The 262,733-nt window shown below is 37.5% G+C and overlaps 4 protein-coding genes, 1 non-coding gene and 2 pseudogenes across 9 annotated transcripts; 3 read left to right on the forward strand and 4 right to left on the reverse strand.

The window, feature by feature from the left end:
• The first annotated feature begins 952 nt into the window (after positions 1 to 952).
• On the forward strand, positions 953 to 2,055 carry LOC124097296 (replication factor C subunit 5-like; annotated as a pseudogene).
• A 21,939-nt stretch (positions 2,056 to 23,994) lies between these two features.
• Positions 23,995 to 29,037, reverse strand: LOC124097159 (olfactory receptor 2K2). Its single transcript, XM_058581625.1, has one exon. It carries the CDS (start codon positions 27,250 to 27,252, stop codon positions 26,314 to 26,316), a length of 939 nt encoding a protein of 312 aa, XP_058437608.1. The 5' UTR covers positions 27,253 to 29,037; the 3' UTR covers positions 23,995 to 26,313.
• Positions 29,038 to 38,788: 9,751 nt separating this feature from the next.
• Positions 38,789 to 154,011, reverse strand: Ecpas (Ecm29 proteasome adaptor and scaffold). Of its 5 annotated transcripts, none has more exons than XM_046451390.2 (50): positions 153,680 to 154,011; positions 145,831 to 145,934; positions 119,451 to 119,581; positions 112,396 to 112,512; positions 110,070 to 110,188; positions 108,879 to 109,028; positions 105,476 to 105,644; positions 102,344 to 102,483; positions 100,702 to 100,783; positions 98,093 to 98,212; positions 91,667 to 91,752; positions 91,127 to 91,205; positions 89,204 to 89,253; positions 88,004 to 88,070; positions 87,789 to 87,911; positions 85,447 to 85,550; positions 83,234 to 83,357; positions 81,608 to 81,688; positions 80,277 to 80,502; positions 79,746 to 79,837; positions 77,779 to 77,913; positions 76,812 to 76,974; positions 76,308 to 76,480; positions 75,000 to 75,101; positions 72,082 to 72,205; positions 69,422 to 69,567; positions 68,990 to 69,044; positions 66,990 to 67,104; positions 66,347 to 66,415; positions 64,745 to 64,862; positions 64,304 to 64,471; positions 62,193 to 62,272; positions 61,271 to 61,376; positions 60,057 to 60,104; positions 59,142 to 59,263; positions 57,626 to 57,776; positions 55,376 to 55,441; positions 53,886 to 53,975; positions 52,562 to 52,628; positions 51,911 to 52,002; positions 51,766 to 51,832; positions 51,348 to 51,539; positions 50,337 to 50,545; positions 49,468 to 49,511; positions 49,183 to 49,375; positions 48,110 to 48,248; positions 45,860 to 45,965; positions 45,584 to 45,672; positions 43,197 to 43,268; positions 38,789 to 41,899 (listed from the first exon to the last, which is right to left on the reverse strand). In XM_046451390.2, exons 2-50 carry the CDS (start codon positions 145,850 to 145,852, stop codon positions 41,760 to 41,762), a joined length of 5,523 nt encoding a protein of 1,840 aa, XP_046307346.1. In that variant the 5' UTR covers positions 145,853 to 145,934; positions 153,680 to 154,011; the 3' UTR covers positions 38,789 to 41,759. The 5 variants fall into 5 exon arrangements, with proteins under 5 accessions (XP_046307346.1, XP_046307344.1, XP_046307347.1 ...); XM_046451388.2 differs by lacking the exon at positions 153,680 to 154,011 and adding an exon at positions 153,049 to 153,161; XM_046451391.2 differs by lacking the exon at positions 145,831 to 145,934.
• A 29,201-nt stretch (positions 154,012 to 183,212) lies between these two features.
• Positions 183,213 to 184,222, forward strand: LOC124097298 (baculoviral IAP repeat-containing protein 2-like; annotated as a pseudogene).
• A 1,817-nt stretch (positions 184,223 to 186,039) lies between these two features.
• Positions 186,040 to 203,754, forward strand: Znf483 (zinc finger protein 483). The gene is made up of 7 exons (XM_046451742.2): positions 186,040 to 186,237; positions 188,152 to 188,164; positions 188,277 to 188,714; positions 190,815 to 190,903; positions 193,127 to 193,253; positions 194,202 to 194,312; positions 197,352 to 203,754. Exons 1-7 carry the CDS (start codon positions 186,040 to 186,042, stop codon positions 198,896 to 198,898), a joined length of 2,523 nt encoding a protein of 840 aa, XP_046307698.1. The 3' UTR covers positions 198,899 to 203,754.
• Positions 203,755 to 206,947: 3,193 nt separating this feature from the next.
• Ptgr1 (prostaglandin reductase 1) lies at positions 206,948 to 234,854 on the reverse strand. Its single transcript, XM_046451717.2, has 10 exons — positions 234,701 to 234,854; positions 232,701 to 232,816; positions 231,710 to 231,755; positions 230,349 to 230,405; positions 226,075 to 226,242; positions 221,935 to 222,052; positions 216,315 to 216,470; positions 213,805 to 213,913; positions 210,058 to 210,176; positions 206,948 to 208,295 (listed from the first exon to the last, which is right to left on the reverse strand). Exons 2-10 carry the CDS (start codon positions 232,804 to 232,806, stop codon positions 208,185 to 208,187), a joined length of 990 nt encoding a protein of 329 aa, XP_046307673.1. The 5' UTR covers positions 232,807 to 232,816; positions 234,701 to 234,854; the 3' UTR covers positions 206,948 to 208,184.
• A 19,191-nt stretch (positions 234,855 to 254,045) lies between these two features.
• On the reverse strand, positions 254,046 to 254,118 carry Trnaa-ugc (transfer RNA alanine (anticodon UGC)). The gene has a single exon. It is a non-coding gene; the product is annotated as a tRNA-Ala (tRNA).
• Between the last annotated feature and the right edge of the window lie 8,615 nt (positions 254,119 to 262,733).

A 262,733-nucleotide genomic window follows, 5' to 3' on the forward strand; every position in this document is an offset into this window, starting at 1 on the left:
ATTAAACCTCCAGGGCTGTTCTTTCCACAGATGTGACAACACAGTTGTTTATGTACCAAATCAGTGACTCTCAAATGACATCTTTTGAAGGAGTTGCTGGCCTGTTACAGAATCAGTCAGAATAATTACTAAAAGTACAAATTCCTAGATCCTGCCCCTAGATAATTGACTCAGGAGTAGGTCTACACTGGAGCTCACAAGTCTGTTCTTAACAACCACCCCAGGCAATTCTTAAGTGCAGCCACAGTTTAGGTACCTTGTTCTAGCTGGTACCATATCAGGAAAGGCCACTAAAAATCATAAAGGAGTAGTTAAGATTTTGTCTGGGCTTTGCAGCAGGGTGTAAACCATTCCAGACCAGGAGGTTTCTCTGGGCACCTGAGCTACCTCTGGAGAAGGGGCAGGGTTCTCACCTGATATGGAGGACTCCTCACCATGAGGCAGACTCACTTTCATTGTAATGATGCAGCAGGAGACAGAGGAGCTGGCTGGCCTCATAGCCTCCCCAGCACTTCTTCAACAGGGAGAAAATGTTTCACAGAGGAAGCCCATGTCTCCTAGTATTTTGATCATTTTTATTCCAGTACCTCACTTGCTTCTGGCTGTGAGCATTGGGGTACATCAAGATAGGGACCAGGGTTCCAGGACATTCCATGTCCCTCAATCATTCCCTGCTACCTAACCATGGTGTATCTCAGAATTTATAAACTATCTACAGATAAGTGGTGTCCCAACACATATGGTATACATGTAAATGCACATATACATAGTCTAAAAATTTTATGTCAAAGTACTCATTCCTTTAAAAAAAAATGCAGTCCTTTGCACAGAAAGGAAAGGCTTTTAAACAAAAATGAGGGAGGGTCTGGGGGGTCCAGTCGCAGCTCGAGGCCTGAAGGTGTTGGGAGGATATGACGATGACAACGACGACGACAACCGTGACCCCGGTCACCTGAGCCTCCTGGCCATGGAGGCCTCAGCACCCAGGCAGCAGCAGCAGCACCAGCTTGCAGCAACAAAGATCAGGAACCTGCCCTGGGTTGAAAAATACCAGCCACGGACACTGAATGATCTCATTTCTCATCAGGACATTCTGAGTACCATTCAGAAATTCATCAGTGAAGACCGACTGCCACACCTGCTTCTTTACGGCCCTCCAGGGACAGGAAAGACGTCCACCATCCTAGCCTGTGCTAAACAGCTATGCAAAGACAAAGAATTTGGCTCCATGGTCCTGGAGCTGAATGCTTCAGATGACGGAGGAATGATATTGTTCGGGGGCCAATCCGGAGCTATGCCAGCACAGGGACAATATTTAAGAAAGGGTTTAAGCTAGTGATCTTGGATGAAGCTGAGGCCATGATGCAGAATGCCAGAATGCCTTGAGGAGAGTGATTGCGAAATTCACTGAAAATACCAGATTTTGCCTCAACTGTAACTATTTGTCCAAGATCATCCCCACCTTGCAGTCTCGGCATATGATGTTCTGGTTTGGTTCCCTGACACCTGAACTCATGGTTCCCCATCTGGAACATGTCATAGAAGAAGAGAAAGTCAATATAAGTGAAGACGGGATGAAAGCACTTGTGACTCAGCAGAGATATGCGAAGGGCTCTAAATATTTTGCAGAGCACCAATATGGCCTTCAGGAAGGTGACAGAGGAGACTGTCTACACCTGCACAGGGCACCCGCTCAAGTCTGATATTGCCAACATTCTGGACTGGATGTTGAATCAGGACTTCACCACAGCCTACAGAAATAACATGGAGTTGAAAACTCTGAAGGGTTTGGTGTTGCATGACATCCTGACCGGGATTCACTTATTTGTTCACAGAGTGGACTTCCCATCGTCAGTTCAAATACATTTATTGACCAAAATGGCAGACATGGAGTACAGGCTTTCTGTTGGCACCAGTGAGAAGATTCAGCTGAGCTCCCTCATTGCTGCCTTTCAGGTTACCTGAGACCTGATTGTGGCAGAGGCCTATGTGCTCCAAGCCCATCTCCACATCTCGGGTCTATCACTGACTGGAGAACAGAGAACTCAGTTATAGGTGTAGCGGTGGGATGAAGCCAGTCTGCCCAGGTCTTGGAAAACTCTGGTCCAGGAGTGGACAGGCAGATATTTAAAAAGCACTGTCTGGTTGATTGAAACACCAAAATAGAAAACAATTTTAACATATACCTATCTTATCACACTGCTTTTTACTTTTTTAGTATTTTTACCCTTTAGTTGCTTCCAAGAAATTGGCCTATCCCATTTTGGTCTGTAACATGAGGTTTCCAAATCTACTGTGGTCCGAATGTCTTTCAACTCAAGGAAATCACCTCCCAAGTTTATCAAACTAGTATTTGGCATTGTCTACTTCATAAACAGGAGCTAGTGAATTTCTGGCCCAAACTGTTGTATCTTATAACTAATCTTTTTGTTTCCCCTCTTGCAGTAGAATTTGTAGCAGGTCTCAGTGGTGTGGACAATAGGGAAAAACTTGAAGTTTTAAATACAGAGCTAGTCTCTGAATCATGCCATCCTAGGCCATTACTTATCCCTTGCTTCATACTGGGAGGGCCTGTCAGATGAAGCCCAACCCAAAATCTGGACCTGCTCAAAGGACTGACCCTACAGTACAGTGGTCTCTTTTACAGTTTTGCTTTAAAGCAAGGCTAAAGCAGCTAGCTTGGTGCCCACCACAAGTGATGCTGCTTCTTAGCCAGCATTAGAAATGCTGACTTATCTGTAATATTACTGAATAAACTTTCTTTTAGGCTGTTCCTTAAAAAAAAATGTGATAATACAAGTTAATAGCATGTGGTTACCTACGTAAGAGAATAAGAAGTTATTACCTGTAAGATAAAATATAAAGAAAAAAGAAAACAGAGAAGGAAGAGAAGCATCATTTGCTTTTTACTTCAACAAAGTAAACTGATCCTAGCAAAAGTTAGTTACAAGAGCCAAAAAGGAAATATGCTTCACAAAAGTATGCCTCATCTACCGTGTGTGCAAACCCTGGGCCAACATTCATCCTAGTCCCTCACCCAAATTTTAACGATATATTTTTAATCCACTCGATCCCCATCAAATAATGAGCCTGCTGGTATGGAAACTTCCTTTCTCAGTGGAACTGAATGTCAGCTTGAGTCTTCCAACTTGAGGTTTCTGTCCCCTTGCTGTCTGCCGTCCCCTCACTGTGGACATTCACGAGTCTCCTGCTCTCCTCCCAGCCATCAGCCCCCATGTATCCCCTTAATGAAAATGATCAACATCCTTGTGTGTTCAATAGAGGAAAGGTCGGGTTTTAGACACTGTCACCAAAGGGAATAGAAACAGAAGGAGCTAAAACGTTACCACCCTCTAAGCTGACCCACTCACTGTCAGAGCTGAAATACAAGTCATATTTCCTTTTCCTGAAGCACTTCTTCACAGTAGCTAGCTAATTTTCGTTAAAATTAATTTACATTTGTTTCCTCTTATTAGTTAAGTTGGCCCTCCTTTAAGTCCTTTTAGGCAATTTTTATCCATTGTTTTTTCTCTCGGGACCTATTTCCTTCAGTTTTCATACCTTTTAGTATTCTAATATCCTGAAATGGTGAAGTTTCCAAAAGTGGCTACCAGCTCCTTCCCCCAAGTGAATGCTAATGCAGAAGCCTGATGTATAAAACAGTAAGGAGTTTTGGGAGCTCCTCTGTTCTCATAAGTGAGAGAAGCAGAGCTGGGTGTATGCTCAAAAGGATCAATGGAGGCTTCCCAAAAGGACCTTTCCTAAAATCCAGGGATCTGTAAACTACATTTTGAAAACACTTCTACTAAAAAAAAAAAAAAAAAAAATCAAATTGGTTAAATGCCAGATAAAAAGATAATTTCCACTCTGATTTGTAATGACACCATGCCTGAATAGATCTAAATATTCAAAATTAAATAAACAATGAGTAAAACAATATAGAATTAGTGAAAAACTACCGCAACCAAGAAAACCGAGAGGAAAAGTGGATTCTAAAAAATAATTTATAGAAGAATCAGAATAACACTATGGTAAGTAGTTACCTTGTAGTCCCAAACATACAAGAAGATATGACCTTTGTAAAACAGAGACAGGGAGCTTCAATGAGGATATGGTTAAATGAGATTATACAAGGAACTAGCTGAAATAAGGAAAAAAGTACAACAGAAGTCAATACACCATAACGAGATTTGAATCTTCATTGGGCTAAGGATGTAGCGCAGCGGTAAAGCATACATTTAACACAAACAAGACTCTGAGTTCAATCCTCAGCACCACAAAACATAATAATAAAAATTTTTAAATTTCTGTTGAAAGAAGTAAATAGTAGTAACATTGTATAAAACTAGAATAATGACATTGAAAACAAATTTAAGAAGTCATCTCTGCACTGAGAGGAAATGAGAACATAAATTTTAACAGGAAAAAAAAACATTTTTGAGAACAGGGAATAAATTTTCAACCTAAGCATTATTATAGTTTTCAAAGAAAAAAGTCAGAAATATTAGGACTCAAAAACAGTGCAAATTAAAAAAGAAAGAAGAAACTGGAGAATGAATTTTTTGGGAACAAAAATAAAATAGGAGTCCTGAGACTATAAAAAAACAAGGTTCACCATGTTCCAGGAAAACTTACTGAAATAGAGACCATTCCTAGACATGAAAGCGCAAACTATTTTAATTATGTGGATAAAGAAAAATATTTCAAAATGGAAGAAGAAGAAAAATTTACCTAGAAAGGAAAAATTTCAAGCTTGTCTCTATCTTTATCACATGCATAAATTCCAGGAAAAAAAACCAAAAGTGGAGTTCTATCTGTAAGAGTTTGAGGGAAAAAAAATAAGGAACCAAAATTATAAACTGAATCAATTTTTTTTTTTCACAAACAAGCAATAGGAAAAATTTCTCTTGAAAGGATACAGCAAGAATGCCTCAGATACACCCTTTGTAGAAATGTCCTGAACTACATTCTACAGCTAACATGGTTGAAAGAGAGGTCAAGAAGGCAGCAGTCAAATATGGAAAATCACATTCAATTGTTGCAAATATAATTTTAAATTTTCCCTTAATGCAAGCATAAAGTTTTTATTGGTGGTAATTTAATGGATGAAAAACCATGACTGACCCTCTTCATGAAAATTGCTAAACATACCAGAAAATGAATTTTTAAAAACTTATCTTAAAAATGGTAAGAAATAGGCAATCCTCAGAAAACAAAAACTAAAGAGAAAAAAAGCACCTAAAGAGATAAGTAGAGAACTAAACCCAGCTGTGTCTTGAGGCATTTTCTGAATCCGTGTATCCTTAGGCTTCTGTTTCTGCAGGCTCACAGGTTCCAAAGGACAGAAGACACGTCTCACTGGCGACGGACAATCTCGTGAAAGTCTGCCCAGAGAACAAATATATTCCCAAAGTGCTACACGACATGAGAGTAAGATGAACAGAACCAAACTCACCTCCTACACCCAGGGGACAGCAGGGAAAGTTGCCCATATGAAACCTCGAGATGAGTTAAAGAGGGTAAAGAACAAACTGGCCTCCACGGGAGTCTGAAATTTTCACTAATAGGATGATACAACAAACCTGAAATTGAGGATTTTAAGTTTTCCCAATGGATTTTTCAAGACCCTAAGCTCCTGGGGGAAAGCACATGTTAAGTCTTTTTTATAATGAGCCAAACCTAAACAGATCTCAAAGAATTCCAACCAGAATTCAGTTCAAGAACTATGAGCAGCTCACAGTAAAATCATCATCATCATCATCATCATCATCATCATCAGGAAATAAATAAATCAATAAATCACAAGGAAAAAAGTTACCATAAGAGAAAGTTGCAATAATAACAAAGAAAACCAGCAAAGTCTAGATACTAGAAATATTAAGCACACCATCTGAAAAAGCATGTTAGTTTAAATTTTCCAAAGAAATAAAGCATTTAAATTTGATTAAAGAACAAAAAAAATTAAAATAAGATTTGAAAAAGAGTCAAATAGAGCTCTGAGGAGCAAATTAAAATCACAGCAATGAAGCAAATGCCATGAAGGAGTTGAAAATGACACACAGATGGAGGTCTTAGCAAAATGCTATGTAGTTAGGAAGAATTAACTTGGTGTGCTTCTTAGAGGGACAGAAAGATGGAAAACATGAGAGAGAAGCTAAGGCACAGAAGACAGAGTCTAAAACGTGTAGTTGGAATTTCAGAAGGAGGGGGAAAAACAGAATGGGGAAGAGGTGAATTCAAATAAATAATGACAAGCAATTTCTCAGAATTGGATAGAAGGAACCAATGTACAATTCCAGTGAATCCCAATTGGGATACATAATAATAAACCATAACTAGATTCATCATAATTAACCATCAGAACACTAAAAAACCAGGGGAGAGTTTTCAAACAGAAGCCAGAGGGAAAAGACAAATTAGTGACAATGTTAAATAATGTTTAAAGGGCAAAAACAGAAGACAGAAACAGTAAGATAACATACTCAATATGGTGAGAGAGAATCATTCATTCTAGCACAATATATGCAGTGAAAAAAGATTTCAATGGGCTGAAAGTGTAACTCCGTGACAGAGTACTTATTTAGCATGTGCAAAGCCCTGGGCTTGAAATCTAGCATTGAAAAAAAAGAAAGAAAGAAAACTGAGAATTTGCCTCCAGTGGATCTTCAATAAAGAAAATTCTAAAACAGATTTGACTAACAGAAATACATAAGTAGGGGCTGAGGTTGTGGCTCAGTGGTAGAGCGCTTGCCTAGCATAAGTGAGGCACTGGGTTTGATTCTCACCACTACATATAAATAAACAAAATAAAGGTCCATAGACACCTAAAAAGTATTTAAAAAAAGAAATAATATAAGCGATATGTAAATTTAAACATTCTAGTAGCCTTATTTTTAAAGCAAAAGAACTCAGATAAAATAATGTTAATAATTTTCTATTTAATCCAGTATATCCAAAATATGATCATTTCAACATGTAATCAAATAAAAATCATTAATGAGATTTTTTTTATACACAATCTTTGAAATCCAGTATGTACTTTACCCTTGCAGCAGACATCAATTCGTGCTCCATATCCATATGACTAGTGGTTACTGTGTTGTTCATTATTCTGCTAAAGAATATCAGTGAAAGGTTGGCAGGTGGAAGGGCTGAGATACAGAAAGGGATAATGCAAAAACAAGTAGCAAATACACGGATAAACCTGAGGAGCTAAAGGAACATTGACTGTTCCAAATAATAATGTTTTTGTTAGAAACTGGAAGTTATGGCAAGTTTTAATTGGGTTTTGTTTAAATAAGATTGTAGCAAAAATACTACATAAGGAAATTGTGTGCTTGCTACATTAAGAGGCACCCAACATCTATTAAATGATGGCAAGACTGGGTCAAGGTGAAACAAGGAGATCCTTCAATCACAAAGTTCAGTTTTTCCTGCTTTTTGCCAAAAAAAAAAATCTGTTTTTTTTTTTTTTTTGTGATACTTTGGCAGAAGAAACAAGTATGAAGTCTCTAAGACTGTGTTTGAGAAATAATATTTCCTGAAGTATAGCCCTAAGGAATATCTGATCAGAATTATTTGCATATTAATAATTCTTTTCCAAAGAAACTGAAACTAGGCACTGTGACTCATACCTATAATCCCAGCTATTCCAGAGGCTGAGGCAGGAATTATTGAACCCAGAAGTTTGAGGCCAACCTGGACCAAAAGAAAAGAAAATGCATCAGAATCATTCCATGAAATTTTTTTAATTATTGAAAAGAATTCAATCAGAATTAACCAGTAATCCCCATAGCAAACAACTATTGCTACTGAACCCAGATCTCCTTGGAAGTTCTGTCATTTCTTTGCAGCCACCCCACCCCACCCCACCCTTTCTGTGCTTCTGCAGCATGTGCCCACACCTATAACTTTCTTCATAAGACCACTGTCAGCCCTAGAAGTACATTTGCCTACATGCACAGTGAGTTGGAAATATCTGAGACTTCAAAACCCATGGGTAGCTCTCAGCCAATGACTGATTTGTGAAAGCCCAACTCCCTTGCCTTAAATTGGGACAAACTCCAAGCTATAATTTAAGATCTACAATTCTGTATGGTACTTCTGAGGCTATAAATTTGCCTGAAATTGAACCCTAGCTTGGATGTTTCCCTCACTGATGTGCATCTCTTATTCTCTTACTTCTCTCTCTGGAAAGCAGTTCCCTAATATCATTTGCATATCAAGCTTCAATCTAGTGTCTGCCTCTGGAGAACTAATACAAGAAAATCCCTGACTTTGAATGCTACTCCACTTCCAGAATGAGTATGACACACAATTCTACATGCTCATGTGTAAAACTAAATATGCACAAGAATCTTGCCTATTTTCATTTGAAGTCATTTGGTTTTATTAGTTATAAACAGTAAATAATTCATGGTCAATCCACAGTGGATCCACGCATAGCATATACCGGTGAGAGTACAATACTGTACACAGCCCCGTGTATCAACTATTGAAAACTCAGCTGTGCATCACTTTTCTAGATGTGTAAAACTTCTATGATTCTTGAATACAAGCAAATCCATCCCCCTTTCTGAAGACTGACTGTGGCACTTATTGTTTCAGAGACAATGAGTCTAGTGTTTGGTACTCAGACTGCGAGTTTCAAAGGGAGTCTTTGTCTACTTAAAACACACACACACAAAAAAAAATTAGACTCTATATTTATTGGAAAAAGAGCAGTCCAGCAGCCTTCTCTGAAAGAAACCAGCCCTGGCAGTCTTAAGTTACAACTGTTAAATCAATCTGTAGGTAGCTTCTTACAGTTCAAGCCAGAGACTGCTGAGAAGGACTTAGGAAAAAAAAAACAGAAAAGAGAACCAGCCCTCACCCTTCTTTAAGCATTTTTAATCACTGGAAAACTCTTTTTACAATTATGTAAATGCTTTTCAAGCACATTTCTGCAATAACTTTTTATAAACCGCTTTCTCCAATGACACTATTTAAATATTTAGGAATACAATACGTGATGATTTGAAGCTCTGGAGACATGTGGTTGGGTTGCACTGTGCTTGTTTTTAAGAAATATTTTGGAAATTATTTACTGATGTCCCTCATTGTCCTTTAGAAGAGACATATATACACATACAGCCACACATATGTCAATAATGTAAACAAGGTCATTAATAAAACATTTCTCTAACTTTATTTTAAGAGTGTAAATTTGTGCTATTGGACAGGGCTAGATATGCCTATCATGTATGACAGCTCTATTCAGGAATGCTAAAAATTGACCAAGCAAATGGAATATTCCTATGGCCAATGCCAGAGTACCTCACAGAGGTTCTTCCTGAAGTGAAATTGTCTTTAAAAAAAAAAAAATTTGGAGAAGGAATAGTTGCTTTAGGTGCATCCATTATAGGCATACAATTAATGTGCTAATTAAAGTCACCCATCCAGCAAGGCCCAAAGTATAAATGAGCTGGACTGTGTTCTTTAATATAATCCACTTCTAAATCTATATGTATCTCCCCGAATCATTTTGGAAATATTTTATTATTTCGTTAAAGTAAAAGAAAATAATCCCAGAAGGCAAAAAAAAATTTAATTCAGTGTTCTAAAAACTAAATGCATCAAAATACACAGGAATTCAGTATGTAGCAAATTCTGTCTCAAAATAAAATAAGGGACTGGGTGCAGCTCAGTGGCAAAATGCTTCTAGCACATGTGAGTCACTGGATTCAATCCCCAGTAAATTTTTTTTAAAAAATTATTTTTTAATTAAGTCTTCTCTTTTCACTATTTTGAAATGTACATAATTAACTATATTATTGTTAATTGTTAATGCAAAATAATTGATCACCAGAACTCATTTCTCCTGTCTCATTGAAATTTTGTATCTTTTGGCCAGTATCTTTCCTTTGCCTGTCTACCTTCATGTCTACAATCTCTGGAAATGATTTCCAAGACATCAGCATTTTTAAATTCTCCATATAAGTGAGATCATGCAGTATTGTCTCTCTGTGCTTGGTTTATTTCATTTAGCAAAATATCCTCCAGATTCATCCATGTTGTAGCAAATGACAGAACTCGCTGCTTTTTTAAGACTTAATGTGTCCCATTGTGTATTCTGTCATATTTTTCAATCCATCCCTCTGATGGTGGACACTAAGCTTGATTCCGTGTCTTGACCATTGTGAATATGTTACAATGAACATGGGAGCACAGATGTCTCAACACACAGATTTCAATTCCTTTAGACGTGTACCCTGAAGTGAGATTTGTGGATTATATGGTAATTCTATTTTTTAGTTTTTTTGAGGGAATTCTATACTGTTTTCTAAAATAATTGTGCCTCGTATAAATATAGGCTGCACTTCTTTTATTGAATTCATTCCTTTGACCCAAAGTCATTCACAAAACTGATTAAAATACTCAGGTGGTGGCTGGGAGTACAGCTCAGTTGTTCAGCACTGCTCAGCATGCATGGAGTCCTACATTCAGTCCCTAGCATTGATGCTGTGGCATGCATAAGGCTCTGGCATGCTCCATGTATTATAAATAACTCAGCTTTATTCTAGGTTTTGGACAGTAGATATGTTTTCCCTTTGATACAATTCTGCAAGAAATGTGCTTCCCTTTTTTTAGTATTTGTATGTGTGATTATTATCCAGGATGATGTGGGGACACAAAACAAGGCAGCCATTTCTATTACTGTTTCTATGACATCATTACTAGTCTTAGCTTGGATGCAAAAGGGAGCACACCAGATTCCATTTAACACTTTGCCACTCTGTTATTGTACTTTAATGCATCATTTAATCTGCAGAAAGCTACAATAGCAAAGGCAATATTACATCCATCAATACAAGAATGAGAGCACCAAATACATTGCCCAAGACAGCCCAAGTACCAGCAATCCATGGGGCTGGGATGCAAACTGCAGTGTATTTGCTCCCCAGGGAAGAGTGGATGTCAAGTCAACAAGAATCACAACTAGTTGTGCACACACAACAACTACATGAACAATGTGTGTTTTTAATAAATACTTTTTAATGGAAATGTGATGGCACATCATTCCTAAAATATTTGTAAAATAATATAATTGTACTAAGGGTAGGTGGAGATAAAAACAATCTTAGGTCTGATTCTATTAATACAAAAGATAAAAAACTCAATGTAAGAATCTTTTGAGGTTCAGCTTAAATAAGATTGAAATCAGTTTAAGTGCCACATTAGCTTTACCATGAGAAAACTCAAATTATCCTAATCTGTTTTTTAAACTTCAATGGTATATCAAGATACCACTCAAATATTTGTGGTTTATTCTATCCCAAACTGGCATTGAAATTCTCTGTTGAATGGATTTGGATTTTTACATCTACTTTTTAGTATCTGGTTTAAAAAAGGACTCTCCATCACAGCAGGCACCAAACTTGAGAGAAGTAAAAGGAAGGACTTGGAACATGTATTCTTCCTCAGTCCCAAAAGAGTTGCTGTTCTAGCAAGACTCGGGTCAGAGGGTTGGGCACTGCTGGGGCAGGTCACATGGCTGATCTGGGATGAACTTGTTTTGTGAAGAAACAGATTAATTGTAGCTATGAAGCTGTTGTTCCTGTAACTTTTTAGCAGTAGTTAAATCCATTCCAAACTGACAAGCAACAGAAAAGAACATTCTGAATCAACTGCAGATGAATGGAGTTTTCCCCTGCCTCCTTGGGAATATTATGAGCATCTCACAAAAGGGGTCATATCCTGTTTCTTTCTCTTGTTGCTACAACTGTGGTTTGTATATTGGCTGTATCACTAATGTGAATTTATAACCCAAAAATGCAAAAAGAAAAAAACATCAGCACTCCTTCACAAATATGCATTTTTCTTTCCCCAACTTTCAACAAGCACTGTTTTAAGTCATCCTTATGTTTTTCTGCAGTGGAAGCCAATCCACACGTCTTTTTCATATCCTACTGTTAGCACAGAAGGTGAAATACTGACATAAATGAAGGGAGTTGCAAATTCAGCATTAATACAAAACAGGCAAACACTTAGGAAGGTTTTTTTCTGACTCAACAGTGCCCCCTAGTGTGACTACAAAAATTAGAATGAGCACAAGATCCAAAATAAATCAGGTAGGAAAAAAAGTAAAGTAGAAGACATTAATACATTTAACTTTTTTTTTAAGTTGTTGATGGACCTTTATTTTTTATTTATATATGATGCTGAGAATTGAACCCAGTGCCTCATATTCGAGGCAAGCACTCTACCACTGAGCCACAACCCCAGCCCACATTTAACTTTTTAAACTACCAAGATTTGTCTTTTCAAGTCAACCTATTTAACAAGATATATTTTACATGTGTGTGTGTGAATGTGTGTGTGTATATGTGTGTGTATCTTACCAATAATAAAAGGGCGTTCTAAAAGATCAGATGCAAGTGGAAGGAAACAATGTCAAGACATGGACTATAATACAAATACGCTTTTTGAAAGAAAGGAAGAGAGAAAGAAGAGGAAGAAATTTGAATCTTACTGCCTCTAGGTCTGGAGGCAATAACTTGGGTAGTATGGCATTGTTCTCTGAGTCAATACCCAATTCTGTTATTCTCATAAGATCAAGTCTCACCAAAGTTTTCCTTGATCACCTACTAAAATTTATTACCTCTGGCCACCTGTGCAGTTCAGTTTTCTATTCAATAAATGATACTTTTGTTCCTCCAATGCCCTGAAAGTGGAAATTATTTTTCTTTACTTAACTGATCATAGCTCTTTCCAGAAGTTTCTGATCTCTGAGAATTTACAGTATTGGAGAGAAGAAGAAGGAGGAGGAGGAAGAGGAGGAGGAGGAGGAGTAATGCTATGAACCCAAGAAGGTACTCAGCCAACCCAAAGATACTGCCTAATGATCTGGAGTATGTCATTAAAAGAATTTCCCTTGCTGGACCCAATGCACAGGACATCCCCCATGCATTTTTGTTCTCCCATCTTCATTCTACTCTTGTTTCACCAAAAATTTATGTAGACTTCTAATCCCCTCTTTTTTGAATCCTCGTAATCTCAATACCCATTTCACTGTTTTGAAGAACTCTTAAGTTGGTACTCTACTGCTTTACGTTGCATTGTGACTCCTATGTGAAAGATCAACAGAACCTAAATTATGTGAGAAATCTAGGCCTGATAGAATAAGGGAAACTCTCTTAGTTTCATATGTGTTGCAAATTAATATCAAAACCCAACTGAAAGTGATTAAGAGTCCATTGTATACAACTCTACTTAAATTAGAATTTAATAAATTATATATGCATCTCTTCCCATTTGGATATCTTTAAAATTCTTAAGATTCCTTCCATATACTGCTTCAGAAATATATTTAGATTAACTCAACCACATTACTATGTGCAATATTCCATTTTTCAAAGTGGGTGTGGTAGCAGAACCATTCTGTATTGATAAAACAAATTCCTACATGTGTATGCACATGCTATCACAAAACCACAAGGCAAAAGGCTGAAAGAACTTCTGCATGTTTCAAATCAACACAAAAGTCTTATAAAAGTCTGTTTGGGGCTAGGATTGTGCTCAGCAGTAGAGCACTCCCCTAGCATGGAAGGGACCCGGGTTCAATCCTCAGCACCACATAAAAATAAAAACAGCATTGTGTTTTATCTACACCTAAAAAAAAATAAAATATTGAAAAAAAATTCTGTATGTTCTAAGTAAATAAGACTTTTTAAAACTGTTGTGTTTTCGGGACTATCTTTAGTAAAAGCAACATGACTGAGAATAAACACTTTGTTTTTGTTCCACTTAAGTAAATATATATGCAGCAATTCTGAACAGAAAGAACAAAGTTGATAAAGAATAGCAAATATCATTCAAACAAAATGAAAAGACAAATAGATCAGTAGGCCAAAATTCATTCCTTGGCTATTGAGCAAAATGAACTTACTTCTAGAAAAGAAACAGTGTGCAGAGTCATACAAAGTCATATTAAAACTGTGACATATTCTCACAATGGAATACCAGCCAACCATTTAAGATGATGTAGGTCTATACTGATTCAACTGGGGAGAATTCTATCACATGAAAAGGCAAAAAATATTTGTACATAAAACATTTTTATATTGTTTATATCTTTCCTACTCCTGAGTGAGTGTTCTCAAGTGGATAAACTCTCCCTTTCTTGACCTTACATTCTAGAAGTTCTTTTGTCTAATCCCATGTTTTCTCCCAGCTTCTGATGGAATGTGCCAACTAGATGCACAGATCTTTGAGGACATGTGCTGTTCCAAACTTTTAGGTCCTACACATCTCCAGTGGGGTAATACTGTAATTTAATCCTAATTATAGTTTTGTGAAGGGAAGTGGGGGCAGACCTTGATGGGGCATAAGTGTCATTAAGAAGGAGAGGACCTTGCAATATCTGAAGGCAAGAAGGGATGTTATCCCTTATTAGGGGGACCACTTCTGCAAGCTCAAAGGGCTTAGGGAAATCCAGAGATGCGAGACTTTGTGGAGGCATCAATATCAGTGTCCCCATCCCAGGTATCAGGGTCCCATTCTTTCTCAACCTTGTCCTTGCAGACCTGCCTTGGTTTAGATCACAAATATATTTCTCTACCCTGGCCCTTTGCTTTCTCTGCCTTGCAGCTATAGGAGATGAGTATAAGATACAAGAAGGCCTTCTGGCTTTCACAATTAGTTTGTAATTTCTAATTACCCTTTCTTAACTAACACCAGTCAGACTGGATTAATCTCATCTAATGGCCTCAATGTAACTGAATAACCTCTTCAAAGTCCCTATTTTCAAATACAGTCAATCACATTCTAAGATATTAGGAGTTAGGATACTGATATATAAATTTGGGGAGGATAAAATTCAGCCTATACCAGCAGGTGATTCTCAAACACAGTAAAGTTTGAGAATTAGAAAAGTATAACACCAGAAAGGTCTACAGAAATGTGTACCAAACTGATCATTTATTACTAACAAAGATCCAAATGGTAAATGCAGTTACTGCTGGTCCACAGACCCATTTTGAACAGCACTGCTATTGGTATATGGTATAGCAATGGGATAGATATTTACTATTACCTGGTACTATTACCTGGCATTAACTCAGGGGATGAGGCTGGATGGGTTTTATACAGGAATATTTCTAATGTGCAGTTCAAAGAATAGAAAAGTGAAATCATACTTTTTCAAAAATAGAGTTCTTGGAAAACATTTGTGTAAAACATGTTGGAGCTCTTGTTTATCAGTGCCCTTCTTATGGTAGAATGCTTTCTCCAGATGTAGATTCCATTCAGTGCCAGCTTTTGCTGGTAGCTGAAAGATAACAAATGATAGAAAGGAAATAGAAAAAGATCTTTATTAAATTCTTTTAGAAGCACAGCTAGCAGGCAATCTGATATTAAAATAGCCTCTTGTGTACCAGGACTGCATAGAATAATTATTAATGTAGGTGGTACATTCTATCTAAACTTAGCAGATATGGTGGACATAGTTCTGACTCATGCAGAGTTACATGGGACCACCCCTGACTTGTCCTGGGCACTGTGCTACTATTGGTATAACGTTGGGGAATCCTTCTTCCCTTGCAATGAGGCAAGAAACAGGATAAAGATACAAGGAAATGCTACCTCAGCTAATCTATGTGCCTATTAGTGGCAAAGAAATGGGAGATGAGGGAAGGAGATGGAGTCACACTGGCAAGTGCTTCTTTGCTCAGGAAGCAGTAAAATGCTTGGAGTCCACACCTAGCTCACCATCTCTCACTCCAGGTGCCCCCATGCCTTCTGAAAAGACCTTCCTATGGCCTTCTGGAGAGGCAGCCTCTTGGCTTAGCTCTCCAAATAGTGCAAGAGCAGGCCCTTGTTAACTAAATACACCGAATTAAATCAGTCATGATTTTCCTTTCCTGAAGCACTCAGTTCTTCATTATGACACTATTCCCACTACACCAAGTAATAGTCACAGACCAATTATTACTGTCTGGAGGGAACTGGGTTTCTGGCAAGTTTCATTATAGTTTAAGATCCTGAGAAGCACTGCTGCCCTGGAAATGCACACAGGTTAAATAAGACACGATGGGGCTGTGCCCCATGGGTAGGCGAGATTGCAAGCTTGCAAAGACACAATTGAAACTTATTAGTAAAAAAAACTTCTCTTCCCAGAAAGTTTTCTAAGGGGAATTTTAAATGGAAGTGCAATTGATTTCTCCTTTTAAGTGGCAGTGAAATATTGAGACATAAGTGTGGCTCCAAGTACTAATAAAAGGGTTCTAGGAAATTACTCACAGGTTTAAGAAATCCACTTTTGATTTTTTTTTTTTTTTTGTATCTCAAATACTATGAAGTTTCATAAGACAGAAAAGTGATTAAAAACAATATTTTTATTGAAAACTACACATTTTGCTCCACAATTATGTTCCTCCAAATGTGGCCCTTGGAGGACCTGCATGAGATTCACCCAGAGTACTTGTATCAGTGTAGCTTTCAGGCCCAGCCCAAATGGACTGAAACATGATCACTGAGAATGAGGCCCAGGAGTCTTCATGTGTAACAAATTCCACATGTCATTGTCATGTACACTAAGGCAGAAAATAAATGTCTGGACTCCTACAATCCACAAAAATTAGTGTGGATTTTGCAATCCCTTCTATGCAGTGATGATTTCTGCCATTCTCAGAACAGAACTGTCGTGCCTTTGGAATAAACTCACCACTCTTCCCAAATAGGCAGTGCTCTCCTTTTTTTCCTCCATCACTGCCCCAATCCCTAAATCAGTTCAATATCTTCTGCTCTTACAGCTTCCAATTTCTCCATATCCTCATCAACACTTATTTCCCACTTGTTAATTATGGCCATCCTGATGGGTATGAAGTGGTACCTTGTTGTGGTTTTGAGTTGTATTTCTCTAATAATGTGAATAACTTTTCATACACTTATTGGTGGTGTATATAGCTTCTTTGAAAATACCTATTATTTTACCCAACTGTTAAGCTGAATTTTTTTTGTTATAGAACTCTTTATATATTCTATATATTAGACTTTAATTAGATTTATTTAATTAAAATCTAATATAGAGGATACTATCAAGAAGTGGGGGGGGGAAGAAGTCCACAGAATAGAACTACATAGGATTGGCAAGATTAAGCTGTGGACTTCCATTCTTTGGGCTGTCTTGATAATGTCCTTTAATGTTCAAATTTTAAATTTTCAATTGAATCCAATTTAACTATTTTTTTTCTCTATTGTTGCTTGGGCTTTTGGTGTCATATCTAACATCATTGTCATATCCAATATCTTATTTAACCCTCTGTTTCTTCTAAGTTTTCTAATTTTAGCTCTTACATTTAATTCCTTGATCCATTTTGAGTTTATTTTTACATATGATATGAGGTAAGGGTCCAACTTCATTCTTTTGCATGTGGATATTCTGTTGTCCCACCGTTATTTGCTGAAGAAGCTATTCTTTACCCTCACTGAATGCTCTTGGCACCTGTTGGGGGGGGGGGGGTGGAAGCAATTGACAATAGATGTATGGATTTATTTCTGGACTCTCAATTTTATCCCTTTGCTTTATATGTCTATCCCTATACTACTACCACAATGATTTGGAGTTTTGTTTTTGTGTTTTGGTGCATTATAACTATGCATAATAGGAGATTTGTTGTTAAATATTCATACTTGCACATAACATAATTTGGTCAATTTCATTTCCCAATACCTCTTTTTTCCTTCTCCTCTACACTACTGGTATCCCTTCTATTTTTCTAAGATTTCCCCCTCCCTCTTTTTTTTTTTTTCCTCTTTTTTCTCTCTAATTTCCACATGAGAGAAAACATATGACCAGAGACTTTCTGAAATTGTTTTATTTTGCTTAACATAAAACTCTTAAGGTCCACCCATTTTCCTACAAATAACATAATATCTTTTTCCTTTATGATTGAATAGAACTCCACTGTATCACAATGTTCTAATTACTGTACCTCTGTAGCAGGTATGGAAATCAGGAAATATGAGTCCTCCAACTTCGCCCTTCTTTAAGATTTTTTTTCTTTTTTGTTACTTAGTGTCCCTTAGAATTTGATATGGAAAACAATCCTTTGGGATTTTGATATGAATTACACTGGATCTGTAGATCACTTTGGAAAATATTATTTTAGTAATAATGAGTCTTCCAATACAAAAATGCAGAATATCTTTCCATTTAGTTAGGTCTTCTTTGATTTCAACAGTTTTGCAATTTGTAGTGTATAAGTCTTGCAACTTTGTAACTGCTAGGACAAATTTATTCCTAAGTATTTTATTCTTCTTGATGCTATCTTACATGGAATTTTTCTTTTGTACTGGGAATTGAATTCAGGAATACTTTACCACTGAACTACATTCCCACCCCTTTTTAGTTTTTATTTTATATAAGATCTTGCTAAATTGCTTAGGACTCCTTTTCTGAAAATTGTTTACAGTTAGTCTATAGAAATATTACTAGCTTTTGTACATTAAACTTGCATCCCATAACTTCGCTGAATTCATTTATTAGCTCTCTTTCTTTTCTTTTTCTTGGGTTGTTTTCATTTGTTTGTTTGTTTGGGTTTGGTTTGGTTTAGGATTTTCTTGTCATTTATGAACACAGATAATTTACTTCTTCCTTTCCAATTTGAATCATACAAACTATCAAATATGACTCAAGAAGAAACAGAAAATCTGTACTGACCTGTAACTATAAATATATATATTTATATATATTAAAAAATCAAAAATTTTTTTAAAAACTAACTTCCCAAAAAGGAAAATCCCAGGGTCCAGTGGCTCCACTATTGTATTCTACCAAGTATTTTAAAAATCAACACCAATTGTCTAAATAGAAGGGGAGAGAACACACCCCAATTCATTCTTTGAGGTCTTATTTCCCTGATACCAAGACCAAAGAAATCACAAGGAAGCTATAAACTGATATCCCAGTATCTATTCGATGGAACAGAATTAGGAGATAAATTTAAGCCTAGAGTAAGATGGTGAAGGTATACTACTGATCCTGCCAAGTGAAAGCAGGTGGCTTATTTTTCTCATATTATTGAGATAAAAAGAAAAAAGCAGTCACCCACTAGATGTGTCATGTTTGCCTTGAGGAAATGCATATTGTGCAACTGAGTTGTGAGCTAAATCCATCATTTTTTTCATGAGTTGCCTTTTTTTTTTCTTGAAAGAACAACTGGCAGACAAGTTTTAGCTTTTCAGACAAATATTTTTCTTTCGATCTTGTTTCCTCTATTGTTTGAATTGGTTAATTTCTGTTGCTCTATCTTCAAATTCACTGATTTTTCTTCTGTAATCTACATTCCATGATTGAATCCATCAAGTACATTTTTTCATTTCAATTGTATTTTTCAGTTGTAAATTTTCTATTTCTTTCATAACTTACCTTGTATTTTGATATTGATCCTCTATCTTTTCATTCATTTCAAGAATGCTTGTCTCTACTATTTGGAGGATAATTATAATAGCTGTGTTAGAGCTTTAATTATTCCAACATCTTTGTCACTTTGGGGTTAGTATTTATTGTCTTTTCCCTTGTAAGGTGTTGAAATTTTCTTATTTCCTCATATGATGAGTGATTTGGAGTTGCATTCTGGACATGTTTGACATTGTGACTCTGGGTCTTATTTATAGCCAATGAAAAATTATGATGTGTATGTGTGAGAACAAACAATTGACCTAATAGGTTCTGATCACAAGCTTCTACCCATCTTATATAAGCCATGGTTTCACTGTCACCTAAGTTTTCAAAAACTTTGCAGTGTTTTTCAAATCTGCCCTGCATACAGGCTTCTAGTGACATATTTGGAACTTAAACATGACCTACCCCACAGAGTCCATATCAGATCCATGCATGTACAGCTTGAGGATATCCCAGAAGTTCATATACAACTTTATAGGATTATTTTCTTGAGCCTCTTCCTCTCCATGGTGTCTCTTCCACTTTCTACCACCCAAAAGCTCCCCTACTTGGATCCCTAGCAAAAAACTAATACTTTATTCCTTGTTTGGCAGTGCTCATCTCATAATTAATTCCAGGCTAGCATATCCAACAGACTCCTTGATATCTCCACAGTGTATCTCAAAATCATGAAAAAAAATTCAATATGTGTAAAATACAAATCATGATTTACACTTCATCCCAAACTGGGTCCTCTTTGAGGATTCCCAGTGCCAGTTAATGACACCATCAGCTTTGTCTACAACAAACCAGAAACCTAGGAGTCATCTTTAATACCCTCACCTCTCTCACTATCTATATCCAGTCCTGTAGACCTTGCCTCTTCAACCGTTAATATTAATTTTTAAAAAGCTTTCAAATCTATCTACTACCATTTTTCCCACTGCCACCATGCTAGTCCAGACTTCCAACTCACCTGGACCACTACGGATCTCTCTCATTGGCTCACCATGTGTCAAATCCCACCTTCCATAATCAACTCCTACCTTCATAATCAATTCTTTCAATCAAGGAAAGCCAGTGAACTTTTCTATCAAAACACGTGTTAAAAATCTGCTCAAGCTGTTTCACAAGCTATTCCATGTGCTTACTGTCTTAGATTTATGTGGCTTGGTCTTGTCCTACCCCAACAGGCTCATCACCTGCCTCTCTTCCTTCTTTTTCTCATGCCTCTAGCACATTGGCCTTCTTTTGGTTCCACATGCCAAAAGAAGTTCTTCTGCCCCTTTTCCAGGGAGATTCCATCCCTCCCCACATCATCTTCTCTTCCTCTGTATTTCAGTCCAGTGATTACTTTCTAGTTCAGTGGTGCCTTATCAAAAGAGAGGGGGATTTGTGTAACCCAAGTCAGTCCATGGGTTTCTGTACATGTTGTACAGAAACTTATCCATGAATAACACATCTCCTTTCTCATATATCCATTGAAATAATTTTTTAAATTTCTTTCCACAGTTTTTACTGGTACACCATGGTTGTACAAAATGGTGGGATTTGTTACATGCACACAATATGACAATTTAGTCAATATCACTCCCCAGCATCTCTCCCCTCCCTCCCCTCTTTCCTCCCCTAGGCCCTTTCCTTCACTGATCTCCCTTTGATTTTCTTGAGAACCCTGTACCTCTCTTTTCCTTTTTCTCTCTAGCTCACACATATGAGAGAAAACATGGGACCACCTTCTGAGTTTGACTTGCTTCACTTAATAGTCTCTAGCTCCATTCATTTTCCTGCAAATGACATAATTTCATTTTTATTTATGGATGATTTATGTATCTATACCACATTTTTTAAATCCATTCATCTGTTGATGAGCACCTAGGCTGGTTCTATAATTTGGCCATTGTGAGTTGTGCTACTATAAATGTGGGTACACATGTATCACTATAGTATAATGATTTTAATTCTTTAGAATGAATACCAAGCCATGGTGTAGCTGGGTTGTATGGTGCCTCCATGCCTAGTCTTTTAAGGAACCTCTATATTGATTTCCATAGTGGTTGTACAAATTTATAATCCCACAAACAGTATAAAATGTTCCTTTTTCTTCACATCCTCTCCAATATTTATTATTGTTTGTATTCTTGATAACTGCCATTCTGACTGGCATGAGGTGAAATCTCAGTGTAGTTTCAACTTGCATTTCATGTTGAACATTTTTCATATATTTGATGGCTGGCTGTAATCTTTTGAGAAGTGTCTGTTGAATTCATTTGTCCATTTATTAATTGGGTTATTTGTTTTTGTTTTTCAGTGTTTGGGTTTTTTTTTTAGTTCTTTATATATGCTAGATATAAATCCTCTATCAGAAGAGTAGCTAACAAAGATTTTCTCCCATTCTGTAGGTTCTCTCCACATTCCTAATTGTTTTTTAATATTTACTTTTTAGTAAATATTAGGTGGACACAATATCTTTATTTTATTTTTATGTGGTGCTGAGGATCGAACCCAGTGTCTCACACATGATAGGCGAGTGCCACAACTCAGCCCTAGTTGTTTTCTTTGCTGTGCAGAAGCTTTTTAATTTGATGCCATCTCATTTATTAACTCTTGGCATTATTTCCTGAGCTTTAGGGGCCCTATTGAGAAGATCATTGCCTGTATCTAAATGCTGGAGTGCTGATCTACATTTTCTTCCAGGAGTTGCACAGTTTCTGGTCTAATTCCTAAGTCTTTGATCCATTTTGAGTTGACTTTTGTGCAGGGTGAGAAATAGGGTCTAGTTTCATTCTTCTACATATGGATAACCAGTTTTCCCAGCATCATTTGTTTAAAAGACTGTCTTTTCTCCAATGTATGTTTTTAGCACCTTTATCAAGGATCAGATGCCTATAGAAGTGTGTTTGTCTCTGTGCCTTCTATTCTGTGCTGCTGGTCTGTGTGTCTTTGTTTATTCCATGAAGTTTTGGGCACTATACCTCTACAGGTATTTCGATGACTCCATGTTGCTTTTTTGGCTTAGAATTGCTTTGGTTATTTTGGTATTCTGGGTTTTGATTTTTTTTTTTTTTTTTTTTTTTCAAAATATTTATTTTAGTTTTCGGCGGACACAACATCTTTGTTTGTATGTGGTGCTGAGGATCGAACCCGGGCCGCACGCATGCCAGGCGAGCACGCTACCGCTTGAGCCACATCCCCAGCCCGGGTTTTGATTCTTCCAAAGGAATTTTAGGACTGTTATTCCTAGTTCTGTGAAGAATATCATTAGGGTTTTGTTTTGTTTTGTTTTGTTTGAGGTGCTGGGGATTGAACCCAGGGCCTTGTGCATGTGAGGCAAGCACTTGACCAATTGAGCTATATCCCCAGCCCATGTCATTGGTATTTTGATGGAGCACTGAAATAAGTTCTAAAGTTAGATAGTGTAGATAGCTCTATAAGGTATAGCTGTTTATACTGATGAGAATAAAAGAGTACTAAAAGCCTATCATGTCATAATTATTATTTTTTAGGTTAGGAATCAAGTTTTAAGGAACATGTGGCCCAACCATTCATGAGATACTTGAATCATGTGTACAAACAGACCAAGTATTTATTCTGTTCTGAACACTCTTCCAGAGCTCATCAGATCCAACCAGTTTTAAGTACTTGTATTATATTTTCATTCTGAGTTCATTTCTCCATCTTGATCATTTTGTACCAAATATAGTGCCAAAGGCCTACAACAATAATTTCTAGTGGGTTTCCCTTGTTTAACAATGTGTCATTTCTTTTGGGAAAGTAAAGGTGATTTAGTCTTTAAGGATTCCATGCCAAGAACTAATGATGATAATTTCATTTTTTAAGTCTAAGCAGACACCCTCACCACCACTATCACCTAACTACCACTAGCAATCATTTTCAACACAGAAATTGTCAAATACCTAATTGAATATCCATCAATAGCTTAATACATGTTTATTTTTATTCATCAGATGTTCATTGAGCACTTCACCTTTCACAAAAGGCATACATTGAATGTCTTTCTGTGCCCAACATTGTGCTAAGTCTTAGGTATACTGTGGCAAGTGAAATTGAGATGATTCTTGCCTCAATGAGACCTACTGAGTAGTGAGCGAAATACCACCAAAAAAGTAAACCCAAAATTTGTTACTGAATTACAAATTGTGATAAATTGTCTTAGTAAAAGAAGCAAGAGAGGGGACAATGCAGTCATGGAACCAAGAGAATTGAGGTGTGCCTGAAGCAAAAGATATAAATGGTGAGTTATCAACCTATGAAAGTTCTTGCATGTGATCATAAGGACTTTAAGTACCAGGGCAATAAAAAACTGCTAAGGGATTTAGGCAGAGAAATGACATGATCAGATTTTTCTAAAGCATAAAACTGATCATATAATCATGCAGGAATCAACTCATTGTCAGAGATAGTCATGCTTTCTCTGCTGAATATATCCCCCTCTCTTACTAATACCTGAAAAGGATCCCTTAGGTGAGCCCCTGTACAAGTGACAACTGTAATTAGTATTGGTTGAGATGGAACCTAATCCAAATGAAGTAATGCAGAGTTTACCAATAATTAGCTTTATGATTAATATAATATATAAATGCTTTTATATTTACATACATTTATTTGTTATTCACAGAAACTTTATGAAACATAGTTGTAACTACTATCTTAGCTAAGAGCTGCTGGGGAAATATCTGCCCAGGTTCCCACCTGGGTCCTCTTCTGACATCAGAGTCATTTCCAATCTATTTTTTTGTTTGTTTGTTTGTTTGTTTGTTTTTTGTGCTGTTCTGGTTCATATACCAATCTGAAACACTTGGTTCATGTCAGTTTTCTCAGTTCTTTATAGCAAAACAGACAGATGATGGCAGAGGTGTCCAGCCCCTAAATCCCCACATTCACTCTCCAGGTAAAGATTTCAGCTGTCTCTACAGCTCTGGCTATCCCCATTTATATCTGGCACCACACATAATAAATTTCAAAGTGAATTCTACTCTAACATAAAATTCAACTCCAATCTAATAAAACCCTAGTACAAAATTCAACTTCATGATACTGAAATTGCTAGGGAATGATTGTGGCAGTTGGATCGGGAAGATCAGGGTATCTAAAGAGAAAATAGTTACTTTAAGGATAAATGCTTCCTTGTCAGCTCTCTTATTATTCCAAAACTATCATTCAGGGCTTATTTCTATCCCCTACTATCAAACATTTGTTGAGAACAACATCTGGCATTAAATTTGTCCCCTTACTCCATCTCCAGAATTTTGCTGTGATTATTTCAACTCTCTTTCCATGTGGGCTATGCCTCTGTGAACACACAACAGAAGTTCTAGAGCTAAGGGAATGGACACAGGGTTAAACAATCCCAAACTCAACATCCAATACTAAAACTTTTTAAGCCTTTCATATTTTGAAATTTATCAAGTTGTACGTTTCTCCATTCAAAAACTTCCTCCCTTCTCTGCTCTACAGTGGGTGGCAGGCAACTGAGAAAGCACAGTGGAGGTAGAAAGAACGAAGGGAAGAGTAAAACAAGAAAGGATAAAGAGAGAAGCGAGAACAAATTCTATTTATTTATTTATTTATTTATTTTTGGAATGAGAGCTTTTTGCCAGAAACAAAGTAGGTCATCTCATAACCATTATCAGAATTTCTTCGGGCTCTATTATAACTGCAAAGTATTGGGGAACCATCCTAGAGCTACTAAATCAGAATATCTGGCACTAGGGCCCCAAATCTGCATTTTAAACAAGCAATATTTTTATACAAATGAAAGATTTAAAACAGTTAATTTAAATATTATCTTGGTGATATTTTATATTTATAAAGCAAATATATCTCACTTCCCTGGTTTATTTTTCGCATAATTTTCACAGTAGTTCTTGCTTCTCATTAAAGTGATTATTTTAAGCTAACAAATGTATTAATTTACCAAACGACTGCTATAAATACAAAAGGTACAAAATTCCAGGAATCCTTGTACTGTGAAGTCAATTATTCTATGAAGAAAAAATACAAACATGAATGAAAAAGACCTGATTCATATATGAGAGGAATAGTGTTGTAGAAACACATACAGTTTGCACAAATATGCTTAGAAAAAGACGAACAGCAGCCAGGAGTGGAGGCACACACCTGTAATCCCAGCAGCTCAGGAGACTGAAGCAAGAGGATCACGAGTTCAAAGCCAGCCTCAGCAACTTAATGAGGCGCTAAGCAACTCAGTGAGACCCTGTCTCTAAATAAAATACAAAAAAAGGGCCAGGGATATGGCTTAGTGGTTGAGTGCTCCTGGGTTCAATCCCCAGAACCAAAAAAAATCAAGAAAAAGGTGAACAGAAGGCATCAATGACTGCCTTGCTCAGGAAGATAGGGAGTTTTAATCAGGAGTTTTGAATAACAAAGGTAGTTAGGGAGCTACTACCATGTAGATCTGATCAAGAAGTCAGAAGGATATTGTCCTCTCAGTTCTGCAGCTGTGTGATGCTAAGCCTTTTAATTTTTCTTTGATGTTTTTCTCACTTCCATAATCAACACCAATCTTTATTGTTCATTCTTTTGAAAGGATTCAAGCAACAAAAATATACAAGTTTCTTCAGCACTAACATTCACTGGCTCCACATTTATCCAAGTTTCTTTCCAGAGCAAACATTTGATAGCTCAAACTTCACAGCCATGAAATACCAGATAGGAAATATTCATAAATGCAAATTGGAACCTCCTCTAGTCCGTTAGCAATTCCTTTGTGTACATATACTCCGCAGGAAATCATAAAGCTAAGGTTCAAGGCAGAGCTCTAAGTGATTGTATGTGTCTAGAATTTCTCCAGTGAATTCTGCCAGGGGCATATCCTTGGTAAAACAAAGGCATCCAATCAGAAAAGTTCATGTTTGATGCGATAATATCTTGCCCAGCAATTTTTTCATAGCATCTTTTACTTCCTTATTTCTTAAGCTATAAATTATGGGGTTTAACATAGGAGTAAGCACTCCATAAAGCAATGAGATGATTTTGTCTATTTCTTGTGAGTTTGATGAAGAAGGTCTTAGGTACATGGATAGGGCAGCCCCATAATATAAGATCACCACAGTCAAATGTGCACCACAAGTAGAAAACGTTTTGTGTCTCCCCTCTGCTGAGCTGATTCTCAGAATAGTAGAGAGGATGAAAACATACGAGATGCAAATTAAGAGCATTGGAATGGGCAGGAGGAGAATGCTGACCACCAGCATGATCATGTCCATGAGCAGTGAATTTGTGCAAGCTAACTTGAGTACTGCCAGGATTTCACAAGTGAAGTGGTCAATGAGATTCCCACAGAGGGGTGTCTGCAGGGCAAAAGTGGTTTCCAGCAGGGCAGTCAGACAGCCCGTTACCCAGGAAATGGTGGCCAACTGCACACAGACCTGCCTGTTCATGATGATGGGGTATCTCAGCGGGTTGCAAATGGCCACATAACGGTCATACGCCATCACAGCCAGAAGCACACACTCTGTGGAGCCCATAGCAAGGGACAGATACATTTGTACAGCACACCCTGAAAAGATAATGGTTTTTCGGGATGACAGCAAGTTCACCAGCAATGTAGGAATAGATGCAGATGTGTAACAAATATCCATGAAAGAGAGATTTCCAAGGAACAAGTACATAGGGGTTTGAAGCTGTGAATCCAGGATAGTGATTAAAATAAGAATGCTATTACCCAGGAGGGTAATCAGATACATTACAAGGCTGAAGATGAAGAGAACAATCTCTAACCCTGGGTATTGGGAAAATCCTTCCAGGAAAAAAAAGCTCCAAATGGTGAAATTTTCTCCTTGCATTTCCTTTCTTTCACCTGTAGTTATTCTAGTATAATTCTCTTCCTTTCATCTGAGGACATAAAGAAATTAATAAAGTATAATGTTTGTTTAGTTATGAAAGCACTCTCAAACTTATTTTCACTATTTCAAACACAGTGTTCACAAGAAGTCATAGAATAGCATATGTATTAATCAAGGGGGGAAGCAGGTTTGATCTACATAAAAGTTGATTTTTCCACAATAAAATTTAGAAAACAATGAATCTGAAAACAAGAATAAATTTAATATTTTAATTTCAGCTCACAATCCTATCCTTAGCACAGTAGGCTTTCAATAAAGATTTAAAAGTGATGAATGAGAAAAAATATAAATGGACATTGAATAAATTATTGAGTACAAGTTAGAAAAGTAAGCCAGATAAGTGAAGGAAAGAAAGCTCATAATGTACAATAAATGTACCAATAATGACCTTCCCTGGAATAAGAGAATGAATGTTAAAATAAATAAATTACTGGATTTTAAACCAACACCTACATAGTTCTGGGTCTAAACGAATTCTGTCCAGCTGAGAACTTAGGAGATCTGTATACTGTTTCAGAAAGGATGATGCTGCTTAATGCATTGTGATTATATCTAAGAGACAGTTTATAAATCACATTAAAATAACCCACCTCGGGCTGGGGTTGTGGCTCAGAGATAGAGCGCTCGCCTACCATGCGTGAGGCACTGGGTTCGATCCTCAGCACCACATAAAAATAAAATAAAGATATTGTATCCACCTATAACTAAAAAATCAATATTAAAAAAATAGCCCATCCATTTAAACACTAACATCCATATATAGTTTATTCATTATTGAATACCATATCCTCGTAATTGTGTAAAATCAATAATGCATTTCTTTCAAAATTATTGACTGCCACCATCACTAAAAATATCAAAGAAATTTTCTAGAAATTATACCCAGGTAATACCCTTATTATTCACCAAGACCCATGAATATCCAGCAAATGCAGAAAACATACTCCCTTAGAAAAATTAGCATTTCTTGGAAAATAGGATTTAAGCTCCCATATTTTAATTAAGACACTTCAGGGGTTTGTGGGGTTTTTTACATGTCATATTACAAACAAAAAATTATTAAAAACTTACCTTGCTTTGCACATATATTGCTTGTTATCAACATCATACTGTTTCCTTCTCTGCTGATTCTCTCCATTCTATTTTCAAATACATGTTCTTAAAAACAACCTCCATGGTCACAATAGCCAAGCCCACTGCCATCCTCTTTTTGCTTTTTCATAGATGAGTCAGTCCCTCAATCATATGGTTTATGTTACAATATTTCAGTCTTCACTTTATTACCGCTGGCATTCTCTCCTTATTTCTCAATTTCATTCTTCTCCCAGTTCTCCATGTTTAAAATGTTGGCATAAATACAAACGTTGTGACAGTCTTATTTTACTACTTCACTTAAAATACTGCTTTGATATACTTTATAAAGTTAGCTGTGTACAAGGAAGAATGAATGCATCCATGTTTAAAAATGTTATTGTGTAAAATCAATAAAATCAATGCATTTCTTTCAAAATTATTGACTACCACCATCACTAAAAATATCAAAGGGTAGCAACTGAAATACTACGTAAATTTAAATCATTTGTTGTTTTGGGGGAATACACGTTGTCCCTGAACAATTTAAAGTTCAGCAGCTGAGATTTGAAGCTTCAGATCCTTCAGGGATAATGTCCTAAAGATCCAATTATATAAAACTTTTAGAGAGTCAGACAAAAAGCAAACCACACTTCCACCTAAAAATGTGCAAGAACCTCCTAAAAAGCAGGTTTTCTGGGCTAGGGTTGTGGCTCAGAAGTAGAGCACTCGCCTAGCATGTGTGAGGCACTGGGTTTGATCCTCAGCACCACGTAAAGTAAAATAAAGACATTGTATCCACCCATAACTAAAAAATAAATATTAAAAAAGAGCAGGTTTTCTATTCTCCCTTTCCCCCAATCACTAGTTATATTAAGATTTTTTTTTAATGATTACAATATAGAATACCTAACTGAAATACAGGGGGAAATGTCTCTGCAATTCTAAGATATAAGATTTTCCATTTATGAAATTACTTCTTAGTTTTCAGAAATTAAAAATGTTTATTCTTTTAAGCTACAAATAAATCACTTAACGTCTTAACAAGTGATCAAAAATTTTATTCAAAAGACCCAACAATGTACTGCCTTCAAGAGACTCATCTTATAGGAAAAGACGTCCACAGACTGAAGCTGAAAGGTTGGGAAAATACATACCACTCACATGAAATGTGGAAACAAGCAGGGGTTCCCATCCTCATACCAGATAAAGTAGACTTCAAGCCAAAGTTAATCAAAAGGGATAAAGAAAGACATTTCATGCTGCTTAAGGGAACCATACATCAACAAAACATAACAATTATAAATATATATGCCCCAAACAATGGAACATCTACGTTCATCAAACTCTTCTCAAGTTCAAGAGTCAAATAGATCACGACAAAATAATTCTGGGTAACTTTAACACACCTCTTTCACCACTGGGTAGATCTTCCAAAAAAAGCTAAACAAAGAAACTATAGAACTCAATAATACAATCAGTAACTTAGACTTAACAGACATCCTTACATCCATCAATGAGTGAATACACTTTCTTCTCAGCAGCACATGGATCCTTCTCTAAAATAGACCATTTATGCCCTTCAATAGATGAATGGATAAAAAAAAAAATGTGGCATTTATACACAATGGAGTACTACTCAGCACTAAAAAATGACAAAATCATGGAATTTGCAGGGAAATGGATGGCACTAGAGCAGATTATGCTAAGTGAAGCTAGCCAATCCCTAAAAAACAAATGCCAAATGTCATCTTTGATAAAAGGAGAGCAACTAAGAACAGAGCAGGGAGGAAGAGCATGAGAAGAAGATCACCATTAAACAGGAATGAGACGGGGGAGGGAAAGGGAGAGAGAAGGGAAATTGCATGATAAAGGAAGGAGACCTTCAGGGTTATACAAAATTACATATAAGAGGAAGTGAGGGGAAAGGGGGAAAAAAACAAGAGAGAGAAATGAATTACAGTAGATGGGGTAAAGAGAGAAGATGGGAGGGGAGGGGGAATAGTAGAGGATAGGAAAGGCAGCAGAATACAACATGCACTAGTATGGCAGTATGTAAAAAAGTGGATGTGTAACTGATGTGAATCTGCAAAAAAATGTGAATCTGTAAAAATGGGAGTTCATAATCCGCATGAATCAAATGTATGAAATATGATGTCAAGAGCTTTGTAATGTTTTGAACAACTAATAATAAAAAAATTTTTTTTAAATAAATAAATAAAATAAAATAGACCATTTATTATTCCACGAAGCAACTCTTAGCAAATACATAAAAGTAGATATCCTACCCTGCATTCTATCAAATCATAATGGAATGAAATTAGAAATCAATGATGAAATAAAAAATAAAAGCTACTCCAACACCTGGAGACTAAATAGTACGATATTGAATGAACAATGGGTTGCAAAAGACATCAAAGAGGAGATTAAAAAATTCTTAGAGGTAAATGAAAACACTGATACAACATCAAAATCTCTAGGACACTATGAAGGCAGTATTAAGAGGAAAGTTCATTGCATAGAGTTCATTCCTCAAAAGAAGAAAAAGTCAACAAATAAATGACCTAACATTACATCTCAACACCCCAGAAAAAGAAGAACAAATCAACACCAAAAGAAGTAGAACACAGGAAATAATTAAAATCAGAAGTGAAACCAATTAAATTGACATAAAAGGAACAATTTTTTTAAAATGACAAAACAAAAAGTTGGTTCTTTGAAAAAATAAGTAAAATTGATAAACCCTTAGCTATGCTAACAAAGAGAGGGAGAACAAAAACTCAAATTACTAACATTCATGATGAAAAAGGAAATATCACAATGGACACTACAGAAATACAGAAGATAATTAGAAATTATTTTGAAAATCTGTACTCCAATAAAATAGAAAATACCAAAGGCATCAACAAATTTCTAGAGACATATGATTTGCCCAAACTGAATCAATATGATATACACAAGTTAAACAGATCAATTTCAAGCAATGAAATAGAAGATACCATCAGAAGCCTATCAATCAAGAAAAGCCCAGGACCGGATGGATACACAGCTGAGTTCTACAAGAACTTCAAAGAACTAATACTAATACTCCTCAAATTATTTCATGAAATAGAAAAAAGAGGGGACACTCCTAAACTCATTCTATGAAGCCAATATCACCCTGATTCCAAAACCAGACAAAGACACATCAAAGAAAGAAAACTTCAGAGCAATATCTCTAATGACCATAGATGTAAAAATTATCAATAAAATTCTGGCAAATCAAATTAAAAAACATATCTAAAAGATAGTGCACCACCATCAAGTGGGGTTCATCCCAGGGATGCAAGGTTGGTTCAACATACGGAAATCAATAAATGTAATTATCACATCAATAGACTTAAAGATAACAATCATATGATTATCTCAATAGATGCAGGAAAAAGCATTGACAGAATACAGCACCATTTCATGTTCAAAACACTAGAAAAATTAAACAGGAACATATCTCAACATTGTAAAAGCTATCTATGCTAAGCCCCAGGCCAATGTCATTTTAAACAGAGAAAAATTGAAAGCATTCCCTCTAAAAACTAGAACAAGACAGGGATGCCCTCTTTCACAACTTCTATTTAACATAGTCCTTGAAACTCCAGCCAGAGGAATTGGACAGATGAAAGAAATTAAAGGGATATAGATAGGAAAAGAAGGACTTAAACGATCACAATTTGCTGATGACATGATTCTCTACCTAGAGGATTCAAAAAATTCCACCAGAAAACTTCTAGAACTAATAAATTAAACCAGCAAAGTAGCAAGATATAAAATCAACACCCATAATTCAAAGGCATTTTGGTACATAAGTGACAAATTCTCTGAAAGATAAACTAGGAAAACTAACCCATTTACAATAGACTCAGGAAAAAATAAATAAATACTTGAGAACCAACCTAACAAAAGAAGTGAAAGACTTCTACAATGAAAACTATAGAACAATCAAGAAAGAAATTAGACCTTAGAAGATGGAAAGATCTCCCTTGTTCTTGGATAGGCAGAATTAATATTGTCAAAATGGCCCTAATACCAAAAGCACTATACAGATTTAATGCAATTCCAACCAAAATCCCAATGACATTCCTCATAGAAATAGAAAAAGCAATCATGAAATTCATTTGGAAAAATAAGAGACCCAGAATAGCCAAAGCAATCCTTAGCAAGAAGACTAAAGCAGGTGGCATCACTACACCAGAACTTAAACTATACTGCAGAGCTATAGTAACAAAAACAGCATGGTACTAACACCAAAACAGACTTATAGATCAATGGTATAGAATAGAGGGCACAGAGACAAACCCATATAAATACAATTATCTCGTATTAGACAAAGGCGCCAAAAACATATATTGGAGAAAAGATAGCCTCTTAAACAAATGGTGCTGGGAAAACTGGAAATCGCTATGCAGCAAAATAAAATTAAGCCCCTATCTCTCACCATATACAAAACTCAACTCAAAGTGGATCAAGGATCTGGGAATTAAACCAGAGACCCCGCACCTAATAGAAGAATAAGTAGGCCTTAATCTCCATCATGTCGGATTAGACCCCAACTTTCTTAATAAGATTCCTAAAGTGCAAGAAATAAAATCAAGAATCAATAAATGGGATGGATTCAAACCAAAAAGCTTCTTTTCAGCAACTGAAACAATCAGTGAGGTGAATAGAGAGCCTACTAATTGGGAACAAATTCTTACCACATACATGTCAGATAGAGCACTAATCTCTAGGATATATAAAGCACTCAAAAACCTTAACACCAAAAAATAAATAAATAAATAAATGAACTAATCAATAAATGGGCCAAGGAACTGAACAAACACTTCTCAGGATATACAATCAATTAACAAACATGAAAAAATGTTCAACATCTCTAGCAATTAAAGAAATGCAAATCAAAACTACTCTAAGATTTCATCTCACTCCAGTCAGAATGGCAGCTATTAAGAATACAAACAACAAAAAGTGTTGGTGAGGATGTGGGGGAAAAGGCACTCTCATACATTGCTGGTGGGACTGCAAATCGGTTAAGCCAATCTGGAAATCAGTATGAAGATTCCTTGGAAAACTTGAAATGGAACTACCATTTGACCCAGTTATCCCACTCAATTTATACCCACAGGACTTAAAAACAGCATACTACATTGATGCAGCCAGATCAATATTTATAGCAGCTCAATTCACATTAGCAAATTATGGAAACAACCTAGATGCCCATCAGTAGAATGGATAAAGAAAATGTGGTATAACTACACAATATTGCAAAAAATGGAATATTACTCAGCATTAAAAGAGAATAAAATCATGGCATTTGCAGGTAAATGGATGGAACTGGAGAATATAATGTTAAATGAAGTAACCCAATCCCAAAAACCCAAATGTGGAATGTTTTCTCTGATATGAGGATGCTGATCTATAATGGGGAGGTGGGGGAGAGCATGGGAGGAATGGAGGAACTTTAGATAGGGCAAAGGGGAGGGAGTGGAAGGGTGGGGACATGGAGGTAGGGAAAACGTTGGAATGAGATGTACATCATTACCCTAAGTAAATGTACGAAGAAATGCGTGGTGTGAAAATACTTTGTGTACAATGAGAAATGAAAATTGTGTTCTATATATGTACTATGAAGTGAAATGCATTCTGCTGTCACATATAACAAATTATAATAAATAATTTTTTAAAAAAAATTTATTCAATATACAGATATTGAGAGGACCATAAGGCAATGAAACCTCAGAGTCAATGGGTATACGTAAAACCCAGATCTCAGTTTCTCAATACTATTCCCAATTAGAAGGAATTATATTTCCTCAGAAAAATAGCTGATACAAGAACTGGAGCAGGACAAGATTAACTTAGAGCATTTTATCCTACTGGAAAGCAAGAGGTATGCAAAAACTGACAGGAATATATAAAAAAAGTCACAGATGCCCCCCGCTATAATGCTTCCATTGCCAAATCTGGGGCAGATTATTTTGAGCATCAAAATAAAAATAAAATAATGGCTTATATTTCACAAATATAGAGTTCAATATGATATAAAAATGAATAAGAATGGACAGCTGTTAGCCACAGGATACCAAAAAATACACAAGAATGATGTTAATCAGAAAATAATCACAATTAAAGGTTATTATAGCAATAGACTATCATAGGTAAACAGTTGTAGATATCATAGTCATTTTAAGTCAAAGTTAGATGAAGAACAGAATATTTACAAAAATTATCTAATAATTTCAAAGATAAAATGATGACTTCATAGTGGGGAGACCTGGAAGATAATCATTTTAACATCTCCAGTATTGGTACAAGTTGATTCCATGTGCCTTCTGTCATGATATGCACTTCATTTCTGTGGTATTCCTATCAAAAATAAATCACCTGACTACTCATGAGTGAAAACAAGACAAACCTAAGTTTAGGGATATTCTGTAAAATAATCCAACTATACTTTTCAAAAAATAACAAGATGGGGGGGGGGGATTTAAAAGACCAAGGAGAAGTTCCAGAGTAAATGACATTAGAGAGACATGACAACTAAAAGCCAATGAATGACCCAGCATCAACCAGATTGGTAGACCAGAGAAAATGAACTAAGGAGAAAATAATTAGCTATTAGTGGGACAATAGACAAATTTAAATATGGTCATCAGATTACACATTGATACTGTATCAGTGTTGTATTTCCTGATCTTGATAACTGGACCGTGGGTTTGTAAAGGAATATCCTTGTGCTTGGAAAATACATATTGAAGTATTTAGTGTTAGTATTAATTCCCCCATCTTAACCCTCAGATAATTCATTAAAAATGTTTTAAGTTCACTCTAGTTATGGGTAGGGAGGTGTACTTATTACCTACCACATTCTTTTTGCAAGTCATTCAGTTCCCATATTTTCTGTGTCCTTATGACAGTTCATTTACTGGATTACTGAGGGTACATGGATGTTCCATATAGAGGACCACTGGGAAAACATGGTTATAACACATGAAGCAACATTTTTTTTCCTTCATAAGAGAAAAAGTAACCACCACCAGATTAAATGATATAGGAATTTAGAAGTTTTAAATTAAGTGGTGGAATGATATTTTAGGGATAATGGGCCACAGTAGCCCACAAGATGACCTTGAAATAGATTTGTTTGATTATAAAACACAGGAAACCTCAGAGTTAATGGTTCCATATTTTAATAATATCAATCTTTATTTTCCTAAAGCTTTGTGGTCACATCTCGTTCACCACTAGGCAACAAGGCTATCAGAATTTAACTAACAATAAGACAAAAATTTGAAAGAATCAACAAAAAGCTCCTGGAACTAATAAGCGATTACAATTTCAGGATGCAAGGTTAATACACAAAGTCAATTGCTCTCCTATATATCAGCAATTGAAGTGTAATTTGAAATTAAAAACAATACCATTTACATTAACATCCCCAAAATAAAATATTTAGGCATAAATGTAACAATATATTTACACACACATATATACAAATTGTATGAGGAAAAACTACAAAATCTGATGAACGAAATCAAATAAATGAATAAATGGTGACCTATTCCATGTTCTTAGATGATGGGAAAACAGTCTGTCAAGTTATCAGTTCCCAACTTGATCTGTAGATTTGAAACAATCTCAATTAAAGGCCCAGGAAAAAGGGGCTGGGGTTGTGGCTCAGCGGTAGAACGCTCGCCCAGCACATGTGAGGTGCTGGGTTCAATCCTTAGCACCACCTAAAAAATAAATATAATAAAGGCATTGTGTCCAACTACAACTAAAAAAAAAAAAAAAAAACTTAAAAAAAAAAAGGTCCAGAAAGTTATTTTGTGAATAGCAACATTCTGAAATTCATTTGCAGAACACCATAGCCATTTTGGAAGATAGTTTGGCAGTTTTTTTTACAAAACTAAATATACTAAAAAAATTTTTTTTAAAAAAGCTAAATATACTCTTACCATACAATCTTTTCATGGCTCTGTAGCTCGCCTCTTTTCTGAGCACTGAATAATGTTACATTGTATTGCTATAGTACTCTCTATCATTTACCTACCAAAGAACATCTTGGTTGTTTTTAAGTTTGGGCAATTATTAATAAAGTTGCCATAAACATCTATGTGCAGATTTTATATGAACATTAATTTTCAATTCATTTGGGTAAATACCTATAAGTGCACTCACTCATATGGTAAGGACGTGTTAGTTTTACATGTTTTTGTAACCAAATATTCTCAAATTCTACTTCCTATATAGTGGAATAACTTCCCAGGAGACCAACCTATGTATAACAATTATAAACACTTAAAAAAAAATTCTCTTAAGGCTCTGGAGAGTCCACAAAGCCAAACAATTCTGGAGAGTCAACATGGAAGGGGCCAGCATAGGGTGTTTCCTGGTGTTAGGGCTTTCTACTAAGAATGAGACACACAGGCAAAGCGTGGCACAGAACAGCGGAAGTTCCCATGGAGAACCACCATCCTTTGGGCCTGAGGAAGGCAGAGCAAAGGACAAAGTGGGAGGAAAATTCTGGAAAGAAAAGAGGCTGAGAAGTGTTTGTGTGTGGAAAATGTACAAGTCTCTGGCTGAATTCTGAACCACCATGTTCAGATGGCAAACAGCTCAGCTAAGAAAAAGCACCTAAATGGAGATCTGAGCTATCATCCAAAAGTGTGACAGTTTTTAGTTCAAGTTTAACCATATTTATTGTCTGCTAAAAGAAAAGTAACTTGGCCAGGCACAGTGGCCCACACCTGTAATTTCAGGGACTCAGACTGAGGCAAGAGGTCAAAAGTTCAAGGTCAGCCTCAGCAAGTTAGTGAGGCCCTCAGCAACTTAGCAAGAACCTGTCTCAAAAAATAAAAAGGGTTGTGGATGTAGCTCTGTGGCTAATTACCCCTGGGTTCTATCCCCAGCCCCAAAGAGAAAAAATTAACTCTTTGGAGGAATACAGTCCAGAGTCCCCACAACATAACATTCTAAATGTCTAGGATACAATCCCCAAATATTAGATATCTAAAGGAACAGTGTGGCTGGGGAGAGGCAGAGTCAATCAAAAAAGATCAAACCCAAGATGACCCAGATAAGTAAATATCAGACAAGAACTTATATTGTTTTTTTTAAATATGAATAAGCCTAGAAATAACATATATATATATATATATATATATATATATATATATATATATATATATGACTAAATAGAAATTTTAAAACTGAAAAATAAAAATATCTGCAATTTTTGTTAAATGACTGAGATTTGCAGAATAACAAGTGATCTAACCATCTTAATTGGAGTTTCATAAAGATAGGAAGGAAGAGAAAGGCACAGAAAAGAATATTTGAGTAGAAATGCACCAAAAAAAAAAAAAAAAAATCCAAAACCTGGTAAAATGCATAACTAAAAACAAACAAAAAAAACAACAATAACAAAAAGCTAAGCAAAACTTAAATAGAACAAGTACAACTCGGCCCATCATATGACCAAAGTGCTGAAATTCAAAACTAGAAGAAATCATGAAAGCAAACAGGAAAATTACATACTGCATTCAGGGAAACAATCTGAATGGCCACCAATACCACCCTGGAAACCCTGAACGCTAAAAGGTGGGCTCTTTGCAGTACTGAAATAAGACACAATTTTAAGAAAAATATTGTTTCAATTAATATTCAGAAAATATTTTATACTTTAAGGTTGTTCTGAAATCAAAAGTAGCATAATAAATTTACATATCTAAACATAAATAAGCAAAATTGGTTTTAAATTGCTCTTTTCAGAGAAATATCCAAACAAAAATGGTGATCTAATTGCTTTTTCACTGCCCTTCACATTTTTTAATGAAGGCTCAATCAATGTGCAAGAGACATGATTTTAAAAGGTAGAGAAACTTTCCATTCTATATTTGTTTGAAAGGCTTGGTAATCTACAAGCTTTGTAAAATGACTTCCCACATTAAAAACTATAAGAAATCAACTTAGAGCCTGCTTAAAAGAAATAAGAAAAGCATGAGGGAACAGTTTTCACTATAGGATGTGCCTGTCCTCCTGACATTTTATGTCCATAGTCATGTATATTCACTTTGGTCAAAAGAAGAACTGCCTGTCATTTCTATATGTTCATGAAATTTTTATCCGAAAATCAAATCTTCTAATGACAAATTTCCTTCCAAGTACCTGACACCAGTTGTTGAGGGTGTCTTGGTTGTTTTTGCTTTGCCTTGGAGCCCCCAGACACTTCAATCAGCAATTTCTACTTTCTAGAGTTAGCTCAGAATGTGGCAGGCAATAAGCCTTTAAAAAAAAAAAAAAAGTATAGCTAGTCAATGCCTTGACAGATAAACTATTTTCCTAGAGAAATGGTAAAAAATTAATGCAGTACTTCAAAAGAACAAGCTATGCAGCTTTTATTTACCATTTAATGTCTTCTTGGCATGGGACAGATTTTCCTTTCAAAGAAGGCTTATTACATGCTTTGCTAGCCAAGTACATATTGCGGACGATTCTGTGAAGACGTCGCATACAAAATACAAAAATCTGTCACATATACATCCATTTAACAACAGCTTATACATTACAGTGAGTGTCGATATCAAAATAATTCCCTGGACTTAACAAGCAGCATGAATATATTGTGGCACTAGAACCAAGATACATCCCACAAAGGACCCATGTTCAGAAGTGCAACTGTTAGTAGAGCAGACAACTGAGACCGTATCTTTGTTTCCTTTTTCTTTTTCATAATACATAAGTGAAAAAAGGGCAACATAACAGGAATTTGGTGGAAGTCTTGTGCACGAAGATTTGTCACAGGAAGACCCTCTGGGAACTATAAATTGAATATAAACATTCAAATTGCTCTTTATCACCCAAAATACAACTGTATACCACTTTCATGGTTATTTCCAGTTGCCACAGTTCAGGTATCTCCCCTCTCACATATCAATAAATTTGTGAAGCTGTAGATAATGCACTAATGTCAGGAATAAGGAATTCAGTAAGAGAGCCTACAAACTGGTTGTTTATATGACAAGAAGCTCTGAGCTTATAGGGAGAAATATAATCAAAATCCATTCCAGATAGCTTTAAATAATGAAGACTGATGAAAGAGGTATGCATGGGAACTTTAGCCATTTGTTCATCATCATCAACATTCTGCACTTACAGACTCTCAGTTATTGACCTGTTTAAATAAATGTGTGTACACCAAACATAAGCTGCACTGTGAGAAAATAATTTATCATGAGTAGATGTGTAAATGGTTTGGCTGGTCAAGATGAAGGCGTTAAGTATATAAATTAGAAATGTGCTTAGAAAGCTAAAAGAAATGTAACTCAAAAGCACTAAGTTTTGGCAGACAGAGTGAGTGTGAGGTGATGTCAGCACCATTCTCAGCACCAAGGGAAATTCCCAATATTAAATAACCAAAAAGCTTTAAAAGCACAAAATTTGATGAGGTTTCAACACCTGCTACAGACCATTTGCACAGATCTTGCCCTTCTTTATATTATCACTTTCTGAACATCCCTGACCTGCACTACCCTCTTGACAAGGAAGCATATCCTCCATACTGTAAATGAAAGTCAGAGGGCATTTAGTGGAGGGGAAATGCTGATCTGGAAAATACCAAGTCCTGTGAGTCACAGCTTTCTGAAGAACATCCAAGCAAGTTATTCTCAAATGGAAGTCTACAAGAGGTTCCATAAAATTCACAACTACATTTCAGTATCAGCAAAGAGAGTTTGGTAATAAACACTGAAAATTTTTATTTGTAAATCCTTTTCCTAATCAGAAGTAATCCCAAACATAACACATTCAGATAAATTTAGGTACTATCCATGGCAGTGTTTTTCAAACTATGAGTAGTAACCCAGTTGAGTAAAGAAATGAATTTAGTGGGTCTGAAGAATTTACAACAGAGAGAAATCAAAGTGTATCACACATAGTGACTATGTATTATTTCACAAAAGATTTATTTCAGTTAAAGATTTTATATTCAGACATACACACACACACACACACACACACACACACACATTCTGTTCTGGATCATGAAGTAAAAGTTATTTTTATTATGAGTCACAGCCAAAACAGTATGAAATGCACAGTGGTCAATGGAGACAACCAATGCTAATAAATATAGAGTTTCCACCAAAAATAATAAACATGGAGATTCCTGGTGTTGATGCAATAAGGGAACAGTACTGCATGTAAATCAATCTTGTGCCGTGGAATCCAAGGCAAGCTAAAGAGTCCTTAGCTAACCATAAACACGTAGGTTAAAATTACCCTATACTCTTAGGCAGGGGTATGAGCAGCAGAAGGAAGGAAACTCTGGCTACAATTATCTACTTGGAGTGATATGCTATTTTAAGAAAATGCATTAAAAAGAGGTAATTTCGTGATGGTTAATTAATAGGCTCTCCTTCTACCCTACAAAGTCAGACTATTAGCATAAAAATGAGTAAAAAATTTTAAGTTGTCATAACAATTTTGAGATTACAAATGGTCTAAATCAAGGCAGTCTGCGATTTTTTGTTTTGGGTTTTGCAAAATATGCAACCACAGATACAGATAGAGGAACAATCTTGTCTTCTACTTTAATCTGCCTGTAAAAGGACTTTGATTAGAATCACATGGAGCCCAAACTTGTGCTCTCAACCTGTAAAGATGCTAAACAATCACTTTCTAAAAATTTAACCGTTGAACACATGAAATGTTGAGCTTTTGACTTTGAAGAACCCAATGATAAAGAGTCAATCAAGGACTGTTGTCAGCCACCCTCAATGTACTTCATCTTTGGAATTTCTGGGGTAGGCCATGGTTAGCAATGATTTTGGCGTCAGGCTGTAAAAGAGAGTGTAGTGGGCAGGATGTTTAACACCTGATCTGCCCTTGGCACAGGGCTCAGAAAGTAATTTATATCACCTCCAATCCTATTTCCTCAGGTATAAAAGAAGAGGTTAAAGTGATTTATAGGAAACCATCCTGAAATAACTTTAGCTTGGATAGCTAAGATTTTTATCCAGCTTGCTCTGCAACTCTCTATAATTCCTTTTATAATAGCTTTAATTCTTTTAACAACTATTTCTGCCCGTCTCATTTACAATCAATCACCTCGCAAACACCCAAGGTTCATTTAAGCTCAGCCCACGTTTAAAAAAAAAAAAAAAAAGAGTCAAGTTAAAATAAAGCTAATAAGGAACAAAATTTAAGGCTTTTTTTTTTTTTTATTTCAGCCAAGGAATGATGCATGCTACAGATTAATCTTTACTCTTCCCCACTTGGTTTTTTAAAGAATACCACCATTTCAACCCCCAATAAACATGGCACTTGTTTCTTCCCCTTCTCATTTATTCCAGATTTTCAAGTGTTTTCTTAAGTAATGATGCTTTCTCCTGCAGTTCAGGTCTGCTATCTGTCTCCATAGTAGCTAAAGACTCAATCAGGAGCACTCTGCATTCAGATGTCAAACTTTCCCACTGTTTAGATTCTGTATGGAAAAAGAAAAAAAGAGAAAGAAACCAAAGAACTCTTACAGAACAAGCAAGAAAAAAAACTGAAACTCTTCCACATATCCTATACCCAAAATAAATACAAAGCAAGCCCTTGAAGTACATAATAATCATAGGTTCAATGGGTAGCTCAAAACCCAAGTACTGAGAGTAGCCTGACAGCTACTCAGAGTGTCTCACCCCTCTTTCCCAGTAGCATTGAAGCAAAGTGAAAGGAACTGTACCACAACAAAGTGGGAAGAAGGAAGCACTGAGGAAGGCAGAGTGTCAAGATACACTCAGTGGAAAAAAATCCCTAATTGCAAAGTTGGCTTAAGCAGAAACTTTATGACTCATTTCTTTAAAGAAAGTTAACAGAACTATATACATTCTGAAATTGTAGAAAATAAGAAATTATACCAAGTCTTAAATTACATTTTTAAGGTTTTGCCATTTTCTAGCAATGTGGCATCAAGCAAGTTATTAATAACCATTTAGCCTCACTTTCCTCATCTAGAATATATCAGCACCTCTCTGGCAAACTGAGAATTCAGTAATCTAAGTGCCTAGCTCTTTTATTTCAACAAGGAAAAAGGGACTTTGTGATGTTTACCATTAACTGCTAAGCAAAGATAGAAAAACAAACAGCAAATCCACAAGGCTGTGGAGAAAACTGTTCCATCTTCTGCATTCTTAACCATGGGGTAAAAACAATAAAAAATAGAGGAAAAACAAAACAGGCTTCCTTTTGAAATCAGCAACAAAAACAAAACTGGAGAAAATGCTGGCCATTTTTTTTCCCTACCACTGATGCAATAGACCATTAGAAGAAACTTGCTTCTGAATAAAGTTTTTTAAAAAGAAAGAAAATGGGGAAAAAGAAATATGACTTTTAAAAAAGTGCTATTATCAAATCTGATGACTCAAGTGGGTAAGTGTAAAATGTTTTCAATCTTCTTTCCAGTAGTGTCACTCTGCTTATTTATATGTATACACTGAAGTCTATTATGCCATTGTCAAACACTTCCGTAATTAACCAAGATTAAATCAGAATTAATGATGGAAACAGAAACTTTATTACTCTGGGATAAATACAACCTAATAATACATGAGAAGTATATAGAAGTATCAAACCCTTAAATTTAATAATTTTAGCTTTGTATATTCTACTTGATATGCACATATATAAATTTGTATTTTAGAGTATAAGCAAAAACAAAACAAAACATTTCTAAATTATATGCCATAAAGGGTCTTGGTTTGCTGGTCCTCCAACCAGAACTATCAAAAACTCACCTTCAAGTTTTTTAAGCAGTAATTCTATCACAGATAAAGCTTCTGTTCTCACAGATGAGTAGGTCTTATTTTCTAAGAAGAAAATCACACAGTTCATATGTATGCCTTAAAGACAGAACTTCTAAGATTACAGTCACTAAAGATGTTCAGAACTTGTAACCCCATAGAAAGCTACAACTTTTGTTGTTATTGTTTGCTTTTGTTTTTTCTAAGTGAGCTTCCCCTTGCTAATTACTATCAAATACTTGAAATGTGCTACATATCCACATTCCTCACTTTGGGGGACAGAGGGGACTATCAGCCAAATATACCAATCACTACAACATGGTAATAAAGAACTCATTTTAGAAGTGGGAAATCAAAAGACACTATCTCAAACATAGCATCTTCACATCATAGCTAAGAAAGGTCTTCAGGTTTCCATGATCCTCCTCCTTTTACCAAAGAACATTATACAACCCAATGTTTAGACCAACTCAGGGACACCTGAAACCCTACAAAGACAAAGTTGTTAGCTGTCAATTCATTAACCATAAAAGCATGCCAACTCCAAGAGGTGCAACTAAATTATGCCTTGTTGGTATCTACTCTTAGATGTGGCATCTAGTTCACAGTGAAATTATATACCAAAAAATTAATACAAAACCAAGCCCAAGGTAGGGAAAGAAGTGCTACAAAAAATGATGGTGGGGCTGGGGATGTGGCTCAAGTGGTAGTGTGCTCGCCTAGCATGCGTAGGGCACTGGGTTCGATTCTCAGCACCACATAAAAACAAAATAAAAATGTTGTGTCCACCTGAAAATAAAAAACAAATATTAAAAAAAAAAAAAAAAGATGGTGACTTGCCAAGAGGATGTAAGAGGTCAGCTTAAAGGGGCTTCCACTGGAGAAATGAGACAATTTAAAGTAATAAATTACTTAAGAAAAATAATTAACTGTAACTCATTGGGAGGTGGGGGGATTGGAAGGAATCCATAAATCAATACCAGTCAATAAACAAACACATAGGGAGAAGAAAAAAATTTCTTACAAAAGTATACTGGCTACCAAATGGCAAATGTTGAAAGTGCTCGAGTTGAAAAAAATCATAAAAAATTGGTTCAAGGAAGAATTATGAATTCATGCCATATAGAGAAGACATTTTGAAGAGGAGAAATTTGCACGGTCTTAATAGTGTCTTCTCAAAGACTGCTTGCTAGATGCAGTTTTAAAGGAGATTATTTAAATGGTCTTAAAAGTTATGTTCCCACAGGCTGCTAATTAGACAGAACAGAAAAAAATAGAAAATATACAGTACAGAGAATCACTAATACCTTGGTAAGGTAATCAAAATCAATGTCACAAATGGATATAAACACAGTGTGCGCCTCTTGATGCGAGGAAAAACAGTATGACCTATGTAATATCCCAACTGGAAATTCATAAGCCAGATCTAATCATGAGGAAACGTCAAAGAACAAATTACAAACATTCCATTTTTCAAAAAGAGGAGAGAGAACCAGGTGTGGTGGGATACAACTACCTTCAGCAGCTTGGGAGGCTGAGGCAGGAGAATCCCTAGTTCAAAGCCAGCCTCAGAAATTTTGCAAGACCCTGTCTCAAAATAAAAAATAAAAATGGGCTGGGGTTGCAGCTTAGTGGTTAAGTGCCCCTTGGTTCAATCCCTGGTAACAGAATGGGGGTGCGTATGTGGTTATTCTTCAAAACTGTCAAAGGCTGAAGAAGTATTCCAGATTAAGTTTCTTTTAAACTAAATATGTATAACAACTAAAGCAGTAAATTATCCTTGACTGAATTCTTTAATGAAAACAATTCTGAGGAAATCCTATAAATAAAATTACTGAAAAAAAAGACAGAATATGAATGGTAAAAATTTGATAACACTACATCTGTGTCATTATCTAAGCTTAATAACTATACTATTGTTATATAAAAGAATGCACAGTGAAAATGTAAAAATAAAGGGGTGTAATATAAGCAATAATATACCTTCAAATGTTTCAGAAAAAGGACCAAATATGTAGAAAGCCAAAGGATAAAGGCAATAGGACAAAATGAGCAAAAGTGGACACCATAAGTGAACTACTTGTTGCAATTGTTCTGTAAGTTTAAAATTATTTCCAAGTTTAAAAAAAAATTAAATATTTGCCACAAAGGTCTAATCTAGGTGCTAAAATTCTACTATAATTCTAGATTAAAATATCCAGTTTAGGGGGAGTATAATAAGTAGGAGTATAATAAGTATAATAAGTATATGGTCTATACTAAGCAGGACAGTTCGGCAGTTGTTCCAGAAATTTAGTTCCCACAAGATAGGGAATATTGAAAGATAAGTTCCTTAGCTTTAAAATCAGCACTTCTTATCAATTTTGGGTTACTACACTCACCTAAAGAATAAGTGATAGATTTACAAGTTTCCTGGAGAATTTCAGCCAAAGCTGCAGGATCTGCATGTTCTTTTTCCAAAAGCATTAACCTATACAAATCAAAAAGCAAGACACAAATGCTACTAAGAAACATTCTCAAACCATCCTGGCACAACAATTTCTACCTGCATGTTACAATTTGTACTACATCACTTCAGCTACTAGTTTGAAAATTTGTAACAATTCTATTGATTATATACAGAATGCTAGTGGGGGGAGGGAGATAAAGCAAATTACCCCTGAAAAAAGGCATTCATTGACTGAAGAACTCCCAGCTGCACTTTCCATGTGCTGAGTTTTAGCCGTTCACACATCATTTTGCACAGCTCCTGACGATAACCACCTGAGAAAAATAAAATGTAGGACAGAGCAGAAGAAAGTGTGTGAAGGAGTGAGAGAACAAATAAGGAACAGACAGAAAGAGAAGGGGACAGTAAAAGAGGGTAGAGAGACAAGAAGAATAAAGCAGAGGAGGGAAACAATAAATGCCTTTAATTAAAGTCATGAAATCACCACCACCACCCAAAAAACAAAACCTTCAGCATGACTTTGTGTTCAATTTTCAAACAATTTCCTTAATCAGGACCTCTCTTCTCCCAACAAAATTATATCTACTTCCATAAATGTTTGCTTTCAAGGCATATCATCCTCTACAGAACTAAGGCAGCATTTTAACCATATTTCCTTTCCCTTTAAACTCCCTAAATAACACTAATAAAGAAAGCTAAGTTCTGGAGTCCCCCCACACTCTTATAAGCTTCTGCAACCCATATGTTTACCAAGAATCGAGTGCTTGGTCACAAACCTGCTGTCCCAATTGCTACTGTTGTTGTAATTACATAATTAATGTTACACTACCTGATGAATCAGGGGTATAACACTCAGCAAAGGAGCCATTTTTTTAAATGCTATAGGATTTAGTAGGACTCAAACAAATGTAAAAATAAGGGAGGGTGGTAAAAATCTAGAATTCTGCACTAGGTTTGCTTCTTAATTGTAATTTTCTTCTCTATTTTTAAAGAAACAAAAGGTAGGCTGGGGATGTGGCTCAGTGGTAGAGCACTCGCCTCACACATGCGAAACCCAGGGTTCGATCCTCAGAACCACATACAAAAAATTAAAAATAAACAAGTGAAATAAAGGTGTTGTGACCCACTACAACTAAAAAGTCAATATTAAAAAAAAAGAAAAAAGAAATTACAGGTGATACATTCTGAGTAAGATATATGTGAAACTTCAATGTATAACAGTTAAACTCTATAGGAATGGCCTTGGCTCTCTGATCAAAAAAATGTACATTTCTACTTCTAAGTTAAAATGAACTGTTTTGTTTTTATGTCATCTTTTTTATGTAATTCCCTACTTTTTTAGCTTCAGGCAAAAGTTAATAGTCCCAATGGTGAGAAATAAGTGGACTTCCACTAAAATCCATACACTGCACCAAGAGATAATACCACTCGCAAATCTGTACAGTGTCTTTTGGGAAATTCTTCTGATACATCACAAGTATATTTTATACAAAATATACAAATAGAAGTCCACACAAAGCACAAAACCCTTAAGTCTGATTTTAGATAAACAAATCATGAATAATCCACAATACATTTCATAATACTCAAGAATATTGAGATATCCAGAGGGACACAGTATGGAACCCAGAACAAGCAAACTTAAAAGAGTGGCATCAGCCCACATTGAAGGACCTGTCAAAGGACTTAAAACTAACTGCACCCTGATTCAACAATCCTTTAAAAGTACCTGTCCAATTATGAAAAATCTCTCAGTCATGAGTTTCTCAGTGAAACATTTGTCACTTGCTTAGTGAAGATATAGCAGCAAGGCCATCAATTTTGAGACAAAGAGACACTAATAAATTTTTCTGGATTCCTCAGAGTAGAGATAATCAAATAACAGAATAATTCCTATAATCAAGCCAACCACATAAAAATTATCATGGTTGTTATGAACTGTGTCCATCAAAATTCCTATGTTGAAGTCCTAACCACCTCCAGCCTTAGAACACAACTGAATCAGCAAACAGTCTTTAAAAGGGTCATACTGGTGGGCCCTATTCTAATATGGCTTGAGAGAACAAGAGGAGATTAGGATACAGTGTACAGAGGGAAGTCCACATGAAGACACAGGAAGAAGACATCCTGATACAAGCCAAAAAGAAAGGCCTCAAAAGAAATCATCCCTGCTGACACCTTGATTTTAAATTTTTACCCTCCAGTTTTGTGAGAAAATAAATTTCTACTGTTTCAGCTCTCTAGCTTGTGAAACTTTCTTACAGTAGCTCTAATAAAGTAATATAATCATCATGAGGTTATTTGATGATAATGTAGTAAAATTTATATTAGATAATTCTCACTATTATCTAATTGTTCAATCAGGCTCTATAATAATTATTAATTTGCCATACAGAAAATCTATGCTCTTGTAACCTCAGGTTATAGAACTTCTTCAAATGCAGGTTCTGGTGCTTACGTTGGGTCTCCTCATTCCGAGGCCAGGCTTTGCCCAGGCTCTCAAAGGCACCCAGCAAAGACTCCAGCTGCAGTTCTCTTTCCTTCTCATTCTCATCTTCTGTTTTGGTCATCCGGACCCCCATGCTTTCAAGTGAGTTCTAGGATATATCAAAGAACAAAAAAGCAAAATTTATTATTTCATTTTTAAAATTAGAGAAACACTATCAAAGCAATTAAATAAATTACCAAAGTAGGAGACACTGACCAAGAATTAAATGCTAAATTCTCTACCAATAGTTTACCTATTTATAAAATATCTCTAATCTGGGAAGAACTTTAAACAAAAAGTGGGGAAAACACAATATATGTTATGTTTTGCGTACAACCTTAAAAAGACCTGCATTAGACTTAGAATTAACAATGGAAGAAACTTGGTAATGATATAAGCCCAAATTCTTTCTTAATAAACCAGGAATAGACCAGAAGTAACTGGTACAGCTAACTGGTGATATAATCAATTTAAAACAAAAGTCTCCAGATCCATATACTACTGTTATATATGTAACGGAAATTATTTAAACAGTCTTATTACGGAAACAAAATGATAACAAATTGGCAAAATAAGAAACAAGAAAAACTATTTAAAATATTTCATGCTTCAAATAAGTAAACTATATTCCTCTTTCTTTTTAGTGTCCAACCTCTAAAAAAATGTACTTCATTTTCCAAATGAAAGCAGTCTTTATTTTATTTATTTATTTTATCTTATTTATTTATTTTTATGTGGTGCTGAGGACCGAATCGAGTGCCTCACAAGTGCTGGGCAAGTGTTCTACCACTGAGTACCACCCCATCCCAAAACCAGTCTTCTTTTACTAGAATTACCCAGTATATTGCAGAGGCATGACACATGGGCTTATATTTCACTCTAGTGAAATATAAAATATAGAGAGCCAGAATCCCTGAAGACTTCCCGCCTATCATATGAAAGACAAACTTTAATAAAACATGCAATCAGGAAACAGAAATATTTTTTAGCTTTTTTTTCTTTTAAGTACAGACCAGACCTAAGAGAACATAGGTGGTCATTACCTTCTTGATGAGAGGTATGACAATGTCAGAAAACTCCTGGAATCTGTCTTCTTTGGTGGCCTTCAAAACATCAGCTGCACAGCTGATTGCTACGATTTTATATTTAAGATTTTCTCTGCAACACTCCTTCAGAACAGCTTGAAGAATTTCATTTGTGCTGGGTTGATTGGGCACAGACTTTTCCAACTCTGCACTATAGGATCCACAAAAAAGCATCAAAACAGTTAACAAAGGTTACAACTTTCAGATTCAGTTTAAGAAATGACATCTTAATAGAACATTTACCTGCAAGCTGTCACCACACAGGCAATGGCTTTCAATAGTTCTTCCTAAGGAAATGCAAGATGAGGGAATAACTATTAAGCCCATAAATGTCACACTCTCTATACCATGATGACAATTACCTCAGGAATACTGGATAATTATGACAACAAAAATTAACAACATTCATCTAATCTTCAATGTGCTTTGTTGTTATAGGCACATACACCAAGTTTTACTCCAAACCATGAATGCAGGATAATGATCTTAATCTCCATTTCATAAAGGCCTGAGAACATATTTGCCCAAGATCACACAGCAAAAGTATCAACCACAGAATCATGATTACAACTGATATCCAGTATAATACTATTTCCACAATACTGCCTTGGCCACTACTGACCTTTACAAAATAAAGGAGACCATTACATGTTGCCACAATCTCATGTTCTCCACTGAATACTCACTGTATGTCCCTTGTGTAAAAAACAACAGTTTCTAATCACAGACCTCACATGAGCAACTACAGCCCCAGGATTAGAAGCAGCTTGCCTTGGTACTCAACTTTACACAAGCCCAATCCTGACTTATTTATGGGATCAACAGTTACAAATTGATGACACTTGATTTAAGAGATAACTTGGAAAATCAAATATGAAAGATCTATTAATCTCTGCATTCAAGGACATGAGGGTCACACTTTGAGATGAATAGCATATAGTTAAAACCAGGTGAAGTTTACCCAAAACCTCCTACTGGCTAAGAAATCAGCTTCACAAAAACAATACATTTAAAGTCACACAAAACCAGACTCTTATTTTTATAGAAAATGAAATAAGAAGTCATAGTTTTTTGTAGGATACTTTAAATTTAACTAGGAATGTTTTCTTTACCTTTCCTGCCCATGTTCTTCCAGCCAGGCCTTGCAACAATGCACTCAGTATCATTCCCAGATATGGAGGTACTAGAGAGCTGGTCTGTTTTGCAATTGATGCCATGGCAATGGCACCCTGGGCTTTCATCTTCCAAGACTGAGACTGCAATGCCTTCTGGGTAATGGTAATCAATTCCTGCAGGTATAATCGGATGCCTCCAAAGGACCCTGGGTTTAAAATGCAGTTAAAATACTTCTTAAGTGACAGGAAATATTAACTAATTTCTCTTTTTTTAAGTCTGAAGAAAGTCAGTGGCCATCAGTCTAAAGCAATGATTGTCAAACTGTTAAAGCACACCACTCTCAAAGGGAGGAACAGTGGGTGGTGTGGCTTATTTTTATAAGAGTAGGACTACATGAACTTGGATATGTTTCCAGGAAGATGTAGTGCAAGTGATCCATCATACATTAATATGTGTCAGAGTGAAAAAACACTTCTGAGAAACACTACTCCAAAATAATACTGAGCGACATAAAAATCACCATTACACTTTATTTTATTTTATTTTAACTTTGGTACCAGGAATTGAATCTAGGGGCATTCGACCACTGAGCCAAATCTCCAGCCCTTTTTTGTATTTTATTTAGAGACAGGGGCTCATTGAGTTGTTTAGGGCCTTGCTAAGTTGCTGAGGCTGGCTTTGAACTCACAATCCTCCTTCCTCAGCTTCCTGAGCTGCTAAGATTACAGGCGTGCACCAACCATTACACAATTGACTAAAATAAGTAGAGCCCTACTTTGCTTGGGCAGTTTGTTTCTCACATGGACAGCCACAAGTCAAAGAGAAAAGCTCCAAATGCCAACGTTGTGTACTTAGAAATTTGGATTGACTAAAAATTAAATGAGATACATATTGTTAAAGTTCTAGGAAAGAAATTATAGAGGAGTTTATGAATAAACAATGTCAGTAAAAAAAATTCCAGTTATAGTTTATAGAAAGCAGGTTTAATTTAAAGGCAGTGTACTAACCAGGTACATTTTCCTGCCACACTTCAGTCCATAAATTACATTCTTCTTTTTCAGATTTCTCTTCATCAGCAATTTCATGCATGCCTAGAAATGCCAAGGGCAAAACTTCTTTGGCATGGTTCTTTAATACATCAGGGCTGTATCGTCCAATCGCATGAATAGTCAAAGCACAAGAAATCTTATAGATGGGTTCTGAAGAGAAGAAGAAACCAAAATTTTATAATACTTATTGGTTTTCAGGATAACTAATCTAAATATACTATTGCTCAATTTGTACCACAGCAAAACAAACAAGTAAAATGAATTAGAAATGTTTCTAACAAAATACATTATGTCAGAGAAAAATTCACTGTTACTTTACATGTATTACTTCATTACATTACCGTCTAAATTAAAATTGACATGAAACAGAAGGTACCTTCTTTCTCCATATACCAGCCACTGAGCTTTTGCAGCAGTTTTTCAGTGCTGCTATCTCGTGAGGTCTAAAAAAGAAACAATTCTAGTCATTTCTCTATAATTATCAAAGAGTTTTATTTCACTAAATCAGAAATTCAACTCACCCGAACTAAATGGCCCATGGCAAATGCACAGGATTTCTGAATTACACTATTTCGATCTGTCAGGCCACTAAGCAAAGCACTCATAAGTTTACCTACCAGAAATAAAAGAAAAAATCTGATACTTGGTTAATCAAATGGTCTACTCTATTCCAAGACAAAAATAAATAAATAACCTTATAATTAATAGCTGGTTTACTCCATAATAGTTTAGATCTCTTGAATGTTATATTTGTACTGTTTTGCCTTCTGTCTCCTGATAGCAAATTAAAAGTTAACCAGTGTCTAGAATATTGTGGGGAAAGTTGCAAAAATGAGAGATGGAGACATAAAAGTTCATGAGATCCACATCTTACCTAGAAGCCAGTATAAGAAGAAAAATGCTGATATAAAATTAGTTCTGTATGATAAACAAGTCCTACAGAATGACAAGATACTCTTACCTCCTTATACCACTAAGAAACAACAATCAAACACTCCTAGGACAGTAAAAAACTTGCTAAACCCTGCAATCCTGGAGACAAAGGGATTTGGCAAGTAGGAAAAAAGCACACAGCATATTAAACATGTCTAAATATTTTTCCATTTAAAACTTTGTCTCATAAGATATACAACCATGTAAAAATTTCCACAAACATGGTAAAACAAACTCACCTGAGTAAGGTGTTAGGTCCTGCGGACACTGAGTTGTTAAAGACACGATGACACTGGCACAGCCTCCCTTCAGGGTTACAAAAAAAGCAAAGGTCTAAGTGTGATGATCACATTGTTCAGTCTATCAAACAATATGTTTTTAGTACCAAAGATTTAAATATATGAAACACATGAAGCCTAATAGACCCTCCAGAATTCAGTCTAGAAAAAGGAAAACTTATTTTGAACTCGTAATGAAGAGATTTTTTTTTTTTTGAAGACCTCCAACAAGATCAGTGGCCTTGGGCACTGTGATTTAAAAAAAAAAAAAAATGATACAATCTTGTAGGAAAACAACACAAGCAATCACTTACCAACTCTTGTGCTAGCATTTCCTTTTCTAAAAATTTAACCAAAGGAAATAGTTTTCAATGTATCCAAAGATACTCATCACAGCGCTTTAGTATTTTTTTTAAACCTAAAATCAATCAATGTTCCTCACTGGATTAAAATAAACAGTTTTATCTCCATACAATAGAGTATTATATGATCATTACTGAAAAATACATGCACAGAAAATATACTCAGTTTAAACAATTTTCTCTGTGCATTAAAATTATATACAATTTTTAAACGTTTTTCTGATTTATAAATGTTAAAAATTTTAAATAAATACCAATTTTTCCATGAGAAAAAAACTGAGCCATTTGTTTCAAAAAGGAGGTAGGGATTTTGGTTGAAATAGTGAGACACTATAGGTTCATCATTTGTAATGGCATGCCTACCCCAACCCCTCCCACCCCTGGTGCATGATATGGAGTGGGAAAGACTATGCCAGCATGGAGCAGGGGATATATGGGAACCCTGTATGTTCTGCTTAATTTTATTGTGAAACTAAACTGCCCTATTTTTAAAAAGTAAAAGAAAAAGCCTACCAAAAAAGTAGGGGATTATGCTTGTATAATCTTGAAAAGAGGACATTTTTCCACCCAAAACCTGCAGACCCCTCTACGAAATATTCTTATACCCTAAAACAATCACTTCCTGACGAATGGATGTGCGTCACCATTAAGTGATAATAAAGGAGAACCAAGAGTATGTACCCAGGGAACAGAAATGAATCCACCAAAAGAAGACATTAGTTTCCTACATCAGGCACATGTTATATTTCCAAATCAATTACAAGTTTTAAGCTACTCATGTAACCATAGAAACAAAATGTTCAATGTATAATAATATTAGGTTTTATAGAGATGCGAATTTCAAACATGATGGTTATTATATTTTTCTATCTAAAAACTAATGAAGATGTATACTTCCTCTTGTGAAAAATACATTTACTTACCTTAGTTCCAAGACCTACACCACTTCTGATCAGTTCACATAATCTAGGAACTAGCTCACCCAGCACCGACACATCAAGATATTGCAGGCACTTTTGGAAAAGAATAAATATGAAGGCAAACCTTAGCAAATAATTAAGTCAATACTACATCTTAAATTAAAAACTGCTTGGGTCAAATATGTACCCACTGGATTTGATATGAATTGGAAAAAATCACTGGTTTGATTTTGCTCTGATTTCAATATTTAAACCACCATTGCACTACAAACAGAAAAAATATCTATCAGCAGTTCAACATTAAAAACAGAACAAAACAAAAACAAGGAAAATCATCAATTTATTAAAGGAGAAAATAAAGATAACCCAGAACAAAAGACCTCTCTGGATCTACTTTCTCTTTATTAATTCATGTTTAATGTAAAAAGTCCTATGTTAAAACTGACCTCTTTGTGGGCATACCCTCCCATCCCTAGTAAGTCAGTTTCTTAGATAAATTCCTCTCTAGTTCAGTATACTGTATTTTTTAAAATGCATCCACATATTCTATTATTAATGAACATACACATATGGTGCTTGCTAACTATTCCCATTTCTTTAAGCTTTACATTCCCTCAGTAAACCAACTAAGACATAATATCCTTAGACTAAATTTTGGTATTATTCCCCCTGTAGGCACTAAAAATTTCTATTCTCCTTGTCCAGCAGCTCTGTGATCTGCTTAGTAAACCAATTTCCAGTAGCTCACAAGCTCTTAGTTAAGCATTACAGGGAATTCTTGGGTAGAGATGACTCTATCGAAACTCAAGGAGCTTTAAAACTCAGAACCGCAAAATGCCAAGAAGCTCTTAGCCAAAAATTCTTCCTATGACTGAAACAACATACATAACTGCTCAGTTCCCTTCAACTACCTTCTTTGCTAACTACTTCATTAAATACCTATAAGCTGATAATTTCTTGGTCCTTCCCAAAGACAACTCTTGGGGTGGGGTGGGGGGGTGGATTCTAAATCTTTTTAAAATAGGTAGATAGATCCAGATTATATCTCTTAATAGGTTATTCTCCCTTGTATCATAAATTTGGACTACTTAGTTCTAGTTTTAGGAAAACATTTACTTAATTTAGTAACAGAATAAGAAAATAAGAATATTTTTAAAACCCTCAAATGTATACATTTTCAATATATCATTCAAAAATTTTAAATATAAAATATTTTTTAAAAAAACAACTAGGACTGGGGTTATGGCTCAGCGGTAGAGCGCATGCCTAGCACGTGTGAGACCCTGGATTCAATTCTCAGCACCATAAATAAATAAATAAATGTATTGTGTCCAACTACAACTAAAACATAAATTAAAAAAGAAACAACTAGAGTCACAATAGCTAACTGATCTATCCCTTCAATTCATTTCATTTAATACAGGGTGAATACTTTGAAGAAATTACACTTGAAGAGAAGCAAACTAACTTTCTCATCATATTTAGACACTTACCATGTTGATTGTTTCCATCATGGGAGATGATTTGGCAGCACTGAGTCGAGCACTATCCATAGCAGCCTAAAGAACACAAATTTAAGTCCCTCAGGACATTCAATTAATTAGGAATAAGACACACAGACATCAATAAAAGGGTTGTACTTCTGAACTAAAGAGCTTTTTAAAAATAACTGGTAATAAAGCCAAGCATAAGTCTAATTTCTATTGACCCTCACTCAACAATTTAGCTGTAACATCTCATTACAGGTGAGAAACCCAGACAAGTAAGAAATTAACTGCAGTTAGAAATTTAACACAAGCGGGCTGGGGATGTGGCTCAAGCGGTAACGCGCTCGCCTGGCATGCGCGGGGCGCTGGGTTCCATCCTCAGTACCACATAAAATAAAATAAAGATGTTGTGTCCGCCATAAACTGAAAAATAAATGTTAAAAGTTCTCTCTCTCTCTTAAAAAAAAAAAAAAAAACACAAGCCACCCAGCTTTTTGAGACTCGTGTTCTCCATTCACTAAATAAAGTAATAGACTAAATTTCTAATAAACGTTTTCAAAAGTTGTGTCTAAGTGATTATATATATATATATATATATATATATATATATATATATATATATATATAATATTTAGTTCTTTTAACTTTGTGATGAACTTCATAACTGCAATGGTATTTTAGTCTAAACTATGCTGCAAAAGAGGTTATTACTATTCAGACAAAATAAATAAGAAAAACAAAGCAAAGAGAAGTGATTTGCCTAGGGTTGCAAAGTTTGAATCAATTTATACTCCTAATTTTCAAAACATTCTATGGGAATATAGAAAGGGTAAGTCTATTGCTAAAAGAAGCAAGAATGATGAATGGACAAGACAGAGCAGTAAAAGAGGCAAAGAGGAAAAAATAAGTTGGTAAAACAGTTTAGAGAAATTAAAAGTCAAATGGTAAAATGAAAGAAAACTGACATTGCAATGACAGCACCATAACGGTACTAATAAACAAAGATAAATGTAAAATAAACCAACCAAGTAGCTAAATATTCATGGAATGGAAACACATCACAGAAGAAATGGTTAATACAAAATGGAAAGATAATGGGCAGCATTTGTTTTTGTTTTTTTAAAGTACAAAACAGTACAATGAGATTCTTGCTTATCAGACTGATGTTGTTCAATGTTGGCAAAGGCTCAGATAAAAAGCAACATGCATAACCTGTGATGGTGCAAAACCTCTCCCACAAAAATTCAAACTCACCTCACTGTAAAATACTATGCATGCATTAAAAGGAATGAAAAAAAATCTATATATAGACATTATGTGTTATTCTGTTTTTTTAAAAATGAGTTGTAAAACAATATACACATTTTTAAAAAATGATAATCTTTAAATTATCTGTGGTTTGGTTGCCCATGACAAAAAAGAATTTGAAAGAGATTGATCAAATTATATTATGGGGGCTGGGGCTGGGGCTCAGCGGTAGCACACTTGCCTGGCATGTGTGAGGCACTGGGTTCATTTCTCAGCACTGCATATAAATAAATTAAATTAAATAAATAAATAAAAGTATAGCAGCAACTAAAAAATATTTTAAAATAGTTATATTATGTGCATGTATGAATATGGCACAATGAATACCACTATATAACTATAATGCATAAATAAAAAACAAAAAGTTTTTAAATAAAATAAAGAATTTGAAAAAAGGCACAGGAAACACTTAATAGTAGAGACTCCTAGGGGATTACTCGATAGGCTTATGTGTTGTTCTAATTTTGCTCCACAGAATATGTTTAATCTACAATTTTAACAAATGACTCTGATCAAAGGTAAGGCAATCCCAGCATATGTGAACAACAGAACAATCTTCAACTACAACAACAAAGTCTTTCTTCACTTGTAGCACAGGGGATGGTCCATAGAAGAGCTCTGAAGGTAGAAACCAACCCATAAAATAACAAGCATGCAAAAAAACAAAACAAAAACTGTATTAAATTTATATTAATGCATTTTTTAAGATGAAGGTGTCAGTTTTTATTAGATACATAATGTGCATGAGCCAGACTCGCCATCCCCCTCAAGAAAATAATAAAACACTGCATGTGCATATGGTTACAGGAACTGAGTGGTAATGTGATGAAAACATCATAAAGTCATGAAGTCTATCTAAAGACATTGGAAGTATTACTGAGACCCTCAGTACCTTAACAGGGCTTTTCCTTCATAATACTTACCAATAGACTTGTGCTACAAACTCACCTTTTCTTGGTCTGTAGCCCGAAGGCTCAAATAATTGAGAACTTGGGGCTCCAATACACTTAAGGATTCCAGCAGAGCGGGGATGAGTTTTGGTGCATGTGGTTTCAACATGGCTCCTGCACTTTTGCTGATCTTCACAAGGGTGTTAATGCTGTAAGACACACAGAATACAACTCCTGAGTAATTTTACCAAAAGTAATAACCCTACAGATCTAATCATGAGGATGTTCTGCAGTTCACTGCATTTAGGCATATACTTACATGGTTACAGAGCCTGGTCCTGGCAATTATTTTTTTATTTTGGCAGTGGGGAGAGTGCTGGGGATTGAACCCAGGACCTTCATCCCTTGGCACTTTCTTTTTAATTTCTTATAACAGAAACTTTCAAATATATATGAAAGGAAAAAGGATCATAAATGAAATTCCTTGTATTCCCCCCTTGTCCAACAATTAGCAATAATTGGCCAATTCTGTTTCATTTATAACTCTTCCATATATTCAGGCACAATTTTTCTCCAGCCACTGTATTATTTCAAAGCATATCCTATAATTAAACTTCAGTATGTATCTCTAATAATCAAGACTTTTTACCATAATCATAATGCCATTTTCACACTTTCAAAATATTAATAACTGGATGAGGATGTAGCTCAGTAGTAGAATGCTTGTCTAATACATATGAGGCCCAGGGTCCAATCCCTAGTACCAGAAGAAGTGTGTGTGTGTGTAAACAACTTTTTCTTATCATCTCACATTCAAATTTCCCTGATTATTTCACAAATATATTTAAAAGTTGATTTGTTGAAATAGGAATCCAGAATTCATCCATTATAATTGACTGCATTCCTTGAATCTTTTTGAAGAATTCCCTCCTTCCTCCTTTTCTTAATTTGTCCTCACTAATTATATTCCACTTGTATCATTTAACATGTTTCTCTGTACAGATTTACAGGTTAAATTGAGTTCAGGTTCAATTATTATGCGGGGGGGAACTATAGTAATCTTTCATAGGATGCATTGTTAAGTGGCCTACCTATCAAATTTTGTGGGATGCACATAATGTCTTTTTATGGTTTTAACAGTGATCAATGGATTCAGGTTTGATTAGCTTGAACCATCACAAAATTCCCTATTAGCCTTCCACCTAGTGGATACAGAAGCCACTAATGATCACTGTAAAGATTATTTTACTGAGAACAGAAAAATAGTAGCATTATTAAGTGTTATAACCAACTGGCAAGCTCTTGAGGACCTGGAATATTTAGAAAATGTGTACTGGCTGGGGCCAGTAACAACAAATAACATAACTTAGAATGCAAGCCAAAAACAAGGTCCCCTGAGAATGTTACCCTGAAAATATTTGACTCACAATTTTTCTTAAATGTTTGAGTTACCTCAATAGATTCTTCTCAATCTATTTCTTCATATTTTCAAGACATTCACAGAAACAATTCCTACTGAATGACTAGGAAATAAGTAAGGAATCAATTCATTCACTTATTCAATTGATCCATACCTCAGGGCTCGAACTTCTGTCACAGGACTCATCATTCCTTTGTCCAGAAGGCAAGGCAGAAGGACAGCAATGGTTCTCTGGCCAGCTGCTCCTTTGGCAGGGTCACACATTTTCACACAAACCTCACATACAAAGAGTACGGACATTAGTGAAACTGACCTCTAAGCCAATAAAGCATTCATATGACAAAATGATTTTCATTTCACTCTTAGTAAAAGAATAAATAAGTCTACACTCTCACATTATATGGAAAGACAGAGGAATGAGTACTGGTATTGAGTCTTAGGTCCACCAATAACTAAGTCAGAAAATTTAGCAAGGCATTTTACTCTCTAAATTTGTGAAATGGGGAACAAAAGAGTTGAAAATAAAATGTGAAAATGAATTTAAAAAACACTTCAAAGAAGGTTTAAAGTATCATCACCACCATCGCATTAATAATTTTCAGTGATAGGATAATATGCCAATAAGGAGCACAAATCTGAAATGTGAAACACCTGGATTTATGATCCAGTTTTACCACTGCAAAGTTTATGCAATTTGACGTAAAAGTCCCTGATAAATAACAAAATCAATTTCAAGTGGCAGACTATTTAGTTTCAAAAAGCTTTCCAATATCATAAATATGAAAGATGATAAAAGACAGATGTTGCTTGATCTAAGAGAGCAATGTGTTCTTCAGGGTGCAAGTCACACCTTATGTAAAGGCCTACAGATGCTCACCATTTAGAGATCAAAGGGATGTTGTTTAAGATATTAGTACTGCTTTCTCATCCATTATAAAAACAGTGAACTAAAAAGTGAAGCCAATTACCCAGCAACTAAATGAGATCTCATGTGACAAAAAATAAAGTATTGTCAAAGTTATACAAAACCTGCCCTATTCCATCCCCACAGGGATATGAGAGTTCTCACCTTGCTCAGAGTTTTCAGAGCTAGTTCAGCTGCTTTTCGTACAGACTCCTAAAAAGGAGGAAAAGTTGGCATCAGACAACTTAGAGAATTCATTCTTAACTCCCTACAATACACAATTAACTGCCTCAAACCCTACAGTAAAAAGTCTCTACTTTCAATATCATTAAAATATATACATACATCTCTCACACACACACACACACACACACACACGCACGAGATTCTACACTCAACAAGGAACGTATGCCATATTACTATTTTTAAAAATTGGGTATGACCTATTTTGACCTTACAAAAAAATTAGTCATAAAGTCTAATAGTTCAGAAATTAAATGTATCATAAAAATAAATACATAAAGATCTTTGTGAGGATTCTAAAAGATTAAAAAATTTCTAATGAATAAGGCAAAAAGACAAGCCTGAAGTGCCTAAATATATCAAAATATCCAAAATTTAGATTAGCCCAATGCTATAGTCTGGATACTAAGTGATCCCCAAAGGTCTATTTATCAAAGACATGGTCCCTAGAATGGTACTATTAGGAGGTGGTAAAACCTTGGAGAGGTGGGGCCTAATCAGAGGTCCTTTGGTCATAGGGGGTATGCCCTTAAAGGAGACTGTAAGACTTTGGTCTCTTGATCCTTCTCTTTGCTTCCTTGCTACGAAGTGAATAGTTTTACTTTACCACATGCTACTGTTCCTATGTGCTGCCTCAGCACAGGCCCAAAACAATGGGGTTCATCAATCACAAATTGGAATCTCCAAAACTGTGAGCTAAAATAAACCTCTTCTATTTGTAAATTATCTTGGGCATTTGTTATAGTGATATGAAGGTGACTAAGATGCCCAAGAAAAATTCAGAGAAACTTTTCATTAATCACTTTATTTGGGAATGACTAACCCAATTTACGAAACTGACCAAAGTAGAATTATTATGAATTATTTCAAAACAATTATTTGTCCCTAATCTAAAAGCATGAGCGATCTCTATTGAAAAGGTTAGTCACCATTTTTCTTTTTGTAAGTCAATTCAATTTAGATCTAAAGATATCACCCTTACAACTTCAGAGACAAATGAAGGCTTAAATTATGATAAGAGACTGTTTTTTTTTTTAAAAAACTGGATATGGAATTTCAAAATATATAACATATTTTTACAATTCCATATTAAGCTATTCAACAAATAAATGCAGATTTATTTCTTTCTATAATACCTTGATATCATCTTGTACTCTAAAAAGCGTTTCCCAAATTTCTGGAAGTTTATCAATGATGTCATCTAGGGGTCTTCCTCTCAATAAATCATTCAAAGCTAAACAGCTGAAAACAAGAACAAAAACAAAAAATTGATTGCAAATTTGATCAAAAGGGCTGGTGTTGTGGCTCAGTGGTAGAGTGCTTGCCTCACATGTGTGAGGCACTGTGTTCGATTCTCAGCACCACATATAAATAAAGGAATAAAACAAAGGTCCATCAACAACTAAAAAAAAAATTAATTTGATCAAGAAAACTCAATATGTTACTATGAAACATTCATATAGATTCCAGATCATGATTATCCTTTCTTAGTACCTCAAATATATCACATATATTTGGCCTTTACAATCATCAAACATTTGTTTCCCACAACTATAAGACACTGCCTTTGATACAATATGCCATGTTTTACTCACCATTGTGCCCTTAGCGCCTAATACATTGTCAAGCACATAGCAAATACTGAATGAATATAAAATGCATAGATAAATACATGCTACCATACAAAGTCATGAAAGTATATCAGATTGCCTAGCTGTCTACCAATTTAACAAACTGATCTTCAGCTTCTTTAATTTCTTCTTTTTTTTCCCCCAGGGCCAAGGACCAAACACAAGGTCTTGTGCATGCTAGGCATGCACACTGCCATTGAGCTAAATCCCCAATCCCTTCTTTAATTTAATATTTATATAAACTAACATAGGAAAACTACTGATAAGAGTTTAAAATAAACTAAAGAAAAATAATTACATAAGCAAACCAGAAATAAGCTTTCAAGTAGTTTTATTTTATTCCTTCTTCACAAAGTAAAAAACTTGGAAATTAAAAGGAAAAAAATTTCATTTGTATTTAACTATTCTTATATTTCAAAAATGATACCTGGATTCTCGAACTCGCCACATATTGCTAGTAAGATTCTTAACCAAATCTTGAAGAATTTCCTTCAAATACTTATCCACCTAATGAATGCAAAAAGATAATGTTAAAAATATAAAAGCCATCAACAATCAAATTATTCACTTCTCAACCATACTGGCCCATTTTCTGTATTAAACAGCCTACATGTCTCCCCAGGCATCTCGGCCTACACATCTCTCCGCACTTTGGTTGCTATAAGCTATCAGAGTGATCATTCTGAAATGCAAAGCTGAAAGTCCAATAACCGGGCATGCATACAAAGCTTCTGTGACTCATTTAGCTTCAAAAGTATCTGTTCTCTCTTATCTCCATTCCTTGGCACATACTTCCTTTACCTATAAACTCCTATTCATCCCTCAAACTCCAATTAGCCACCAATCAGAAAAGACTGTCCTAAGGACTCTCCTCTGTGAACCCATGGCAACTTCTTACAATGCATCATATCAGACCATCCAGTAAATGCACTGCTCCACTACACCGAGGACCTCAAGAGCAGGGATGATATCTCATCTCTGTATCTCCAGTACCTTGCATAGCATCTGTTTCATGAAGAAGTACTGTGATCGTTCATGATGAAAGATGAATTTCAACTTTTAAGCCTCTGTTCTGATATACATTTAATAACTTTGGAACAATGACAAATTGACAGTAGAGTCGGGGTTTATGCCAATAAATCCAAAGACTCCTATAACTTGTAGCTTTTCCACTTTTAATCTTGTAGGTAGAAGAGTTATGTTATGCTCACTTATACATCAGAAAACAAGAGAGAGAGATAAATAACTCATTAACATTGAACAAATGATAGCTTCCTATATCCCCTCCTCTATCTAACATACGTAATCTCATCACAATTGAAGCTTCACCTTTCACCCACTCAGAAATGATGATCACATCTCAAGATCCTAGAATTCAGACCTACAAGGCCCCTGGCCTATTAGGTTTTGGCTGACCCAGAGGTACCACATACTCTCCTAGAACAAATGGAACTCACTGAGCCTACAAAGCTGCACCCTCAAGTACCTTCCGCTATGAACAGGAATACATTCAACCTAGTATCAGACAGAAGAGGAAAGGGCCACATCATGTGCAGGCACTTATATAAAGCATTGTAGGGATCATGGTATTTATACAAAGTGAATTGCAAAGCCATGATGCAATCTGCCTTTTTTTAAAAATCACCTGCTACTAAGCTGATCATTAAAAAAGGAAGGTAAAGAAAAAGAGGAGGATAATGGTGACCTAGTCATCAGGATAGAATTAGGGAAAGAAGAAGAGTGGAGTCAAGGAAGACTTGGAAAGCATCATCAACAGAAATTGCTACTGAATTCATTTGGGAAGTAGGGGTAAGATACAGACAAAAATCAAGAATGATACCAAGTTTCCTGGTTTGGATAAGTATATAAACAGTGAGGAGAATATAAGAAGGTAGTTATATTTTTTTTTCAGTCCTGTTCTGGATAAGTTAATGATAGTGAAACAAGAGCCAAGTGAAGGTCTCAAGCAGGCAATCAGAAACACATATCTGGAGCACAGGCCACATCTGGGCCAGTACAGGACTAGAAACCATCACAATAAAGATAACTTTGATAAGCCATGGAACGGTATAGAGAAAGCTGAGAAAATTTAAGAGGTGGTACTCAGGCACATCCTGAGAAATTCTAATATCTAATTGTACAAACAACCAGTTGATAAAAAATCATGAGAGAAAAACAATACATGGTAATTGCTTGTTTCCCTGTCTGTCTCCCCAGGAAAGGGAACTCCTTGGAGGTCACACTATAACTCATTCTCCACAGCATCAACATACAATATTCCATTTGTTTGAATACACTACCATTTCCTTAACCATCCTCCAGCAGACACTTAGGTTTTTTCTATTTTTGAGATTTTAATAACTGCTGTTGTAAGCACCTTTGATATTGTGAAAGAAGGAAGAAAGCAATAATTGAAAGAAAGCTTATTTATTAAAACAAATAAGTAGTTAGGTAGAAAGTAGAAAGAAATATGGGTACTTTGGGACCTCAGACAAGCTATAGCATTTTCCTAACACATGAGAGTTCACAAATACTTGCCATTGATTTGTCAGTGACCAATGCATTCCAAATACTTGTCATGGCCTGTCGAATGCCAAGGTTGGGATCAAACTGATAACGATAAAGACGAGGAACTAGTTGAGGCAGAAAAGGAGCCAGCTGTTCTCCAGCTCTTGTAGCAATTACATTAAAACCAAAAGCAGCACCCTAAAAGTAATAAGATAAAGTGGCTCAGACATACCTATTGCAGTTAAAATATTAGCATTAAATAAATGGGAATAATAAAATCTCCCTCCCAAACTTAATCCTAAAGAGAGCTTGATTTCTTGGGTCTTCCTTACCAATCAGTAATAGTAGCCATGTGGTAATAAGGCTCTCAGACACAGATTTTACAAAGTCAATCAACTGCTACTGCCTGCCAACATAGCATGCTTGGTTTTAGAAGTAAAAAAGAAAAACTGCCCAGTGATAGCAACTTACCTTCCTTGAGTTCCACATTGCATGATGGTTGGCCAGATTCATAAATTTATACACCAGATCTGGCTGACTAAGATCACTTGCCAGAGAACAAAGCTCCTTGTAAGTAGAAAGGCCCTGGCTTAGAAACAAACAAACCAAAGGAAGTATGCAATAATACATTTCTCTACCTCTGGTCTAATACAAACTGCATCAATATTACTAGGCTACTTTAAAATTACACTTCCACTCAATTTCTCATACTGAATTATCTCATCACCATGGGGAAAAAAAGTTGGTTGAGAATACAAAAAGTCACCTACTTCAATTATCAACAATTCCTAAGCCCCTCTATATTGCTGCTGGTAAATAACCTAAATGTACCCATAACTCCCAGGTGGAGCTCTAACCGCCTTAGGGGGCAACTCAATAACTCCTCATTATATGGTACACAAATCTCTCTTATAATCATACGTCATTTAAAGACATTTGTTTCCCATAAGTCTTTTTAAAGTTAGACCACTCTAATCCTGATTCTTTGTGGAGTTTTTCCTCTAAACCAATAATATTTGCTCAAACTGCTGATCATTTTGTGTTATCTTGTGAAAAGTGAGCAATTTTTTAAAAAACGCAGAAGAGGTCTATCTGGAGAGCAAGTAGAATAAGAACAACTTTGGGAGCTCAAGACATAGCTCAGTGGTAGAGCACTTGCCTAGCAATTGCAAGGCCCTGCGTTCAATCTTTAGCACTATAAAATCACAATTTTTGATGTGAAAACGGTGAGCTACAGGAGAACATAGGACAGAATTAACAGCCTGCAGCTTTTGCCTGTCAAAGAGACCACAGCAAGGCAAACTGACAAGCTACACCCATTTACCCAACAATTCTTAGAGCAAAAGTAAAAATATAATCACGGTGGAATAGTGATAAAATAAAGAAGGTAAAGCTCAAGGAATTAATTGAAATGCTGAACTGATGAACTCTAAAATATCAGGTTGCCCCACTAAAGGTATACTAGAAGCCAAGCTATGCTGCCATGTCCTCACTCAGGACTGAATTACCTGAGAGCTGAAAGCACTTGGCTTAGTCAGTCTCCCAAACTACCCTCAGAGCCTCAGGGTCAAGGTCTCCCACTGAGCAACCCACCACCAATAGCTAGTCATTGAAGAGATATAAAGGCCTAAAGAGGGAACATAAGGGTGTAGGCTTTGTGTCTCAAAGCAGGAAAAATGAAGGGCCATCCCATTCCAGCAGAAAGCTCCTCTGACTTTCAGTATCCACGGCAGTAATGAAAGCAATTCAGACCTTTCCACTCCTGTTGGCCTTATCCTGCTTGCTTGTTCCCACTAAGGAACTCCCCAATGAACTTCCAGCATACAAATCTGCATCTCAGAGTCTATTGCCAGCAAACCTAATATAAAAGAGTAGGCTTTCCCTTACAAATTTTCTTTTTCCACCAACAAACAACATTTCTGTAAGGATAAAAACTTCCTCACTGCTAGGTTTACCAAACTGGAAAGAAAGGGATGGAAGGGAAGAAAGGGAAGGAAAGGGAAGGGAGGGAGGAGGGAAGAAGGAAAAAAAATTAATTCTACACTAAATTATCAATGGATTTGGCATACTTACCCATCCGGTGTTTTGCCAAGGGTTCCCCCTTGAAACACAACTGTCTCTCCAGAAACTTCATGTTTAGCTCTACACCAAAATAAGAATTTAAATCAGTCTCAAACTTTCCATACCAGCATTCAACTAAAGACATGTTTCATTTGCAAACTGGTAAAATTGAACTTCCTATCAAGTGCCTACTATACTCAAGATGTAAAAGTCAACTACTCTTTTCCATTAAGCTGAGGATGTTGTAAAACCAAATTTTAAATGAACAAATTAACATATGTAAGTGACAGCCCATACAAAGTTACACTGAATTAAACGTGGTCACACATTTAAAAGCAACTTTGCCACAAGGAAAGCAACATAAAGGACAACCAAGAGTAAGACTGACTTCCTCCTATATACCTCACGGATCAGACTACAAATGATGTACACACTTCTTCACATCTTAATTTTCATTTAGCCATCAGTAATTACAGTATTTTTCTAATCCAATGCTTTAATTGTGCTGGGACCATTCAAACTTCAAAGTCTGACTAACTGGCATATTTCTAAAGTAAACAGTGTATAATGAGATAATTTTTATTTCATAGCATATTCTCTCTGTAAGTACACACACTTGCTATGTTCAAATGTGAAATGTTCAAGCTCACCATACCTTTTGCCAGTCATAAGTGTTTCAACAAGCAGAGACACCAATTCCTGTTGATCTTGTTCACTGCCTAGTTCATAAACCAACCCAAGGCCTTTGGAGGCAACATCTTGGCTAAGTTCTACCAAAAAAAAAAAAGGATAAAATTATAATATTCTTAAAAATTCTGACTACTTGAATTTAAAATAGAATATTATTCAGCATTAAAAGAGAATAAAATATGGCATTTGCAGGTAAACAGATGAAGTTGGAGAATATCACGATAAGTGAAGTAAGCCAATCCCCAAAAAACCAAAAGCCAAATGTTCTCTCTGATAAGTGAATGTTGATCCAAAATGCGGGGAGGGGGCATGGGAAGAATGGAGGAACTTTGGATTGGGCAAAGGGAGGGAGCGAAGGGCAGCGGGCATGTGGGTAAGAAAGATGGTGGAATGAGAAGGACATCAATACCCTAGGTACATGTATGACTGCACAAATGGTGCGACTCTATAGAGTGTACAACTCAAGATTTGAAAAGTTGTGTTCCATCTAGGTACAATGAAACAAAATGCATTCTGCTGTCATGTAGAACAAATAAAAATTTTTTTTTAAAGTTGCCCTTTTGAAGTAAAGCATCTAATAGGAAGAGAATAAAATGCATCCAATTTTTTTAAAAAATGGTATCAAGTACAAATGCCAGTAATCCCAGCTATTCAGGAGGCTAATGCAGGAGGATGGCAAGTTTGAGACCAGCAAAGGCAACTAAGAAAGACTCCATCTGAAAATGAAAAACAAAAAAGAACTGGGGATGGGCTGGAGTGCTCAGCGGTAGAGCACCTCCCTAGTATGTGCAGGGCCCTGGGTTTGATCCTCAGCACCACATAAAGGTATTGTGTCTAACTATAAATAAATAGAACTGGAGGTGTAGTTCGGTGGTAAAATACCCCTAGGTTCAATCCCCAGAACAAAAACTAAAAAATCCAAAAATAAAGATAAGATAGAAAGGGCCTGAGGAGGGCTGGGGATGTGGCTCAAGCGGTAGCACGCTCGCCTGGCATGCGAGCGGCCCAGGTTCAATCTTCAGCATCACATACAAACAAAGATGTTGTGTCCACCGAAAATTAAAAAAAATTTTTTTAAAAAAAGGGCCTGAGGATGTAGTTCAGTGAGAGAGCACCACACACACACACACAAAAAAGGCAGGGGAGTGGGTCAAAGTGTTTAATTAAAAAAACAAAAAAAAACACAGAATCAATCAGCCTATTTCGCTGAAAATCTCAGTGGACATGGCACATGAGTCACTGTAATGAGAATTACATCACAGAAAATCCAACTCACAAACCAAGACAGTATAGATAGACCTATTACCACAGGGTACATAGTAACAAAATATCATTGTTAAGTAGTACACAGAAGAGATTTTAAAAAGCCTCACAGAATACCTACGTTCAATTTTTAAACTGAAAGGTCAATACAAGATTGTATGATTTTAAAAGTTATAAAACAAATCAACTATTTATTTGTATAATGCATTTACCTCTCCTAGCCTCAATCAGAGAGGAAAGGTAATAAGAAATAGAAGAAAATACTTAGTACAGGTACTAATATTAAAGAAGGCCACAGCTCCATTTTTAAGTACAAAGCTGAAGAACATGTTCTAAAAACATGTTTAAAAGTTGCATTAACTTGAATTCAAAATAGAATATTACTCAGCATTAAAAGAGAATTAAATTATGGCATTTGCAGGTAAATAGATGAAGCTGGAGAATATCATGCTAAGTGAAGTAAGTGATTTTTAAAAATGAAATAAGGATTTTAATTTCCTGTACCCTAATCAGAAATTCAGGGTTCTTTTCTTAATCATTAATATAATTATTACCCTTAAAACTAAGAATTTAATTTTATTTTGTTTTTGAGCTATGTAAAATAGTTCAAAAAGTTCTTTTATGTTCATTAATCCAAACTTTTTGAAATATAAAATACAAGTTTAATGAAGCTTAAAAATAAAATATTTACTGACAACCTACCATCATTTTCTGACAGAACTGAAACAAATGCACTCTGAATTTCTTTAAGATGAGACTGAAAGAAGAAAAAAGGCATTAGAACACTGTAACTCTACCTCTTTGAGAGAGTTAAAAACTTGATCTTAAGAATACAAGAACCCTGACGATCAAGGTAGTCACAAACCCTGCTGCACCCTCATCTTCATAGATGTACAAATTACCCAAAGTTGTGCCACTCACAGGTAGTCTAATACTGAGCCGCTCCCATCCTTAGTACTTCTGACCTTATACCTTCAAGTATCATCTTCCAATCAGTATCTACCAACCACCATCCTTCCTTAATGCACAGCTTATTTTAAAATCCCTGCTATTACCCTCACCTTCATACACTTTCCTTCTGACCTTTCATTCTTAAATACTGTGGTTTCCAACAGAGCTGGGAGCAAGGCTTACCTTCACTTCCTTATGGGTACTAAGCTTCCTCACAAGGGAAAGGAGCCAGATACAGGCTGCTTGCCTCACATGTGGGTTGGGGCTGATGATGTGTTTATTTAAAATCACATCCAACACCCAGGGGACTACATCATTCACTTTGGCGCCTAAGGAAAAACAAAGGAAGTTAATGATTAAAAAAACTAAATATATTTTCCTGAGAAAATTCAATTGAAACCAATAATTACTCAATATAATGATTTCATAATCAATTAAAATTCAAATGACTGAAAGTATAATATCTGAAGAAATCAATAATTATTCACTTTAAAACCTAAGATAAGCTTAAATAACCTTTCAAAGAAATTCAGATAATTTTAATTCCCTAGAATGAAAAATTATCCCACCCTCTCCAGTCTCAAAAATTTTACTTTTTCTACTAGATCTTTCTTAACTTCCATTTAAAAACAAATAAGCGAAACTCTTTTGACTTCACTTTACTTCTCCAGCTACCATGCATTTATCTCTTTTCCTTCACTACTTCTGGGCTTCTCAACATCAACACTGCTAACATTTCTGGCTGGGTAATTCTTTGCTGTGGCGATCTGTCCTATGCACTGTAGGATACCTTGCCTCTACCCATTAGAGATTAGTAGCACCCATCTTCCCCAGTACCCAGACATTACCAAAGTCTCACTCCTCCTGTTAAGAAATCACTGCTTTACATCAAACCATTCAACATCACCCCAGGTACGTGCATGACCACATATATGGTGTAACTCTACATCATATACTACCAGAGAAATGAAAAGCTGTGCTCCGTTTGTATACAATAAACCAAAATACATTCCATTATCACATATAACCAATTAGAACAAATTTTAAAAAAGAAAAAACACATTCAAAACAATTCCATACTCATGATCAAACTTTTCCTTCCTCTTAATTTTTCTTAAACCTACTCCAAATCAGCCATTTACCTTTTCTTTGCCAAAGAAATTACTCATAAAAGTCACCAATTATCTTCCTGCTGCTTGCTAAGTCCAATAATCACTTTTCAATTTTCATCTTTTCTTTTTCCATTTGCATCTTAATTGACCTGTCAGCAGTATAGAGACAACTGATTCCCTTACTAACCTGCAACTTCTCACCCCATTTCAAGGTCTCTCACTGACCACATTAAACTAGTTCTGAGAGTCATATGAAATCCCTTCTTTTACTTTCCCATAACTACAATATAGCCAGCTACTATAGTTCTATCTGGGCACTACAATCACCAAGTAAGCAGCCCATACTAGAGTCCCAAGGACTAGGGACTAACCTGCCTAGGACTAGGCCCTAACTTGCTTTTCAAATGCTCTTCTTTCCATTCACAGCAAGATTACTGACTGTAACAAACAATACAGATATTGGGGCAAGTAGCATTCGGCTGAGAATAACACAATATGCATGACTAAATTTCAGGGTAACAGATTCATAGGCACCACTTCTCCACAATATGTTATATTTTCCTTTCCCTGAAAACATAAAGATGAGGGAACTAAATGTTGATTTAGTGGACAATTTGAGATTCTTCTGCATGAATAGAAAGCCAAGCAGGATCCAATCTTCCAAAAAGTTTGAGACAACATATGAAGTTCAAAAGTATAAAAATCAGCATAGAAACCTCCCTATTATTCTTTTCCTTAAGTCACTATGTGAAAATCCATGGACTTACAAAATATGCCTCTTACGGCAAAGCCACTGTTCAGTATGAACCCTCAGTTCTGTCAGACCTGATATCACCTCTCACATGCAACCTAGGAATTTCCACTTCACATTTGATTACCTCCTTGTTAACAATGGTAGCTTCCTTGAGTAACTTCTTTCTCTTTTACAAATTTCTCATTGCTTTATCTCATGTGCATTCAAAGATAAACCTCAGAGAAGTGACTTTAATTCAGCTTCTGTCAATCCACAGTTGTCCTAATTATAATGCAAGCTAAAAGTATTTTTCTATTTCCCTTAAATTTCTTTATGGTAGCTAATACAATAATAGGTAACAAAGTAATGCAGTGTGTTAAGTGCAATACCTAAATTAATGTCTCATAACACAATATAATTCACAACAGAATAATTACCATGAGAACATTATATTTTAATTTCCAACTAAGAAAATAAAATCTAAACACTTTGTTTTAAGGATTAAAATAGAAATTCTGGTTCAAATATTGAAATAGATTTTCAATTTCAAATTCAAGACAAACCACAGATATTTTAAACCTTAAATCTATAATATATAGTCAGAAACCATACAACGCCCCCCACCCCCAATGTGCAATCACTAAGAGTCAGTGCACCTTTAGGGCTAGCAAGACACTGAAGCTTTATTATGTAACAAAGAATTTAAGGGATACATCACTTGGAAACTGCTACATCTCAAACTCTGAAACTGGCTAAATACACTAATCCTAACGAAAATAGCAGAAGTTTGAAGGAATTCACTGATAACTCCCTGTCCTGTTTGCCAAAGGCCTTTTAGAAGTTCTCACTGATTTCATGTTTACTTTTCTTCTATCAACTATTTTCCTTAATTGAACGACATTAGTACAGCATGTATAAGTACAAGAAACTGAGTTCATAATTTATTTGGTTCAAGTGTGATATAGAAAACATAAATCAATTAGTTGAATATTTGGTACCAGAAGGAGGAATATATTCTTCTTCAGTCACTAGCCAGGCATCTCGGGCAGCCACAGAACTAGTTCCTATTGCAGCACTGGTAATGGCTTCACCAATAGTGAACTGAAGTTCTATCTGCTTGGCCTGCAAAGAGGGAAGCAAAAGCCATGAATGAAAGAAAATATGTACATCCATTGTTATAAAAAAAAAGCTGCTTAATCCTTTGTTTATCTGCATGCTTTGTTTTCACTCTTTTGCGAGGCTTAACTCAGTGATTATAAAGCAAGGTAGAATGAGGGGTGGAGAATGACTTGAAGACCTTTTTCCAGGTCCATGCTACACTCCTCACCTTCGGCAAAAAATGACTAAGCAGTGATTTTTTAATCTTTGTATGCAGGATATAGTTCACCTAGGAGGACAGGGTGTCCTGTCCACTGGCTTTGAAGCCACACTGACTTCAATACAACTTATAGTTATCTCACCAGCTACATACCCTTTATCTAAACTTTCCTGAGCTTCAACATAATACTATTACTTACCTCATCAGGCCATAAGGACTATATGAGGTTACTGTACATAAAGTTTCTATTATACAGTATGCCTGACTACAGTAACTGTACAATAAACAGTAGCTATTATAATTAACTAGTAATTATTTAAACTTATTAACTCTTCATACTCTTAATATCAAATAATTCAAAAAAAAGAATGATAAACCAAGTATAAAATGTTCAAATTTAGCAAATCTAGATAAAAGATAAACAGAAGTCCTTCACACTCTTCTTATAACTTCAGTGTTAAGTTTGAAATTGCTTCAAATGTAAAGCATTAAAAATTCTCCTAGTATGTATTCAATTGTTTAAAAATCTGATTTAGAAATTTTAACATGCTTCACAAGTATGAGTCACTGATACAACATGGAGTTGGACCTGTCTTGGTTCCCTCTGGCATTGTTCTGTTTACCGTGACTTGGAAGAAGTCTAAGAATAGGAGAAATAAGAAGGGAAAGAAGAACAGACAGCCTATGAGGGGCATGAGCATAGTGACTCCACAAAGAATACAAACAACATCCCTAGGCTAGCCATTCTTGGGCTTCATCAACAAAAAGCTCTAGTAGTGATAAGGCATCAAGTGTTACACACCACAAGATTCCTAGTTGAAGGGAAATGAATTTAAAGGCTTTTGCCCTGCAGCTTTGCTGGCCAAAAGCTTCTCTTGGCAACTTCAAACTAAGAAAAGGTATTTCAACACAGGATCTTTACTAGGGATTTATTTTATGTGCTATTGTTACATATTTTCTATTGTGAATGATACAGTTGGCATCAAAAAAAAAAAAGTCCCATAACTACATTTATGAATGATACAAGATCGTGCCTTTACTTTGAACATTCCAGAAATAAAGAGAGGGTTAATAGATTAAAATAAAGCAAGCGTGTGGGAGTTAACTATATAATGATATTACTTTTGTTTAAAATCTTCCCACAATGAAAAGTTAAAATACACAAAAAAAATTTCAAACTTTATCCTAGTTGATTATCAAGATATTCTGCTTCTCTGATTTATGCTTTTTCGTTCATTCTTTAATTTCTCCACGCTTCTAGTTTTTCATATATTTTGTATTTCTAAACTCTTAAAATAATGGCATCAAATGAAAGGCATCCAAAGAAGCTTTCATTTGTTCAAACAAAACTAGAACAGATTTTATAGGGGAAAAGATGAAAAATCAGACATCATCAGTTTCTCTCCAAGTGGCTACAATGTCTCTGGCATCCAGAAAGAACCTGATACAGATAAAATTCACTTTAAAAATACTGTATGGGCCAGGCACAACGGTAGTCTATAACCCCAGCTACTCCGGAGGCTGAGGCAAGAGGATCCCAAATTCAAGTCCAGATTGGGTAGATTATTGAGATCCTGTCTCAAAATAAAAACTATTAAAAAGGCTGGGGGTGTGGCTCAGAGATACCCTAGGTTCAATCCCCAGTACAGGAAACAAAACAACCCAAAAGCCTGAATTTTAATACTGGCTTTCACATTCAGCTGCCTTAGTCCCTAACCTCAAGCCTGCTCTCTCCTGCCTCAAATTCTCCAAAGGCCAGCAGCAACCCCCCTTCCAAAAAGCCTCCCCAATCCTCTTGACAAAATTATACTCTCCTTTGTGATTCACATAATTACTTGTTTTACCACTATTTATGAGGTTCTACCAATATTATCACACAGCTAGGTCCTTGCATTATAACAAAGTACAAAACAGACTCTTCCTTCAGTCTAGTACGCAATTAGAAGCTGTGATAAATGAATGCTATGAAGAAAAAGAATGGGAGTCATGATCACTCAAATAACTAAAGAATCTACTCTAGCTTGAAGGGTCAGGGAAGGCTTTGCAAGGAGCATAGCAATAACTTGAGAAGGAAAATGAATACAGCACTTTCAAAAATTAGAGCAAAGAGGGCCAAAGAGGCCAGTATACAAAAATGTGAGTGAATGTCAAGAACCAGTGCTAGATTACACAGAGGCCAGATCAGGCAATGTTCAGATACTTACCACAATGTATTAGTATTCACTATTTAAAGATTCCACTACCCTGGGCATCTAATGGACAGAAACTAAACCACCACACTTGAAAGAAACTGGAATTACCAGCACCCACTTCCCACAGCTAGCTGGCTGACTGAGTAGGTTTCCCCTTTAATACTCTCTTCTTCACTCAGAAATTATAAGGAAAGGCCTTTCCCATGTAAATGATTTAGTTAGATCTATGCCTGCAAAGTGATGAGCCTAAAGCTAGCAGCCAAAAGTCAGTGTGAGGTAAATAAATAAAGTTTAATTAAAAGTCACACGCACACACACGCACACACAGACAAAATCTCATAGCATGCAAAATTTCAACTAAAATATGCCTTTTGTTTGACTAACAATCAAAGAGTAATATAAATACCTCCACGGAATCCATCAGACCTTGCAAGAGGAGTTTCTGATGAGGAAAATCCCCATCCCCAACTGGAAAATAGCCCAATGTTTGAATTGCTCGTTCTTTCATCTGGAAGAAAACAGAATTTTTCTTTTAGACAAAGTATACAACAGCTTTACCCCAGAACAGTGTTTCCAAAATGAAATGACAGGAAGAGCAGTCTGTCAAACTAACATACCCATGCCTACATTTTTCTAAAAGCATACAAATTTACAGTATCTCTGTAAGACAGTAAAGGCAGAAAAACATAAAACTGAGTCCATAGGAGATCCATAGCTGTGTTAGAGGAAGAAAGCCTTTAAACCATCAGGGTTAGAAATATGGGTTCTGGGACACAGACGAAATCACATCTCAACCATTTCTTTCAGTAGCCTTTATAGGTAGGTATGTGACCTCTCTGTGGCTCTCATTCATATTATCTCATGAACTACTATGCCTACTGCACTGAACTTTTTGGAGTATTCAGTTTTAATGCATGCTAAGTGTGTCGCACATTCCCTGGCACATCACAGGGCTCAAAAATAGCTGGTAATGATTGGTTAATAATAGCTAATAAACAGAAGCTAGACCAGAAGTAAGATTATCATTGTTAAACCTGTTGTAAACTAATTTTTCTCCTCATAAAATCATGTTTAAAACTGATGTATATTAATCACAAATAAGTCTATGAAAATTCTACCCAAACCTAAAAACCTACAAATGTCCTCTTCCTTCAGATTATTCACACTGCTTACTAATGACCAGGCTTCTTTTAATTTTAATATTTTTATTAGTTATTGATGGACATTTATTTATTTGTTTGTTTATATGTGGTGCTAAGAATCAAACTCAGGGCCTCACACATGCTAGGCAAGTGCTCGGCCACTGAGCCACAACCCCAGCCCCAAGACAAGGCTTCTTAAAACCAAATTATAGAAGGTAAAGACTTAGATCTGCTATAAAAGTACAAAATCATAAAACTAACTTAACATTTTATTATCTACCTCATACATAACCAAAGATTTCCATCTGAATTTAATATTTTATTGAATTTTAACAGTTAAGGGCCTAAAATGGACTAACAGGGAGGGTCAAGTGATGAACATACTACACTTGTACACAAACCACCTCTAACTTACAAGCAAATAGTAAACTTTCTTCATTAACTTATCATTCTTTGAGCAAATCCTTCCCTCAGCTACAATGCCATGTATCTCAGTATAATTTAATTTTATTCACTTAGCTACCTATAAATGGAAGAATTCCAGAAGGGAAGGAAAATAGAAAGAGACTTGCCTTATTTGTTTCTTTACTGGAAGGAATTCTATTTAGTAAACTTTCTATAAGATGTAATTTGGTAAAGCCAGATCCCTCGTTGCGGATTGGGAGTGGACCATTTCTGCCAATTTCACCCAAAGCTGTACAGGCAGCAATTGCCAAGAGGGGTGATGTACTATCCAAAAACGAGCCTGTAAGCACATTTGACAAAACAGTAAATAGTCTAGTACTTATCTGTGTGATCCAAAACAATCAGCAATATATTAAAGATTTTTTTTGAAAGATAACAAAATCCACAATATCTTCTAATTGATCATTTGTAAACATTTACTTGGTAATGGTAAGTGGGTATAGCAAACTTTTTGAATGTTTAAATTTTTTCCCATAATAGAACCACCCCTGTCATATGTAGGGAAGCTGTGCCTTTAAAGTATAATACTATACAAAGAAATTAAAAAGCTTTATTAAAATTTAACTTAATTCAAAAATAGCAACAGTCAAGTCAGCACAGACGTTAATGACCTATTGTTTCTGTAGCGCTCTGAATGAGCTCCTCTTGCTCAGGCAGCAAATCCGCATTTGTCTCCAGGTCTTGCTGCTCTGCCATTCTCATCTTCTTTTTAGCCAAGTATCTTCCCACTGTGAATCCCAAGGCAAGCAAGGATCCATGCTGTATCTCAGGGCTCTACATTTAACAACACAATAGCATATGTCTGTCTCTTTCTCACACATGAAAGAATATACTAAAATAACTGTATTTATTACAATCATGTCTCTGATAAAACTACTGTTTATGACCAAAAAGCAAAATGATCACTTGGATCTACTAGTTATCAATGAATCAAACTAAGGAACAAGAGAAACCTTGAGTTTCTAACAGAGAATGCTGAGAAGTTAAACTGAGTGTTGATTCACTTCAAGTTTTAGATACACTAATTTCACACACACTCCAACTCTGGGTACAGTGACGGCCTTAACATGCTTCTATAGTATTCATGCTTTCTTCTGGCTTCCACCACTTGTGTAGTTGCAATATCATAATTTTCAAGATTAACTTCTCCCTATTACCAACAAAACACAATAAGCAGATCTTATTTCTAATTGTTAAAACCTCTAAGCACAAGGTAGTAAAGAAACTTTTTGAAAGCAATTTGTTTTTTCATAAGCACAGTGGTAAGTGACAGGAAAAGTAGAAGAAAAAGGAGCTAACATTTCTGAGTACCAGGGAGCACTAAGGATTCTCATGTATTTAGCAACCACTGTCTTCATGACAACTGAAACCATGCTTTTCAGACATAGCACTCAAATCTATTTACTGAATTGACTGTATCAATATATTATCTATCTCACTTAATGTTTACAATCATAAAAACGAGGAATTTTTAAGTTTATTTTACAGATGGGAACATAGAAACTAAAAGTAGGTTAGATACTTTAATAAAATCCTACCCCCTGCCATAAAAAAATGAAGACAAAACTGAAAACATACATGATTGTCTTTTGTAGTCTTTATAAGTTGTTCTATCATTGATTTCAACTCATTTCCCGATACAGTTGATACAACCACAGAATAAAACAATGCTGCCAATTCACGCATTTCTTCTTTACTGCTATTCATCAAACTCTGAGAAGTATAGAAAAATAGGTACATGATATATAATCATCTTCCTCCTGACAACATCAGACATTTAAACTAAAAAGAATAAATGATATATTTTAATGTTCAATCTCATGGTATCCAGGAAAAGAGAACATAATAAGCTATTATTTTAAAACAAAATGAAAATTAAACATATACCAAAACCTTAGGCATATTTTCATCAAAGATACAAAAGTTCAAAACAAGGGCTAGGATTGTGGCTCAGTGGTAAAGCGGGACCCTGGGTCGATCCTCAGTACCACATAAAAATAAAATGGAGATATTGTGTCCAATTACAACTAGAAAATAAATATATTTTAAAAAAAAAAAATTCAAAACAGGTAAATAAGCACACAGATGATCTAAAACAGAAGTCAGCAAATGTTTTCTGTAAAGGACCAAATGGGCTTTGTGGGTCACATGGTCACTGTTGCAAATACTCCATTCTGTCATTGCAATGCAAAAGCTGCCACAGAAAACAAATAAATAGGAACATTATGGACAACACAGTTCACTCATAATGAAATGTTATTTGTCCTTTGACTTTTTTTCAAACTTTAAAGTATAAAAATCATTCTCAGCTTGCAGATCATTAAAAAACACAGGAGACAGGCCATAATCACCCATGGACCATAGTTCAATGATCCCTTATCTAAAAGATCAAAACTCAAAAACTACAGGATCATTTTTGAAACCAGAAAATCTTCACAAAGAATAAAAAACCTTTTTAAATTATAATCAGTCTCATGAGACCAAATTTTCCAGAGAAATGCAAATTTCACATTTCTTGGCACACTACATTCATATTTTCACACTTAAAAGATATAATCTATATATTTCTACCAAATTCAAGCTATATTTTTCAAAATGCATTTCATAGCACATAAGGTATATTAAACTAGATGAAGCATACTTGTACTTTTTTAAAAACTTTTCATTATTTGCCTGAAATTTAAATTTAACTGAGCATTCTTACATTTTTATTTGCTAAGCCTGGTAATCCTTTTGATATGATTATAGGATAAGAACACTCTAATATATGGATGGAAGGAGCTAAATTGCTATCATCCACATTAAGGGTGTGGCATTACCTATCAAAATTACAAAAGCATGTGTCCTCTGACCCAGCAAATCTACCTCTGGAGAATCCAAAAAACATACTTCTTTATATGCAAAATAGTATAAAGGCAGCAGAATGAAGGACTCTAAATCATCATCAGTAAGGATTCAGAAGAAATCATACAATTAAAAATGATGAGGCTATTAAAATATAGATGCTCTCTCCAGTTATAGAGGAACAACTCCAAGTTTTACTATTAAGGGAAGACATAAAACCATTTGAGTAATATACCACCTTTTGTGTAAAATAAAGGAAAAAAAAATAAAAATACATTTTTGGGTATGTAAATGCATAAGTAAATTATGTATACAAAAATAAGTGATGTCCCATGTCTGACTACCAGAGGCAAGAGAGGAAATGGGGCGGAGGGCTGTTAAGTAGGCTGTTATATATTTTTAATTTAAACTACACAAATCCATTCCTTATTTAAAAAGACAAAAAAAAAAAAACTTTCAAAAAGAAAAAGAATTGTTTTTTAACTGATATGACTCTCAAATTCATTTCCCATCCTCACTCAGATTGGTTGATGAGATATACTTACTACATGTTTTCTATTAATTGTTTCATAACGGGTAATTTTCAAAATGAACTAAAAGCAGAAAAGGTCAGAATAACACTAGTAGAAAGAAGAAGAAATCATGAGATAAAAGTCTAAAATATCCAGACTCAAGGAGGAGTATACATGCACAGGACATACCTTTATCCATTCTGTTTTGTCTACAAACTTGGTAGCTAATTTTTCCGGATACACTGACACAGCTTCCAACAGACAGTACATGACCGGCAAACCTATAGAAGAATTCAGAACCCTTTTAACTTTTGAGAAAAGGAATGAATATATAGGGATCACCATATGTCTCTGAAGTGTGAGGTTATTGCTCAAATATAAATTCCCTCAGTCTATAAAAACAAACAAAAAAAATGTACAACCTAAATGTAGTACATGATTCAATGCAGCAAATTTACAGGTTAGCTATTTATCAAAAAAGGATGCCCTGCTCTTCACATAAACTCCCATAACTTCACATAACTCTACTGTTAGCATTTCTTTCTGAAAAGAAAACTGTATCAAGGATAAATCAGATAAGTTCAGAATAAAAGCACAGACAAATGCCTTGTTACATAAGTGAAGAGGGAGAATAATTTTGCTATAAATTCTTAACTGAGTTTAAAATTGGATTTTTGCTTAAGTGCTTTAACATCTTTCTTTGGCATAACCACTGCCTACCTCCAACACCTGCTAACAGCTGCTGAAGCAGGCCAATGTAGATCTGAACGGGGTTGGTTTCTCCACTTTTATTAGATGATGATGAGGCTGTCACCTGGCTGCTTGACATTAAAGTCCGTATGTAGCGTCCAATGGCTGGAGCATGATCTTGCATATCAGCCAAACTCTGAGAGGTAGGCACCACCCCTGCACTGTGAGCCAAACACATGCGCAAGTACAGGACTATCTAAAACCAGAAAGAGAGGAATCCAGATAAACTTCACTGTGACAGGGTATTCTTCAGAGTGACAATTTCCAGTTTTGAATACTCCACCCTGTTTCATAAAACTTTCTCAACCCTCATAGAAGCCAAAAACATAACTGATATTTACTAAATTACTATAATAGAATAAAATTTATATATCAAGCTTTTACAAATTCAAGAGGTATTTCTTTAATGGAATTAAAATGTAAGCCGAGCTCAGTAATGCATGCCTGTAATCCCAGCATCTCAGAAGGATGAGGCAGGAGGAACATGAGTTCAAAGCCAGCCTCAGCAAAAGTAAGGTGCTATTATGCAACTCAGTGAGATCCTGTCTCTAAATAAAATACAAAAATGTGGCTGGGGATGTAGATGTTGCTCAGTGTTCAAGTGCCACTGAGTTCAATCCCAGGAAGCCATAGGGGGCAGGGAGTAAACTCAATTTTGGGGGCGGGAGGAGTGCTGGGGATTGAACCCAGGGCTTTGGACATGCTAAAATATATGCTCTACCTCTGAGCTACACTCCCACCCCTCTTTTCACTAGACTCTAAACAAGATTACTTTTTATAATTTAATTAGTACAAATCAATAATCTGAAACATAGAATTTCCCTTAATAGATATTATAAATTAATCCTCTTCACCCTTTAAACCTAGAAAACCCTAACAATCTCAACAATATCTCAGCTTTAAAACTCAAAATTTTACTTGCCACACAGCCCAATAGTAAGCAATGCAGAACATCCAGTTCTTTCACAGAAATAATCTCCCGATGGGCTAGAGACATGGCTTTGTAGTAGAGCACCTGCCTGACGTGTGTGAGGCCCAGGCTTCAATCCCCAGCATCAAAGAAAACAAACGTAAATAAAATAAACCTGAGATAACCATAAATTAAAACAATACCAATTACCTAATAATGTTTTTTCAGGATTTTTGTTTTGTTTTCTTTTAAATAAATTTCCTGATAAAGAACAATAATGCTACAATATGGGCTCAGCTATAATGAAAAAGATCACAGATACCATTTTGGGAGTGAAGCTACCTTTTAGAATCTATAAAGGAAGCCAAACAAAAGTATATCAAAGTCCTACCTCTCCAAATGCTGCTGGATTGAATGGAAGGACAGTAGTCCCGGTCATGTATTTGACTGGAGTTTTCATTCGATGGGAAGCCTAGTAAAAATAAACACAAAACAAACAATTACGGAAGAATGGAGCACATGTGACTTTCCTCAATTCAAAATAACATTTCTAGCCACTTTACTGTCCAAAGTTTGCATCTTTTTAGAGTCAAAACCTTTCCTATTAATCCCGCTGACTGTGTATGTCCCTCACATCCCTAAATAGCAGATGTGATGCCTTTTCCCCATATATTTTACTGGCATATTTAAAAATAAACCTACTCCAGATATCTACTGACACAGTCACCCAAAGTCACTGAATGCCAGTTATATTCATTAAGATGGATGTAGGAGAAAAACACAAGCTTAGGGCATCTTCAGGATACAAATATGACTGTTAAGAAAAACAGAATAATACTGATCTCCAATTCCCTAAAGGTGCCCACCTAGCAAAAAGTGAGGATCACCAGTCGAGGTAAAAAACAGTTAGGTATCCTCCAACATATTCAAAGAAACACTGATATAAAAAGTGGGATAGTCAGGGGTATGGATTCTTACTGGCAATACTCAAATCCACCAGCAGAAAACACCCTGCAAAAGCGGAGATTTGCACAATCAGATGGATAATCGTGGTGAGAAAAACCTGAACTGCTTCCTGAGGATTCCTAAATAGTGCTATTAACAATAAAAAGGAGGGCTGGGGTTGTGGCTCAGTGGTAGAGTGCTTGCCTAGCACATTCAAGGCCCTGTGTTCAATCCTCAGCACCACATAAAAATAAATAAAACAAAGTTATTGTATCCAACAACTAAATAATAAATATCAAAAATAATAATAAAAAAAATAAAAAAGAATGCCAGGCACAGTGAGGAATGTCTATAATCACAGCTATGCAGGAGGCTAAAACAGGAGGAACAAAAGTTCAAGGCCAGTCTAGGCAACTTAGTAATATCCTATCTCAAAATAAAAGGGCTGGGGATGTAGCTTAATTCCAGCACCACTATCATTCAATCAATAAATGAAATTAAAAGGAGGGGTTGGGGAGCTGGGGATGAGGCTCAAGTGCTAACACGCTCGCCTGGCATGCACGGGGTGCTGGGTTCAATCCTCAGCACCACATAGAAATAAAATAAAGATGTTGTGTCCACCGAAAACTAAAAAATAAATATTAAAAAAAATTCTTAAAAAAAAAAAAAAGGAGGGGCTAGGGGTGCAGTTCAGTGATAGCGCACTTATCTAGCATGCACAAGCCTTTGGACTTATCCCCTGCACTGCAAAAAATAAAAGTAAAAAGGAAATATATTTTTAAGCATATCATATCAAGGGAAAAAAATGTAAACATAGTCAAAAATGTTGACAATCATGAAAGGAATTAAAAGTCATTTTCTTTAGGTAAAACAGATCAATTAAATTTAAGAATTATATTTTTCTCCTCACTTTGTATCTCCCTCCTACATTGTAAATATTAATACTGCTAAAAACTACTATAGTTGACCGTGGTGGTTACATTTTTCACTTTAAAAAAAAAATTTTTTTTTTTTTTTTTAATTTTCATCCATTACATGTCACAAGCTAATTACCTGCAGCCAAGCACCATACCTTTTCTTGGATATAATATACCATTTCTGGGAAAGAAGGCATCTGCTTAGAAGCCCCTTCTTTTTTGTTTCTACCAGGAAGACATCTTAATACTCGTTGTGCTTCTCCATGAACTTCTTCTCGTCTTTCAAAAAGACAAATAAGAATAAAAAGAAATTGCATCAACCAGAAAGTAATCATTTGAAAAATGAAAACAGGAATTTTATCTGGCAGCTAGAATTCTGAGCAAATGTATTAAATATATTCTTGGCTATGTAAACAAAGAGACAATAAAATGTAAGAAGTTAAGTTTTTGGAAATTTCATGAAATTTGGAGAATTATCTGGTTTGTATCTTTGATTTTTAACTCAGAGAAATAAATAAGATAGGTTTTGCAATCCATTATGTAAGCATCTATGTGTGTGCTTTAACCTTATTAGAGGTAAATCATAAACGACAACATGTTAAAATTCAGTGATTGTCCAATGTTCTTTATGCTCCCCTAAGTTTTATACTTCTGTGCAGTCCAGCTATAATTCTGTATAATGATAACTGATAAGTGACAATATTTAAAAATGTAAAACCCAACCAATTTCAGACCACCCTACTAGACTATGACCTCAGCAACAGTTTTATTCAGATACCACAGAAAGGTCATTTTAAGTCTATAACCAACTCTAAGTTGAGTGCAGTTTTCCTAACAATACCTTACAAAGGAAAAAAAAAGAAAGACTTAATAAATAAAGCCTCAAGTTGCCAGAAGACTTTCATTTGACTGGAACAATTTAAACTAAAGAAAGAAAACTGTAAAATTACTTATGCTTTGCTTTTGTAAATAAAAGTTATTTTCAACCCTTATAGATAAGGTTAACATTGTATATAAATAGTGACTTATAATGATTTACTTACTACCTCAGTTCCCAGGCCCTGGAACCCCCTGGCCTCTAGCTAGGAAACTATAGTAGAAAAGTGAGAAGCAGTACACCACCAGAACCAAGATTAACAATCCTAAACCACTTTAGCCAAATTAAATGCAAATAAGTGAGAAACAGCCGCCAAGACCAGAAATCAAAGTCAGGATCTGTCAATTCCTATAATAGTTAAGATATCAAACAAAAAAATCAGAGCAATTTATAGGGAAAGGGCATCAAGGACATACCAGATATTCTGTTCAGCCAACCAGAATAATCAAATAATGAAAACTGTTATCAAGGAATTTCCCATTTTTAAAAAATAGAACATAAACGTTTTATTGGAAAGGGTATTCAAATAATCAAAGGATGCAAAATTTTATTTAAAATCATTCATCAGCAAAAATGAGACTTTTCGTTACAAGAATCTCATTTAAGACACAAAAAATTTAAGTACTGCATGTAATAATAGTTTAGTATTATAAAATATATTGGGAGTGCTTCATGAATTTCAAAATGTCACAGAAAATAAAAACATAATAGATTTGAAAAGAGTTGTTTTTTTGGTTCAGGGGTCAAGTGCCCTGAGTTCAATTTCTGGTACCAAAAAAAAAAAAAAAAAAAAAGAAAAAAGAGTTGTTTTAATATACACACACACACACACACACACACACACACCCTATTTCATATGCATATGGTTTTTTTTAAAGGCATGTCCCAATTTCAGAAACATTTAAAACAAAAAATATATCATATTCTCTAGAAATATAATCATTATAATTCATTAATACAAAACCCAGTATACATACCTCATTTTAAAACTTTTAGGATATTAGATACAAAATACTTCATCAATATATCAAAATATGTATATCAAACTATCACTGGCATTAACCCTTTTTTCTCTTTTTATAGGGCCTGATTTTAGACATAATTATATTATAGTTTAATTTGCTTTATCTGAATCTGACAATTTTTATAAGTGTTTTCTATGTTATCTATCATTTATTACAGATATACATGTAATCTATATACAGTATTCAGATATACATATAATCTATACATGTAATTCTATTTACTGAATTATAGAATTCAATATTGTAAGTATATAGGTAGATGACTACAGGTCATATCAATTACAGAATTTAATATCTATAAATACACAGTATAGAACTATAGGTCATATCAAGGGCCATACTTTTAACTGTTTAATAAACTGCTTCTAAATTTCATAGGCCAAAATATTAAACAACACAAATTTTGGTAATTTTCAAATACATTTAAAATGAACACAAATTCAAATTAACACCTTTTGAAACTTACGGATCTCCTGCAGCTAGTAGGAGCAAGTATCTGGAAGGTATATGATCTGAGGGAAACACTGTGCTGGCAAATTTCACAGCCACTTGTCGAACTTGAACTTCAGGCTATTGGACACATAAAAACACAGAGACACCCACCCACCGACCAAAAAAAAAAACAAAAGAATTAAATTATCAGCATCTCATTCTAGTTATGATAAATCATGTTAATTGTAAATAATTCAAAATTTAAATAGACATTTCAATAAGTATGTGTCTAAATCAATAAAATCAAAACAAACTATTTGTTCAAGCTCTCTTTTGGGGGGTGAGCAGGTCAGGGATTGCCCAGAATGAAGCCAGAGCCTCACCCATACTAAGTACAACCCCTACCAACCCTGTTCAATATCTTTTATGTTTTTTAAAAGTCTTTGGAACAGTAGCATTACCTAAAGAATACTTTTAGGAGATAATATCATCTGCCATGTAATGCAGAAGAGATCCACAAAAACAATAACTAGAGAATCTACTCTGTACTTGCACATATTCAGCCCAAATCTTGGAACCAGGGTCATTGTGACAGTTTCCAGGCAATATCTCTGCCTCCCTAACTCTCACACAAGTGAAATTCAGGTGTTTTGTAAAAAAATATCAACAGAAATTACTGGGAATCCCTAAAAATTTGAAGCAAATACCTGAAACATTCCAAATTAGCTCTAAATTTAACACTGACACCAGAGCAAAGATTCAATTACATGAATATATTAACTTAGATTAATAATTTATGAATATAAAGTTCAACCAGAAAAGCAGTTTCAGCACCTGCTAATCCTGAAGCTTTACCCTCATCTATCATCCCCTAAGATCTTTCTGTAGCCACGAAGGTAAGTGAGATAAAGTAGATATTAATCAACACATACTGTCCCATCCATTCTGCTATTCTTGCTAGTTAAGTGATTCTTGAGCTACAATTAAGAGCAATGATATTAAAGACTAGTCTAAATTGTATGATTTAGCCTAGAGTTTGGATGTTTTAAATGCAGCCTTTAGAAATTAACTTGAGCTTGGTAATACCACTACATGATTTGATCTGCATGAACCAAACCATTATCTATAAGCATGATACAAGTATACTTGTATACTTGTTTTAAGATTCTACTCCAATAAGTTTCCACATAAGCCTAAAAATCACTGTCTGTGATATATGACCATGAACCATGTGAATTGGACGCCAGAAGTATTTGACAGTGGTACTCTATATGGTAAGATTTCTGAACATACATAAGGGCAAAATTTAATCCTATCGTGTTTCAACAGAAAACAGATACCTTTGGAATCTTCAGAATTCCCTCATCAAGAATGTGTTAAATTATGTCAACCTCAATTCAGTAGGAAGCATTTTATATTAATCTCAGCAATAATTTTTGGCAATATTCCCTTTTCCAATGTACAAATGGAGGACAAAGAACTCACTAAAGCAGATATATAATATTTAATTTTATACTGTGTATTAACATTATACTTATGTGATTGTATAGCTACAGATACTCCAAATTCTCCTATGAACTCCCACTTATTTTGGTTGCAGGGGGAGGTGGGGTACCAGAGATTGAACTCAGGAGCATTCAGCCACTGAGCCACATCCCCAGCCCAATTTTGTATTTTATTTAGAGACAGGGTCTCACTGAGTTGCTTAGCACCTCACTTTTGCTGAGGCTGGCTTTGAACTCGCATCCTCTTGCCTCAGCTTCCCAAGCCACTGGGATTACAGGCGTGCACCACTGTACCTGGTTTGAACTCCCACTTTGGCCAGAAAAAAATAGGACTAGAAGGAAGAACATGGATGGTGGTACTGGATTATTTCCTGATGACTACTTTTGACATAAGCATCTTGTTTTTCTTTCCTTCTGCTTTTCTCTCAAATACAACATGATCTCGCTCATATGTGAAATCTAAAAAAGCTGATCTCATAGAAGTTGAAAGTAGAGTAGCAGTTACCAGACAGGCAAAGTAGAGGACATAGAGGATGGGGAAAGGTTGGTCTACAGGTGCTAAGTTACAGTTAGAAGAAATAAGCTCTGGTGTTCTATTGCATAGTTGGGTGATTATAGATCATGATAACTTACTGTATATTTCAGAAAAGCCAGAAGAAAGGATTTTTAATTTTTTACCATAAAGAAAAGACAGATGTTTGAAAAGACAGAAATGCTTACTCTGATTTGAATATCACAATATATACATGTATTGAAACGTGACATATCCCATAAATAAATATGTATAATTTTTATATCCACTTAAAAACAAGTTTTTTAAATGTAAAATGTGTATGCTACCAGCCATTGTCATTCACAAAGTTGGACCTACCTTTATTAAGTAAGAAGCCACAAGTGCCTCCATCAGAGTTCGCTGTGCTCCTTCCAAAGAACTATATGCCCCAACCATCATAGATAATGCTTCTTGTATGGCAAGCCGTGTCTCAGGCTCTTCCTGTAAGGATGATAAAAATAGTGTTTCCCTCCCTTTTGACTTCCAAGTGTGCATCTAAGCAGAAAGCATAAACTTACCATCTGTTTCCCTACCTTACATAGGGCTTCAAAAAGCTGCTGCACAAGAGCTATATCCTTAGTGAATAAATGGGGCATTCGACTGTAAGAAAATATAACGATATCATTATGATCATAATTTCATGAGATGAAAGAGAAAATGAAACTACACACAAATTTTCCTAAACTCATATTTTCATCTCTGAACACAGTGTCTGCATAATTAGATTACTTCCCCCAAGAATCCAATATTTTTACAATATTTAATTCTTCAACTATCTAATCCAAGCAACCCTTGATTAATATGTATTTTTTTCTAGATAGTCCCTCTATAAATTCCATGCATTCAGTTAACATTTCTGATTTTAACATGAAAAAAAGAGGTAAGACAAAATTGTATTTTAAACTAAAGGTTAAGGTCGTGCCAACAGACAAGGGACAAGGTTTGTGAAAACCCTGTGCTGCATGAGTGGATCTGGGGTTGTTTTTGTCTGAACCCCAAAGCTCAATATCTATTCTACAGCAGCAGATATAGAGTCTATGCATGGAGCCAAAGCATCATATGGTACCAGGCAGGACACTTGATCTTTATGTCCTTCCTTTGAAATATAGGCAAGGAAAATAAAACCAGGAGGAATTGAAATGAAGAATCATACAGAAAAGAAAATAAATCTATCTTTGAAAACAGGGCTATTTCAAATAACAATATAGGGCTGGGGATGTGGTTCAAGCAGTAACGCACTCTCCTGGCATCCTCAGCACCACATACAAATAAAGATGTTGTGTCCACCGAAAAATAAATATTAAAAATTCTCTCTCTTTAAAAAAAAAAAAAGAATAACAATATAAACACAAACACAATATAAACAGAAAAAAAGAATCACTAGACAAAAATGACCATAGGGATTGTAGAATTTAGTGGTTAGTAGCAATAAGAACACTTAAAGTCAATCAAAAGTCTGTAAGGGACAAAAATTCTAACCCATTATCATGCAATCCAGTTCAAAATCCCATTGGAAGAATACATTTTTATGGTAATATATATCTTCAAATGTAAATTTAAATGTCTTACATCTTCTTTCTTCTACAAAAGGAAGAGTTTTCTAAACAACTAATGGCCATTAAAATACATTTCCTTTCATAATCACAACAAACTTATTCAGCATTCATTATTAAATGCCAGTTTTTTCTCAGTTTACCAACAGGATATCTCCCACTGAAAAAGAGTTTACTCACCTGGAGAGTTTTCCAACAGCTGAATATGCCATTGACAGTAGTTTAGGGTCCTTAAAATTAAAAAAAAAAAAAAAAGAAAAGAAAGAAAGAAAGAAAAGAAAAAGAAAAAGAAAAAGAAAAAACAGAAAAAACAAAGTAAACAGCAAAACCTTTTCGCTGCAATTACATGCATTATTTTACTTCTTGCTAAATCTAGATCTCACTCTAACTACATGATAATAGCATCTGAACAACAACAAAAAAGGTTCAAACCCAGCATCCATCACAATATAAAAAGGAAAAACAAAAAAACAGCAACGAAAACAAACAAATGACAATTTAAAACAAAAACAAAAACAAAAAAAAACAAAAAAGAAAACCCTTTCCTTCCCAACCTATTCCAAAAGGAAAATGCAGTGATCATCTATAGAAGGTTTCTCTTAGCTGGTGCTAAGTGCAGGATATTTTCAACACCATGCATCCTGCAAACACCAAAATCCATCTTCAACACACTAGGAAAACAGCTTAACTTATTAGAACATTCGTCACTAATATAAGTAATATCCTCCCTCTCTCACCAGATTGCAGTAAGCTACAGTGTGATTTTCTAAAAATCTGCACTACAATGAAGAGCTTCCTCTTATATCTTCTACCATAGAAAATAAGAGGGTCAGAGTCATCAAGTAAATTGGTGAAGTTCCCTCCTGAAAATTCAGACACAATTTTATAAAAACCAGCAGTCTGACTGATTACTCTAAATAGTAACAAATTTCTGCAAGGTGAAATTTATACATTTAACCTAGGATTCACCCTTCCACATCTGAAGAGCCACTCAAGAATACATATGTCAGGAAGGCATGCAGATGTCACCTGGAAGTAGGAGGACTAGACTCTCATGGTTTATCTGGACTCTCTAAACTATTTTGAAATATACAGTTCTCTCCAAAAGCCCCAAAGCATTTTTATTTCTACCAACCACTTCAAAGCATCCGATTATATACCCATAAATTAATGTAAAGTTTCCTTAGACCTTAAAAACCATACAGGGATTTTTCAGTAGGAGAAAAAGCTAGAAGTCAGGCACAGCTGCATGACAAGTGAACAGTTTTCCATCAATAATATTTGTTAATATACCTTCACTGTGCTGAACAATTTATGTGTTGACTCATTTTATCTTTACAATAATCCAGTGGGGTAATACTATTATTTGAATTTTTCTCATAAAGGACAGTGGTCCTAAGAATTTAAGTAATTCACTAAAGAGCAAAACTAAAATTCAACTCTAATTTTCAATAACAAGATCTTGATCTCACTCTACTACTGCAAACATGCATTCATATTTAGGTAAGACTGAAGAAATACAGGCTAACTTGAAACCTTACCTTTTTTTTAGCAAATTCTCCTGAAATAGTGGAGATGGTAAGAGAAATAGAGAAATATAGTAGGAAAAACAAGATTCAAAAATCTGTAATCTGAGGTATCCTCATCCCACTTAGCTTAAGGAATCAAAAATTTACTGAATGCATGTTTTGATAGAATTTCAAACAATAAACTCTCAGCCCCTAAAAATTAACTCTTTCCTAGTAAAAGTAGAAAAGCCAAATACTTCCATATGGAAATAAATCATAAAATTAACTTAAACTAACCCTTTTCGTTTTTGCATGGTACACAGAAGCAGCATAAAATGAATTTAATTTAAAAATATCTTATTTAAAGAAGTGATATGAACCCTCAAGACTTGTATCAATTTTAGCACTTATTTCTTTAAAAAAATAAAAAGCAGAAAATGGCAATAGTTTCTGAAATTTCACTACTTCAAGCAAAAATGTTAAGAAACAATGAATAATAGATAGCAAATCTTAACTCTATAAACAAACTAGAAAGATTTACCATAGAAAATCCTTCATAATATAAAATGTAAAATTTCAAAGTTAAGTCACTTACTTCTTTATATTCATTGATTAGTTTAGTGAGGCCATTCAAAAGCATTGGACCTAATGGCTTAATCTTGATTTCTGGACAGCTTTTGAAAAAACACACATACACAAAGAGAGATATGAATTGCATATCTTTTCAGATGATTACTTAAAATAATTAGAGACAAGTGAAATAAATAAAAATTATCTATTAAAATCTGAAAATTCTTAAATGAAACAAATTATTTCTTTCTAGTTAAGATGGGTTTTTTAAAAAAAAGTACACTTAAGTCATTTGATCATTCCAGCAGTTAAAAACTTTACAATTAAAATAGTTCAAGCCAGGCATGGCAACACACGCCTGAATCCAAGCATCTCAGGAGGCTGAGGCAGGAAGATTGTGAGTTCAAAGCCAGCCCCAGCAACTTAGCAAGGCCCTAAGATTCTAAATAAAATTAAAAAGGGCTGGGGATGTGGCTCAGTCGTTAGGCGTCCCTGAGTTCAATCCCAGGTCCCAAATAAATAGATAGATAGATAAATAGATCGATCGATTGATCAAAGAACTTACGTTATACAAATGTGATGTACAAATTGCAGGGATAATGTTCTTAACTTTGAATTTGTATTTGTACCAAAAAGTCCATCATATACCACCTATGTAAAAGGGACAAAGTCAAGGACATCAATTAAAAAAAATAAAAATTTACTATTTTCAAACAGTCAGGATGCACTATTAGACCTTTTATATGTCTTGTTCTTCAATATTAATGCAGTTCTTAACTTAATATAAACACTATTAGCTGACCAACTTAGCCAATTAGAAGTTCTTTTAATAGCTTGTGATGAAACAAAGAGAGACTTGAGGTTGATCTCAGAAGTCTGCAAAACATGTAGGTCTACCATTAAGAAACAATTCTGAGTTCGCACTGCAGAAGTTACCACTCCCACCATTCCACACAACATAGGGAACACTAGCAGACAAGATCATTTGGGGAGAATTAGGTTTCTTAATTACATCTAGTCATTCTAAACAAATTATAATAAAACCTCACAGAAAACATTTCATAAGTGTTTGGTCAGGAAATAGGTGTCTAAAATGCCAAAGGAAAAAGAAGAGAGAGAGAGAGGGGGGGGGGGGGGGGAAAGATAAATGAATCAATCAGTGAATCAATCCCCTGATACAGATTAACTGAGTGATAATCGAAGGCAGGGAGGCTGTGGCTGGAGGAGGTAGGCAGTGGGGCGGTGTGGCTTTAGTTAAGTGGAGTCTCTCTCTCTCTCTCTCTCATTCCTCTCTCTCTCTCTGCTTTCTTTTCATCACTCTCTTCCACACTTCTGCCATGATTTTGTTCAGCCTCATCTTGAGCCCCAAGGAATGAAGACTGCTCTCTATGGATTAAGACTTCTGAAACCCTGAGACCCAAAATAAATTTTTCCTCCTCTACAATTGTTCTCATCGGGTCTTTCAGTTGCAACAGCAAAAAAGCTGGCTAAAACAAATTCATACTTTTTGTAGGAAAGATTATTCTTACACATAAAATACCCCTGTTCCTAAAACTACCAATGCCCACCTTATTTAACAATAATGTGGGCTCCAGGGCTAGGATGTAGCTCAGTAGCAAAGTGACTGCCTTGCATTTGCAAAGCCCTGGGTTTGACCCCTACTTCCAAAATAATGATGATGATGATGATGATGATGATGGCGGCGGCTACAGATTTGCACTGAGTATCTGGGTTTATAATTACTAGGTACCTAGAGTTTGGTTTGTTTTTTGTTTGTTTGTTTGTTTGCTTGTTTTAAGCAAGCACTGCTATCAAGGCACTCAGTCTTATTGAGGAGTTAAGACTACACCAAAAATGATACAGAGGGCTGGGGTTGTGGCTCAGCGGCAGAGCATTCACCTTGCACATGCGAGACCCTGGGTTCAATCCTCAGCACCACATATAAATAAGTGAAATAAAGGTATTGTGTCCAACTACAACTAAAAAATTACTATTTTTTTCAAATGATAAGAGATGTTCAACATTTTTTCATTTATTTGTTGATCGAATGCATATCTTCTTCAGAAGTGTCTGTTCAGCTCCTTAGCCTGTTGAGAGCCACAGCCAAAGCAACCCCAGCAAACTTCCAGCTGATTGGCTCACCGCGGCCCCAGCAAACTTCCAGCTGCCAGCTGATTGGCTCCTCTGCCTTGATGCTCATTGGGCTGTTTCCCCGTCCTTTCAGACCACAGAGCTGCTCATTGGGGGACTCTTTTGGCTCCGCCTATGTGACCCAGCCAATCAGCCTCAAGAGCGGGAGGAGGGGGGGTTGAGAGGCTCGCCAGAAGCTGGTGGTGGCAGTTGGGCTCTGAAGGAATTCCTGAAGAGCTAGTGTGGTGCTGCGTGTGTGTTCTAAAAATAAAGTTCGTTTCTGCTTGACAAGTGGCTCCTGAATTGTGCCCAGCCAGACTGCGGCATTAGCTCGTTTATTGATTGGGTTAGTTTGTTACTTGGTATTAAGTTTTTTAAGTTCTTTATATATCCTGGAAATTAGTGCTCTATCTGATGTGAGTGTGGCAAACATTTTCTCCCAAAATGTAGGCTCTCTTTTCAACTCACTGTTTGTTTCTTTTGCTGAGAAGAAGCTTTTTAGTTTGAATCTATCCCATTTATTAATTCTTGATTTTATTTCTTGCACTTTAAGACTCTCGTTAAGCAAGTTGGGTCCTAATCCTTTGTGATGAAGATTTGGGCTTACTTTTTTCTCTATTAGGCGCAGGCTCTCTGATCTAATTCCTAGGTCCTTGATCCATTTTGAATTGAGTTTTGCACATGGTGAGAGATAGGAGTTTAGTTTCATTTTGTTGCATACAGATTTTATACATTCGATCAACAAATACATGAAAAAATGTTCAACATCTCTAGTAGTTAGAGAAATGCAAATCAAAACCACTCTAAGATTTCATCTCACGCCAGTCAGAATGGCAGTTATCAAGAATACAGACAACAATAAATGTTATCAAGGATGTGGAGAAAAAGGCACATTCACTGCTGGTGGGACTGCAAATTGGTGTAACTAATCTGGAAAGCAGTATGGAGATTCCTTAGAAAACTTGGAATGGAACCATCGTTTAACCCAGCTATCCCACTCCTTGGTATATACCCAAAGGATTCAAAATCAGCATACTACAGTAACATAGCCACATCAATGTTTATAGCAGCTCAATTCACAATAGCTAAACTGTGGAAGCAACCTAGATGCCATTCAATAGATGAATGGATTAAAAAAATGTGGTATATATGCACAAAGGAATAAAATCATGGCATGTGGAGATAAATGAATGGTGCTGGAGAATATCATGTGAAGTAAAGTAAGCCAATCCCAAAAACCTAAGGCCAAATGTCTCTGATAAGTGGATTCTGATCCATAATGAGGGAGTGTGGGGGGAAAATAAAGGAATTTTGATGGGGCAAAGGGGAGGAAGGGGTGGGGAAGGGGTACAGGGGTAAGAAAGATGGTGGAATGAGATGGACATCATTACCCTAGGTGCACATATGACTGCACACATAGTGAGACACTACATAGAAATGTAAAGTTGTACAGCAATTGTGTACAATTAATCAAAATGCATTCTGCCATCATATATACCTAATTAAAAAAAAAAAAAAACCTGACTGGGACATTCCAGAAACTACTGCTCTATGTTTGAAATTTAGCACCAACTCTTATGAAATAAAGGTCTCTCTTTTATATATATACACACAAAAAAAAAAAAAAAAAATGAAAGAAGACAAATATAACCAGGGATACAAAAATTTTTAAGAACAATCTGATAATGTCATATTATATAGATAATAAAAGCAAAGGGGTTAATTGGAACATTAACATTCTGTGGGGGAAAAAATAAAATTTAAATTGCACACAAGTAAAGAATTGTGGTTGGTGCTGTCATGTGTTCAAAATCAACATGAGGTAACACATGCCTACTTAAAAGTGTATCAGGAAAGAGGAGATTCCTCTGAATGTCATCTTGAAGGATTCTCTGATTAGAAATGAAAATATAAGAAAATGGAGAACATTAATGAGCAGCAAACAATGATTTTTGTCTGTGGAATGCTTGATGTTAGCTATACTTATTTTCAAAACATATAAATATAAGTATAAATAAAGTATAAACTTACAGAAAGATGAATATTTTGTCCCAAAATCCTAGCAGCTTATACTGTAATATATTGTTACTGCAACCATATTTTCTAAACCAAAATTATCAAGGCACTGCCTGGGAAATAGTGCTTGGAAACTGCAATCTAAGAAGTTCTGTGGCAATTTTATGGTTATGGAGACACAGAAGAGTATATCTGAAATTAGCAAATATTAAAGTACCTTCTGCTAGGCATAAGTCTGTGCCCACTATGCACAGAAAGGACAAGAGAGTGCTCAGCTTGGAATTGAATGAAAGAAGAGGCAGACAGGAGGTGGCACACTTGAGCAAACACTGAAATATGAGTAGATGTTTACCAGGCTAAAAGGGCAAAGGCATCCTCTATGCCAGGCACAGGAAGCATCCTGAGTGGAAACAGAGCCACGAAAACAGCAGATTTAAGGAGCTAGAATCTTTTATTGGCGCATAAGGTGCAAGGCAAAGGGTGGCAAGATATGAGACCAGAAGAGAAATAACTTCTAACCTTTCACCATTTACTGAGAACTTAATAACTGAATGAGTACTAGCCTCTGTGTTCTAAACTTTCTAGATATTATTCCATCAGTCCTCACAACACTGCTCTGAGGTAGGTATTATTACAAATAAAAATGTGTTGGGAAAACTGGATATCCATGTGCAAAAGAATGAAGCCAGACGCTTTTTTAACATGGCATACAAAAACCAAATGCATCAAAGATGTAGCTGTAAGACCTAAAACTATAAAACTCTTAGAAGAAAATACAAGACAAAACTTCACAGCAATGATGTTTTGAATATGACACCAAAGGCAGGCAAGAACAACAAAAATAACAAACTGAACTTCACAAAAATTTAAACTTACATGCATCAAAAGAAAATACCAAAAGAAAAAAAAAAGGGCAACTCACAGAATAGATAAAAATAATTCCAAATAATATATCAGATATGGGATTAATATCCAGAGTTATTAAAAGAACTCCAAAAGTAAACAACAACAACAACAACAAAAAAAAAAAACTTCAAAAATAAACTTGGGAGGCTGAGGTAGAAAAATAACTTGAGCCCAGGGATGAGGACAATTTTGGCAACATAACAAGACCTTGTCTCAAAATCAAAAGAAAAGGAAAAATGACGAAGGAAAAAAAGACCACACACACACACACACACACACACACACACACACACACAGAACCAAAGAGTACATGAAAACTACAAATAAATACCATCTCATACACATATGAAGGATACTATCCAAAAACTAGAATATAAGTGTTGAAGAGCATATAAAGAATTTGAAACCCTTGTGTACTGAAGGTGGAAATGTAAAGTGGTACAGCCAATGTGGAAAATAGTATGGCAATTTCTCAAAAAATGAGAACTACCATATAATCTAGCAACACCATTTCTGGGTGTATAGGCAAAATAATTTGAAACAAGGTTACAAAGAGATATTTGTACATTCATGTTCATGGCAGCATAATTCATGAAAGTTAAAATATGGAGGCAACCCAAGTGTCCATTAACAAGTAAATGGGATATTCAGCCTCAACAAGGAAGATTTTTTTTGTGTGTGTGGTACTGGGGACTGAACCCAGGGCCTGGGTCTTGTACATGCAAGGCAAGAACTCTACCAACTGAGCTATATCCCTAGCCCTACAAGAAAGGAATTCTTGATACATGTTACAATATGGATTAACCTTAAGGACATTATGCTAGTAAAATAAGCTAATCACGAAAAGACAAATACTGTATGATTTCACTTATAAAAGGTACCTAGAGCAATCAATTCATAGAGACAGAAAGCAGAACGGTAGTTGCCAGAGGCTACAGGGCAACTGGAATGAGGGGTTACTATTTAATGAGCAGAGTTTCTGTATTGTAAGATGAAGAATTATAGAGATGGGCAGTGATGATTGTACAACATTACAAATGTATTTAATATCACTGAACTATACATTTAAAATGATCAAGATGGTAAAATTTGTGTGTATTTTATCACAATTAAAAATTGAAAAAAAAAAAAAAGCAAATAATTAGAATAGAAAAAATATAACACAAACTATCTCCAGTGTTGAGTAGGTCATGATTTGAATAAAAGGCAAGGTCCTTTTTTTTAATTTATTTTTTTAGTTATGGGTGGACACAATATCTTTATTTTATTTTTATGTGGTGCTGAGGATCGAACCTAGTGCCTCACACATGGTAGGTGAGTGCTCCACCTCTGAGCCTCAACCCCAGCCCCAAAGCAAGGTCTTTTGTAAACGAACCTGCAAACTTCACCAACAAGGATTTCCAATTGCAAAGATAATAGAAAAAACTGACTGACTATGAACCAAACTAAAGGCAAGAGGATAGAAGAATTCTGCAATAACCAAAAAAAGAAGAGTCTGTATTAATTTTAGCATTAGGTATAGAGGAAAGATGAAAACATTAGGAAGACAAAATCAGGAGGAATTGGCCATTGCCTTCATGTAGGCTTCAGGTAAGGATGATAAAGTTCATTCACGTTAGTGACTTGAATTTCTGATGGTACCATTTTTGGGGAAAACAAACAAACACACACACACACACACACACACACACACACACACACACACACTGTTTGAACGGGAATGTCACCATACATTTAGGGTGAATGGAAACCATATGTAGAATATATACTTTGAAGTTTTTAAAAAATCATTTCTATAGCTAAGTTTAAGATAGGAAAAAAAGATAGAATCTCATTAATCTTTTCTATATATCAACGTACCTCTTGAATATCCCTTAACAGAGTTCTTTCTCTAATTAAAAAGACCTGAGGCCATTTTTCTCTGAACGAAATAAATTACCTGAATGTTAGCTGGGAAAGTTTCAGCAGCTTGTCTAGAGCGAAGGAGATGAGGGACAATCTTTAACTTGACTCTAGTACTAACTGGGTCCCTTTTCAGCTCTGGCTTCAGAACTGCTCCCTGTAAGAAGTATGTATGATTACAAGTCAGCATTTCAAAATCATTTATCATCTTATACTCTTGAAAATTACTAACGACTCAAAAAAAGCTGTTATTTCTATCAGTATTACCTGTCAGCATTTATTATATATTAAAACTGAAAATTTTTTAAAAAGTTTATTTACTCAGAAACATTAATGAACTCATTATATATTGTCTTAAAAAACTTTTTTATGAAAAATAGCTAGTCTCTCAAAAACACTACACCAAAGGAGTAGCACTATTTACACTTTTTGCAAACATCTTCAACAGCCATTTTACTAGAAGAGAAATGGATTCTTATGTATTCTTCTGCACTTAGTCTGCTGTGATAGGTTATTTTAGTTGAAGTATGTGATAAGACCCAGCTTGCATGAATATATAATGAGAAATGTGGGGATTAGTTTAACCTCTTCAGGTAATTATGGATATTTTTTGACAATGTACCAAAACTTGATAAATAAAAGTTAGCTCTAGGGATAGGATTGTGGCTCAGTGGTAGAGTGCTCACCTCGCATGTGTGAGGCACTGGGTTTGATCCTCAGCACAAAATAAAAATAAATAAATTAAATAAAGATATTGTGTACATCTACAACTAAAATATATATATTTTCTTTTTTTTTTTTTAAAGTTAGCTTTAATTTGGAGCTCAAGCCCAATCAGTGAGCTTTTACATATCATAAATTACATGGTCTATCTTGCACTTTGAATAACTCCCTTACATCTGTATATTTTTCTAACAGCATTGGTTATCTGGAAGATACTGGCTCACTGAGTTAAGCTAATGTTTCATCATATGACACACACTCTCAAAAAAATCAGGTGTTCATATACCACCAATTTCATCAGAAAAAGCCCCAAGTATTGATAAGCTAAGTCACTGTGGTGAGTTCAAGTATCCATACTTCTAATTTTTCCTTGAAAGCTCAATTTTTATCATTCCCCAAAAATCATTTGCCTTCCTATCTCAATAACTATAGAAGCAAAACAATTTCTACTGCTTCATCAGGATATTCTTAAGTAAAACTGAGTTTTATTCTCTCTCTCCTTTCCTTTTTTTTTAACCATCAGTGTTTACCAGTGAAGATCAGAATGGCTGCCAGTGTTGTTTGGTTACATGGTATTCCTTTGATTTGTGGGAGGATCCCAGCACATACATCCATCATTTGTATTATCACACACAAGAAAAATATAGCAAATGATCTCTTGTCTTTGAAAACCCCTAAAAATTCCTGTGACCCCAAAAGTCCATGGTACACTCTGAGAACCACTAATCTAATCTTCCTACATAAGGAACATGATGCCCAGAAGTTCTTATGAGCTACTCTTACCCAACATATCACATGCAGCCATTCAGGGCTGGAACTCAGGGGTCTCAATTCATAGTTCTGCTACACCACATTCAATTTAATCTAAATAGAGCTAACATGATTTTTAAAACAACTAGCTATGGTTTAAAAAGCAAGAAAGTAAAGCCGAGTGTGGTGGTACACACCTGAATTCCCAGCAACTCGGAGTCTGAGGCAGGAGGATCTCGAATTCAAAGCCAGCCTCAGCAAAAGCAAGGTGCTAAGCAACTCAGTGAGACCCTGTCTCTAAATAAAATACAAAATAGGGCTGGGGATGTGGCTCAGTGGTCGAAGTAAGAAAGCAAACAAATCAACCTTGTATGTCTAGATTTGGATTTGCAACACTTTTAAACGTGGTATAAACTTATGTCATTAAGCTAAAATCTTACCTTAAAACTGCAGAAGAACCCATCTTTTGTCCTAGATTCTAGGCCAGGGGTGAGCAAGCCACAGCACATAAGCCAAATCTGGCACATCATTTATTTTGATAATTTCCTATGACTCAAGAATCACTTTTATGTTTTAAATAGTTTTTTTTAAAAAGCATAAAGTTTTATAATACATGAGGACTATATGATATTCAAATGTCAGTATCCAAGTGTTTTATTGGAATACAACCATGCTCATTCAGTTACATATATCAGACTGCTTCTTTCATGTTACAAGAGGTAAGTAGCCTTATGTAAGGTCTGCAAAGTAACAGAAAAAGTTTGCTGATCCCTAAACTAGACAATGCATCATGATTATTGATGTGCCTACATTAAAAACACCAAAAGGGGCTGGGGCTGGGGCTATGGCTCAGTGATAGAGTGTTCACCTAGCATGTGTGAGGCACTGGGTCCGATCCTCAGCACCATATAAAAATAAACAAACAAAATAAAAATAAAAAATAAATAAACAAAATAAAGGTGTCCATCTACAACTAAAAACTATATATTTAAAAAAAAAAAACACACACCAGATCTTAAACTAAGTTACTAGGAGATTTAATCTAGACTAGGATGGCCTAAACTAGTATTTAATATAGATTTAGCTTAAACCAAAGTAACTAGAAGAAAACACACAAATATATACAGTTCATGTCAACACAATGTTGATGGGAGAATAAATCAAATAACCTACCTCTTTTGTCTTCAGTGGTATATCTCCAAGGTATACCTTGTACATTTTATTAATGATGGCAGGATTATTCCAGTCAATTAAGCTATGGAAGGTTTTGATATAGGGTGTTAAAATTATTTTTCTTCCCATTTCAATAATTTTCAAAAAACTATAACCCCAACACTTGTTACCAAAGGAAAATGTTACAAACATACAAATAAAATGAAAATCAACACTGTAGAAGAGAGGAAATGGAGAGACTCTCTTATCAAAGATAGCTTAGAAGAAAATATAGATCACTTATCCCACCTTCATTCAACAGATTATTGCATTTAATAGCCCAATCTGGTACCAAACAAGAAGAGTAGACTGTATTCCTATAGATTACCTCTCAAAAGTCAATGTCATAGAGCAGCTCAACCTAGCAGGCTATGCACTACACTTGTTCAAAAAGCCCTGGGACAAGGAAAAAATTCTTTTCTGTTTACAGAAAAGAATCAAAAAATCAAAAGTGAAAAAAAAAAATTCCCATTGAAGTCACACCCTGGGAGGCTGTAAGCCACCGTATTTCTCTAATATTGCATCATTTGATTCCCAGCACTCCTTTCTTCCTTACCTATCAGTACACATTTGCAGCTTCAGCACCTAACTCTACAGAGCAATCATGTTGCCATTTGTTATGAAGACTTATTCCTTCCTGTGCTCCACAAAAACATGAATTATGATGTATGAAGATTACCACCACCACCCCCATTCCACAGCAGACTTCACCCAATCATTTAAAAAAATCTAGCAATAGTGCAAATCTTCCTCTCACTTGCCTGGGTCAAGTTTTACCACACCATCTTCTCTCCTACTTCTCACATTGGTTTTGCTTTCAGGTATGCCTTATTTGTGCAAACACAATTTATTATGCTGCTTCAACTACTTTTCTGATCCACCTCTTATTTCACAATTTATCAATCTGCCTCTTCTCAGCTATTCACAATCTACTATTCGCAAAGATGTTCTACAATTCTAGCTTAGGCATGATTCACCTACATCTTTTCTCAGCTAACTGCTACTAATTAATCCTTGAGCCCCACCATTACTTCCCTTCTATAATACTTCAGATTTAAACATTTTTTTACAAAACAAAGAAACACTTGGTAATAGCTAACCAATGAGGGTAATTTTCACAATTCCTTTTATTCTGTCTTGATTTTATTTCTTATACCAAAAATTTCCTACAAGTCTAGTTACTTTTTGTATGTGCTCCTGTGTAAATTAGGATCTACTCAGCAACTCTTTTTATGAACATTATTTTCAATGTATAGCCATAATATACATGTTCTTTATTAAAAATAACCAACTGTTAAACCAGAAAACAGAAAAAAAAAAATCACTTCTTGCATCTGACATATGTCTTAAAATTCCTTTTGATCTTAACCTAGCTAAAAGTCCTATTTCATGATGACATTCCTAACCTACTCCAGCTTAAATTCTATCTCTAAACAGCTTTCTTTTTTGTCTTACTCAGAATTCTGCTCTTCAATAAACTTTACTTAGTAGTATACTTCATAATATCCTAAATTGAATACTGCATTCCTTAACATCGTAAAAGAACAAATATGTGTAAAACTTTTAGAAATTTGGTCCTTTCAATTTTGAAAAGTTCAGTTACCTTTGCTTGCTTTTCAATTCGAGGTCTGCCGCTGTTGCCACACTGTGACGTGTGTCACTAGAAGCAACCACCAGGTGGAGAACAGCTTCGAGTTCAGGCACCTGTTCAGCTTCTATGAATTTCACAATGCCCAATTTGCACTGTAGATAAATGAAGGGAAGAAGAAAGTGTGGTCAGGGAAACAAATTACACCCACTAAAAACAATGTTTAACTATCAGTGTGGTCACAAGCCAAGGATTAATAGTAACAATAGTAGGAGCTCCTATTTAGGTTTATAATGTGCCAGGGACTGTACTAAATCATACATATTCATGATTTCATTTAACCCTCACAATCTATGAGATAGATGCTACTCTATATACTTTTCAGGTAAGAAAACTGAGGCAAGACAAAAGAAATCAAGACACACAGTAATGAAGGCAAGATTCAAATCAAAGTCCATTTGACTACAAAACTATTATGATACACAGCTTCACTTGAGGTTATGCAGCCTCCCTAGAATGATGAAGCTTTAAAGTCCACTTCTGGGGCCTCCAGGTAAGAGGGTAGTACATTAAGAATAAAGTGCTCCATGAATTTTTATAATAGTTCAAAGAGTACTAAACAACTCACATTCTATAGAATTCCACTCTACTGTTAACATACAAATTTTGTCCTCTATATTTTTAGATTCTAAAAACCCAGACAGTATTCAATCAAATTGAATGACTGAAATGAAACAGACTAAAGAAAGGAACTGCTTAGAACTACATGCAATGTGAAGGAGCTATGAATTTCACTACAAAATAACTCCAGGATTCAAATGCATGAAAAGTAAAATTTCATCTTCATTTTTTAAGATGGACGGCATGCCTTTATTTTATTCATTTATCTTTATGTGGTGCTGAGGGTGGAATCCAGTGCCTCACATGCACTACGCAAGCACTCTGCCACTAAGCCATATCCCTCCATTTTTAAAAAAATCAATTACATAATAGCTCGTATATAAATGATTGGGATTGGTAAATTTACACTTATTAAACAACAAAAGCTACATTTAAAAGGATGTAAAAAAAATCATAAAATAGTGCCTTCACTCCTCTACTAAACACAACTTACTTATAACAAGAGCTAAAAAAGACTCATTTTACATAAGTCATTAAAAAAAAAGCTATGAAAGTTGAGTACACAAAAATATAAATAAAAACGTGTTTAAGAAAACTGAAAATGACACAGATGTACATGAATGGGAAACTAGTTAAAAAATATTACATGTAATTACATTCTACAGAAATATTCAAAAGGATGCACTTTTTTTTAACCTGAACACTATGAAATGATAAAAGAAAACTATAAATATTATGACTGGTGAGTAAACGTGTATTGTGTAAAACTATTTATATACAAACACAGAGAACAAGCTGTAGATGAATGACAAACTAGGGTGGCAAGATTTCAGATAATTTTTAACTTCCCTTTATACATTTTTTTTTCCTTTTTGCTATGGAAAAAGCAAATCCGGAGGATAAAAAAAGGGAAGAAGGACCCAGAGTCCTATGCATGCTAGGTATTTCCACCACTGAGCAACATCCCAAACCTATATGACTTTTTACCCATTAGACCTCTAACTTTAAAATTACAAAAAATAATAGCTGGTAGATTGCAGGAGGGGATTGTTTTTTTATGGTACTTGGAATTGAACCCAGGTGCACTTTACCACTTAGCTACATCCATACCCCTTTTCATTTTTTATTTTGAGACAGTGTCTTGCTAAATTGTTGAGGCTGGCCTCGAACTTGAGATCCTCCTGCCTCAACTTCCTGGGTCTCTGGGATTACAGGCCCATGCCACTGCACTCAGCTTAAAAGCTGTTTTATTTAGAAAAAACAAAAGGTATTTAAAAATTAGAAGAAAATATTAAAACTATTTCAACAGTAGGATGTGAAACTGACAAAATGCATTTACAAAAGCTCTTTTAATTCTTAATGACCAGCATTAAGATTACAAGTGAACATTAAAAACTACTCTCCAGAATTTGTAGTTGTAACGCCTAGACATAGATTCGAAGCCTAGTAACAGAAGTGAGATGTTAGTGAATCTCAAAAATTTATTGCCTTTTAGAATTGGAAATAATAATTTCTATAACTCATTGGGTTGCTGTGAGGATTAAATGAGACAATGTATTCAAAGTAGTATAGTGCCTGTCACAAATCATACTAGTAAAGTGTAGCTTCTGTTACTATTTACCTTACATCGGGGTTTAAGGATACAAAAAAAAAATAGAAAGAAAAAAAAAGAGAGATGTGTATAAAACATAAAGTAAATCTAATCAATTATAATCCTCACTGAATAAAACATTCTATTAATTTGCTAGTTTCAAGAACGCCCCACTTGCCTCTTTTTCCCTCTCCTGGGAACACTGTTTTGATAAATGGTCACTTACATTCCCAAAAAGAAAAGGATCAAATCATTGAGACTGCCATGGAGAAATAAAGGAAGGATTAGAAGACTAACCCATGTTGCTTGAATTCCAAAATAATTACATACTGATCTCATCTGTTCTTCCCTGAGGTGCCTGATGACACAGACACAGTGAGGCACCTTCTCTGTAGAGCACCAGTCATTTTTAAAAGCTGCTCAGAGAACATCTGTGTCCTGTTTAAATCCAGAATAAAATTCTTAATGCCAATTTTTAAATTCCCAGGAAGAAATATAAAAGGGAGTCATGCTTTTCCCCCACATTGTCACTTGTGAAGCACAGGAGTTCCTCACTTTATACAAAATGTACATCCTAAAAAGCTGAATAAGATAAACTGCACTTTAACTGCACCAAAGGAGCTAGATAATTATTAAGCCTATAATTATAAACTAAAGTGACAGAAATTAAGTATACTCAATTTATAAATAGGCTGTGCTTGATTCTTGAAATATGTGAACAATGTAAGAAAAATTTAAAAGCATTTCCCACTCCTCCCTTTCCCAGGCTTTAACAAATAACTGACATGATGAAAAGAACACATTACACAATTGCTCCTTTCAAACATATTTCATTAGAGAGCCTGAATATACTGGAATTATGTCACACATGCTTCCATGAACTTCATAGGGGCAAGTGTACAAGGTCAAGTCCCATGATGAGCAGTGTATGATACCTGCTCCAACTGTTCAGGTGTCCATGGGTTATCACCAATAACTCGTTTAGCTGCATAAAAGCTCATTCCTGGGGGAGGCTGTGGAATTCCAGAACCTCCCCCACTGTTTGAAGAAGAACCCTGTGCTGAAGATGAATTTTGGCGACTCTGGGATTCATTTAACACATATCTGGAAAGGAAATAAAACTTTAATGCTCTATAAAAACACATGCATTTGTGTGTGTGTATATATATATACATCTATCCACATATATGACATTCAATCATATACTATCCTCCCATGTTTATAGAAGAATAAACATCTGAAATAAGAAATTTATCATAATTTTATTGGTATCTAAGAAAAGGTATCTACATTTTCAGCAAATTAACAAGAAGAATACTTCATTCAACCTGGTTATAAATTAACTACAGCAGTTATCAACAATAAAAATATTTTGTTCACGCTTAATCTATTATTGTTCTGTGAGTCACTATGGATTCAAGCTTTTTGAGATTTTAGATGACAAATAGAGACACAGGTTTCTTGGTGGTGGGCAGAGGCTATGTGTCACTATTGTTCTATACGCCAAATTGAGAGTAATTTTACACACACATTTCTCATTTCTGCTAAGTTGTAAATTCACCTTTCAATTCTCCCTGAATGATTTATATACCTACATTAGAAAACCCACAAAACACTCCAAACCCCTACTACATAATCACCTAAGACCCCAAAAGCAAAAAAAAGAAAAAGAAAGCGGGTGGTTCAAGGAGGAAAAATCATTAAAATTATACTTGTCCATTATATGTTTAAAGCATTTTACATGTTCTTAATATTAATTTATCATCTTATTTCTTTCTAGCTTATAAAGAGTAGAAATAAATTCTAATAAATTCATTTTGATCCAATTAAATGAGTACTCCTCAAGTACAACATAAAATTTTGGTATAAATATTAATTCAAATCCTTCAACTCTAAATTACTTCACATTACTTATAGGACATATTCACTTCAATTCCTAAATTCATCTACTTTTTAAATCTACTAGGGAATCACTTTAGTATTTTATATATATGAGGCAAGTTCTCATCAGTAAGAAAAATGTGAGGAATCACTAGCTTTGGTACATCATGTTCCTAACTTATATTTGGATTTCAAGGTTTATATACCAAAGCCATTTTCATCTGTCAATTCTGGATGCCTCCTTATTGAACAAATACAAAAGGAGGCTTTTGTTTATTTCTAGGTCCTAGCAAGACTTGTGGCATTAAGTAAATCAATCAGTAAGTACTGAACATATAACACTCTGCAAATCATCAAATTCTAAGCACAAGCCTGAGGAATAGAAAAAGGGACAAGACTGAGTCCCTGCCATATAGAACAGGACAAGACAATGACAACACAACATGTGGAAGAGCATTTATCATATATATTATCATTTATTTATCATATATATATATAATTTATCATATATATTATCAGACACAAAGAAACCACAGAGAAATTATATGACAGAAATTGAGAGAATAAACATGGAGTGTTTGAAGACCCAGAAAAATCAAGCTAACAAAGTAAAGGAGCAAAAGAAGACAAAATTGAAGAGGAAAGGAATCAGACAGGCTGAACTCTCATCTCTGGATTGAGGGACCCATGGTATGCAGCCATGCCAAGCTTACCACATGTAATACTTGTGATGAGGTAAGAAACATGATAGCAATTAGGGGACTGCAAATCAAAACTACATGAAATTTCATCTAACTCCAGTCAAAGTGACAATTATCAAGACTACAAGTAATAATAAATCTTGGCAAGAAAATGTAGAAAAATGTTCATTCACGCACTGTTGGTGGGACTGCAAATTTGTGTAACCACTCAGGAAAGCAGTATGGAAAGTCCTCAAAAAACTCAGAACGGAAACTCTATGTGATTCAATATACATACAAAGGATTTAAAATCATCATACAACATTGACATAGCCACATCAATGTTCACAGCAGCACAATTCACAACAGTCAAGCTATTAGAACCAACCTAGGTGCCCTTCAACAGATTAAATGGAAAAAAAAAAAAAAAAAGTGATACACACACACACACACACACACAGGGGAGTATTAACCATAAAGAAAATATGACATTTGCTAGGAAATGACCAGAACTGGAAGACTAGCATGCTAAGTGAAATAAGCCAGTCCCAAAAAGCCAAAGGTTGAATATTTTCTATGATGTGTGTAAGGTATCAGAGAATAAGGGAGGGGGAGAGTGAGAGAATCTCTCAGCAACAGAGGAAAAATCAGTAAATGAAGGCAACTGAGGAGGAAGATGGAACAGAAAAAGAGAACAACAGTGGAATGAATCTGACAAAAATTTCATATGTACATACATGAATACAGCACAATGAAACCAAGATCAAGTATATCCAAGATACTAATTTAAAAAAAATGTGTGTGTGTCTGTGTGTGTGTGTATTAATAAATTGTGGAAAGATCAGTAGAGGGTGATGAGCAAGGGGGAGGGAGGGCAACGGTAAAGGCTGGGAACTGGAGTAGAGCAAATTTTATTCCATGCTTTTGTGATTATGTCAAAATGTATCCTAATGTAATATGTAACTAAAAAGAATCAATTTAAAAATTAATTTAAAAAGGATTCACAATTTCTACAAGCCAGAGGGGCAAGGAGCAATACTTAAAAATTGTTTCTGGCAGCAGAACAAAATAGACAAGCTAGCAACAGACCACAACCTGACACCAGGTCAGGATCAAAAGTCAGGTTAAAAAAAAAAAAAAAATCTTAAATACAAAAGAGCTTCCATTCTACTAAATACTAAAAATACAATAACAACACAAAGTGGTCATACAGGTAGACAGTTACTGTTATGGGGAAACAAAACTAATGCACTTCTATCTGCTTCTATCTTCTAACTTCTATCAGTGTAGAGAGGTTTTAAGAAGAGTGGCTGACAAGAAAGAAATTGTGACAAGAAATGAAAAAAGCCAAAACAAAATGACAGCAGTGAAAATGGTTCTACAATATTAAGGAGAAAGGAGGTATTATGGAACTGATACTGTAGCAAGAAGGAAAAGAAAAGATGAAGATGATTTATAATTCTATATTAAGATGGCTAGAAAAATCATCATAGCACCAAAGTAACATAAAAAGTAGAAAGATTTTTATGGGGAAAATGCAATTTTAGCTTGAACAGATTAAATCTGAAATCACAACAGCAGCTCAGCATTTATAAGGCCAATAAGTAGTAGAGTTAGAGTTTATAAAAGGTTGGGACAAGAGCAAAAAAAAATCTGATATGTATCAATTTACAAGTGAGAGCTGAATCACTTAAAACAGCACTTAATTTCCACATGTTAAATGGAATCAAGAACGGGCTGCTTAGTTGCTTAGTTTCATTATTATTTTTTAACTCACCCATAAGGCATCAGAAGGACATCTAGCATGAAGTCCAAAAGCAGCTGCACAGTCTTTGGTTTCTCAGCAAGATTAAACGGAGAAGCTGATTTTGATGATTCAACAGGGTATTTCATGTGAAAAAGGGTTGGTATTAAAAGATGCATTAAGCTGAAAAAACAATTATATTTATTGCAACTACTTAAAAAAATAAGGTTGTAATACAAGCAAATAACAGATGAAACAAAAATCACATGACAGAAATTGGTGGTTGAAGCTAGAGTCACTCATTTTCAACATACTAATGTATAAAGTCCTAACCTAGGAACTGGCCTTGATTTCTTTCTTACTGAAAACTCAGTACACTGAGTGGTAACTGGCATTTTGCCAATTTGGCTCAGCGTTAAAGCATGTGGAAAGAATGTATACAAAATAAGTGTAATGTTAATACCTGAAATTATCAGAACAGAATTTACATTAAATCTTAGATAAAGCTTAATTACAACACATTCTTTCAATAAAATTTTTATTGAAATATTGAATATGCTCATAAATTATTCCTGGGTTCAATTTCCAACACTGTAAAAAGTATGACAACAAATAAATAAATGTGAACTGAAAATTGTTATTGTTGCAATGGTGGGGACTGAATCCAGGACTCTGTGCATGCCAGGCAAGCACTCTACCACTGAGCCATGACTCCAGCCCCCTCCTTTCTTTTTTTGGTACCAGGAATTTAACCCAGTGGGGGCTTAACCATTGAGCCACAGCCTTATTCCTTTTTATTTTTTATTTTGAGACAGGGTCTCGCTAAGTTGCATTAGGGCCCTGCTAAGTTGCTGAGGCTGGCCTTGAACTTGTGATCCTCCTGCCTCAGCCTTCCAAGTCGCTAGGATTACAGGCATGCACCACTGTGCTTGGCAAGATAAAATGTTTTGATGAGAAGGATTTTTAACTCTAATTTTTACCATCACATAAAATTAACTGCTTAAAAACAACTGACAAAAATGTATTAGTCCTGCACATTTTTTCAATGTTCACATTAAGAAATTTTATAATAGTAAAACAATAACTGTAAGGTACCATAGAAAATGCAACTATTCGTCAGCTGAAAGAGCTCAAGCTTGCCATTTGCCAAGCGAAACCACCTATATTTAAAAAGCTGTTATTAATTCTTGTAGGTGGGAAATAAGATAACTGAGGAAATCATACCTATCCTGCTGTGGCTGAGGCTTCCCCTCCATGGCAGTAAGAAGCGTAGGGGCCAATTCACATTGCTTTTCCACTGGTAGGCGAGGATAGCCCATCTTCACATAAATTATAGTAAAATTCTAATGCAAGAAGAGAAAAGCAAGTGAGAGTGAAGACAATATGATTTCAACAAAAACACATGCTGAAAGAGAGTTATGGGTTTTACCAAAAAAAAAAAAAAAAAAAACCCACAAACTTTAATCATCCTTTCTCCACATTTATTAAAGCTTGACCAACTACTATACCTGAGGAGAAATTTCAGTCCAATGTATTCAAACTGCTCACCTTAAGGTGGGCTTCATGTGAGGAAGATGACTTAATCTAAGCCACTCATGCATGTAATTACTTATCACTAAGAAGAAAAACTACAATCATTTAACCTAACTAAACCTACATACACACATTAGCATCAGATCTCCCAGTTTGTTGCATTAATTCTTATAAGCTAGGAGAACATGTGTTAACAAATCCCAGGCTATAATTCCCAAATGGTCGATTTCTACAATGTTAGGATACTGCAGCACTCCATGGTTCCTCACTCCAATAACTCCACAATGGATGATCAACCAGGGGAAGAGGAGGGCAGTAGGCATGTTTTTATCTCTATAATCCATGCAAAAGCCACATTTGAAGCAAATTCCTAGATACATATCTATATTTACACATAAAGATTTGCTTTTCTAAAGGTTCTTCATTAAAATGAACAAGCTTTAAATACCTTCTTCTTTGACAGGCTTATTGACACAGTGTTTCCATTTGCTTAAAGAAAGGGACATATGTAATGGAATGATATGTCCACAACAGGCACAGGCAAGATGTCTAGACCATTAAGTGGCTCCGAAAGTTTTGCAACTCCTGATGGCAGATTAAGATTCAATAGATTCTGCCTCAAAGCTAGGAACTACGAGGACCAGGAAAAGAGTACCACTGTCTTCATGTAGCATCAACATTTTTTATATTTCATTTTCATGAAGACAACAGTTTAATAGGAATATTTCTCACCAGCCTCAGATTTATTCCAATTTTGAAAAGCATACCTTTCTGAATTACACATAAAAGAAACACTGATTTTTTTTTATTCAAACCTTTTTGTCTTCTTGCCATTTTACTCTTTTCTCTTCTTCTATTATCATGTCTATACTACATAACCCTTCTCTCTATTCAGACTTGTCTCATACAGCCTCTTAAGAATCAAATCACGGGCTGGGGTTGTACCTCAGTAGTAGAGAGCTTGCCTAGCATGTGTGAGGTACTGGGTTCGATCCTCAGCACCACATACATAAAGATAAATAAATAAAATAAATGTCTATCAACAACTAAAAAAATTTTTAATCAAATCATTCATTTTTAATTTTTTAAACATTTTTAGTTATAAATGGACATAATACCTTTATTTTGTTTATTTCTTATGTGGTGCTGAGGATCAAACCCAGTGCCTCACACATGATAAGCAAGCTCTCTACTATAGAGCCACAACCCCAGCCCCAATTAACTTTATTTTTAATTGATATACAAAAACGAAAATTGCCACTACTAATGGAGTACCATGATGTTTCAATACATGTATACACTGTATAATGTTTATATCAGATTAAATATATCTATGTCCTCAAACATTTACTATTTCTTTATAGTGAAACCTTCAAAATCCTCTCTTCTACCCTTTTCAAATGCATGGTACATTACTTATGTCAACAGGCATGCTATGTGCAACAAGCACAACAGAATTTCTTCTGCTCCAACTGAAATTTTTTTTTTTTTTTGTAAAGCGAGAGAGAGAACTTTTTAATATTTATTTTTTAGTTTTCGGCGGACACATCTTTTGTTTGTATGTGGTGATGAGGATCGAACCCGGGCCGCACGCATGCCAGGTGAGCGCGCTACTGCTTGAGCCACATCCCCAGCCCTCCAACTGAAATTTTGTTCCCAGTGATCCATCACTTCCCCTTCCTTCTTCCCCACCTACTCTCCCAGCCTCTAGTAACCACTATTCTAACCTCAATAAAATCAACTTTTTTAGATTCTATATGTGAAATCATTCTTTTATGTATCAATATACCTGACAAGTCATTTCACCAACAATTCTTTGCCCCAAGTAAATGGTCATTACCTTGTTCCTGCCATTTCTTTTAAAGCAGTATTTCCTTTGGATCAGCACTCAGTGTGTCATTTAAAGAAAAATATCTCATATTTTACTTAGAAGTGGCCTACAGTAAAATTCTAAGCTTGCCAATATACTGGTGACATATGATAAATATTATGAAAGAAAACTCCAAACGGCACTCACTGTGACAAAAGAAACTGCAGCAGGGTCCTGGTATTGAACCAGTAGTGTCTCCACTGGGAGCTGTATTTTGGGGCGGCTTTTTATACGCTTATTCAGATGGACCAGCAGTTCCATTACCTAAAATAGAGACAGAGGAACTGAAGTTATTGATCATATCTTAAAAACAAACACATTTCTCAGATATTATTTTAGTAAACAGTAGCTACTTTGTTCTTTTAAGGGATATTAACTTGACATCCCAGAAAGGGAGTCAAGACACCAGTTTTGCAACATGCCTTGATATTACAAAAAGAGAAAGTTAAGATCCAGATTGTACTGGTCTGCCTGATCAAGGAGCACTTCAGGGAGGAAGTGATAGGAAAACTGAGTCCTAAAGATTAGAAGAATCCCAAGCAGACAATCAGTTACAAGAAGGTACAGAAGATGAAAAGAACATGGCACACCACATCTGACTGAGGCAAGAGTGGTAAGAATTCATAAGAGCAGGATCTGGATTACAGAAGGAGTCTGACAAAATACTAAAGCATTTTTACTATATTTTGATTATCAACTAACACAACATTTTAAGTAAGAAATAACAAGTTTCTTCTCTTTTACATGGAGAAGAGAGCAGAAATAGGATTTGACACATCAATAATTCCTGTGAGTGGAAAGAAAGGTATAGAGACACTGATGACAATTGGCCTTGGATCTCACTTGAATGAAGGGATTATGTGCTAAGAGAGGTAAAACACTGGGCACTGAGAAATAATACATTTTTTAAAAGCCTCACCAAAGACTCAAGTTTAAGATAAGTATTCTGGAAGGCCAGGTCCACGCTATTCTCTTATCATTTCTGAAATTTGTGCCCTATTCTCAAAGCAAGCATGAATGAAAGCTGTAGGATGTTCACAAGTGACAACAAAAGTTCAAAGAAATCTAGAGCAATAATAAAGCAAGTAAATATGTGTAAAAATAAAAACAAATCTATAATCAATGCTTATTAAAAGAATGATAAAAATCATATTAGCTAACATTTATCAAGTTGTTTTTCTAATGCATTCTGCACTTGTGCATAGTACTATTTAGTCCTTTAAGATCCATGATTCTCACAACAACCAGTGAAGTGGTATTACCATTCCCATCTTAGAGATGAAGCTTCAGGGAAGTAAATTTACTTGTATAAGGATACTAAACCAGGGAGTGGCACAATCAAGATATGATTCCAGGGTCCAATTTCTAAACTTTTTCAAACATTGATATTTGAGCACGAGTTAAGCTACAGTATAAGACATGATGATAACATATAGGAACTTTGAAACTTGAATTACTATTCACACTTCATCCAAACTTACCACCTGATGACAAGAGAAATCAGGAGGAATAAGGCTAAAGGAAAACTCCCTCTTCTAACCTTCTAATTTAGACTGATTCCTAAAAGGACTCTATGGAAAATTATCACTGATGGTGACAATCATGTCCATAATTACACTTTCTTTTTCATGATAAACTTATTTGGAATTTTAAATAGATTAATTACTTAATTTTCTTCTAGCAATATTATCACTTTAAATATTGATGAATTTCCTAAATTTGCTTATACATTGTCTGGAATCATCTATAAAACTCAGAAAAATTGAGAAACCAGCTGAACTAATTCTTTACCTGTCCAAATAGACAACAACAGTTAAACTCTGTCAGTAAACTTACATAATTGCTAGGTCTAGGGTATACAGTGTTTTGACCTTATTTAATCATTTTTCCTTATTATTCATTCAGTTTGATGGTTAATATAAACTTAATTGAATTATATACCTAAAATACAAAATAAACACATCTATATAAACACCAGCCCTGTAACTCTTTACTCCTCCAAGTCACTAGGTCCTCCTCCTTAAGGTATCATTTCCCTGAATTCTAAAATCACTTTCAATTTTGCATAAATGGAATCTATTATGGCTTGGATATAAGATGTCTCCTCAAAAGCTCCTGTTAATGCAGGAATACTTACAGGTGAAATGATCAGATTGTGAGAGCTATAACCTAATCAGTTCATGCTAATTTGAATAGACTAACTGGGAGGTTAGTGTAGGCAGGTGGGTATGGCTAGAGGAGATGGGATACTGGGGCAAGGCCCAGAAAGGTTCATCTTCCCTAAGGCCCCTTCCCCACTCCCCTCTCTCTGCTTCCTGACTCCCTCATGAGCTGAGCAGCTTTCCTCTGCTGGGCCTTTCCACCATGATTAGCTATTTCACCTTGGACCCAGAGGAAAGGAGACAACTATTTATGGACTGGAGCCCCAAGTAAACCTCCCCTCCTTTAAGTTGTTCTTTTCAAGTATTTGTCACAGCAAAAGATGACTGAAACAAAATCACTGTAAGATGAACTTCTTGTCTGGATTTTTTTTTCTCTCTACATTATATTTGAGAGTCATCCACGTTGTTGCTCATAGTAGTTCACTTTCATTGCTCTAATATGAAAATACTACTATTTATAGTTTCATCTATCATAAAAATTCAATTATTTCCAGGTTTAGGCTATTGTGAATAATGCTGATATGAACATTCCCAGACACATACTTTTGATGCATATATATACATATTTTTGTTGTATATAAACACAAAAAAAACCTTTAGTCATGGAGTATGCACATGCTCAGCTTCAGTACACATTTCCAAAGTTTTCCAAAGTGAATTCACTATTTCATATTCCTACCAATAGTATATGAGAGTTCCAGTTGTTCCACATCCTTGCCAACAATGGGTATGATCAGGCTTTAATTTTTAGCTATTCTGATGAGTATGAATATACAAAGCTAACTGTACAGTAGAATTCTAAATAAAAATGTTTCTTTAATAGGAAATGTACACTAATACTATATTAATAAAAAGAGAAAACTTTTATTTCTCTTTTACCAATTTATCCACAAATTACCAGTTACCTTGCATAATATCCTGGTTAAGTCTAACATGCAAAATGAAATTAATACTATAGATCTAAAATTTCACAACTGAAAAGTCAATAAACTACAGTAAAATTAATTCTACTTTCATCAATTAAAAGATGTTATGTTCAATGTCTATATCCTTTGTTTATTAATAAAGGTATAATAATAAGCACACAGGCTGGGGTTGCAGCTCAGTGGTACAGCACTTGCCTTACACGCATGAGGCATTGGGTTTGATCCTCAACACTACATAAAATAAATGAAGATATTGGGTCCATCTACAACTAAAAAAATTTTTTCATAATAATAATAATAAGCACACCAAATATTACACTGGTTCTGTAATTTATAAGAGGTATTATTATCAGTACATGACTGCACATACTCTAAAAATCTGACCAAATAGTTACACTTGAAAACAAGAACAGGAAAATATGCATCAAGATACCTCCATCAGGCTGGGGCTGTAGCCCAATTGTAAAGCATTTGCCTCCCATGTGTGAAGCACAGGGTTTGACCCTGACACCACATAAAAATAAAGATAGCGTATGTTCATCTACAACTGAAAGTATATTTAAAAAAAAAAAAAAAAGACACTACCATCTACAATCAAAACAATGTGCAAGAATAATTATATTATTGCTTTTACAGTCATTCTTTTATCCTCTACTTACATCATTCATTGGCCTTTTATGTACTGAATTTTCATACATAAGCTAAAGAATAAACATGTTTAACCACTGCATAGAAGCATTACCTGGAAGAAACCAGTTTAATTCTGAAATTATCTCATATTTATAAAGTTCATTGTTAGTCATGTGCCAAGGCAAATTACTTATCCTCTCTAAGTCAGTTTTTTAATCTATAAAACAGGAATAATAAGAATGCCTAAACTATATAACTTATTTTGTTAAAACAAACTGAGATAATAGCTACATAAACATCCACTAGTTTAAGCTATAAATATTAATTTCAGGTTCATTTTTTCCCATTTGTAGAACTCCGGTGATAATATTTCATAAGCTATTGTGAAGATTAAAGGAAAGATATGTCAAAGAGTCTAGCATCATACATGAAATATAACAGGTACTTCAGCTATTAGATTACACTTCCCTTATTCCAGAAGTTTTCAAACTTACTTAACAGCAAGCCCTTCTTCTGACAAAAAAAAAAAAAAAACATACAATAAACTATAATTACTAATAAAGATGTTAAACTTTTGCATCAAAATTTATCAAGCCAATGGTGGAATGAGATGGACATCATTGCACTAGGTACATGTATGACTGAACATATGGTGCAACTCTACATCGTGTACTGAGAAATGAACAGTTGTGTTCCATTTGTGTACAATGAATTAAAATGCATTCTGCTGTCATGTATAACTAATTAGAACAAATTTTTAAAAATTCATCAAGCCAAAATTATCAAAACTAGGGGCTGGGGTTGTGGCTCAGTGGTACAGCACTTGCCTAGCATGTGTGAGGCACTGGGTTCGATTCTCAGCACCACATAAAAAAATAAATAAAGGGCCACCAACAACTAATAAAAAAAAAAAATCATCAAAACTAAGAGAAAAATCAGAAAAACAGTTTAGCAGCAATAGGAAGTTATAATTCAGTAACTACTAATTTACAACCAGTCTCCAAGACAGGTTCTCAAGCATAAAAGCACAATGTTACTGATGAGAAGCCTTAGGACATTCTGAGCTCCATATTCCACAAACTGAATATTCTTTTTACTGAATATTCTTTTTGTCTTATGAAGAATGCTTCTTATGAACATTAGAATACACTTCAAACTGGGAGCATAGCTCTGTGATACAGCCCATGCTTAGCCTGTATAAGGTCCTGGGTTTCATCCCCAGCACTAGGTGAAAAACAAAAATTTAAAAAAACATAACTTTTTGCACACTAGGCTCCAGACCATACACTAAAAACTAAATTTTACATCCAATGTTTAAAAATTTTAAACAATTCTCTTGAGGAAAAGGAGAGGTACTGGGCAATTAAATTGACCAAATTATGTTATGTGCATGTACAAATGAATCCCACTATTATGTATAATTACAGTGCACCAAATTTTTAACTTTAAAAAATAAAACAATGTTCTTATAAACTAATCATTAAGTCAAAACAAAATAACCAAATGCTGCACATCAATATAATTATAGCGATCAAAGATAAATTCACAAGCTGAGGTAGTTGTTGGTTTTGAGTTTTTTAAAAAATATTTTATAATTCATGAAAAAAATATTTGGTGGCCAACCTTACAGGTTACAGCCCTGGGTTCATATTCTGATTCAATCACTCATTATCTGACCTTAAGTGGTCTATTATCATTTCAAACCAGAGCTTCATCTGTAAAATGTATAAAATACCAACCTCACATAAAGTCCTTAGCACTTTTCCTGACACATAATAATCATTAGTATATTATTATATAATCTCATATGAGAAAACAAATAATTTGAATAAAAAATTAAAAATATACTTAAAAAGGGAGAAAATCAAACTAAATGCTGCGTTTCTTTTTAAAAATAACCATAAGATTAAAACTTTGATAATATTAATCAATAAAATTGGAAATAAGAATGGAATTTCTCCACTTGGAAGAAAGTTAATAGGATAAACAGTACTATAGAAATGAATGATACACAATCTCAAACTTAAATAGATGCATTAGAGATGGATGATTTTCCATTAAAAGACACAATATAATGAAAAAAAAATCCTAAGTAAACGATTTAAAAACTACTGAAAATACTTGGCCTGGACTAATGCAAAAATTCCCTGCTTAGTAATTCTTCTGGACTCCACTCTTAGTCTCCGCTCCAAGTCTTCCTTCAACATCCAGGGTAACTGCATGACTACCATTAACACCCTTTCAAATCAGGGATTCCTAGAATCCTGGTTCCCTCTATTGCTCTTCCTCACGTCCACCAGGGGCACCACTGTGGCCTTCCTTAGTTCCATAAAGGTGTCACACTAGTTTTGAACCCCTGCATGGGGCATATCTGTCTTTAATGGTCCTCCCCTCTCTCAGCCTGGCTAATTTCTACACACCAAAAGGCCACCCCTCCATTCCACACTCATTCTAAATCATGTCCCCAAATACATTCTTTTATTTAATCCTTTACTTGTCCATCTTAGCATGTATTACTAACTGATTTTTTTGCTAGTGGTCTCCCCAACTAGGGGTTTCTTTCACTCACCAACAGACCCCTTACACCTGGCATGAAGACGACTGACACTCAGTAAAAGAGACTGAAAAAACTAAGTAAACAGACATCAAGTTGGGCCTTTAGACCTTGCTATCCTGAGGGTAGGAAAGTCATAGAAGGATTTTAAATAGGAAAGTGATATGACAAAACAAATACACCTCTATCTCAGCGAAGAATATGATTAATAGAAGGCATGTCAAATATGTAACAAGAATATCCATTCTTTCCTGCAGACATAATAGACATTCTTAATGATACTCTTTCCCCACAGAACCTAAATCATGCCTCAGAATCCTCAGGAAAGAACTCCAAGAAGTCACTGCCAACCACTTAAAATGTCCTAAGGGATGAAACCTAATGATAATTCAAGACTGGAAGGCCTATTATAAATATAGCAGAATAATCCTAATGAAATATTATATAAATCAAAAGGGGAAAATGTTCGTTATAGAAGTTGGTTTTAAAATATTGATGTCAGTTATCTAGCTTTTTGAAATAGTATTTTCATAATCTTAAAGTGGAACTACATAAAAATTTTTGCTTTTAAAATTTTTTATTTGCTTACCTTTAATTAAGGTTATATTCTCTGTCATCCAAATGATTAGAATATTTTTGTCCCCTTTCACACTAGAATTAAGGGCATGAATATCAGACCATGCCTCTTTACAGACCAGAAAAATTATCAATTAAATTACCTACCACAATTGTACAGCTGGTGCTAACCACAGCTGTGCTAAGCACACAAATTACTTTTGAATCATGAAAGCTGGTTCTAAACTTACTTTCCATTTTGAAAAGCCATTAGGATCACAAACCTAGATTTCAAAAAGGGCATGGAAAACTCACTTCATAATACATGTTCATTTATTCACTATTTAATTCCCCCAACTGTCCCAACATGCTTACCTTTTTCCGTACTCCTTCTTGGGTACTGGACAATTTGAGCAAAACAGGAGGAAGAAATTTAGATATAATATTCTGTAATTGTTCATCTGTTTCAGCATGGCCAAGTCGTAAAAAGACCCGTTCAAGCTGATCTATAATATAAAAAGAAAAAAAAGAGAACTTGGCAAATCAAATACAACCAAGACTATTTTTATACTTTAATCCTTTTTTCTGTACTGTGGAACCTTTGGTCAGAAATTAATCAAAGCTTGGCTTGTATATAGATGATTGTGACACAGCTACAAAACAACACTAAAAGGATCTATCAGCTAACTGTGCTCTTACAACTGTCCCATTGATTTATCTCCAGAAAGGAGAAAAACAAAGCTAGGAATAACCAAATTCTCTTCTAAATACAGATATTCAGTCTTTCTAAAGGACCTGGATACTAGAAAGGATACAGGATTTTTGAAGGAATCTTCTAGACCTGGCTAGCCAAGCAAGGCAGGGAAACTTTAATCAGATGTCAGGGACAACAGATCTTTGGTAAAACCATCTTACTGATTAAATTTCTCCAAAAATAGAATCAGTGCCCATTACTGTGTTGGGGTTACTAAACTAGAAAGTGAGAAAAGGTTTTCCTCAAAAAAGCCACTGTGAGAAACATGTCAGGTGAGACCATGGGGATGTGCTCAGTAAAACCCAGACTGTGATAAACTTCAGAGCAAGTAACCGTTTCTTCAACCAGTGCATCACAGAGGTGGGAGAAGATGGGGGTGAGGGGAACCTATATAAATGACTAGATATTTGACTGTAAGAAATAACAATAAAACTTACAGGTTTTCCTAACATGTTTGAGGGCCTAGGTTAATTCCTCAGCACTGAAAGCATGGAGGGGTGGGGATTAGGTACTATAATGGTATTGTGGTTATGTTAGTTTTTTTAAAAGGTTCTTACAAAAATCCTCAATAGTAATTGGGGTACCTTCTAGGGGACTGGAAATGTTCTATATCTTGATCTGATATTTTTATAATTTAAAAATTATAATTATGAAAAGTGGTCAAGTTCTGTTTACATATTTTCTACTGTATCTACTATAATCTAAGACTATATTTAGCTGTACACAGTGGTGCACATCTATAGTTCCATATACAGAGACGGCCATCTCAAAAAAAAAAGAAGTGTGTAAAGAAATCCTATTTTCCAGAGATAAAAACAGATGAAATATTTACAAATGAACTAATACAGTGACTGGGATTTACTTCAAATAATGGCGGGGGTAGTCAATGGAGAGAGGTGTCATGTAAATGAAAGCAAAACTAACCACTCATTGATAATTGTTCAATTGTTCAAGATAGATTTTTCATAATTTTCTAAAGGAAAAGAGAGGAGGGGAAAAGAGAGAGAAGAAGAAGGAGGAAGAGGAGGAAAGGCAGGAAAGAAGGGAGGGAGGAATGGAGGGAGGGAAGGAGGGAGGAATTGGGTACTGAAAAGGCAATCACCAATAACATCCCAGTAACAACAAGCAATTCCAGCATCACCTTGTTTTTAAACACCATTTTGCAATAAAAAGAACCAGAATTCTTAGGGGTAATGAATGATTCTAAGACTTGGGACAAGGAAAAAAAAAAAAAGATGAGCCAAAAGTATCTTGTAGGGTCAGAAATGACATAAAACATGTGAAGAGACACAGGAACCAACTTCTAAAAGCTCCTAATGGCCAAAGTTGGATCAACAGGAGGAATAAAATAAGTAAAACAGTATTGGATTAAAAGCCAAAGTAGAAATTTACATGGTTCCATACTGATATAAACAAGTGATTAAATATTAAATAAATTAGGGGAAAAAAATCTTATAGAAGAATTCAAAATAATTCATGTGGCTACTTCTCCCCATGGAAGGTAAAACTTAACTCTACCTCTTCTTTTCCCATGGAGAATACAATATTTAGTCACTACTTCTATAGAACAGAAATGGGAAAATGTTAACTTCACAGTGGAAAAACCTGAAAAATACTATCTGAACTGAGTGAAGAGGGTTAACACCATCAGTGACATCAGATGGACACCATATATACATAATATAATGTGTGACAAGAAAGGAACTTCATCTCTCCAGTATTCATTCTCAAAACCCATAATCCCAGTCTAAACTTGAGTAAAACAGAAAACTCCAAATTAGGAGACATTCTATAGGATACTCAGCCAGTATTCCTCAAGACTTTGAAGATCATGCAAAACAAGAAAAGACTAAGAAACTGTTCCAAGTCAGAGAAAACTGAAGATGTGATAACTGAATGGTGCCTAGAATAGGATCCTGGAAAAAAAAAAAGAGGACATTAATGGGAAAACCATTGAAATCCAAACAAAGTCTCAAGTTTAAGAAATTACAAAAAAGGAATAAAAGCACAAGAAAGAAAAGGAAGAAAGGCAGGTAGACTCTGAGATTACCAAACCAAATAATTCTATTTGATAAATGCTGAATTCTAGGAATGGTGAATTCATCCCACAGAAAAATTGCAGATAAACAGTACCTGCCTTAGGGCTTTACAGTTCTTAGGCAGTGGAAACTGACAACAGATTTGAGCTACATGAATTACAGAATTATTTTTTGGACAAAGACAGAATGTTAAATTCTTTATAACAAACTGACATATAGAATCTGTACCAAAGTTTAAAAAAAAAAAATAGGAAGATCTAGTTCCCTTCATTTTTCATACAGTTGTTTCAGTACTTCAATGTATCCCCAGTCCAGTACCTAACACTTGCTACTCTCCCTCACAAGAAAGTGTTATAACATCCTAACAATAAAATTATTTGTGATTGAGCTGTGACAATGGGAAGAAAGGACACCAAACATCAAGTGGAGGTCCTCCTGAAATAGGCTGAGTACACATGAGAAGAGTTAAAGCTTTCCACGACCTATGAGGAGGATCAATATAAGTTAGATCATCACTAGACACATCTGTACTTTAAATAAAATAGTCAAGGGCCAAGGACACAGCTCAGTGGTATAGCGCTTGGCCTAGCATGCTCAGGCCCTGGGTTCAATTTCCAATATTGGAGGGAATAGGAGAAAACATAATCAATCATGTCCAAACATGAAAAGGAAGAAATCTCAAAATAGCAGTCATACCCAACTATTAAATTTTCAATCTATCAAAGTTAGCAAAATGAAGAACATAGGCTTAGTGCTAGTATGGTCCCAGAATCCTGTTTCAGAGGCTTAAAAGGAACATGAATCCTGACCTCCTTTAGCTTCAGCTTTTAATATAGCCTCATGGGGAGGGGGGACAGTGAGGGGGGATGTTAGGCCTATGGTTTTAATATATTCCCTAAAGTTTACATATTGGAAACTTGACACCCAATGCAATAGTGTTGGGAGATGAGGTCTCTAAAGAAGTAATTCAGTCATGAGGACTCTGCCCTCAAGAAGAGATTAATGTTGTTATCTCACTAGTAGTAATTTATCCCAAGAACAAGTCATAAAAGCACCCCCTCCCTTTTAACAATCTTGATCTCATGTGCTCTTCCCCTTTCATCCTTCCACTGTGGGATGATGCAGCACAAAGATCCTCACCAGCTTCAGGACCCTCAACCTTGGACTTCCCAGCTTTCAGAACCGTAAGAAAATTTATTTTCATTATAAATTACCCAGTCTTAGGCATTCTGTTACAGCAATAAAACAACAAAGACAGACCTCAAAAGGACTCTGTTCAGAAACAAGAAAGGGATGGAACCAAAAGTTCTGAAGATACAAAGAAAATATAAAACTCACATCCATCTTCCTTAAGGGCTCAGTTTTTAGTTGTAGGAACAGATATTATCCAGTTCATTACAAAAGGAACTGAGATATGACAACACTTCAGAGACAGGAGAAAATTTCACCTTATCCACACTTCTGCTATTATTTATTTGTCTACTTAAACTCGTATTAATTTTTTTTTAATATTTATTTTTTAGTTTTAGGTTGACACAATATCTTTATTCTTTATTTATGTGGTGCTGAGGATCGAACCCAGTGCCTTATTGCATACTAGGTGAGCACTCTATCACTGAGCCACAACCCCAGCCCCAAACTCATATTAATTTTCACTTAAGAAAAAATTAGAGACATTACTATGTCCTCAAATAATCACTGTTAAATGTGGGAATATATCTGAACTATTATTTTTTCCTATTCCCATACTAACATCATACTAACCTCAAAACTGGAATGTGACACATACTATTTCATAGTTTGCCTTTTTCTCTTTTAATTAAGAAAATCCTTTATCTGAGACCTTTAGAACAATATATCTCATAACATTTCAGATTTTTAGAAAGATATTTAGTACACATGATGTACATAATACATTTTATTCTATATACAATATAGTTCAAACCAACCTTTAGTCTAAGGAATAAGAAAAACTCAACTAGCCCTCTACTTCTGTTATTACCAACTTTACAGTACTACAAACAACACTCCAAAGAGCATCTTTATCCATATATTATCTGTCTGGTTATATGGGCTTCTACAAGCTAAAATTCTAGAAATGGAACTGCTGGATCAAAGAATAGGAGTGTCAAAAGGTTAACAGGTTATAGAAAAATGTTCTTCACAAAAGCTGAGATAATTATGTCACCAACAGTACACTTTCCCTATACCTTTACAAAGATTATAATTTATCAATCTTAGCTGAATATGACAGATGGTAAAAGATCACACTGGTTTTGCTTTTTTTTTTTTTTACTAAGGTAAAGTATCTTTTCAAGTATTCAGAGTCACCTGAAATGACTTTTTAACAAATTACTCATTATTCCTTTTAATTGTTGATTTGTTTTTGTTTTGTAGTACTAGGGATCAAATCCAGAGCCTCAAGCATTCTATCTCTGAGTTACATCTCCAGTCCTTTAGTTGTTGATTTATATAAGCCTTTAAATATTAGTAAAAACAAAAAACTCCCCCCTTTCTCCCATATGTTGCAAGGGCTCTTTCATAGTTTACTTTCCAACTCTAAAGCACTTTTTTTTCTTTTCCATATCTAAGTTTTTTAAGTAGAGTTAAATGTACCATTCCTTCACTCCATGGCTTCTGAGATCCTCATAGTGTTTAGAATGTTTTTTCCACTTCAAATTTATTTAAAAAAAAAAAAAAAATACACAATGAAGAAAAAAATTAACATAGGAGGCTTGAGATTGCTACCTACAAAAAGGCCTGCTTGCCAAAGCTGGCCCTTGGCTGACATCTGGAAAGTTGGATTTCAGGAGGGCTCTCAGCATTCTCAGAACTGGTAAAAGTGGCTCGCTGTGCCTAAACTGTTTGTCAAACAACATGTTTTATGCTGAACAACAGTTTTTCTTCTGGAAGGAATTCTGGTATATTTTAGGCTGAAGGCACCAACATGACTCAATCCAAATACAAACCTTGGTATATTATATATATGTAGTATATATGATATAATGCAAATGAAACTTCTTTAATGAGTATTGCTGGTAGACAAATGGAGTCTTCTAAACTTCAATCTAAAAATCCTTGCCTAGAGGCTGAGGTTGTGACTCAGAGGCAGAGCACTCACCTAGCACTTGTGCTAGGCCTTGGGTTCAATCCTCAGCACCATAAATAAATAAATAAATAAATAAATAAATAAATAAATAAATAAATAAATGTATTGTGTCCACTATAACTAAAAAATAAAATAAAATAGATAGATAGATAGATAAGCCTTGCCTGCACCAAGCAAACATCTACCATGACCCTGCTTTCCACAGAGCAGTTATACTAAGCATAATGCACCTTGTACAGGGAGTTCTGTTTGTCTCATTCAGATAACCTTTATGAAAACATAGTAAAATATACAAATTCAAAGGTCAAAAACAACATTAGAGAAAGCTCAATACTATGACTAAGGAGTCAACAAGACAAATAACCAAGTGCAATTCAAGCTTCCTCTTCCTCCTTGTCTCTGCTCATCTAAATTCTCTGTTCCTTCAAGGCCCAGCACTCTCCTTTCACTGTGAAGTGCTAACTGCCCTATCTAGGTCACTCTTTCATTCACTGAAGTATATACTGAAACCTTACTGTATGCCAGAGATTGGAGGTCAAGGGTATAAAGAGTGAAGAAGAAAGAAGTAATGATATTGTCCAGGTTAAAGCACATGTACATAGAAAGTGATAGAAGGTCTAGGACAGGTTGCTCCAGAACAACAACAGCATTTAAGAACAGAGGAAGAAGAGTCTGAACAAAGGAATGATGGATACCACTCCTCGGTATTTATCCAAAAGAACTAAATATGGCATATTTTAAAGGTGTTTATCCGAAAGAATTATAGTCAGCATATTTTAAAGATAATGCATACCCACAATAATTGCAACACAATTCACAATAGTCTCACAACAGCCAAGTTACAAAATCAGCCTAAGAATCTGTTAACAATGAAGAGATATAGAAATGTGGCATATATACACAATGAAGAATTATTCAGCTATGAAGAACAATAAAATTATGTCATTTGCAGGAAAATAGATGAAACTTGAAATCATCACCTTAAGTGAAATAAGTCAGATGCAGAAGAACAATTATTTTCTCTCATACGTGGAAGTTAGGAAAAAAAGATGATAAAATTAAATTCTTTAAAATTTTTTTAAAAAGAGAGATCATCATAAATATAGAAGAGATACCACTGTTAGGAAGGAATCAAGGGAAAGTAAGGGGAAGTACTGAGGAGTGAAATTAATCATATTGTGTGTCATGGTTTAGATATGAGATGTCCCCCAAAAGCTGTTAATGCAGGAATATTGAAAAGCAAAATGATTGGATTACGAGTCCAATAATCTAATTAGCCCATCCTAGTTTGAATGGACTGAGTGTAACCACAGAATGCAGGTCCCTGGGGGATGCTCTTCCCTGTGACCGTTCCCCTGCCTCCTTCTCCCTGCTTCCTGAACCCCACACCATGAGCTGAGCAGCTTGTCAGCAGGACCCTTCCCCACTGATGCGCTGCCTCACCTTAGACCCAGAGCAATGGACTTAGTCATCTACGGACTGAGACCTTTGAAAACACGGCAGTTTCACTGAAGGGGTAGGAGCAAAAGTAGACTGTACAATGTGGAGGAATGGGTGGAAAATTAAAAAGGATGTGGGGGACATGGTGGCAAAATTTAACTTATGAAAAAATGAGGGAAGAAATAGTTATTTTTTATTGTATCAGAGATCTGAGCAAGTTTAAATGGCAACAGGGTAGGGGGGAAGCCACTGTAAAGAGGAAAACTAAAGAGGGGAGAAAATCACTAGACTGGGACCCTGAGAATAAAGAAAGAATCAGGATCAAGCACAAGGTTTGAAGAATTACCTTAGGTAGGAGGAAGACCCTCTCGCCATTATAATAGGAAGGAATAAGGAGAACCGTTGTTATTTAATAAACTCGGTGTTTAATTAACTGGTGTTATTTAATAAACTTATACATTTCATCTTAGTACCAGAAGAATTTCTTTCTGATGGCTTCTCCTGCTGCTGTAAACTAAAAGGCAATATCTTCTGCTGAGATTTGGAGGGCAGAGGGAAGTCAAGGTGTGACAAAAGTAGAAGGGCTTGCAATAGGGTGAAGAAAAGAAAGCCAGGTATGGTGGTGCATGCCTATAATCCCAGCAGCTCTGCAGGCCATAGTAGGAGGATCGTGAGTTCAAAGCCAGCCTCAGGAACTTAAGTAGGCCCTGAGTAACTCAGCAAGACCCTGTCTCTAAATAAAATATAAAAAAGGTCTGAGGATGTAGCTCCATGGTTAAGCACCCCGAGGTTCAATCCCCAGTACAAAAAAAAGAGAGAGAGAGAGAAGAGAAGAAAACCTCTGGCAAAATACAACTACCACATGAAGAAAGTGTGAAGGATACAACTGAGGTTAGTGAATATCAATTTACTGCAGCACTAGTCAACACAAACAAATCAGGAAAAGCCTACCCTTTCTTCCCCCTACCCACAACATTTAACACAAGTGTCTACTGAATTAAAAAATTCAAACATTTAAAGGTAAGGTTTTCCAAATAGTCATTACAAATGTAACTTATGAAATAACCTTTATTTCATATCAACCACTTAAAAAAAACTTGTCAAAAAAGTATCTAGATTTTGTGCATACACATACATACTTAAAAACACATTAAAAATTTTTTTAACTTTTTATAATTTTGTGGGGGTTTTTTGTAGTTACAGATGGACAGAATGTCTTTATTTTATTCGTTTATTTTCATGTGGTGCTTAGGATCGAACCCAAGGCCTCACGCCTGCTAGACAAGCACTCTACCGCTGAGCTACAGCCCCAGCCCACACATTAAAATTTTTTAAATATCTCCTTTCCATATATTATGGAAGCAGTTTTAAATGGACAAGTATTTATAAACTATATAATTATTACTAATATAATATTGTGAAAGCCCAACTAATGACTCTGTCAGATACATTACTTACTGGTTTTATTAAACTAAACCTAAGATTAACTACCTCATCTACAAAGAATAACACAAGACTGTTTCACAAGGAGACTGTGAAGATGAATTATACATGCAAAACATTACATAATACTATGTATAACTATCATACTATGTGTAATTTTTACATTATCATGTAATAAACAATCTGGGTGACTCTGTCCCTCAACCTGGAAGATAATGCTAAACTAACCCTGTGCAATTTCCCCAGTGACTGGAATGTCTTTGTTACTCAACCATGGAACCCTCTACCCTACCTGATGACTGATGCTGAGATAACTCATGAGGAGGGAGGTGTCCAGATAATTTATACTAAGATATAATTCAAAATGGGGTTTGATCTCCCGGATTATCCCAGAAAAACTAGCCATATGATTAGAGGATTGCAGCTTTATTAACTCAGGTGGTAGTGGGGGGCTGAGGGTTGTTGGAAATTGCATCACATGACCAATGACTCAATCAATAATGTCTGGTCAATTAAAAACCCTGGACACCAAAAATCATGACCTTCCCTGATCAGCAATACTCTTGTTTGGAACAGGATAAAGATGTTCATATTGTCACACATTAATGTGCTGGGAAAGTTACATGGAACAAAAGCTTCCTATCTGGAATCCTCCCAGACCTTGCCCTACCTCTCTCTCCTTTAGGCTGGCTTTAACTCATAATCTTTTACTATAACAGTGTAATCATAGCCATAGGGCTTTCCTGAATTCTAGTCACTCTAGCAAATTAATGAACCTGAGGAAGTCCCTGGTGACCTCTAAGTTTATAGCCAGCTGGTCAGAAGTGAAGGTGGCCCTGGGATCACCTGAACTTGTAGGACGTATTTGCTGTGAGCATCTTGTGGATGACAAGATGCTTAATCTTGTCTTAATCTGCTACATATGACTACTTTGAGTAGTTGTATATCAACAAAATGTTTTATATAATGTATACATATTATATGTGGTTATTATACACTATTCCTTGAATTTTACTTCTTTTTTAAGTAAAGCTAACTACTACTACAAAACTTAAAACTTAGAAGTCTACCAAATATTTCAGAACACATTCTATCCGCTGGAAGCAAAACATGAATGATTAGTAGAATCTCAAGGACAGTAGGAATACTATGCTGGATATGTTAATATCCCCATTTGCTGCCCATAAAGGAAAAGTGAACCAGGCCAGACAGCTAAAATCCCGTGTGACACAAGAGCTCATGGGATAGAAACATAACTTTGGTACAAAGTCAAAATTACATGACTTATTGCTTCCAAAGATAGACAACAATGATACAACTTGCAATTATAAACCTTGCCTTAAAAATCAGATGGGTCGGGGCTGGAGCTGGGGCTCAGAGGTACAGCACTCCCCTAGCATGCGTGAGGTCCTGGGTTCGAGCCTCAGCACCACATAAAAATAAGTAAATAAAATAAAGGTGTTGTATCCAACTATAGCTAAAAAATAAATATTTAAAAATATCAGATGAGTCATTTTAAATTACCACAAATATTATATGCATTATCTAAAAATTTACCCAGAAAGAAAAATATCTGGACCTCATGAATTCACTGGTGAAAATTCCATTATTTAGTGTAGGGGAATCACCTCCCTCTGCTGTTTTAAGAGGCCAGAATAACCCTAGCACCAAATAAGAGTATTCCAAGAAAGTAAATAAATTACATTTCACATGAACATAGAGGTAAATAAAATATCATCAAAGTCAATAAATATATAAAGTAGTTAATCAAATACAGTGATATATAAAAAAGATAATACATCCTGCCAAAAATGGGAATGACCCCAAGAATGCAAAGTTGGCTTAATGTGTAAAACCAATGTAATTAACCACATTAACAAAATGAAGATAAACCATCATGTAATTATCTCAACATATACAGTAAGGGCATTTACACTGAATATATGGGAATAAACTATTCATGTTGAACAGGCTAGGAAGAAAAGAGAACTTCCTTAATCTGATAAAGAATTTTTACAAAAACTTACAGCAACCATACTTAGTGGCAAAGTAACAAACACCTTTCCCTTGAGTTTAAAAACAAGAATGAAACCATGGCAGTGCCAGTGAAGAGGTAGGGGCAAAAGTAGACTACAATGTGGAAGAATGGGTGGAAAATTTAAAAGGATGTGGGAGATTAAACCATTTATTTTCTATTAACTATTAACAATTCTATTCAGATTTGTCTTGAAAATTTTATTCAGAGCAGTAACAAAAATAAGATGTATTAAGATTGAAAAGGAAGAAATATATTCATTATTTGTAGATGATACATTTAATACATTAAAAATACATATGAATTACTAGACTAAAAATACACAAATCAGTTGCTTTTTCTCTATGCCAGCAACAAATCATTAAAAATAAAATTTGAAAACACCTATTTCAATGATATTAAAACAAATTAAATATCTAGAAATTAATCTAGGGAAAGATGTGCAAGCCTTCTACACAGAAAACTACTAAAATACACAGCTGTGAGACATTAAGAAAAACTTTTTAAAAAGTGTATACCATATTCATGGATCAGAAACTCAGTATTAGTTAAGGACTCCTAAGATTTTTTACAAAAATCTGAAATCTGAAACACTACACAATCCAAAACTTTTTTTGAGCATTGACCTGATGTTACAAGCAGAAAATTCCACACTGGACCTAACATGACAAATCACAGCAAAACACAGGTGCACAAAACATATTATATAAAATTACCCTCAGGCTATTGTATATATTATAGTTTGGACATGAGGTATCCCCCAAAAAACTAAGTATGTTAAGCGGGAATGTTAAGAGGTGAAATTATGGGCTGGGGATGTGGCTCTAGCGGTAAGGGTGCTGGGCACTGGGTTCGATCCTCAGTACCACATAAAAATAATAAAAAAAATAAAGATGTTGTATCCACCGAAAACTAAAAAATAAGTATTAAAAAATTCTCTCTCTCTCTCATTTAAAAAAAAAAAAAGAGGTGAAATTATTGGATTATGAGAACTGTAACCAAGTTGTCCATCCTAGTTTGAATGGACTGACTGGGTGGTAACTGTAGGCCAGTGGGGCATGGCTGGAGGAGGAGGTCACTGAGGACTGCCTTGAAAGGATTCATCTTCCCTATAGCCCGTTTTTCTCTTTCTCTCTCCCTTACTCTCTCTCTTCTTCCTGGTAGCCATAAAGTGAGCAGCTTTCCTCCCTGGACCCTTAGCCCATGATGCTCTATCTCACCTTGGGCCCACAGCAATAAATTCAATCATCTGTGGACTGAGACCTCTAAAACAGTGAGTCCTAAATGAACTTTTCCTCCTCTAAGTTGTTCTGATTATATTTTGATTAGAGCAACAAAAAGCTAACACAAAACTAGTACTGAGAGTGAGGTCACTGCTGCAACTAGCCTAATCATGAGATTCACAAGCCTTTAGAGCTGGTATGCAAGAGGAATTTTAAAAAATTCAAATCTGGAGATTGCAGGCTAGAAAAGCCTTAAAAGTTTATAGCTTACTGGGCAATTCTGGTAGGAGCTCAGAAGAATAGACTGCCAAAAGGAATGCAGACTGTGCTCAGGAGGTTTCAAAGTGAAATGAGGACTCTACTGGGAATTGGACTAGAGAGGCCACTTGTGTTATATTCTGGAAAAGAACTTGTCTACATTTTGCCCATGTCCTGAATCTGTGTGAGGCTACATTTAAAGGTGAAAGACTAATTAATCTGGCAGAGGAAATTCAAGGTAGCACAGCAGTCAGTCAGTAGCATGGATATTGCTACCAGTTTTTAGCCAGGTTACTGTGAGTATCCAGAGCAAAAGCAGAGCTGAAGGATTTTAAAAACTTACAGTTTGACCAGAAAAGTGCTTGTAAACACATGACCAAGGAAGACCTGATTGTGAATGAGATTCTAGTCACTAAAGAGAATACTTTGCACAAGACAACAGGAAAAATGGCCTGAAGACATCCCAGGAATTTGCAAGACCACACCCATGCAGGCTCAAGGATATAAAAGGGGAAATTCCTTTGAGGAGAGATCATGGGGGTGTCCTGCTTCCACAGGGGGGCCTGAGAAAAAGTTTCACAAGGCTCAATTGCCCAGGCACCCAGAGACCTCTATAGCCATGATTCCAGGGAGTCCAACCAGTGCACAAGCTGACAGAAAACCCTGGCATCATCTATATAGTGCTGGCTCTGCAGAAACGCACGATTCAAATTAAGGGATCGTGGAAGCTTCAAAGAAAGGCCTGCAAAACCAGATGAAGTGTAGCAGGGCCAAAATCCCTGTGGGCTGCCCCTGAAGCTGTAAAGGTAGAGCCAAAGCTGAAATGGAGACCCCATGAATTAAAAAAGATGCCAGTAACATGGACTGTCTGCCAAGAAAAATTAATGGCTACAGAGAGAGCCAGGTGAAAAGATAGTCCATCTAAACTGCAACCAGGAAGGCTAACAGGGTGAGTCCCTTGTATCACAACCATGTGTTCTAGATGCTGTACCAGGAGTTACAAGTGAAGTTGTAGAACCCGTTTGTCAGGTTGGATTTTGGTCTTGTTTTGGCACCATCCTTTCTTTCCTCTCCTTCAGCTTCCTGGCTGCCACGAAGTGAGCAGCTTTCCTCCTGAGCATCCTTCAGCAGTGATGTTCTGCCTTATCTTGGGCCCAGAGCAAAAGACTCACCCATCTACGCACTGAGACCTCTGAAATCATGAGTCCCAAATAAATTTTTCCTCCTCCAAGTTGTTCTGGTCAGGTATTTTGGTCACAGCAATGAAAAGCTGACATATATGAATGAAATGACATATATGAATGAAAAGCTATACAGTACATGAGGTATACAAAAGACATAAATGAATTTTGTGGTTAAGACTTGGGTCCCATCCCCAATTTACCTCATTATATATGTGCAAATATTATAAAATAAGAAGCCCAAAATAATTCTGGTATCAACAATTTTCGATATAGGTTACTGAACTTGTGTTGGAAAGATGTCAGTTTTCCCCAAACTGACCTACGGACTATACAATAACAATCCAATAGACACTCTCAGGAATATAGCAAAACTGATTCTACAATTTATGCAAATGGCCAAAATTTGCCAAGATGATCTTAAAGGAAAAAAAAAAAGGTAAAAGAAAATGTGCCAAGATTTGCCAAGATTAGATCCTAAAAAGGAAAAACAGTTTAGATGGCCAGATTTCAAGACTCACTAAAAGCTACAATAATTAAAAGTATGGCATAGTGCAATAGCAAACAAACAAGTTAAACAAAATAAAAATTCTTAAAAGATAAACACAGGTTGTCTGATTTATAAGAGAACTGCCATTGCAACGCAGTAAGTAAGTGATGGTCTTTTCAATAAGTGGTTGTAGATCAACTGTATTGCAAAATGGGGAAATAAAACTTAATCCCTGTCATCAGATGTAAAAGAAAATCAAATCCTGATGGATCATAAATCTAAATATGAGTGGCTAGGGGTGTAGGTCACTGGTAGAACATGTACTTAGCATGCACAGGCACTTTATCCAATCCCCAGCACCAAAAAAATAAATAAATATCTGAATGTAAAAAGTAAAACAATGAAATTCCTAGAAGGGAAAAAAAGAAAAAAGAGAATACTATTATTACCACAGGAAAAGAGATCTAAAACCAAAAAGCTAGCTGGTAAAGAAGTCTGGGGAATATAAATTACAAAACCCCAGTCTCTCACAGTACACAGTTTATAAATGTGTATTTGGAACAGCCCTGAAGAAAACTACCATAATCTGATGAAGCATTTCTGTATAAAACCTATACCAAATATATGCATGCAAAACTGGAACAAAACAAAAATGTATATTACCAGCACTTCTAAGTAAACTGAACTAAAGGGTTCAAGAAAATAAAACATGAAAAAAAAAAGTCATATTAAAAACAATTTCATAGATTATAGGAGACGGGGAACAGAAAATAAGAAAGTTATCATGTTCCATGTAAGATCAAAATACAGAAATCACAGACTGGGGCTGGGGCACAGTGGTAGAGCACTTGCCTGGCCCATGTGAGGCACTAGGTTCAATTCTCAGCACCACATAAAAATAAAATAAAGGTATTGTGTCCACCTACAATTAAAAAAAATACATATTTAAAGAAAAATACAGGGCTGGGGATGTGGCTCAAGCGGTAGTGCGCTCGCCTGGCATGCGTGCGGCCCGGGTTCGATCCTCAGCACCACATACCAACAAAGATGTTGTGTCTGCCGAAAACTAAAATAAATAAATAAATATTAAAATTCTCCAAAAAAAAAAGAAAAAAGAAAAATACAGAAATCAACTGAGATTCATCAGAACAAAGAATCAGAAAGTAGCTTTTTAAATGAGTGATTTCACTATGTTCACATATGAATACAAAACCAGTGTAACTCCACATCTCTTACAACCACAAAAATAGGAAGTTATATCCCCTGTATGTATATCAAAATACATCCCACTGTAATGTATAACTAAAAAGAACAAATAAAAAAAAAATATTTAAAAGAGTGATTTAAGCCAGGCATGGTGGTGCATGTATATAATCACAGCATCTCAGGAGACTGATTTAGAAGGACTGCAAGTCTGAAGCTAGCCTTGGCAATTTAGCAAAACCCTGTATCACAATAAAAATAAAAAAGAATGTAGTTCAGCAGTAAAACACCCCTGGATTCAATCATAGCACTACAAAATTAAATAAATTTAAATATTTAAAAATAAAATTTACCAACCTAGATGCCTTTCAATAGATGAATGGATAAAAAAAAATGTGGCATTTGTACACAATGGAGTATTACTCTGCACTAAAAAATGACAAAATCATGGAATTTGCAGGGAAATGGATGGCACTAGAGCAGATTATGCTAAGTGAAGCTAGCCAATCCCTAAAAAACAAATGCCAAATGTCATCTTTGATGTAAGGAGAGCAACTAAGAACAGAATAGGGAGGAAGAGCATGAGAAGAAGATCACCATTAAACAGGGACGAGAGAGAGAGAGAGAGAGAGAGAGAGAGAGAGAGAAGGGAAATTGCATGGTAAAGGAAGGAGACCCTCATTGTTATACAAAATTACATATAAGAGGAAGTGAGGGGAAAGGGGAAAAAAAACAAGAGAGAGAAATGAATTACAGTAGATGGGGTAGAGAGAGAAGATGGGAGGGCAGGGGAGGGGAGGGGAGGGGGGATAGTAGAGGATAGGAAGGGCAGCAGAATACAACATACACTAGTATGGCAGTATGTAAAAAAGTGGATGTGTAACCAATGTGAATCTGCAATATGTATACTGGGTAAAAATGGGAGTTCATAATCTGCTTGAATCAAATGAATGAAATATGATATGTCAAGAGCTTTGTAATGTTTTGAACAACTAATAATAAAAAAAATTAAAAAATATTTAAAAAATAATAAATAAATAAAAATAGAATTTATTAATTTAGCCAGATGTAATTCAAACTATAATCCCAGCTACTTGGAAGGTTGAGGCAGGAGGACAGCCAAAGGAATGTAGCTCAGAGACTGAGTGCTTGCCTAGCATGTGCAAGGCCCTGAGACCCATCACCAGTATTGCAAAAAAAAAAAAAAGGAGAAGGAGAAAAAGGAGGAGGAAGTAGAGGAGTATGGTGTTAATTTACAACAACAATACAACAATAAAAACTGTAGAGTATCTAGAAATAAATTAATAAAACATATCAAAGTCCTTTATAGAGAAAATTATAATCTAAACTGTAACTCATAAGAGAAGACCAGAATAAATAGAGAATAATAATATCCATGAATTTCTGTATCAGACAGAATAGGTTGGATCATTTTGTGATAATAATGCCAAAATCCACACTGCTTAAAGAAACAATATTAGTTGCTGACACTATTCATCAACCATAGGTAAAAGAAGGGTTCTGCTAAGTAGTCAGCTGACAGAACCAATCCCATCTCCAACACTGCGGGCTGGTGCCATATTCCCAATCTCTCTGCCCAAATCACTGGTTAAACTAATCACATGCCCCAGCTCCATTCCCAACCAAAAGGCCTCCAGGCACGAAATTTTATTTTGCACCCAGAAGAGAAAACCAAAAATATCTGGTAAATAGCATTAATACTGACAAATAAAATCAATATTGCAAAGTGAGCAGCTCCCCCGCCAACACACTCTATAGACAACAGAGTTCATGAAACCTAAAGAACTGAGTATAAAATTCATGTGGAATATGAATGGAACATGGGGCTATTAAAGAGCCAAGAATAACTGATAATTTTTAACAAAAGTAAATGGCCTGACTAGATTTCAAGACTTATTAAAACTATACTAATTAAGACTGTGTAACAAGACTCAGTAGTGCACACCTGTGATCCCAACTACTCAGAGACTGAGGCAAGAAGATCACAAGTTTGAGGCCAGCCTGGGCAACAGCAAGAACCTATCTTAAAAAAAAAAAAAAAAAAAAAAAAAAACTGAAAAGGGTAGGGGATGCTACACAGTGGTAGGGCACTTGCCTAGCATGAATGAAGCCCTTAAATTTGCCCTGGGATACAATTTTAAGACTGTGCTGATGAAAATACAGAAATGGACAAACCTATAGGCTAAAATAGAGAACATGGAAAGAGAACTAGAAATGCATGAAACTTGAGATTGGCAAAAATTACATGAACAATCAGAGCAAAGGGCTAGGGGGTGTAGCTCAGTGGTAGAGCACATACTTATAAGCATGCAGGAGGACTTAGGTTCAAACCCCAACAACACCTAAAGCAAACAAAAAAAAAATATTAGAGAAAAAAGAAACCATTCAATGACATGAAAAAAAAAAAAAAAAATATCAAATACCCAAAAAATCACTTGCAAGTAAATTAAGGACATGGGTATAAAAGCAAGACTTTAAAGCTTTTCCAAGAAAAGTGAAAAGGGAAAATTAAAACTCAACACACAGGGGCTGGGGATGTGGCTCAAGCAGTAGCGCGCTCGCCTGGCATGCGTGCGGCCCGGGTTCGATCCTCAGCACCACATACAAACAAAGATGTTGTGTCCGCCGAGAACTAAAATAAATAAATAAATAAATAAATATTAAAAAAAAAAAAAAAACTCAACACACACACAAACTCAAGCACAAAGCATGAAACAGGAATATATTAAGATTAAAAATATAAAAGACTACACAAAGCAATTGAATAAGCATAAATATCTACAATGTCTTTTTTAAAATATTTATTTTTTAGCTGGACACAATATCTTTATTTTGTTTATTTATTTTTATGTGGTGCTGAGGATCAAACCCAGGGCCTCGCATAAGCACTCTGCCGCTGAGCCACAACCCCAGACCTCTACAATGTCTTTTAACTAAGAAATTGAATATAGAGAACTACAACTGAAGAAAAATAATGCAATTTTCTAAGTGGACAAAAAAATACAAATAGGCAATTCAGAGAAGAGACACAAATATCAAATAATATGCAAAAGGATGTTCCATGCCACTAGTCACATATGCGCAATTTTTTTTTTTTTTGGGGGGGTGGGGGTACAGGGATTGAACCCAGAGGCACTTAACCACTGAGCCACATCCCCAGCCCACTTTATTGTGTGTGTTGGTATGTTGGGACAGGATCTCAGTAAGTTGCTTAGGGCCTTGTTAAGTTGCTGAGGCTGGCCTCAAACTTGCCATCCTCCTGTCTCAGCCTGTCTGGTCTCTGGAATTACAGGTGTGTACCACCATACCCAGCCTATGCACAATTAATACAATAGTGACCTACTATTTTGCATGCCTGACAACAAAAAAATAAAGTTTCCAAATTTAACAGTATCAACTGTTGGTAAAGACTTAAAATAAACCAAGAGGAATTCTGGTTTTCTCGAGGGTAGGGGAATACACACTGATATGATCACTTCTCTAATAAAGTCATCTTCAGTAAAGTTGGAGAGACACATGCACTTCAACTTTGCAGGTCTACTAATCAATAGCCCATCTACAAACTATTGAGTAAAGAGTTCTTTAGTTCTACTTCCTTCAGAAACTCTTACTAGGATAAGAAATGTTAAATTTACAGTAATACTTATATTCTGATGAAAGTTCCTTAATCTCAGGAACTATTTCCTCCGACCATACTTTGTGTAGCACTGTTCTGGAAAATATTTTTTTCCTAAAAAGAGATAAAGTTAGGACACACGAATGAAACTGTTCATAGCCACAAGGTTAGTAAAAGCAAAAATACGAAAACAATCTAAACATCAGTCAACTGAAGAACAAATAAAGAAACCGTGGCACTGTCATACAACAGTGGAAATAAACAGGAGTTTCATGTCACATGGGCCAATTGGACTATTTCTGAAAAATAGAAGATGAAACAAAGCAAGTTGCAGAAAAATGTGTACATTTTTAGTTAAAAGACATGTAGATTTTTATGCTTATTCTTTTGCTTTATAGTCTTTTATATTTTTAATTTTAATATATTCCTGTTTTATGCTTTGTGCTTGAGTTTGTGTGTGGGTTGAGTTTTAATTTTCCCTTTTCACTTTTCTTGGAAAAGCTTTAAGTATGACTTCAAGCTTTTAATCTGACTTCTTGGCCTTTTGTCTAAGATCAAGTAAAGAAAGATATGTACAATATGGACCCACTTATGCAAAGTTTCTAAATTTTACATATATGGCATATGATACAAACATCACAGGATGACAACCTCTAAGTGGAAGGGAAAAAAGGAAAGGAAAAAAAGGAGAAGTAAGGGGCTGGGGATGTGGCTCAAGCGGTAGCACGCTCGCCTGGCATGCGTGCGGCCCGGGTTCGATCCTCAGCACCACATACAAAGATGTTGTGTCTGCCAAGAACTTAAATAAATAAATATTTTAAAAAAAAAAAAAAAAAAGGAGAAGTAAAATGAGATGGCAAGAAGTAGCACAGGAAGTCTGAACTCTCTTTAATGTTATTTTTTAAAATGAAAGAAAATTACTTTCACTGCAAGGAAAAATTAAAGATCTGAAACTAATTAAAAAAATTATAAAGACTTGACAATAATAGGTCAAGTCTTACATCTGTCAATAATAAGTCCTCAGAAAGGGCTGCAATAACGACTCAACGACTCAGTAGCAGAGAGCATTTGCCTAACATGATCAGTGTATGGGCTCAATCGATAAGCACTACAAAAAAAAAATAGTCTTCATAAGATTGTTCCTTATTACTTCTCTTTTTACTTTAAATATTTCATTATTTTTAAAAGAACACATATACATCTATTGTGATTTGGATATGAAATGTACCCCAAAAGCTCCTGTGTTAATGCAGGAACATTGAGAGATAAACTGATTGGACTGTGAGAACTGTAACCTAATCAGTCCATCCTAATTTGAATGGACTGAGTGGTAACAATAAACAGATGGGGTGTGGCTGGAGGAAGTAGATCACTGGGGGCATGCCCTGGAAGGGCCATCTTTCTTGTAACCCCTTCCCCCTCGCTCTGCTTCAGTGGCTGCCATGAGTGGAGCAGCACTCTTCTACTACACCTTTCCACCGTGTTCTGCCTCTCTTGGGCCCAGAGCAATGAGCCTAGCTGACCATGGACTAAACCTCTGGAATCTGGGCCAAAATAAACTTTTCCTCCTCTAAATTGTTCTTGTCAGGTATTTTTCTCCTCACATTTTCATGTACTCTTCAAATATTCTTCAGTAAAAATACATTTAATTTTTTATTTGAAAAAAAATACACAAATTGTTTTTAAAGAATTCATGTTTCAAGTATAAGAACAAAATGTCTTAATTCCAAAATATTCAAGCTTGAAAGAAACCTTGCAGTATATAGATGAACAAAAACAGGAACGTTTGATCTCAAAGGAAAATATTAAAACCCTGAGAATCTTAAATCACAGAAAAAAAAAAAAAAAACAATTTCCAGTTTAGCTCATGTCAACTATTATATTTATCAGGGAAAAAACTGTCAAGAATGTAAATATATTCATTTACTTTCCTTTAAATAATTCTCTAATTCATATTATTCATTTGTCTTTAGTTTCTTTAAAGAAGGAGTCCAGCAACACAGGAGGCTGAAGCAGGAAGATCGCAAGTTCAAAGCCAGCCTCAATAACTTAGTGAGGCCCTAACCAATTTAGCAAGACTCTGCCTTAAAACAAAAACTTTTAAAAAGGGCTGAAAATGTGGCTCAGTGGTTAAGCGCCCCTGGGTTCAACTCTGCATAGCAAAAAAAAAAAAAAAAGACAAAGAAAGAATCTTCTCTCCACCTACCTCTAAGATAAAAATCATCAGTATAAGTTTAAGGATTTGGGGCTGGGTTCAATGCCTAGTACCACCAAAAAAAGAAAACTTAAAGAATTCGGTCCCCTGCTACACACCTTTAGCCATCAGTATTTCTGAAAACGTTAAATTATTCATGAGAAATAAAAACTACCCACACAAATTTTCAGAACTCTCCAAAACATACAACTCTTAGACTTCTGAGTTAATGAGGAAAAGCTATTTTCCTACTGGACTTGAATTACAATTACTGCTTTTTCACTTACATCATTATTCCTTGTATGTGTGTGTGTGTGTGTGTATGTGTGTGTGTGTGTATGGAAAAAGCAACAAATCAATTTGCTTAGATGTTACCATATTCTCAGGAAAACCTGAATATCAAAAACATTCCTTAGAAAGTAAGCAAAAAAAAAAAAAAAAAACTGTCAAAAGGAACAGGGAAAGGACTATCCCTGATCACCTCTGTGTGGTGGAATTTCAGAGGATTCTTTTCCATTTGTTTAATTCCAGGTTATTATTAACTTACTTCAAAAGTACGTGTTACTTTACGTAAACAAGAAAGAGAAAATGGTTATTTTGGGGGTTGAAAGGTTTCACAGTTTTTATACTATTTGTATAAATTTTATACAAATAGTATCACTTTTTCTGCATATAAAAGAAAATTTCAAAATATATGTAAGGACTTAGGGATGTGGCTTACTGGTATATCACTTGCCTAGCATGTGTGAGGCCCAGGCTCAATCTCTGGCAAAAAAATAAAAACTACAATAAATAAGGATAGAGTCTCAGTGTAAAGCTGAAATTGACAGGAAAGGTGAAAATACCTAGACCATTGTCCATTACATCATAAATTAACTAATAACCTAAAACTACAGAATATTTTTTAAATGATCTGTCCAGTAACCATAGAATTATACTAGACATAACAGAATATTTCACAAAGAAGTATCTTCCTAATACTATTTACCCTCTTCTGATTCGTACATTTGAATCAAATGGCCTTTTATGCAAAAAAAAAAAAAAAAAAAAATTTTTAGGTGCTGGGGATCAAACCCAGGGTCTTGTGCATGCCAGGTCACATGGCCTTTTGAGTCTCAGAAAAACTTGGTGTGGTACAGATACTGTGTGCATTTATAAAGGGAAAATTGAGTTTCATGATCTAACTGACTTGTCAAAGGTCACCAAACTAATAAGACACAGAACCAGAAGTTGAACCCAAAGAAATCTTTATCCTCTAACTACACACTAGAACTCAATTTTTTCTCTAAAATACTATCTACTGAAGCAGGTAATATCAGCTCTAGTTTACATTCGGGAAAATAAAGCCTAGAAAAAAATATTCAACATTTCAAAGCTAGTAAGTGGCAGTCCACCTACAAACCCAAACCTCCTTCTAGTATACTAAATTTACAGCACAGCCTAAGAGAGAAGATAGAGAAGATACTAAATCTAATTAGACTTTGAACCCTGACCACAGCCAATGTGTGAGGGGTGGATCACTAACGAAATTCATCTTTTCTTCAAGCATTCAGAATTGGGACCAGAAATACCAAGCTTCCTCTGAGTGGATCTGTAAAAAGCAAGCTAGAAGATATGACATGGGCATCTGCAGCCTACCCCATGAAACAACAAAAAAAAAAAAAAAACAGAGAAAGCTGATCTGAAGAAAGAAAAACATGGAAGCCCAGAGAGAAGCTAGAAGAAAATCTGAATAGCTTCTAGTCCCTAGTTCCAAAGACCTCTGGAAGGCCCTCTTGGTTCCATAAGACTTTCTGATTCCTTGTAAGTGCCCATTTTTTGCTTAAGCCAGTTTCAACTGCATTCAAATATAAAAGGAATGTCTTCACCAAGAAAACAAAGATATATTTCCATGAGAGACCACTTAAAAAAATAATAATAAGCAGCTCCCTTATGCCTAGGATGAATATCAGATCAGAGAGGGAGTCCATCCCAAGCATAGGTTGATCTTGCTCCAAGGAACCTTCTCAACTATGCCTCTAAACACTCTCAAAAAAACAATCCAAATCCTAAGAGCTTCATAAGTATGCCATAAATTCTCGCAGCCCAATTATTTTGACCAAGCAAGTCACTCAAAAGGAAATATTCTCCCAACTGCTCCAGATCATCCCTCCATCTCCACACATCCAAATCTGTCCGGCTTGAGGTCCAGCTTAAATACCACATGCTACACACACACACACACACACACACACACACACACACACACGCCTTCCATGCTGACCCTGAAGACTTTCACAACCCTTTTCAATTCCTATTCTAGCAAAATTACCTTTTGCTGTATAATATGTAACTGTCCAATCTTCGCTTCTCTAGACTATTTGAGGTGTGATTTGAATCTGACTCTATCTGACTGCCTACTCATTTGTTTCCATCTTCCTCCAGCTCAAGTTGAGAAACTGTGACTTAATTTCTTTTATCCCAGCACTTAACTCAGTTTCTTGCAGAGAATAGTTGCTGATAAATGCTGAATGTTTAAAGTATTAACTCCTCCTGCACTACAAAGGCTATTTAGAAATCTATAGTCTAACATCTGTAGTACAGGAAAGGAGGGGACTCCTGGTAATTTTTAAATTAGAATCACTTGGAAAGGGACTGTATCTTTTTTTTTTTTAAGAGAGAGAGAGAGACAGAGAGAGAGAGTTTTTTTTTTTAATATTTACTTTTCAGTTATCGGTGGACACAACATCTTTATTCTATTTGTATGTGGTGCTGAGCATCGAACCTAGCGCCCCACACAACCCAGGCAAGCATGCTACTGCTTGAGCCACATCTCCAGCCCGGGACTATATCTTTTTAATAGTATGACAAGTGTTTAGAAGTTGTAAAAATTTAAAAAGTGAGATTCCTGAAGATCTGATTATGTGGCAGAATGGTTCTGCTCCAAATCAGCAGGAGTGCAACAGTTACTACAGAGAGGGAAAAAAAAAAAGAAAAAGAGGGCTGGAAATGTAGCTCAGTAGAAGAGCACCTACCTGGTATGAGCAGCTCTGGGTTTGATCTGAAGGAAAGAAAAAAGGAGAGAAAAGAAAGGAAAAGGGTGAAAAGGAGAAGAGAAGAGAGGTTAAGGAAGAGGAGAGGGGAGAAACTAGTTAAACTGTAGAAGATCAAGTGCTTCTAAAACAATGCCTCTCCCTATGACTTCATCACATCTTCAAGAGTGTACTCTTGGAATGCTTGGGTTAGCTGCATTTCCAGAAATGGGAGTCCAAACGTTAAATATGGGAACTGAATTATATGAAAACTGGAAGTAACAGGCTGGGGATCAAGGAAGAGAATGAGCAACTCTGAACTTTGATGATCCCTGTAATTAGGAGTTTGAGACTAAAACTATGAAGAATAAGAGAGCTCTGCCTGGCATCTAGACTTTGTGGATAATTCTCAATGTTTTCTAGTAGATAATTCTATGAGTTATAAATCTAACCAGGTACTAGCCCTTAAAGTCCACTTCATCTTTTGATTTCTAAATGTCATTTCAAATCACTAAATATCACTCTAATACTTGACAAAATCCAAATGAAGCCAGCAAGATGCTTCTTTAGAAATTAATGGCTATCCAGGCACGGTGATACACACCTGTAATCCCACTGACTCAGAAGGCTAAGGCAGGAAGATCACAAGTTTGAGGCCAACCTCAGCATCTCAGTGAGGCCCTACTTCGCTGGGAATGTAAATCTGTGTACACTATTTCTGGGTTCAATCTCGGAAGGAAGGAAGAAAGGAAAGAAGGGAGGAAGGCAGGGAGGGAAGGGGAGGGAAGACTAGAAATATGAAATCTGAGCTCTAATCCTATGATTTTAAGTACAGGCTTGCTTCTACCTCTATCCTATATTTTAAGGAACTCAATTAAATGCAAATATCCTTAAAAGGAGAATGTTAAGTTATCCAACATTAACCACCAATATAATATGTTGCAAGTGGGGAGAAGATTCATTCCTGGAACGAGACAATCCATCCAAGTTCCTATGGGAGTTGCCTCCCTGAAGCCAGGGCAGCCCAATGGGTAGCAAGAAAACCTTCACAGATAATTAAGTCCTAGACAGAAGGTCTCTGCTAATGCAGTCCGTGCCAGTAACCCTGAAACCCTTCTCTCCGAAATTAAGGTAATCAGATCATCTTCCTGTCCCCTAGTCTGCACCATCACAAGGCAAAGGCAGATGTTCCTATCGGGACACCCCTGCATCCAGATACACTTGTGTTTAGGCCCTTTAAGCAGGAAAATGAAAAGAGAAGTCTTGCTTTCCCTAACAGAAGTCCTAGCCTGTGAATGATCAACAAGGCTACCCCTCCCCCTGCTAGCACCAAGCCTCCATCCTGTTTCTACCCTCACCCACTCTACCCCCCTCATACACACACTGAGGAAGAGAAGGAAGTCCTAGGGGTAGCTTGGCAAGGTTGGGCTGGGTGATAAAACAAGTAATCCACATCCTAAATGTCATGAATAAGTGCCAGACTTCTAACACACACTTTGAGGTCCACAAGCTCTCATCTCCAAGGAGGCCCTCTCCCCCAGAGCTAGGAGGTGGCAGATAGATACACAAATTAGAAATCAGATGTAATCAGGTGATGAGCAAAAGGATTACTTTATGAAAGCCAGTTTGTGGGAAGCAATGTATTCTACATAAGAGTAGGATAGTAAAAATCTACCCAAAGCAGTTAATTACTTTAAAAGCTCATTTGGATGGTAAACTGTAGAATGTTCCTGATTTCTGTACTATTTAAATCCCAGCATTTGTGGTATGACCTGCTTGTCTTCAGTATATCATAAAGGCCTTAAAACATCTCTCACAGGCCCAAAAGCTGTAAGAGCTCAAGGATCTAGGAAGGAATAAACAACACTCTCATTGCTCTTCTGAACAATTTCTTCCAAACCCTCCAATTTTCCATTTCTCAAATAACACAAAAAAGTCAAATTTTATTCTGAAGTTGAACTTTGATTATAAAATATATCATCCCTCAAAACTCTACATAAATGAATTAAGACACCACAAACCATAATTAACATTATACCTACCAAAAAGGAGTAGAATATACTAAGGGAAAAGTAGTTAAATAACTCTAAGAATTAAATTAGAAGATAGCAACAAAAAGCACTTTTGGATTAAAGTTTCAAAATCCCAAGAAGTCACTGGATATTGAATCCTAATATCAGAGAATTACAATCAGAATTTTCAGGGTTTCAAAAGACATTCTATACCATCCAAGAGTAAAAGTCACACCATATTCTTGAACTAACTCAGAGTGAAGAAGAACTAAGTGGCTTTTTTTTAAATCACAGTGCACTTTGAAAATAGCAGAATCAGGAATATCCAATTACCATGATAATGCTTCCTTCAATACCTCTTTTCATAAATAAAACAATTAACTCCACTAGTATGTTCCTAGAGCATGTGAAATCTTTTGTGTGGCAGATAATGTTATTTGTAAACTAGCACCCATTATCTTTCCCCTGTGCACACTGCTAAGCACCATCTTCAAATTTTACGTTTTTCTTCTTTCTTGCTCTTTTTTTAAAGTTTATCATCAGAGAGAATAGAGGCTTCAGGCATATACAAACTAATATGAACTTCACTGATTCTCTCAGGATAGCCAGAAAATAGGGCAAGGAAAAAACCTAAGATCTTGGGGGGAAAATGCCACCTGATAATCGATGCATTTTTAAATGCTGCTACAAAAAATGCACACATCCTCAGGAACTAATTCTACTAACCTCTACAATCAATGTGATACATGGTTTATCCAATCTTGACAAAAATCCTCTGGATCACCAATGGTATGTTCATCCACTCGTACATACGCAATTGTATAAAGAATCTATTATTTAGAACACCAAAAAAAAAAAAATACAATTAAAAGATTTATACGCATAGCTATCATTTTTAAATAAGCACTTTTCATTTTTTGCTAAAATCTTTAATGCCCTGTTTTGCAAATTCAGAATGAAAAGTAAAAAATAATGTGATTACCAAGTTTGGGAAAGAATAAAGAATATGTCCATAAGCAGAATTTACTGAGAAAATGCTAATGCTTAAAAAAATACAACGATAATTATACACTGAAGACTAAAAAAAACTCCAATACCAATACAACATATTTTATCACATGTGTGTATATATCATAAACATATTAAAACCTTACATTAAAATTTTAAAAGTGTTAGTATGTACACATTATTAGGACATTACAACTGAAAACATAAATGATTAATAGTCATAATCTTAGTAACCTATAACTCACCACCCAGCACTCCTTCCTCATCTCCTTCCCTGGCTTTTCTCACCCTAAATGTATATGGCCCACAACCAGCTGTTCTCTGATCGATTCATCCACTCCTATGATTCCATCATCATTTCCACACTCTCCCAAGCCTCAGAACCAAGTTCCCACACGTCTGCAATCTATGGACCAAATACTATGCCAAGTTCTTATCATGAATTCTCTCTTCCCATTCTTATAATACTGTGTGACTGGTTTTGTTTTTATCCCATTTTACAGATGAGAAAACCAAAGCCCAGAAATTAGCAATTATGTGTTCAAGGACACGTTAACCAAAAAAATAGCAGAGCCAGAATTCAAAACCAGCTCTGACTCTGACTCCGATTCCAGAGGCTTTAGTCTCAAACAGTCTCCCTAAACAACTCAACATGAGTGCCGCAATATTTCATTTATTCAACAAATATTTGTTGAACACAAATTTGTTCTCACTTTTATTTCCAATTCCCTAAATCTGCCTAAAAGTTATACTTTCCTCTATTCTTCCATTGTACAGTCTCTTAATTTAGACTCCTGGATTCATCTCTAACTCATTCCTCTCTGTAATAACCTCATCTACTCTGGCCCATAGTAAATTTCTTTTCTTTGGCCACTGCTATGCCCTCCTAATCAGTCCTGTGGCTCTTGGTCTCTGAATCCTTATGATCAGTGTTACCCCACTGGCAGCTGTTATCCTTATAAAGCAAATCTACACATTTTATACCCCTACTTATGGGCCTTTGATAGTTCTCTACTGTCTGCGGAACAAAGTCCAAACTTGTTGTGCTAGAATTCATACAACACCTTAGTCCCAAACTATCTTCCCCAGCATCATCTGCTATTGCCCCCCCACACCAAAAATATTAAAAGTAATTTATAGAGAGCTTAATTGTTTACACTAATCCTAATAACACTATGTGTGTTTCTTGTTATCCCAATTTTATGAGAAAGAAATTGAGACCCAGGAAGGTAAGGTAATTTGCTCAAGATCCCAAATCAAAAAAGCAGCATGGGCCTCATCTCAGACTTTGATGTTTATCTCCTTTCTTACTTCTTCTCATAGTGGTAATATCCCCATTCCTTTCCTATCAGACTTACTTAGCTTTTTCTGAAAACACACAATCCTCTCCCACCTCCATGTCTCAATTCAAGCCATTGTTGCTTTACCCTGGAATGTTATAAGCATTCCTTGAAGTTTCCAAGGATCTACGTTGGGCATTTTTTTATATCATGCTTCATATTAGCTATTTATGCTGATATAGAAATGTCTCTAACATAAGCCCTCTGAGACAGGATCATAAATTATTTACTCAATTTTAAAAGTCTGCTTACTAAATTGGAAAATGTGCAGGTAAAAAAATGCTACAAAAGATGGCAAGCATGAGGGCAGAGAAATGGCCAGGGCTTAAAGGAAAGATCAGCAACTAGATCAAACCATCTGAGCACACTGGCAGTGTCTACAATTTTAACATCTACTGAACAAGGTCAGAGTCCTGGTGCCAACAATTCTTATTGACACTGACCTTTTTTAAATACCACAGTTTACTGAAAGCATAATTCAAATAGAATAGGGTAGAAGTGAAAAAAAAAATGGAATGAAAATTGATTAAAAAATAAAAATACCATCTTCATTTTCCACCTTAACCTACTGTTTGGTTAAGTAAACAAAATGTAAAGGTGCCTTTCCACACGGATCAGCTCAGTAGCATGTATGGCTATCATTAAAGGGATCATCTCTTTGGAGCTTTTTGAGTAGGCCCACAGAATCACATTCAGCTACACACACAGTTCCTAAATCTCATCCTCTAAAAGAGTCACTGGGATTCCTGGCATTGGTAGAGGCTCTCTCAGAAGATATTTTACATGTTGATTATCTGACCAATTTGTGAGACTCAAGTTTCCCCTGGCTATGTCAAATGGTCAAATTTAATAGTGTATGCTTTAAGATTACAGGCTGTTGCTCTTTCATGAGTTGTCTTTATCCCAACAAAGATCAGATTCTAAGGATACCTTATAATTATAAAGCCCATAATATGAAACCAGTAAGCAGCTACCAGGTGAAAAGTCTCAAGTCTCAAATATTCCCTTCCTTCTGTCAGGAACCTCTGACCAGTGCTGAAATGTAACTATAATGTCAACTTTTCCATGAACTGACAGAGGAATACACTAGAAGAAAAACTAGCCACCTGCCCTGCATGAATTTTATTTGATTTGCAAATATGACTCCAAAAATAAAGAAAATTATAGAAATATCTTTTTTGGGGGGGTAACCAGGGATTGAACTCGGGGGCACTCAACCACTGAGCCACATCCCCAACCCTACTTTGTATTTTTATTTAGAGACAAGGTCTCAATGAGTTGCTTAGCACCTCGCTGTTGCTGAGGCAGGCTTTGAACTTGAGATCCTCCTATCTCAGCCTCCCGAGCCACTGGGATTATAGGCATGTGCCACCGTACCAGGCCAGATAGATCTTAAGTAAGTTACAAACTAGATCTCAGAACTACCTTTAACAGTCTGAACTAATTATTCTCTTTTTGGCATATTTTATCCAAAAATTTAGTATGTTCTGTTCAACAAACATCAAAACACTGCCATATTTTATATAAGAGATTCCTTCTAGATAGCAGCAAGTCATTAAAAAAAAATCTATCCAGATCTTGTTACAAACTGTACATTCTTCCTTGCAGAAAGATTAATATAATGGTAGAGCACAATTAACATTAATTTTGGAATGACAGAATTCAAGTGACAGAGTTCACTTGAATTCAAAGACAGAGTTCAAGTCCTGACAGTATAACGAGGAAAGCTCCATCACCGAGTCAATAACAGAATTAGGGTTGTTATGAGGGTTCAATCAGTAAATAGGTACAAAGCAATCAGAATACATGGTAAACCCTCAAGAAAAAATAGTTTTACTATTTTCTATCGTAATTATCTGATTTAAAGTGAAGATTACATGGGATTTGCAACAAGGTCATAAATTCTAACAAGACTCAACCCAAGATTATCCTTCCTACCTACCTTTTGGCAACTTTTATTTGTTCAATGATACTACCAAAAAATTTTAATACAACTAAATTAATTAGAAAAACCCAATAATCAATTCCTCTTCTCAGAAGCTCCACAAAATATGGTGGCAGATATAACTGAAAGGAGCTGTGGACCAAAAAAAAAAGGATGGTGGCAGATACAACTGAAAGGAGCTAATGCCACTGAATTGTATACCTAGAAATGACGAATTTTATATTAGATGCATTTTTCCAAAATAAAAAAAAGTAAAAGCAAAAAAAATTTTTAATGAAAAAATTGGAACAAAAAATGGACAGATCTAATAGAGCTGGTCAACTGTCAAAAGTAGAATCTAGATGGTAGGTATATGAATATTCACTTTCAATTTTTCTCTTTGAAGAGTTTCACAATAAAATATTACATGAAGAAAACAATGCTGGCACCCAAAGGTTTGCTTCTATTATCATCTACTAGTCAGAAATAATAGCAACTTGAGTGCAGTGGCATACACCTGTTGTCTCAGCACTTACAGGTTGAGGTGGGGGATCATTTGAGCCCAGGATTTGAAGACTAGCCTGGGAACACATCAATGTCCCACCTCAAAAATAAATAAATAAAAATAATAGCAGATATTCAGATAATTGCCTCCTTTTCTGGGGAATTTTAAGAAGCACCTTTTATCAGCCATATCCCCTTTTATTATAGCCATCCTGAAAAAAAAAAAAAAAACTCGAAATTTCTTAATCAGTGTGTGTGTGTGTGTGTGTGTGCATCTACATATTTACATACACACACGTATATATGGTCCCAAGTTAGTTAGTCCAAGGTACCAATTGCCAAGTATTTAATCTCTCCTGAAGAAATGCAGAAACCAAGTCAAAAGAGATTTCTGTACCCAATTATTGACCAAACAAAATAGTGGAAAGGCTAGAATTTCAGTACTAGGGAATCAACCCAGGGCTTCCCACATGCTAAACCAAGCACTCTACCAAGAGATACATCCCAACCCTTTTTTTTCTTCTTTTTCCCCCCTTTAATTTGAAACAGGTTCTTACAAAATTGCTCTAGTTGGCCTTGAACTTCCTATCCTACTGCCTTGATCTCACAAGTGTCTGGGATTATAGGCAAACTTGAGACTAAAAGCAAGTTACACCACACCAGGCCAAAGGCTAGAACTAGATTATCTGTTCCTAACTTTTTCATTAGATGCTAAAGCCATTAAATCCCTTAATCAGAAGTACTACCAGCATCTTGATAGGTACCCAATATATGGGAGCAAACTGAGAATATACTGAATTTATGCTGAATAAATACCTCTGAAACTTTAAAATGATATCCAATTCTTCCTCTCATTTTGTTTCCGATTCCTACTGGTAATTGAGATTTTAACATTTCATGCTCACAACAAGAACTCAGACAGCATGTGGTACCCCATTTTTTTTTTTAATCAGACCACCTCACATTCATTATGATGGTTCTACTGAGAATACAGAAAATAACAAATATTGGCCAGGATGTGAAGAAATTGGAATCCTTATGAAGTACTAAGGGGATTGTAAAATGTTGTAGTCACTATGAAAAACAGTGTGACAAGGCTTGGGGAATGTAGCTCAGAGTCAAGAGGTTGCCTAGCATGAGCAATGCCCTGGATTCAATCCCCAGCACCTCAAAAAGGAAAAGAAAACAAAACAAAACAAAAACAAACCAGTATGGTGACAATTCCACTTCTGGGCATATACCAGGAAGAACTGAAAGCTAGGTCTCAAAGAGATATTTGTACACCCATGTTCACAGCAGCATTATTCATAATAGCTAAAATTTGGAAACAACCCCAAATGTTCCTAGAGATGAGTGGATAAGAAAATGTGGTGTATACATATAAGGGAATATTATTCAACCTTTAAAAGGCAATTTGGACACATACTACAACGTGGATGAATCTTGAAAAAAAAAAAAATCACAAAAAGACAAATACTATATGATACCATTTAGATGAGGTAATTAGAGTAGTCAAAGAAAGACAGAAAATAGGATGATGGTTGCCAGAGGTTAGGGGAAGAAGGGAATGGGGAGGTGCTGTTTAATGAGTACAGAATTCAGTTTTGCAAATGCAAAGAGTCCTGAAGATGGATGGTGGTGATGGTTGCACAACATGAATGCACTTAATACCACTGAACTGTACACTTAAAAAATGGTTAAGATGTTAAATTTTGTTTTGTGTATTTTACCACAATAAAAATAAAATCAGAGAAGAGAACTGATCTCCTCAGAAAGCCTGGCGATGCTCCCTAGGGACTGATTCACATGCAACCAACCCCTGTGGCTATTAAACCATGTCAACCTCTAACCACCTCATGAGACCTTGTCTCCTCACACTCTCCATCCTGTCCAGGGCCACACCAAGTGTTAATTTCAGCTCAAAAAACCAACAGTACTCCTGTTCCACCAGTTTTGTGTCAAAGCAGCAAGGAACTTAATCTCTGTAAACCTGCCTCCTCTTTAAAACAAGGATAATTCCCACCTACCTGCCTCACAAGGTTGTTATGAGGGTAAAAGTGAGATCATGTATATAAAAGTAGCTTTAAACTGCCAAGCACCAAAGAAACACAAATTAAGTTTATAACTACCTTCATATGGAAATCCAGAAGGAGCTTTTAACAACATAAGCTTCACAAATACCAGCTTGCAACACCTCACCCATGCTTCCATTTAAAACCCACATCATCTCCAAATGACACCTTTGTTTTTGTTATAAACTAAAGGGCAGCATGGGAAGGGGGGCAAATAACCTAAAGCATTTTAACTAACCGACCACCAAAAACGACCACCAAAAACGCAATCAAAAATTACCCTACTTGTCCTATGAAAGTTGAATATTTATGACCAGCATAGGCCTGCAACACCCAGGGACTACACTTCCCACAAAGCACTGAGGTGAACCGGGGCGGCAGACGGGCGACCTGGGATTCAGGGTGACCACCCCTCTCCGAAAGCAAGGATCAAGGTCCCCTGGAAAACTGCAACGCTTAGGGTCGAGTATGCTCTGGTTCTCCTTTCTGACAGCGCTGTCACCCCGTGGTTTCTCCTGTGACTAGCAGAGCGACCCTATAGGCCCTTCTGCCTTCCCGGCTCCTACTAAGGGTCACCGCCTCTCCGTGACCTTTCGACTGATTTCTAGTGTGTCACAGAAAGGCACCTTCTCCCCCTCCTCGAAGCTCCATTTCCAGAACTCGCCCAACAGTCAAGACCGGGGAGGAGGAGAGGCATGGCAGGGTCAAACTGGACCGTCCGGCGCTGCCCATCACCCCGGGGCTCCGGCCGCCTGCCACCCCGGGCACCGCGGGCAGGGGGCCGGGCTCCCCCGACACGCGGGCCGGGGCGGATCTCGGGCAGGGGTGGCTCCGCCCGGGGCTCTGGTTTCAATTTCGCAACGTGACGGTGCAAACCTGAGGCCTACAAACGCCGGCGGCGGCGTCCCGCGCCCCGCCCGCCCGCCAGGCCCGAGCGCCCCAGCCCCCCGCACGCCACCGCAGCCGTCCGCCTGCACGGCCCGGCCCGGCGCCCCGCGAGCGCGTCCCGGCCCTCTGGCCGGGTGCCGGCCGCCGCCCCCCGGCCTGCGCGGCGCCGGTTCGGGCTCGCAGCCGCAGGCTCGGCCGTGGCACTTACTCAGCTCGTCCTGGGAGGCGGAGGCGGCGGCCGCAGCCATGTTGCGCCGGGGAGGGATTGAGGGAGGGGCGGAAGGGGGAGGGCGCTGACGGGCGGCGCGGGGGGCTCGCGGCTCCCGGTGCGGCAGGGGCCAGGAGCCGCCTTCGGTCACTCGCGCCGGCCGCGCTGCGCCCACGAGGCCCGCCCGCCGCCGCCGTCGGCGTCCTCCGCGCTGCGAGCGTCGCTCTCGCCGCCCCCCGCGAGCTCGCGATTCGGGCGCTCCCGCAGCTTCGCCCTTCTGCGGAGCCGCCGCCGCCGCCACCTCCGCCTGTGCGGCCGACTCCCCGCGCGCCTGGCCCGCCCGGCGGCTCTGCGGCTCCGCGCCGCGCTCGCCCGACTCACGCCGGTTTTATATTTAGAAAGAGCTGAGCCATCCTCCCAGCGGCCCCCCCGCTGGGCCCCTCGCGCGCCCGCCCGCCCTCGCTCGCTCGCTCGCGGCTCGTCCTGCCCACCTGCCGCCGCCCGCCCCGCCGGCGCTCCCCACGCGGACCCGACACGCGGCGGCCGGCGCGGGCAGCCGGGCCTAGCCGCTCCGCCATCGCGGAGCAGCCTACCGCGGCCCCAGCGCTAGCCGGACGCGTGGGCCTCTGACCTGAGTCCGAGCCGGTGTCCATGCCTGGGGTACTGTGGAGGGCGCCTCAAAGAGGTGGCGGCCAAGGAGCCCGGTGTCCCGCTGGCCGCGCCCGTGACGCCGCGCGCTTCAGTCGGTGAGGAGCTGGGCCGGGCTGCTCCTGCCGGGGGAGATCCTCGAGGCGGGGCCGAAGCTCGGGTTTTAAAGGTCTGTTGCTGTCACGTTGGCGGGGCCCGACCTGAAGAAACACGCCTGTCCAGAGGAAGAGACGTGGACTCGGGAAAGTAGAGCCGGGTTCGGAGTCGGCGGGAGGAAGCCCCGCCCTGCGCCTCCCGCCGAACTTCTCAGCCCCGGCGCTGACTCAGGCCCGGGCGAGCCCCGGCGCCGCGAACGGCCCGCGCAGGCCGCAGGGAGGTGTAGGTTGCAGATGCCCTTAGGGACCAGGGCTGCGGAATGAAGGAAATTCGCTAAGTTACGTGTTCCGGTGGAACTGTATACGCTTATACGAGCCATTAAATTTTTGTTTATACGTTCTTGGCAACCTGAATGACTTATTTTTGATATCGATTAACTTTTTTCCTTCAGTTTGTCCATGAGGTCATGCACAATGGAAAATGTAATCCCATGCACTTGAAAAATGGAATTCGAATTCAGGGATTGCATAATTGCTGTACTTAAGTGATGAGTACTGTCATAACAAATTAGGTCCAAGATCAGATACTGGGTTTTTTTGTTTTTTAATAAGAGGAAGAAATCAAGATCCTAAATGAATTGGAATAGCATTTACTCCTAAAATGGAAATCTCCAAATCCCTGAAAAATGTCTTGAAAATTGAATATGTCATTCCAGATGTAACAAAGTGCAAGATACTTACACAACACTAAAGATATACTCATTTCCTGTGTTGTTTTTATGGCAAAAATTTACATTATCTTTGTAAACAATACAAAGATTAGGAATATCATAAAATTAAAAATGAAGAGTCCTTCATCCCAGCCCCACCATCACCGAAGATAAATTTATGAAAAATAGTTAAGTGAGCATCCTACAAGAACTTGTTTATTCACACATTATGTGCAGCCCTATTTACAACTTTGATGGGGCCTGGATTCCATATCAGTTTTCCCCATATCCCATAAACATTTTCACTGTTAATTTTAAAAACTACAATACTGAACCCTGCGCATCCACCCAACCCTATAATCCCAGTGACTCAGGAGACTGAGGGAGGAGGATTGCAAGTTTAAGCCAACCTCAGCAATGTAGCAAGAGCCTAAGCAATTTAGTGAGACCCTGTCTCAGTTTTTTTAAAAAGGGTTAGGAATGTGGCTCAGTGGAAAGCTCCCCTTTTTTAATGCTTCTGATCACTACTGTTTAAAGCTCTAAAGTTTCTTAGAGTTGCTTCTCACTTCAAACTTATTATATCTGAGTTTTCCCATTAAAAAGCTTCATAGTCATGAAGTTTTTTGGCACTGAATAACAGCTTTAAGATACAGTCTATCTAGAATTCAACTTTCAAAAACAGACAAGGGCTGTGGGTAGCTCAATGGAAGAGCTTGTGCCTAACATGCCATGCATGAGGTGCTGGCTTTGATCCCCAATACCAAGGAAAAAAGCAAAAACAGATGAGAAATTGAGGTGAAGGGCAAATGGGGACCAGAAAAGAGGCCACTGAGAAACTGAAATAAGATATCTTGGAGTCTTATTTAGTTAGGTCTTGCCAGATACAGTGGTGCACATCTGTAATCCAAGTGACTGAAGGCTGAGGCAGGAGAATGGCAAGTTCAAGGCCAGCCTCAGCAACTTAGGCAGCCCCTGTTTCAAAATAATAAGTAAAAAGGCCTGCGTATGTGATTCCGTGGTTGAGGGCCCCGGTAGTAAAAAAGAAAATAATAAAGTCAGTTGGATGCAATGATGCACCCCTCTACTCCGGATGCTGAAGCAAGAGGATCACAAGTTCAAGGTCAACATGGACAAGTTAGGCCCTTTCTCAAAATTTTTAGAATGTCAAGGGACTGTGCGTACAGTTCAGGGCAGAGCACTCACCTAGTATATGCAAGATCCTGGGTTCAAATTAGCAAGAAAGAAGGAAGGAAGAAAAGAAAGAAGTAAAATTATGTCTTATTATATCAGCATCAAAAAACCAAGCCAGACAGCCACATGCCTGATGCTTATATTCCCTGCTACTCAGAAGGTGGAGGTAGAAGGATTTTTTGAACCTAGGAGTTCCAGGTCAGCGTGGACGACATACAGGACCATGTCTCTTAAAAAAAAAAAAATTAAAAAGTATGCTGAGTTAGATCCCCAGCACTACAAAAAAGAAAAGAAGAAAATATGGAGTATATTTTAACAAGCTTTTCATCTACAGTGGTTAAAAATAAGCAATTTTAGCTGCCTAAAAGGATCAATCTTCAACTTTCTAGAAAATTAAATTATCCCAATTGACTGAATTATCCATTCCCAAAGAGTTCCAGACCAGCCAAAATTCCGTATAAATAAGTCTCATATGTTATTTGTTTGGGTTACTGAAAAAGCCAGAGACTAGGTCCATCTTGCCCACGTAGTTCACACTTGGGATCTTCATCTCTGTTCTTTTCAGTCAGTTGTTTTGTTGTTGTTGTTTTTTTTTTTTTTTTGAGGTTTGAACCCAGGGTTTTGTGCATGCAAGGCAAGCACTCTACCAACTGAGCTATATCCCCAGTCCCCTCAGTTATTTATTAAAGACACTTCACTAAACATAAAACCCCAGCACACCTCAAGACACTTTGCTTTTTAAAATCACACTCAGAAACATCTATTTATGGTCTCTAACCATGATAGAAAATCCTTGTATTGTTTGACTCTAATTCCTGTGAATTTTGACTATATTTTATCTTTTTAATACCTTTATTTTCTTTATTTGGTGCTGAGGATCGAACCCAGCACCTCACACACGCTAGGCAAGCGCCCTCTACAGCTGAGTCACAACCCCAGCCCCTTGACTATATTTTAGATCCGCATCATCTTCAGTGTTTTTCTTCTTTTCTTCTTTTTGTTTTCTGGTCCATGTGTCCTCTCCTAAGTATTACTTGTTCCAATTGTCATCTCAACTCCAGAGATGGCATTGAATTCTTTCCAGAGCACTTTCAAGTACTTTCCAATATGTTTCTGTCTTTCAGACATTGCCAATCAATTCCCAATCTTGGGCAAAATTCAGTTTATTTTTCCTCTCAAATATCATTGGAAAAGAGGCAGAAAGCTGACCTGGTCCAATATAAAATGAAATCATGCATGTTAGAAAATGAAATAGTATAGTCTTCCCTCTTTCAAAGATTTATCCCTATACCTGAATATTCTTTCTCCTCTGATTTCCTTTAGACAGTGACTTCAAAATTTCTTGTTCACCTGACTCTAAGAGTTTTGATAAATAATACAACCTATTCTTGCATTTACAGATTGGCATTTAAAATTTTCCTCATAACTTGAAAATTTTTGACAAATTCTATTCTAAATATTATCTTTTTTCAATCAAGGCTCTTTTAGCTGGGTGAGATAGCACATGCCTGTAATCCCAGTGATGCTGGAGGCTAAGACAGCAGGATTTCAAGTTCAAAGCCAGCCTCAGCAAAAGTGAGGTGCTAAGCAACTAAGTGAGACCCTATCTCTAAATAAAATACAAAACAAGGCTGGGGATGTGGCTCAGTGGTCAAGTGCCCCTGAGTTTGGGTACCAGGGGGTACCAAAAAAAAAAAAAAGAAGAAAAGAAAAGAAAGAAAGAAAGAAAAATCTTGACAAATTAGCAAAACCCTATCTCCAAAAATAAAATAAAAAAACTTGGAATATAGCTCAGCAGTAAAATGCCCCTGGGTTTAATACCCAGCACTGCAAAACTAATTATTAAAAAATAAATAAATAAATGAAGGCCCTTTTGTCACTTTTAAAAATGTTATCTTACATGTAGTTATTTTCTAAAATAAGATATTCTTTTGGGCTGGGGATGTAGCACAGTGGTAGAGCACTTGCCTAACATGATCAAAGCCCTGGATTTGATCCCTGACACTCAAAAAAAAAAAAAAAAAAAGAAAGAAAGAAAGAAAAAGAAAAAGATTGACTTGACACCCACCATCATCTCTTTTAAAAAATACATGAAGAAGTACTTAATGGTCAGAAATTTTACATAATTGAATTTTCTCTTTGAACTTTATTTCAATTTGACTTCCCCTAATTTGTGCTAACGCAATGTAATTGTTGATATTGTTATTGTTTGGGTTGGGTTGAGTTGGATTTGTTGTCTTAGTACTTAGGATCAATCCCAAGGTTCACACATGCTGAACATATGTTCTACCACTGAGCTACACCCATAGCCCTAAAGCAAAATAGTTTTAACCTTAAAAAGTTTTATTGTTCAATTTCTTATCACTTTATCCATGAAAAGCATATATATATAAATTAAAATATTTAAAAATGTTTCCAAGACCATTTAAAAAATTATTTTGGATTGAGTAATCATAATTAATAGTATACAATTTGTCAAAATATATATATATATTTTTTGACATATATATATTTTTTGACAAATTATATATATATAAAATAGCAATCTTTTTTTAGGCTTCAATCTATTTCAGACTAACATTTTTTATATTACAAATTTTAAGAGTTATTAAACAAAAATTTTTATTGGCCCTGAGCATCGTCATGTACCTATTAATCCTAGTGTTATGCTCAAATTCGGGACCCCCAAAAGACCACCAGAGACCAAGATCAATGTAAGCAGCAAAGAGGTGTTTATTGCGAGCTAGCTCGGTCCTCTGCGTACACACAGCAACTGGTGAAGCCCAGAGGCCTCCCCCCCACCCAGCCCAGTTTGCAGCAGTTTTAAACTCTTTTGGGGGAAGGCAGGGACCCCTCACATACATCATAGCATCTCTTAGCAAATCATCACACACCGCGGGAAAATCAAACAACAACTCTTAACATTGATTAGCACATTCACTGGTGGGAACAAGTTGGGTAGGGGTGATTGGTTAGTGCAAGAGGGGGATTCCTTTGAACTGATTGGTTTAAGCCACAAGGGAAGTACGTGCTGAACTACACGGTTTCCCAACCTATTATCAACCACTATAAATTACTGGGAGGGTCATCTGGCATCCCAGGTATTTTCCCTGTCTCATGCTGGGGGGTTGCTATGGATCCTCACCTAGTCTGACTGAGTCAGGGACACCTGGTGCAGCAGATCTCTCCTGTTATTTGTAGACAAACAACTCAGCAGGGTGGGTATGTGCCTAGGAGTGCTCTGTGGGTCTTTCCAAGGACAAGGGTCAAGCCCCATTCCTTGGACAGGCTTTGCTCTGAGGTAGAGGCTGGTTTCTCACTAGCTACTCAGACGGCTGAGGTAGGAGGATCAGAAGTTCAAGACCAGCCTGAGACCCTGTTTCAAAATAAAAAATAGGAAGGGCTAGAGATGTAGCTCAGTGGTAGAGTTCCTTTAAATTCAATCCCCAGTTCTACAAACAAACAAAACAAAAAATGTGTTCGCAATGCATCTCTTAATGAAAAAAGAGAGCCACAAACAAAAAAGATGGCGAGTCATAGTCATTCCTTATTACCTAAACTGGTATTTTAAATCATAGCAAATCATACCCCTTTGATAGTAGTCTTGGAATTTTCACTGTAGGGGCAATGAAACATAGTTAGAGGGGAAATGACTGGGAGATATTGCTTAATTTGGAAAGCTAAAGGAAGACCATTGTGAAATAGGACACATTATTGTTAAAGGTGATCTTAGGCAAATTAATTTGAAGAAAGGCTATGAATAAACTAGATATTGTTTGTCCTAGTATTATCCATGCCCACAGATCCTAAGAAAATCTTCATATATTCCCAGGAAATTCTGTACAATTCAGAATTGAGTATCTTCCATACTTGTTCTTCTGATTCTGTTCTGTCCCATTCTCTCCTTAAAAAAAAAATAACCTAATTCTTTTGCATTCATTCTCATAGTCATGCCGCACCTTTATTCTTTCCTCAACCCACTGGACCCCCTGAAAGTAATCACCTGCAGATCAACCCACTGCAAACTCTGGTGGACACTTACTAATTACCACTATACTTTAGATTTGAAATGTTCTTCAAGGGCCCATGTGTTAAGGGCTCCTCTACCCACCTACACTATTAGGAAGTGGGCCCTAGTGGGTGGTCTTCAAGTCACTGGGAGCATGCCCTGAAGAGAATAGTGGGAATCCATCCCTTTTCTCTCCCCCTCCCTTCTATGAAGTAAGCAGATAGCTCTACCACATACTCCCCACTATGATATGTTGCCTCACCACAGGGCCAACCAATCATGGACTGAAACCTCTGAAACTGTGAACCAAAAATAAACCTTTCCTCTTTTCAAGTTTATGCAACCTAAGGTATTTGTTATAGTAATGGAAAACTTACTAACATAATTACCTTCCCTGCTTTCTCTTTCTCTACCACTTCTTTCAAATAAGTATTTCCTGGAGCTGGGGGGATATTTAGCTAGTGGTAGAATGTGAAGGAATGAGACCCCAGGTTCAATCCCTAGCCCCAAAGAAAAGAAAAATTTTTATGTCTTTGGATTTCAAGCACAAATTCCTCTACTTATTCTTTCTTTGCAATCTTTAAACCCCCCCTCTTTGATTACTAAATGATTTAAATTTCTTTTTCCAGTTAACTCTCCTGGACATCTTTATTTAGATGTTCTATTTGTACTTCGCACTCAATTTGTTCCCAACCGAACGTAACTTCTTTTTTTTTTTCAAGTCTGTTTCCTGTATCCCTCAGATTGTGTAAAATCAGCATCAAGTGGATCAAGCCATAGATCTGGGAGTAGCATATAATTCCATCTGCTCCTTCGTCTTTACTCCCTGTCCACAGATAGTCACTGAGTACTATCAAGGTTTCTCTGGTTCCAACCACAAAAACCAATTCACATAAGATTTGCAGAAGATTAATGGAGCACTTCACAGAAACAAAGGAAAACTAAACAACTATGTTTCTTGAAGAGCTAGGCAGCCCTCAGGTCTCCACCTAAGAACTTGCAAGACCAATCTTCAGGGAACTAGGAGCGGGTAATTCAGCAGCAGCCTTGCACTTCCATATGCAATGGAATAAAATATAACTTCCAATTTTTAATTCAGCCCTGGTTAAAATTAAACCATAGCTTCTAACGATATTGAAGGAGAATTCCATAAGCTCATTGGTATAAATCTTTGTGCATTCAAGGGACTCTGCTGCTCCCCACTTTTCTCAAGGACAAAAGAAAGAATGAGAAAACTTCCATTCTGATGCTATAGAAGCACAATGAAAAAGAGATTGTTTCAAAGGTCTTCTTGCTGTAGCTTTAATGCTTAATAAGGAGCAAAAGACAACAGTGTTAAGTAGTTGGCCTTTCTCATTCATGCTATGATGAATTCAGCAGGCTTCACTGGTATACATTGTGTGAGTTCTTTTGTCAGAATAAGAGTATTTAACTGATAATTCTCATCCCTGTGAATACTAGTTCACCTAATACAATTGATTTCTTCAAAAGAGTCAGAATTGAAGGTAGAGTTGACTGATTTAGCTTGGATCTCATGTCCACCCTGTGAAGTGGAGTTGGAACTATTAACACAAGAAGGGGAATGAGAAAGTTGAACAATTAGGCAAACCATAACAAGCCATGTCTCACTAGTCTAAACAGCAAATATTCATTCTGCATAATATGTCACTTCTTCCCTACGTCTTGCCATAGTCCATCTTCTTTAAGACATCTTTTGGCTAAAAAAAAAAAGTTCTCAGTCCCCCTTGCATTCTGGCTTCTGCTTTTTTTTTTTTTTTAACTTCACCCTAATGAGGATCACTACTATTTCTCTAAAAGTTTGCCAGTGATTGCTCCTATTAAATTTAATGATTTTTAAAGAGAGCTTAGTCTTGCTGACATCTTTCAAACATGAAATATTCTATTTTTAATGTTTATTTTATTTCTTATTAGTGCATTGTAATTATCTATAATAGTGGGATTCAGTGTTACATATTTGTACATACACATAATATAACAATATGATCCCATCAATTTCATTTCCCAGTATATCTCCCTTATTTCTTATCACTCCATTCTTTCGTCATCCTTAACTTATTTGTCTCCTATTTCGGTAAAAATATCCTGGAATTGTACAGTTCCTCCAGGATGCCAATTATCTTAGTTTGTTTGGGCCTCTGTAACAGAATGCCATAGACTGGGTGGCTTATAAACAATGGAAACTTATTTCTCACAGTTCTAGAACACAGGAAGTCTAAAATCAAGACATGACAGATTTAGTGTCTAGCAGGAGGCTGCTTCCTGGTTCATCAAGAGCAAACTTCTCACCATGTCCTCACGTGGTGGGAGGGCTGAGGGGGTGCTTCAGAGTTTCTTTTCTAAGGCCTTTTGCTAAGTTAAAAATGTATCCCTGAAATTCATGTCTTGGAACTTAACCCCCAAATTCATGTTAATGATATTTGGAGGTAGTGCCTTTGGGATGTACTATAGATATGGTTTGAGTATATCCCTCAAGGGTTCCTACGCTAAAATCTAATCCACTATGAGGTATTAAGAAGGTAGAAACTTGGGCTAGGGTTGTGGCTCTGTGGTAGAGCTCTTGCCTCACATGTGTGAGGCACCAAGTTCAATTCTCAGCACCACATATAAGTAAATGAATAAAATAAAGGTCCATCAACAACTGAAAACATTCTTAAGAAGAAGAAGAAGGAGGAGGAAGAGGAGCAGGAGCAGGAAGAGGGAGGAGGAGGAGGAGGAGGAGGAGAAGAAGAAGGAGGAGGAAACTTAATCAGAGCACAGTGTTTGGAAGTGGGGCCTTTTCCCAGGCATGCTGAAGCTTGCCTATAATTCAAGCTACTTGGGAGGATGAGGCAAGAAGATTGAAAGTTCAAGGGCAGCCTCAGGAACTTAGCAAGATCCTGTTTCAAAATAAAAAAATAAAAAAGAGTTAGTTATGTATGTCAGTGGTACAATCCCCAGCACCAAAAATAAATAAATAAATGGGGCCTTTGGGAGATGACTAGGATTGGATAAGTTCATCAGGGTAGAACCCCCATGTTTGAAAACTGGTAGCTATGTAAGAAGAAAGGAGAGAGAGAGAGAGTGAGAAAGATCCTCTCTCTCTCTCTCTCTCTCACACACACACACACACACTCCTTGTCTCTTGCCATGTGATGCCCTATTCTCCTTTGGGACTCTGCCAGCAAAAAGGCTGTCACCAGATACAGCCCTGTGACCCTGAACCAAAACAAATCTCTTGTCTTTGTAAGTTTTCCAGCCTCAGGTATTTTGTTTTAGTAACAGAAAATGGACTAATACAGGAGACAATTAGAATTAGATGAGATCATGAAAGTGGAGCCTCCATAATAATTGTAGTGCCTACATAAGAGGAAGAAGAAAGCCTCGAGCTAGCACACTTGCTCTGTCTTTCCATGCAGTACCCTCTGCCATATTATGATGCAGCAAGAAGACCTTCACTAGATGGGGAAGAGATGTTAACACCATGCCCTTGAATGTCCCAGCCTCTGGAACAATGAGTTAAATAAACCTCTATTCTTCATAAATTACCCAATATTAGGTATTTTGTTATAACAACAGAAAGCAGATTATAACAAGCACGAATCACAGTCATGATGGCAGAAACTTGTGACCTAATCACTTACCAAAGTCTCTACTACCACATACCATTACACTGGTGAAAGCATTTCAATGTATTAATTGTGGGAAAACACGATCATTCAATCCATAGCAAATATGTGCAAGAAATATTTCTTTTCAGAAGAACAAATAGGTTGAAAAAACAGTTACTTTTAACTCTTCTTTCCACGATAAGAAACATAGTTGATATTTGGGGAAGTTGGTTGCTACCTTGAGAAATATTATATCAATTAGGACTTTAGTAATATTAAAAAAAATCAAAACAACTTAAGCAAATGGATTTTGCTGGCTCATCAGACTCAATAGTCCAACAGTAAAGCTGATTCAGAGATTTTTTTCATCTCTGATTTTCTAAGCTTTGCCCTTCATCATGTGTTCTATTTGTCACCTGGCTGTGGCAAAAATGACAGCAGCAGTTCTAGATGCCATATCATCATACCACCTGTGCAGATGAAGCAAGTCTCTTTTGTTACTTCTCTCATGAAAGAGAAGCTTCTGTTCTATAAGCCCCAAGAAAATGCCCTGTGTCATTAAATTCAATTAAGTCATGTGTTCTTCCCACAGTGAACACACTCCCTATGTTGACTGGGTTAAGATGACTGGCAGCAGAACTGGGGAATCAGCTCTCTGTGCTACACATAGAGGAGGGGTGGATACTATGGTCTGAATGCTCGTGTCTCCTCCCCCCCCCCAATTCATATGTCAAAAACTAACCACCAATATTAGCAGATGGGGCTTTTTTGGGAGGTGATTAGACCATGAAGACAGACCCCTCATGAGTGGGGTTAGTGCCCTTATAAAAGAACCCCAGAGCACTAGAGCCCTTTCCACTACATAAGAACAGAGCAAAGGTCCCCATCTATGAGAAAGTGGGCCTTCATCAACCTCAAATCCACCATCACCTCAATCCTGTATTTCCCCACCTCCATAACTGTGAAGAACAGATTTCTTTGGTTTAGAAGCTACTCAATCCATTTTGTTATAGCAGCCCAAACGCACTGAGAGGATCCATGAACCACATTCAGGATGCTGCTGCCATAAAGGAGGAAGAACGGATGCTGCATAGCCAATACCGCAGGCAGCCGCCAAAACACCATCTTAACCTTCATCTGCATCCCTGTCTGTAAGCCCTGGCTGTGCTACAGCTACCACTGCTTGTCACCAATTAAAATATGGATGTGATTCTAAAATGTAAGGTGAGTATGGGGGTCTGTTTTATCATGTAAATCAACATTGGTCTTTATGAGACAGTATGAACAATGACTTAGAAGATTAGGCTTTGTATTAATCCTCTTTACCAGGATTTCAATAGTGGTCCAAATACCTCTAAGCTGGGTGACCTTGGGAAAGTTACTCAACTTCTCTATGTCTTGATTTCCTCATCTTATAAAACATAGGTAGTGGGGCTGGGGCTGGGGCTCAGTGGTAGAGTGCTTGTCTTGCATGGGTGAGGCACTAAGTTCCATCCCCAGCACCACATAAAAATAAACAAATAAATAAATATATGAAGATATTCTGTCCATCTACAACATATATATATATATATATATATATATATTTTTTTTTTTTTTTTTTTTTTTTAACAACAACAATGGGCTAGGGATGTGGCTCAAGCGGTAGCGCACTTGCCTGGCATGTGTGCGGCCCGGGTTCGATCCTCAGCACCACATACCAACAAAGATGTTGTGTCTGCCGAAAACTAAAATAAATATTTAAAAAAATTCTCTCTCTCTCTCTCTCTCTCTCTGTGTCTCTCTATCTTTAAAAAATAAATAAATAAATAAACCAACAACAAACATAGGTAGTGGGACTAATGTAGACCAGTTGCCTACCATGTGTGCAAGACCCTGAGTTCAATGCAAAAACAACAACAAAAAATACGTATATCATCATGATGCCTGCTTCACAGAATTATAGGAGTTTCAGCATTCAGCATATATTTTTCCCTTAATTTCCAACTTTTCTTTCTTTTGTGTGTGTGTGTTTGTGTATGTGTATGTGTGTATGTGTGTGTGTGTGTGTGTGTTTCTGGAGATTAAACCCAGGGCCTCTTAAATACTAGGTAAGCATTCTACCACTGAGTACATCTCCATCCCTGGCCATTTTCCAAAGAGAATTAGACATTATTGGGTCACCTACCTCCTTCAACTCTGCTTCCCAGAGAACCTAGTACCACCAAGTTCTATGTTTCCGGGGTTTTCTTTCTTGCCTCTGCTAATATAAAAATCAGTCTTATGGGACCTGGTAAGTCCTTTACCTCTCATCTATCATCCTCATTACCCACAAAATCCCCTTGCTATCATTCCCTCTTCAGTTCTCATGTCTTGTTGAGTCTATGCTTTTAAAATCCCTGTACTAAGTCCCAGACATGGTGGTGCACATTGCAATCCCCATGCCTTGGCAGACTGAGGCAAGAAGATCATAAGTTCAAGGCCAATCTGGGCAATTTAATGAGACCCTATCTCAATATAAAGCAAATAAAATTAAAAGGACTGGGGATGTAGCTCAGTGGTGTAGTGATAGTATGACTACCTGTCACAGGGCACAGCGGTACTACCAGTAACCACAGGTTCTCTGAATGCTGAGGTGAGAGAATTGTGAGTTCAAGGATATCCTGAGCAATATAGCAAGACCCTGCCTCAAAAAAAGTGAAGAAGAAAAAAAAAACTTTACTGTATTTAGTGGATTTTATTTATTTATTTATTTATTAATATTTATTTTTTAGTTTTCGGCGAACACAACATCTTTGTTTGTATGTGGTGCTGAGGAATGAACCCGGGCTGCACGCATGCCTGGCGAGCTTGAGCCACATCCCCAGCCCTATTTAGTGGATTTTAAAGAGAAGGAAAAAAAGAAAAAGTTTTCTGTTACTGTAACTAATACCTGAGATAATCAACTTATAAAGAGGAAATGTTTATTTTAGCTCACTGTTTTGGAAACATTGGTCCCTGGTCACTTGACCCATTGTTTTGGCAATACATCGTGATGAGAATGTGTAATGGAGAAAGATTTTCACCTGAAGGCAGGTGGGAAGCAAAGAGAAAGGAAGGGGCTGGAGTTCCAATATCCACTTCAAGGACATTCCCCCAGTGATCTGACTTCCCAACAAGGTCCTTACTCCTAAATAGTGACAGATGCTGAGAACCATGCCCTTGACAAATGGGCCTTTGGAGGACATTCAAGATTTGAACTATAACCATGTTATCTTCAATCCTCCATCTTTCCTCTTTATGTCATTATTTATAATTTCCATCTTTATGCCCAAGTTTTCGATCATAAATGCTAAACAAGAGGCTACCTGACCTGGCTACTAAAGCCAGAATAACAGGTAGTTAGTGTAGCTAGGTAAATCAGGTCTAATATTGAGTAAGATAAATAAAATGGAGACCAAGAAACCAGCCTCTACCTCAGAGCAAAGCCTGTCCAAAGGAAGGGGGCGTGACCCTTGTCCTTGGAAAGACCCACAGAGCACTCCTAGGCACATACCCACCCTGCTGAGTTGTTTATCTACAAATACCAGGAGAGATCTGCTGCGCCAGTTGTTCCTGACTCAGTCAGGCTAGGTGAGGATCCATAGCAACCCCCCAGCAGCCACCAATCAGCATGAGACAGGGAAATACCTGGGATGCCAGATGACCCTCCCAGTAGTTTATGGTGGTTTGATAACGTGTTGGGAAACCAGGTGGTTCAGCACGTACTCCCGTCGTGGCCTAAACCAATCAGTTCAAACGAATCCCCCTCCTGTAGTAACCAATCACCCCTACCCAACTTGTTCCCGCCAGTAAATGTGCTAATCATGTTTTAGAGTTGTTGTTTGATTTTCCCGCGGTGTGTGATGATTCCCTAAGAGGTGCTATGATGTATGTGGGGGTCCCTGCCTTCTCCAAAGAGTGTATAAAACTGCTGCAAACCCTGGGCTTGGGGCCTCTCAGTGTCACCAGTTGCTGTGTGTGTGCGCATAGAGGACTGAGCTAGCTCACAATAAACACCTCTTTGCTGTTCACATCCATCTTGGTCTCTGGTGGTCTTTTGAGGGTCCCAGATTCGAGCATAACAAGACCATTATCTAGATTGCAGATCCAGGAAACCAGAGCAGCCCATGGGGACATTGAAATGTTAATGGAACTCTTTTTTTTTTTTTTTAAGTATTACACAAGAATGTCCATGTGCCCTCTAAGAGTGGCAAGGCCTTTTTTTTTTTTTTTTTAGAGAGAGAGAGAGAGAGAATCCTGCAGCCCACCTGTCTCCCACCTTTGGCCTTCCCACCTGCGTTCCATCACTGCAGGATAAAGGAAACAAAGGACAGGAATGTGGGAGGACTGAAAGAAGACCTTAGCTATAAAAAAGGGGGGACCTCGCCCTTCCAGCCCTTCCACAGATTCCACCTTTCTGTTCCCCTTCCTCCGTCCCTTCCTCCTCCGGGGAGGTCTTTTCTGCTGTCCTTTAATAAAGTTTCCACTCTCCACTCTCCACTGGCCTCGGCTGCTTCTCTGTGTTATACTTACTTTTGCTTCTTCTTAATAGTCTGCTGTTTGTTCTAAGGGCTCCTGGTAAAAAGAGACTGGGAGGTAAGTGTTGGGGGTTTATATATCTGAAACATTGCCAATCTACATTAAAATACCCAGGATGGTTAGGAAAGAATTCTTAGTTGGAGATATGTTCCCCTCTTAATTTTGAAGATACTGTTTAGTTTTTTTCTACCTTTGAGTCCACTGACATGTCATTCTAAGATATTTTTCTTTGTATTTCTCATCCTCTTTGTCTCCTCCGTCCCACCTTAGGATATCCTCTACCCCATTATGCTTAGTTTCATTTATACTGCTGGGCACTCAATGCATCAATTTCTGGAAAGCGTTCTCAAATTTTTACAAATAATTTTTTTTTTACTTTTTTTTTTTAGTATCAGGGATTGAGCTCAAGGGCAATCGACCACTGAGCCACATCCCTACCTAGCCTTATTTAGTATTTTATTTAGAGACAGGGTCTCACTGAGTTGCTTAGTGCCTTGCCTTTGCTGAGGCTGGCTTTGAACTTTGAGATCCGCCTGTTTCAGACTCCGGAGCCACTGGGTTTACAAGCATGCAACACTGCGCCCACTTCTTTTACTATTTTTTAAACTGCTATTAAACAGTTGATGGACCTCCTAGATTAAGAATTTAATATTTTTATCTTTCATTTTAAGTCCTCATGCATTTGTCTTCTAAGTCTCTTTTGAAAAGATCAACCAACTTAATTGTTTTTAAACCCCGTCAGTGTTCAAATTCCTGCAATTGGCCAGGCATGGTAGAGTATACCTATAATACCAGATACTTAGGAGATTGGGACAGGAAAATTACAAGTTTGAGGCAAGCCTAGGCAATCTAGCAAGAGCCTGTCTCAAAATAAAATTTGAAAGCGCTGGCATTGTCCAGGTGTGGTGGTTCACATCTGTAATCCAGCAACTTGGGAGGCTAAATCAGGAGGGTTCTGTGTTTGAGGCCAGCCCCAGCTGATTAGTGAGGCCCTAAGCACCTCAGCAAGACCCTATCTCAAAACATAAAAAGGGCTGGGAAGGGGGCTGGGGCTGGGGTTCAGCGGTAAAGCGCTTGCCTAGCATGTGCAAGGCGCTGGGTTAGATCCTCAGTACCACATAAAAAATAAATAAATAAATAAAGGTATTATGTCCAACTACAACTAAAAAATTAAATTAAATTTAAAAAAGGCTGGAAAGGTGGCTCAATAGTAAGGCCCCTCTGGAGATTCCATCCCCAGTTCAAAAAAAAAAAAAAAAAAAAGCCTGGAGTTAGGCAGGTAGTAGTGCATGCCTATGCCTGTAATCTCAACTACTCGGGAGGATTTGTGGTGGAGCACACCTGTAATCCTAGCAGCTCAGGAGGCTGAGGCAGGAGGATCAAAGCCAGCCTCAGCAAAAGCAAGGCAGCAAGCAACTCAGTGACATCCTGTCTCTAAATGAAATTCAAAATAGGGCTGGGGATGTGCCTCAGTGGTCGAGTCTGATTTTTCTATTTATTTCATTGGGAGACTTGTAGTTTGAGTACTTCTAGGTACTTTTCTTTTTCTTGGATCAGTCTGTTTTTTAGAGAAAAACTTGCTTGAGTATAAGCATGGCAACCAGGACTCAAGAGCTCGGAGGCTGTGGGAGCCTGGGTGTGTCATTATTATTAATTCCCTCTTTCCAATGAATTTCTTTATTCTAGTCCTTAGTTATGCTAGGATGTCCAGAGACTGTGTACCATTTTAAGGAAAGGATTTGGACTCTAATTAGGAATTATTTGTAATTCACCTATGTTACCTCTGCCTTTAGAGATAAATTATGCTAAATGGATAAAAGAATTCATGAGTTCATAATGATATAGGGTGTAAAAGGGGACTCAAGTCAAGGTTTCTTCTCTCTCTCTCTCTCTCTCAACAGAAGCTTGCCAAATAGGGGCTTGAGTTGTGGCTCAGTGGACAGAGCTGCTTGCCTAGCATGCATGGGGCACTGAGTTCGATCCCCGGTACCACATAAAAATATGCAAATAAAATAAAGGTATTGTGTCCATATACAACTAAAAAAATTTTAAAAAGAAGAAGAAGAAGACTGCCAGATAATACATTTAGAAGGAATGGTAGAAATTGAAAAATTACTATTTTGAAATTTTCAAATTGGTTCAAAGAAAGAAACCAAAGACAACTACAACTGGGTGAAACATAACTGAGAAATAGGATATTCAAATAGCCTCAAAATATCACCTCCAGATTATTTATTATTTATAAAGGGGCAAGACATTACCTTAGCCAAATGACTAATTTAGTATCTATCATATGGGATAAGCTGATATTATATGTCTCCTGATGTGATACCATGGGAAGTATATGACACCATCTGTGTAGTATTCTTTGCAAAATATCTAACCTGAATCTAATCATAAGGAGACAATCAGGCAAATCAATTTATAGGACATTCCACAAGACAATTAGGTTGACTCTTTAAAATGTCAGTGTCAGCTGGGCACAGTGGTACACACCTGTCATCCCAGCTACTTGGGAGGCTAGGGCAGGAGGATCACAAGTTTGAGGACAACCTTCTTAACTTTGCAAGACCCTGTCTCAAAATATAAAAAGAGCTGATGTAGATCAATGGTAGAACACTCCTGAGTCTAATCCCCATACTGCTAAATGAACAAATTAATGAGGAATAAATAAGTAAAATGTCAGTGTCATAAAACTTAAAAAAAAAAAAAAGTTGTCGAGCTGGGGTTGTGGCTCAGAGTAGAGTGTTCTTCTAGCACTTGGGAGACCCTGGTTTGATTCTCAGCATCACATAAAACTAAATAAATAAATAATACAAAGATATTGTATCCAACTACAACTAAAAAATAAAATATTTTAAAAAATAAATAAGTAAAAGTTGTCTGTTGGGGGATGTTAGGTATGACAACCAAACCTTTGACTAAATATTGGCTCAGCAGAGGATGGTGAAAAAAACCTCTGTAAAGACCTTTTTGGGAAAACTGAAGAAATTTAAATGAGGTTATAATGTATGGTAATATTATATCCATTTAAAATGTCATAGTTGTGATAATGACAATTTCATTATGTAGGAAAAAGAACTTCCCAGACAATACAAGCTCAAATGCTTAGGGGTTAAATATAATTGCGTCAACAACTTACTTTTAACTGATTCAAACAAAACAAAAACAAAATGTATGAATGCATGTGTAAGAGAGAGCAAATGTTAAAAAATGTTATAAACTGGCAAAATCGGGTGTAAGATATTTGAGTATTCCTTGTACTATTCTTTTTACTCTTCCGCAGGATCGGAATTTTCAAAATTAAGAACATTTTATTTCAAAAATCAAAAGTTTGTTTACCAACACACTCAACACTTGCAATTAGAAGACTTACTTCCAAGGAATTATCATGAAATCATTTAATTACTAATGGGTCAGCTTTCTGTCGCTGTGACAAAACTGAGCAAGGAACTTCAACGTGGAAAGGTTTATTTATGTTCATGGTTTCCGAGGTTTCAGTCCATGGCTACTCGGACCTGTGGCCTTTGGGCCTGTGGTAAGGCAGGACATCATGGTGGGGAGCATATGCCAAAGAAGGCTGCTTGCCTCTTGAAGGTTGGGAAGCTAAAGAAAGAGGATGGGGCTGGCGTCCCAATACCTCCTTCAGGGGCACAGCCAGCGAGCGACCTAAGTTCCTCCTAGGAGGCACCACTTCCTAAAGTTTCTGCCGCTTCTAAACATTGCCACATGCTGGTGATCAAGCTTTTAGTAGGTGACTTCTGGGCTGTTTAAGATCTAGACCATTATAAGTAGGTTACATTTGTTTCCCTCTTTATTGATTTGGCTAGGTGACCAATACATACTGGCAAGTAGCCATTAAAAATAGTCAATGAGGTAGAGTCCTGGACATAATTAAGTCATAAAAAGGTAAACTTATAGGGAAATCCATATGGCATTTGTTTACCCTATTACCTCAATTTAATACATAAGTAGACTTCAGTAGCACAGCAATGCATCAAGGTTATAGAGATAAAAACATATTTTGGAGATGCTTTATTCCGAGGAATCCAAAAGATCTGTGTCTGCTGGCATAAACAAAAGAATAATACGTAATCATCATTATTATGATAATTATAAAGTATTTATTACTATCATAAACATATCATAATAAAACATTTAGTGTTTATTATCATAATAGATAATAATATTTATTATTTCCCCCTTCAACCAACTTACTTTCAAAAAGTGGTGGAGGTGCCTTAGAATAAGAACAGGGATTAAAAAAAGAGAGAGAGAGAAAGAGAGAGATTATCAGTAAAGGCAAAAGCCAAGTTATAAAGTACATTGGAACACACCCAGCTGAGGTCAAGCAAAGGTGGACATTTCTAAGCCAGCATGGACTCAGTTGTGACTAGGTAAGGTCAACCCCCTTAGAAAATCATGTGGCTTCATTGAAGCTTGCCCTTGTGTCTTGACCCCACATAATTAGGGCTCAACCAGAAGCCTTTAGGGGAAGACTTGCATCTAACTGGAGCATGGGAAATGATTCCTAGACCATGTGGCAGCCAAGGACACTCACGGAAAGCAGGGGCAGCAAGAGCTCCCAGCAATGTTTCCTGGGAGTCCAGGGCCTCAAAGAATTAATTCCAAAGCCAACCCAGAGAGAGGCACTGAGCCTCTGCCCAGATCAGCTTTGGAACTGGGTGGGACTAATATCTATGCAAACAATACTATTTTTCTTCTCTTTCTCCTTCTCTTTTTTTGTGGTGCTGGGGATGGAATTCAGGGCCTAGCACAAGCGGGTTCTAGACAAGTACTCTCCCACTGAGCTACACCCCCATGCCCAACAACACTATTGCTATTACCTCCCAGAGGAATGTGACTGGGAACTCAGATTGAATTTGCCCCAGGCTAAGAACTACCTTTCTCTCTCTTATCATCCTCAGGACTCTGACCTCACAAAATGAGCTGTGATATTTCTATTCAGGTACTATACACTCCATGCTTGTGTGCATTCCTTCCAGGCCATGACAACCTCTTACAACTGCCCTCGAAAATAAGGAACCTGTTTAGTAGTTCCAAACTCCCCAACAAGCTCACAGTGTCATAGAACCTGCTGTTGTTAAACTAAATTCTGCCTGAGGCTATTCGCATACCTAGAGTCCCTACCTAAGTAATCGCAACCCACCTTGGTCCATAAACAAGCCAACACCCTAACTAAGAAGTATACTTTTGTACCATAAGCTGAGTCTCAGCCACTCACAGCAGTAAAGAGCCAGCCGATCACAGGTTGCCACCTGATCAGATCATGCCCAGAGAAGACAAATGCAGAGCTATCCGCATGAAGCTGTTTCTGTAACTCACTTCAATTTTTGGACCATAAATACTGCTCCCACATTGTGGAGTTCTTTGAACTTCTTGTTCTGAGTGTTGCCCAATTCACAAATTGTTCTTTGCTCAAATAAATTCTGTTAATTTGCCTAACGTTTTTCTTTGAACACTGCTCTCACTTCCTTCCTTGTCTGATAATGTTTTTCCCTAGGCAGCCCTCCCCAGTATAAACTGCTGAATCACATCTCTGCTTCTCACTGATATTCCCCTCAGCTGAATTCTTCCTCTCCATCCTAAGTCCTGAGCATCTTGGATGTCCATATCTGCGTGAAGCCATCCCATACTGTGGATTCTCTTTTCCTTGAAAGTTTCTTCTACACTCCTCTTAAATTTCACTCCATTGCTGTGATCTGCTCCTAATGGTTCACCCTAGAGTTGGCCTCCACCTTCCCATCTTTTACCCTACCCATCAACCTGCCATTCTAACTTCTACTTAGTTATTCCAATAATTTATTATTATTATTCTAAAGTCAGGTTCATTGAGGTACAAAATTCTTAAGCTCTAACTAGGTTTAATTGATGCACAATAAACTGCATGATTAAAGAGTACAATCTGATGAGTTTCCACGTGTGTGTATACCTAGGAAACCATCACACAAAAATATAATGAACATACCTGTCATCTCCAAAACTTTCTTCCTTCTGTACCTTCATGTCTCCTCTCTTCACAGGAAATCACTGGTCTGCTTTTTGTCACTATAGATTAATTTCTATTTTCTCAGAATAAATTTTTGATACTTTTTGTTTTTGTTGCTGCTGGGAGTTGAACCCAGGTCTTCATGCACACTAAACATGCACTCTACCACTGATTGACACCCACAGCCTATATTTTTTCAAGTGTTTAATAAATGGAACAACACCCTGTGCTTTTTTTTTCCAAAATTTTTTTAGTTATAGTTGGGCACAATACCTTTATTTTATTTGTTTATTTTTATGTGGCGCTGAGGATGGAACCCAGTGCCTCGAATGTGCTTAGGTGAGCACTCTACCGCTGAGCCACAACCCCAGCCCCAACACCTGTGTTTTTTTGTTTTGTTTTGTCTTGTTTTTGGTACCAGGGTTTGAACCCAGGAGCATTTAACCATTGACAAACATCCCCAGCCCTTTTTATATTTTAATTTGAGACAGGTCTCGCTAAGTTGCTTAGGTCCTCACTAAGTTGCTGAGGCTGGCTTTGAACTCCTGAGCCTCCTACCTCAGTCTCCCAAGCCACTGATTTTAGGTATGCACCACAACACCTAGCCATAGTGCATATTTTTAAATAAAAAAATATATATATATTTTGAGATGGAGGTCGCACTGTGTTTCCCAGTCTTGCTTTGAACTCCTGGGATCTAGAGATCTTTCTGCCTCAGCCTCTCAAGTAACTGGGAGTACAAGTACCTGCTCAAATACCCATCATTTTTTACTTCTTCTGTTATTGGAATGTAAAATTCTGCTACTTGCTGCTCAACCAAATCTTGGAGGATAGAGGTTGGTGAGGGAAAAACGGACTTATTTAAAATCTGATAAAATAGTAGAGGTTTTTTCTGTCTCAAATCTCCATCTTTGGGGGACCCAGGGGCCTCTTTTATAAGAGAGGTACTCTAAGACAAAAATGCAAGAAATATGCATATGTAGATTTAGCAATGGCTGTGCTAGCCAGAAAATATATTTTTAAAAATATTTTTAGTTGTAGATGGATATAATACCTTTATTTTATTTATTTATATTTATGTGGTGCTGAGGATTGAACCCAGTGCCTCACATGTGCTAGGCAAGCGTTCTACCTCTGAGCTACAACCTCATCCCCAGAAAATATATTATGATTCCAGTTTTTCAACACTTGCTGGCTCCTTCCCAGGCTTTGGGGCCATTCCCTCAGTTTACATTCTCAGTAGGAGGACACTCATTTTTAGAAATACAATTTTTTAAGGACATTGGGGAGATTTGGGCTTTTAATTCACAGGGGCTCTGTCACACTTTGAGATTTTGCCCATGTTGTGGCATGTATTAATGGGGCATTCCTTTTCTTTGCTGAGTAGTGTTCCTTTGTGTGATGTACCACTATCGTTTAGGCATTTCCCAGTTTCTAGACTTCAGAGATAATTCCAGGCTTTAAATGTTACAAATAATGCTGTGAATAGTTATATACAAGTCTATGTGTGAAAATATGTGGATTTGTTTTCTATCGATCTAATAAAATATCTGGGTACTTAAAAGAGATTTGTTTGAATCACAATTCTGGATGCTGAAATTCTAAGATCCGGCAGCATCATCTGTTCAGCCTCTAATGAAGTTCGATGGGCTGTGTCATAACGTGGTGGAGAAACAGAAAGGGAAATGACAACTTTCAGATGGGGGCACATGTGTGGGATGGGGCTTCACTTTCTAATGACCCACATCTTGGGAATTAACTCATTCCACGAGACCAGCATTCTTTCTTCTGAAGGCAGTGCCTGCAGTGACCTAATCCCCACCCTCCACTAGCCACTGCCTCCCACCCTGCCTCATGCCTCACCACCGGGGACCAAGTTTCCAGCACTTGAATCTTTGAGGGATGAACTACATTGAAACCATAGCAATATGCTTTCATTCCCATTGAGGTATACCTCACCTGTGATCACATTCATAGTGTACAATTCTATTTGACAAATGTGTGCAGCATGCAATGTGACAGGTAAATATAATCATACAACCACCAATACAATCAAACTGTAAAGCATCTCCATTACCCTAAAAGAGTTCCCTCAAGCACTTCCCTCTCCCAGTCAGTGACTCCTATAGAAACATTTCTGTCTCTATATCTCTGTCTTTTTAGAATGTCATAATAATGGAATCACATGGGAATCACCTTTTTGGGGCTGGCTTCTCTCACTTAGCATTCTGCTTTTGAGATTCAGTCCCTGTCACATCCACAGACCAGTTGTGCCAGGGCATTGGGATAGGATGCCAAGAGACCAAAGAAAACTCCTGGAGTTGGCTTATGAGAAATTAAACTTCACTGAGAAATGCTTATGGAGAAGGTCCAGTGGCAATAGGCTGAACAGAGAGCACCTCCATCCTGCACGAGGCTTTGCCACGCAGTGCCCCCTGACATAGCATTTTGGCCAGTGGCAGCCAGCTGCACGAATGGCATGTATCCTTTCCACAGTTCTCTGTCACTTGTCACAAAGAGAGAGGTTTTTTTTTATGTTAGGCTGCAGAAGTAGTGACATCATCAGCATTAGCTGGCTTAGTTTGCTTGTATGACCAGCATCCCAAGGAACAATCATCCCTGCAAACACGCAAGAAAGTAGCTTTCTATAAATAACACTAACTTGCCCTAGTTCCCAGCATGCATAAGAGAAATCTAGTGTCCTTCATGTTAATATGTATCTGGACATTCACTGTTCCCTTAAATTGGTTAGGTTGTTTTTCTCCTCCCTTTCTTTGTGTGTATTGAAGATTGTATCAATCTTTGTGAGATTGAATCCACAGATGCTTTACCACAGAGCTACATCCTTAGTCCTTTTTACTATTATTATTATTTTTTTAATTTTTTTTTAAATTTTGAAACAGGATCTTGCTAAATTGCTAAAGCTGGTCTCTAACATGTTATTCTCCTGCCTCAACCTCCCAAATAATTGTGATCACAGGCTTGTGCCACTGCACTAGGCTTGGCTAGGTTTTGGGGAACAAAAAGGGGACATTCAGGGACATGGTGTCTTACTGTCTCCCCCTTTTAAAAAAGATAATACAGCCAGGTATGGTGTTTTGCACACCTGTAATCCCAGCAACTCAGGAGGGTGAGGCAGGAGGATTGCAAGTTCAAAGCCAGCCTCAGCTAGCCCCCTATCTCAAAATAAAAAATAAAAGGGCTGGAGATATGGCTGCTCAGGATTAAGAGCTCCTGTGGGGCTGGGGATGTGGCTCAAGCGGTAGTGTGCTCGCCTGGCATATGCGGGGCACTGGGTTCGATCCTCAGCACCACATTGCCGCGTCCGGCCAAGGGAGCCGAGTCCGGCGAGGGACGGCAAGGTTAAAAGACACACAGGACACCAAGGTTCTTCATCCAGGAGTCAATAATCTTTATTGCTAACACACCTTTTTTTAATACCCCAAGCAGCAGAAGTGGAAAACTACCCAAAAGCAGGAGGGAGGGGGGAGAAATTTAGTTTTAACATCTATTATTGTCAGGTACCGAAACCTCCCTTAACAATAAGTCCATCAGACCAGAAAAGGTCAAGGCATTCCCGTGGGATACATATGTCTCAGACGGACAAGCAGGAACAGAAAAACCGCAAGTTCGCCATGGCCTTGTGAGCTGGCCACACTGGCATGCAGAACAAACTAGTGGAGGTAGGGCTCCAGGGGCCAAGGTGGACCTGTTGCCAACACCACATAAAAATAAAATAAAGATGTTGTGTCCACCGAAAACTAAAAAATAAATATTAAAAAGTTCTTTCTCTCTCTCTCTTAAAAAAAAAAAAAAGAGAGAGCTCCTGTGTTTAAACCCTGGTACCAAAACAAAAACAAAAAAACCCACACAATACAGCTATATATAGTTTATCATTGTATGAATGTAAGACAATTTGTCTGTTCCCAGTGCTAACATTTGGAATATTTTTAGTTTTTGCAATTATTAATAAAACAGACACAAATATTTCATGTGGTTTTTTTGTGGGTGTTTATATATATCATGAATAAATTACACTAGGAGTGAGACTGCTGGGTCATACAGTAAGTATATGTTTAACTTTGTAACCACATTGGTTATTAAGTTTTAACTTCTCTTATCCTTTGATCTCTCTACTCTCTTCTTTTATATTAGCTATACTTAATTTATCTTCCTTATCAAAACTGGATTCCAACAGTCATCATTTTAAACACATTTTGCTCATGTCCTCAAATGTCGATTGTCCTCCTGTCAAATTCACCCTACAAAACCCCAACTCCTGGCTCAATCCAAAAATCCTCCTCTCCATGCCTATTTTGGAACTACTTTGTAATACTTGAGAAAAACTAATCAATGCATAAGTAGATGTGACATACATTGGTGGCACTTACCCTCAAATGTGCCCTTAACAGAGTGGGAAAACCTTTTTTTTTTTTCCAATCAGTTCACATTGCCCCAGAAGCTATCTCAAATGTAATCTACTCTTATCAAGCTTCCTCACCCACCCTTACTTCCTTGCTGCTGAGATCTCAGTAGCTGATCTTTCAGACAGTATCAGTTTCATCTCTTCTTGCATCTAGACTCTTCCTTGTCTCTTTTCTTCTGTGACAATGAACAGAGGACCTTGCCTCTGACTTTTCGAGGCCAATCCCTCTAACTGTGCTTCCTCCTAGTGTTTCAGAGTCTTTACAAAAAGTTCCTTTGTTCCGTATTCTCTCCTCTTTTCTGTCCAGAGGGTTCTTACAATCCCTTCCTAGCTGCCTTGCTATTTCTCTTCTTTCTTTCTGGTTGCATAACACCCCCTGTGGCTCTCTGCACAGCTGTGCAGGAGGACTTTTTGTTTTTTCTTTTCCAAAGATGGTCAGCTCTCCCAGAGAGGAACTCATGGCCTCTAATTGGCTCGAAGATACTTGCAGTTCCAGCTAAGCCAGACAAGTGAGGAAGAACTTGGTGTCCTTATTCCTTAGAAGCCTCCAGACTCAGAAGACTCCAGAAGCCCAAGATCCCAAGGAGATATCTCAAAAGCTGCCTGAGATGGGAGAAGCCAGGGATCCAATCAGGAGTGCCTCTCTTTCATTTGCATTATTTCTATTGGACAGACTTTAGCATTTAAACAAGAATGGCAACGCTGAATTTACAACTCCTACCCTGGACTCTTGGGTGGAGTCCTAGCCTGCTCTCTTCCCTATAGAAACAGGGGGGGGGGGGGGATGTGCTCTCTTCTGCTAAAAGCAGAAGCACAGAGTTGGTCAGTTGTCAGTTTACTTTGGCAAAACCTCTTCCCTGTACTTTTTTTTTTTTTTTTGCAAAATAGGAGGTGGGGAATATGGTAAGGACCTGACTGCTCAGTTTCTTTAAAGCACAGTGATTCTAGAAGGAAGGCAGGAAATTCTCCTTCACACACACAAATATGCATATGTACTTTCTCTCCACCTGGAGGAACAGATTCTGAGCTAAGGGCCAAGAAAACAGGAAACTAATATAAATAACAGGTCATAGGAGAACACTATGCAGAAACAAAAAATGATTTACAACAACATTCAAAAATATTGAAAAAACAGGGCTGGAATTGTGGCTCAGTGGCAGAGTGCTTGCCTCCTACCTGTGAGGCACTGGGTTCGATCCTCAGCACCACTTAAAAATAAATAAACAAAATAAAGATATTGTGCCTATGAATAACTAAAAAAAAGATATTTTAAAAAATTGAAAAAACAGGCATTATGTTGAATGTAAGAAACTGTACGCACAGAGTATACACTGACTCTAGTTGTAATTAGATTCAAGGGTATAAAAAAAATTATACCACTGTTACAAGTCAGAATAGTTGTACCCTATTTTAGGTGACTAAAAGGGAAGATAAGTAGGAATTCTGGGATGCTGCTTATACATGGATGTATCCAGTTTTAGACATAAGGCTGAACCACCTCCACTGAATTCTCCCTCCCTTTCTTTCTTTTGTAGTGCTAGGGATCAAACCCAGGGCCTCACACATGCTAGGCAAGTACACTGCCACTTAACCATGCCCCAGCCCACTACCACTGCATTCTATTGACTCAGGTAGTTATAAAGGTCAACCTAGTTTCAAGGGGAAGGAAATTGATACCTCCTCTCAAAAAAGGATATCAGGGCTGGGGATGTGGCTCAAGTGGTAGCGCGCCTGTCTGGCATGCGTGTGGCCCGGGTTCGATCCTCAGCACCACATACAAACAAAGATGTTGTGTCTGCCGAAAACTAAGAAATAAAATATTAAAGTTCTCAAAAAATAAAATAAATTTAAAAAAAAAAAAGGATATCAACATTACATTGTAGGAATACTCTATGAGGTAGGAGATATAAATTGGTGTGGCCATTTTTTTTTTTGTATCACTGATTGAACCCAGGGACACTTAACCACTAAGCCACATCCGCAGCACTTCTATTTTTTTTTTTTTTTTAAATTTTGAGACAGGGTCTCACTAAGTTGCTTAGGGCCTCCATAAGTTGCTGAGGCTGGCTTTGAACTTGCAATCTTCCTTTCTCAGTCTGCTGAGCTGCTAGGATTATAGGCATGTGCCACTGCACCTGTCTTGGTGTGACTGTCTTTACAAAATGTAATCTACCACATAATGTATTATTTTTTAGCTTTTCCTTGTTCCTATTCATGAATGGTTACAATAAATCTCCAAATTCTAATATTAATATTTTTTGGTACCGGGGATTGAACTCATTAACTACTGAGCCATATTCCCATCCCTTTTCAAAATATTTTATTTTGAAACAGGGTCTCACTAAGTTGCTGAGGCTAGCTTTGAACTTGCAATCCTCCTGTTTCAGCCTTCCGATCCACTGGGATTACAGGCGTGAGCAGCTCTAACAACTACTATCTCTTGATAATACTATGACAATGATAATGTCTTCCATTATCATTTAAACTATCTTTATATCATATCACCATTGCCTACTTGGTTTATTGCAATAATATAACAAAATCAGTGTTTTTTTTAACCTTTAATGTTATATCTTTCCAATTATTCTTCATACTAAAGCTAGAACAGTTAAAAAACTAAACACACAGCCTACACAATTATCCCTAAGTATGCTAATCCTGGATTGAAGATTCCACCAGACTGCTTATAAGGCAAGCAATTGATTTGCAGTTTTCTCTTTCTTTACTGATGCACAATCCATCATTCTTTACCATGACAGTTGCTTTTAAACAGAAGTTATAGTTTGGCTACAGTTCTCCGAAGATGTCATTCCAGGTAATTTGTTCCTGTGTGGAATGTCATTTAGGTAACAGAATATTTCCACAAGTTACAGTGTTTCTCAGAGTGTGGCCAGAGGATCACCTGCAACAGATTGGCGGGCAGAGGGCTGGAGGGTTCCAAAAAGCTGTTTCCAAGTAAAGAACACCTTGAGATTCTAAGATACACTAACATTTGAGAACCATTAGTTCAAGTGTCTGTAACTTTCCCAGTTAAAACAGTTGACATTTCATCTGATGGTCTTTAACTTCTGACATTCCACCTTCAGCCACCCCTGGGGAAGATAATGACCATTCACACTTGGGATAGGGATAGTCACTGCTGCTGCTGCTGCTGCTTCTTTTTAACATTCCTTTTAACACATTTTATTGTTTCTCACAAATTAGGGAAAATATTCATTTATCAGTAATAGAAAAATCCTTACTTTACAAAACAAGTGAAAAAGCACCGAAGAATTTGGCAACAACTCTGATGAATTCCAGTGTTAGTAATTTACAGTTCTTTTAAACTACATTGTAATTTAGTATTGAAAGCTTTCATAAAGAATACTAAATCCAGTAACTCCTGAAACGACCCATAAGAAGCATTGACACTACTCCTTTAATTCTTCCTGTGTTCATACTTATATACTGATTTATTTCACAAATCTTCTCTTACAACTAAATGGACTGAGATTAAATATATAATACTATCTTTTTTGAAATAATAGGCATAGGGCACAAAAAAGCTTTGAGTGTTGACTTCCTGAAAAAATTGTTAGCTGAAGCTAATATAATCCACTTAAGTCAATAAACTGTGATAAGCTGGGTGCAATTAACCTTTAAATAATGTAACCCTTTGAAGATTTTAATTACTCTTATTTGCTAGAATAAAGTGGGATTATTTTGGATGTCATGGTAAAGTGCTTGTTAAAGGGAAAAAAGCCTACATTTAACTTTACTTTAGTGGTATAATCAGTAATTGTCCTGATGTCTAGGCTTCATAGCTTGTAACCAAAAACAAATTAAAGGCATAATTTCAGCATTCTATAGTTGCTTTGAATTTTGAGAATAGCCGGGCATGGTGGCATACACCTGAAATTCCCAGTGGCTCAGGAGGCTGAGGCAGGGGGATCGCAGGTTCAAAGCCAGCCTTAGCAAAAGTGAGGCTCTAAGCAACTCAGTGAGACCCTGTCTCTAAATAAAATACAAAATAAGGCTGGGGATGTGTCAGTGGTCAAGTGCCCCTGAGTTCAATCCCTGGTACCAAAAATAAATAAATAAATAAATAAATAAACTTCTTTGAAAAATAAAGAAGTTTTGAAACTTTTAGAAGTACATAAACTTTTTTTCAGACCTTTAAGTCAGTTATTATACCAAACTGTGAGCAAATAGCATGTGAGTTACTTAAAAGTGTTAATATAATCCCAAAGTACTCAAAGGTATCTTGGTAATTTAGAAGAGATATTCATCCCACCTGAGTTTAAACTCAAACATAAATCTAGTAAAGAGGGTGTGGTGGTTCAATTAAGTAATTAAGGAATCTTTGATTTCTTTTTGTGATAAAAAAGTGACAAGAGAAATTTTATGTGAAAGTGAAGCCAGATTTAAAGATAGGTAGTTAGTATAGTTAGATAAAATGGAGACCATTATCAAGAATGGAGTCCAAGAAACCAGAGCAGCACCTGGGGAAAAGAACCCATCTTAAGGAACTGTTAATGAAGTAGCTCCCAGCAAACAGGTAGGTGCTAATCAAAAACCACCCCAGACCCTTCCTGCCCAGGTTAATCCTTTAGCCCACTATCTCCCACCTTTTGGCCTTCCTACCTGGATTCTATCACTGCAGGATAAAGGGAGACAAAGGACATGAATATGGGAAGACTAAAAGAAGACCTTAGCTATAAAAAAGGGAAGACCTCGCCCTTCCACGGATTCCGCCTTTTGGGTCCCCTTCTTCCTCTGGGGAGAAGTCTTTTCTGCTATCCTTTAATAAAGCCTTCTATTTTCCACTCTACACTTGCCTCGGCGTGCTTCTTTGGTGTTATACTTCAGCATTCAGGGAAGCAAGGACTCATCACCGGTAAACAGCAGTAACAAAAGTTTTAGCCATCAAAAAGTACTGCTACCTACTCATGCACAAAACTGCCTCCAAAGAGTTATCCAAGATCCCTTGCATAAAAAAAAAAAGTATAATCGAAGACAGCACAATCCTGTCAAATTGGACAAATGAAGTATGACTTTTCATGTGGCTCTACAGAATGTCTATATATTCAACTTTCCCCATCAGTGTTCCTGTTTCAGAAGGGAGTCTTGCTCCTGCTGGTTTTTATTAAACTGGTGTGAATGACAAAGTCAGATGCTTCTATTGTGGCCTGACGCTGGATAACTGGAAACAAGGAGACAATCCTATTGAAAAGTGTAAACAGCTATATTCTAGCTATAGCTTTATTCAGAATCTGGTTTCAGCTAGTCTACGATCCACCCCTAAGAATACCTCTCCAATGAGAAAACAGTTTTGAACATTCATTATCTCCTAGTTTGGAACATAGTGGCTCATTCCATGATTATTATTCCAGCCTTTCACCAAATCCTCTTAATTCTAGAGCTGTTGAAGACTTCTCTCCTTTGATAACTAACCCCTACAGTTACCCAATGAGTACTGAAGAAGCCAGATTTCTTACTTATAATGCGTGGCTGTCAACATTTTTGTTGCCATTGGAATTGGTGGCAGCTGGCTTTTACTGCATAGGACTTGGATGTAGGGTAGCATGCTTTGCCTGTGGTGGGAAGCTAAGTAACTGGGAACCAAAGGATGATGCTATGTCAGAACACAGGAGATATTTTCCCAAGTGTCCATTTTTGGAAAATTCTCTAGAAATGCTGAGGTTTAGTATTTCAAATCAGCATGCAGACACACGCAGCTTGAATGAGAACGTTTACGTGCTCATGATCTAGTGTTCCAGTTCAGCCTGAGCAGCTTGCAAGTGCTGGTTTTTGTTAAGCGGATCACAATGATGATGTCAAATTCTTTTGTTGTGATGGTGGCTTGACATGCTGGGAACTGTTAACTCTTCTACATTTGCTAAACATTATCTATACTTTGTTTCTACTTCCTGCAGTTTCGTGTTGTCTTTCTTCCTAACTCTGCATATCTCTTTATTATACCTGGTCAACTGATGGTATTTTCTCCATAAACTTAGCCATAAAATTTCCACAGCACACACTTTCTATATTTCATTTAAAAATTTAAATAAACTGATCTTCATTTAAGAACAATTCAGATAGGGTATCAGTCATGTTGTAATTTATAGATGAATCAATTTATCAAAAGACAGCTTTTTGTTATCATGACTGCCTAACAATACATTACCAACAGAATTACTGTATATTCAGAATGTACCAGAATTTACTACCTTTCTTTCTGAAAACTCAATATTTTAAAATATGGTTCATACACAAAATCATACTCCATGAAATTCAAGTTTTATCCCTTTATAAAGCTTTGTACTGGGCTGGGGATGTGGCTCAAGCGGTATCGCGCTCGCCTGGCGTGCGTGCGGCCCGGGTTCGATCCTCAGCACCACATACAAACAAAGATGTTGTGTCCGCCAAAAACTAAAAAATAAATATTAAAAAAAAATTCTCTCTCTCTCTCTCTCTCTCTCTCTCTCTCACTCACTCTATCTTTATTTAAAAAAAAAAAAAGAAAGAAAAAGAAAAAAAGCTTTGTACTCTCCATAATGAGATTTATGTCTGCAGGGGGAAAAAATGAGTAGGGGGGAACTCTTGAGGGCTGTACATCACAGTACTGGGGCTGAAAGTACCTCAGCAGGGCAGCTGCTAGGAGGCCTCCTCAGGCCAGGAAAGCAAAAGCATCTCAATGAACCAGAGCCGGGTTGCAACCAGTCAGCCAGTCATCCTCTTCTTGACTGAAGGGCAACCCTATTTCCTCCATCACCTTGTTGTCTGTGAGATAAACACAGTAGCTCATTTAGTTGAGCCTGCTCTGACGGTTTAAAGTGTGCCTTGAAGATTTGCTCTGCTCCCTCAATCTGGAATACTTTCTTTCCCAACTCTGTCCCTCCAAGAATCATCTAGTTATGAGAACCCTCCAAGCAATCCTTCTGAAATTTGTTCATGCAAAGCCCAGCCATCTATTCAACAAATGATTTATTGAGTACCTACTATGTGCCAAGTTCTGTTCCAGGCCTGGAAATAAAACATGGAACAAGCCAGATAAAAATCCTTATCCTTGTGGAATTAATATTCTGGTGTAGAAGATAGACAATAAGTAATTAAGAAGAAAATCATGGTATGTTAGAAGGGGAAACAGGAGTGGGGTGGAACTCCAATTTCACTAACTGCAGTGGTGGCAGAGCTCACTGAGATCAGTAGGTAGAAGTTGGAGGGTGGTCCATGTGCAGGAAAGTGGGGGAAGTGGTCAAACAGGTTATGAGTGGCCAGACTGCCTCAGGCTTTGTAGGCCTTTGTAAAGACTAGGGTTTTTTTTCTTTGAGTGAAATGGGAAGCCTTTGCAGTGGTTTAAGCAAAGGAGGAACATCATTCGTTTGATGTTTTTGAAACATCTGCCTGACCGTGGTGAGGAGAGAATGGACAAGAAATGTCAAATCAATAAGCTATCACAACAATAATCCAGGCAAGGCATGATGGTGTTTTGTTTTGGATCAATGATGGCAGGTGTAGAAGTCAGATTAACATTTAATTTAGTTTACCGATGTGTCAAGTGAATCCGTAATACACTTCTGCAGTAATTTTTTTTCTTTTTTTTCCACATTGGATCTCAGGGAATGGTGGTTACCAAGGAAAGTGAGGGAAGATTCGAGGTTGCCAAGGAGACAGAGCCGCATAGATTTGAAAACCTGAGAGGGTTCTAGGCCTCCAAGCCTCTGGCGCAGCAATAATTCTGCAGCTAAGCCCCCCACCCGCTTCCCACTAACCATGCGCAACAGTGCAGGTGGGAGCCTATGGAAGGAGCAGGACTTTTGCAAAGTGGAACAAACGCACTCCGGGAATCGTAGTTCCGAACCGCCGCGCAGGCGCAGTGGCTGCCGCGGGCTTGCGCGCGCAGCCGCTGCGGGACGAGCTTCTGGAAGCTCATTGCGGTGGCGTTGGAGCTGGCTGCGGATGCTGGAGCAGGTACTGGTTGTCCTGGATCCCTAGTCTGGGAACTGCGACGAGTGGCCGGCTCCGAGCGCGCACCTGGGGGCAGGGTGGGGACGAGAGCAGCCAGCGGACCTGGCTGTGCACGGCGGCTGCTGCTCCTGCCGCGGGAGTCGGGCGCTGTCCTGCAGGACAGAGCCACCCGCTTCTCTCCATCCCTCCCTGCGCCCAGGGGTTCGAAACTTCGGCAGTGTTGTATTTTGGGCGGGATAATTCCTTGGGGGTGTGTGTGTGGGTGTGTGTCCGTTTTGCCAGCATCCCTGGCTTTAGCCCCTAGATACCAGTTAAAGCATCCTTCCTCTCCGGTCCAGATCACTAAAAATGTTTTCAGGTATTGCCAAATGACCCTTTTGGGACAAAATCGTCTCTCCCTTTCTTCCCCCTGGTTGAGAATCTTTGCCTGCGTCACATTTTCACTGAGCCTCTATTGTAACTCCAGGGAGACGGAGTCGAGAGTGTGTTAGTCCCAGGTGCCCTGCAGGGCGCCAGTGGTAGATAAGTGGGCGCCTAGTATTTAGCAAAGGAATAAGTGACATTATGCGTGCTGTGTTCGGTCCTCGGAAATGAGTACAGTATTGGGTACGCAAGATTATTATTTGTATAATAATTGCAGTAAGAGACGCCCATCTTCTCCGTTGCCCCTCAGTGGTTCATCTTAGGTTGTGTTGTTATTTCCTGAACCCTTGGGAGAGTGGGTCCCCCGCCTGACCAGTCCTCACAATGCTCATTCCCAGCTCATTGTAGATGCTCAGTCACTTGTAGAATGAATGAATGCATGCAACACAGCAGGCTGTGTGCATTTGGGGATCAAAGAGAGTTTCACACAAGAGGTGACAGGAGGTGAAAGGAGTCAGTTTTTTTTTTTTTTTTTTTTTTTTTTTAAAGAGAGAGTGAGAGAGATAGAGGTAGAGAGAGAGAGAATTTTTTAATATTTATTTTTTAGTATTTGGCGGACACAACATCTTTGTTTGTATGTGGTGCTGAGGATCGAACCCGGGCCGCACGCATGCCAGGCGAGCGCGCTACCGCTTGAGCCACATCCCAGCCCCAAAGGAGTCAGTTTTTAAAGAAAGAATTAAAGTTTGGTAGGAGCCTTGAAGGAGGCAGCAGTCCAAGGAGTGGGAATAGCCATCGTGCAAAGAATAGGAGAGTATAGACTGGGAATGGGGGGATATTTCTTTATGGCTGCACTGTCAGTCTGCTAGCTAGAGCTGGAGAGATGAAGTCAGCCAGGCATGTTTCTTGATGGTTGTGCACACCCCTCTGCATTGAAATTATATCTGAGACGGCTGGCCAGTGCATTGAACTTTATCTGAAACAGCTGGCCAGTAAGGAAGTACAAACAGGGGAGTGACAGGATCAACTTTTGTGTGTTAGAAAAAATCCCTTGGCCATGGTGTGAGACTAGATTGAAGAAACCTGTTCTTAGGCAGTTTCAGTGCAATAGAATGGAAAGGGTCTTAGCAAATAAAGTTGCCAGAACTTGGTTATTAATGGATGTGAAGAGTAAGGAGGAAGAGAGAGTTGGTAGTCAAATATGAGATCAGACTTCTGAGTTGGGCAACTGGTGGCTGTCTACTAAGAGATGGCAGGAGTAGTTAAGTAGATTTGTGACATCATCCCCTTGGATTAGGGAACCTTTTCTGATAAATTTTGTTTATGAGGAGTATTATGAAGTCTGAATTTGCTGCTTCCTGGGAGGATATCTTTAATTATTCTTAAGTAACTCCTGAGCATTTGACCTATAAAGGAAATTGTTCTTTTAATAGAATACTTGGGCAGGGCTGTTCTAGGCCTCTGAGGTTATATGTATTTGAACCAAACCAATGTGTTCAGGATTAACAACAATTTATTTCATTTTTTTCCATGTCTTATGTTTCTTCTTGGCAGTTTCTGCAAGACTGTAAACTGGATCCCTGGAGTCCTTGATGTTTTGCTGTGTATAGTGCCTGTTGGTGGACTGTGCTGATACTTCAATAGTCTAAAGGGACCGGATTCCTGCTTGTGATTCACAGTGCAAGCTGTAGTCACCCTGAACAAGATGACAGCCATCTCCCCAGATCCTGTGACGGTGGCCTCAAGTGAACACAACAAAGTCCCAGGAGCAGAAACTCCTGAGGACCAAAAAGCTATCTCAGAAGGAAACACTGCTGACCCAGAGTCTTTCAGACAGAAGTTCAGGTGGTTTTGTTACTCAGAAGAGGCTGGACCCAGGAAATCCCTGAATCAACTCTGGGAGCTCTGCCTTCAGTGGCTGAGACCTGACATTCACACAAAAGAACAGATTTTAGAGCTCTTAGTATTTGAGCAGTTTCTGGCCATTTTGCCTGGGGAGATCAGGATTTGGGTAAAGTCACAACATCCTGAGAATAGTGAGGAGATGGTGGCCCTGATAGAAGATTTGACCCAAACACTTGAAGAGAAGGATGGTGAGATACTTGAAGAAAAGGAAGGTGAGATTTATAGATGGAGGAAGAAAGTGGGGGGGATTTCAAGTTATGAAAATAAACTCCTCAAAGGAAGCAAAAAGAATTAGAACCATGTAATCAAAGATGAGAGATTTACATCAGGAAACTTTTGTACCTTAGAGAATGTGGGCAATCAATTCTTCCTGCAGTGTCCTCCCCTTAGAAGCCCTAATTTTGGAAAAACACTATGTTGCAATAACAGACAAATCAGAGAGAAGTCAGGAAACCCCCATTTTGAACACATCAGTTATCCGTGTAACAACAAATTAAGTCTATGGTGGTAAACATTGTTTCCTTATGTATTCTAGAACTCATGGTGGAATAAATTCTGTCACTGTAGCATGGCACTTCTCCAAATTAGGGCTTCTGTGTAGAGGCTTCTGGAAACAAAGAATTGACTGCTGGCATCCTGTGACGAAGAACAATTTTCTTAAATTACAACCCTCTTTTGATTTTGATTACATAATTCTAATTCTTAATTTTTTTCTAATTGTCTAGTTGGTAAAGCTGCCAGAAAAAATCTTTTCACAAGAAATGTGATTTGAAAAAATACTTTAAATGTGAAAAAGGCACCTGAAGTCAATTTCAGACATTTAGTTCCTATGAGTTTAGTTTCCTCATTTCAGTCTGCAGGAATCTGCTGGGTTTCCCAAAGATGGAGTCAGTTCTTGGGACCAGCCGATGCCTTCCCTCAGTAAACAAACAGCTTTGGGTGACCCTGGAGCAATGCCTTGTGCTCAGACTAGAAAGTAAACACATTTATAAGAAAAAAGGAAAATGCCCTTTACCTTAATACATCTTTTAATTTAAAACTATTCAAAGACTCATTATTGTGTAAATTAAATATTTTGAAGCTGAGGGTTTGTGCAATAAAGGAAACCAGTTTTTGTGAAATTAGGAATTGAAAGGATTTGGGGTTAAGATAGGGAAGAAAGCCTGGGTTCTTATGGGGTACTGTAAGAACCTGTCTCTCACTATTCTTTGTTTAAAGAATGGGAAAAATTTCATGCCTTTTTTCCTGAAAGAATTGAAACCAAGAGTAATATTTTGAGATATATTTATGAGTTTTCATCCACAGTCCCTGGCTCACAGTTCCTATAACCTTGTCATTTCCTAAGTGACTGGCACAGTAAGTATCTTTTGTTAAAGTATTTATCCTTTTTTCCTGGATTCCTGAAACTTGTTCCCCAAACAACTGCAGAGCTCCCAAGGTAAAATGCAGTCTTTTTGTTATTTATAACAAACACCTTTCAGTCACATCTGAGTTTGTCAAGGAAGTGATTTTTGGAAAATCCCTAATTAGCCATCACCCTGGGAGGCTGGTTGCCATGGGAACCAACTTGTTCTGGAGCGGGAGGGTTGGAACTTGGGGCCTCCTGGAGAGTTGCTGAAGATTGAGCCATTCTGCCTGCAACTGGTGATTTTATCATGCTGGTATGATCGTAGCCTCCTGAAAAACCCAAAAGGACTGGGTTCTAAGCCTCTAGCAAGCTGAATATGTGGGCATTCCTAGGGGCATAGAAATTTGGGCACATCCAGGCCTTTAGCTCCTTTCAGAGACCATGAGCCTTTTCTTAGTGCTTTATCCTAAGCAGCTCTTCTCTCTAGCTGTTCATTTATATCCTTTGTAATATCGTAAGTAGTAAACGGGTAAAAATAAAAGTATTTCCCTGAGTCCTGTGAGCCATTCTAACAAGGAGATGGTTGTGGGAAATCTGATTTATAACTATTGGTCAGAATTTCCAGAGGCTAAAGCTAGCATCTGAAATGGGGGACAGTGTTGTGGGACTGAGTCCTCAACCTGTGGAATCTGGTGCTCTCTCCGGGTAGATAGTGTCAGATTGAATTGGATTAAAGGACACTGAGCTAATGTCCACTGGAGTATGCATGGCAGAATTGTGTGGTTTGTGTGGGGGACCCTCCTCCCAGACACACACATCTAGGATCACAGAGGAGTCTGGGTTGTATAGTAGGAGAAACAGACTTGTATCCCCCCCCCCATCATCCCCCCACCCTAGGGAATACAAAAAAATGTTTAGTCTGAAGAATCCACTAGAAAGACCAGGTGTTTTTCCCCCTTCTTAGATCCAGTTGCTCAAGATTCTTCTCTTTGCCAAGAGGAAAATTCAGAAGAAGATAAAATGGTTGCAGTTCTTTCAAATACTGAATCATGTGTAAGTTTCCTTTCCCTGGTTTTCATTCTTAAGTGAATACTGAACTGGACTCTTTAGTGGTAAAGATAATTCAGGCCAAAAAAAAAAAAAAAATTGAAACAAGGAACTTAAAGTTTATTTTTCACATTTTATTTGAGTTCACAGATTGTGTTACAAGTTGGAATAAACAAAAACATTTGGGACTGGGATTATGGCTCAATGGTAGAGCGCTCACCTAGCATGTGCAAGGCCCTGAGCCATATAAAAATAAATAAATACATAATTAAAAAAAGGTATTGTGTCTAACTACAACTAAAAAAACAAATATTTCAAAACAAAAACATTTACTAACATTCAACAGTTAATCCTGTAGAAAATTAGTCAGGTGGAAATAGAGCTGTATTTCCTTTATATGATCAAGAGGATCTCCAGCTGAGTAGTGTTGGAATCTTCACAATATCAATAAAAGATAAGGAATTGCTGCTGAGTGCAGTGGTACATCCTGTAATCCCAGCTACTCATGAAGCTGAGGCAGGAGGATCACAAATTCAAGGTTAGCCTTGACAACTTATCAAGATGCTGTCTCAAAAACTAATTCTCAAAAACTAATTCAGGAGTCTTAAGGTAGGAGGATCACAAGTTCAAAACCAACCTTAGCAACTTAGGGAGATCTTGTCTCAAAATTAAAAAAAAAAAAGCTGGGGATGTTGCTTAGCATGCACAAAACACTGGATTCAGTCCCTATTACCAAAAAGAAAAGACATCATTGCCATTAACCAGTGTTTTCTGAACACTCTAGCCAATGCAGCAAGCATTGGTATTAAAGAGGCAAATGTGTATTCGCAGACATTGTCTATTTTCAAAACCTCAACAAAAGCAACTGAAAAAGTACTGAAACTTGTAGTAATATCTGGGAAAATAGTTGGTTACAAATCAATAAGTTTCCTATAAAGCAGTAATCACCAGTTAGGGGAAAAAATACCTTTTTTTTAGTACTGGGTATTGAACCCAGAGGGGCTTAACCACTGAGCCACATCCCCAGTCCTTTTTATTTTAAAACAGTCTTGCTAAGTTGCTTAGGGCCTTGCTAAGTTACTGAGGCTGGCTTTGAACTTGTGATCTTCATGCCTCAGTCTTCCGAGTCAGACCACCATACTGAGTGGTGGGGGATTTTATTCACAAGAATGAATTAACAGTGCTGTAGCAGGCCAGTGATTACTCCAAAAACTATGTCTTTTTTCCAATTCCTGCAACTTGTGAATGTTTCTTCCTTTGGAGGAAGATCTTTGCAGGTGTGATTAAATTAAGGGTTTTAAAATGTCTATCCTTGATTATATGAGTAGGCTCTGAATGCATTGTAAGTTCCCCCAATAGAGTTTGAGAGAGATTGAGTGTACTAGGAAGAGATGATGATATAAAAGAGGGAGGTGATTTCAATGGATAGTGCCACAAGCCAAGGAATGCTGACATCACCAAAAGCTAGAAGAAACAAGGAACAAGTTCTCCCCCCAGATCCTCTCAAGAGAGTGCAGTTCTACCAACACAGTGAGCTCTGATTTCTGGCTCCAGCTTTGTGAGAGAATACATTTCTGTTGTTCAAAGCAACCAAAGCCATGGTAATTGGTTACATGGTATTACATCAGCAGGAAGCTAATGCAGTAATAGGCAGACACTCTGTTATACTGCGTCTCAAAAAGTCATGCGGAGGATGCTACAGAAAGTGAATTTAAAGAGTCAGTCTACTTGTTTATAAATGTGGAGCTATTACAAGTGCAAGTACAGACTGAATACAGATTCTGTAAGAGGATATAGAAAATAGTTACTGCATATAACTGGAAGTTAAAATTTGGAATATAATTGCTAATGATATTATTATGTATTTAATTACTACCTGTAGTTAGCTTATATTAATTCTGCATATTTGGGGTTTGGTAATGTAAATTATACCCTTCACTCATAATTTTCCTTTTACTCGTAGGAATCAATATGTTAGAATTAACTTGACCAATAGAGAATTCTTATACAGCATTGACAACAGAGACTGGATGGGAGAGGCAGGGTTATGAAATACCCTGTTCTTTGTCACTTGTATTAATCACATAATAGCTACTCCATAGTTACTTTGAAATTTTTAGAAACTTGAATACTGTCAAAATCATTTATTTATATGCTAACCACTTCTCTGCATCCTTAGGGTCTGTCTGGAAATAATACAATGCAAAATGACTATGTTTGGTGTTTTAGGAAACCATAACATTCAAGGATGTGACTGTGAATTTTTCCAGAGGAGAATGGAAGAAGCTGGAGCCCTCTCAGAAGGAGCTATATAAGGACGTGCTACTGGAGAACTTAAGGAACCTAGAATTTCTGGGTAATGACATCCTCTTTATGATCTAGCATCTAAGCTGGGTATCTTTTTGTCCCCTGTTATAGAAAGATAAATACTGTACTCATGTAAATATTTTAACTTTGTTTTGACTGAGCACTCAGGGATTAAAATGACTAATCCTAAAAATGGATCAGAAAACTGTACTTTTCTGCAAAATTACCTCCAAAAGGTCTTTGCTTCATTCAGTGGGAAGTGTGCAGCATTGTTGAGAGCCCCAGGGGTTCCAAACGCTGCACAGAAGGCAGGGCGCCTTCAGAGGGCCAAAGCAGGAGGGTTAGAAGGGCGTCCCCCTGGCTGCGCTCCTGGGCCATTCTGAACTTTCTCCAGACGCCGACATGGACTGACTTTGATAGGGACCACCAGGCACAAGGGGCGGCTGTCCGGCCAGCTGCGGTCTCGCGTAGAACCCGCTCCGCATGTCCCGCTCCAGCGCGGCATGTGCACCCAGTCCGGTGGCGCTGCTATCGGGCGTTCCCTTTCGGGTCCCTTTCTGCAGGGAGAAGCGGCCCAGTGACCTGTCCAAGTGCAGGAAGTGAATCCATGTGCAGGAGCCTCCAGATCCTAGGAAAAAGGGTGGCTCGGGTGTTGAGAGCCACGGCCAGGTCAAGATGGTGCCTGGCATTTGCCAGAAGGGGGGCTCCTGCTGCACAGTTCTTGTGGGTGGAGTTCGCGTGGGTGAGAAAATAAAGTTCATTCCTGCTTGAATCTACAAGTGGCTCATGACCCCCCTGTTATTTGTGCCCAGCCAGACTGCCGCACAGCATCATTTTGTTATCAGTGCTCTCCCTTCCCCCATTTTCTCCTTGAATTCTAATATTGATGTCTATTTCATTTCATCTTTCCTAGAGAACCAGAGGCTTAAGTTTGAATGTTGGGACATCTTTGTTGTATGCATGAGCAGTCATTTACCATTCTTTTCTCTATGAGCAGGCTCTTCAGTTTCCCAGTTAGATGTGATTTCCCAGCTAAAGTGGATTGAATTGCCAAGGGTGCTGGCCAAAGAAATCTCAAAAGACTCCAGACCTGGTGAGTTGGTGAAAGGTAGGTAAGAACCTTGAATGCAGTTGCTCACCAAGTCAGTTGGGAAGAGCCTTTGTAATGTTGGGCAGCCTATATGCTAAAACATAAGGATGTGGAAGAGAGCCCTGCCCCTTTTGGAGTGTTCTTTTTAGTTTGAGAGACTGTTGGTTTTGGTCCTTTGAGATGTAGATGCCAAGGGTGATTTCCCATGCAAGAGATTTATTTTGGAAAATTCCAATGAAAACAAATGGGAAGGGAGCTGGAAGAAGCCAGAGAGCTATTACAGCATGATGTAAGTTTAACCTCTATGAATGAGGTGGGGAAGGGGGAAAGATTGGGAAGGAAGAATCTTGAACTGAAGAGTAGTTGTGAGAAAGTTTAGGGAAGGCCAAAGAGGAATCCTATGTCTCACAGAAATGGGCCTAACTATCCATTGTTGGGGAATAGCCTGTGGGCAAGTGGTCTTGCTGTGAGTACAGTGGTGGATCACGGTATCGGTATCAGTAAGGACTGTAAGATAGTCTCCTCACAGGAAGAGCTCTGAGAGGCATATCTTTATAATACTGAAAAGATGTGATCTGGAGTGTATCTTACCAATAGAGTACTTGCCTAGCATGTTTAAGGCCTTGGATTTGATCCCAAGCACTGCAAAAAAAAAAAAAAAAAAGAAAAAAAAAAGTGTTAGTAATGCGATAAATGCTATAATAATGGCTCATACAAGGAGCTATGTGAATGTAGATAGTTCTGGACCTACAGTGGCTTGTCTAGTGACTTTTGAGTTTTTTTTTTTTTCGCTACCTGGGCTCAAACCCAGGGATGCTTAATCATTGAGCCACATCCCTGGCCCTTTTTATTTTTTATTTTGAGACAGGGTTTCACTAAGTTGCTTAGGGCCTCACTAAGTTGCTGAGGCTGACCTTGTGCTTGTGATCCCAGGTCACAGGGATTACAATCAGTCATTGACTTTATGATGGTACAGAAATGATACACACTCAGTAGCAACCCAACTTCATATTCTAAATTTCTCTTTTCCCTGACTAGCAATATTTGGTTTAGTACTCTTGCAACACTGGGCAGCTATAGTGAGCTTCAGCTTTCCATCAGCCAAGGAGTCATGCAGGGAAACAACTGATGGTTCAGTGCGTACTGCTGAGCTGTGATGTTCAGTAGGTCAGGTGTATGAAGTGCATGTTCACCTTGTGATATTTTCAGCTTATAATGGGACATAACCTTATTTTAAGTCAAGGAGCATTAGTCTAAAGGATCAAGGACTTAGCATTTGAAGTTGAGTCTTGAAGGAGACATAGGAATTCATCCTGTAGACAGCATGTTCAAGGGAAAAAATGTACATATACATGTTAAACATATAGTTACATGTAGGTCTTTAAAAAATTTTTTTAGTTGTGGATGGACACAATACCTTTATTTTATTTATTTTTATGTGGTGCTGAGGATCAAACCCAGTGCCTCACACATGTCAGGCAAGTGCTCTACTGCTGAGCCATAACTCCAGTGCTAGGTTTTCATTTGGGATACATTCATGTTACCACTGGTTGTGTTTAAGGGATTAGCTCTTTTCCCTTTATCATTCCCTGTATCTTCCTAAAATTTACTAATTTTTCATTAAAAAAATGTTTAAAAATCATACATATCAATGCTTTCATTTATTTTAAGAAAACCAGTAATCCTTTTTTAAAAAAATTTTTTTGTAGTTATAGATGGACAGCATACCTTCATTTTATTTGTTTATTTTTATGTGGTGCTGAGGATTGAACCCAGTGCCTCACACATGCAAGGCAAGCACTCTGCCACTGAGCTATAGCCCCAACCCCCCAAAACAGTAATCTTTCTCATACTATTTCATCTCCTAGACCATAATCTTTTTTTTTTTTGGTACTGGGGATTGAACTCAGGGGCACTTGACCACTGAGCCAAATCCCCAGCCCTATTGTGTATTTTATTTAGAGACAGCGTCTCACTGAGTTGCTTAGTCCCTTGCTTTTGCTGAGGCTGGCTTTCAACTCATGATCTTCCTGCCTCAGGCTCCTGAGCTACTGGGATTATAGGTGGGCCCCACCATGCCCTGCTTAGACCACATACATTTAATTTTATTTTATTAGTATGAGGGGTTGAATCTGAGAGTGTTGTACCACTGACCTATCTTTCCAGCCCTTTTTAAAATTTTTGTTTTGAGACAGGATCTCATCAAGTTGTCAAGGCTTGAACTTGCAATCCTCCTGCCTCAGCCCTCTAGCTCTTGAGATTGCAGGTGTGTGCCACTAAGCCCAACTTCTAGGTAGTAGGAAGTTTTAAGGCCAAAAGAATAGGATTGAAAGTGCTGTAGTGTATGAGGGACAGGAAATGGATGCCTGATTAGAGCATCCTAAAGTTGATAAGGCCAAGTTGCTGTAACCTTTAAAGAGTCTAGCATATGTGATACTGCTTATCTGTGATGTGATCAACATTTTCTATAAAATTAGTGCTGTTTGTCTGCTTTGAGGAGTCTATGGTTTAGGGATCAAAAGCATGAATCTTGATGTCAGACTGAAATTTTTAGCTTTACCACTTATAATATATGTGACCTTTGGCAAGCTGCTTATGCTTTATGTAACCAGTTGTCACACTCATGAAATGGGGATATGAGTAGGACCTACTTCACTCGGGGGTTGTGAAGATTAAGTAAAATAATACAGATAAAGTGTTCAGCATGGCACCTGGTACTTGGTAAGTAGGCAACAAATGTTTGTGTTATCATTGTTTGAAAAGAGAGAAGTTTGGATGTAGGGAGGATAGGTTTAAGCCTGTTAGAAAAATTCAAAATAAGGGTAAGAATTTGCATCTCTAACTATGTCACACCACCTTTTCATCTTCCTATTTGTCCTAACCCTTGTTTTCATCTTGCTTTGCTGAACTGCCTTTCTGCTTCCTGTTTTATAAACCTCCATTTGAGAATTATCCAAGCCAGATTCCTTATCATTACTGTCTATGTTCCTATTTTAGTCCCAAATACAGTAGCTTTCTTTATTGCAAACAGAAATATTCTATTGTGATCTCTTTTAGAGAGTGAGCCTAGGGGTGAGTTGGAGCCGTCTGTTCAAAAGCACGATGTGCTTATTGAAGGATCAACTTCAGAGGAAATAATAGAAAGATGCTTCAAGGATGATGGTTGTGGCTTGACTGCAGAATTAAGGAAGCGTTATGGCAGATCTGATGAGGGTCATGGCAAACGACATTCAAAAGGAACACATAAGAAAGCTCATCAGCGAGGCAGTAAAGGTGAAGACTTTGACTCAGAAAGGAGCCCTGGTGCAAAGCACTTTAAACGAACTTCTGACTTGATGAAACATGTGAGAGCCTACTTAAGGAAGAAGTCGCGGAGGTATAATGAATCCAAGAAACCCTTCAGTTTTCATTCCGATCTTGTTCTGAACCGTAAAGAACATTCTTCAGAGAAGTCACAGAAAGGCGGAGAAGGTGGGAAGAGCCTAAGTCATTCTTCATCTCTTAGTGAACATCACAAACGTCAGAAAATGCATTTGGGAGATAAGGCCAAGTGCAGTAAATGTGGGGTGTCCTTTGCCAAAAGCTTATCCCGTACTGAGAGAGAAAAGATGATGTGTGAAAAATGTCAGAAGAAGTTACAACAAGATACAACCTTAAATAAAGATGAGGGACCTGAGACCGGAAAAAAAACTCATAAATGTAGTAAATGTGGGAAAACCTTTAGCTGTAATGCCTCACTCACCAAACATAGAAAGCACACTGGAGAGAAATCCTTTATGTGTAGTGAATGTGAAGAAGTTTTCGGTGATAGTTCATCGCTCAAACGACGACGTCGCAATAGAGAAAAGCCCTTCAAGTGTGATGATTGTGGAAAAAGTTTCAGCCTGAGCACTCACCTCATTAAACATCAGCGAATTCATACTGGAGAAAAACCCTTCATATGTAAAGACTGTGGGAGACCCTTTAGTGAAAGTTCTTCTCTTGCTCAACATCAGCGAACTCATACTGGAGAAAAACCCTATAAATGTAACGATTGTGGGAAGTCCTTCAGTCATAGCTCTTCCCTTTCCAAACATCAGAGAATTCACACTGGAGAGAAACCCTATACATGTGAAGACTGTGGAAAATCCTTTAGACAGAATTCTTGCCTTACTCGACATCAGAGAATTCACACTGGAGAGAAGCCGTATTTGTGTAAGGATTGTGGAATGACTTTTAGCCATTTTACATCTGTCATTTATCATCAAAGACTTCATTCAGGAGAAAAACCCTACAAATGTACCGAGTGTGAGAAAGCCTTTCCTACTCATTCCCTCCTCAGTCGTCATCTGAGAATTCATACTGGTGTGAAACCTTACAAATGTAGCGAATGCGAGAAAACCTTCAGTCAGAGTTCATCTCTTAATGAACATTACAGAGTTCACACTGGAGAGAAACCCTACGAATGTGACTTTTGTGGAGCAACCTTTAGTCGGAGTTCAGTCCTCGTAGAGCACGTAAAAATTCATACTGGCAATAGAGAATATGAATGCAACAAATGTGATAAAATATTTAAAAGTAATTCAAGTCTTATCAGACATCGGTTATTTCACTCTGCAGAGTAATTCTGGGAATATAGTAAGGCAGGAGAAATTCAGTCCAAAATGTCCCCTTATCATCTCCTTACATATACACCTGGAATTTAAATTACCATAACATTTATGAGTAACTGCAACTTGAATGGGTTGGCAGCTAGGAAGAATGTGCATCTTCATTCATTTCTCTTACCAAGGATGTCAACTGCTGGTTGGTAAAGTTATATGGAAAGAGAAGAAGGTATGTGATGTGAAATACTTCTAAAAAGCCAAAATTATATTTGAAAAGTTCTTTCCTTTAGTGTATTTCTCTTTCTTTGGCTCTTCTTTCACTGCCAGGTAGCATTATGGAAAGAGAACTTGACTGGATTCAGATTACTTGGGTATGTCCCCATTTGCCAACCAACTCACCATATAACCTTGCACAAATAACTTGACCCTTCTGAAGTTTAGTTTCTTTGCATGTAGAAGGAAGGGATGGGGCTATTGATTTCTAAGTTTCATTTTGTATCTATGATATTCTCTAATGCTATGGAAATCATTTAAACATTTTTCGTCCTTTAGAATGTTTTCATTTGCTTAGTAGAAAACTACTGTGTTGCAGGATACTGGACGTATGATAATGTGATATACTCTTTGAATACTTGATGCAGGAATCCCTAGAATGTGATAAATAGGAACAGATCAGGGAAGCTCAAATAAGTTTGCCTTCAGGGAATGTTCTAATCACACAAATCACCACAATCTTTTTTTCTTTTGAGTATTGGCTAAGGGGGTTGAGAATATAAGAATTTGCACCTGAGCCAATTGAGCCATGCATCATAGGAAGACAGATTGAGGGTGATAGAAAAGACACATGCTGAAAATAGCTATTCTGGATGGATTTTTTTTTTATTTTTTTGCAAAATAGAAGTGTATATTTTTAAAAAACTTTGTAGCAAGCACAGCTTCCTGTAATTACAGTGTAAGCATTCTGTATAGCAAAGGTCACAATCAGATTGGGTCAGAGTGGGCCCTTGGACATGTTTTTGGTGTGTGTGTGTGTATAATTGTCACTATTTTAAAATTAGGGAATTCCATGTTAATACTATCATACTGCGCCCTTATTTCTGTGGAACACTCAGCTGGTTCTGAGTAGCAGCTGCCACCTTGAGATGGATAACATACTCTCATTTATCAAGTTATTTCATGTATATAACCTGACTTTTCCTCTGTAGGAATTCGATATTTTGATCCCGTACCATCTGGAAAATACATAGACTGAAACCCCATTGATAGCTAGTACGATTCAGGAAAAGAATGTAGAATTGATAAGAATAATTGCTCAGTTATATTTTCTGTTGTGTGTGAGAGTAGACCTTGAAGGAATGGAATATACGGGTATTGATGGATATTCTTTAAAAATTTCATTGAGGAGTCTGAATAATAATTTCTAATTGAAAAAGGAACTAAAGATCCTGAGTGAGTTAGGTTTGGGTGTCAGGTCACTGGGTTCTAGAGAATCCCCACGACTGAAGAGTGGTACAGAAATGAGTTCCTAAGGTTGAAATTTGAAACAGCTCCTGTAAAAAGAGAACTTGAACCATAAAACTCCGCGCTTGTGGAAATAAAGAGATCCTTAATGCTGATGTGAGACTCAGGAACGTTTGCTGTAATGTAACATGTTTGGTTTGAAATGCTACCTCTGGATGTAGGGTTTTCGGTTTCTTCTGGTGCCTCCTTCATCCCCCCACCCTCAAAGCCTGCAGTTCAGAGTCTGCTGTGTGACAGCTTGATCTGCACAGTTACCGCTCAATGGACCAACCAGATGCACTCTAGCCATGGAAGGAATGTCACCTAAGGATCATCCACATTGGTGTAAGTTTTTTTTTTTTTTCTTTCCTCATAAGATATAATTTATGGGAAGAATTAAGAGGAATATGTAAAACTCTTAAAGTTATTTTAGGATGTTTCATGGTTAGACCCACCCAGTTTGCATGAGAGGATGTTTTATCCTGGTGTCAGTTGGGAATCTAGAGCACAAACTTTGTTTTTCAACTTTTTAAGGTATAAATTATATATAATAATAATAAAAAAAAGCAAAACCACACACACAGTTTAAGTATGCAGTTCAGAGAGTTTTAGTAAATTTACTGAGTGTGCAGCCATTGCCATAACCCGCTTTTAGAACATCACCTTAATCAGATCCCTTAGATTTTTTCCATCTCCCCTTCCTACCCCTACTCCCAGGCAGCACTGTCGATCTACCTTCTGTCTGTGGGGTTGCCTTTTCTGGATTTCTTTGTGGTTTTAATTTGCATTTGCCTGATGACTGATTATGTTGATTTATCTTTCATGTGCTCTTTAGCCATTCATATAAGTCGTCTTTGTTAAAATGCCTACTCAATCTCTTTAAAAATTGAGTTGTTGTTAATTGAGTTACAATAGATCCTTTACCTGGATACAAGTTCTTTGTACAGTACAGCTTTGTAAATATTGGGTAGCTACTGAGGGAAACCATAGACCCTACTGCACAATATTTATCAGTAACTAAGTATGTATAATTGCCTGAATGATGTTCAGTCTGGCCCATCACCCATGTACTTAAATCCATCATTGGAATAAGTCAGATCAAGAGCTTTTCAACTGCTCACTCCTCATAGAATTGATTTTATTAAGCTTTATTTAGAATTTTTGTTCTTGTTTACATGGATGAGTGTTAAAGTTAGCCCTGTGACAAATTTTATTTTACAGTGAAGCTCGCGCTTTAAAAAATATTTCCCAGTAATGAGTTTCTTTTGAAGAAATTTCTTTCAAGTTACAGGACAAGACAAGATTTCTTTGTATGAATTCTTTTTCTTTCTGGGGATAGAGCCCAGGGACTCATGCACAGTGAACAGACACCACCACTGAGCCACATCCCCACCCTTGAATTCACTCTTATTTTACCTATTTTAGAATTCTTCTTTAATGTAATAAAATATACATAATGTAAAATTAGCTGTTGGGGTCCTTTTTGTGTTGTGTAATTCAGTAGCATTAATTACATTAACATGTTCGTAAAATCATCACTGTTTATCTCCAGGACTTTTCCATCATCCCAAACTGAAATTCTGTACTCATTAAACCATAACTCATCATTTCCCCTCATTGTGACCACTATTCTAATTTGTCTACATATTTGAATTTTAGACACTTCACATAACTGAGCTCATATAACATCTGTTCTTTTGTGTCTGTCTTATTTCACTTTGCATAATATTTGGTAAACATTCCTTTTGTTTCAAGGAAATGTTGAATTGGATTTTCTAGTTCAGGAAATCTTTATAAAATTCTTTTATAAGTCATCCAGATAACAGTGATAAAGAACCCAAGATCATGTAATGTTTTATGCTTTTTTGGTTCCATAACTAGCAGTGAGTATTCCATAGCATTTGTACATATGCATATGTCCTGAAGAATTTTAGTGACTGTATCCATATCTCATCTTGGAATCTGCTTCAGAAAACTGAACAAGAATATCTTCAATATGAATTGTACACTGGAATAAAGCAACGAGAGGTTATTTTGCTTTTAAATTCTGATGTATCTGGTCTTTGACTTAGCATAGCTAGAATTCCATCTTCACAGTACAAATTAATCTCTTGTTGAAATTCCTCGACTGATGGAAATTGATCAAAAATATCTGTCATGAATTTGAGATTTTAGGCAATGAATTGACATTTCTTTGTAAATTTGGATGTTCTTTGAAAACAGAATATACCCAAAGTTTTCCTTGAGCAGTGTCTTATATCACACAATTCCTCTGAAACTAAAACTTGAAAATTTTCAAATTTTGAATCAATTGATCTTTGATATTATTAGAAACATATGCCTATATATTCTGTTAGCAAAATATAATTTGCTCATGTATATTCTATGAGCAAAATTGTTAAATGGTACAATCGAATATTTCAGGGTTTGTTTTTTTTTCTATCAGGGTTTTTTTGTGTGTGTTTTTTAAGAGGTCTTAAAATTTTCTAAATAAATTATCATATATAAAATAATCTCTTCTTTTTTTTGTGGCAGTGCTGGAGTTAAATGTAGGGCCTTGTGCATGCTAGACAAGTGCTCTGCCACTGAGCTACACTCCAGCCTGACTCTTTTTATCTTTCAATCTAACGTTCTTTTTTTGTGTGTGGTCATGTAAGAATTAAGCTGTTTTAATAGTGCACTGTGTTTACAAACAGTCTGCTAAAACTTTTAAAAATTGTTTTGTTAGAAATTTAATTCTCATTTCTTATGACTAATTTTGTGAATTATTTTTTGACTAATTTGTTCAAAAAATTAGTAATTCTTAATGATTGTCTTCAGTGTTGCCTTTTATGTTATCGTCAACACTTGAATTCAACAGCCTTTTCTTTTCATTTTGCTGTAAATTGCAATTGGTATGGATCTTTGAATGTGCACTATACTCTCCTATTCCCGTTTTTGCTGGTTGTAGTACTAGCTTCTGTATCTGCACTGAATTTTGCCTCAATGATATGCCTTGTTTAAAATTTAAATATTTTCCATATATTTTTGCCTAGAAAATAATTATAATAGCAAATATCTCAATTTAATGATTATGATTTATGTGCAAAACACTGTAACTTGTGCTGTCTGCATAGGTATATTCTAACTTGTGCTACCTACATAAAATATCCAAGTAAACCCACCATAATATTCCATCCGTGCATAGAAAAAAGTCATCTGAACTGAATTAGTCTGTTGATACTGACTAGATTGGTGATATGTTTGTATGTAACACTAAAAATAATGCACGTTCCATACAAGTGTTAGAAGACCAGTGTCCTATGTGATGCAGTGGTTAAAGTGAATTGTAGTTCTGTCAAGACAATAAAGTTGTGTTTAATGAAAAAATATTTCCCTGTGCTTCTGTTTTGAATTCTGTTTTGGTACTGGGGATCAAACCTAGAGGCACTTAGCCACTGAGCTACATTCCCAACCCTTTTTATTTTTTGAGATGGGTCCTTGCTAAGTTGCTGAGGCTGACTCTTTTTTTTGCGGGGGCGGGGGGGGGGTGTACCAGGGATTGAACTCAGAGGCATTCAACCACTGAGCCACATCCCCAGCCCCTTGTTTTTTTTTTTTTTGTTTGTTTTTTTGTATTTTATTTAGAGACCGTGTCTTAATAAGTTGCTTAGTACCTCACTGTTGCTGAGGCTGGCTTTGAACTTGTAGTCCTCCTGTCTTTGCCTCCTGCTGTTTTAAAGCTTTTGGTATGTGCCACTAATTGCATTCTTAGTTTTTAATGATCTCAAGTGGCCACCATATTGAACTGTACAGAATTAAAGAAAGCAGTGCTAGCTACAGGTAAGCTAGTTCCAACCAATGCTAGTTCCAACAAATCACAGAAGCTTAATGCAATAAAAGTTTATTTTCCAGGTTTTGTTGCTTTCCGACATTTTGTAGTCATGCCATTTAGGACATATGATTTCCAAGGTCCCAGAGGCAAGGAAGGGGAGAATTGGTACATGGTACAGTGTGTTTAAGCACTGGCCTAAAAAGAGCTTAGATCCATGGGTCACCACTGGGTTCCAAGGGCACTGCAGAGAACTCCCTGGAGCTTCTCAGAATATTTTAATGTTTAGTGATAGTACATCTCTTACTGATAGAGACAACATCAACTACTTCTACTGTGTTGTTGGAACTAACCAGCAGTTGGAATTGGTAGGTATTTCTTTTGGCCTAGGGCATTGTAGAAAAAAAATTATATGACCCCGAGGATAATGTAACCAAGAAGTTTGGGAACATTAGATTCAGAAATAATTTATATTCTCATCTTTTGGCCAGAAATCAGTCACATGATCCTAGCCTAACTTGAAGGAAGGCTGGGAAATAGTCTTAACGTGAGCACATGGATTATTTCTACCCCAGTCTCTTAATTATCATTCCTTTTCATTCTTCCCACATGCAGTACATACTTCCTCAAGGAGACAATCCAAAGTCAGATGAGATCAGTGTTTCCAATTCAGAGTCCAGAGTCTGAATTAGAAGCTTTTTAGTTTCATTCACCTAGGTTTTACTGTTGAGACCCTAAATGTCAGTGCCTGCTAATTTTTCTTGAAGTAATATAATTTCTTCAGCAGGATGTATATTTTGTCTAGAGAAATGTCTTCTAATCAGCCCAGGGCATATAAGCCTGGCTACCATTATTCTGGAGCAGGCAGAAGCAAGCTATGTGGCAGGATGGGATAGAGGCTTCCATTTCATCTCTTTCTAGTCTTCTATCTCATTTATACCCTTCTGCAGACCTGGGGTCTCCCAGTTAATAGCTTTTCTAGTTCTGTTTGGTGAAATATAATAATTTCCTGTGGGAGGATTATTACCTGACCAAACAAGGTAGGGAGCTCAAACTCCTCTTTCTGTGTATTTTTAAGCGCTTTTAGCCTCTGATTTCTCTCCCATTTCAAGAGAACCTGATGTCTCCACATCCTAAATCCTCAGATTTCATCAGTAACACATTAGAATACAGTACCCCTATTTTGGAGCTCAAATTTTCCATGATTTGTCTAGTGGGAATTTGAATTTTTTTGACATGACCTCCTCATTCCTTGAATATTTCCTTACTTTCTGGTTTAAGAAGTTCATCTTGGTGATTTTTTTTTTTTTAAACACTGGGGATTGGCCCCAGGGCCTTGAGCATGCTAGGCAAGTGCCTCCCTACTGAGCCTCACCCCACCCATCTTGTATCTTCCCTCCCCCAGCCCTAGAATAAGCCACTTCTCCAAGGAGCTTTAGTTCTGTTTTGTAGAGAATGGTATGTAAAAGCCATATTCTGAGATTTCGGTGTTCGCATCACTATTGGGATGTCACTATTAAAACCACTTAGTGGACAGAATTAAGGAATATATGAATGTATACGTACGTACATTTGTATGCAGTATGTATATACTACATACAACTTAGTAACAACCATAATTTATCTCATGCATTGAGACTCATGAGTTCACACTAATACTTCCAATTCTTTCCATGTTTGTAACCCTTTTCTGGCATAAACTGGCTTACGTTGCGTTTCCTTCCTTGATCAAACCTTCTACATGTTGGTCTTGTATCACCAACCTTCCACCTCTCATGTAAATACTCCTTTATTCCACTCAAGCTCTGACATCCTGCACCTGGTCACCACTCTTGCTTCCCCTTGAGGATGTTCTTCTTTCCCTCTGCTCCACCAGCCTCTGGTGAGCCCATTGCCACCCAGAAGCTCCTCTTGGGCTCTGATCCCCATACCAGGCTATCCCATGCATGAGCAACTCTTTAACCTACTTGGGATCCAACTGCCTGTCACTCACTCCCACGTGGATACTGTCCTCACCTCATTTGGGATCATATGCCCCATGTCAGGCCACCCCTCCACGTCAGCATCCTGCTTATTCTTCCTGAGCTCTTACATGTGCAGTTGCCAGGCAGGCATGATATTCTCCTTGCTCCGCCTTCACTCCACACACCAGGCAGCCCTCCTGTTCAAATGCTCTCCTCACCTGCTCGAACCCTTGACACCATTCATGGGGCCATGGCATTGATGAACTCTTCACTCGATTTGGACATTTTTTTTTTTTTTTTGGAGGGGAGGGTATTGGGTATTGAACTCAAGGGCACTTAACCACTGAGCCACATCCCCAGCCCTTTGTATTTTGAGACAGGGTCTGGCTAAATTGCTCAGGCTGGCTTTCAACTTGCAATCCTTCTGCCATGTGCTCACCAGGAATGACAGGCATGTGTTACTGCCCCTGGTTCCTCTGGACTTTGATACATGATGTTGGGGAGTTCTACTGTGACTCAGATGCTATATCCATTTTGTTGGGGCTCCAATTCCCCACCAGTCTACAACACACCACTCAATACTTCCCATCCCCTTTCTGCTCCCTGGTGTATACACATACACAACACTGAACTTTGACTGTCCATGTCAGGAAGCCAGGCTCCGTGCATGAGCTCACCCTGCTCTGGGTCATGGAGTTCCCCTACTCCAAACCCTAAGAGGCAGTTGCCTTGTTCAGTCCCGCTGATAACTTTAGGATTGAACAGACTGGTAAAAGAAGGACACACAAAAAAGCAGGGACTTTTATTTTTTAATTGTATTTGTGAGTAAATTTGTAAGGTTCAGAGTTCAAAAAGTACCAAATGTTATCATTCCAAAGATTTCTCTTATCCCTCTATTTTCCATACTGTTTTATTCTTTGAAAACAGACCATTATTGGTAGTTTATTATATCCATCCAGTTTTTATACACAGTTTTTGCCTCATTCTTTGCACAATTTTATTTAACTTAATGATGACAGAATTGATCAACAAATTGACATCTTTCTGATATTGAATCTTCCTGTCCAAAAGCACGTTACTTTTTCCATATATTTAAATCATTTGTGTTCCTCAGAATTTTAAAAGCCATTTTCCATATAAATCTTGCAAAAAAATTTTAAAGGTCTATAAGTATTCCTAGGTGCTATCTTTTTTGCACCTGTTGTGAATGAAGAGATTTGCTTTTCTTGGTTCATATGAGACTTTTGTTATAATCAGTAGGGTTAGAGATCTTATTACTTCAGGTTCACCATTTTCTGGAAGGAGGTAACTATCTTCAATTTAAAAACAAAGAATTGGAAGTTCAAGGCCACAGAGGGAGTAAACTTTTAGACTCTGCTTTGGTTTGGATGAGTGCCCCCTAAGGCCCATGTGTTAAAAGCTTTATCATGACTGGCACTATTAGGAGTGGATTCTTTAAGAGAGGGGACTTAGCGGGAGGACATTAGGTCACTGGGAGTATGCCTTTGAAGAGGATATTGGGTCTTGGCTCCTTTCTGTCCTTCTCTTTGTTTCCTGGCTGCCATGAGATGAGCAGCTTCTCCCACCCGTTTCCCTGATGATGTACTGCCTCACCAATTGGGCCCAAAGCAGTGGGGCCAACAGACCATGGACTGAAACCTCCAAAACAGTGAACCAAAATAAACCTTTCCTTCTTTTAAGGTGATTATTCAGGCATTTTGTCACAGTAAGGGAAAGCTAACACACAGACTTCAGTCATAATTTTTTGGCTATAACCCGGGAGGAGCAGTAGTAGGTAGTAAGTTGGTGACTGGTTGTTCTTAACTATGAAAATTTCATTCTCTATCACTAATTATAAATAATTTAAATGCATTTTATTAGGTAGGTCAAAGTGATTAGTTATTCTTAGATAATCAAGGCTAATTTTTAGACAATTAAGATAATTTAGATAATTAAGGCTAATTTTTACTGAATGGTGAAAAACTAATCATTTAAATTGTCCAGTGGTGGCTCCTGTGTCATTTTTCTCTCATGCTTTCACTACGGATTTCCCCAAATTCTCTCCTTTCAGCAATCCCATAAATGCAGATGGCATGTTGTCGAATCCTTCAATAACGTGTTCATGATACTGGATTTTACCCTGTATCAAAACAACAAATATAATATATTGGTTCCTGAAGTAAATGATACTCTCATCCTCACAAGAACTTTATCAAGTATATCATGGGGACCTGGAAGAAATGAAATGGAGGCCCTGTTTTCTGTGAACTTAAAGTCAATTTGGGAGCAAGATCCACTTACCTGGTATGCATAAGAGGTGACAAAAGTACACCAAAGAAGCTTTTAGAAGTCAGGGTCATCAGTGTAACAACAGGAGCAATGTCACAGGCAATATTAAGCATTCTCTATGTAGATTGTTTAGAAAAGTCTAATAATGTAATGATCTCAGGAGAGGAGGAAGTAGATGAAGACAGGAGCACCCTTGTCAGGTCCTACTGTCTTAGTCACCTCCAGTGGCCAGAGGATGCAGATTCATCACCTTTGTTTGGCCCTTGCTGAGGCAGGGCCTATTCAGGAAATGTAAACACCATGGCAGTCCAATCATTTGTCTCCTCTTTAAGACCAGGTTCATTCAATTTGTGCTTAACATTATTTAGGAGTGTTAGTGAAGGGCTTTTTAAATTTCTTCTTCTAGTACAAGGCACATAGTCTACTAAGTGGAACTAATTTATATTTTCAAGATTTTTTTAGAAAGGGATCTTAGGTAGAGGTCTGAGTGACTTGAACCATTTCCCCCTAATGTATTGTACTGATGGCTAAGCACCTTTATGAATTTATGGACAAAAGTATTTGCTTGACGTCACTAAGAAAGTAAGGAAGCTGGAATTTTTTGATTGGTTCTTTTTAGTTATACATAAGATTACGATTCATTTTGACATAATTATAAGAGGATGGAATAGAATTTGTCAATACTTCCCCTTTCCCTACCCTCCTCCCTCCCCATTTCCTTCCCTCTACTCTTTGTATTTACTTATAGTTTTTTTTTTTTTAAATTAATGCCTTGTAGATATACATAATGGTGATGTTCACTGTGGTATATTTTGACATGGTAACTTGGAGATGTGTACTAGGCATCCAGGTACAGCAGTTGAGCAGCTGGATATACCAATTTGGACTTCACAGGAGAAATCAGGATGGAGATAGAAATTTGGGGGCTGTCAGCATACTGTCTGTATTTAAAACCACAAGCCTGGATGAGCTAACTAAGGGATAGACAGAGTGTGGGTAAAAGGGAAAGAGACCCAGTGACCATGCCCTGGACATTAATTATTATTAATATTATTAATCTAGAAAGTAGGAGCTAGAAGAGAAATCTGAGGAAGACTAATCAGTGGGGGAAAAATCAGAGATAAGGGAAGCCAGGAAAGAAAGCACATCAATGAGAGAGATCACAGTCAAATCTTGGCCATTGCCAAGTAATGCTAAGAATCGGCCGCTGGATCTCCCGGGGTGAGGGACATCAACGACCTTGATGAAAGTAATTTTGGTGGAATTGTGGCCAAGCAAAAGCCTGATATGTGGGTTCAAGTGACAATGGAAAGAAAGGAGATGTCTGCATGAGGGTAGACAACACTTGCAGGTAGGTATTTTGTTATCAAAGGGGGAAACAGTGACATGAACCTGTATTTGCAGGAGAAATAAAATTTAAAGAGGGTTGTTTCATATTCCTTTTCAGGATGGGAAAAGCAAGGTTTGTATTTGAAAAACAATGATCCAAAAGACAGGAAGTAACGAATAGTGCAACAGAGAAAGGGACCAATTGCTAGATGGATGGTCTTGAGTGGCAAAAAGCCAATGGAATCTAGCGTACAACGGAAGTGGGTGGCTCTGGATTCCCTTACCTCGGAGGTCCATGTCATCAAGTCTTTCAGAGCCTTCTGGCGGACATCTCCTTGCCAGCGGGTGACGATGAACCCTTCCATGCGGAGTTGTTGATAGATAACAGCTTCTGGGGGTGGGCCTGAAAGAGGAGGGCACATTTAAGCAATAGGGTCTACATGTTGCTCTCCAGGGTGGGAACACAAGCAGTCCAAGTCACTGTCACTGTTTCCCCTTCATTCTCTCTGCCCCTTTCTGATACATGGGGCTGCTGACTATCAACATGTTGTCTGTAGTAGGTAGAACAATGGCCCCAGAGACTCCCACATCCAAAACCCCAGAACCTGTGAATATATTACTTTATGTGGCAAAAAGGATTTTGTAGATGTGATTACATTAAGAATCTTGAGATCAGGAGACTATTCTAGATCATACCATGGTCTCAATAAAAATCACACGTATTCTTGTGAGGGAAAGAGAGACCCAAGAAAATTGGTCAGGAAAAAATAAATGATGATGGAAACAGGGATATGAGATAGAGTAGAGATACAGAGAGGGAGAGAAGGAGGGAAATATAGTTTGGAACTGTAGATCTAGAGTGTTTCAAAAGTGTGTTTCTTTCTTTTGTAAGGGGTGTTGGACCCAGGGGCACTTAACCACTGGGCTACATCTCTACTCCTTTTTATTTTGAGACAGGGTTTCTCTGAGTTGCTTAGGGTCTCGTTAAGTTGCTGAGACCGGTCTCTAACTTGTAATGCTCCTGCCTCAACCTTCTAGGTCCCTGGGATTACAGACATGCACCACCCCACATGGCAAGTATTTGTATTTCTAACAAATTCCCAGGAGCTAGTTGAGCTGCTGGTCCTGGGTCCACGCTTTGAGAATCATTAGCCTAGAAAGAGCACAAAGTCCTCCTACAGCCTGTAAAGAAGGAACCGTTCTTCTGAAAGAGAGAAAGGATTATATTGGTTGCTTGGTTCATTTTCCCAGGAATCCTGTTTCCAGAAATTGAGAGAATGATACCTGAGCAAAGTCTTACAAATTCTAAGAAGTCAGATGAAGATGCCTAGGGAATATCAGAACCAGAAAACAAGAGACAAGTGGTAGAATCTTTCCTCAACACCCTAGATAGTTGGTGTCACGCAAGCCTAAGGTCCCTACTCACTATTTTGAGAAAAGTAGCATCAGCAGAAAAATGGAGCTTTGTTTTGAATCAACAGAAACTGATGCATGATGAGCGATACTTCCACATGCTAGATTGGATGAAAATCAGAAAGAATTGAATTAGAGGCAGAAAGAATGCTTCTGCAGATGATCCACATCAACCATATTTCTTTTTGAGTTAAACATTGGAACCTGTATTTCTTTCTTTCTTTCTTTCTTTTTAGTTGTAAATGAATACAATACCTTTATTTTTATTTATTTATTTTTATGTGTTGCTGAGGATTGAACCCAGTACCTCACATGAGCCAGACCATTGCGCTACCACTGAGTTACAACCCCAGCCCCAGTAACCTGAATTTCTATTTTTTTTTTTTTTGTAGTCGTAGTGCTCTATCAATGAGCTGTAGCCCCAGTTCCTATATTTTTAATCTTGAAAATACTGTTGCTGGCCTAGTTCATCCTGATGGGAACTAGTTTATTTTTTGAGATAAGAAAAAAAGCAAATGTGGGGGCTGGGGATGTGGCTCAAGCGGTAGCGCGCTCGCCTGGCACACGTGCAGCCCGGGTTCGATCCTCAGCACCACATACAAACAAAGATGTTGTGTCCACCGAAAACTAAAAAATAAAAAAAAAATTAAAAAAAAGCAAATGTGGCAGTAAGGTTTGGTGGAAATAATTACTTGGCCCTGAGCTATTCTACTAATGGAATATGTTGGAATTCCTACAGATCCGAGGCAAGGCAGAATCCCAATTGGTTAAAATAGAATGGAAAAAGTCAGCTAACATCTCCCAGATCTACCTGAGTAGTTGAATTTCCAAAGACTAATTGCTAAAAAGACCAGGTCAAGGGGCTGGGATTGTGGCTTATCAGTAGAGTGTTTGCCTAGCATGTTCGAGGCCCTGGGTTCGATCCTCCGCACCATACAAAAATAAACAAAATAAAGGTATTGTGTCCAACTACAACTAAAAAATAATTTTTTTTTAAAAGACCAGTTCAAGTTACTTAAACCTAATTAGATGTGTCTAAGCAAAAGCATCGTAGAACTCTGCTCAGTTAGCAGGCAGATGATTTCTCACGATTCTAGCTCATCAATTAGAAAAATAAAGGTGAAAAAAAAGTTCCTAACAATAAAGTTGCCAAGTGAATCTGGAATTTCCTTCTTAGAGAAGCTAGTTTCTCTTATTTTTTCACAGCCCAAGAGAGAATCTGTAAGTTGCCCCTTCCACTCTTAGCCACCCTCTTCATGCAGTTGTGTTGTTAATTAGTGAGACTATAAAACTTCATTCCCATTAGTGAAGCCCATCATAGAATGAGTGAACCATTTATGGTTGCCTAGAACTTGATTGTAGTCTAGAAGACTCATTTTTATTCGTTTTTTTCTCCTTTTCGGGGGACCACAGTAAATCTGTAATGTTGATAACAGCACAGAACCATTGTAGCAGAAAGGATCTTGTTGCTTGCTATATGAGGAGCTCAGAAGACTAGTCTGTTTCATGTCTGCTGCTAATAGGATTTAAGGAGTCTCTAATTGTCTTGGCCATTCATCTTCCCATCTGAGATATGAGGCCTATACAAGACCTTTCATAGGACTGGGAAAGATGAATATAGTTTTCTGTTGATACTGTTGTTGAACCTTTTTGAGTGTGGAGGGGGAGGGAAGACCAGTACAAGACAGTGGAGAATGGGGGATGCTGGGCACAGCACGGCGGTGGAGAAACAAAACACACCATGGAGCATTGCCAGGGAAATGCAACTGTCAGACTGGTCAGGCCAACTGTCTTGCTACTGGGAAGCACTGCCTGAGACTGTAGGATCGATAGCCTACCCTTCCCTTGAGCAGTCAAGTCACCCTCCACCACTGCACACCTCCACCACCTAGTCATCTAATACCACGGGGAGCCAAAGTGTTCTAAGTCAAATCATGGCTGTCTTTTTACAAATCGGCAGAAAGTGATAGGTAAAAAACTAGAACTTGTTATAAGTGTTTCTTCTGTGCTCTTGGATCCTGTTATTTTTCTTTCTTTCTTTTTTAAAAAAATGTTTATTTTTTAGTTGTAGTTGGACACAATACCTTTATTTTTATTTAGTTATTTTTATGTGGTGCTGAGGATCGAACCCAGGCACTCGAACGTGTGAGGCTAGTGTTCTACCGCTGAGCCACAACCCCAGACCCCTCCCCCCCCCCCCCCCCCGTTAATTTTTCATATTGAAATCTAATATACGTCAGGTGTGGTGGTGCACACCTGTAAAATCAGCTGCTTAGAAGGCCGAGGTAGGAGGATTTAAAGTCTGAGGCCAGCTGTGGGAACTTAGCAAGACCCTGTCTCAAAATAAAAAATAAAAAACAAGCTGAGGGAGAAATAAAGGGGCTGGGGTGTATGTCACTGGTAAAGTGTCCTTGGTTTCAAGTGCTACAAAATAAATAAGTAAATCTAAGCTGATTTAGCAGAAAATATATGAAATCATATATTTTATTTTAATAAATGCTATGTTCTTAAATTTCATCAATAATATCAGGAAGTCATTCTCACATTTTGATGACCTTCCCATATCTATGAAGCCTCCCCATGCTTCCTAGCCTGTGATCACCGCATGAACTCATTACCTGGGGGAGGCAGACCAGTCCGGTTGTATGTGGAGATGGCCCCACAGATGGCAATTCTTCCAAAAATCTTCATCTGGGGTATGACAACGTTTGAAAACTCTCCACCTACCTAAACAGATAGGAGAAACAAAGCACACCTTAAATAATCTAAGCATTAGAATTAGGAGAAATCATTAAGTCACAATTGCTATTTCATATTGTTTTAGCAGAAACAAAGTGCATTAAATTATCACAACAGTGAAGAAAATTGCAATTGAAAAAGACATTAGAAATGGACATTTCTATTTGACTCTAGAAATATACCTTATAATAAAATGAATTTTAATGTATTAAATATTGGGATTCCCTCACCAGTCCAATAGTCTTATTGTTCTACAATCTAAAAGTATGGAAAAATACTCAAAAGACATAAGAAGAACAAAGTTGAAGATTGACACTTTCTGATTTCAAAACTTACTGCAAAGCTAAATTAATCAAGATGGTTTGAAAAATAGAAATAAAGATCAGTGGGACTGAATTGGAAGTACTAAAAATAAACCCTACATTTATGATGAACTGATTTCCTATACAAATGCCAAAACAATTCAGTGGAGGTCAAAAGAATCCTTTTTCCCCCCTTCTTTAGGAAAGGAATGAAATTGAACCTCTTTCTTATACCATGCACAAACTAACTTAAAATACCGACCTGAATGTAAGAACTCAAACTGTGGGATTCATAGAAGAAAACACAGGAATAAATCTTGATGACCCCGAGTAAGGCAAAACCTTCTTAGACATGACACCAAAAGCTCAAACAACAACAATAACAAAAATTTTAAATTAGACTTCATCAAGATGTCAAACTTTTGTGCTTTAAAGGATACTATCTAGACCATGAAGATAACTCACAGAATGGGGAAAAATATTTGCAAACTACATGCAGTTGATCCTCATTATTAGTGGATTCCATATTTATGAAGTGCACAATGTCCTAAAATTTGTAACTTTCAAAATCAAAACTCAGAGCTTTCTCTGGTGATTTGCAGTCATGCACAGAGCAGGGAAAAAGACACAGATGTCCCTGGTAGATGCTGAACCAGGAAGGTTCAACTCTTGCATAGAGATTCAAGGAAGCGGGCACAGCAGTGTAGTTCAAGAAGCTCTCGGGGGAGCTGGGTAGGGTATGAATGCCAACTTTGGGAATAATAGGTGCAGCAGCCAAGGCAAGTTACTTAACACTTCTGAACCTCTTTTTCTCTTTTGTAAAGAAAATAGAAGCTGGGGCTGGGGTTGTGGTTCAGTGGTAGAGCACTTGCCTAGCATGTGTGAGGCACTAGGTTTGATTTCAGCACCACATATAAATAAATGAATAAAATAAAGGTCCATCAACAACTAAGACATATTTTTAAAAAAAGAAAAAAAAAAGAAAACAGAAGCTTTAAAATTTAACTTATGTGAGAAATTTAATTTAATTTATGTGAGAAATGTACATATAGGTACGTATTTCTTCTAAGAGCAATGGTTTGATGTTCCTGTGATCAGCTGAATCTGATAAGAGATTTATAACCAGATACATAAAGAACTCCTATAACCCTTGAAATAATCCACTGATTGGACAGGCAAAGTATTTGAACACACATTTCTCCAAAGAAGATACACAAATGTAGAGGAAAAGATCTTCAATATCATTAGCCATAGAGGAAATGTAAATCGGAACACAATGAAATATCACTTCAAACACAGATGGTTATAATAAGATAATGGACCATGACCAGTTTTGGTAAAGGTATGGAGAAAATGTAGCTCTCACAGATTGCTGGTGGGGAAATGGAAGATAGTGTAGCCACTTTGTGAAATAGTCTGGCAGTCTCTCAAAATGTTCATCATGAAGCTAGCATGTGACCTAGCAGTTCTACTCATAGGAGAATACCCCAGAGAAATGAAAACATGTTCACACTAAAACATGTCCATGAATGTTCACAGCAATCTCATACATGTTAGCCAAAAACTATAAACAAATCATATGTGTATTGATTGATGAATGTGGTAGATCCATATAGTGAAATATTATTCAGCCATAAAAGGAAAGAGTTATTAATAAATGCTACAATATAAATGAAACTTGAAAATATTTTGCTAAGTGAAAGAAGCCAGTACCAAAAGATCACTTTCTAAGGGGAAACAAAGGGGTGACAGCTGGTGAGTGTTTCTTATCTAAAACTGTAATGACGGTTGTATTTTGTGACTGTATTAAAAATGGCTGAATTCTATAATTTTTGTGTGTGTGTAGTGGTGGGGCTTGAACGGGGGACCTCACATATGCTGGACAAGTGCTCCACCACTGAGCAACATGCCAAGCCTAGAATTTTATATTTTAAATGAATGAATTATATTTGAATTATTGAATTATATCTCCATAAAGCTATTTTTAAAAGAGGCACAGGTATTTTCTTCAGTCTATATAGAAACTAGTATATTCCTTTATATAAAGCCTTATTAATAAATTAAATATTAAATCAGTTTACACTTACATTATCAAAATAGCAATCATAACCATCAGGAGACGCTTTTTTCAAAGTTTCTTCCAAAGACTCTACTGTCTTGTAGTTAAAGGCAACATCAAATCCAATCTTTTTAAGATAGGCAATCTTTTCATCAGACCCTGCTGCTCCAACGACTTTGCAGCCCTAAATGGAGAGAAAAAATAAGAGCCATTCATGAGACAGAAGCATGGACCAGCTCCACGTTCCTGGTCTAGCATGGTCAGTTCCCCAAGAACACACCTCCTACATGAGGAATACCATGATGGAACAACAGACCTCATGAGTGAAACTGGAACGAGCCCACAACCCCACTTCAGCTTGCCTTCTGTTTACTTGGTTTGAAGTTTGTTTCAAACTGCTTCTTTTTTTCTTAAATTTTTAAAAATTTATATATAACAGCAGAATGCATTACAACTCTTATTACACATATAGAGCTCAATTTTTCATACCTCTGGTTGTATACATAGTATATTCACACCAATTCGTATCCTCATATATGTACTTTGGATAATAATGATCATCACATTCAACCATCATTAATTACCCCACACCCCCTCCCTTTCGGTCCCACCCCTTTACCCTATCTAGAGTTGGTGTATTCCTCCTATGCTCCCCCTCCCTATCCCACTATGAATCAGCTTCCTTATATCAAAGAAAACATTTGGCATTTGATTTTTGGGATTGGCTAACTCCACTTAGCATTATCTTCTCTAACCTGCAAATGCCATGATTTTATTCTCTTTTGTTGCTGAGTAATATTCGTGTGTGTGTGTGTGTGTTTATGCCACATTTGTTTTATCCATTCATCCACTGAAGGGCATCTAGGTTGGTTCCACAATTTAGCTATTGTGAATTGTGTTACTAAAAACATCGATGTGGCTGTGTCCCTGTAGTATGCTGTTTTTAAGTCCTTTGGGTATAGTCCTAGGAGAGGGATAGTTGAGTCAAATGGTGGTTCCATTCCCAATTTTCTAAGAAATCTCCATACTGCTTTCCATATTGGCTGCACCAATTTGCAGTCCCACCAGCAATGTAGGAGTGTGCCTTTTCCCCACATCCTCACCAACAATTTTTGTTGTTTGTATGCATAATAGCTGCCATTCTGACTGGAGTGAGATGAAATCTTAAGAGTGGTTTTGATTTGCATTTCTCTAATTGATTGTGATGATGAACATTTTTTAATGTGTTTGTTGATTGATTGTACATCATCTTCTGAGAAGTGTCTGTTCATGTCCTTGGCCCATTTATTGATTGGGTTACTTGTTTTTTTGGCGTTTAGTTTTTTGAGTTCTTTATATACCCTAGAGATTAGTGCTCTATCTGATGTGTGGGGGGTAAAAATTTGCTCCCAAGATGTAGGCTCTCTATTCACCTCACAGATTGTTTCTTTTGCTGAGAAGAAATTTTTTAGTTTGAGTCCATCCCATTTATTGATTCTTGATTTTAATTCTTGTGCCACAGGAGTCTTATTAAGGAAGTTGGGGCCTAATCCCACATGATGGAAATTTGGGCCTACTTTTTCTTCCATTATACACAGGGTCTCTGGATGTATTCATAAGTCTTTGATCCATTTTGAGTTGAGTTTTGTGCATGGTGAGAGATAGGGGTTTAATTTCATATTGTTACATATGGATTTCCAGTTTTCCCAGCACCATTTGTTGAAGAGGCTGTCTTTTCTCCAATGCATGTTCTTGGCACCTTTGTCTAATTATAAGATAATTGTAGTTTTGTGAGTTAGTCTATTCTGTACTATTGGTCTACCGGTCTGTTTTGATGCCAATACCATGCTGTTTTTGTTACGATTGCTCTGTAGTATCATTTAAGGTCTGGTATAGTGATGCCACCTGCTTCATTCTTCCTGCCAAGGATTGCTTTAGCTATCTGGGTCTCTTATTTTTCCAGATGAATTTTATGATTGCTTTTTCTTTTTCTATGAGGAATGTCATTGGAATTTTGATGGGAATTGCATTAAATCTGAATAGTGCTTTTGGAAGTATGGTCATTTTGATAATATTAATTCTACCTATCCAAGAACAAGATAGATCTTTTCATCTTCTAAGGTCTTCTTTGATTTCTTTCTTTAGGATTCTGTAATTTTCATTATATAGATCTTTCACCTCTTTCATTAAGTTGATTCCCAAGTTTTTTGTTTGTTTGTTTTTGAGGCTATTGAGAATGGGGTAGTTTTCCTCATTTCCCTTTCTGAGGGTTTGTCACTGATATACAGAAATGCCTTTGATTTATGGGTGTTGATTTTATATCCTGCTACATTGCTGAATTCATTTACTAGTTCTAGAAGTTTTCTGGTGGAACTTTTAGGGTCTTCCAAGTATAGAATCATATCATATCAGCAAATTTTTTGCTACCTGTATTTGCTCTCTTATCTCATTGTTGGAGCTTGTATTTGCTCATTTAGGTCATTCTTTAATTCACAGATCATTTTAATTATGAACCTTCTGAACTTCTTCTCCAACATTTCATCAACTTTGCTGTCCATGGGTTCTGTTACTATAGAGTTCTGGTTTGTTTGGGGCATTTTCCTCCCTTGTTTTTTCATATTATGTGTCTTCCTTTCTTGCAGTGTGGATCTGAGAGTTTCTTCCCTATATTCTTGTAGTACACGTACAGATTGTCTGTACCTCACCTTGATGTTGGGCTTCCAGACCCTGCTGGTGTACCTCAATAGATACTACTGCATCCTGGATCTGGGACCTGCATAAATTGGAGTGGGTAGATCTAGGCCACTGTTGTTACCTCCCATGGTAGTCTGCTGGTCAGAGGAGGCAACCCTGCACAAGAGGCTAGGCTCTGGTGAGTGTCTGCCCCGCTGGGAAAGGGGTGGATCCGGCCCGCTGTGCGCCTGAGCCCTGCAGAGGCTGGTATGAGTGTATCTGGGCTGCTGGGCTTTCAACCTGCTTCTTTAATAACCTATTCATTTGACTTCCTGGGTTCTCCATTTTGAGGCTTCTCTTTCCTTGAAATGATGTGTAAGTTATTTCTTGGTGCACCTTCAACTCTGGCTCATATGATGGGCAGCTCTCTAGGTAGAGCCCCCTTAGTCTTTGATTTGGTCCAAAGTACTGGGCTAGATGCTGCTTCATCATAGACGAACTGGAGAGCATTCCAGAAAGCACTCTCAGAATGAGAGCTATGAGGTAAAGGGGTCATTTCTTTGGGATCTAATCCAAGCAAAATTAGAAGGCATTTTTAGATGTCGTAACCAACACATTTTAATAATATGGAATTTTTTAAAACTGAATTATTGTTATATATATAATATATATATATTAGTTATAGAGGGCACAATATCTTTATTTTGTTTATTTATTTTTATGTGGTGCTGAGGATCGATCCTGGGTCTCACACATGTGAGGCGAGTGCTCTACTGTTGAGACACAACCCCAGCCCTAATAATATGGAATTTTTAAATTAGATTGTTGCTGGGTACGATGGTATACACCTGTAATCCCAGGGGCTTGGGAGGCTAAAGCATGAGGATGTGACTTCAAAGCTAGTCTCAGAAAATTGGTGAGGCTTTAAGCAACTCAGTGAGACCCTGTCTCTAAATAAAACATTAAAAAAAAAAAAAAGGGCTGGGGATGTGGCTCAGTGGTCAAGCTTCCCTGGATTCAAACCTTGGTTCCACACTCCCCCAAAATTTTGTAAATAAAATTAGACTGTTGAAAACAAAATGTAGAATACGGGAGTAGAATAAGGGAGTATAATATACTACATTAGAAGTTCATAGACATATAGGTTTGCTTTTTGTATAGAAAATATGCATATAGACACTAGCAGAATTTAAATAAAACAGATTTTTTTTTTTTTCATTGGTACTGGGAATTGAGCTCAGGGTTACTCTACCACTGAGTTATATCCCCAATCCTTTTCATTTATTTATTTATTTATTTAGTTTTGTACCTCATGCATGTTAGGCAAGCACTCTATCATTGAGCTATATCTCCAGCTCAACATTCCAGTTTTGACAATTTGTATGAGTGGCTTAAATTTACCTGTTAATACACTGAGACTTTTAGATGGGGTAAAAAGATAAAATTACATAAAATGAACAGAAGAGTTGAATATAAATGCATAAGGTTAAATACAAATCCTATCAAACTTCTGGAATAAAAATTCCTTGTATTTTTAATAAAACACTTGAAATTTGAAGTATTGGAAATACTCCTTATTTATTTTGTAAGTCCAACATAAACCAAGTCTGGCGAGACACTCTTCAGTTTGGGGTGGGAGTGGGGAACAACAAAACTTTAAACTCACCTGTAAATACAGATGTGAAAATTCTCTTTAAAATAAAATATTATTGAATCAGAGCTGGGGTGTAGCTCAGTGGTACAGCATGTGCTTAGCATGCAAAAGGCCCTAGGTTCAACCCGCAGCACCAAAACCAAAAGGTTATCAAGTCAACTCAAAAAGTGTAAATCTATAACATACCATATTAAATAAAACTTATACTGTAAATGCTAGAATGGTTGCATGTTAGAAAATAAACAAAACTCAGTGACTGCAAAATGAATGGGATAAATGCTGAAATGGCATTCATAAAATTCAACCTCTATTCCTATTTAATTACTTACTTATTTAAATAAATAAATTAAATACCTCTAAGGCAGCCTTATATTTGTATTCCAAACCCCCATCAGTACTGGAGACCAGCCCTCATCCTTGGCTGTTGGGTGTAGCCCTGAACTCATCAGCATTCCATTCACCTCATCCCCTAGGAACTAGGTCCCGAGTCCTAAATCCCAGCCTTTGGCAAAGCTAGATTAACTAAACTAGATCAGTTTGGAATATTTTAATGTGTGGTAACAAATCCTGACCAGGTCCAATCTGCCTATTGCCCTGTACACACACCATCAGATTGGATCCCTTGAGCAGAGACCTGCCCAAATAAGAGGCAACATTTCTGTGCCCTGAATGCCTTCCAGGAGTTAGTTCCCAGGACAGAGCCCCACTGCTCTGTGCTCACTGCCCATTTCTTGCTGGTGCAACAGTTTGTAATGGAGCCACATGAGGGCAATGATTCTTGTTTGGGCTGATCTCAAGCTCCTCTTTTTTTTACTTTTTTTGGGTACTGGGGATTGAACTCAGGGGCACTTGACCACTGAGCCACATCCCCAGCCCTATTTTGTATTTTACTTAGAGATAGAGTCTTACTGAGTTGCTTAATGCCTTGCTTTTCCTGAGGCTGGCTTTGAACTCCTCCTTCTTAGCCTCCTGAGTTTCTGGGATTACAGGCGTGCTCTACCATGTCTGGCTTCAAGCTCCTCTATTGCACAATGCAGTAATGAATAAAGGAGGTTAAGTTGTGGCAAAAGAATGTCTTGTAAAAAAAATAATTAGTGCTTACAAAATCCCACTCAAACTGGAGGCCGCTCCTGACTTATACCTGAATGTTATCAAATATCATTCAGTTTATCTTTGCTACATGTTTTCCTCATCTCCCCTACTTCCCAATCTCTAACTTCCAAGCAAGATCCACTGACTTGATTGTAAACTCCTCGAGGCTAGGGAAGATCTCTGTGTTCACATTGCATTCCCAATGTGCTCTGCGGGTTTTGACTAAATGTTGCTGGAGGAAGACACTTACCTTGAGCTTAGCTATCTGCCCCACAACAGAGCCCACTGCTCCTGCCGCTGCATTAACCATCACTGTTTCTCCACCTTTCACACCACAGATGTCAAGCAGGCCAAAGTAGGCAGTTAGGCTAAGGAAAGAAAACAGGATATGTGAGTAGATTTGTTCCTCTTTTATATAAACCTTGAAGGACTTCTTAGCAGCCCCGTGCCATGGGGTCCAGTCAAAGTAAGAAATACAGGAAATGTCGATTGGTCCACCTTCTTCTCTAGTCCCAGATAAGAATTCAGATGATTTGAAATAGGAAGGGAATAGAGAATTGGCTGGGATGGAGCTTCATCACATCCATGTTCAGGTCAAATCTCAGGGATGAAGAAAGACTTAAACTTTGGGGCTCCAAGAATGGAGAACTCATGCCTTATCTCCATGTAGGTCCCAGGGAGATGGTGAGCTTCACAGAGCAAGCCTCAGTGTTAACAGTGCCTTGGCTGCAGGGTGGATGCTATGCTGTGATAGGCATGAGAGGCTCAGAGACAGCATCCTGAGTTTCTGATAACTCCAGAGAGGTATAGAAGAACTTCTGAATTTCCCCCATGTGCCCTGAAGTGGTATGTGAGGTTAGCTTGCCAAGAAAGAACCACTGGGCCTACAGAGATGCAGTGTAGACAGTCACGGTGGGGACTGGGTGAAGACACTACCACACCCCAGTGGCTTGAAACTTGGAAGGGGGTGGAATGGAAGACATTGAGAGGGAACAGCATAAGACCGACACCGATTAAGATGGAGACGTTGTCCCCATTCTGCCAGCAAGAACTCACCGAAAGTTTTCTTTTACTAAACCGGCACAAATAAGGGCCTGAGAAAGAAATGAAGTTCAGTCACAGCTAAATTTTTAAGATGTATTTCTGTGCCAAAGATCGATATGTATTATAGTGACGGTTAAGGGACCTGCAAAATTTCAGACAAATTCATCTAAAGTGATTTCTGTGTAAAACAGAACCTGCATGTGAGCATGACATTGTTTTATTCAGCCTCTGTTTCTATTTGGGGCCCATGACAGTTGGGCCCTAAGGGGAAGGCAGTGACAGACACAGGTAATATCTTTTTCTGAGGATTCAAATACAGTCATGAGTTGTATAATGATGTTTTGGTCAAGGACAGACTGCGTATTCAGTAGTGGTCCGTAAAATTATATGACATTGTGATGAGGGCCACAACCAAGTTAAGATGGCGCCTGGCAGTATGCTAGGAGGAGTGGTTTCTAAGCCAACGCCAATGAGCCATTAAGATGATGAGGATTCCTTAATGACTGACTGCTGCGTCTAGATGATGTCAATTAAGTTAAGCTGTGTGTAATTAGTTGGGTATATGTACCTCTGCAGTCCAGCAGAGAAGCGGCTCCTGCTACCTTGGGTGCCCGCTACTTTGAGTTCTCAGTTCCTGCTGAGTTCACTCGCAATAAAGTAGTTCCCAATTCAACCTTCAAGTTGCTTGTCACCTCTCGGTTATTTAACCCAGCCGGACTACGGCAACATTGTAGCTATTTTAGTTTGTGTAAATATAATCTAGGATGTTCACCTAATGATGAAATCAACTAATGAACTCATGGCCCCCAGCATCTGTCCTCCCTGAAGCTACCTCCTTGGGATTTCCGGTCAGTCTGTATATTGACCTAAGATATACAAGGCCTTTTCCAAACTACTTTCTTTTAAAAATGAAATGGAGATAAGATGGAAACATCAACAAAAAAAGAAATTCTAGGGGAGGTCAAAGGTGAACTTTGGACTAAGGAGGACTTCATAGAAACAGTGGCTTGGAGAATAAATCACAGTTTGTATCTTAAATGTTCCTCAAAGGCCCATGTTTTAGGCTTATTCCCCAGTTGGCAAGCACTGTTAAGATGTGGCAGAGGCTTTAGGAGGTGGGGCCTTGGGAGAGGTCTTTAGGTCATTGGGGATATGCTTTGAAGGGGCCAGTGGAATGCTGGTCTCTTCCTCTTTCTGTCTCTGATTAACTGGCCAACAGGTGAATGGTTTTGTTCTACCTTGCACTCCTGCCCTTATGTGCTGTCTCCCCACACGCCCAAAAGCAACTGGCCAATCTATCATGGACTGGGACCTCTAAAATCATGAGCAAAAAAATCAACCTTTTCTCTTTATAAGTTAGTTATCTTAGGCATTTTGTTATAGTGATAGAAAGTGGACTAACAAATGGAGATAAGATGAAATAGGCAGCTGTAAAGAAATCCTAGGGAGAAAATCAAGGTACGCTATGGCTAAGACTGGACAACAACAATCTAGAGAGCAAAACACATGAGGTCTTTCAACTAAATGGAAGGGAATGACACAATAGTTTTTTTGGGGGATATTAAATCTGGAGTGTGTGGACAGTTGAAATACACTGATTTCAAAATTTAACATCATTTATAATTTTTAGCAATGGTCCAAGCATTCCTAAAAATTGACCTATCTCATTGGAGTGATCCACCATGGTGAGTAGTCTCAACAAATAGGTGGTATGTTGCTAGAGAATGCTTAGAAACAGGCATGATGTAACTTCTCCCCTCAATCATTGAGAACCACTGGCATAAAGTTGATTGATGGGAGTAAAAGTGCATTCCTTAGAGGCTTGGAAGAGATGATTAAGAAATACACACCGATTCTCTTTCGGGAGTCAAGATCTCCTAATAGCTTACAACTAACTTTCTTCCCGGCTGAGTCATGGGAGACTTGCTCCCAAGTTCCCTCAGGTCTACCTTCACCTCTGCTCTCCTCCACCTGACTCAGAGCGCAGAGAGAAGGATGGGTGAGATGACAAGGTAGGAGGAAGAGCTGTCACCAGCGGAGAGTGAAGGAAGGGCAGGCAGAAAAAACCAGGATGCACTCTAATTCTGGTTAATGTCCACTAATTGAATGTGAGAAGGCATTGAGCCGCCTCTGATTTCACAATGCCTTTTGGCACTGCTGACTCCGAGTTCAAATTCTGACTGGAATATGAACTTGGGGTTATGGAAGTTGTTTTTATAACAGACTGATCATTTAGGGGTCTATATTTCTATTTCATTCTTTAGAAGCTCTTCAAAGAAGGGAACAAGGAGTGGAGAAGGGAGGAAAAAAAGAAAAGATCACACCACTTAGAGAAAGGAAAGAAATGAATTTCAGGTTGGCAAAGTTTTGGGAACACTAAAGGCAACAATGGCCTTGTTTCTCCAGGGCATAAAAGGAAATGCGAGGTTTCAAAGTTCAGCTGGGAACTGAAGTGTAGACCCAGGAGTCTTCCTGAGAGATATGGCCATCAGCATATTTTAAACCTCTTCCAGGCGCAGTCACTGAACAATACTGTGATTCCTCTCAACTAAGTAAACTTCAGATCCTCTTCTACCCCAGGAAACAGATGTATAGAGAGAGAGGTGAGGAGGAAGCAGAGCCAGTACAGAAAGACCACGCTGGCTGAAATCCCTCTCCCTTTACAAACTCTGAAGGAAAGGCAGAGATGAGCGGCTGATGCCAAGAGCCTCCCAGGGCTGGGAGCAGCTGGTTCCTTTTTGTCTCCCTTGTGCCGGCCACTGGTGGGGATCGTGTACCATGTCACTTCTTATGGTGCTTCCTCTATACCTGGGATCTGATTCCTGTCTCCTTTCTTCAGCATCAAGGCTAATTCTAGACCACCTTTTCCTTCCCTTTATTTATTAATTTGTACTTGACGAGTGAAAATGGTATATATATATATATATATATATATATATATATATATAAAAAATGTACAATGGGTTGTTTTGAAAAAAATATGTATATATGAATGGCTCAAACAAGCTAATTAATATACATTACTTCAAACAGTAAGACTATTTTAAATCTACCTTCTTAGCAATTTTCAGGTATACAATATATTGTTAACTATAGGCACCATGTTGTACATCTCCTGAAATTCCTGTCTTACTGAAATTTTATATCTTTTGACAAGCGTTTCCCCAGTTCCCTAGCCCTCAGCTCCTGCTAATCACCATTCTCCTCTCTGCTCTGAGTTCAACTTTTTTGATTCTAGGCCTACAATGCTTCATGTCTGTTCTTGTGGACCAAGTTCTGGACCAAACAATTTGGAAAAACCGAGGGTCAGGCATTCAAACAAATGAAATATACTCATGAAACTCACCCTGGCATACCTACTGTCCCCAGAGCCAAAGACAGTGGTAGTGAATCTGGCCAGTCCGTAGGCAGCTTTTCCAGTCTTTTCCCATCAGAGATGGAGTGCGTTGTCCAGCCCAAATAAGCCAGTACAACAGTTCCTTTGGGGAATGCTGAGTTTTTACTTTCCACAACTCTGAAAGGTAAAGCACATCAAGACATGTGACACCTCTTCCCTTTTGTAGGGGTCGGGATACTGTGACGTTGGTGTTGTTAGTGTTCAGGAATGGGCCCGAGGCTGACCTCCATGAGTGGCATCCTGTCACCTCTCCAGTTACCCCTAGTCATCATCGCACGGGGTGCCTCAAAGAGAAGTGCATCCTTGCCTCACCTACTTCTCTCCTTTTTAAGCAAGAAGCCTCCTTCCTTGGCTCCAGGTGGCCTGGACAGCAGCCTCTTCTCTTCAGGGCCTCGCCTCTACCTTTTGCCTTCCTTTTTCCTGAATCGCTAACACCTCCCCCTCCACCGCCTTTGCTTCAGCATGTGCGCAGGCTCATTCTGCCACCTCTTACGCTCCTTCTCATCTTCCCACCTTCCTCCTTCTATGCTTTTGAAGCTGATCCTCCTCACTTCCCATTTTCTTAATAACCTGCCTTCCGCCACCACTGTTCCATGAAGGTCTCGACAACCTCCCGATTCCAATCCAGTGGCCATCCTTTAATCACTACCCCATTTTGTCTTTGTACTCCATTCAACACTGAAGCTCACCATGAACGCTTCCCATGGGTTTGCAGGACACTGACTGCTCCTAGCTATTCCTGACTCCCTCTCTGAGCTGCCCCATTTCCGTCTCAGTTCTTTTATTTTTTTCGCACTCTCACTATTCTTTACTATCTTCCCCCAGATCATAAGATTGTATAACACATTTTGTTCTAGAAAATGTAAAACAGGTAAGATAAAAATATCAGTTATAATCCACAAACACAAAGGTAATTGCTAATGTCTTTGTGTATTTTATGGAAATGTTAGTGATATCCTTTAAGATGTATATTATACATATTTACACAACTGAAGTAAATTTTTTTTTGGTACCAGGGATTGAACCAAGGCTTTGTTTTTGCTTTTGTTCTTTACTACTGTGCTATATCCCCAGCCCTTTTTATTTCTTGAGACAGGGCCCTACTAATTGCTTAGGGCCTCTCTAAATTTCTAAGGCTGGCCTTGGACTTGCAATCCTCCTGCTTCAGCCTCCCGAGTTGCTGAGATTACAACAGGTGTGTGTCACTGTGCTCCTATGAAGTAACGTTTGTAACCAAATTTAACTATCAACACTATATTGGTCTATGTAATTTTTGCTTTTCTCCATGTCATTAAGAATCCTTAAAAACCTATAACAAGCAGCAGGCACAGTGGTGTATGCCTGTAATCCCATGACTTGGGAAGCTAAGGAGGATTGCAAGTTATAGGTCAACCTCAGCTACTTAGGGAGACTCTGTCTCAAAATGAAAAGGGATAAGGGTGTAGCTCAGTGGTAAAGTACTTTTGGGTTTAATCCCCCCCCAAAAAAATTATAATGAATTTAATTATTCATTAGTTTATTCCCAGTATCCTTCCTAATGTAAATTACATTTTAATTAATACTGATAAATATGAATTTACTTTTTCCTTAGACAACATTTCTACAAGTAAAATTACAAGGTCAAAGAGTATGAAAACATTTGTAACTCTTGATGCCTATTGACAGTTTTCTTTCTAGAAGGTTGTGCCAACTTCTGGACTGATAATGTATCATCATCCATTAATGGATATTACCCAATGAGTGAAAGTATCATCACATCATCTCCATTACTGAGTATTATGATTTTAAAGGTCTCTGCCAATTCAGTAAACACAATACATGTTCATTCTTTGATTATTAGCAAGAAATGTATAAAACCTATGGGAAGCCAGGTGCAGTGCCATGCGCCTGTAATCCCAGGAGGATTGTAAGTTTGAGGTCATCCTCAGCAACTTAATGAGGCCCTAAGCAACTTAGTGAGACCTTTTTCAAAAATAAAATAAAATAAAAGGGCAGGGGGATGTGGCTCAGTGGTGAAGTATCTCTGGGTTCAATCCCTGGTACCTACCCCCAAGACTCCCCAAAAAAATCTGTGGGAAGAACCCTGGTAATGGAATATAAGACAAAATGGATAAATGGAAAAGCACACCCTGTACTTGGAGAGAAAGACTATAAAAATATCAGTTTCTTCTAAATCAATCTACAAGGTCATTGAAATATCAATAAAAATCCAAATAAGATTTGAACAAATAGATTATGCCAATCCACTAGTCATGAAGACACAAACACCTCACTCCTTATGCCAACATAAAAAGTAAATGACTAGCAAATTTGAGTGTAAAATTAAACTAAAAATATAGAAGAAAACATGAATGAATATTTTAACCCTTTCAGAGGTGAAAAAGTTTTCTAAGCATAAGATGCAATCAAAAGGCCATAATTGCAAATATTTAAAATTTTTAAATTATGATTGGATACTGTAGAAAGATAAAGAGACCCAAATATTTGCAACACTAATGCCTTTGACATACAAAAAGAATTGCAAATCAATAAAACAGAGGAAGAGTCCTAAAGGAAAACAGCAAAGGACACAAATAATTCAGAGAAGAAAACTGATAATTAACTTACAAAATGAAGGTCAACATCACTAGTAATGAAAGGAATACAAACTAAACATGAAGTATCAACAAATTCATCTCAGATTGCCAACACCAATGGAAAGGGCTGGGGGTAAATCTCAATGGTGGAGTGCTTGCCTAGCATGCACAAGGTCCTGAGTTCAATTCCCAGTGCAGCACCTCAGCCCCAAAGCACAACACAACAAAACCAAGATGGAAAAGAATGGGCATATGTGTGGACTGGGATTGTAGCTCAGTGGCAGAACACTTGCATAGCATGTGCGTAGCACTGGGTTCAATCCTTAGCATCACATATAAACAAACAAAATAAAAGCATGCTGTTCATCTACAACTGCAAAAAAAAAAAAAAAAATACTGAAAGAATTTCCTTAAAAAAAAAAAAAAAAAGGATGGGCATACGTGTAAGGAAAGAGGTTCTTTAAAACTACTGGGTGGTGGGAGTGTATACTCAACCCTCCCTAACCCAGTACTGGGATTGAACCCAGAACCTTGTGTATGCTAGATAACACTTCTTCCACTGATCTACATCCCCAGCCCTTTGTATTGTATTTTGAAATAGGGTCTCCCTAAATTGGCCTTAGTTTTGCAATCTTCCTGCCTCAGCAATCTCAGAAGCTGGGATTACAAGTGTGCAAGATCATATCCAGGCTCATACTATTTTTTTTTTTTTTTTGGTGGGGGGAGGTGGGTGATTACCAGGGATTGAACCCAGGAGCACTCGGCCACGGAGCCACATCTCCAGCCCTTTTTGTATTTTATTTAGAGACAGGGTCTCATTGAGTTGCTTAGGGCCTCATTGAGTTACTGAGGCTGACTTTAAACTGGTGATCCTCCTGTCTCAGCCTCCTGAGCCCCTGGGATTACAGGCCTGCGTCACCATGCCTGGCCCATACTATCTTTTTGAAGGGCAAATTGTCGTGACCTTTTCAAATTAAAAATATTCATCTCCTTTGAGCTAGAATTTATACTACTGAGAATTTAATGCAAAGCCTTCTTCTCCAAGTGGACAAAGAATACACAGATACATACATGCTCCCTGAAGAATTATTTGTAGTAGAAAAAAAAAACAGTTGTATCAGTAGCAGATTTGTTAAATGTCAGAGTATAATGGAATAATTTGCAACTTTTAATAAAGGTAGATTATATATTTATATACTATCAACAAAAGATATCTATGACATAGTAAATGAGAAAAAAAGCAATTTGTTGAATGGCATATATTCCCACTTAAAACTATATAAAACTATGTGCACTAAACAATTTTTGAAATAACAATCCATTAACAACAACTGACTTTACCGTTCAGTTTCAAGATTAAATTTTTGGTTTATTTGAGTTTTTACAATAATCATGAATTGGATGAATACATTTGTTTAAGAAAGTAATTAAAAGTAAGGATGGCAGAGTGAGGAAAGATTGACAATTTCACATCTTCCCTCCCTCTTGGTTAGTCAGGAAGTGGACAGAATCTCCCAAGGGGCTTTTCAAATCAAAAAGTGAGTGAACTATACAGGCTCAAGTAGGAGCAATGAACAGAGACAGGACCCAGCAAGAGGTCAGGAAGAAGTGTATTTCCCAAGCACTGGGACAAATGAAAATAATTACCTGGCCACTTGCTCCCCCATCATTATATCACCTTCCTTCAATTTTCTGGATGCTATTCTGAAAAAAATAAAATTCCATTCTTAGTTTTAAGAGCATGTGGGGAAAACCATCTTGAATTTCAAGCGAAATGAACAAACCATTGGGGAAGTATGTACAGAAATAAAACCCAGATACACAAGGGTGGCACAATCAGGTGAAATGGTTAGGGGCAGTTCTGTTCTGTGACCCCTAAGATGCACTCTGGCAGTAGCTTCCTATGACTGGACAGGAGAATCTTACCACCGTGTTGAATTGGAGGTGAGTTCCTATCAATAACTTTAAAAATATACCTAAAATACTAGCCAAACAAAAAAAGGATGCTAGTTAACATTTTTAAACTGAATCTTAGGGGCTGGGGTTGTGGCTCAATGATAGAGCACTTGCCTAACATGTGTGAGGCCCTGGGTTCGATCCTTAGCACCAAATATAAATAAACAAAGTTAAAAATCCATTGGCAACTAAAAAAAAAAACAAAACAAACAAACAAACAAAAAACACTGCATTTTACACTTCAGATTTGAATCTGTAAAATTCTTTATAACTCTGAATTTATTTATTTATTTATCTTTTTGGTACTGGAGATTGAACCCAGGAGTGCTTCACCACTGAGCTACATCCCCCACCCTTTTCATTTTTTATTTTGAGATAGGGTTTCACTAAGTTGCTGAAGCCTCACTAAGTTGCTGAGGCTGGTCTCAAATTTGTGATTCTCCTGCCTCAGTCTCCTGAGTTTCTGGGATTATAGGTGTGCACCACCATGCTCAGCATGAAAAAAATATTTAAAAGAAGGATGAATATATTACTTACTTTGGCAAAAATTACTGAGGCATTTGTTGCCTGGAAGGCTTTTTATTCCCACAATCCCGAGTTATTTACTAGTATATAAATTTAAGTCAATTACAGATAACCTAAATTAAAAGAACACAAGTCAATGGAAGGCAAGAATATCCGGCTTTAGTCTCAGCAACTTCTGTCCAAATTATTTACCACAAATGAAATGGGTGAATTGGGGCTTAGCTTCTTTTTCTTTTCATTTCCCACCACCCCAGAAGCAATTCTGGTGAACAATAAAAGGCAAATTGTGCAGAGCAGAGAGAAGATGGTTGTAAAAGAAAGCAACCATTGTTAATCTCTCATTACGCTTCTCAGAAGAGCATCTGTGAATCCATCATTGATACAATACTGGGAGAAATGCAGAAATGACAGTGTTTTGAATCAAATTAAAAATATGCATCTCCTTTGAGCATTTTAAAAGGTGCATTGCAGTAATTCAGAATAGGGTCCATCACACAGCATAAGAATTTTGAGGAGGAAGATAATACCTCATGTAAGGATCCACGGAGAGGAACAAGGCTTCAAGCAGGACCTCTACAAAATATAAGTATTCCACAGGCAGTTAGAAACGCAAGGCTTGGTGCCTGTGCCATTTTTGGCATTCTAAATAAATGCAGATAATCTTTTTGCTTCAGGGTCCATTCCCCACCCCCTTCCCCGGGCTGGAGATCAGATTCTGAGCTTTCTACATGCTAGGCAAGTACTCTACCACTGATCTACACCCCAGCCCTTCATCTGTGCTTTCTATAGAAAAGACAAGAAGGGCTCTCATGTTTGGCCCAGCCTAGCTGATGATGATGGTGATGGTGACTATGACAATGATGATGGTGACGATGTGGTTATTTATTAGCACTGTCTTCTTGCTTTACATGGATTATTTCACTTGATATTCTCAACTATTGTTTCCATTTTATTTGAAGTTAAGTAATTTGCCCAGGGTCCCATCTGTAACCACTCAGTCCCATCAGGAAATCTATTTCCAGGGACTGAGAATGTAGCTTAGTGGTAGAGTACTTGTGTAATGCCCTGGGTTTGATCTCCAGCACTAAATAAAAACATAAAAATGAAAAAGAACTGTGTTTCCCCTTGAATATGGTCTTGGCTATCTAATTTGCTTTGACCAATGGGTTAATAGAAACCAAGATAAAAGTAGAGGCTTGAAAAGCAACTGCATGTTGGAATTTGTCAACTCCAGCTGCTCTAATTCCAGGGGACCACTGAGACAGAGAACAGTCTAGCCTACTAGAAAGGCCTCATAGAGGAGACATGAGGCCTGCACCCCAGCAGAAAACCTGCTAACCATCAAACATGTGAGTGAGAGGCCAACAGAATCACTCACCTTAACTCAACCCAAACTGCTAACCCTCAGAATTGTGAATTAATCAATAATTGTTACTTCAAGTCCCCAAGGTTTAAGGTAGTTTGTTATGCAGCAAATGCTAACCTATACAATTTTGAGATCTTAGGAGTCTGACTTACCTCCATTTTTTAAGGGTGGGAGTTCAGCAGTCTTCAACTCAAAGTCACTATTAGTAGGGCTGCCACTGAAGTGCTTCTTCAGGGTCCACCTCTTAGCAAGAACCATCCTGAAGCTCCTAGAACAAAGTAAACATATGGTCAGCTTCCTTGAAGTGACTGGATTCTTACAGTTCTCTAGTCACACTGCACTGAGGCCAGATAGCACAGCTACACATACTACTTCTCATATTACCAGGTAACGTCAGCCACTTTTATTTAGTACTTACTGCTTCTGGTGCTGTGCTAAGCACTTTGCATACATGATATCATTTTATCCCCAGAACTTCCCTATAAGATAGGCATTGTTATCATTGCCAATGTACAGATACTTAAAGAAACCTTCAAAGAAAGGAAAAATATAAACTGACGTGGAAAGTTTTCCCAGGCATCACTAGGCTGAATTTCTCCAGGACAGTGACCATCTGCTCGGCGTGAAAATACTTCCAGTTTCTTACCTTCCATGAATTAAATCCTCAGAAAAAGAATCAAAACACAAAACCAAATTCATTCACTTCTTTCAGGTGGACAGTGCCATCATCTCAACGCAGTCCCAAGGACGCCTGCATGCCACTGGGTGGCGCCGATGCTACGCCCCATTTTCAGGAGCGAAAGTTCTTTAGTTTTGGTTCCAATGGGGAAATCAGGATTTGAGTTTAAACTTGCCTCCACCCCAAAACAAGAGATGATTAATCCTGCTCTGAGCTCTGGAGTCAGGACTTTGGGCACCGAACTGGGATGCATCACGTGGGAACCACGCCTTCCCCACCAGTGACAACTAGACAAGCCTGCAGGATTGGTGATCTTACTCTGTTTCCTGGCCAGGACCCGGGAATGGGGGCACTGTAGCCTGGAGGGGACACGTCTGCTTTACAGAGAGAGCGCTGAGGGCCGTCCAGTCCAAGCCCAGCTCTTCTGTCTTTTTGAACAAAATAATATTATTTGTCAACTAATAATTTTATACATTGATGGGGTACAGCGTGATTTTTTTTTTTTTTTTTGGTCTGAAACCTGGGTTGCTGTGTTTTGATATGTGTAATACAATGTAGAGTAATTGGATCAAGTTAATTAACAAACATATCCATCACCTTATTTACCTAACATTTTTATGGTGAAACATTTAAAATTTACTTAGTGATTTCGAATTATACACTATTTCTTTTTTTTTTTTTTTTTAGTTTTGATAGACCTTTATTTATATGTGATGCTGAGAATCGAATCCAGCCTCACATGTCAGGCAAGTGCACTACCGCTGAGCCCCAGCCCTCGAAATATACATTATTCTGACTACAGTCACCCTTTCGTGCAGCAGACCTCAGAACTTACTCTCCTATCTGGCCCTTCGTGACCTTTCACCAATAACTCATTCCCGCCCCAAGCCACTCCCAGACTCTGGTAATCAACTTTCTCAATCCTTCTGAGTCTCCCGTTTTTTGTTTGTTTATTTTTAATTCCAGTTTCTTGCCTTTCTTTACAAAAGGGCAATTGCTGGTGATTCTGAACTCGCCACAATCCTTGAAAGCGCCCCCTGAAAGAGCCTGGCCGCAGAAGCCAGCGCCCTTGGAGGAAAGGGGCCTGGTGCGGTGCGCGGCTTGCGGCGCAGACACCTCGCCGCAGGCTCCGATCCTGCTGCGTCCCGTTCACTCCTTCCCCGGGTTCGCAGTCCAGCAAGTTTCTTGGCGGCCCCTTTCCAGTTCGTACACGGCTGGGGCATAAAGGAAATACAGCCAGATTTTGCCCCTTCCTCCAGCACCCGTCCCGAACACCCCAAGAACCTGCCTGGACCTGAGGCATTGGGACCTCCGGCTCCCCAGTTTCCCCTTCAGCACCTGGAGTGGAAAGGGTAAGCGCAAACCCTCCTCAACAGGCGCGTTTCTGCAGGGAAAAAGAGGGATTGGAAGACCTGGAGGAGGAGAGGGAGAAGTGGGAGAAAAGAGAAAAGAGAATGTGGGATGTCTACTCACAAGATCTCGCAGACTCCACTTGCTGGGGAAGAGAAGGCGCAGCGGAGAGCTGAGTTTAAGGCGGTAGCTAGGAAGGTGGGGCTTCTCCGGGGAGGAGCTATTTCTGGAAGCCTGAGACCTCTGACCGCCAGAGAATCACTGGAGGGAACTCTGGAACTGAGGAATGTGCGTGTGTGTGTGTGTGTGTGTGTGTGTGTGTGTGTGTGTGCGTGTGCGCGTGCGCGCGCTTTTTGGCTTCCAATAGTAGCTTTTTTGGGCGCTTTTTTGGCTTCCAATAGTAGCAGCCCCAGTGGAACCTGTTGCTCCCGCGAAAAGATGCCGGGTGAGAGAGATGCCATGTGCCTGGTGAACACCAAGAAAAGGGTTACCTCTTCTGTGTATCCTTCCCAGACCCTTCCAGAGAGAGCTTCTCTGCCTTTGAAGCGCCCCCAGTACACACCCATCACACTCCTGCAACTGTAAGCATTTGACTTGGCCTTTCCCTGCCTCTGCGAGGAGAGGCGGTCTAAGGCAGCGGTTGGGCCGAGTCAAGTCGCTGATCTTAAGAGTGCTCTTCTTGGAAGCCTGAGCTAGCTACTTACTAGTGGTACAGCTTTGAGCACCCATCTGCAAGATGGCGGGGGTTGAGGGAGGTGGGGAATAGTGCTTACCCCCAGAGTAACTTTGAAAATTACATACCTTATAGCTGGGGGGTGTAACTCATTGGTAGGGGGCTTACCTAACATGCATGAGGCCCTGGATTAGATCCCTAAGCGATAAAGGAGGTGGGTGTTAAGAGATTGAGGTAGGAAGATCACAAGTTCCAGAACAGCTTCACCAACTTAGAGAGACTGTGTCCCAGAATAAAAATAATAATAATAATAAAAAGGCCTGGAGATGCTGCTCAGTGGTAAAGTGCCCCTGGATTCAATCCCCAATACCAAAAAACAAAATAAATACCCCCCAAAATACAAAAGAAAATTAAATGTCTTTGTGAAAGAATAAAATGAGTCAAATATCAAGTGCTTAGATTAGTACAGGAGTGTGGTTAATATCTAGATCCCAGTAACAGTCTTCTGAGTTCTTCATAGGTGAAGAACAACCCACTCCATATCCAATTACATACTGTCAAATCCCAGACAACCCACACCATATCCAATTACATACTGTCAAACCCTCACCCAGTCTTTGTCAGTCAATTACATGACTGACATGGATTATACATAATATAAAATTAGGATCTTTCTAAAGATGGTACTTTACCCCTTTTTTTCTGATTTAATATCATGGACATCTCTCTAAATAAACATATATAGATGTAGCTCATTACTTAAATAACTGTCAGGTAATATTCCATAAAAAGTTCCTTTTAACTGAAGCTCACATCAGGAGTGGGGATGTTGTTTTTACCTATTGCCAATCCAGTGAGTACAAATTAGTTTATGCCCTGGATTACCTAAACCAATCAACTGTCTTTGAGCATAGGATTGATCTTTTCTTCTTACCAGGATTTCAATTAACAAGGCGCTAAATGAAAGATTTATTGCTCCAAGAGACAGAATTCCCCATTTTCTATGTAAGATAGCAGTAAGAGGTTTTCAGATGTTAGCTGTACAGCTTTGTCAGTTTCACAGTAAAAGTGGTTTGTTGAATGCAAAAGCTTTTCAATAGAAGAGTTGAAAGAAACCTAGGTGTTTCCGAGAGTGTATTTTGGTTTGATAGAGCTGCCATAACAAAATACCATAGACTGGGTGGCTTAAACAACAGAAATTTACTTTCTCACGTTTTGGAGGCTGGAGTCCAAGATCAGTGTGTAGGTTTGGTTTCTCTTGAGGTCTCATTCCTTGGCTTATTGATGGTCACCTTCTCTCTGTGTCCTCTTATGGCCTTTTCTCTGTATTTGTGCATCTCTGGTGTCTCTCTTCTAATGAGGACACAGTTGGATTACAGTCCAACCTAAAGACCTCAGTTTAATTTAATCACCCTTTTGAAGGTCCAATTTCAAATATAGTTGTATGGATTAAGACTCACTTATATGAGCTCACTTAACCTTAATTGCCTCTTTAAAACCCTGTCTTCAAATATGGTTGCATTTGAGGTACTAGGGTTTGGGACTTTGACATATCAATTTTCTGTGGTGGGAGGAGGGGACACACAATTCAGCCCATAACCCAGTGTATGGTTAAAATATGGTGGGTGCATTCTGTGGGTTACAATACAGCAATCAGAAGCACTGGTTTGATGTATATAACTTGCATGGATCCTAAAAACAAATTCTGCAGTAGAAAAGAAACAGTGTATGCCCAGAAACAGTAATTGTAGTGTATGCCCACCTTAAATAAGAACATGTGGGCTGGGGATGTGGCTCAAGTGGTAGCGTGCTCGCCTGGCATGCGTGCGGCCCGGGTTAGATCCTCAGCACCACATACAAACAAAGATGTTGTGTCCACCGAGAACTGAAAAATAAATATTAAAAAAATTCTCTCTCTCTCTCTAAAAAAAAACTGAAAAAAAAATTAAATAAGAACATGTAAAAAAAAAAAGAAAAAAAAGAAACTACGCACACATTAAACATATCACCATAATTGCCGATAGTAAGAAGCGAAGACTAAGGAATAGTGATTTTTTTAATAATGCACATAAATTACAGAGAGGGAAATAATTCAGCAGACCGGTAACAGTAATGTGCCATAAACTCATTGATGAGTATGAAAAACTCAACCCTCTGCCCCCATGGTCCAAAATCATATATGTTTGGCCCTAACCCCTGGTACAAAATCAAATATGAACAGTGAAGAAACCACAGCACCCCTCCCTCACTTTCTTAGCAGGCTCGACAAAGATTTGGCCTCGGTAAAGCTTCTTGGACACAAGACAACCTGCCTCCCTCTTTCTCTGACATTTGGCCCAAGTGGTAACATTCAGTTGCAACATGTTCCTTCCCATTTGGAGCTTTCTTTATTCTCTAACAAATATTGTGAAGTAACCAAAGTATTTTTTACAAGTTTTTTTTTTTTGTAGTTGTAGATGGACCGAATGCATTTATTTTATTTATTTTTATGTGGTGCTAAGGATTGAACCCAGTGCCTCATACGTGCTAGGCAAGTGCTCTGCCACAGAGCCCCAGCCCCAGCCCTCCAATGTATGTTTAATTGTGGGAGACCAACTTTACACGTGACTGAGTCACACTCCCTGACTGGGTGCTGAGGCGCTCAGTCACAGAAATGTGGCAGAGTTTTCCCCACCCTTCTTGGGTGCGAGGGTCAGTGTCTCGTGCATGGGTGTGTCTTGCTACAGCCCCATGGGTGAAGCTACGCTCACCTGTTCCTTTGTAATATAACCCCTTGCCCTGTTTAGGATAGAATCTTCCATGGAAGTGCCTTGTGTGTGTCCCCTCCTCTTACTGTGCCCTTGGGTGTGGCCTACCCAGGTGTCAGTCAACCTGCTGACAGTGGACATCATGAAGATAAACTCAGCCCCCTGAAACCTGACCCCTTGCCTCATTTGAATAGCTTCTCCTCAATAAAAGGGGTCAGCATGTGCTCTCGCTCTCTCTCTTTCTGCAGACCCTTAAGGTCAGAGGAGCCATCACAGGGACCCCAAAGAAAAAGGTATTTGTGTCTCTTGTGTGGTTATTTCATGCAGCCCAGTTAGCCCAGTTTACCTGGAGTGACCCCTTAGACTTTTAGTCACGGGAACAGAAACCCTGCATTTAATAGCAAAGAGCCAGATAGAAAGGTCTCGTGTTTTGTATATCCAGGGGTGGACCATGCTGTTTGCCTGTTCACTATTCATTCTCCCTTGTCTTTACTACACAATAGCCCACATTTGTTTAGCACAGCAGTGTGCCCAGTTAAAGAATTCTACTTTCCTGTCTTCTTTGTAGCTGAGGTTGTAGCACAGTTCTAATAAGACATAAGCAGAAACGTAATAAATAGGGTGAAGCTTCTAGGAAAGTAATTGTTTTCCTGATTAAAACAAAAAGGGAGAATTTTACTGCAAACATGCGTCTTTCTACTTTTGTCCTTCTCCCTGCTCTCACCAAGGTGCTGTCTTGGTGGTGGAACAAACTTCTTGTGTCCATGTAGAAGAAAGCCACCCACTGGAGATGACACTAGAGAAAATAAAAAGTCACCTGGTTCAATGAGCAGTTGTGCCAGCCCTGAACTTCCTACTTTGGATTTATTATTCCAGAAAGAAGAACAAAGTGCTTTTTAAACCTTGTGGTTTTGGTTTCTAGAACCATATACTGTAGGTCTGATCCAGGAATGGAATAGGTGGAACCTGTGCCACCATGTTTTCCTGGTGAGAATTTATCAAGTCCATCTTTCCTCTAGATGAAAGAAGAACTATCTGGCAATTGATCAAGAAACCACCTCTGCCTGTGAGGAGAGAATTTTCAAAGCTTGCCTGGCACCTAGAAGTGGATTTTAGGGAAACAACCGCAGACCTCTAGCCCCATGACATTGTTAAACAGGATCGGTGTAAAGATTGTGTTATGGTTCAGGTATGTAGTGTCCCCCTACCCACCAAACTCGTATGAGACAATTAAGAACGATCAAAGTTGAAATGATTAGGTTATGAGAATGATAACTGAATCTGTGGATTAATCCAATTGGATGGATTAACTGGGTGGTAACTCTAGGCAGGTAGAGTATGTCTGGAGGAAACAGGTCATTAGGGGTGTCACTTTGCGGTTTATATTTTGTCCCTGGTGAGCAGAGCTCTCTCTGTTTCCTGGCTGTCATGTCCTGAGCTGTTTTCCTCTGCCATACTCTTCTGCCATGATGGCTTGCCTCAGCTTGGGCCCAGAGCTATGCAGCCAGCCAACCATGTTCTGAACCTCTGAAACCAGAGCCAAAATAAACTTTTCCTCTTCTAAGTTGTTCTTATTAAGTCTTTTGGTCACAGAGACTAACACAGATTTGACATGGGATATATAGTACTGGCAAGTAGTAAGGCCCTCAAATATCATTGTTTTCCTCTCCACTTTCACAACTTGTTTTTTTTTAACATTTAAAAATATACTTATTAAATACCTATTGTGAACAAAACATGTTTCAAGTATATCAGATAATCACAACACTTCTGCTTCTTGATATTGAAAGAACTAATAAAACTGCAGGTGTGAAAAGCCTTTGCAAAGTAAGAATTAGACAAATAAAATGTCAGGAATATGTGCCTGCTTGATATGAAATGGAAGGTATAGTTAAGATCTGGCCACACCAGGTCAAACAGGATCTCTCTGCCAATCATTTTGACTCATTATTGCAGCTAGCCAACTCATGGTGATTAGGCAAAGTCATGGCTGATATATACTTAAACACAGAGTCACAGTATAGAACAAAGGATCAAGGGAAAAGATTGCTTTTGCTTTGCTCTGAGAAACTGTATTCAATTCAGTCTTCTGACTGAAGCTTATTCAAAGAACTCTGATCTAGCTCTCTGAGGGAACAATTCACTTAGTAAAATCATGGAAATAATAAAATAATTATTTGCATCAAATGTCTGGTAGGAATTCCTCATGGATTTCTATGACAATGCATTTAAAAACTAGACAAAGTAGGCTCGGTGGCACATGCTTGTAATCCCAGTGAGAGGCTGAGACAGGAGCATTGCAAGTTCAAAGCCAGCCTCAACAACTTAGAGAGGCCCTAACCAACTTAGTGAGACCCTGTCTCAAAATAAAAGAGGCTGGGAATGTATCTCAGTGGTTAAGGACTGGGTTCAATTCCTGGTACAAAACAACAAACAAAACAAATAAAACAAAACATAAAAACAACCTAGACGGATGTGTCCCCTTTTTGCTTCTTTACAACTTCCATTTTACTGGCCTGGTGAGATAGTTGTGATTTGTAATCTCAACCCCACTAGTGACTAGCTCTGTGATCTTGTTTTTTTTTTTTTTTAATATTTTTTAGCTGCAGATGGACACAATACCTTTATTTTATTTGTTTATTTTTATGTGGTACTGAGGATCAAACCCAGTGCCTCATGCATGCTAGGCGAGTACTCTACCACTGAGGCACAATCCCAGCCCCCTGTGATCTTGTGTAAGCTAAGTGGGGCTGCAATTGGAAACCTAGTTAGTCTGCTCCAACACCCTGCATTTTTCTCTGTTCCATTCTACCTCTCAATACAGGTGAAGTAGATGCCTCTTGTAGGTAAGACAAACTTAGGGAAGGTCATAAACGCGGGATTTCTGTGTGTTACTCTCAGGAATGTGATTTCTGATATGCAAATATGCTGAAGTCTCCGAATGTCACTTTCATCCTGGCTTTCCCTCCAGTCCCTCCTCCCACCCTCCTGTCCACTTGGCTAGTGTCTGATGTAATTCTGTTCCAGAGCATCTTTTTCCTCATAATGTTCTGGACTTGGGTTAGGGCATAGAGAGTACACAAGAGGTACCTAAAACATCTTTTTCTATCAGTAAGCAAGCAAGTATGCAAAATAAGTATACAAAACATGATGGGAACAAAAACGAATGGGATCATGTCAAAAGGACCCAAAAACCACCTTATAGGAACTTCTATTGGCCAAATCTGAAACAATTTGAACATCAAAATAAATAATGAAATTAACATATCAGCACCCACATAATTATCAATAACAGTTAATGTTAACTTATACAATAAATTACCATGGGTTCATAAATGCAAAGAAAAGGAAAAGATCTTCCTGATAGTTGAATGCCAACTACTGAAGGTAGGTAGAATGACTGAATTAGAATGTCACCATTTTGCAATCATTTTATTAATAATTGGTTCAGGCAATTATGGAGGCTGAAATTAATACATAAAAGTTTGATAAAGAATAGGATATTTTCATAGTAGATATTTACAAGTATCTTATCATAGATTATTAAAGGAGGAAAAGGTCACTGTACAGTGAAAAACCTTGGCAGACAAGTGAGTAAGGCCAATATTGCCAATAATAAGATAAGTAGATATTATCTCTAGTTTCTTATATTATGCCTGGAGAAGAACACAACATCAGTTCTGTGATATCCTGATGGAAATGCATAACCTGGGTTGAAACACGAGGAAATAACAGAAATATTTAAATTGAGGGATTTTCTACCAATTAACTAGCTTGTAATATAATCTTTAAAAGTGTCGAGATCATGGAATTTAAAGAAAGACTGAGGAACTATTCTAGATCAAAAGAGGCAAAAGAGACATAGCAGCCAGATGGTGCTGAATGAGATTGCAGAGGATGAAAGGATAATCATAACCGACGTAATTGAAATAACCAGTGAAATCTAAATATGAACTGTACATTAGAGCAGGACTTGACAAACTATGGCCTTCAGGTAAAATCCAACTTATTGCCTATTTTTATATATCCTGCAAGGTAAAATGGTTTTTATTTTTTAAAAAAACTTGTTGTAAAAACCATGAAATTTACCACCTGCACCATGTTTAAGTTTATTGTTTAGTAGTAAGTGGGTTCACATTGTTGTGTAACATCTCTAGAAATTTTTCATCTTACCATGCAAAACTCTGTACCCACCGGAACAACTCCTACTTTCACCCTCCTCCAGCCCCAGGCAACCACAATTCAACTTTTCTTTCTGAGTCTGATTATTTTAGATACATCATATAAGTGGAATCATGCAGTATTTGTTCATGACTGGATTCTTTCACTAAGCATAATGTCCTCAAAGTTCATCCATATCATGATATTTGATAGGATTTTGTTCATTTCAGAGGCTATATAATTTTCTATTGTATATATACACTGCATTTTCTATATCTATTTATCCATCCAGGGACATTTTGGTTGGGATTACTGAATGATATGGTAGTTCATCAATTTTAATTTTTTGAGGAATCTCCATGCTTCTTTTCCACAAGAACTGATTACCAACAGTGCACAATGGTTCCAGTTCTCCATATCCTTGCGAACACTTACTAGTTCCTGACAGTGATCGTGGTAATGGGTGGGAGGTAATACCTCCTTAAAGTTTTGATTTTCATTTACCTAATGATAGTGATCTTGAACATCTTTCAGATGCTTTTTGGTCATTTGTATATTTTCTTTGGAGAAGAGTCTAGTCAACTCCTTTGCCCATTTAAGAAATTTTTTTTTTTTAGTTGTAGTTGGACACAATACCTTTATTTTATTTATTTATTTTTATGTGGTGCTAAGGATCAAACCCAGTGCCTTGCATATGCTAGGCAAGTGCTCTACCACTGAGCCACAACCCCAGCCCCTCCTTTGCCCATTTTTAATTAGAATTGGGAAGACACTGGTCACAGGACAGAAAAATCTCATTTAGGAAGAATAAGTTCAAGAGATCTATTTTACATAATGGTGAATACAGTTAATAAAAACATGTTATTAAAATTGCTGAGAGTGGGGGCTGGGGCTGTAGCTCAGTGGTCAAGCACTTGCCTCGCATATGTGAAGCACTGGGTTCGATCCTCAGCACCACATAAAAATAAATAAAGATACTGTGTGTTCATCTACAACTAAATAAATATTTTTTTAAAATTGCTGAGAGTGAATTTTAAGTGTTTTTATCACACACACACAAATGTTAAATATATGCAGAACTCCATTTCTATCCTCTTAGGCTCTCAGCTGAGTCCAAGAATTAAATTTTCATAAACTAGAGTAACAGCAGAGAAGCAGACCAGCTTATTTAATGCAAGTTTTATATGGCATAGGAGTCTCAATATGGAAACGAAGACCCAAAGAAGCAGAGTCAGTTATATACTGAATTGGACAGAGAACGGTAAGTTATGACGAAGCAACTGAATTTCGTTAGCAACTACATTCACAAGGTCCATGGAATTCTCTTGATCTTGACTTTTCATTCTTGAGTACAAGGATGTTGTATCTTTCACATGGGAATTTCATCTGCTCTTAAGAAATACCAGGAAGATGAGAGTGATCATCTTGCATCTGCTATCTTTTAATTTAAATAATCAATGTGCTAGAATGACAGTCATCCCTCATAGGTAATGTGTGTTAAGTAGTTTGATTTAGCCCTTCCACAATGTATACATAAGTCAAAACAAATGTTGTATTTCATAAATATATATGTATATGTAAGTGTATATATATTACATATTGTTGATTAAAAATAAAATAAAAAATATAACCATGCAATGTCATTGTGATTAAGTTTTTGCTGAATGAAATTAAGGTAAACTTAAATTAGGAGCCTCCTTGTAGTTCTTATCAAGTTCAGTTAAAATGTCTTTGAAACAGCCTCTGACTTGTCTGACTTGGCAATTTCCTTTTTCCTTTTTTTTTTTTTGTAGTTGTAGATGGACAGCATGTTATTTATATACTGAATTGGATTTTTGTATGCAGTGCTAAGAATTGAACTTCACACATGGTAGGCAAGTGCTCTACCACTGAGCCACAGCCACAGCCCATGACTTGGCGATTTTTATGAAAGAAATTCATTTAGGGAATGAATCAGGAATCAGGTTAAGCATTTTTTTTTTAACAATTCACCTTTGCCTTCTCAATTTGTTTATTTTAAAATGTGAGTATATGAAAATAATATTGACTTTTCTTATCAAAGACCTTGGAAAGACTAATAGGTATTTGTATATGAGGTAGAAAGGGCAAAAAACCAATCTTGAATTCTGGCCTACCCTTTTACTTGCTGTGTACCTCTGGGTAAAGTCACTAAGAGAAGATGAGAGAATTTGGAACTCTCTATTCTAGAAGAAAAAGTAAGGGAAGATAATGGGTCTGTGTTACATGCTGGAACCCCTCCCATAATCCCTTAATCACACAAAAATTATAAACAAAATTTCTAAATATTGGGATGAATAGGTTGTTTGTGGGTAAAGGGGCTAAATATATAACAATGTAGAAGGAGACAAGCCCATAAGTCACAGATATTGTGGGTGGACTTTGGATGATTGGGGAACAAAATTAATTTTAATGACAGGTTAATCAGATCTCTGAAAGGCAGAAGAGGCTCCTACCACTGACTCTGGATTGTATTTGGGTTTTATTTGCCAAGTGGAGACATTGTCTAGATTCTAGTTTGTAGTTATTCTGAACTGGCAAAGGGGAGCCATTCTTCAATTAGGGTCTTTTCACTTTGGTTTTGTGAGCTATGTGGGAGGAGCAAAGGAGAAATTACTACCAGCAATCACTCAGAGTCGTCCCCGTTTTCTGAGGGGATTATGTTCCACAACCTTCAGTGGATGCTTGAAACCACAAATAAACCCTATATATACTACGTTTTTTTCTTACATGTACACACCTATAATAAAATTTAGCTTAAAATTAGACACAGTAATAGGGCTGGGGCTGTAGCTCAGTGGCAAAGCGCTTGCCTAGCATGCATGAGGCACTGGATTCGATCCTCAGCACCACATAAAAATTAACAAATAAAATAAAGGCATTCTGTCCATCTACAACTACAAAAAAAATTAGACACAGCAAGAGATGAACAATAATAAGAAATAAGAACAATTATACAATATAATTGCTTTGGGATCATTACTAAGTAGAATAAAGGTTATTTGAACACAAACATGATTACACTACAATAATTCATCTTATAACCAAAATAGCTACTAGATGGCTAATGGGCAGGTAGTGTATATAGCCTGGATACAATGGGAAAAGGGGTGATTCATGTCTTGGGCAGGGCTGAGTAGGTGCCACAAGATTTCATCATGCTACTCAAAACAGTGTGCAATTGAACACTTATGAATGGTTTATTTCTGGAATTTTCCACTTAAAAGTTTTGAGCTGTGGTTGACGGTGGTATCTGAAACACAGACAGCAAAACTATAAAGTTGGGGGTCCTATTGTACCTGGATTTCTGTCTAGAAGACTGAGGGAGTTTCAGAGAGAGCTTTTTAGCAACTCTCAGGGAAGTCCTAATATCTTCATTCAAAATAATTTCAAAATGATATGAGGGGTTGAGAAATTGTAGGAAAAGAATGCTTTGTATGAAAGAGTCAAGTATCACAAATAACAGCGAGTGGTTTGTGGTCAAAGGAAAAAACAAGTGCTGGATATTGGTTATCTGTATATTTCTTTAGCCTGGACTCTTGGCCTCATGCTTGAGTTATAGCACAGGGGACACTAACAAAGAAAAAAGTGAAAACTTAAATAAGTGGTATCACTAAACTCTCTGTAATGTACTGAGTAGCCTTGCTACTGTCACGAGCGGTTACTATGACTCATTCTGAGGCACAGTTAGATTCCATCAAATCTATTTTATTGATGTTCATCGAACTTTAGATACACATTCTAAGTCCTGAGCGTTCACTTGTGACATGTCTAAGTCCAGGTTACTGAACTCGATCTGAGCCGGAGGAGTCTGGCGCAAGGAGGACAACAGTGATGGAGGTCTTGGTCTCTCTATCCATGTCCTGTTCGTCTCCCCAACCTCCAAAAGGCTGGGTTTTTAAGTCATAGTTCAGTTGTGTTTGCAGCTGATAACTGGGTGAGCTCTGGGGTCTACACCCAGGTGTAGACTCTTATGTCACTAACTTAAATCTATTTAAGTTCTGTGGTTTATCTAAGTTTTGCAGTTTACACTACATCATGGACATAATGCTTATAGTCTTTATCTAACATACACACTCATTAATATAATCCACAGTCAATAATCCTATATTTTTCTGGTACTCATATCAGCTACTAAGCAGCTTCAACATGGATGGCAGATGGCACTGTCAACTTTGACCTTATTAGACACACTGAGATTAAATGACCTAACTACATCCAAGATTACTGCCATGTTTGGAGGGCTACTAGAAGGATTCCCAAGATTTAGTATACTGTTTCATATCAAAGATTTATTACAGCAATGTAATAAGGAGGGAAAAGAATCAGGAAGAGTCTGGAGACACCCATAGGTGAGTATCCCTAAGCTCTCTTCCCATGAGGGATGATGTAGTGGCAACCCCTTTCTCCACAGAAAAGTCTTAATTGGTATTCTCCAGGAATCTTCACCATGGCTGATTTTAGGGACTGTCAGCAAAAGAGTCTCTACAAAAGAGTTCAATGTAGATAAACTTCCTATTTTTGTGTTGCGCTGTCTTACTTGGCCACCGGCTGGGAAGAAATCAGCACTCTGGGTGCTGGACACCCACTTACTAGTTTTTCACAAACATGTATCCAGTGTAGTAGTCTGTAGAAATGTGTAAACAAGGACTCTGGCCTTGAGCTGGCTTCACAGAGATGGCTACATTTCTGATAAGAGAAGTTACCAATTGGGCTCCACGGTAACAGCTGGCAGGGGGAGGAAAGAAAGGGGAGAAGAAGCTCTCCCTTTCTCAGGTGCTGTCCTTGAAGGGTTAACTTGCCCAGAACAGTGATAGAAAAAGCTGCTGTTATGTGGGCTGGGGATATGGCTCAAGCAGTAACATGCTCACCGAGCATGCGCGGGGGCGCGCTGGGTTCGATCCTCAGCACCACATAAAAAATAAAATAAAGATGTTGTGTCCACTAAAAAATAAATATTAAAAACTTCTCTCTCTCTTTTTTAAAAAAAAAAAAAAGAAAGAAAGAAAAAGCTGCTTTTATGTGAACTTCTGCAGACTGAACTTCTGAGCCCCTTCCTTTACATGCTGGGTATAAAGTTCTGAAACTACCTGAACTTAGGGTTCAGGGGATTGATTATAGCAAAAGCTGCCCTCTGAACCTGACTGCAGCTGAATAAAACTGTTTCCTGCTATCTTTGGTGCCTTGCCTCATCTGTCCCTACAACAATGACACAGCACATTCTTCCCTCTGCAATGAGAACGTGTCCCCTCAACAATAAGTACTGAGGAAGAACTTGAACTGCAGATTAGATGTGTTAGCTCATATTTTGGCTTAGAAAGTCAAGGGGAATGAGAATCAGATTACGTGGAATTTAGAGGACATAGGACAGAAGGACATAGGTCAGAAGCTCTGTCACTGGTGCTTAAATGAAGACATTTCTGAGGAAGGTTTCATCAGGGTAGAAACTGCTGAGGAAGCATGAGTTGAGCCTCTCGCCCTCCCCAACCATCCATGAATTAATCACAGGAAGTACAACATATTCTGGCCCCATCTATGTTGTTGATCTCAGAATATTGAGAAAATGGTAAAAATCACACAGTATGAGTTATAAACATCTCATGTTCCTGTCCTGATGTTTTTCAAGTTTAGTTTTTCTGTAGAGTTTCAGAAAGAGAAAGAGTTATTTTTAGGTTTGGGTTTGAACCAGATAGCTTCCTCATTTTGAGAGCAAAGGGGGTGGCAGGGAGAAAATCCACAAAATTTATCTGTGAAAAGGAACAAATAGGGAAGATAGATATAGGATTGTTTTCAACATGTCCTCTTTCCTGTTATCTAATGCCTCAAAAACTTGAAGTTAATCTTATAAATTCAACAGGTGTTCTTGGATTTTTCTTTTCACATCTTTCAAGAAAGACTAATTCAGTTTCTTTCTTCCTATTATATAGAAAACCAAGAATTTCGTGTTGTGTTCAAAATAATTAAACCATGAATTCAATTTGTTCCATTTTTATATATATATATATATATATATATATATATATATATATATATATATATGTTTCAAACAGGAATACCTAGACTCACAGTCTGGTTGCTTAAACATAACCAGACAGGCCATGGTCAGAGATAATCACAAAGTTTGTGCACAAATTCAATTTCCTATGACAAAAATAGTTGATAATTGGGAGTGAAAAAAGTCAGTTTTCCTTGTGATGGTTTGGCTATGAGGTGTCCCCCAAAACTCCTGTATTAACACAGGAATGTGAAATGATTGAATTGTGAGAGCTGTAATACATCCCAGTTTGAATGGATTGACAGGGCAGTAGCTGTAGGCAGGCGTGCATGGGCTGGCTGGAAAAGGTGGGTCTCTGGGGTGTGTCCTGGAAGGGTGCACTTCCCTATGGCCCTCTCCTCCCCATTTCCTGATACCAGCCTTGAGCTGAGCTGCTTTCCTCTGCTGGGTCCTTCCTCCATGGTATCCTGCCTCACCTTGGGCCCAGAGCAGTAGAGTCAGTATGGAATGAGACCTTGAAACCATGAGCCCCAAACAACCTTTTTCTCCTTTAAATTGTTCTTATTTGGTATTTTGGTTACAGTGATGCAAAATCTAACTAAAGCACCTTTAACAAGTATAATTCCCCTTATTAATTAGAAGTAGTCTCGGGGTTGCAACATCACTAACTTTACTAAGCAAATATTTACAAAGCACGTTAGTTATAAATAAGAGATAGAGCAGGTATGAATTTAAACTAGACAACTTTTTTCTTTTCTTGGAGAGTCTAGAGATTCTTTGTCATTGATGTTTCTAAAATCCTTAAATAGAAGCAATTCTCATATTGGTAAACCACTGCATTCATAAGTCACACGGGCATGTATGCTGGCACTTCAATCCAACCAAGGCCAAAGTACCCTCAATACCAAGAACTGGTCACATTTGCAGCATCAGTATTTGTAGTAGTATGGTGACAGTGACACCTGCAATAGGTATGGGGGTATGGCTAAGCCTCTTGGTCAATTCCCTCAGAAACACTAGAATGAGAAGAATACGTCAGCGAGTAGACAAGCTGGTGACAGAATACCCTACTCGTCACAAAAAATTTCAGGTTGCTAGAGACCCTGTGGAGCAGATGTGGACCATTCAAGAAATGTTTTTATTATTATTATTATTATTATTATTATTATTTTATGAACCTCATTTGAAACTCTAGGTTGGTGTGGCCTGGATAACATATATACAGCACGAGAATGAATGTCTTTGTGCATACCTCCTTTCCCATGTTTGGAATTTTTTTCTTATGGTAGAAAAGTATTGGGCCAAGAGTATGAGTAGTTTCTGGGAATTGAAACAATGCTTGAGCTCCTCAATTACAGGTATTACAATCACCACATTACTTTGCAAACAGTTATCTCAATTATTAATTTATGCAATCCCAAGGAAAGTGTGAACTGTCCTCTTTCACCCATTTTGCTAAAATTGACTATTGCAAATTTTACAGTCTTTGCTAATTTTGTCAGGTAAATATCATTTGAGGCTAATATTTGCATTCCTAGGATTACTAAACAAATTAAGTATCTCCTTTTCTGTCAACTGGTTTGATTTCTTTTTCTGAGAATGCCTATTGAAGATTGTTGTTGGTTTAAAAAATTTTTTAAAATTAGCTATACATAAATATAGAATGCATTTATGCACTACATAAGTAGAATGCATTTATGCACTTTGATATATCATACATAGATGGGATATAATTTCTCAATTTTTGTAATTGTACATGTTGCAGAATCATATTGGTCATGCAGTCACATATATACATACATTGATAATGTCTGTTTCATTCTACTATCTTTCCTATCCTCATATCCCCTCCCCTTTCCTCTCATCACTTCCCTCTACCTAATCTAAGGTAATGCTATTCTTTCCTAGCGTCCCCTGCCTTATTGTGAATTAGCTTCTGTATATTAGAGAAAACATTTGGCCCCCGGTTCTGTGGGACTAGCCTACTTCACCCAGCATGATATTGTCAAACTCCAACCATTCACTGGCAAATGGCATAACCTCACTCCTCTCCAAAGCTGAGCAATACTCCACTGAGCATATACACCACATTTTATTTATCCATTCATCTATTGAGGGACACCTAGCTTGGTTCCATAATCTAGCTATTGTGAATTGAGCTATAAACATTGATGTGGCTGGGTACTATAGCATGCTGACTTCAAGTCCTTTGGGTATAAACCAAGGAGTGGGATAGCTGGGTCAAATGGTGGTTCCATTCCCAATTTTCTGAGGAATCTCCATACTGCTTTCCATAGTGGATGCACCAATTTGCAGTCCCACCAGCAATGTGTAAGTGTACCTTTTCCCCACATCCTTGCCAACATTTATTGTTGCCTGTATTCTTGATGATTGTCATTCTGACTGGAGTGAGATGAAATCTTGGAGTAGTTTTGACTTGCATTTCTCTAATTGTTAGAGCTGTTGAACACTTTTTCATATATTTGTTGATCAATTGTATTTCTTCTTCTGTGAAGTGTCTGTTCAGTTCCTTAGCCCATTTATTGATTGGGTTATTTTTTATTTATTTAATTATTTGTGTGTGTGTGTGTGTGTGTGTGTGTTTTGAGTTCTTTATATATCCTAGAGATGAATGCTTTAGTGGAGGTGCATGTGGTAAATATTTTCTCCCAGGCTGTAGGCTCTCTCCTCACATTATTGTTTCCTTTGCTGAGAAGAAGCTTTTAAATTTGAATCCATCCCATTTATTGACTCTTGATTTTACTTCTTGTGCTTTAGGAGTCTTGTTAAGGAAGTCAGATCCTAGCTGAAAAGGTGAAGATTTGGGCCTATTTTTTCTTCTATTAGCCACAGGGTCTCTGTTCTAGTGCCCAAGTCTTTGAGTTGATTTTTGTGCAGGGTGAGAGGGAAAGGTTTCATTTCATTTTGCTACATATGGATTTCCAGTTTTGCCAGCACCATTTGTTGAATAGGCTATCTTTTCTCCAGTGAATGTTTTTGGCACCCTTGTCTAGTATGAGATAACCGTATTTATGTGGGTTTGTCTCTGTGTCCTCTATTCTGTATCATTGGTCTACAAGTCTATTTTGGTGCCAATATCATGCCATTTTGTTACTATAGCTCTGTAGTATAGTTTAAGGTCTGGTATGGTGATGCCTCCTGCTTCACTTTTCTTGCTAAGGATTGCTTTAGCTATTCTAGGTCTCTTATTTTTCCAAATAAATTTTGGGATTGCTTTTTCTATTTCTATGAAGAATGTCATTGGGATTTTAGTAGGAATTGCATTAAATCTGTATAATACTTTTGGTAGTATGACCATTTTGACAATATTAATTCTGCCTATCCAGGAGCATAGGAGATCTTTCCATCTTCTGAGGTTTTCTTCAATTTCTTTCATTAGTGTTCTGTAGTTTTCATTGTAGAGGTCTTTCACCTCTTTTGTTATATTGATTCCCAGGTATTTTATTTGTTTTGAGGCTATTGTGAATGGAATAGTTGTCCTAATTTATCCTTTAGTGGATTCATCCCTGATATATAGAAATACATTTGATTTATGAGTGTTGATTTTATAACCGGCTACTTTGCTGAATTCATTTATTAGTTCTAGAAGTTTTCTGGTGGAATTTTTTGGATCTTCTAGGTATAGAATTATGTCACCAGTAAATAGTGATAGTTTGAGCTCTTCTTTACCTATTTGTATCCCTTTAATTTCTTTCTTTTGTCTAATTGCTCTGGCTAGAGTTTCAAGGATGATGTTGAATAGAAGTGGTGAAAGAGGATTGTTCCAGTTTTTGAGGGAATGCTTTCAATTTTTCTCCATTTAGAATGATGCTGGCCTTGGGTTTATATATAGCTTTTACAATGTTGAGGTATGTTCCTACTATTCCTAGTTTTTCTAGTGTTTTGAACATGAAGGTGTGCTGTATTTTGTCAAATGCTTTTTCTGCATCTATTGAGATGATCATATGATTCTTGTTTTTAAGTCTATTAATATGATGGATTACATTTATTGATTTCTGTATGTTGAACCAACCCTGCATCCCTGGGATGAATCCCACTTGATCATGGTGCATTATCTTTTAAATATGTTTTTGTATGTGATTTGCCAGAATTTTATTTATTTATTCATCAGGGATATTGGTCTGAAGTTTTCTTTCCTGATGTGTCTTTGTCTAGTTTTGTATCAGATGATATTAGCCTCATAGAATGAGTTTGGAGGTGTTTCTTCCTTTTCTATTTCATGGAATACTTTGAGGAGTATTGGTGTTAATTCTTCTTTGAAAGTCTTTTAGAACTTGGCTGAGGATCCATCTGGTCCTGGGCTTTTCTTTTTTTTTTTTTTTTCAGGACTTTTGCTTTTATTATGATTAGGCCAGAAATGAGCTGACGACTACAACAATCTGTTCATACTCTCCTACTACAGAACATTACCAAGTAAATCTAGGTTGTGAACACAAAATTGGTCTTTTTGCAAGGCTTGATTTTCTTTTTTTTTTAAGAGTCTTTTTAAAAATATTTTTTTAATTATAGGTGGACACGATATCTTTCTATGTATTTATTTTTATGTGGTGCTGAGGATCGAACCCAGTGCCTCATGCATGCTAGGCAAGTGCTCTACCTCTGAGCCACAACTCCAGCCCCTTGATTTTCTTTCTTTTTTTTAAAATTTTTTATTGTTGGCTGTTCAAAACATTACATAGTTCTTGATATATCATATTTCACACTTTGATTCAAGTGGGTTATGAGCTCCCATTTTTACCCCATATACAGATTGCAGAATCACATCAGTTACACATCCATTGATTTACATATTGCCATACTAGTGTCTGTTGTGTTCTGCTGCCTTTCCTGTCCTCTACTATCCCCCCTCCCCTCCCCTCCCCTCCCCTCTTCTCTCTCTGCCCCCTCTATTGACATTCATTTGTCCCCCTTGTATTATTTTTCCCTTTCCCCTCACTTCCTCTTGTGTGTACTTTTGTATAACTCTGAGGGTCTCCTTCCATTTCCATGCAATTTCCCTTCTCTCTCCCTTTCCCTCCCACCTCTCATCCCTGTTTAATGTTAATCTTCTTCTCATGCTCTTCGACCCTACTCTGTTCTTAGTTACTCTCCTTATATCAAAGAAGACATTTGGCATTTGTTTTTTAGGGATTGGCTAGCTTCACTTAGCATAATCTGCTCTAATGCCATCCATTTCCCTGTAAATTCTATGATTTTGTCATTTTTTAATGCAGAGTAATACTCCATTGTGTATAAATGCCACATTTTTTTTATCCATTCATCTATTGAAGGGCATCTAGGTTGGTTCCACAGTCTTGCTATTGTGAATTGTGCTGCTATGAACATCGATGTAGCAGTGTCCCTGGGCTTTTCTTGATTGGTAGGCTTTTGATGGCATTTTCTATTTAATTACTTGAAATTGATCTGTTTAAATCATGTTATGACTTCCTCATTCAGTTTGGGTAGGTCATATGTCTCTAGAAATTTGTTGATTTCTTTGATATTTTTTAATTCATCAGAGTATAAATTTTCAGAATAGTTTCTAAGTATCTTCTATATTTTAGACACGTCCCTTGTGATATTTCCTTCTTCATCTTGGATTTTAGAAATTTGAGTTTTCTCTATTTTTCTCTTCATTAGCATGGCCAAGGGTTTATCTATTTAATTTATTTTTTAAAAGACCCAACTTTTGCTTTGCAAATTTTTTCAATTGTTTCTTTTGTTTCAATTTCATTAATTTCAGCTCTGATTTTAATTATTTCCTGTCTTCAACTGATTCTGGTGTTGTTCTTCTTTTTCTAGGGCTTTGAGATACAGTGTTAGGCCATTTATTTGTTGACTTTCTCTTCTTTTTTTTTTTTTTTTTTTTTTTTTTGGTGGTGCTGGGGATTGAACCCAGGGCCTTGTGCATGCAAGGCAAGCACTCTACCAACTGAGCTACATCCCCAGCCCCTTTTTCTTCTTTTAATGAATGCACCCATTTCAACCAACCTTTATCTTAGTACTGCCTTCACAGTGTCCCAGAGATTTTGATATGCTGTGTCAGTGTTCTCATTTACCTCTAATTTTTTTTTTATTTCATCTACTATCCATTCATCATTCAATTGTGTATTATTTGTTCTCCATTTGTTACAGTAGCTTCTATTTTTTATTTTATCATTGATTTCTAATTTCATTCCATTGTGGTCTGATAGAATGAAGGGTATTATCTCTGTTTTTCTGTACTTATTAAGAGCTGCTTTGTGGCATAAGATATGGACTGTTTAGAGAAGGAGCTGTGTGCTGCTGAGAAGAAAGTATATTTGCTCAATGATGGATGAAATATTCTCTCTATATATGTTTAGTCTGAATTATTGATTGTATTGTCCAGTTCTATAGTTTCCTTATTTAGTCTTTGTTTGGAAGAGCTGTCCAGTAGTGAGGGAGGTGTGCCAAAATCACGATACAGTATTATTGTATCGTGGTCTATTTGACTCTTGAAATTGAGATGGGTTTGTTTGATATACATGATGCTCCATTGCTGGGGGCATAAATATTTATAATTATTATGTCCTGCTTATATATACTTCCCTTGAGAAGGATAAAATGTCCTTCTTTGTCTCTTCTGATTAACTTTGGTTTGAAGTCTACTTTTTCTGAAATGAGAATGGAAACCCGTGCTTGATTATGCAATCCCCATGAATGATAAGTTTTTTCCCATCCTTTCACCTTCAGCCTGTGGACCTTTCTGCTCATTAGGTGAGTGACTTGAAGACAGCCTTTCGTTAGGTCCCGCTCTTTAATCCGATCTGCCAGTCTATGTCCTCCAGCAACAAGCCCAGGCCACCAACATTCAAGATTACACTGAGATTTGATCTGCACTCCCCGCCATCTTGATCCCCTCCCTGGTTCCTGATCCCTCCCAGTCCCTCACTGGGTTGAATGTTCCCCCAGTATAGATCCTCCCTTTGCTGGCCTTCACGTCTTTTTTTCACTTCATCTTCATGGAATATTTTGTTGAGAATGTTCTGTGGTGTAGGCTCTCCAGTTGTGAATTCCTTTAATTTTTGTTTATCATGGAATGTTTCATCCTTAAATCTGAAACTTAATCTCGGTTGGCATTCATTTTCTTTCAGGGACCAAAATATACTACCCCAGGACCTCCTAGTTTTGAGGGTCTGGGTTGAGAAATCAATCGAGATCCGAATTGGCTTCCCTTTATACATAATTTGATTTTTTTCTCTCACAGCCTTCAAGATTTTATCTCTATTCTGTGTGTCAGTCATTCTCATTATAATGTTTCTTGGTGGGGGTCTACTGCAACTTTGTACATTTGGGGGTCCTGTTAGCCTCTTGTAATTGATTTTCCATTCCATTCTCTAGGTTTGGGAAATTCTCTGCTACCATATTATTGAAAAGATGGTGCACTCCCTTGGCCTGTATCTCTGCTCCTCCATCCACTCCAACAACTCCAAAATTTGATCCTTTCATGCCATCCAACAATTCCTGGATGTTCTTCCCATGGTTTTCCACCATCCTCTCTGCATGTTCAATTCCACTTTCAAAATTACAAATCCTGTCTTCATTGTCTGAGGCTCTGTCCTCTAAGTGGTCCAAATTTATAATTTGGTCCACTGATTCCTTCATTTCAAGGATTTCTGCTTGTGTTTTTTTTCATGATCTCTCTTTATTGAAGTGGTCTTTCTCTTCCCGTATTCCCTCCCTGACCTCATTCTCTACACCATCCTTTATTTTATGTATCCATCTAACCACTTACAATCTGAACTCCTTCTATGACACCTTCTCTACTGTGTTTTCAGAGGCTTCCATTGTTGAAGCATCTTGGTTTGTTTGGGGCGCTTCACTCCCCGGTTCTTTCACACTGTTTGTGTGTTTTCCCACACAGAAATATGGATCCAAGGCAGTACAAATTCTAACCTGTAGACCCACAGTGTCCCCAAAGGTTTCCAGCACCTCGCCTTCACTGGTGAGACCAAAATCAACAGTACTCAGTGTACACAATATACAGCCCTAAACCCAATAGCTCCCACCAAGTTACCCACGGCTTTCTCGAACTAAACCAAAATGACAAGTTCAATAACTATCTACAGTACAAACAGAATACCTGTCAAAAAGATTTACAATCTCAAATGGTGGATGAGAGAACAGAGGCAGTGCAGTATACAATATTCATGAGGGAGGAAGAGAGAAGCCAGAAGTAAAAATTCACAGGAAGAGTGGAAGAGGAGCTGATGAGACTGGCTGTTGGTTGGAGAAAAATTGGAAAGAAAACAGACGAGAGAGGAAGAGTATGAACAAAGAGAAACAAAATTAAAGACATAAGAATACAACAAAAATGCAAAATACCATTCATATATTATTGTCCTCCACACAGATGCACAAAAAACACCCTGTTCCAAATATGCTAGAGAGATCAGTGAATCGAAAAATAAAATAAATCTTGCTGGAAAGTCAAACTGTCTCTGTTAGTGTTCAACAGTTTCTCAGCACTGTCACTGACATTGCTCTGTACCAAACCCAGATCAGCCCTCATAAACCCAGTCTCTATCCCACGGATCTGGGCTCCAGATACCCCAGGCTGGGCCATGCTGCAGTCTCAAGATCTCAATGCTGCTCCTACTTGCAGAGAGACACACTCATGCAAAAGAGCAACTCCGAGATGCAGCAGCAAGATAAGGGCCACCAGCACTTGCAGCAGAAAGACCCCAGGCTCCTCCAAACCTGTAGACACTCCCCACACTGGACCTGCAAGTCCTAGCTGGAGTTCCCAGACAGAGGCTTCTATGCTGGCACCCAGGCCTCAGGCCCTGGCTGGTGTCCTAAAAGAGTGCAGCCATGTGCAACCAAACCGGAGTCTCTCCTGAACCAAGCCTCCAAGCCCCTGTAGCAGAGGTAGTGGAGGTGGTTGTTGGCAGCAGGCTGCATGTCAGCAGCAGCTGAAACTGCAGCTGTGGGGGCAGCGTCACCAGGCGATCTCTGGGAGTCAGCAGCAGTGTCCGTTGCAGGTGCATCTGGGATAGCAGTTTTGGTTTCTTCTTCGGCAGCAGCACCCAGAAAGAAGACCTTCAGGCCATTCCAGTCTGGCAGCGGGGGAATCAGAGGCAGCAGCAATGGCGGCAGCGATGTAGGCAGCAGTCGATTCAGATTGTTGTTTTTAAATTTTAAATAGTGTCTTTAAACTTTTTAAATAATTTGTATGATTTTTATATAAAGTACTAATCCTTTATCATATTTTTCTGTATCTGCCTCCAATTAGTTATTTGTTCTTTAATATTGTGGATTTTAATACATACTCTTAAGTTTCGTGTAATCAATTTTGAAAAATTTTACCATTTCTCAACTTACAACTCCTTCTCTGTATCAAAATTTTTCTTAAGGGTTCACATCTCTTTTTAAATGTTGACTTTCATTTTGTTTCAGTGGGATACAGTGATTCACACTCAGGCAGAAGCCAGCTGCTGCTTTGGTATCATGCTAATTAGTAAATGCTCATCTCCCTATGCTTCCCATGTAAAATCTTACCATATTTCAAAAATGACTGTTTGCCTAATTTCATACTCATTTGGACAAAATGTAAATAGGTATCAGCCTGCACATTAGAGATCATTCTTTGAAAATCCTTTTTTTCTCCCTTAAAAAGAGTCAACTGCGAGGCTAGGGCTGTAGCTCAGTGGTAAAGTGCTTGCATAGCACATGTGAGGCACTGTGTTCGATTCTCAGCACCATTTATAAATGAATAGATAAAATAAAGGTCCATTGACAACTAAAAGAATATTAAAAAAAAAATAAGGAGTCAACTGCAAGGGTTTGACTTGATCCTGATAGGAACAGTGCAGAGGAGTGGTTATTGGAACTGTTTTTTAGCATTCCTCTTTTGTTTACACATCCAATCCTATAGATTTATTTTCTCTTATTAAAGATGCCTTTTAATATTTATTTTTTAGTTGGATACAATAGTTTTATTTTTTAAATTTTCATGTGGTGCTGAGGATTGAACCCAGGGTCTCGAACGTGCTAGGCAAGCACTCTACTGATGAGCCACAACCCCAGCCCAAAGATGCTTGGTTTTAAAGTGTGTCTTTCATGAATTCTGAGGAAGGTTAGGGAAAATATATACCACTATGAATTCTGGAATCCAGATATCTGCAACAGACAGTGCAGGAGTGAGTAGCACCCTCTAGTGGACAATGTTGGAACGAGCATGGTCTCTGATGGGACCGTTGGTGAGACTCAAGAAAGGTGAGTCCTCTCCCAAAATCTCTCATCAGTAATTTTCTTCTCTCTCTAGTGGTCAGTAAGTAAACACCTGGCTTCTTTATCCCTAATGACTTAGCAGGTCCAGGATATAAACCCACTAGGAGTGGGTTGTGTGAGCTGTGTGATTTTTCTGTTTACCCCAAATTAGAATGCTGGAAGAGTGTGAGAATTGAAAAATGAGTTTCTTTACAGAAGTGACTGAAAGAACTGAATAGTGAAGGGCAGCAGATGAGAGAAAAACTGGAGCTAGTACAGGCAAAATTTCCCCCCCCATTTTTAAAGTGAATTGATTTCAGGAGAGATAAGAAGTATTAATTATTTTTGAACAGTAGACATATAGTGAGAAGGCAAAAGAGAAGTTATATTCATATAAGCTTGACCAAGAAATTGGTGAAGTTGGCCATAAAATTGGTGAAGTTCCAGTACCATCACCACCTACCTCACACTAGCAGACTTGTGGACTGGCAGTCTATTTGCACTAAGATGAACAAATTTGTAAATGGGACCAAAGGGAAGTTTAAGTGCAAAGCTGCTGAGATCCACGGCCGAGTCTGTATGGCCCCTGGCATTTTGCCAACAGTATTGATTGACAGGCGAGGCATTACTATCCACCTCTGCCTCAACTTTTGAGTTCTGGTACTATTTTGGAGTTCTCGTGGGGATTTCCGGGGACTCCCCGAGAGTTCCCATTGGTTGGGGAAGTGCAGGAGGAGGGATTTCCGGGAGAGATATTTCCGGCTGGGGGTTCCTGGACAAGCCTCGTGGCGCGTTCGGGAGGATTCCCCGGGAGCTGTGTGAAGTGTTTTCCTGCAGTTTAAAAATAAAGTTTGTTCCTGCTTCAGTGGCTTGTGATTTGTGCCCAGCCAGACTGCGGCATTTGGTGGCCCGTACGGGGAACGTCTGAAGCTTCGGGGTAAGTGAAATTGCTTGCCCCTAAGGGAAGGCGAGAGAATGGGTGACCATTTTAAAAAACAATGTGTTCTTGTTTTGATTTGTTTTGTGTTTGTTTCAAGCTGCCTATCCCTAGAATTTTCTCAGGCAGATTGGGAAAAATGGTTGGCTCAAGGTTTGAAGTTGTTCGCCACTGAGGAAGAGATAGAAATAGACCACAAATGCACATGTCAAGAAAATAGGAAAATTGATACAACGATTTTTTGTTCCGTTTTTGTTTCATTCTGTTTCGGTTTTGTTTTGTGTTATCTTATTGGGTTGCGTTATCTTTATAACAGATCATAAATTAGTAAAAAACAAACTGAAAGAGTGTTAAGTAAATTGTTAGAGGTTCAGACCATGGAGAAAGACATTTTAGATCAAGCAAAAGAGAAGGTCTCTCAAGCTAGTCAGACAGAGGAAGAAAATTTAAAGGAAGAAAGCTTAGAGGAGAAACAGCTATTAGGGAAAAAGCTACAACAGGAGGCTGCTACTAACACCGTTCTATCACCAGAGGGCGTAATTCAACCAATAGCTCCCCCTATGGAGATAGCTGAGTGGCCCTCAAACCCTGTAGTTGATAGATGGGATCCTGAGACAGGACCTCAAAGATTAGCATGCCCTGTACTTGAGCAGGCAGGAGGGCAGCGAATTCACCGTGCTTTAGATTTCAAAACAGTGAAGCAGTTAAAGGAGGCTGTAACAACCTATGGTCCTCAAGCACCGTTCACTGTAAGCATGGTCGAATCCATTACCAACTTGGACATGACGCCAGCAGATTGGGCTAGTATGTGTAAATCTGTGCTAAATGGAGGACAATATTTGTTATGGAAGGTTGCCAATGAGGAATTTTGCAGGGAGACAGCCAGACGAAATGCAGCAGCCGGTTACCCTCAAAGAAATCTAGATATGTTGTTAGGAAAAGGACCTTATGAGGGTCAACGGCAACAAATTGAATATGATCCTGGCGTATACGCACAAATTGCTGTAGATGCGGTTAGGGCATGGAAAACTTTACAGGGGCATGGAGGTTTACAAGGTCAATTATCTAAGGTAATACAAGGAACTAATGAACCTTACGCTGAATTTGTAGATAGGCTTATTCAAGCAGCTTCCAGAATTTTTGGGGATACAGAACAGGCAATGCCATTTATAAAACAACTGGCTTATGACCAAGCAAATCGTTGTTGCAGAGAGGTCATTAGACCATGGAGACATGAAGATTTAAACACATATATTAAATTATGTAGAGACATTAATGAACAAGGGCAAGTCTTAGCAGCAGTACAACAGGCTTTAGATGCCAGGCCAAAAACATGCTATAATTGTGATCAAACAGGACATTTTAAAAGGAGTTGCCCCATAGGAGGAGGGTTTAACAAAGCTAGATATCAAACGAATAGAATACCGGGTATTTGCCCACGATGCCGTAGAGGGAAACATTGGGCTAATGAATGCCGTTCTCAAACCACCATAGAGGGTATTCCGTTATCAAAAACAGACAAGGACCAAGTGTTTACCCACGATATCGTGGAGAAAGGCATCGGGCTCCATTGCCAAAAAATGGACAGGGGGGCCCAATGCTCCGGGGCCCATGACCACAAATGTACGGGGCACTGGAGGAACCCAGAAACACCATGGAGGAACCCAGCAACACCATCAGGGTAGTGCCCAGGACACATTATCCATCAGATCTCTCATCAGACGAACCAGAGGGAGCGCAGGGTTGGACATCTGCGCCTCCGCCAGAGCAGTACTAACTCCAGAGATGGGAGTTCAAATCATTCCCACAGGAGTAAAAGGACCTCTTCCCCAAGGAACAGTAGTCTTATTGTTAGGACGCAGTTCTTCTACGCTAAAAGGACTTATGATAAGTCCCGGGGTAATTAATCCCGATTATGAAGGTGAAATAAAAATTATAGCTAGTTCTCCAAAGGGTATATCAGTAATTTCACCAGGAGATAGAATAGCACAGTTATTAATAATACCCAGCCTACATGATAAATTTTCCAGTAGTACTATAGAAAGAGGTTCCAGGGGATTAGGCTCCATAGGTGTAGATTGGGCTATGCTGTCTTTAAATTTAGATTCTCGCCCCATGCTAAAACTAAATATTCAAGGACATGAATTTAATGGGCTACTGGATACAGGTGCAGACCTTAGCATCATATCTCGTCAAGAATGGCCAAAACATTGGCCGTTACAACAAGCCACTCAAACGCTTCGAGGCCTAGGAGTGGCGACTAATCCCCATAGAAGTGCAATGGTATTAGATTGGAAGGATCCTGAAGGATGTGAAGGAACTATACAGCCATATGTATTGGATCATCTTCCTATAAATTTATGGGGACGAGATGTCCTAGATCAATTAGGTTTGACATTAACAAATAACATCAATCCAAATGTGCCCACTATTAGGGCTAGACAAGGTTTCAGGAAAGAAAAAAGATTAGGAGAACAAGGCATAGCAGCACCGATTCAAATAGATCAGGGAAGAAATAGACATGGACTGGGTTTTCAGAAGGGGTCACTGAGGCAACAAAAATTACTTGGAAATCAGATAGACCAGTATGGGTTCCTCAGTGGCCCCTGACTAAAGAAAAGATACAAGCAGCCCATGACCTGGTCAAACAACAATTAGCAGAGGGACATATACAACCTTCCGTATCTCCTTACAATACTCCCATTTTTGTCATTAAAAAGAAATCTGGTAAATGGAGATTATTGCAAGATTTAAGAGCCATTAATAACGAGATGGTTATTATGGGACCTGCTCAATCGGGGATTCCTCAATTGTCTGCTTTGCCAAAAACCTGGTACGTTTTAGCTATAGATATTAAAGATTGTTTTTTTTTCAATTCCAATTCATCCTGAGGATAGTCCACATTTTGTATTTACTATCCCTGCACTGAATCATGAAGGTCCTGATCAGAGATATGAATGGAAAGTACTCCCTCAAGGGATGGCTAACAGCCCAACTATGTGTCAAATTTATGTTAACAAAGCAATCCAGCCACTTAGAAATCAAAATCCTAAACTACAAATATTTCACTATATGGATGATGTATTGTTAGCACACAAAGATAAAAACACATTGCTAGAATGTTATGCCACACTTACAAATTTATTAAAAAATTATAATCTAGAGATAGCAATAGATAAAGTACAATTAAATTTTCCAATTAATTATTTAGGAGTTCTATTATCCTCAACCATGCTCCATCCACCAAAAATTCAAATACGAGTAGATCAACTCAAATCACTTAACGACTTTCAAAAGTTATTAGGAGACATAAATTGGATAAGGCCTTATCTAGGCATACCAACAGGAGAGTTGGGACCTTTATTTGATATCCTAAAAGGTCCATCAGATCC

Source organism: Marmota monax, unplaced genomic scaffold (assembly GCF_021218885.2).
Source record: "Marmota monax isolate L192 unplaced genomic scaffold, Marmota_monax_Labrador192_F-V1.1 WCK01_AAM20220418_F8-fsc00020, whole genome shotgun sequence".
Classification (NCBI taxonomy): domain Eukaryota; kingdom Metazoa; phylum Chordata; class Mammalia; order Rodentia; family Sciuridae; genus Marmota; species Marmota monax.

Coding starts and splice junctions, on each gene's coding strand:
- Ptgr1 (XM_046451717.2), bottom strand. CDS start 232,806: ATGGTTCTTGCTAAGAGGTGGACCCTGAAGAAGCACTTCAGTGGCAGC. Junction 210,177..213,804: donor GACTGGTCTGCCTCCCCCAG/GTAATGAGTTCA, acceptor CTCCTCTTTCAG/GCCCACCCCCAGAAGCTGTT. Junction 208,296..210,057: donor TGATGACATGGACCTCCGAG/GTAAGGGAATCC, acceptor GTTTTGATACAG/GGTAAAATCCAGTATCATGA.
- Ecpas (XM_046451392.2), bottom strand. CDS start 153,088: ATGGCTGCGGCCGCCGCCTCCGCCTCCCAGGACGAGCTGA. Junction 91,753..98,092: donor CTTTCCCAGCTAACATTCAG/GTAATTTATTTC, acceptor CCTTTTACATAG/GTGGTATATGATGGACTTTT. Junction 57,777..59,141: donor ACAGAAGTTCGAGCCCTGAG/GTATGGATCAAT, acceptor TGTGTCTTACAG/CATTAACACCCTTGTGAAGA.
- LOC124097159 (XM_058581625.1), bottom strand. CDS start 27,252: ATGCAAGGAGAAAATTTCACCATTTGGAGCTTTTTTTTCCTGGAAGGA.
- Znf483 (XM_046451742.2), top strand. CDS start 186,040: ATGCGCAACAGTGCAGGTGGGAGCCTATGGAAGGAGCAGGACTTTTGC. Junction 190,904..193,126: donor TTTCAAATACTGAATCATGT/GTAAGTTTCCTT, acceptor TTGGTGTTTTAG/GAAACCATAACATTCAAGGA. Junction 194,313..197,351: donor ACCTGGTGAGTTGGTGAAAG/GTAGGTAAGAAC, acceptor GATCTCTTTTAG/AGAGTGAGCCTAGGGGTGAG.